Below are 288,358 nucleotides of genomic sequence, written 5' to 3' on the forward strand. Positions count from 1 at the left end.
CCAGGACTCAAAAGTGGATCCCATCCTCCTTTATTACCCACTATTCATCAGCTACTGATGACTCATGTAGCCTAAACTAAGCAGATTAAAACACTGGGAATCCTAAAAGTAAACCATGACTCAGAAGACAAGCACAGTGGTTGTATTTCAGATTGTAACCACAAGGTGTACTATGTGTGCTGCAGTTGTAGCACAGAGATGAGCTGAGTGTGGTGATTCTTCTTCGTGGCTGCAGTACCCTGGACAGCATCCTATAAATGCTCAGCCTGTACTGTGATTTCCCACAGGCTTTGTAATACCATAATGCAGCTGAACGTGCAAAAAGGACAGAGCTGAGACTGGAGAACAGAACATGCTGACTTTAAGAGTGAACTTGGCAGAAATGCAGGACATTTTAAGGTGTCATTTTTAATGGTGCTACAGGCAACCGTTTACTCTCCCATTTTTAAATATATATTCTTGTACACACGTTCAGTGCTGTGAAAAAAGGCTCAAGCATCTTTGCAGGTTGTTTAATACTATTTATCCTGGCAGTGAGCAAGTTTATTCCTGTAGAAACACACATTAGAATAGATGCAAGTAAGAATGAAAAACTTTGCTTATTCATATGCTTCTGATCATCATCCTGCCACAAGATGAAGCACCATCCATAGAATTTCAAGGCATTTGGTTGGTTGAAAGCTTATGTAACTTGAGAATTCATCGTTTTGCCATTGGCACTCATCAAAGATCAGTCAGCCAGTTTTACCGGCAGCCACATGCCATCATGTTTCACTGATGAGGTGGAAGACTTTGGATCGAGAGCCGTTCCTTTTCTTCTTCACGCTTTTCTTGTTCAATCACTCTGAACTGAGACCCACAAAAAGATCTTACATAGGGTGCTTTGATGAAATAAGCTGGAATTAGATGGATAATACTGAGAATCGATGGCTTTTGTATCCGAGTCAGTGGTGTTCACGTTCTAAGTTTGGACAAATATAGTAATGTATGTTAATTTATGGACATAAAACTATGGAGGTTTACTAAATGCAAAGTAGTATAAATATAGTTGAATACAATGAATACAAATATGCATAGAATTTGATGTAACAATTATTTTTCTATTATTAATATCTTGGTGAGAAGAATACATTTAAAAACACAAGTTCTGTTTCTGACTTCCAGCCATTGCATGTATGAATTTGTTAAATGAAAAAAATCAGCAGTTGTCTCAATTTAATGAAGGATTGATTAGATAAACTAGGTTGGAGGTTAACTGTGGATACTGGACTCCCTTAGGGAGAGACTTGGGAATGTTTAACACAAACACATCAAATCCTAAAATCTGTATGTATGTATGTATGTATGTATGTATGTATTTATATATGTATTTACTTTTAATTTATATTCTGATGCTAGTGTTTTTTTCTCAATAAATAAATACTCACTGACCAGATATGTGCCTTTAAGAAAGATACAAAATACAGTATTAAGGCATACACTATATGGACAAAAGTATTGGGACACACCTCTTAATCATTAAATTCAGATGTTTTCTTCAGTCTCATTGCCACAGGTGGCTCGTCTTGCAGTCTGCCTTTACAAACATTTGTGAAAGAATGGGTCGTTCTAAAGAGCTCACTGAATCTGAGCGTGGTACTGTAATAGGATGCCACCGTTGCAACAAGTGAATTTGTGAAGTTTCTTCCCTCCTAGATATTCCCCGATCAACTGTCAGTGGTATCGGTGAAAAGTGGAAGCATTAAGGAACCACAGCAACTCGGCCACAAAGTGTCAGACCACGTAAAGTTACAGAGCGGGTTGGTGAGTGCTGAGGAGCATAGTGCCTAAAAGTCGCCAATGCTCTGCTGACTCCAAACATCCTCTGACATTAACATCAGCACAAAAACTGTGTGCTGGGAGTTTCACGGCAGTTTCCAAGGCCGAGTATCTGCATGCAAGCCTTACATCACCAAGCACAATGCCAAATGTCGTGTGGAGTGCTGTAAAGCGCTGCCACTGGACTCTGGAGCATCGGAAATGTATTGCATGAAGTGACAAATCACACCTCTCTATCTGGCAGTCTGATGGATGAGTCTGGGTTTGGTGAATGCCAGGAAAACACTGACTGCATTGTGTCAACTGTAAAGTTTGGTGGAGGAGGGATAATGCTATTGGGTTGTTCTTCAGGGGTTGGCCTAGGCCTCTTAATTCCAGTGAAGGGAAATCTTAATGCTTCAGCAGACCAAGACATTTTGGACAATTACATGCTTCCAGTTTTGTGGGAACAGTTCGGAGAAGAACCTTTTCTGTTCCAGCATGACTGAGCCCCAGTGCACAAAGCAAGGTCCATAAAGGCCTGGCTGGGTGAGTTTGGTGTGGAAGAACTTGACTGGCCCTCACAGAGCCCTGACCTTAACCCCATCAAACACCTTTGGGATGAACTAGAATGGACATTACGAGCCAGGCCCTCTCGTCCAACATCAGTGTCTAACCTCACAAATGCTCTTCTGGATGAATGGGCAAAAATTCCCACAGACGGACTCCAAAATCTTGTAGAAAGCTTCCCAGAAGATTGGAAGCTGTTATAGCTGCAAAGGGGGACCAACTCCATATTAATGCCTATGGATTTAGAATGGGATATTATAAAAGCTCCTGTATGTGTAATGTGTAGGTCCCAATTCTTTTGTCCATATAGTGTAGTGCTAGAGTAGTGTTCACAAAGGTTTAAGGCTTATTTTCTCCTTGACTGAGATTGATGTTATTATTGGAACCTGTTGGAGACCCTCTTACAGCTTTGGGGTCATGGCTCTAATATGTATTCATTACAATATGTAACACAGATACATCATCTGTCAACCTCCCTTGCTTATCCTTGTCCATGCCTACGATGCACCCACTTTCACTTCCTTCCTTCACTTGCTTGCTTTGTGTTACTTTATCACTGTCTTTAATCTTTTCCTCAACAGGATTCAAGTCAGGTGACCTGACTGTTCAAGAACATTCCCGTTTTGGGCTCTGAAATACTTCATTATTGCTTATGAGTATGTTTCTGATCATTGACTTACTGTGAGATGAAGCACCATCCACTGTTTTTAGAGGTATTTGGTTGAGTATGAGCTGTGAGCTTCTGAAGCTCCAGAATTCATCCTGCTTCTGCCATTGGCAGTCATATCACCAGTGAAGACCAGTTAGTCAGTTCTACTGGTAGCCATATTAGCCCATGCCACCATGTTTTACAGATTAGGCAGGAGATTTTATCAAGAGCTGTTCCTCTTCTTCTTAACACTTTTCTCATTCGATCCCTCTGAAGTGAGACCCACTGCTTTATAAGATCCTCCTTGGCTAATGCTTAGAATAGATGGCTTTTGTGTCTGAGTGGTCCTCACATTTTCTTCTTGACCAGCTTTTGAGTCTGAAGTTCAGTCTTACTAAATCCTCTTAACACTGTACTTCTAGTTTTACCCCATTTAACCCAATTCATATTCATCTTAAACAAGACATACACCAATCAGGCATAACATTATCACCACCTCCTTGTTTCTACGCTTATTGTAGTTCTGCAATTACAGACTGGAGTCCATAGCACTGCTGTGTTAGTGTGTGTTGTGCTAGTACGAGTGGATCAGACACAGCAGTGCTGCTGGAGTTTTTAAACACCTCAGTGTCACTGCTGGACTGAGAATAGTCCACCAACCAAAAATATCCAGCCAACAACGTCCTGTGTGCAGCATCCTGTGACCACTGATGAAGGACTAGAGGATGACTAAGACAAACTGTGCAGCAGCAGATGAGCTATTGTCTCTGACTTTACATCTACAAGGTGGACTGACAAGGTAGGAGTGTCTAATAGAGTGGACAGTGAGTGGACACAGTGTTTAAAAACTCCAGCAGCACTGCTGTGTCTGATCCACTCATACCAGCGCAACACACCACCACCACATCAGTGCTACTGCAGTGCTGAGAATGATCCACCACCCAAATAGTACCTGCTCTGTGAGGGTCCATGGGGGTCCTGACCATTGAAGAACAGGGTAAAAGGGGGCTAACAGATGGACTACAGTCTGTAACTGTAGAACTACAAAGTGCACCTATATAGTAAGTGGAGCTGATAAAATGGACAATGAGCGTAGAAACAAGGAGGTGGTCATAATGTTATGCCTGATTGGTGTACATAGACTTGTATTTATAACTTTACCACACTACATATAACACCCACCACAATGAACTGCACTTTGGGCATATACTTCACACCAAACGCTGTTGGGAACATTGCCTCAAATGATTGAAGAATTGGATTTATTTCAATCGGACACAAACGAGAAAAGAGAAAACCGTCGCCACCGATTCTGCACAGTGTGGATATTTTAAAAACGCTGTTAGTTGTGATTTATCTGACGATCTCATCACCACCAGAGATTTTATCTTTTCTATATGGCTTTTTCTATTTCCAGCAATGCCATCCACACTTGACATACAGTCTGGCCTTCACGTCTGAAGGGGCTGATACACCTTCAGAGAGGTCAGAGGTCAGGCAATGGACTCAATTATTTCTCCTTTATAGGTTTTTCCATGACAGACGTCTGTTCACCCAAGTGCATCAACTGTAGCATGAGCTATAAATCTGCGTTTATTAAATCAGGGTTCAGGCCCCACATAAATCTTCAGTTCAGGATCATTTTAAGAGACTGAATTCGTATCTTTGAAACTGGGACTGTTTGTCACTGAACATGTAAAGAAAGACTCGGCAGGAGGGCTTGGCAGGCAGAAACCAGAGGCCTCTCTGAATGTAGTGGGTTTAGTTCCCATCAAACAGAAGGCTGAAAATCTTTTTGGGAGCACTTTACTTGGCAAATAGACAATAAGTAGGTAATGTTATGGTACCAGCTTGTTATAACCTATAAATTACATGCTAATTTTCTAGTTGTTACTAAATAATAAGTTAGTAATTGTAACAGTAACAAGTCAGTATTACCATGGTAAAATAAAGTCGTACTAACCTAATAATCACATGCTAATTATCTATTTGTCTAGTAAATAATTAGTTGAGTGAAAAATAAACATGTTCTATAAAGATTTTTCACCTTTTATCTGTGTTTTATAACAACGTAACACAAAAGGAGCATGTGGTGTTCATACCAGCCCTGATTCTGTATAATCTCTGTTTCTGAGGCAAAAGTACAGGACTACACCTGTAGGCAAAAGTAAATAATAATGCAGTGATTTAGCTGTAATTTCAGGGGTTACCCTCGTTATTCTGAAGAACTGATGTTATCACCTGATATGAGATGCAGTAATAACAAAACAATAGACATAAGTTTGCATTTCACAGTGCCTGTACATCACAATGTGGCTGAACATTTAAACACAACAGGTAAGAAACAAAGTAGAATGAAGTGAAAAAGTATTTTACAGCTCTAATATCACATCATCTCAGCAGGACTGCTTCACTGCTTTTGGTAATAACCCTAATATTATACAACCCTATAACGATTTAAAAGCATTGGCATGATGTGCTGATTAAGCAGGTGTTATGCTGTATAGTGTTACTCACTTCTACTGTAATAGTTACTAATTAATTATTTCCTTTCAACTGAAAAATGAACACTTTATTCATGAGTATTTAGATTATTTATTAGCAACTATATAATTAGCATGTCATTCTTAGGTTAGTACAACTTGTTACCATTTTATTACTGATTTGTTACCACTACATTTACTAACTTAATTATGTACCAACAAATGAAAACTTAGCATATAATTTTTAGGTTGGTACAACTTGTTACGATTACTTCACTCTTTTATTAACAACTTGTTAATGCTGCAATCACTAACTTATAATTTAGTAAGACTTAGATTATTAGCATGTATGTAAGTTAGTGCAACTTGTAACCATGATATTACCATATAATTACCCTCTTATTACCGATCTGTAATGTAAAGTGCTACCACATTTTCATAGACGAAAATAGTAATGCTCCTAAAAATGAATCAGAGTCGTGAGGGACTGATTAGTATGTTTCCATTTGCTAACTTTCATTTATTATTGCCAATGCTGCTCTTTTTTATAGTTTTCCATAACCCCCAAAATAGTTGATCAGCCAAGGCATGTTTGGTGTCTAAAGTTGGTTGTTTAGCTTTTCACTGAAGCTAAGAGGCTAAAGTAGCTAATAAGTATTGCAAGCTTATATCCATCTGTTAGCACTTTGCAAACTGTGCTGAAAGAGAGAGAGAGAGAGAGAGAGAGAGGGAAAGAGAGAGAGAGAAAGAGAAAGGGAGAGAGAAAGAGGGAGAGAGAGAGAGAGAGAAAGTGAGAGCGAGAGAGAGAAAGAGTGAGAGAGAAAAAGGGAGGGAGAGAGAGAAAGGGAGGGAGAGAGAGAAAGAGAGTGAGAGAGAGAAAGAGAGAGAGTGAGAGAGATAGAGAATGAGAGAGAAAGAGAGTGAGAGAGAAAGAGAGAAAAAGAGTGAGAGAGAGAGCAAGCATATTGCCTATTTTCTTTGCACTGGTTGTCTGGTTCTTATAGAATTGATTGTAGCCCCCTGCTGTCCATTTTTAAGTAAATATATTGTGAAACAAATATATTATGGGCTGCATTTTTATGTGAAAGGTGTTATATAAAGCCCAACAGAACATGATTTGAGTCAAGTGTTTGATGATTTATGCATTCAACGTTTGTTATGCTAACGGGCGGCTATCAGCTTTCAATAATAGCTACATTAGCCTTGTAGATCCAGTGTAAAACCAAGAACCAAACTTAAGGCCTCAAACATGTCTTGGCTAACCGACTACATTTGGAGTAGAGAAAATAAATAGTGTGATTTTTGGCTTATCCATTCCTGTAATGGCTTGTTTTATCCAATCATGCTCAAAAGAACATGGCAGTGTCCAAGCGAGAGCAAAACACCACCTGCTAGAGTCTGCAGTTCTGCCCTCATTGTCCAGGCTGGTAGATATTTCATCGCCACTAGCAGGCCCGAAGTCAAAGTGCATGTGCCGTTTATGATACGGGGCATGACTGGGCACTCAGGATCTATCCAGTTATTACCACTCCCAACTCCGACTGACAAGGGCATGCCTGATATTTATCCCCACCAGCGCAGGGCCAATCGCCGGCCAGAGCACCGCACTGCCTGGCCGTGGTGGGGAGGCCAAAATTACATGCTCCAGGATTGAATTGAAACGGTAGATCAAGTGTGACAGGCCAGTGTGTGGTGAGGGGAAGGAGAACAGGCTGCTTTATGGGGTCAAGGTTCTTCTGTTATAGATCAGCCCCTAGGACATGGAGGAGGGGAAGGTGGAGGGCAAACTCCTTCTCCTCCACAACAGCTTGGACTCTTAAAGGGATACTCCGGAGTTTTTTCAATCTAAACTCTTTCTGCTGCATCTATATCTTAGCGTTGATTACCATGGACAATGTTTTGATGCTTCCCTGTACTTAACTCTAAACTCAACTGTAATACAAGCCATTGGGAAGTTGCTGAATTCTGTGAATTAATGCTCAAAATACACCAATCAGGCATAACATTATGACCACCTCCTTGTTTCTACGCTCATTGTCCACTTTATCAGCTCCACTTACTATGTAGGGGCACTTTGTAGTTCTACAGTTACAGACTGTAGTCCATCTGTTTCTCTGCATACTTTGTTAGCCCCCTTTTACCCTGTTCTTCAGTGGTCAGGACCCTAATGGACCCTCATAGAGCAGGTACTATTTGGGTGGTGGATCATTCTCAGCACTGCAGTAACACTGACGTGGTGGTGGTGTGTTAGTGTGTGTTGTGCTGGTCTGAGTGGATCAGACACAGCAGTGCTGCTGGAGTTTTTAAACACCACAGTGTCACTGCTGGACTGAGAATAGTCCACCAACCAAAAATATCCAGCCAACAGCATCCTGTGGGCAGCGTCCTGTGACCACTAATGAAGGACTAGAGGATGACCAACACAAACTGTGCAGCAGCAGATGAGCTATCGTCTCTGACTTTACATCTACAAGGTGGACTGACAAGGTAGGAGTGTCTAATAGAGTGGACAGTGAGTGGACACAGTGTTTAAAAACTCCAGCAGCACTGCTGTGTCTGATCTACTCGTACCAGCGCAACACACAAACACACCACCACCACGTCACTGTCACTACAGTGCTAAGAATGATCCACCACCCAAATAGTACCTGCTCTGTGAGGGTCCATGGGGGTCCTGACCACTGAAGAACAGGGTAAAAGGGGGCTAACAAAGTATGCAGAGAAACAGATGGACTACAGTCTGTAACTGTAGAACTACAAAGTGCTCCTATATAGTAAGTGGAGCTGATAAAATGGACAATGAGCGTAGAAATGAGGAGGTGGTCAGAATGTTATCAGTGTATGTTACCATATAATGTTGAAAACTAATAAAATTAGAAGGCAACAAAGTGAAAGGTGACCATTTATTTCCTATGGAAGCAGGCGACTCAAGGCTGGGAATTAGCAAATAACAGAGACAAATCAAGTTGGCATCTTTATGTAAACATTATGCAAATTAAGCATTCCACAGTAAATCCATATCCATATTTACAAATTCCTCGGACCATTTGTAGACACTGAGGTCTCTAGTTTCTCCTCTATGAACTTTTAATTCTTACTGGTACTGTATTTTGGTACTATTAACAGTAGGCTGTGTTTACATTCTAAGCCTTATTGCTCAATTCTGAATTTTTGATTTTTGAGACCTGATATTTCTGCCTTTATGTTTCAGATTCATGTTGTATGTGCACTTTGAAACAACCCAGATGTGCACAAACAAACCAATGATGTCATGTGAATGAACCATATGCATCATAAACAACAACAAAGGCATAAAAGCCGGATGCTTTTACAGAGTTTACTGGTTCTTACCAGGAAGGCGCTTCTTCCACATTAACACTGAATAATGGCATGTACAAAATAAATGGAAATAAAATACATGAATTCCGAACGCTTGTAGTTCTGCGATATTCCTGGGCCGTCTGGCATGCGCAGCATGTTTAAGATCTAACCACAGATTTTCGATGATGTTCGAGTCAGAGGACTATGCAAGCCATTCTAGTTGATGATGGATTTTGAGGTGTGTTTTGGATCATTGTCCTGTCAGAGATGCCAGCCTCTTTTCAGCTTCAGTTTCTTGACTGTGTCACAAATGCTTACACTATTTGCTGACATTTAGTGGGATCTATTCATCCGTCCACCTGTGCAATGTTTCCTGTGCCACTGACTGCCACCAAACCCCAAAGCATAATAGATCTGCGCCCATGCTTAAAAGTTGGCAAGGTGTTCTTTTCATCAAATTCTGCTCCTTTTTTCTCCAAACACAACTTTGGTGATGGTGATGACTTTTCCATTCAAATTGATTGTAAGTGAGGGAACAAAGCATCAGTGATCATGAGAAATGTCTGCATCAATTAACATCCTTCAGTCTGAGGTACTTTAGAAATGAATAGCTAGCGATAACCATTTCCGTTAGCATGAGATTTCGCACTGAGAGGAAAATACAAGATATGATTCTTCGTCTTTATCCCATGACGACACTGTTATGATAAGGTTTTGTCTGCTAGTTAATGCTTAGGTAGCCACATTGAAACAGAAGCTCATTGTAATACCCTGCCTTCGGTTCAATACACACTCTAGAGATATATAACGCTTCTTGTTCACTCTGGAGCTACTTCATCTTCTCTATTCTGCACTATATTGTATTTGGCGTATGAGAAATCCTATTATATCCGCAGCAGAACAATAGCTATAAGCCGGAGCGGGTCTAGGTGTGGCTCTCGTCCAACAGCTATGGGCCTGGCCATTCATTTGGAGAGAAGTTAGAACTATCACCCCTTCCATTTAAGACAATAACGGCTGCTGATACCGCCTTTCACTTGGACAGGACAAAGGAAGTGCAGCCAGCGGTCCAGCAGCCAGGAGCCGTTTTGTAATTACCTCGGAGAGCGCGTTCATCTGAGTCAGCCCCTTCTGTGGCTTTGGGCTCGGCTCCAGGTTCTGCTAGCTGGTGCAGTGTGTGTGAGGTACTTTGTCTCTTCTCTCCTCGGAGAAACCCGCCTGCTGTGGCTCCTGGTTCCTGTAAGTGGGACAAACGACTGGCTGTGCTGTGTATGTTCTACAGGTGATGCTAACTCTGATCTGGGTGGTTCTGAATAAGGTCGCATTCACCTGGACATCCCGGTGGGGCAGGATAAAGCATGAGCACAACTGGTCAGTTGGTCAACTGGTCAGACGGAGCAGTTGATTAAACAAGCGGAATCAGGTGTGCTTCTGCTCGATGGGAACGAAAACCTGTGCTTTGTGGTTAATACTGCATTTGTAGCTGAAGCTCGTAACTTGGAATTTCCCACCTCCCACCTGCGAATTCCTAAAAAGTCCTAGAAAGTCGAGATGTTCCAGGCTTATTACATTCCAAGACTTAGTATTCAGTAAAGCTGGGGTTACACTACACGACTTTTACCCTGATTTTAGCCCCGATTCTCAGCCAGGCCAAGTCTGTGCTGGTCGGCTCTAGTCTGCAGATTTTTGGGTCAGTCGGAGACGACAGTTGGAGAGAGTCGAGTCGTGTGTGAGGGGCGCAGACTCAGATCTTTGGCCTCCTGATTGCATTTCAGACCAGTCGGAGTTTATCAAACATGTTTGATTTTTTCGACCCGACTCTGAGCGTGATTTAGTGAACAGATTCCTGCAACAACCAATGAAAACCGAGAGTGCAAAAGAAAAAAATGCAGCAAGTAAATAAACAAAAACGGTGAAAAGTCACTCACGAGTGGAGCGAAGCGTTTTAATGAGCACAATTGAGTTTATATGCATTTAAAGCTCTAAAATCACCAAACAGATCACATTTTTAATCCATGAGCCTCACTTAAACATGTTTACCTGCTGCTTCTTTACTGTGTCAGCGCAAACGGCAATGTTCATTTTTTCCCAATATGTTTTCCCAATAACTCAGCAACTAAATTGAAATTGCGCACTGAAGTTAGCAGAAAAATGGCATGTTTAAGGCAAGAGTGGAGAGAACGTGTTGACTCATTTTCACTTATAAAATCAACAAAACATGTCATTTGACCAGGGGCGCCTAAACTTTACAATACAACTGTATTTAAACGAAATGAAGCTGGTTAAACATCTTGAAAAACAAGATGGTAACATTTGTTTCCAATGTAAAACCATTTTAGATGCTTAAGTGAACTTATTTTTGTAGGTTAATACTTACTTTGTAGGCTTATTAATTTAGGATGTCTGTTCACTTTTCAATAAGAACCATTTTTAACAACCGAAGTAAACTTTTTTGTAAATCTACCCAGAAGAAAAAAAAACAGCTGCCCTAATTGGAGAATTCTCCATATCTATTCTCGTTGTGAATGAGTGTTGAAACTAGAATGCTAGTTTGGAAATTTGAACAAAACCCAATTATATAGAACATTGCTGCCTGTGCTGCCAAGACAAGATGAAATAATGAGACAAAACAGCAACGCAGCCCCCACAGCTCCATGCTTTTTGTTAGCTTTTCTGTTTATTCTTCTCTTTTTATGGGATCCTGCTGCCACCACAGCTCTCGCACAATTATTTGCTCATTATTCGGCTCCCTGCACTGCTTAGACTTTATGACAGATCTGTGAACACTGACGTAGTCTGTGTGGGCTTTATTCCTTTTCTACTCACTTTTCCACTCGATGTATTCTGCATTGCAAACTGATACACACCCTGCATGGGCACTTCAAACTGAATTTTTCCTTTTTTCCATTTTTGCAAAATGTCAGTAGATTTTATTCAGTGACATGTAAACAAAGTCACTGAGTGATTTGATGTGAGATGCTTCACTGTAGAGAAACTTACTGACTCCGATTTCTTTACAGTGGTGGTGATGGGAACCAGGGGTCATGATGTCTACAACACAAATATAGCCACAAATATATTTTATTTACTATTTACTATCAAAACAACCAGTAAACCTATGTTTTTATATGTAATGCTGATGGTAAAATGGTGGTAAATCAGAAAAACTTCTCTGAAAAGTTTCTTTGGGGTCCACAGCATGTAGCCGTCCACCATGAATGGGTTTAAAAAAAAAACCACATTTTAGGCCAAAACCTGGTTTCAAAACTAAAACAATGTCTCAGACGAGGTATAATCAAGAAACATATTCATTTTGTGTTACAGTTTTCCATAATGTAGCATTTAGACGCATTAATCTCTTCTGATGTCTGGTTCCTATCACCACCACTGTGTTTCACATCAAACCACTCTGAATGACTTTGTTTACATCTTATCGATTTCATTATGCAGACATTTTCAAAAATAAGTATAATTGACCTGTAATACCCCACAATATTTTCAAGTGTGCAGCCACCTCTAGAGGGCGCACTTTACCCAGTGCAGCTGTGCTGTATTTTGACTTCCATGATCTTCTTAAAGGGGAATAACAGATTTTCCAAAGTATTTACATAATTAAATTGTTAAGATGTAAAAACAAGTTACTCAGAGTGGCTGGATGTGAAATTACCAAAGAAACTTACCAAGGTGGTGATGGGAAGCAGACGTCTGAAGAGTTTATGACATTAAATGCTCCCTCAGAAAGTTATTACATGAAATTGTTATGAATATTGTAACTTATACGTATCTCCTAAATGCTAACTTTACAGGAGATGGCAAAGATAACTAATATAAAGAGACTTTAGAGCATTTCTATTGGTCCATTCATCATAAGATGTTTTTACACAACAGACATTTTTTTTTCTTTGCACAGTGACGATATGCTGACATGCGAGACATTGTGTTTAGTGGTAGTTCTGAGATTAACTTCTGGTTTAAAATGCATTTTTAAAAATCAGCTCATGGTGGAGAGGCACATGCAGGGTGTTGTAAGGTAAAATAGTCCCGAAGAAAACTTAAATTGTTCAGATTTACCACTATTGTACTATTATAAACATTAAATTTAAAACCCTGGAGGTTTTGTTTAGTAAATAAAATGGCTATATTTGTGTTGTAGACATTGTGATGCCTGGTTCTCATCACCACCACTGTAAAGAAATGAGTCTCTACAATGAACCACTTCACAACAAGCCACTTTGTTTACATCTCAACCACTGAATAACACAGAAATGTTGAAAAATTGGTGGAATCCCCCTTCAAATTTTGTAAAGAGTCGGTCCCAAATGAAACCGATGCGTCACATGAAAGCTGTAAGAAACAGTGACAAAATGCTTTATATATAAAAATGAAATCTTTTATTGGTGGCTTTGATGATCCAGTTTTGCAATGCTAAAGGATAAAAACGAAACAGGCAGAGTGGAGGAGCTGGAATGTGATGGGACACAACCTGGGAACAGAAAGTTCAGGGACTGTCTGGTGCCATTAAACTGTCTCAGGTTTGGAACTGATGAGCCACACAAGGGCTTTTGATGACTGGTTCAAAAATACTATTGCAACCATCCAGATGGGCAGACTTAAAAGCAACAGTTTAGCGAAAAATCCAACGGTCAGAGTTTCCACTTTACCTCAGTTGCAGTTTGCTTCTTCAGTTTTGCACGGGAGCTACGAAGCTAATGTAGCTAAAAAGTAGCACTGTGCAAACTGCATCATTAAACATGCACCTCAAACTGCCTCGAGTTGTTGAGTCGCCTCAAACAGACTTGCTTATATGGTTTATATTGTATGACACTGCTAAGTAGGGCTGACCCTTCTGTATGTGTTCGTTATGATTGTATTTGTTTCCTTACTTGATATTTGGTAGTTTGTTAATGCTAACAGAATTCTAGAACAATCTCGTGTCTCACGATTCCTGGCAATTTTCAGAGTTAGAGTCTTATCACTGTTTAAAACAAAACATTTTACCATACGACCAAGAGAAAAATGGGACTTACTTAATGATGAATATGATAATAAACTATAACGAACTGTCAAACCCAGCTAACGTTAAAGCCTCAACATAGATCCGCCTCCCCATGATTTCACAAGTCACCCCTTTTCTTTGAAAGACTGAAGCAAGATAAGCGTGAAATGCATTAAAATGGCAAGCAACGTTTAAACAAATAGGCCAAATTGCCAAATGCACATTGATTTGTCTGGCTTTAGTTTTGAACCTTGAACAAGGTTCAAGTCAAGCGTTTAGCCACCAGGGAGCTTAGGCTACGTTCACATTACAAGCCTCATTGCTTAAATGCGATTTATTGCTCAAATCTGATCTCTCTGACACGACGGTTCACACTCGTTTGGGAAGTGATTCAAATCTGTCATTAATGTGATGAACCGGTGTCCTGAAATGACCCACATGAGCACATCCTACTCAGTAACGTCACGTGAATGAATCTCGTGCATCATCAGCACAAACTAACGAGCAGAACGAGCTTCACTGAGAAGATCATTAACTCTGATCAGCCCTCAGCTTCATTATTAGAGCGAGACGAAGGAGAAAAAGGTGAGATGAGCTGCTTTTCCACCATTTACAGGGTTTAACTTCTGTTCGGCGCTGCTGCCATGGTAACCCTGAATGATGGCGCAGCGCAGTGGAAAAAAAGCACATGAATTCAGATCTGAGCGTCACATTTAGGTCACATGGCCCACGACTCGGATACGTTTCTGATTTAGGACCACATATGAAAGTGGCTCAGGTCGGATTTGAAAAGATCAGACGACTTGTGTTCAAACAGCTTTGAAAACATCAGATCTGAGTCACATTTGGGCAAAAAATCGGATTTGTGCCACTTCAGCCTGGTAATGTGAACGTAGCCTTAGACACGAAGACAAATACAGTTATGGAGCTAATCAGTTTAGCTGATTCCTAAGTTATGAATGGCTTGTAAATCTATATGAATTCAGAACAAAACACAAACGTGTGTTCAAATTATTTCACACGACAGAACTGAGCACCATGTTAGCGATGGAATATGAACTCGACTATCCATTCAGTAAAACTGCTAAACTGGCCGTGAAGATTTTAAAAGATTTCCGTCTTGAACTCGCTGAACTCTAACAAAGCAAAAATCCAGTCCGACTCATCTGACGTAACATTTCAGCACATTTGTCCCACATCTTTGGGACGTCCATCGTGAAAAGGGATTTATAAACGTATAAAAGCAAATATATCAAAGTAAGTATGATAAATTATGTAAATATGATTGTTTTTACTAAGGATGAGTGTTCAGGCACTCCTAGATGCTGTAAATTGCTGTTAAGGACAGACATACTGTTATTTATATATATATAAAATTGGACAAAAGTATGTTGCATAGCTAAAAACAGTATTAGCAGTACATTTTGTGTACATTAGCCTCGTAACTCCCTGTGCAAAACTTCACACACCAAACACGTCTTGGCTGACCACATCTGTGGCAAGAGGAACACTGTGCAAATGAGATTTTTCGCCAAACTGTCGCTTCAACGTAAGGCAGAGGATTTAACAGTACAGCACTCTCAAACCACTGAGCGGCGCCAACTTGACACCTACAACACTGTGAACACCAGTTTAGCTTGGCCCATCGTTGGCTCCCAGACACTGAACGTTTCTGTACTGTTTTCAGAAAAGGATACAGCATTACATCAACAGAGCGACTTCAAAAGTAAGGACAACCTCGATAACGTGACATTTTATGACAAGCTTCCTTTGCAAGATAACGTTATTTCAGGCTTGGTTAAATATGCAGTCACTAAAACAGTAGTTCAGAGTGTCGTCCTTGGTTACGTCCCAGAGCCGAGCGCGATATGAAGAGGAGCACAAACGTCTCTTCCAGCAGCTTCAGGACAGGCTGAATGGGGAAGGTCGATTTCCAGTGGGTTCACTCGCGATATTCGCGTTTTCGAACGTCACATTCACACATTCCTGGTTTTGGGGAGACGCTCAGCCGGTCGCTGAACGACAGCGATACGTTGCGGTTTGGGCGAATAGAGATGGTTGGTATCATTTATGGATGCACTAATACGGACTATCTAGGCCGATAACAATAACCAATAATCCGATAATAGACACCTTGTTGTGGCCGCTACCACTAATCGATAATTACATAATTACTTTCTTCACATTTTTAAACGAGTTCACACTATAATCTTTATATGAAGTGCAGTAAGCGTAAAGCCGACGTCACACTGGACTGTTGCTTTGCTATTTTCTTCTCCAGCGTGGAGCAAAAGGGTCCTGATGTGGTTTTTGCAGGGAACATTCAAACAGCTAACATTAGCTAGTTAACGAGTTTGCTTTATTGCAGCTGTGAGTGACAAGCGGCATTTCCTCCTTTTAGTCATTTTTTCAGAAGACACTGCCGTTTCTATTGGCTGAGGTTCCTAAATCTGCGATAAATCTGAGTTAAAGTTCACCCATGAATTCTGTGCAAAGCAAAATTAACCGCTAAGTGATTCTCTTTTTTGCGTTCCCTCGTTCTTTCCCATTCAAGTGAATCACCTTTTTAAAATTCATCTTAAACTGTAGCTTAAAACAGACTAAAACTCTACAGATTGTTGATTCAATTTACAAAGGCATAGCATAGCTAGATCAGACATGAGGATTAGGGTCCTTTCAGATGATAAGAGTTTTGCGCTTCGCTCATCGTGAGGCTGGACGCACATTGCTGCAGGGTTTGAGTGGCACTACGTCAACAGCACTGGTCTAAAAAGACTACAGTTCCCTATAGATCATCTACAGATGTTTAAACTGTTAACAAACTATCTGTTGAAACTCAGCTGATTCTAAACAGTGGTGGGGTTAAGGTTAGGATTTGGACCAGGGTGAGGGTTGGGTTTAGGTTTTGGGTTGAGGTTAAGGTTGGGTTTAGGATCTGAGCCAGGGTTAGAGTTAAAGAAAATTATGGTCAATTTAGTTGATATGTAGTTGAATGTAACTTAAGTATCTACACAGCATCTAAAGTGGACTATCCAAATAAAGTGTAACCAAAAAGGTTTTGGTGGTCATGGTGAGAAGATGGTCAGAGTTCAGAGCAAAGTGGCAAATCTGAGCGGTGCAACTGGAGATTATCGTTGCGCTCCATAAAATAAAGGTTACTGCAGGTGCGCAAAGGAAAAAATCTGAATAAAAGTGGATCATCATGACCACTGATAATAGCAAGAAGCCGAAGCGTTTGCTCGGTTTGTGTCTGGCTTTTTATAATCTATTTAATGGAATAAATATATTGTTGCTAGACTTGTCTGATTTTTCAGCAGTGTGTGGACAATACTCTTCTCACTCCAAGGCCCAATCCCATTTCACCCATTGCCCCTACCACTTAGACCTTAGCCCTCTGTTTTGCACGTTCACATCTAGGGGTAGGGTGTCTCATTTTTTGTTGAGATAGAGGGGTAGGGCGAAGTGTTAGGGCTACATGACCCTCCAAACGGAGGTTTTTCAGATGCACAATCCAAACAGAGTGTTATGAAAAAAAAAAGAAAAACCGGCAAGTTGGCTGCGCGAGTGACCAAAGAAACCCACACGTGAGAATCTTCTCTGTTAAAAATGACATTAACCATTGTATTATTTTAATTTAATGTTGTTTCAATGTATTATGGTCCTTTTCTTCATAACAAGCATAAAGAAATCGCTAATAGCATGCTAAAGTCTCGGTAACTATCTAGCTAACTTTCCCGTTCCACCTTAAATAGTCCAGCAGTTCTGACACCTGAAGCGCCAGAATGTAACTGCTGCACCATTTAAGGTGGAACGGGAAAATTCGAACAAGAACCTAATGAATAGCTGACTTCAGCTTCGTATCACCAAAGAATTAGGGGTGGGTGATAATAAATAATTGTCCTCTTTGAAGGTATATGATGTCCTAAATGTAACTAAAACCCAGCAGTGAGGAGCTGATCTTTAGCCTCCTCTGCTGTCACTGCAGATGGGCCGGGTCGCCTACAGAGCACCGCTAGTAGCCTGTTAATGAAGTAATGCTCTATTTATTTATTTATTTATTTATTTAATTTGAGGATCCCATTTCTTGGGCAAGATTTCAACCACTACCCCTTGTAACTCAGTTCCAAGGTGAAGCGACGCCGCTCTCTCCATAGGCAAACAATGGCATCATGGGCGCAGAGCAGTTTTGCCAGTTATCATCTGAAAGTGCCTTAAGGCTAGTGTAGATTTAGAGATTTAGCAGACAAGGTTTTCCATATCGACTTAGAACAGCAGGTGAATATAGCTTTAGGAGTAGACCTGACAGAATGTGGTGCGTTTTGCAGCCATTGGGTTGAGGTAAATGAACGTAAATAGAAGAAAACAGAAATGCATTTATTTAGACGCATCATTGGTCTTACGAAAAACAACAAAAGAGTTCTGACTTCTGACACATTTAGAGGGTGAGTGATGTTTCTATAGTTTGATTTTGAGCTGCTTCTCTCGTCATTTGGGAGCTACTAAGCACCGACAGCTACAAAGCTAAACAGCTAATCAGCCAATTTGGCGACTTTAGGCTTTTAATAGCTGCACACAATGAACCAAAGACAAAATGTTAATTGTGGTTATTTAATCATCAGCTAAAATTTCATGACAATGAGGTGGCTTGTTATCGGTTGTAGTTATTGGCTGTGATTCCAACGTCGGGCCAATTATAATAATGAAATTTCCCATTTATAGGCGAATAACGTATCGGCTATTGTGCACCCATTTCGTGGCTTTAGCTTCAGTCCCTGAAGACCACGGCAAGAGATCGTAAGAGACACATACACACAGACAGAGGAAACCCCTGAACAAAATCCCAACCATACAAGGTACATTCACACTCAATAGAATGTATAAACTATGTACACACATCCATACTTGTCTCACCACTTACCCTTTTGTGCACACACACACACACACACACACACACACACACACACACACAGCTGAGTAGTCAAGGGGAACTGGGAGCAGTGGTGACATTTAGAAAGGCTGTGTCTGCTTCTTCTCTCTGCTCTGGGCTTTATGAGCTCACAAATACACATACAGTACTACGTAAAAGTCCATGTAGAGACCACCCCTCGTTTAACCTCCGGTCAAAACGGCTATTAAGTAAAAGTTACTAATTTTTCAGCAGATAAGGAATATTTATACAAAAACCTCAACACCTGAATATGTTTTACCTTCATTACACCTCCAAAGTTCAGTCTCAGAAGTTGGTAGCATTTTCTGCTTCTCAAGTAATTCCATGCAGTGATGCTGAGGTCTGGACTCCGAGGTGGTCAGTCCATAGCTTCTTTGTTTAATATGCAAATGTTCTGGTTTTGCATTTTCTTTTCTTAGTAAGGGCTTTTTTGACTGTTACACATCCTTTCAGACCACAGCGCCGAGTTGTCTTCTGACAGTGGACAAAACATCTGTGGAGTGGTGCTTGATTCTCCTGTCACATAAGAGATAAAGTACTGTTTATCTCTGATGGTGAGTGTATTTGTGGTCCACCAGGTCTTGCACCGCTGTTTGGAGTCCCATTTTTTGTGCACTCTAGTTTTGTAAACTTGTATTTTTTCACTTATTTTCCTTTGACTTTTTCCTTCCTTATGCAAGAGACTTAATAGTTGTTTCGACTGGAAAGTAAATAAGTGAAGGGTGGCCTCTGACTTTTGGACAGTACTGTACATACACACCATTTGTAACTTTCCCTCAATAACCTAATACAAAGGAGCTGTCACAGAAGCAATACTATTCCCCACCATGCAGAACCAGCCCAGCAAACACAGAAGTGAAATAAGACATAGATTCCTCTTTGGATCACCACAGCTTCCCTACAGGCATAAAAGAGCAGCCTCAAGTTAACATCTGTGGCTCTAACAACTTGAGGTCACGCTAACCAGCCTTGGCCGAAAAAACCTCCTCTAACATTCAGCGAGAATAGATCAGTACACTCCCATACAGTATGCTGAAGGCTTAAATAATGGCTATGGTCCACGCACATCAGGTCATCTGATACAATAAGAAAATAAAAAGCGGAACAGGTCTTGTGAAGTCTTTTTTTCCCGTAACAATGAATAAGAGAAGCTGATAAAGTTGCATCCTGTGAACTTTAGGCAGCATCGTTGGTCTCAGTGCTATAAAAACGACCTCTTTGAGGAAGTGGGCAAACAAAAATCTCTTGAAACGAAAAAACCCTGAAAATGAAAACAGAAGAAAAACAACATCCGAACAAAGACATGGAGCATCGTCGTCTCATATTCATGGCTTAAATGGCAGCAGACATTTAGGCAAATAACCTTATTATACAATTTCACTTTTTGTTTGTTCCGTTAAGATTTGCAGTGAATATAATTCATTTAATCTTTCGTTTAAACCCGCAGAGGTCTTCCCCCTTAGTCTGAAGTGGGCTCAGTCATTCTTTCCTTTAGGCTCATGTGTTGTCTTGTCTCCCTGCTGGACTTCAGTTCGTCCCAGGAAGATAAGCACAGTCTGGCAGCTCGAGAGCCACAAGGGTGGGAACACCGGCCATCGAGGCAGCGAGCGAAGGGATACTTTTGAGTGATGAAGCAGCGTCTGTCTCTCTTGGCCTGGTCCAGTGCTGATCCAGTGTTAGGGCTGCAAGTAATGATTCTTTCTAAAGTCGATTAATCTATAGACTGTTACTCGATTAATCGGCTAATCGAATCATTATGCTTTCCTCGGTTCCTTTCTCCTGCCGCTGCCATTGTTCAAGGCTCCGTCTGTCTGTTCCCCAAATTGCAGCCCTATCCAGTGATCTGTAGCCCCTTTTTCTCCCCAATCTCCCCCCGCTACCAGCGGTTAATGATGTGGTTCATGTAGTCTTCCGTGGGCAGGCGGGAAGCTGCTTCCGACTCAGCTGTTCCCTCATCCCTGGACCAAGGCAGGTCGTTTGGGGCGAAGCCAGGGGAGCGCAGAAAGGGCAACAAGGCGGCCCGCTCCTTCAGCCTCTGCTCGCGCCTCTCCAGCTGCCTCTGGTACATGTACCTCTGCTGGAAGAGGTCCCAGGCGTAGTCGTAGAGCTGCACGTCCAGGTCGTTGAGCTCCTCGATGCGCTGGACCGTGTCATTGTCCAGGTCCACGCCGGCTGCTCGCGTGCTGTTGTACTGCACGAAGGGCTGGATGAAGCGCAGGCGGAAGGTGCGCTCGAACAGGTACTGCGTCTTGCGCTGGAACTCGGTCAGGCCGAAGAAGGCCATGTCGCGCAGGTTCTTCTTGGCTGACTCCAGCAGGATCTGAGCGCGCTTCTTCTCGGGCAGCGTGGACATGTTGTAGCAGCCCACTAGGCTCAGGTCGGCCAGCATGCGCACCTGCCGGTTGTTGGCCAGGTTATACGGGCAGTCCATGAACTGCTGTAGCGTGCAGCCCGACCAGTCTGCGCCCTCGTAGCATGACGGAAGTTCCTCGGGCGTTGGTGTGCGGCCATCACACATGTGCAGTGCGGTCTTCCACGTGGCGCCACGCTGGACGTGCCGCCACTCGCTGAGGTAGCGAGACACTGGGTCCCTCAGGAGGGTGATGTAATAGAACTTCCTGCAAGATGAGAGAGGAGAAATAAAGGGTCAGTTAGCATTCAGTGTAGGTCACCTATATGTTCTGGCCAATCCATGGCCCTCACACAAATGCATTCTCTTGGAGATACTGTTGTGAAGAGTTTTTCTCAAAATACCTGACTTTGACTTATTAATTTCAAGGATTAATTTTCTATTGTTAGGCCACTGTAACACCAGGCATTTGCAGTTTGCACTGCCTTCTGGTATAATATAGTCTCCTGACTGACCGTGGATCATGCAGTCTCTCTTTCATGTGTTTATATCTTAGTGGGGAAGAAATGTTTAAATAGTAGTACTTAGACTCTGGTACATCAGCATTTTCAGTGCGTCCAACACTGTAGCTGAACTCGACATGAAGTTTCACGTGCAAAATTTATCCGCTTCATAAGTTTTCTATCACAGAGAATTCCACTGAAATAACTGAATTGTTAGTGACTAGATAGTTTGGGCGCAATATTTTTTCCTACGTAATCAGAGGTTTTAGGAATAACAAGAACGTTAACTGTTTTGAATGTTATGCTTGCAAACTTTAAAAAATTATAAAGCCTTGAAGTGGCCAACGTCACTAACTAACTACGGCATACGCCTGTCCCCCGGGTCTCAATGACCTCCTGGGTGCCGCCTCTGGTCCTGCAGTGAGGCCACTTTAATTTGCCTCATGTCCAATCTGAGTGGAAGAGCTGCGGAGTGAGGGGCGATAACGAGGAGGCGGAGAAATGAGCTCTCCTTCCCTCTCTGCTCAGGCGCTTACGCTGACAGCCAGATCAGCATAGGGGCAGCGTGAGCGCCTGAGCAGAGAGGAACGAAAAAGAGCAGAGAGGGAACGAAAGCTCAAGAGCAGAGAGGGAACAGGGAGAGCGGGACGAGCAGCAGCAGAGGACTGAAGAGCTGAAAATGCTTAGTTTGAAAAGGACTAAAATGTCTAGCTTAGCTTTGGGTGTTTGGTTTTGTTTTTTTATGGTTGACCTTGAAATTAAAACCGGAGGCAGCGCTCTGGAGGCGGGGCTCGGGACTCCCCCACCCCCCACCCCCCGCCTTCCCACCCGGCTCTCTCGTCGATGGTCATCGGGGCCCGGGGGACAAGTGCATGCCATACTAACGTACCAAGGATTTACAGCCATTCCCTTTCATGTATGCCATGTATACCTGCGTTCCACAAGAATGATCAATATCAACTATACAACTGTCTAAATGTTGGCCCTCTCATCTAGAGACCGCAAGTTCAATCCCCAGTGATCCCACAGTCAACCGAGTTCAACAGAGCATTACTGGCCTCACTCTCTCTGGGTGGGTAGGGTGGCCTCTTTCTCTCCCCTCATACTCAGCACGATGCTATCTAGTGTTAGCTGAACAGAATTGGCACTTAGTGTTCTCCAAGCGCGTTAAACTACCCAATGGTGTTTTGTTAGTGGCAGTTTGAAAAAGATGCTATGGCTGGCCTCACAGGTCTCAGAGAAAGCGCAATTAACTAGCGGATGAAATTTGCTAAATTGGGGTGAAAACTGGATAAAAAGAAAAGGTATTTTGGTTCAACATGCTGAATGTGATTTTGTCATGGTTCTGTAAAGCTCGTCCAACTTAGCAACAGTAGCTACAAAACAATGCCTTGCTGCCAAATGTGGACAGCTATGCCTTTATTCCTCCAAAAAACTGTTTATGGATGATGAAAAATGAAAGTTAATGACTGAAGGTCAAGTTAACTATATTATCTGCAGCCGTACAATAACAGACAATTACCTGGATGTTTCCTGAGCTTTTACAACAGAACATTTTAAATAAAAAAGTCTGGAAAGTGTCAAAATACAGTTTTTAATGAACTATCAACCATACAGATACTTTTTATGGGATTTTGCAAGAGAGAAAGAGAGAGTGAGTGCGGGAAAGAGAGAGGGCGAGAGAGGGATAGAGAGAGAGGGTGAAAGAGAGAGAAAGAGCACAATCAAGTGTAAAGTGGATGTGACTGTAAGTCACTTCATTATTCTATTCCTCATAAGAGTCCATTATTATTCATTATTCACTACACAAGTGGGAGAGAAAAAGGAGGCGCGCTAATGAACGCCACAAAAACCTCCAAATTTCGCAGCTCCTGCTTCTGTCTAATCAAATCTCGCATTAGTAAATTAATCACCGGAACAGCTCCGGCGTGCTCATCTGACTGTGTAGAGCGTAATGAGGGCAGCTTGGTTCTGAAGGGATACCTCCACAAAATGTCATCATCATGGTTTACTGTCGTTTTGGATCTAAAACCTATACCATTAAAGTGATCTACTGTGATATCATATAATCTCATTTCACTATTGTAATATGTTGATATATACTGTTACTTAAATGATCATTTCATACATTTTGTGATGCTAATGATGTAACCAGGATTCATTTACACAGTTAATGCCCACCAGCTTCTGCAAAAATATATGTTATGCTATTTTTTAGACTTTAATAACATGTCCTTATTAGTGTCTACACTTTGATATGTACGATATTTATTTCATATCACATTGATATGAAAGATTTAAAGCTAGAAAAATCTAAAGCTATTTATGCTAAAATAGTTTGAAAGAGCACATACATACACACACACACACACACACACACACACACACACACACACATACATATGTGTGTGTGTATATATATATATATATATATATATATATATATATATGTCACAAAACCTCATATCTCCATGTTTGTAGTTTTATAATTTGAAAATGCCTGCTGTCCTTTACATTGAGTTAAATTAAAAGTAAAGTAGGTTTTTTCCTTCTCCTGTAAAGTTACTATGTTGGAGATAGAAGGTTTTCTTCCGACAACAGTGATATATATATATATATATATATATATATATATATATATATATTATATATATATATCGCAACAGAATGGAGCAACAGGTTTGTTGATGCCACTGTTTTCTTTCATTAAACTTGACCCACCACACTCTACTGAATCACCAATCAGCAGCAGCTGAAGCACGTTTATATTCATTTGCAGATAACCAACTCCACATAAACCGATGGTGACGTAAACAATGGACCACTGATTCGTCCTGTCCAACTAGTCGACTAGTTAACTGAAAGTGTTTTCCCACTGTGCAGCAGTGTGGTTCGGTTAGTACAGTTACAAATCTGTAATCAGTTATTTTGTCGTTGTTTCCACTGCCAAGTGACCTGTACCACACCTGAGTACCCGTGCTTAATTTGGTTAGCCATCTGGGGAATCATGCAAGCCAAGCTGGACTGTATGGGTGGACCTAGGAATTATGCAAACCACTGATTGGTCAAACACAATCGTCATGCAGTGTTACTGAATTCAGATAATAATAATAAATCACTGTATGTGACTATTTACATAAAGCCAAAAAAAATAAATAAATCGTAACTAGAAACTTTTCCACTGCTCCTGCATACCATTAATGCTAGATTCCTGTGGGAAATTGCTATTTTGATATTCACTACATTTAAGACAGAGAAAATATACAGACAACAATTCAGAAAAACGCTGATTTTATGTTTTAACAAAACAGTAAAACATTAAAGTTTCACTCATATTGGAGAGTAAGTATTTAATGTGACACTTTGCTAATCCAAAACGTTGGTTAAGGACGTAAGTGAGAGGGCAGAGGTATAGCTGCTTTTATCGTTAAACAAGCTAGACTCATGTTAGATCCAGAAACAGTTAAAATATCATCCAATTAAGAGGAAAAAACACCTGTAGAAGACGAGGACTCTCCTTCAGCATCTCGCGTTGCCAGTTAACAGTAGTTTTTAGCTCATTAGCTCCTCTAAATGAGCTCAGTTAAGTTACTAATCTGACATGAAACCCTAGTTAACTATATGTTTGCATAATAGAAATTATTTTGAAATGTGTTGCTCTGCATGATGCTATATTGTGTGAAGAAGGGAAGCCGCAGCTCTACAACAATGTCAACTTTTCATGTACTCGAATATCGTCACATCCCTATTAGGGGACTAATTTGCATATTGCAGCAATGTCTCTGTTGCAGAGGCCAATATCACCATGATCAACAAATGACACGCTGTGCAGCCGTAGTCCGTAAGAGATGAAATAAAATACTTAAAATACTACTACAACAAAAATACTTCTGATATGCATGACCGACTTAAAGTGAAGCGTTCACTGCTAGCTGCTGCTACCTAGCCGCATGCTACTGATAATCACAGATGTATGAAACACTGTTATTGTTTTTTTTCTTTAGCTCTTGTAAAAGAAGGCTAGTTGACTATTGTGCGACCATATCATGGTGCAAATGAATGCAGTAATAGCCTCTAGACTGTGTGTCCTATTAGCGGTTGGCTTCAGTGCATACATGATGGACAGACAAGCTGACAGCAGCCAGCTTATATCCAGCTCTGTTACTCTGTGACTGGATTGGCCTGAGGCAACACACACACACACACACACACACACACACAAGGACACAATACAGACACATTGTGCAAAGACTCAAGGACAGGGCAGCATCAGGGGGAGGCACGGACAGGCTTAGCAATCCCTGAGAAAACATGAGGCCCTCCTGCGAGGTGTGAGAAACTTCTTAACATGTTACCGATAGTTTTAACAAACAACGAGTGGAGGCTAATGAGTGGTACTGCTCACTCACACAAAGACAAATCAGCATAGCTGTGGGCAGTTTCATTATACACTGATATGACTGACCAAAGGTGCATATGACTGTACATGATTTTGGCAAATAACCTTGTCACTCCGCATAATGGTGATTGGGTAGTACATTCAGAGGCGGCTGGTCAATAGACCATCATCCCCAAAGTAAAAACAAATCAATAGATACATCAAATAAAATAATTTAGTACAGTAATTAATCTTGATTTACATATCATTTTGTGTAGTTATTCATGTTTCATGGCATTTATGTGATCTAAATTGGGTTTAATTTAAAACAGTACATTTTGTTATGGCTATATAGGTGGACAAAATAAGCTTCCTCTAAACGTTTTCATTACCATTTCCATAATTAAGAAAGATTATTTTCATTGTGTGACTGCAGGGTTCACCTGACGTCCAGTCAGAGCAACAATGACTGGACATGGGTGCCCAAACTTTTGCATATGACTCTAAGCTCCAGTTAATTTTTTAGTCCTCCAATCACTGCTTCACCCTATGTTATCGGTCACTCTCACACACCATTTGCATGGATATATTTTGAATCTGAAGCTGCAGATATAGTCAAAATATGTGCACGGGAGAGCCGTGAAGGTGAGACTCCATACACTGGCAGAGCAGAGGATGTTCATCTTTACACATTTGCCAAGTCAAACACAAGTAAAGGTTAACTTGTGTTAAAGAACGTCACAATGTCTGTGTCGGTGCCATCAGTGCTCTTTTAAGATAGCTTTAAACAGGCTATGTCAAAGCAAAAGTCCACATCAGCACACCAAGTCATCAAAGGGAAGATATAAATGGTCCATATACATTTTTCATGGCTAACGTAGACTTTGCTGTTTAACTTAAATCTCAGCTGAGTTTAACTTGGTTATCTTGTCTTCACTGGAGTAAAAAGGAGCCTGTTAAGCGCAGATGACTGCTTTATAGTGAAAGGTGTTGCAGTGTTGGTTGGGTTTATGTGAAGCCTGTGTTCTTGTTGGTTTGTACAGTCTTGCTATTGTACTATTGAATGATAACTGCATTGCTGTCAGTCATAGGTTATAACCTGATGTGAAGACAGTGGGACATATGTTTAAAATGTATCCTCACCCCTTTCTCACTGTTGTACGACAGATAAGCAGTCCAAACAAAGTTGTTATAGCACCAGGGCTGCTCAAGGACAGGCATGCAAAGAGCAAAATAACACAACAGACAAAACACATGCCCTAAATTCACACACACAGAAGCTGAATTTGTGGATGACAGCACTTTACAGCACTTTTTGAGTCATGATGTGAGACACACCCTTCCAGGCATCTCCCTGGAGTGTTTCACACAGTGACAGCCAGAAGTCCTAAAAAAAAACATGCGCTTCCATCACTTCTTGTTGTTAATAAAGACGTGTGTGAGCTGAGGCAGAGGAAAACAGAAGAGAGAACCGAGAGAAACACAGAAAATATAAGACAAGTACGCTGTAATTTCAGTAATGTTAGAAATAGACAATTCTAATTTAAATTAAATTCTAATCTAATAAAAGTTGCTAATTCAACTTTTTTTTTAAATGTTTGCCTGATGTAGAAATGTTTGGAGAACAGCTTTTCGAATATACTATAGACTGAGCAGATGTGGCACCTTATGTTATGGTCTCTATATAAACCGGTGCCCTGTCTGAGGATCACAACCAACATTAGAGATCTATACAAACTGTACATGTTAATTTTGAGGGAAACAGTATCGCACGTGCATCTTTGAAGACACTTTGATGACACTGATGCTGAAGGTTGAAGCCAAATACAGCCAACACAGTAGCACATTGTAACAAATAACTAACATTTTCAATTATTTTTGCAGGTATCTTAGTTAGGCCTTATCCCCATGTATCAGGATGCTTATATATATTATTTTTGTTATTTTTTCCCCTCCATTTATAAAAAAAAAGCATTTTCAAATGTTTTCAAAACTATCTGACTGGTTTCTGCAGATTTTTTTGGGCGACTAAAATGTTGGGGATCACACACTACTCCTTACTCTTAATACTCTCAACCTTTGCTGAACTGAACTCACCGAACTCAGGTTCTAGTAACAGGAGAACGTGTGAGGTAACGTGAACGTGGGGCAGCTTGCGGCTGTTTTCGCTGCTGCTTCACCTAACGCATATTTAAGAGAGGGTCCTGGATGTAAAGATGTGATTAGTCTACATAAACTCGATTGTGCCCGTACCTTAACTCAGCTCATTAAAAACCTTTGCTACACATGATTCTGATTCTTAGCCATTTTTCCTTTTTACTTGGTGTACTTTTTCTTTCACACTCTCAGTTTTCATTGGCTGTTGTAGGAGTCCATTCAGATTGATTGATTGAGTCAGGTTGAAAAAAAAAAATCAATAAAGTACGACTGGTCTGAAATGCGATTGGGAGGCAAAACTCACACACTACTCGATTTACTCTCCCAACTGTCGACTCTGACAGACCAAAAAACAGCAGGCTGGAGCCGACGAGCACAGACTCAGCCACACTGAGAATCAGGGCTAAAATCGGGGTAAAACTCATGTAGTGTAACCCCAGCTTTAGTCTGCAATCCACCAGGGTCAAATATACCCACTTCCAGCACCTCACACTCATTGCTGGTTTAAGCCACACCCACGTTCAGTTTGTTCAGTTCTTTAAAAGACGTTCTAAGAGAAGATATTGGTATTTGTAATGTGTGTATATCGCTGCTGTCGGAAGAAAAACTCGTCGTTTTTCAGTTTTTGACATAATTTGAAAATGCCTGTTGCCCTTTACATTGTGTGTACAAAAGAAACAGCCCAAAATGACTTGGAAAAAGTCTGGTTCCATTAACTTACATTAAAAGTAAAACAGGTTTTTTCCTTCTCCTGTAAAGTTACCATTTTGGAGAGGTTTTCTTTCCACAACAGCGAAATATATGCAGTTTTAAAGTAAAGTATAAACATTATCACCCCTAAATTTCCCTCAATTTGCCAAGCACACAGAAACAGCCCTTCATCAGCTGCATTTCAGACAAAGCTCTGCAACTGTAATGAAAACGGCAACAACTATGCTCAAGTTAGCAGCATGATGTCAACGTTTTCTAGAAGCTGTCCTTTGCCTGTCCACATGAAAACACTGAAAATGGAGTTCTCAACAATATCTATCTTGGAAAGCTTTTTCCAAGACCCCCAAAGTGCCATTTTCCTGTTGCCTGGAGAAAAAGGCACAACAAACAAAAAAAACATGTTCTCTAATATCTGGATATGTGTGGACAGGGCCTTGGTAAAAAGTAATAAAAAAAAAAAATACCTTAAATTTAGGTGACTGGTAGCGAGCAAACAAGCACAATACATTTTAAGGTTAACTTAAAGGTCACAGGTGGGACGGCACAGACATGAATATGCCATTACTGCTGTAATCCAGCGTTTACTGAACTCGATGTGTATAGATCGCGCATGGTGCACTTTAAAGTTCTCTAAATCACAGCCAACAGGGACACGAGATGCTGAGCTTTAATGTCTCACACACACATTTTAATACACATTAATGCACACACACACACACACACACACCACACACACATACACACACACACACAAACACATACACACACAAACACATACATATACACACACACACACACACACACACAGTGCTGAGCTTTGACTGATGACTCTCATCAAAACCCATAAGACGAACAGTTCTGATACACAGGGCTCACAGAGACACCCAGTAATGGCACATACTGTATATGTCATATAGCTTAATGGTGTAATTTGCCTTTCAGTTTTGACGTTATGATTGGATTTTCGATTATCTGTACGAATTGTCACAAACACAATAATATCCACTCTCGAGCAGGCGCTGTAGACAACACTGGACAACACATTTCCCGCAGAAGCTGTCCATTCTTTCTGTATTGGATTATAATTTTTTGGTGTAAACAAAGTCATTCAGAGTGGGAACTGTTCACAGTGGTGGTGATAGGAACCAGACGTCCACCTCGGAAGGCTCTCTTATAGAAAGTTACTACATTAAACGGTTATGAATATGGTGCCTGTTTCATGATCATTTTGAGAGAAGGTTTTGGCCTAAAAGATTTTTTTGAATCTATTCATGGTGGAGGGGTACATGATGCAGGGTGTTGTGAGGCAAAATAGTCCCAAAAGAATTTAGCTTTATCACTATTTTACCAGTCATCAACATTACATATAAACACTCAGAAGACATGTGGAGGTTCACTGGTGGTTTTGGATAGTAAATAAAATGGCTATATATATATGTATATAGGCATTGAGACTCCTGGTTCCCGTCACCCCCACTGACGTAAGTCATTAAGTTTCTCTACAATGAACCATTTCACATCAAACCACTTCGAATGACTGATTTGTATTTTGCTACTATGCTTGATAGGGGTGTAACAATGCATTGTGATATTGTGATATTGAGATGCAAAAATGTGACTATGTATTGTGGAGAGAATGGACGTTCTAATAAAGGGCTGAACTGAATTAAAACTGAATTTTTCCCACTAAGAGAGTTTGATACATAATGCTAAAGTTTCAAACATCCTGTTCATTCTGCAGTCCATACAATCACCTGGTCCCAACTGCAAATGACACGAACAAGCAACAGTAAAACCAGCACCCTCCCATTATAACCAGTTAAGCTGTCTTCACCATCTGCGAGCAGCAGAGCGGGACGCAGTGTGATGTGACATGGCATTTTGGATGGCTGCCCTGTTTTGGATGGCCGCCTATTTTTACAGTTTCTATTTTGGGCATGGCTCGTAGTTCCATCTTAAAATAGATGAGAAGAAAATCATCCAAAAATTGGAGAAAAGGAGTGATCTCTGTGGCCCTTACAATAAATATTATAAGGATGTTAACCGAAATTAAACAGTTTGGAGAGTGCTTGATATGGAACAAGAAGGATATTGATAATAGTACTGCTAATATTATGCAGCCTAACAGTCAGTAGGCTGTAGACTTCAGCATTGTGATCACAATGTTAGCTAACGTTAGATACCTAGATGACAATATTGTCTTAGCTTAGCCTACCTAGTGATTCGAGTCAGGTAGAAGTCAAAATAACTGACGGTTGGACTCTTTGGAGTCATTTTTCTACACTGATTTTGGGATAGAAAAGGGACACTGAGTGAGTCCAGTCAGATTTAGTTTATATATCTGGCCCTTTCTTTGGGCAGAAAGGTACTGAAATGGGCTGATGTTGACATTTCATGTTATACTAGTTTCAAGACACAGTGTCCTGCAATTTCCCATTCACTCCCTTTAAAACTTCGCAGAATGTTTTCCCCCATGAGGGGGTGTGGTTTTGCCCTCTGATGACGTGGTCCAGGGTTTATTTACATACATATGAAAATAGGCCCAGTATCAGAACAGCCATTTTACTTCTAAGAGACAAAGAGAGGTTGGAAAATGGTAATGAAAAAATTAAGAATGAGTTGGAGTAAATAAAATGACACTAACGTTCTGAGTAGTCCTCATGAGGAAAAACAAAACAAAATCCAAGGAAAACATATGATATATAATTATGGCATTGAAAGCTCCAAAGTTCACAAACAACCAGCACCAGTCAACAACTCACACTAGCATTTGGATGTTGTTTAAAATATTGTGACAATATCTAATCGTGAACCCATTATCAAGAATCATCGTCACACCCCACTGTGTCATTTTGGAAGATTTGTACTTGAGTATTGTTGAAACTGAATACTTGTATTCTTACTCAGTTACTCAATCTTCAAAAGAAAAAAAAACAAACTTTTACTCTTTACATTTTCATTTAGACTTTTAAAGTACCTGTTCCAAATCTCAAAGGCCACAAGAGTTCTCTTTTCCTCTTGCCTATCAGTCGTGTTTCTGCACATTTGAATTAGTTTTTATTAAAACATCTAATCACATTCATATCAGTGTAAAATGAAACTGCAAACAACTAATCGTCTTTGTGTGAAGACCAGTGCGGCTCATTAGCCACCGCACCTTTATCTGTTGAAACTATTTACATTTATACAGACGTATACAAAAGTTTTGGAAGTGAAAGTTCACACAGCCTCTACAGAGAACACACTGTTACTGTACACTTGCAGAATTTAAGGTATTGGAAAAAAATAAAGCATAAAATGGGGCCTGTGCAAAAGTAATGGCACAATTAAAATTTTATGTTCTGTTTTTCCAAGATGTTCAACTCAGCAAGTAAACAGTAATTGTGCATGAAAATGTGTTTAGAGGATGTTTAATTATGTTCACTTATTGTCATCAACAAAACATGGAATTGAATCAGGAGATGTTCAGACATTTTAAAGTATTTTTGGTGATTGTATTTAAATATCTTTAAATATTTTTACTTTCATACTTGCACTTTTAAATCGGCTGGATTTTGACACAGTACTCGCATGTTTACATAAGTGTAATAATCTTTCCACCCTCACGCTAACACAAAAGTGCTCTTTATGCATTGTATGCACTAAATTAGGGAAATTCCTGTAGTGGCCACTTGGTGGTGCTATACACACAGAAGTACCATCATCTATTCAAACACAATAAAGCTGCAGTTTTGTACATACAAGCTATATACACAGTTATATAAACACTATTACAGTATACAGGGTTCTGAAGGCAAGCACAGGTGGTCTACATTGCGTTTGTGTGATGTATGAATGAAAAGATTGGGGGCAACGGACTGAGGGTCACCGTCCTGACGGCAGTGCAAAAAGAACAAGAAGTGCTCATTACACACACACACACACACACACAGGTCTGTTCTTACGTGGTAACGATTAGGTCTAGACGATATCACTGCCACAACGTTTGTTTGTCCACTTTACACACACAGACCTTGTGCTGGGAACAGGACCACTCGCACGACAAAATAAAGTGTGTGTAGTCATTGCCAGTAACTGTGTGTGTGTGTGTGCGTTAAAGTGTGTTATGACAAGGTGGGTCTAGTGTGCCTTTTCTTATTAGACAGAGCACCACCAGCCCATAAAGAGGTAATTACATGTCCGCCCACTGACTGTCCACTCTAGATACTATTAATAATAAATGATAGTGTCCAGCCTCATTATTGTATAAATTATCGGTCTGCAATCTGCAATATTTTCACTAGTGATGCACTGAAAACTGAAAACAATATTTATTCAGCCTTTTTATTTGTCTTTTTATTTATGTTTTTGAATTAGTTATACATGTAAAAGAACCTTACAAGGTCATGAAGACATAAAATAAACTTTATAAAATTACAGCAGTGTGTGCTGTATGTGTATGAAATGCACAGAACAGTCGGCCATCCAAGGCACAGAATTCCAGATTTTAGTTTGGACTCTGACTCTGTCATTTGTGATTTTTTTCTGTTATTTCTAAAACTGCATCAGACAGCGTCGTTGTGCCAGCAGGCACTTTCTGCTTCCGTTGTTTTGCTGTATCTGTATATCGAGCGTGACGTCGTTGTGATATCAAACCTGCAATGGACAAATTCCTGGCTGCTGTAAACCCTCCGGATACTCAACAACAATAAACAGAAATTATGGTTTATCTAATGTCCTTCATAGAAACCATGAAGTAGGTCCACATGGCCAACACTTTCACTTTTGATCTGCTGCTGCTGAAACTATTTGAATGCAGTTGGGCTGACCAGTACAGGCGAGCGAAGGAAACAAATCGAAAGTGAAACTTTTGACCGTTTCCGGTTGAAAATCTCCGGAGGCTGAAATTCTGGTGCATATTTAAGTTTTGCTGATTATGGTCGGGGCCTAATACGGCCTAATATACATACACATTACCATTCAAAAGTAAAGGTTTACTGTTCTCATTCGTATAAAACCAATTTTGTGGCAGATATATGAGTAAAATGATTAAAGTATGATGTTAATATTCTGTTCACTTTAGATTATTTGTAGGAAATTAAGAAGTCTTGAGGGTAAATGGAGCTGTAGATGATTCCTTTATAACTGAGAAAGCTGAGTGGTACCAATGATGCTGTAGTAAAATTAGCATTCAGAAGCCTCATATTCAAAAAGCACTCAGCAACCAGCCATACAGTTATTTCAAGATAAGTGCTATAAATTGATAATTACAGACTGTTATTTAATAAAAATTGCTGTTTTTTTTCTCCATATGTTCTGAGAATAAGTTATAATTAATAACAATTACTAATATGATAAGTAATTCCGAACAGACTGTATCAGTGTCTTGTGCAACAGCATGTAAAACAACAGAGATGTTTTTATAGTGCTATTTTTATAGGCATACGGTATTGCATAATCATAACACTGACCTCACGTATACAATGGATTCTTTATATTTTAAGTAATTGATTCAATGCAGATGTAGTTGGTGCCACTATAGCAACCAATTCTTCAATCACTAGGAAAGAATAGGTAGTTGGTGTGTGTGTGTGTGTGTGTGTGTGTGTGTGTGTGTCCATAAATATCAGTTAGAGCCCTCGCTCTTAAATCTGGCTGAGGCTCAGGGGAAATCTGTGACTCTCCCTAAAGTGTCCATTCAAATTTATGAGCCATTTCACTGACCACTGGAAAAAAAGAAAAGAAAAAAAAAACAAAAAAAACCTACCTGTGCGCACACACACAAACACACACACACACACACACACACAAACACACACTCCAAAAGATATTGGTAATAAAGTCACCTTGTGATATTTATTTCATGATTTATGATTCTGTAATAATGAACATATTGCAATTACACTGCTACAGACTTCCATATATTATACTATATATACTATATTCCAATATATTAAACACATTAATGAACTCTTAATATGATTATTACTGTTATATCTCCACGTTTCTTATGCTACAGGCGTGTCCCAGTAACGGAGAGCTTTGTGCGTTTTCTTGCATGTTTGGTGTTTCCAGGTAACTTGAGCTGTTTTCACACATTTATTGAGTTGTAATGCTGACATTTAGCCAGTGCAACTGAAACAGGCTGGGTAACATTTTTCTTACTGTTAGAGAACAAAAACATGGCAAAAATGCGAAGAATGTCTGTTCTTTTCGCAAGAGAGCACGACAATAGCTGTTCGTCAAACAAAGCCACTTTTGAAAGTCTGTCTACTCAGTGGTCATCTTGGTAATGAACATGGACAACCTCTCTGAACAGGGAGAGACTTATAAACCCCAAACTGAAGCCATAATATTCTTTCAAAACATATTTGTTATTATTTTTTGACACAGACACATCTGACGTTTTGAAATAGCACAGATGCCATGTTGAGTGTTGAGCTTTCCTATCTATTTTGCAACCAGTGAACTGTCTTGTTCCGCTTTATAATGTCTGTTATTCAAATCATAATAAATTACACTATATGGCCAAAAGTATGTGGACATCTGACCATCACACCTATATGACATCCCATTCCAAAATCATAGGCTTTAGTTTGGAGCTGTCCTTCCTTTTGAGAGTGCAGTCTCCACTCTTTCCACAAGATTTTGGAGTGTGTCTTTGGGAATTTGTACCCATTCAGTCAAAAGAGCATTTGTGAGGTCAGGCACTGATGCTGGACCATTATTTTTTCGTACTTGGACTCGGTTTGAAAAGGCCTTAAGGCTTTGTTGCACCTCTGCAGCAAATGTAACTTGGCTTAGACATACTGCACTGTACAAATGATGCAACTTTTTAAACCATTTTAACTTGAGTTTGAGAGAAATTCAAAATTCATTGAACTTTTAATATTCAGTAAATAGAAGAATAATTTGGTTTTACATTCTGTTAACTTATAATTTAAAACTTAACTTTTCAAGTTACTTATTTTTTCAAGTTTGTTTTGCATGTTTTTTAAAAGGTACCTAAAATTTGTGATTTTAAATAATGAAAAAAATGCAATTTATCGATAATTTTGTCCCAATTTATGGGCTGTTCAACATTGCTCATCATCCCAGCCTTAGTCTTTTTTTAATAATACTCAATAGTAGTGTAAATCTTTCACTAACTCAATTCTTTTGAAAATAAACCAGTTAATAATGAACTCTGAACTTTCACCATTATTCAGTTTGATTCAGTATTCTTTTTAACAATACATTGAAGGAGGAGGTATTTGCAGAGTAGTGGAATATACACGAAAAGCAGCGCAATTTTTTTCTTTTACATTAGGAAGTAGACTGGCAAATTTATTCAGAGAATTTCATTTTTAGCTCCCGTGTGGCGCAACCATCTAAGCGTTGGCCCTATCATCAGGAGACCACGAGTTCGAACCCTGGTGATACTACAGGCCGGGAGTCCAAGAGAGCACAATTGGCCTTGCTCTCTCTGGTTGGATAGGATGCCCCCCCGTCTCCCCCATCACTCAGTGCGATGCTAGTCAGCGCATAGCTGACGTAACAGATCTGGAGGTTGGCGCTTTCCTCTGTGTGCGTTCGGCTGTCCAATGACGTTGTGTGATCGAAAAGAAGCGGTGGCGCTTCACAGGTCTCGGAGGAAACCTGTGTTAGCCTTCACCCTCCTAGGACTGTTAGTATCGTGTGACTGGGGGAGTCCTAACTAGTGGGTGGAATTGGAGACGACTACATTGGGGTGAAAAGTGGGGGCAAAAAAAAATAAAATTTTGCCAAACCATAAGCTAATTTCTGGGTTATAATTAAAAAAATACAAAAAGAAACTAGCACCCATCAACTTATAAAAAAAAACTGTGCTTTTCTCATTTCTCTATGCTTGAAGGACTTTCTAGAAGTTGATTACTTCTGAGTCAAACCTTGAATATTAGAATACAGTTATGTTTAATTTATATTATTACAACTGAATTTGAAACTACCCAAATGCTATTCCAGCGCACAGGAAGAAATACAGCTAACATCACATAACACAAAGTGAATGTGGACTGTTCCATACTAGATCTGTTAAAGGACTGAAACAGCATTTTCTGCTAATAGCCATCAGATACAGACACCTAGTATCATATCATCTAAGTGCACTGATGCATTTTCACATCCTTATTGTGTTGTATATCCAAGGCTTAAGTATTAAGTATGGCGTGAAGATGGCGTAGGCTTATCAAAGGTGGTCTAGCATTGCCTGCTCATCAAGTCCATTCATCTAAAAGGGATCCTGTCGGTCTAAATGGAAATCCTTCAGAGGCTCTTATTGGAATAAACAGCCTGAGTGTGCAAGCAAGTCTGTAATTAGATTAAGCGAGACCTGTCTGAGGAAGTGCACAGCTTGCAGTGTGTTTGGAGATAGAAGGGCGCATTAGCGTGGGGATAGCTCCGGTTAGTGGCTGGCGTCGGTCAAATGGAAGAACCCTTTTGGTGGGCGAGCGGTCTTCCTTTCAATGTCCTGTCCTTCCTCACACACATCCTCAGCTCCTTCTGGGCAGGTTGGGGGTCAAAGGTGGTTGGACAGAAGAAAAGTCCCTTTCCTTCAACAGGAAACGCAGCCTCGCTCTGATTTCATTATGTAGGAAGTGACCCAATAAAAATAAAGAACTGTTTGTCCACTCTCAGCACTCTCCACTTTAACCCTTAGAAGTCTAGAGTTAGTACTCTCGTCTAGCTGTACCGTTTAAGATACCGGATTATTGTTATTCAGATATTAATCTTAGTCTCCTGAATCTTATATTATTCAGAAACTACTACAAATCATTCCATACTGAATAATGAATACATATGTAGTTAAGAGAGTGAGGGACCCACATAAAGGGTTTAAAAGGTTAAATATTTTTGCATAGTTACATCAATTAATTACATTTACATTAGATTTACATTTTGCATCAACAGATTTGAGTCTACAAATCTGACTGTCGGACAACAAAAACATGGCAAAAATGTAAAGAATGTTTTTTCTTTTTGCAAAACAAGAGAGCACAACAATAACAAACAGAGCCACTTTCAAAAGTCTTTCCACTCAGTGGTCATCTTGGCAATGAACTTGGACAACCTCTCTGAACAGGGAGAGACTTATAAACCCCAAACTGAAGCCGTTTCAAAACATATTTGATATCATTTGACACTGACATATTTGACATTTTGAAATAGCACAGATGCCTCACTGAGTATTAAGAGCTTTCCTATCTATTTTGCAACCGGTGAACTGTCTTGTTCCCCTTTATAATGTCTGTTATTCAAATCATAATAAAACCTTATAAACCTTATATGACATTACATGCCAAAATCATGGGCATTAATGTGGAGCTGTCCTTCCTTTTGCTGCAAGAACAGCCTCCACTCTTCTGGAGAGGCTTTCCACAAGATTTTGGAGTGTGTCTGTGGGAATTTGTGTCCATTCGGTCAAAAGATCATTTGTGAGGTCAGGCACTGATGTTGGATGAAAAGGTCTGACACCAAACTTGCCAAATCATGTCTTTATGGGCCTCACTTTGTGCACAGGGGCCAGTCTTGCTGGATCAGTAAAAGGCCTTCTCAAAACTGTTTCTACAAGGTTTGAAACATAATTGTCTATAATGTGTTTGTATAGTGTAGCATTAACAGCACACTTACTGGAACTAAGGGGTCTGGAAAACAGCCTCAGCCCATTATCCCGTCTCCTGCGTATAGTGATCTAAGGCTTGTGTGCAGCTGCTTGGCCATTGAAACCCATTTCATGAAGACCTTGATGTACAGTTCGTGCTGATGTTGCTTCCAGAGGCAGTTTGGAACTCTGTAGTTGGTAATGATACAGAGGATACTCGTAGACGCTTCCATTTCACAATAATAACACTTACAGTTGACTGGGGCAGATCTAGCAGGGCAGAAATGTGATAAACTGACTTCTGCCAAGTCAATGAGTTCTCAACTCATTCTATTGCCAATTCCTGTCTATGACTATGTGCTTGATTTTATATACCTGTTTGCAATAAGTGTGGCTGAAATTAGGAGGGGTGTCCACATACTTTTGGCCACATCATCGCCATCCCCGCCAATAATTGCAACCTCTAAGGGTGAACAGGCTCAGCCAACAATGCCAGCATTGCTAATTATGCGTGAACACTAGTAAGTGTACACTACCATTATGCTAACTGGAGATCATACTAACTGGTGGCTCCCGGCTTCCATTTAGCCATGTTTGCACTTTTTCTGTTCCTACAAACAATAGCCTTTGTTTCTGTAATTCCACAAGGCCAGGTCCCAAATGCAGAAGAAAAACCTTGTTAGCATGGACATCAATAGCTGTGGTCAGCTTACTCTGCTAGTGGTTCAAAACTGTGTTTGATGAAACTGCAAGGTAGGGCAGCACTGAAGACAAAACCTGTTGGCTCTCGATCCTGAACATGGTGGTATCCGCTCTCCGGGGACAGAGCACCGGCTAATCAATTTCGACCCGATGGGAGCTCCATCTACATAACAAAAGCTAATTACCATGGCCTAATCAATCAGCACATCCTAATTAGCTCTGGGCTCCGGGCTGGGACGCACTGCCACAGCGAGACGCAAACACATGCATACGCACTTTTACACTGGGCTCAGTATAGACACATCTTTTTGCACCTGCTGTTCACATATCCAAATACGCTTGAGGTGCTAAACCCACATAGACGGTCTCACAACTTTAAAACATTTACCCGGGTGTCGTCAGTCATTCTGCACTGAACGTACAGTACTGTGCAAAAGTCAGAGACGCTCTTCCAGTCAGGGGTTTAATCCAGTCAAAATGGACAAAAAAAGGAGGATAAGTGATTTTTCATGAGTTGGTCTATCGCTTCGTGGCTGAGCTTTTGTTGCTCCTAGATGCTTCCACTGCACAATAATAGCACTTACAGTTGACCACACGACCCATTCTATGGAGACTATGCCTGGCTCTGTGTTTGATCTTATATACCTGTTAGCAATTGGGTGTAGCTAAAACATCTAAAATTAATAATTAGAAAGGGTGAACTTTGCAAGTGTGGAAAAGAATGGAAGCTGTAATAAAGGCAAAGTGTGGACACACTAAATACTTAAATACAATTTGATATATGTAGTTGCTGAGGTGCTAGAGACCCTCAGGTGATGCAGCCAGTGTGTGGTAGCCTTTAGCTTGCTGCAGTAGTCTTTATGCTTCCTTCATTGGACTACCCAGGTTAGGACCCCTAACTAAAACACAAGACACAGGCTTTCCACTGCCCTCTTGTAGAAAAGTACAGACATGTCATGGTTCTTAAATGTAAGAATATATAACATTAGAGCAAAGCTTATTTACATATCAAAAATCCTAATTTACTGTTAGATTTTTAAAACTTTCAAGACTTTTCATGCAAGTTCCAACTCATGCCTATATGATATACTCAGAAAGCACAATGTGATGTAATCTATCTAAATAGTGATAATGTAATATCGCCCTACAGTTTATGTAACGTACTGCAATCTGTTCAGAATGATCACAAGTATAGCCATATTCAAAAGTTTGGTGCCCAAGTCGAAGGATCTTTTTTTGATTTTAACTTATTTTTTGAAGTAAAAAATAAGTTAACACATCTACAGAAAACATACCTCTGCACATTTTAATGCACAGTTACTGTTCATTTGCTGAATTTGTAATATTATGGGGAAAATAAAATGCGTCCTGTGCAAAAGTTGTACATTTTATATTTTATGTCTTATTTTTTTTCAATGTTAAACTCAGCAAATAAGTAGGAATTTGCAGTAAAATGCTGCATATTACAGTTTGCTGCCTGTAGAGAAACTGTTAACTTACTTTTATTTGGAAAATCAAACTTTTGCGTACAACTATACACAACAGTACTAAGACAACATCTGCTTTATTCTCTCAATAAAATGACACGCCGCGTCTCAGGGCCCACTTTCCTGTGTTTGTTTGTGAATTTAGTTGGCCACTGGAATGTTGCTTTGGCCAGATTTATGTTTTGTTTGCCCAGGTCAGGAATATTAATCATCTGAAGTGCGTGCCTGTGTGTACGCAGGTGTTCAGTTGGAATAAAAAGAAGGAGTGGTCGCAATATGGAACAGTGCAAAACACAGAGCCCGCTGAAACTCAGAAAGGCTCAGAAAAAGAACATCAGAGGGAGGTATGTTAGGAAAGATCACATGCATATGCACACATTTCTGGGAAAAGCTTTGATGGCAAGTTGCTGGGACTAAAATACACATTAGCGTTGGATATTCTTGCATCAAACATGTTGTGGAAGAACCACTGGGGTTAAACTCAACATCCTATTTACTGACAAAACAGATAATACAGTGCTAGTTCAGAGACCTAACTGAACCTACGGTTCGATAGGCTTACGCTTAATGTTTGAAAATGCAAGTACACAAGATGGCACCAAGCTCGAGCGTTTCACTTTGCAGTTAGTTTAGTTGATTTATCCATAGGTTACCTGCAATCACTGTCCAGCGTAGTTTGCTGAAGGTGCTGAAAGTATCGCTTTAAAAGCCATTTTATAATTGAACTGTACAGCTATAATCACAGATTCTATCATAGCAACATACAGCGCATTGCAGCTGAGCTTCAGCCTGCACTACTACAGATTGTAGTAGAACAACAGAATAACAGAAGCCCATCAGTTCGAAACACCCCCTATACTTCATGTAGTGTACTGTAATTTGTCAGAATGATCACACATACAGTCGTGAGCAAAGGTTTGGCCACCCCTGGTCAAATGTTTGGTGATTTTCTAAATAAATAAGTGCATACTTTTGCACATTTTAATACAATATTACTGTTTATTTGCTGAAGTTTAACAAATAAACTGAAACTGCACAAAAGTTTGCAGAAGAATGTCATATTTAAGTTTGTTTTCTTGAACAGGACATGTTAATTTCACTTAGATTTCATATAATTTGAGCAGGGGCATTCAAACTTTTGCATGCTGACTTTATCATACGAACACCAGAAGGGCATCATAAAGTGCTTTTGTTTTTTAAGTAAACAACACATCAACTTTTTTCATAATCATCATCACTGACAACTAATCAACTAATCAACCCAAGTTATGTCATTATCAGTTTATCCACTATTTTTCTAAAAGGTTGACCATTTTTAAAAATAGTGGTAAACATTTGGTAAAACTGATAAAACTCCTCGTAAATCACTGTAAAAAAAAAAAAAAAAATTTGGATAAACTTGAAATGTTAAATAAAAAGTTTTTAAGTTAACACGCGGGCACTGCCTCACTCAGTTTTATTTTAGCAATATACATATCATCACTGTCCAAAGAAAAACATCTCAAAAACAGTAACTTTACAGAAAAAGGCAAAAACATTCTTAACTTTTAATGTAAGTTCATGTAAAAGGTTTTAATTTCAGGCGATTTTTGAGCATGTCTCTTGGTCCAATCGTTAAAAATTCCAGTTCACATGATATAAAGGGTAGCTGTCAGGTTCAAATCATGTAAAAAAAAAAAGAAAATGAATTCGACAAAAATGGAGATACATGTTTTTCTTTGAACAGCGATGATATGTTTAAACTTTCGGCATTTTGGAAATTATTAAAAAAATTCTTTCCACTCCATTTTCAATCTTCAACTTCAGCCCCATATCCTACAGTGCTTGACATCACTGTTAAATCCACAAGTGAATAGTGAATTGAAAACTCTTCACATGCCTGAAAATGATGTTAAACATCCAAGCACCTATGGGACACCCATTAAGAAAAGAATAACAAAATAAAACAATATCAAACGCATCTGTCGCACCTTTTGACAGCTTATAAGAAACCCAGCCGCCTCCGCATTTCCAAGAAAAGTCTACCGGTATTTTTCAAGCACGCAGCATCCCGCTACAGCGCTAACTATAGCCTCATCATTATCTCACACATTATAGACAGCACAATGACAGTATTATTTCACCAAACACCCCTGCGTTTCACAATAACAAGCTCGATTCAGTTTGTAAATAACTTTAACGACGGAGCTGGGTAAGGTGGTTTTTGACAGCTGCTCTATGAGGAGTCGGATGGCGGAAGCTGTGGGCCTTTTGGCCCTCTAGTGGGTGTCTTATTAAAGCCAAAGCTAAATGAGGCGGCGCAGCGCCCCGCCGATGCCTGCTGCCGTCTCTCTGGAGTAATTGGCTGGGCTGGCGGAGGACATGCCAGTGCCTCATCCGAGCGGGTAAATATCCCACTTTACTTCTGCCACACGCTCACACGCTCACACACACACACACACACACACACTTGCCCGCGTCACTCTAGCTGCGTAATGAGAGGAGATAATGAAGCGAGGAGGAGCCTCTTATGTAACCGTGAAGCCACACACACACACATGGGTGAGACCCGAGAGCCAAATAAGGGCAGCGTACAGTGACCAGGCAATGCTGATGTTTCTGAGTAAAGACAGACACGCACTGGAGTCCAAAGGTTAAGTAGGTTCCACTGAAGAGTGAGCAAATAAAACACTTAGGCCTCGTCCACATGTATGTGGATATTTATGGAAATGTAGGGTTTCTCTGTGTTTCGGCCTCCAGTCTAGAGATTTCTGAAAATGAGTGTCAATTTTCGAACACGCTGTTTTCTGTATTGCCGTGTGGATGCACAAAACACAGCTTTTTTAAAACGCTGACATCACATCATAACTTGCACATGTCTGTATCTGTGGCGTAGGCAGAAATACATTTTTGGGTAGGCCTGAGAAAAACTGGTTAAGCCAGTTTATAGACACAACTTACAAACCTGCTACTGTCCTGCAATGTCATTTCGGCAGGCTGTAGGCTTCCTACATATCCCAACACTTTCACTCTATAGCATCACCATATTCTGACAGTCTGACAAGCATGCATCTGCTGACCACAGGCATGTTTGCCTAATGAAGACGACGTATCTAGGTGAAAATCAGGCAGCTGAGATGTACAAACGTGGGGAAAAATAACAACTTCAAAACCTACACTTTATCATCCCAGGGTGAAGCACTCTGGGCAAACATGTAAAAATGTTTATGGTCCGTTCATATCTTTCCTCTGATGTACTGAATTAACGTTAAGTGTTTGCTTTGACGAAGCCAATTTCATCCTTTGTGGTAAAACTGATGACCATGTTTTTTATTCAGCTTTGGATGGGCAGAAATTGACATACTCTACAGGACAGAATCTCACTTTTACATTGGCATTTGGCAGATGCTCCTCTCCAGAGTGACTTACAATTTGATCATTTTTTTTTCATAGGTAGGCGTAGGTAGTGTTAGGAGTCTTGCCCAAGGACTTTTATTGGTGTAGTGTAGGGTGCTTGCCCAGATAGGGGATTGAACCCTAGTCTACAGCATAGAAGGCAAAAGTGTTACCTACGATACTAAACCAAACACTATACCAACTTCTAAACGTTCCCAGTTACAACTTTTAACTGCAGCCAATGCTGATAATGAACAGGCTTTAGGCAGTGGTGGACAGCAACGGTTTCTGATCGGAGGGTTCAGAAAATAAGGCAGAGCTTGGTGGGCAGCGTGATGACTTGGTTGGCCAGAATACAGTGACAGCACTCAAGTAAAACGAACAAAATTGCATTATCTCAACAAATTCAGCCTAGTAAGTATTCTTTCCCCATTTGGTTGGGTAGGCCTGCAATCACTCTACCCAAGCCTACCCATGGCTACGGCCCTGGACTGCAGCTGCTGTCATTTATTAAGTATGCAGCACTCTGTCTGAAATATGACTGATGACTGGGTTCTGTATGTGTGCTCAGCAATTCAGGGGTGATTTTGGAGTTGATACTGTTTATAATTGAATTTAGCTTTACTTTTTCATTAAACCACAGTGCAGAGGCATCAGTGAATAGCATTTGTTCATCCTCCTATAAAGTTATTATTTCAGATATTAAACTTTTGTATGCTTTTGCAGGCTGTAATGACAGGGCTTGATGCAGAATATTGCAAGTATTAGGTAATTTGATCAGTAGCGAGGCACTGAAATGAAAGCCGAAACTGAAATTCAGGACGTACCAGGCCAAAAAATGAAAACTGAAAAAGCTGACGAAATAAAAAATATTAATTTAATAAAAAGATCACAGTATGTAGGGCTACAGTATGTGGTATTAAATCTGCAGTGGAGAAGTTCTTGGGTGTTGTATCTCATCTTGATATTCGAACTAAACAGAGATTATAAGCTGCTTGTCTATTGTCCCTCGTAGAAACTTTTTTGTTAACTAAAATGACATTGAGCTTTTTCCATAATCAACACCATCAACGACTAAGCAACTCTGATGACTGGTCATTGCAGCCCTACAGCTTAAGGAGGCTCTGTCTTCTCCCTCTGACTGGTGGACTGGCTCCTCTCACTTTCCAAGATACTACGTTCCCTAAACAAACGAAGCCCAAAGCACATGCCAAACAGGCAGACCCCCTTGGCAGGGCGCTTACCACTTTTAATCGCTAACAAGAGCGGCCCCATCTAAATGCCTCTCTCAGCTGGGAAGAGAACCTATTGGCTGATCATTGTGGCCTCTGAAAAGAAATGGGGAAGTCGTCCTGTTTTGAGGCCGAAAAGGAAAAAAGGGCCACGTTGCCCTGAGGCAACGCCAAGTCCTGCTGCAAAAGGCCCCGATTTGGAATGGACCTGGAGTCAATGGGGCGGGCCGCCGTCGAGCCGGACCCACGTTAGGCGTCTCACAATGGCCGCTCCTGGGGCATGAATGAGAGCTGCCGCTCAAAGGCGTCTCTCTGTGGGAAAAAAGTCCAGACGCGTTCTGCTTGAGTGACAGGGCCCCTCACAGTGATCAGCAGCTATTCAGGCAGAGACACTGGGAAAAGGTGTTGTGTCACCAGAGCAGAGAGCCTGAAAAGTGCTGATGATGTTCTCACACACATACACACACAGTCTTCTTTGTCAAAATATCTTCGACCTTCATGGACCAACGCCAAAAGTGGCAAAGCCCAAGTCGCCACTGTTAAATCAGTCCTTTACACTGTGTTCAGTTCCTATATTTTACTATGCAAGGCACCCTATTCCTGCCTTAGACCTTTCTTACACCACACTAGCGTTGCCGTCAAGACCATTAGAGGCATGTCCGAGTCAAGACTAACACCACAAGTGGCCGAGACCAAGACAAGACCAAGAACAGATTAAGACATTTTCAGAATATAAAAATTATTATATTATAATCTTATAATTTTATGATTTTAAGAAGGCAAATTATCTCACTATATTGGCAGATATTTTGCTTGTTGTAAGAAATATGCTTGAAACAAGCCAAATTATCTGCCAATATAGTGAGATAATTTGACTCAAATCACCACCTGAAGGCTGCTGAATATAAACCAAACAATATACATCCATTTTTATTATTAAATGAAAACATTCCGATCTGCCCAGTTTCAAATATTCTCAACTGGCAGTGAACAGATTTTATTTAAACATGTACAGCAGGGTTATTAAATCCAAATAACCTGGGGGCCACTAGCCAGGTGGTCTTCTCGAAGGGGGGCCGGTAGAAAAATTTGGGGAGAAATTAGGGAGACAGTGTCCCATATTTCTTTCAATGTATGAATTTTAACTACACTCATTTGAGCTCATCTTTGTTGAAGCTTAGCAAGTCTTCTGCAATCACAAACCACTACTACCGAAGATGATGATAATCTATTGTTATTATTATAATTATTATCATTATTATTATTATGATTATTATTATTATTATTGTAGTAGCACATAGACATAGAGCATGTAATAAACATTTTAGCGTTCACTCAAATGATGTTGAGACCGAGACTGGACTTCAGTACTACTACACTACGTGCCATGCTCTTAGCAATAGCATCTACAACGTAGCTATGTTTTTATTTAGCAGGGATTGGCAATGCCTGTTGCCCAAATCAAAGTCACATTTTGGCCACTAAAAATTTACAGTGTCCACTTGCCTTGGAGTTTTTTGAAAAACCGTTCCCTTTTGAAAAGCACCATACCAATTGAATTTCCACACATTCACAAATATCCACCAGTAATAACAACTATTTTTTTACCCTTCCATGTGAAATTCTGAGCCTTGCTCCCATGGAAGTGGATAGAAACCTGATGGACCAACTGCTGCGAAAGAAACAAAAAGCCCTTCATCCAAAATCCTAAATCCAAAATCAATGTTGGGCTACAGCTAGAGGGTCTTTTAGGCAACAGCATTGTGGTTAAGAGGCTAAAATATCAGTATCGTAGAAATTTAGCATCCTAAAAGGCCATGAAATCACGTTTTTTACTCCATTTCATCGTGTTTATATCATCACAACCTAACAAATGTTGTTTTCCCAAAATTAAGATATTCGTGCCACTATCACGGCATTAACAGTGTTGTCTTGATAAAATAAATGTCCGTTGTGTTGTGACGATATAAGTAACTCCAGATCTTGAGAAAACGACATCTATTTTACCAGGATAATGGCATAAATATCATGAGATCTCGAGAAAACAAATAAAAAAAAAACTCGTTATCACAGAAAAACGGAGTACAAAAAACATGAATCCCTGGGCCTTTAAGGCTTTCGTGGAATACATTTGAAAAGATTTCACTATTTAAAAACAGCAGAGGAAAATCAATAGTTTTCATGTTGGACCTCCAACATGTTACATCTGCCTTTTTAGTCAAATCCTCAACAACACCTCCTTGGCAACATGCTTACGTCTCAGAGTGCAATATGCATACTTACTCACAACTGAGAGTGACCTGTTAAAACATAAGAGCAGCGTTTCATTGAAGTGTTAGTCTGGAGTTTTTACACACCTCAGTGTCACTGCTCGGTTTATAGTGCTCCACCACCCAGAACTATCCAACCAAGTGGCTCTATGGTCAGAAAGTGAAGAGCTAGAAGACGAGTTTTAGTGTCTAACTGAACACCAGTAAGATGGAGCTCCAGTATAACGGTTTCGGATAAAGTGGATGGGGTGTGTATCTCTGGACACACTGTGAGTAAGTCAGTCAGTATAATGCATTTACTTTGATTGATTGTTTTGTTGATTGATTTTTTTTTGATTGATTTACTCTAATCTAGTTGATCTAATTGGTAAATGGATCAGTATGTCTGTGAAAGCAATAGGGTAGATTGGTCTGTGGAAAGAAAGGTGATACGTGCAGCAGGACCAAACACAAACATTACATACACTCACAGGCAGTCTCTGCTGGGTGAAGTGCGTTGTCTGTAGGAGGCGGCGGCTTGTTGACTTACTTTGCCTCTGAAAGGCTAGATGTCATTTATTAAGCAGTGGAACACATGGCTTTTAACACCACCAACATTAGAAATGTGTTGTATCCGTTAAAGACTGGTGTCTCCTTCCTGCCACACACACACACACAATGGTGGACAATGTCTGGAAATAGAACCAGACATTTTTCCAAGTCATTTTGGGCTGTTTCTTTTGGCCCATTCATCTTGAAATTTGCACACAATGTAAAGGGCAATAGGCATTTTCAAATTACATCATAAAATGAAAAACGGCAAAAATGGAGATACAAGGTTTTGTTCCCACAGCACCAATATATAGGCATCCATCCATTTATATATCCATATCCATCTATATATCTATCTGTGTGTGTGTGTGTATATATATTTACACATTTTTGTCATTTTTCAGTTTTTGACAAAATGCCTATTGCCCTTTACATTGTGAGCAAATTTCAAGCTGAATGGTCCAAAGGAAACGGCCCAAAATACTTGGCAAAATGTGTGGTTCCACTGACTTACATTAAGAGCATTTTTTTTCCTTCTCCTGTAAAGTTACCATTTTGGAGTTATGAGGTTTTGGTCCGACAGCAGCGATATGTATATATATATATATATATATATATATATATAATATATATATATATAATGTATACCCCTGCAGGTTAGATGTGTTTTAATTTTTTTTCTGACAATGTACAAAAACAAACACACACACACACACACACACACACACACACACACACACACACACAAAGCAGACATATCAGAAAAATAATTTTGAGGTGTGAAACTGCTGATTGAAACGTTTCTGTCATTCGATTTTGAGAGGACACGCTCATAATTCACAAACATATAGACAGATAGCCCCTCTCTCTCTCTCTCCTCTCTCTCTCTCTATGTGTCTCTCACACACACAGTATGGTCCAGACGCTTAATAAATTTCTTATAAAGCCTAAAAGACGTTATAAGGGATAAGCTGATATTTCAGGCAACAAGCGTTTGTGCTATCCAGCATTGGCAGACACAGTGTGACCCAGTGACACACACACACACACACACACACACACCCACACACAGACTTTCTGCTGTTAGATCACTTACCTTTGAAGTGCCAACAGGAGCAGCAAACAGAACGCAGCAGTAGGCAGAAAATCCATGGAGGGCGGGAGCGAGAAAGGGAGCGAGAGAGGGAGAGAGAGGGGGAGAGAGAGAGAGAGAGACTTCAATGAGCTTTTGTAATACCAACAGAAAGGCTGGGCTGGCAGCCGGAATGATTTATCAAAGTTATTGCTTCTCTTAATGAGAAAACATGTCACACTCAAGGCTTTGTAAAAATGACAAGCAAAAACAAAACAGAGCAAGAAAAAAGGGCCTTTGTCTCGCAGGCTAAAAGAAAACAAACCGGAGGCTGAAACTTCACCGTCATAATAAACCTCCCTGCGTCTCTAGACGAAGCTAAACATCAGCCCTATTCGCTCAATATTCAGCTCAGCGCGCATTTTAATAATGCACTTGCCTTTTCATATGGAAGTATGGAAGTATTAAAAGTACTTCTGTTTGTGTAAACATTATTCTGCTGAATCCAAACGGATATGCAGCCTGCTGCCTGCTACATACTGTATAAACACTGATCTGAATGACTGCCACACTTCAGTGTTTCTCTAGCAACAGGTTCTGTCCACTTTATTAGCAACCACTACCTCGCATGTTCAGTCACTGACCACTTTGTGAGCTCCGCCTACCTTATACGTGCTCTATATAGATGTACAGTCATAGATCTGTCACGTATAGTTTGTCAGCTTCTCTTTATGAATACCATTCACCATTGTTCAGTTTCTGACCACAGGACCACAGTTGACCAGATAATGCTTGAGTGGTGGATAGTTCTCAGTGCAGCAGTGACATTGACATGGCAGCATGTATGGCTAGTACAAGTATATCCAGCTAAGAGTGGCTCTGAGGTCAGGAACTGACCACTGAAAAGGGGCATCAACAGATTCAATTACAGGTCCTCACCAAACAATACACTATTAACAATAAAAGTGCCAAAAAGAGTTCTTTAAAAGGATTCATTTCGTACATTTTTATTATACTTAATTTTTTTTTAATCTGAGGTCCACTTATAAAGTTTGTATTGTTTTACATGCCAAAAACATTTTCATTTTTAATGACCATTTTCAACCTCTCTTTATCCCTTAGAATTAAATAGGCTGTTTTTGTAAATGGGCCTTCAAGACTGATATATGTAAATGAGCTCTGTTTTGATTGGCCTAGTATTGTGCCTCATTCACCTGAAACATTTCTTATCAACTTCTGTGTGAATGGGTGGGGCTAAACTGCTATAGGCTGGATAGGTGGATATATAGATACATGTTATGGCTTTTGTGACATCACAAAAACAGTGAATTTTCAAATGGGCTCGTTTTGCAGATGAGGCACCTTTAAGGTGGAACGGGAAAATTTCGAACAAGAAGCTGGCGAATGAGAAGACCTAAGCTAAAAAAAAATTCAAACATCATTAAGCTAAAAAAAATCAAACATCGAGAGACATTTTACAAGTACTGCTCCACTTTTGTGGAAAAGTTTCCTGCCAGAGATGCGAGAAAAGCGGCTATAGCTGAGCTAAAGCTTAAAGCAGAGCAAAATAAGTCTGCGTTTTCATATATATTTTTTCACCTATACTAGTATGTCAGCACATACTGAGACATATTTACAGCCATGAAGATAAAATGGACAAAATTTTGTGGCTCCCAAGGTGGTTTGATTTTTTGTTGACATGGCAAAATGGCTCTTCTTAACATTTGGGTTGCTGACCCCTGGTATAGACTGAGGAATGAACAATATCAAAACTTGTAAATGTTTACCCACAACATCAAACTCAGTCATTTTCAAAAGAGTGAGAAAAATCAGTTTTCATGATACAGGCCCTTTAAAAGCTTCCATGCAGGTTTTTTCCTAGAACTGTGTGCCCAAGAACCAATTAGTAACCTATTAGAGGAGGTACCTCTAGCTGTGTTCCTGGAAAGCTCTTGTAGGGGCCTTCCAGTCACCCACGCTTACAAGAACAGAAATTCCTGCATGGTATCAAAATGTATTTGAAAATCGATTTGCTTCCCGAAATCTAAATATTTTAATGTTTTTGATCTGGTTGGTCCTCTGCAGTCTAAGCTCTGTCCACTTTACTTACCCATATCCTGCCACTCTCCTGAAGCTGGCTAATCAGCTTGCCTCTGACCAGGGTCGGCTCACTGGAAAAACTTCTGCTGCTTTAACTAAAGTCTTTAATCATGCTGACAACTGTATTCTGCTTTATTGTAAACTCTCTCCACTAAATCAGAGACTCTTTTGGCAGACGAGAACAGAGCAATTTTCAGCGCAAATCTACATTTTTCCAAAAATCAAAGCACATTCCAGAACATAATATACTAATTTGAGTTGCATAACAAAAAATATTCTTAGTGCCAATAGCTTTTTCCTGTTTACTCAACTTCTGTAATCAATTAATTACACTGAAAGACATTGTGTTGTCAGCACTATAATAAATATTTGGTTGAGCTAACAAAGGAATGTTTGTTGTCCTAAGAAGTACAGCTGGTAAAAACTCTGAGCCATAACAACTCTCCTTTTGTATTTACAGCACTTGGCAGATGCTTTTATCCAGAGTGATGCAAGGTTTTAATCACGTTACAGAAGCTGGCGAATGTAGTACAAGGCATCTCGTTCAAAGACTCGAACCCAAATCTGCCATGCGGTCAGCAGCAGTGTTACCCACTACCCCAAACCCTGCATGATCAGTCAGAACACCACCATTGGGTCATTTAATGTAGGATACCTAAGTTACACTCCACATGCTAAGTAGTTTAACCAGTTTAGCTCATTGTCCATTTTATCAGCTCCACTTACTATATAGGTGCACTTTGTAGTTCTACAGTTACAGACTGTAGTCCATCTGTTTCTCTGCATACTTTGTTAGCCCCCTTTTACCCTGTTCTTCAGTGGTCAGGACCCCCATGGGCCCGTCACAGAGCAGGTACTATTTGGGTGGTGGATCATTCTCAGCACTGCAGTAACACTGACATGGTGGTGGTGTGTTAGTGTGTGTTGCGCTGGTCTGAGTGGATCAGACACAGCAGTGCTGCTGGAGTTTTTAAACACAAAAAATGACAGTGGTCGTGTTCTGACTGATGATGCAGGAACTGGAGTAGTGTAGTGGGTAACACTGCTGCCAACCGCATGGCAGATTAGGGATTGACTCTTTGAACAAGATGCTTAGCGCTACATTCACCTACCTCTGTAACATGATGAAAAGTGTACGTCACTCTGAATAAAAGCATTTGCAAATATGTAAATGTTGATATGAAACTTCAGAAGCTATTATGACTCAGAGTTTTGAATAATTGTTGTTAAGACAACAAACATTCTTTTATTAGCTCAACTAAATTATATTAGTGCTGACAACAGAATGTCAGTGTAATTAATTATTTACAGAAGTTGAGTAAACAAGAAAAAGCACTTAGATTTATCTTGCGCAAGGGAGCTGTATTGTTTCCATGGGTGTCAACAATTAACGGCATTCAATTTATCTAGTATCTATTTAAGTTTATCTAGTTTAGTTTATCTAGTAAATTGATTTCACAAAGCTGAAAACGATTTACATTTGCATCAAACTGCAGTAACAAAGTTCACACCGACCAAATTTAACCCCTGCTTATTATAAGACAAGAATATAAGGATTATAAAAAATACTTAAGCAAGTACATCTGAAGTAAAAGGTCAATTCTATGGCACACACTCTTCGCAAAATATAGATCTAAGAGTATAAAAGTATACAATAGACTGTGTAAATGTAATATTATATGACAGTTAGTCAACGCAAGCTGATTGGTTGAGAAGCGTTCTAACAGTGCTGTTATTTTTGTTGCTAAGCAACGGCTTTGGCAGCTGTAGGAGACGCTCAAACCATTTGAACTTTTTTTTTTACTTCTTAGTTTGCCACAAACAGAAAATGGACAATTTTAAGATCACATTTGACCGACAGCCAATTTGGTCAGACTCTGAAGATGAGACGACACTAAATTCCCAAACTAAACTGTCATCACCACTGAGCAGCTTTTCAATCAGCAGCTGGGACAGAAGAACAGCTAAACAACCTGGAATCAGCCAGAAATGAACCCAATATCATTCGCCAGACTATATGGGCTGTAAGATGCTTTACAGACTGGCTGGAACAAAACAAGATTAATACTGATCTAACAAAAACTGACAAAACTGAGCTAAATATGATATTGTAGCAGTTTTATGGCTCAGTCTGTACTTCAAAAGGCGAGGCTTACAGCAGACTGAGCAGCGAGTGAGCGCAGTCTGTTACTCTGACGTAGCAACAAGCTGCTTGCTAAGGAACTATAATTTGATGAAGAACATTAAAACATATTAAACGCCGCGTTCACAACCCAGTTTATTTATTTCTAACTTTATTTATTTAACTGTTGTATAAAAGCAGTAGAACACTCGAAGTCGTGTGTCATCTCGCCTTCGGCTCGTGCCTGCGACCAAATCACAGCCGTGATGTTATTTCGCAATAACACACTCCCTCTCGTGTCTATTGCTTAAATGTACCAACGTGTTGCAATATGCAGACTCGCGAACGAATGAGCCAAAACTAATCTACAGGAATCCCGTGTGAATAGAGATTAGCAAAAAATGTTGTTCCATGTTTATTCTGAGCTATTTTTGACTGCAAATTCTGCAACACATCTGCAGATTTTCCTGGTGTTTGGCCTGCACTGTTCATATCACACTGGTTTCCAGAGCTTTCTTTAGTTCCACCCAGAAAAAAAAATCATTCCAAAGATCTTTCTTACATTCCGATAAATAAAACATCTGCCCCTGCTCTTTTGCTGGTCTGACAAGCTTACTAGTGGGAGATGAAACCAAGACCGAGAGTACATGTGCAGCGCCACGGAAAATGGCATCTTTATGCTCCATCAGACCGAAACAAACACTGCAAGAACTGGACGATATACTAGTATTTTGATTGTTGACATATTCTAATATTGTGAAACACCTTGTAAGTATTAAAAGATAACAGGGGATCAATTATGTAACATAGCTAAAACATTTTGACCAAAATAATGTATCTCTGTTTGATAACATGAATTACATGAATGATTCAACCAAACAAACACAGAAACTTTCACCTGGAAATTGCCAGTCAACATAAACAGTACACTGTGTAGCCCTAATGCACAAAGAAAGAGGACAGTTGACAACAAAACAACAGTGGGGGATGTAACGGTTCATCCAGTGAACTGGTTGAAAGTCTTCTAAAAGTATGTGTTTGGCCTTAACCTTTGTACAGTGTGGCATGCACCTGTCCCCTGGGCCCCGAGGATGGCCGCGAGAGCCAGCAGGACGGCAGGGCCCGAACCTTGAGTGCCGACAAAATCCTGCGAGGAAACCAGGGAGAGGATGAGATCCGCGAGAGAGTGGTGGATGGTGTGCGAGGCTCGGGCACTGCCTTCCCGCCCTCTCTCGTGGCTGTCTTCAGTGCCCATGGGTTGGGTGACCGCCACATACAGGTTTGCCACATATTTATTATCCTGTTTAGCTGAAAGGCTAAGGGACCATTTAGCTGAATGGAGTCAGGGATGTTTCAGTCACAATTTAGAAAAAAAAACAAAAAAAAAACAACATCCATCAGCCCATTCCCAAGATCCAACTACAAGCTTTTTAACTGCAGTAACTTTAATAGACACTGTTGGAGCTAGAATTACTGCAACTGTTGGCATCACACTTGCCCTTCAAAGGGTCTTCACTCATAGGTTAAGGATACGCTCATTCTGATTACAGCTTGCCATGGTTCTGTTTCTTTTTGCATCAGGTGCATCAGACGATGTTCTGGTCTCGAGGCCTGGTCCTTAGATCAAGCTGAGAATCCACAGCTTAACAGCTGCAATTGATAGTTAAAATGCAATATTTACCAAATTCCAGCGGTGTATGACAGTCCAAGTGCATGGATGAGACAACATTTAGTGCCATCTTAAAAGTGAAGAGACCTCTCAGAATAATAAGCCACTAACCTACAAAAAATGAGCTTGTTTAAGCATATAAAATGGCTTTATTTGAGGCAAATTCACATAAATACACTACACCATGATAATATACAGGAACTGTCAGAAATCTTGGTTACATCATGATATACATCTATGGCCATGCCACCCACTCCTACAACAACACATATCAGACAAAGCATCTCTGCTGTTTCTTACTTTTTCTCTTCCTCACTTGCTCTGCCCCTCCTCCTGTGTCCACATGTGAAAGTGTATAATATACTAGAGTGGACGAAGGCTTGCCTCAGCAGGGTTATTGATTGCCAGCCTCGCAGAGACTGGCCTGCTCTGCTAGCCGGAGGGCGCAGAGATGGCCTGTCTCTCCGTGTTATCATCTCAATGAACAATCCGATAAAGAAAGTACTGCATTACCCAGCACTCCTGATTACCGAGATGCTTCTAAGAGAAGGGCAGGGGGCTGTTGGGAAACGTAGTCACACAGAGAAAGCGCCCTGAACTGACTTTGTTGTTTCTTTTTGTAGTCCACTGTCTGATTGCTCAAACCATTCCAGAAAAGTAAACAAGCTTAATGTATATCTGCATATCTGAATATTTTAACACAGCCTTGGGGCTTTGCCAGACCCAGCTGTCCTAGACAGTGACTGCACATTTGCAATCCCAATCCTCAGTCCACATTTTGCTCTGGCCAAACTCTGTTTGTTCTATCTCAGGTTAGGAAACAAGCCCAGGCTGTGTTAATGTTTGTGGGAGCTTTAGTATTGCTTCAACAGAGTAAAAGTCAGCCAGCAGCCAGCACTCCAAAAGTTATACTTTGGGTCATTAACAACATGTGTTACTGAGCCTAGAGCAACCACTTGTGCACTGTGCCAGTGTTTATTTCCACAAACTAGCCATTGTAAAAGGAAGTGTGAGAATAAGTGAGCTGCAAAGTCCAGCTGTCGCAACTGTAAAGAGTTCAGAAGCTTAGCGATCGTCTACACTCAGCAACAAACCAGAAAAGCAAGTTAACATGTCAGAAACACTTCAAAGCAATGGTGCTGTTCAAACATATTAAAAGAGACTGCCACATGTCGTACTTGCATGTGAGTGGTAGCGCTACCTGACTCAGTGCCAACTTCTAAAGGAATCACACAGGCAAAGCAAAGTGATGCATTTTAGTCACAGTGGTGGGAATAGTGACAAGGTACAGAGAACAGTGGTGAGGTGTGGGGAAAAAATAATGAGCTAATTTCAATTGAGGCAACCAGTGGGGAGTTAGCAGGTAAGTCAGTGATTCAGTTACACGCGAGATTCTTGTTTACATTCACATCTTAAAAACGGCCCTTTCTAGTCATTCCAAAACATCTCAAAACTGTGCTGGAACCTTTCAAGTCCACAATCCTCCTCCCTCAACCACCAAGGTCCTGGTGTCCCCTCCTGGCTTCTGCCTCCGAGCTTATTGATGGATCTGTCAGACTCTGCTTAATCAACCGATGAAGCGCAGTGGAGGCCTGGCATCTTTCCAGGGCGCTGAGCTGCTCTCTGGAGTGCCCATAATCACACAGGCAGCAGGAAGGGTACGGGTCCACTGACAGCAATCAAAAATCGCCACCGTTCATTTTCAACTAAGGCAGCGATGAGGATTCATGGTGGATTAAGAGAAGGTAGGTGATGGAACTTGACCAGCTCCACTACTTACACCTTTTCATCTGTCGTATCTGTCCAGCTTCCTCTTGTTCTGGCTCTCTTGTTGTGCTAGTGAGCCACCAGCTGTATATCTGACATCTTGTACATGTCCAACACAGTCAGTAGTAGTCCACCAGACCTTCTGTCACAGACTTTTGATGTTACTCATTGGCTTCTCTTTCAGATCTTTCCTCTGTATGATCCCAGCACCTATATCTTCCTTGTAATCTTGCCCTACTTGATTCCTAACTGGACTATCCAGTGTGGCCCAGAGGAGAATGAGTTCTGCTTTTTAGTGTTGTGGCCTGCCTCAAAGTTTACATTTGCTGTTTTGTGTACTGGTGTGCTTATTTGTGTTTCATATTACTCAAATGTGCAAAAGCACAATATGCAAGACCACACTAAAGGCATTCTTTCCCAAATACCCCATCAAAGTGGTATTAGACTAAGTATATATGCCGCAGATCAAAATGTTGGTGATGTTCCAACCTGCTATAAATATCAAGGAGAAATGTTAACATCATGAGAATGTCAGCAACTGCCTGTCCCACAAAGATATGACACATATCAACATAACATCTTAATGAGTGCTTGCATTGCCAAGTTAGTGTGCACTTCATCAAAACCACTGGTTCCTCTTAGTGTTTCTTTGTCATGCTCTTAGGGAGTTTTTCCTGCCTCCCTCGATGACCATCATTAAGGTCTGGACCTGGAAAGCTACTGTGGGACAATGTTGTAAACAGCGCCATATGACTAATATTGAACTGAATTCTTTTTTTGAAGATCGCACTCGCTTGGAATTCATCAGACTCTTTTGCAGAGTTATTCTTCAATACGTTCTCTGTTTCTAACCATTTCTCCTTATCATTCCACAGCAGTGCTGCATGGTACACACAGCAAAGATTTCAAAGATGGCCTCTTCAAAGATGGCAAAGATGGCAGCCCTGACAAAGAAATAATGATGATGTCAACTTGTCTGGTAAAGCGATCAACAAAACCAACTTCCTCCAACTTCCAAGCCTGTGTGCCCCTTGAATCCCCGATCTTCCACAGATGGCATGATGCAGCCACCTCGCTGCCTTGAGACGTTCCCACAATCCAATATTTTCCCCCAGTCACACTGCATATCAAACGTACCTGCGAGCACCTGGCCATGGGGACAGCAGGGAGGCCAGAGCAATTTTAACAGAGGCCTTGCTGACAGATTGTGTATGTGTGTGTGTGTGTGTGTGTGTGTGTGTGTGCACTTTAATAAGAAGGCAGCTTGTTGCTGCGTGACTCATGCTAGGCAGCATGTCCGACTGATGAAGGAATGGAATGAAAATGGCTGCGAAATCCCTCTGGAGATTCACGTTATTTCTAGCCAAGGAAAAAAACAGAAGGGAGAAGGAGAGAGAGATAGAAAGAAAGAAAACCAATGCAGCTTCAGAGGACGGAATGGGAAATGACAGCGGGAACACAACGTCTTGGTTTTTTTAAATTAAAAAGAGAAACTTGTCTTAAGGAGGGCTTGTGGGAATTGCTGTTCAGAAAAAGCAGAGAAAAGCTTTGAGAGTATTCTAATAAAGTGACAAAATGAGTCTGTGAGCATAAATGTGTACAGTGGTAGGGTAGCGTGATTCAAAGCGAGTGCTGGTGGTGGCAGAGCAGCTGGTGGCTGGCAGAGAGAGTGCGCAAGAGAAGGGAAACCTGTCTCTACATCATAGGAATATCTAGGTCTGTTGCACTTTTCTTCCTCAAAATGAGGCCAACAATCCAAACTCTGGGAGGAATCGGAGCGATTACAAATTGCCTGTGCAAACTGTACCACAATTCTTATCAAGAGTAGGGGTCATTTATAGAGATCACTAAGAGCTTTCAAGTGACCCTGGGCAATTTGGTTTGTCTGATCCAGGTCAGGGTTACTTAGTAGCCAGAACAGAGCGTAATGGACACCAGATCAAACAGCTGGGAGAAAAAGAGAGAAGCAGAAGATAAAGGACAGACAGCATCCTTAAGTGAAAAGGTGATCCCCTACCAAAGAGACTCTGTACCTGCCAATAACTAAAAGGGAAAGCCTTGCCTCTTACAGTACCTGAGACTTTTTTCCTTCCAGAGCAGCCCATTTGGCAGGTGAATGAGTTTTGAAGAGGGTGGTGGGGGGCTGACTGACACGTCGCCTTCTGCTGCTGGAAGAGGCGACAGCTGCGACCTACATACCGCTTAATCCAGGCAGCACAATGCAAGCCCACTTAGCCAAAAGATCCCCTTTCACAGTGAGAAAAGGCCTTGCTTTCTGAAAGAAGGAGAGAGTGAGAGAAAGCCAAAGAGGATGCCCCTCCTCCAGGTAGAGTTACCCAGTGCTGAAAGAAACCATGGCTATGTCTCGAATCGAGTACATCCTTAGTGTACTAGCCACTTTAAGATCGAGTGGCGTGTTCACACTGGAAAATCAAATGGGATGTAGAGTGGTGCTGATGCCCAGATGTACTGGAACCAAGTGTGGAATGGAGCACACTGTTTGCACTCTAGTTCGAACTGCAGGTCGCTGTACACAGCGGATAGGGAGGAAAAGGGAGGGAGTCATCAGAAGCAGCTCCAGTTTAAAATTTTCAAGACGCATAATTCAATGACATAAGGTACCATGTGGTAATTTGTCATTTATGTTTAGTACAAAACATGTCTGATTTGAGACCCTATAAAAATCCAGGCACTGGGTGTACAGTGCAAGAACACAGCATCTGAACTGAAACACATGGAAAAAGACTTGGTGTCCCAGAGGAACCCAAAAGGCGAGTGTTCAGGAAAAGCGTGCTGAAAATGTACCACGTTTCCACAAAACTACAGCGACAAAAACACTGTCAAAAGAGAAGAAGGAGAAGCTGGTAACCTGCTCCAAAAAACTTTGTATTTTTGATGGCCAATGAAAGCGACCTGTACGACTGTTTTGTGAAGTTCAGGACACGTATTAGGAGAAGAGACAAGAGGGAAAAGAATGAAGCAGCTGTAAGAAGCTGCAGGGTCAGACTCGCATCGGAACAGCTGGGATTCTCAGTCTGTTTAAGTCTGTCATCCCTGTTCCTACATTCTTTCTGTGAATCCTCTTTGTTCCCGTTGGCATTCGTCTAAAGCAGGCTGAGGCTCTGAGGGAGGCCGTGCAGCATCACAGCAGCGGCTACTGAGCCGCTCTGATTTACTCGCACCCCACACAGTAACTTCACTGCCACATTCTTTTTAAACTTTACATGACCCGTCACTCTCTCTCTTCCCCTTTGTGTCTGGCTTTCTCTCACCCTCTCTCTTCCTTTTTTCTTTCTCTCCTTTTCTCGTTATTTTCCCGAGGTCTCTGTCCCTCCTTGCTCTCCTTGTCTCAGTCTCACTGTCTCTCCAACTATCTATCTTTCCTCTAGGTCTCTCTCTTTATTTCTGTCTCTGGGCCTCAATCTCTCTCTGCTCTCTTTCTCTGGGTCTCTCTGTCCCTCCTTGTTCTCTTTCTTCTCTCTCTCTCTCTTCTTTCTCTAGTTCTCTCTATCCCTCCTTGCTTTCTTTCTTCTCTCTCTGTCTTTCTATTCTTTTCTGTCTCCCTTCTTCCCTAGATCTCTCTAGCCCTTCTTGCTCTCTTTCTCTGAGTCTCTCCCTCTTAGCTTTCTTTTTCTGGGTCTCTATCTCACTTTTTCCCTTTAATCCTCCCCTTTCTCTGTCTCTCTCTCCCTCTCTCTCTCTGGGTCTCTCTATCCCTCCTTGCTCTCTTTCTCTAAGTCTTTCCCTCTTAGCTTTCTTTTTCTGGGCCCCTCTATCTCCCTTTTTCTCTTGAACCCTTCCTTTTCTCTCTGTCTCTGTCTCTCTCTTTACTTTCTCTGGGACTCTCTATCCCTCCTTGCTGTCTTTCTTCTCGCACTCTGCTTTTCCTCTCTTTCTCTTCTTCCCTACTCCTCTCTATCCCTCCTTGCTCTTTCTGAGTCTCACCCTCTCTGCTTTCTTTCTCTGGGTCTCTCTATCTCCCTTTTTCCCTTAGCCCTCCCCTTTCTCTCTCTTTCTCTCTCTCTCCTCTTTCTCTGGGTCTCTCTGTCCATCCTTGCTCTCTTTTTCTGAGTGTCTCCCTCTCTTCTTTCTTGGGTCTTTCTATCTCCCTTTTTCCCTTAGCCCCTCCCCTGTCTCTCTCTCTCTCTCTCTCCATCCTTTCTCTTTTTCTCTTACTTCAGGTCTCTCCATCTCCCTTTTTCCCTTTGCCCTTCCCTTTCTCTGTCTCTATCTCTCTCTCGCTCTGGTCCTGTCTTTCTCTTTATGCTTTTGTGTTCTCTCTCTCTGGCTTTTCTCTTTTCTCTCTCGGATCTCTTTCCCTCCTTGCTCTAGTTTCCTCTACTTCTTTCTATCACTCCTTGCGCCTCTCTCTCTCTCTCTCTCTCTCTCTCTCTTTCTCTCTCTCTCTCTCTCTCTCAAAGCTCCCGCTCCTGTTCCCTCTCATGTGGAGCACACATTCCTACACTGGTTTCAATCTGGGTGTGTTAGCGAGTGTGTGTGAGTGTGTGTGTGTGTGTGTGTGTGTGTGTGTGTGTGAGTTTGTGTGTGTTATGGCTGCCACTTTTGTTTAACGTTTTATCACTTGATTGTCAGACGGAAAGACGTTCTTCTCTCTCTGGTGGATTAAAAAAGAAAAGCTTTCCTGCTCCGAGACGGGTGACGCTTCCCCCTCTTCCTCTTTTCATCCCTCTATTTCGCGGTAGCTTATCTTTAAAACATCTCTCCCGATGCTGCCGCGTCATACAGTGCGCCACATTCAACAGCCGCACAAAGATGCACGGTGTTAATAATGGAGGAAAACATCACACGCACACAAAAGCGTAGGCTCTTGAGTAACTGGTGTAATTAGTGGAGATCCCCTCAGAGGCAGGTGGCCTGCCCCCCTCCAGCCGGGCGATTAGATAATTGGTCTTGAGAAACTCGTTATCGAAGCCTCTTTTCAAACGGCCACAGACTTAATAACCCAACTTCTCTGTGCTCACACCTCCTGGCTTAATTACCTTAAAACTCTCGATGAAATAAACGAAAATGCAAGTTTACAGGAACCTTCTGTTTGCTGGCCATTCAGCGTGTATAGTTTTGATGCGAGTCTGAATATTTCACATTTTTATGTAAATTTTTCGTACCGTTAGTCTGAACGGCCTTTAGTCTTAAGTCTCACCCGATGTGCCTTCACTACCCATCCAAACTGTTACCCCAGGGCCGTAGGTTAATTGTAAAGCAGGGAAAATGGAAAACAGTCGGTTTTTTCCTGTCAGGGTGCCTGAGATGGAGCTTCTTCAAACAAAATAAGTTAAGCTTATGGGTGAGGGGCAAGGAGAAAGAACACACACACACACACACACACACAGAACGGGGAGGTATTGAGTTATGTTTTCATCTTGGTGTTTGAGATTTGCAAGTAAAATGACTTCCCTGCCAAAACAGAGCCGGTCTGAATGCATTACAGAGGGACAGGAGGAGACGGTGGCGTTTCTCACACACACACAGACGAACACAGGTAGATACACACTCTCATATCGCAAACACACTCCTTTTCAGACGCTGTCAGTCTCACCAGTTCGAATCTGTGTGTGTGACAGGTGGATGATTGATCTGGAACAGGCTTGCACTGATAAAAGGATACTGCAGGATCAAGGCCCTATGGCTCCTCATCCATATGAATGCTTGTGTTGACACAGAAAAAAAGACCCTCATTTACATCCAGCTACATTCTTATAGAGACCATCCTTATGTTATGATCTATTTAAACCTGAGGCATTAATTCAGATAGTAATAAGCTGATTATATACAAAATCATCTTTTATAGGGTACTTTATATTGGGAGGTGGCTGTCTCAAACCCTAAGCTCTAAATTTCAAATTCTGTAAAAATATTTACATTTTTTGTATTTTTTCAATGTTTTTTAAAGATCTTTTTTTATTTTTATTTTAAAGTGAAGCTGAGAGATTTGGTTTTAAATAAAATGTTTATATGCTGATGTACTAGTATAGGCTAAAGAACATAATATAAACAAAAACACGCTTACTTAGCTCTGATTTTTTTTTTCAAAAGCGAAATAATTTATTGTAAAATGTCTCTCAATTGTCGATTTTTTACGAGGCTGAAGTTGCTTCTCATACGCCAGCTTCTTGTTCTAATTTTCCCCGTTCCAGCTTAAATGGCGCCTGAGGCACCAGAATGTAACTGCTGCACCATTTAAGGTGGAATGGGAAGATTCGAACAAGAAGCTGGCGAGCGAGAAGACTTTAGCTTCACGACTTTTTAGTGTTTGGCAGTTTCTTGTTGCAGATTAAACGTATCAGGAAACCAGCTCTCATTCTGTTTAAGTTATCAAGTTTAAGTTATCAAGTCATCCAAATTATCAATGTTTGTCTTAAATCGTTCTCTTTGCCTTTTCATTAGCCACTAGCTAAGCAAGACTGTTGTCTGTGTTGCTGTGACCAGCAGTCTGTGCGCTAACCCTTAGGGTTAAAGGGGGAATTAGTAGCGTTTAAGACCATTTAGTGTTAAAACTGTGTTGAACGATCAGCAGAGCTTTATTTTACCGTAAAGGAGGATTATTTTATTTTTACCTACAAATCTAATTCTGCTGTGGAGTCGCAACAGGGCAGTAAAAGAGCCGCATGCGGCTCCGGAGCAGCATGTTGCCGACCCCTGAGTTAGTCCATTGTTTTGAAGTAAATGTGTCCCAAAGTCTGAAAATTAGAGTGTAACATTAAAAATAGTCACTACTGAAACACTTATCTTCTGTAATTAAGTAAATTTTATGTTTTAATAAAAATATTGAGTTTTTGTGTGTATGACTGTTCAAAGCTGAGTTTGCTAGTCATGTACTTGTGTAACACAAGTACATGACTAGCAAACTAGATAAAATTAGATAAAATTGTCACTACCAAAACTTTACCAAATGTGAAGATTGTTTTAGTAGTAACAAACAGGAATGTTCAATCATTCATTTAAATACAAAAAAATAAAATAAAATAAAATAAATAAGGTATAGGGTCACTCAATGCAAAAGGATTTTAGTGTCCACATCAGTTAAAAATGTGTTTTCAATTCAAGACTTTGAACTAATTTAACAGAATGATCCAAATATGTATGAAAACAAAGTAAGAGATTTATTTGACCCAAATAAAACACAGCAAGCTTCTTGAAGTTGTACACAAAAGTTTGGCACCCCTAGTTTTAGGAAAGTATTTCCTCTGCAGTAAACAAACATTTTTCTGCAAATTCTAGTACATTTGCTGAATTTAACATATTGAAGAAAAAAAAACATCTAAAATTTGCAGTAACTTTGGTATGTGCTACATTTTCTGCTTTATTAAAATTTTCCAATATGTTAAATTCAGTACATAAACAGGAAGCTTAAAATGTGCAAAAGTGTGTTCTCTGTAGAGGATATGTTAACTTATTTTCACTTAGAAAAAAGTGAACATATTTATTAAATATTATCAAAACCGATTGTACCGTAATTGTAATGGATGTCTTTGAGTTGCCACCTTCCACGCATAACAATGCATGAAGGCATGTTTTCACCTCTAAAAAGAAACAGAGGAGAAATAGAGAGATTTATGTTATCTAAATAAAGCACAGCCACTAGAGGGACCTGCAAGTACCTGCAGCATATACCTCACAAAAAAAGCTGTCTTTTCCCAGTCATTTCAGCAAAGTTGGGCTCCTGATTTAGTGGTAGATGCAGATATATCTGTAAGACTATTCTTTTTACTCAGAATCGTGGGCCATAATGTGATGTTATTGTTCATAGTGAAAGGGAAGCCTTGTGAAAGAGCTTATCTGTCTTTCCTGAGAAGAGGTGGATGGAAAAGTGAGAGTGAATGATGGGTGGAATGTGGCTGAACACGTCAGATTTCATAGCCAGAACATGCTGAATTAAAGCGAGCACCCTCATCCTCATATTTTCAGCATGGTTGGGGTGGAAATGTCACCAAGATATCTCTCTCTCTCTCTCTCTCTTTCTGTCTGTCTGTCTGTCTTAATGACTCTTTCTTCCTCTGTCTGAAAGGTCGGACACAGAAATCGCACAAAGACCTTTATAAATTGAACATGATGTGAATAAATAACTCATAGATGTCATGAGAAACATGGAAAAAATGTTATATTACTAGTGCTCTACAGTTTTCTCAGTAATATGAGTCAAATTTGATGCACACTTCAGCAGTTCTGAGGTATCAGCAGTGCTAGAACACTGAACAACTGCATGTATCACACAAAAGGCAGATTTAGAGTAGGGATCTTTAATCGTCAGAGGCTGATTCCAATTCCCATTTCTGTACAGTTACATGTGGCGATGGCCAATTGTTATTAGGCCTTTTTTCTAACCCGAAGCTCACACTGTGTGGGTTAAATGAACACATAAATCATGCTAGCACATTTCCACTACTATCTATTGGCCAAAATCACAACATAAATAACCTTAAATAATAATAAAAAATAAAAAAAATCAGTTGTCTAATTATCAAAAAGAATTACAAAGTAAATTGCTACACTGAAAGTAAGAGGTAACTGACCATTTAGCACACAATTAGTCATACATAATTATTCCTTGACATTCTGGTACAGTTGTAGCAGCAGCATTCGATTACAGTGTGAGTGCATTTACCTGACTTCTGACCTCATCATGTCATAAAATTGCAACACATCAGCCAGAATAAAAATAATAAAATGGCTGATTGCTTTGTTTGGAGAAAAAATCTGCCTATTCTGATCCTTCTTTTGTATCAATTATTGAGAGCCAATAAACAGAAACGAGTTCAGTCAAGCTGATCGGGTGTCAGTCCATTACACCATTATATTACTTTATTTTTCAACATTTCCTAAAATTTTCAGGGATATGCAGCATATTGCGACACATACTGTGTAAATGTCTTCAAGCATTGTGACTAGAAGTGGGCGATATGTCGGTTCATCCAACATACCGGTTAAAGGTATGACTTTCGTCATAACTCTTATACTGGTGAGCCACAAATAAGCACAGATAACACAACATACAAACAGTGTGGACCAAGCTAACATTATCCCGTTTAGCTGAGTGCCTGAGTCAGGGACGTTTCAGGAACATTTCAAATGAAAATGAAAACTCAGCAGACCCTTGATCTCCTCCTGCTGTCTAGTCTGTTACATCTGAAATAGTCCATTTTGTTTACGAGGCAGTGGACATAGGGGGCTAGCCTTAACCTACAATGGACACCAGAACGACTGCTGTGCTTTTGTTTCCTTTTGTACCGTTAGAGAAGCCACTTCACTCTGTTGGCCACTCTGAGGCCTCAGTTGGGACCTTGTGTGTGGATCACCTGGTACGGTAGCAGATAACTGTAATATTTTCCAAATTCCAGCAGTGACTGAATCAGAGTATATGGGATGCACGTAGAAGACAAATGACTTTGACAAAGTCAATGTTGTCCTCTTATACAAAGTTCCAGTTCCTCCTTAAACTGTGCAGCAATTACATTAAGGCACCTGTACAGGTACCAGACAGCAATTCCTGCTCCATTTAAGGTGGAAGGAAAAAAAAATCAAACAAAAAGCTGGCGAATAAGAAGCCAAATTAACCCTTGTGGAATAAGCTTTTAGCATACTGACATAGTTCCATCTATATATTGTTCAGTTTTGCACAATAAAAATATTTTTGATTTACGTAGGTCGTAAAAATGGTTCTTATTAAAATGTGAAGGGAGAATAATACGCTACTGTTTATCTACAAAAACAGGTTTACTAAAGCATCAAAATTTAAGCTAATTTGTGATCAGATTGTCTTCCACTGACGTACGTGTTTGGACGATTCTCAGATGGATTTGATCTACTCATCAGAGGCTTTTTGAACTTTAGACATTGTCAGTAAAGCAAAAGAGGTGGCATATCAATTCCTAAGAAATTCTGAAATTCATGTTAAAATTTCAAAGATTTTTCACTCAAATTATGTTGATATAATTAGTCATGAAAAAATTGCTTTAAATTAGAAAAGAAAGCAAAATAGATGCATTTACACTGAAGAATAAAATTCTGGCCCACTACTAGTTGTGATGAGTTGACGTCATATTTTTGTCCACCCTTTGTGTGCAGACAGGCAGACAGAGGTACTGACTTTGCCCCCTCTCCCCCAGCATGGACACACCCAGCTGTCAGCACCCTACAGGAAGGTGCATGGCAGATACCAACACGCCAGATTCTAATTAATATCAAAATATTTACCCCTGCCTCCCAGACTGATATGCCAAGCCGCACCCCGCTCTGATGACAGTGACAGTGCCAGAAATACACAGATATCAACACTTATGCACACACAACACGCTAATTTTCACCTTATCGCTGCTGTATTTCTCTCCTGAGTCTCCTGTCCCTGCCTCGCCTCTCCCTCGCTCACTCTCTCTCCATCTCTCTTGCACTCCAGCATTGGCTCGTTTAAGCTGCTTATTCTTAGTTAATCCAAAACCCATATTTACACATGTGGGAGAGAGAACGCTAGGAAAAAAAAAACCTACGCATACAGACTTCTAGAAACCTCCACACTGACACACATCTGCGCCGCTGCCCAATTACAGTTATCTTTATTTACAAAACCTCATAAAATATCCCTACATCAGCCGTTCCGTGATGTCGTCCATGCCTTCGTGTCCTGCTTGTACTTAGGAAAGGTACACAAGAGCAATGATGAAAGATAGGATAACAAAAAGGCCGCAATGACGGTAAAGCACAATGCTGACAGGACTAGAATCACAGCTCCTCTTTCAGGGGGTCATGAGCAGGTGCAGTGTGGGAAAGTCCTCAGCTTTCGGAGAGCAGCAGAGAGATGAGAGAGATCAAAGTCAAAAGTGAGCAGAAAGCCGTAAAGACTTGAGGCACTGGAGCTGCTTTTGATACTATTAAGACTGGCATGACACACTGCTGGCACTGACAGATATCAGGTTACGCTAAGCAGCAGGAATAGTTTCCATGTTTTAAGCATTCCAGACGATGCCACAACCATTTGTGGCTGTAAGTCCACAAGAGCATAACTGGCGTCACCCTCTCTGGGTGGGCTGGACTGCACCCAACATGTGGGCGTCTGTTGGCTAGAGTAACAGAACTGACTGTTAGTGTTCTCCTCCAAGCGCGTTGAAGCTGTCCAATGACTGGCATAGCGGCAATTTCAGAAGATATGGTTGTGGGTTAAAATGTCTTAGACAGCAAACAAGCTGCCCTAAGCCCTAACAACAAGCTGGAACACCATAGCAGACTTGTAGCAACACCACAGCAAGTACATGGAATTACTACATATAAACATTTATCAAAAACATTTAAGTGTCCTACAACTTTTGAAGCATTATTAGTTGGCTTCATAAAGTCAACTCACAAACTTTCTACTTAATGAATGTTTTGTCTGCATTCTAGAGTAGTCGTGTCTTAATTGCTCATTTTGGCTTGCATTTACATTGTGAAAACTACCAATAAAAAGACAGAAAAATGGAAAGAATTCTTTTCCAGAACACCTGGGGAGCCATAACAATTGAATAAAGTATTGGAGCCACTTAGTGGTATCACTCTGAGCCAAAACCCTATCCATCATCATTATGGGTAAAGTTAGGAGTTGGCCACGTACAACGCATACATACGCAGCACGGCAAGCTGCCAGTAAGTGCCATTACATCTCAGGGCAGAGGAAACCAAGCGCTTTTCCAAGGAACTATTCCTTCCCTCCCCCTATGAAAACCTCTGTCTGCCACTGGAACATAATAAATCCTGTATCCTGCATTTATCAGATATCCTGTTCACTCCTAACTGAAAACATTACTGACATGCTGCACTGCTTGAGGTCACATACACGATTCAAGAGCAGTTTCACTGCTGTGCACGCTGCATGTCACTCGCTGAGGGATATAAACGAGCGCCGAGCGTGTGTGTGTGTGACGACATGTCCAGGCTCATGTCCCAAATCTTATTCCTCCGAAAGGAACTGTCCTTCCGTGAAGCTGGCCGCCACGGACCAGTAACCCCAAATATGAGCGATAAAGCACAGGCTAGCTGTGTTTACTGTAGTGATCAGCCCTCAACTGCCGGACCATTGCACATCAACACTAGTCTGACTTTCATCACCCAGAGGAGAGGGGAAAAAACATGGCTGGCATCACCGGGAATGTGCCGGAAACACAGAAGAGACAGGAAGAGGAGATAGGAATGTCGATCTGTCAACGTTGTCAATAGTTTCTGCATGTAATCCCGTGCCTTACCCTTCGGTCCAATGTTGTGTCAATGGATGTGTATCAATAGAGATGCACCGATATGGGAATTGTGGGCTGATGCCAATATCAAAGTCAGCTTCCATTCTTTTTGGAAGACTTGCTTTCAGCTTTTCAAAGGAATTTGCATAGACATTTTTCCACAACTCCAAAGCTCAGTCTTAAAAGTTGGTTGAACATTCAAGAAATGTTGAGGTCTGTGCCCTGGGGTGACCAGTCCATCGTTTTGCTTGTCCTCTTTTTTGTCTATTTCCTTTTGTCAGTAACAGATTCTTGCATCCTTTCAGACCCTTTAGCATTGAGTAGTCTTCTCACAGAGGAAAGATAGAGAGTGGATTGTTTCAGATGTGAAGAAAGCATGAGGCTTTTTACAAAATATTTTCTGAGCACATTTTCTGAGGACATTCGACAGCTTCTTGTTTTAATTTTCCTGTTCCACCTTAAATGGTGCAGCAGTTACGTTCTGGTGCCTGAGGCGTTATAATAACTGCTACGCCATTTAAGGTGGGACGGGAAAATTAGTGAGTTGACTTTAGCTTCATGAAGAATTGAAATGCATGACATGAGCAGGCTGCTCTGTTTCTGCTTGACAGCTGAGTAACATTAACTTATTTTTGCTACTTCACGGAACCAAAAGGTCAGTACTGTTTTGTCCAGTTTGCTAATGTTTGTGATAGCTAATCACAACTGCTGCACCATTTAATGCGGCAGAGGAAATTCTAAAAAGAAGCTAGCAAATAGGAAGTTGACTTCAGCCTCGTAGTTTTAATGCTGGTAGTATTTTTGACAAGGAACTTTAACCTATTAAAATATCCTACAAGAGGTTTTCTTTACGAACATACTTATTAATGTGCACTACGGAAGGACATTTCGATGAGGTAACACAACTCATCAGAACACCACCATTGCCCGCCTCACTCCCGGGTAGCTTGGTGACATCAAAGTGATGCGCAGTAGCATTAGCTTGCATGTAGTAATATTATTATTAAGACTCTTTAACAACCTCATAATTCAGAGGATCCAGTGATATTCGGGAGAAAAATGTACACAAAACATATCAGGTTCTGAATTTTACTTACCAAAGGGTGCGACGGCAGTGATTTTTCGAAAACTCTATTCATTCTGGCCATAGAGAGTTCAAGCTTAGACACAGAGTTCCTAATATACATTAAGAATGGTGCACAACTACAGTGATCTATTTTAAAGCTTTTCAATGATGTCAGTCACTAAAAGAATAGAAACATTAACCAGGAGGGATAAGGAAGTAAAACACAAGTTTAGTGGTTCCTGGAATGCTTGCCTTGGGACGTACACCTTTTAGTTGTAGCCCCCTTAAAATAAGCATGGTCTGAGCTGACAGGTTTATTGTTGACAATATCTTACGTGTCTTGATACAGGCCGCAGGGAAACACCTCAGCAACATGCACACAAAGTTCTCAGTGTACTGTACACATACTTATCACAGGAGATGTGATCAGAGAGCCAAGTACATTCCACTCCTCTGAGTCCCGATTTATCCCAAACCCATCTGACCTTCTTCTCTTTCTGAGCGCGTACAGTACACAGAACACTTGTGTAAAAAAGGAAGGCAGTCTGCAAGCTGTTCCCTCTTTGAGACGATTCTGAGCTCCTTCGTTCAGGGAGCATCACAGATGGAAAGCATTGCTAGCAAACTCGAGCGCTTCCTCGCCAGAAACTTCCACTGACCCTCAACTCTGTCACCAAAGACTAAAGAGGGAATAAATCAATGCGGAGTGAGCTGGGGTATAACCTGAGGGAGGGTTAGAGCAGAATAAGGCTCGAATGAGATGTTTTAAGTTAAGGACAGAACATGGACAACATTAGGTCGTCTGGTTTCTGGCCCTGGAGGCAATGCAGAGCAAAAACAGTGATGAATCTACGGTACAGATGCGGTAAACTAGGTACTTCCTATGTGTCCTCCAAGCCTGTGAATGGCACAACCGAAAGCAGTGCGTTCTCCTCCAGCCGAACATGTTCAGAGCAACTGTCACATCAATACTGAGACCTGTCAATCAAACAAGCCAGACCACGTCTGTGCACCCTAAGGCGTCGCTCCCTGCTTCGACTCAGCGGGTCTAACAAGAATGAAGCGATTTGTGTATTCAAATTATATATGTGCTTTGCATTGTAATCTGATTTTGCTGAGCAGTGCCAGTCTCAGCACTGTTACCGGCTTAAAGGGGGATTCCCCTGATTTTGCAAAATGCCTGCATTGAGATGTAAACAGTCATTCAAAGTGGTTTGATGTAAAGAGTTCATTGTAGAGAAACTTACCAGCTATTTCTTATATGCATTGTTGAGAACAGGGATGTGCATTGTGACGAATGTTGATATTCGACTATCAGCAAGAGTTAATTAATGGATATCCGGTTACCCAAAGGTACAAGCTGAAATTAACGTATGACTGGAGGCGTAATCTTTAAGGTGATGCTACCTGCGGTTTTATAGAGGCTAAAAAAATCAGTAGCACAAAAAATTGACAAACATAGGAATACGTTTCGAAAAAAAAAAAGGTTTTTAATTCAACAAAGCCAAGGGAAACCTGTATTTTCTGTGGAGGATGAGTAACAGAGGCTGCCTCCTCAGATAAGCCAAAACTACAGCTAACTGGTACAACACTAGATGCTGATGAGGATTTGTCATCTTAAAGTATTTTCCTCTCAGTGGATGATGTGCCAACATGTTAAGTTTGTCAGAGAAATATATTTTCTCTCTTTCTGGACCTAGTTAACATCAGCTAGCTAGCCTAGTTAGCAATAAAACTGTGCAACATCTGTCCTCTCAGTCATGTTCTTAACAAAGCGACCTTGGCAACACAACAGAATATAAGCACACAGTTTTGTTTGAACATAAAAGTGGTGTTTCATTGAGTTGTTAGTGTCTATTTGTCTTCCTATGATGGAGTGGAACCCGAAAGTGATTTCACTATTCGAAAACACTCACACTGAATGGTTAACCGAGTACCTGAGTACACATGTCTAGTTAATAATGGTAAAATAGGGGTAAAGTTTTTCTTAGGAACGTTGCCCTAGTATGCCCTGCATGTACCTCTATGTTATAACTGTATTTTGAAAAATAAGTTTTCAGCCAAAACTTTATCACAAAACTATCATAAAACAATGCCTCGGGCATCAAGCAAGTGAGGCAATATTTAGCAGGATTAAATACTTTGGACGTCTGGTTTCTATCACCACCACTGTGAACAAATCTGACTTGGTAACTTTATCTAGAAGGGAACATTTTGCATTAATTGACCCTTAATGACTTTAATATGCAGCCACTGGTACTGAAGCATTCACCAAGGCAGAGTTTACAGTGCTGGTTTCAGCCCAGCTAACATTTTTTGTATTTTCGCTTTCTTCAGCCCTGTATGCTGCTGCTGTCTTTTGAGAGAATTCCGTTTTGTGTTTTTTTCCAGGATGCTTGTCCCTGCTCTTGCTTACTGAGCAAACCACACATCACAACCATACAGTGCAATGGGTATAATTGGGTTTCATGCGCACCTTTTCTCCTTCTCTCCCTCACACTCGCTCTCTCCTCCTGTCTCCTCCTCTTTCAGCGGCTAATGAGACAGGCAGACCAGAATAGCTTGGGAAAGTGGAGTGAGAGGAAGAGAGAGAGAGACTTAAGGAAAGGGAGAGAGAGAGAGAGAGAACCATGCAGGCCTGCGCTGAGGAGACAGGTCCTCTCTTGCTCACTCTTTAAGGAAAGAAGTATCGACACAGGCTCCCACCTCCAGCGCCTGTTCCACTCGACCGCCACGGCGTCTGCAGCGGCCGATCGATAGCCCGCCTTAGGCAGCAGACGGGCCAGGTTAACAGACACAGTCGAACAGCCGAAGGAAGGGAGAGGTGATGGAGGGCGAAAAACAAGTGGGATGTGGTATAAAAATAATGCGAGGGAAAAGGGGACGGAGGTGGGGCGGGAGAGAATACAGATGAGGAGAGGGTTGGAGAGAAAAGTAAACAAAAGTTTTTAAGAGAAACAGGAGGTCAAGGGGAAGGCTGAAGGGAGGAAGTTGAGTAAAAAGAGAAGAGTGAAGTAGCCGAGAGAGGAGGAGAAAAAGAGAAAGAAGGTGGCCAGAAAGAAAAGGACTAAATCAAAAGAGAAAATGGAGTCCCTCAGGGGACTACACTAAGCCCAGTCTTAAGCTTCAGGCTACAGGAGCTGGGGAATGTAAGGGTTTCAGATTCACAGAAAGCATAGCTGTGCCAGGCTGAAGGAGGAGGAGTAGAAGGAAAAGGAGGAAGGCTACCAGTCTTCACACCTCTTACTCGAGTGCGAGACCACCAACGAGCACCAAGTCTGTCGCACCTCAGTAACCTTTAGCGCTTACAGCTGCAGTTCTGCTGCAGACCTGGATGACAGATGAGGCGTTGATGGGAAAGTGTGATGCTTCTTTAGTGGGCAGAGAGAGAGAGAGAGAGAGAGAGAGAGAGAGAGATGTGTCTGAAACACAATCTTCACCTTGCTGCCCCTCAAGGCCGATGATCATTTTGGCTTATATCCATAAGTTTCATATGACATCATATTGACAACCCACACTAACCAGATTAGTTTTTGTCACCAGCAAAGTCACTGGGGGTAAAAGCAGCATGTTATTATTATTTGCATATATTTACATATCCGTTTATGTGCTATTAAGGATGCACTGACATGGGAACTGTGGGCCAATATTGATACCAGATATTGTTTATGGACATACATGTCAACGCCAATTTTAAACACTTATAGGTACCATTGTGAAATAAGACTTCCCTTATAAAGGGATTACGAACGGACTCCTTAAAAATCATTAATAAGCAGTGATAATTCATACTTAAAAAGGGCAGTGAACTGTTGCTTGCCAAATAGTGAGGCCACATTCAACTATACTGTTAAAACTCAGATCTTGCTGGCTAGTTGTCTTACTTTGTCTTCTCATCAGATATTCATATGCATCACATAACAGGTCGATGTCGTCTTTTTATATAAACAGTTAAACTGTTTATTAATGATTTCTCAAGTGTTTATGACCTAATTAATAACCATTAATCAACTCTTTGTAAACAACTCAGAAACCCTTGATGAAGGTAGTCTTATTGTAGGGTGGTACCCGTTTATAAGTTATAGAATTTGGGAGTACATCTACCTGCATTAGCATTACAGAGAAATCATCTGAAACACTTGTTCGAGGCTGATTTCTTAAAAAAGGCTAACTGCTGATATTGCACACCTGTAAAGAACAGCACCCAGTTTTCCTATCATGTCATCTGTATAGCATTTCATGAATAAATACTATCCCTTTGTAGTTATAACTGGACTAATCAGGCAAATCTTACATGCATCACTAGCTACTGTATTAGGCTGGTAAGAAAGTGCAAGGAGAACTACCTAGTAATATTCATCTAATCAACTTTTAGTCTAACTATAGCATTCAAATATCAAAGGAAAAAAATATTTAATACATTTTGAATAAACAAGGACAAACAAGAGCTATGCATTTGCTTAGGGCCAGAAACACAAAAACTATGGAGGGCAAAATAAATAAATGTATAGCAGAAAAGTATGTATTTATAAATAAATAAATAAATAAATAAATGTAATTCCATATTTATGTATTTATTTATTTCCTGATTAATTTCTAGATTTCTTCCTCCAGTGTGCTAATAAGACAGACTGTTTGATTACTCTTGCCTTGGATCTGAGCAGAGTTTCTATGCAGTTACGCTTGATAGCAGACGAATTAAGGCCTTTATACAATCCAAGTGTGACTAATTAATTTGAGTGTAAGTGATGGTACCTTTTTTTGGGATGGCGAATAAACGACATTATTTATTTCACTGGCACCTTACTGACCAATCACGGTTGTCTTGTTTGTTGACATGGCGCCACCCAAGCTGATGGATCAGCTGTGTACCAGCAACTGGAGCTTTTCACAAGCAGGAGCTCCAAAAGCAGCTCAAACTGGGCTACAAACATCCAGTTAAATGTGGAAGAATTCAGCTTCTGAATGAAGTGATGCTACTTTCACTTTTCCATAATGGACAGTAGCCCAGTGTCACGTTTTATCCATTTTGTGGAGAGCAAAGAATCACATCTAATTCTCACTTAAAGACATTCAGCCTGTTTGTTTTGTGCTTCGTCTCATTTCAAGCTGCATCTCCAAAATCAGCTCAAACTCAGCTCAGATCCCAGCTGCGAGTGAAAGCACTTGTTAAGTTTTAGCTCCTGAAATGAGGTGGAGAAACGATCTGCTCTCCTTTCATTTTTCCAAAGTGGAAAGCAAAGTCACAGTGTGTCTGTTTCGTGAGAAAAGGACACCTCGTTGATAGATATTCTGCCTTTTTTTGTGGCACAAGCAACACAGCGAAATTAATAAACACTGTATCGTGCTCTGTGTGTAACAACCTTAACGACCTCTGGACAGTGGACAGCTGGACAGTGACTGTGCTCTGTTTAGGGTAGAGGGATTAACTGCAGACTTAACAGAGCTGAGTGCTGAAATGAACGTGGACGCGTCAGTGCTGGAGTTGCTCACCGACTTCAACATGTGTCTGTGTCAGAGGTTTAAGACAACAGTTTATGAAACTGTGCCTTAAATACTTTATCATTATTAATCATTAATAACTGACCACTGACTGTGTGTCAGACATGGCTCAGCCAGCCCGACTCTGAGCTGGGTTCTGAGCTCCACTGAGCAGCTGCAGATGTTAAAGCTGTGCGAAGACTGATAGCACGGTCAGGACTTCTGTTGGTCATTCTTTAAATATATGTAAAATATATGGTTACGCTGAATAACTGCGATATCTGTCATTTTACAGAATGAACACAGGTGGTCTGTGATATCTCACGGAACCTGACAGTTTTTCAGCTCGCCATATTGGGATTTTCTTGGAGTTCACATTCATTCTACCAACCTTCTGTTTAGTAGAGTTTGCTCCACCTTGCAAGTCAGCCTCAACCAGTAAATTGTTAGAATTACGTTAGTGTTGCGCACCTCATTAGCACAGACTGGAGAAAGAAATACAGAAATAAATAATTCAAGACATAAATAAAATCAGTAGTAAATAAAATATGAAAATATTTCAGTATTTATGCTAATATATGTGCACTTACATATTTAATTATTTATTTTTTATTTTCTGCTACTCTATTAATATTACTCTAATTTATTTATTTATTTATTTATTAATTATTTATTTTTGGGCATGTCGCATCCTCCATATAAAACAGCTATGCCAGTATATAATAAAGCATTAAATATTCCAGTTTTCTAGGTTTTATTACGCAACCATAAATAAGCAGCAGAAGCACACTGCATCACAGTTTTTACTGCACAAACCCTAATTTTATATAATAACATACAATGTTTAAAAAGCCTTCACTTTATTAGTAGCCTAAGTTAGTGATTAGCTCCACTATGCTAACGCTAATTTCTGCTATTGGTTTAATGAGAGTTTTAATGGTTTTCTTATTTTTACCCCTGCCCCTTGTTTTCGTGTGTCACCACGCCTCTTTAACAGGCTGCCAGCACTGCTCTGTAGGCGTCTCTTCCAGTCTGCAGTGACAGCATACTACGGTTCTTTTTTTCTTATAAAGAAAAGAACCATAATACACTGAAGCGACATTAAACTAAGATAATACAATGGTTATTGTAATGTTTTAATGGAGAAAATACTCACTTTTGTGGGTTACTTTGGTCGCTCATTTTTCCTCATAACACTCTGTTTCAAGTGTGCCTCTGAAAAACCTTCGCCCAACCCCTCTATCTCAACAAAAAACCAAGACGCCCTACCCCTAGGTGTGAGTGCACAAACAAAGAGGTAGGGCTAAGTGGCAGATATAAGGTCAGTCCTGGAATTTGAACTCACTATCTTCCAGTTCACCTCTCCTACTACTAGACTACTGGCCACCACACAACAACAGAATTAAATTATACAACACAACTGTTAAAAGCATTCAGATGCTAAAATGTTCTCTCATCTTGTCTTTAAAGAACCCTCTATTAGTGTCACTCAGACACAAACCTGTCCTATTAAAAAGAGTTGGGAAAAGAAAACTTCCCTCGGTAAAAACTTTTCCCCTTCAAATTGCACTGATATTTCAGCATATTTTTCAAGTTAAGGTTTTGTTTCAAAAGAAGTTTCCTCTTATAAACGTCATTGCCAAGGGTAAAAGGGTAACATCTAATACAAAAGCTGAGTGACGAGAGCATCAGAGATTAGAGAAGCGCTCTGTGGACAAATCCATTTCCTTTAAAAGCCTCTTACTTTGCATGTGTCTGCCTTTTCTCTGCCACAACTGACTAGAAGCCAAAATAATGGTGATGAGTGGTCCTCCGTTGTGGCTGCAGAGCTTAATAATGCTGGTAATCAATACACAGCGGCGTTCAAGCTGCTGGAAAAAAGGGGGGCTTTTCTCCTAGCTGCTGACTGGCCAACTGGGGAGGTCAGTCTCCGTGTAAATCAAAGCTCATCCTGAAGCAGGGCAGCATGGCAAAATGAGCTGCCATTAAAATGTCCCGAGTTACTGCCCACAGGTCATTCAAGCACTGCAATGGTAATTAAGGTGCTTCTTTTTTCCCTCCTGAAAAGATGGCAGTTGAGTGAGTCGGCCAAGTGAGAGAGAGGGAGGCAGAAGAAACACGTCAGGAGGAGATCGACGGGGACAAAATGCAATGGACTCATCTAGCAGCAGACTAGGCGAGTCTATTCTGGCTCAGCTGCTTGGTCAAACTGGCTAATGTTAGCATGCTTTGCAGTGCATGTATTTGTGGCATAATGGTAAAAGGCTTTTGACCATTTTTGACAAAATAAATGTTTGTCTCTCGATCACCTGCCGCTGTCTGATCTGCTGCATCTGCTACTTTGTTTTCAAGGTGAACATAATGGAACGGCCGGTCTTTTGGGCTTAGCCTTAGCCCTAGCATGGACACCAGCTTCTGAGCACTTCTGTTTACTCTTGTACCATCTAAAAGAAGCCAGTTGTATCAGACCAGCTAGTATTAATGTGTGAGTCACTGTAATATTTTCCAAATTCCAGCAGTGTCTGGGATGGGAAGCACATGAGACAAATGACTTACTTAATGAATTTAAGTTGGAACAGAAAATTTGAACAAAACGCTGGTGAATAAGAAGCCAACTTCAGCCTTGTCGAAATTATGGCATGAAACAACATTTAGTTTACTATATTTGCCAGGCCTGCAGGGCTAGTGTTAGAAAGCACTACTGACATAGATGTAGTTATAGATTGTTCAGGTTTGTTTTTATTATTTTGCACAATAAAAATATTTCAGATTTATTTTGGTTGTTAAAAATGGTTTTTATGTAATAGTGAACAGACATCCTAAAATAATAAGCCACTATCTGCTGTCAGAACAAAACCTTGTATCTCCAAAATGGTAACTTTACAGGAGAAGGAAAAAACATACTTTACTTTCATATTGTATTTATATATACACACACATATATATTACATATATATATATATATATATATATACACACACACACATATATATATATATATATATATATATATATATATAGAGAGAGAGAGAGAGAGAGAGAGAGATAGATAGATAGATAGATAGATAGATAGATAGATAGAGATAATAAAATCACCAGAAATTTTCACTGTCATTCAAACTTTTGTCCACACTGCCCACTACTAGTCTCATTATTGTTTACCTAATCCCATCACGCCCATCAAGTGATACACAAAGATACCTGGCTATACAAACTTTTAAAGCATTGAAAGCTTTTATGAGTGCTTGACTTAACGACATTAGCACAAAAAAAAATGTAATTAAAAAATGCATTTCCTGATCGTTTGTTTCCAGCCCCTAAAACAATCTTATGATCTGATTCCAGAGGGATTTATCTCCAGAAGCTGTCTCTTGTAGCAATCCCGCAATGTCAGCAAGTCTCGGTGAGGGCCGATTGCTGCGCTTATTACGTCTACTCCCCTGCATTAACCTTTCATCTAAGCCAATAACGCTTGGCTATTTCACATAATTGTGCTGGTCGGTGCAAAAGCGTACCTGCCATTATGCTGAAAAACAACCCCTCCCTGTTCCGAAAGAACCCTGTGACATAAAGACACTGAATGACAGGCTGCTTATTGCACCATTAAAAAAACGGACATGACATATGAGCAGACACAGGCAGGGATGACGAGACGACTTAAAAAAAAAGGAGGGGAGGAAGTGGTTAAGCCCTCCAAAGACATTAGACCAATTGATTGCAAGTAGGGACAAGTTTTCTCCTTAAATGCTCTATAATGCCTTTTATAATTTGAGTGCATTATTCAGAAGCTGTGAAGGATCGCATCCCAGGTGTGACATCTACAGTAGGATGTCTAAGTAAGAACGACACTAGTTGGCCTCGGTGAAAGACGATAGGAAAGATGAACCCTTCCTCTCAAGTTTAGTGTGAGTGTGAGTGTCTGTGAATGGCCTCGGTGCTCCCTCAAGTGTCCTATAAATCTTCCATAGCGAACTCCACCTCTGCCTTCGACACAAAATGCTGTAATTGGTTCTTTAGAGACCGGGACAAAAAACGGACTTAATCCCCCATATGGAAGAGGGAGCAGGAGTTCCAGGACTTCTAGTTTAAGACAGTATAGAGAAGCTCCTTACCAAAGGCTTCCCCTCGAGAACCCTTCAATCAAACACTCACCTCTGAAAACAAGGTTAAGCAGTCCTTAAACCCAAATACACCCGTAAGCAAGGATTACAATACGTAAGACATAAGGCTGCAAGCAATGGCCCTTTCACATCTAAGCGATTTAAGACATCATGTTGTACATGGACCAACTTTACACTATTAGTCCAAAAGTTTGGAGGCATATGCTCATGCAGTGTATCTTCTGAAATCAAAGATATTAAGAGATATTATTCTGCCCCCTGTTGCCACAATAACAGCCTCTATGGATTGACTGCATTCAGCCAAAAGAGCATTAGTGAGGTCAGGCACTAATGTTTGATAATTATTCTGGATCACTCAGACTTATTCCAAAGGTACTGGTTGGAGCTACACTAGAGAACGCAGTTCCAATGCTCCAAAACCCAATGCTGGGAGGGGCTTTAAACCCCTCTAGCTGATGCTTGGCATTGGCAATGGTGCAGCAGCTCAAGAGTGTCCCATTCTATGGGCAATGCTTTTCTATTGAGATCATAAAGCTGCCTGTGTCAGAAGTGGGTGCACCTTAAAATGGCTAAATTAACTAATCAGAAGGGGTGTTTACCATCTTTTGTACATATAGTGTATTTCCAAGTGTTCCAAATGTTTCTTGTCGCTGAGGAACGTTGCAAAGAACCAGCACTGAGACATACCGGCTGCTGCCAGAGCAGCCTGAGATGTTAAACTTTGCCTGGAGCAAGTTCATTTGAGCATGCGAGTATTTGTTTAAACATTTAGTCATTAGTCATCACAGAGATTGGTTTCCAGACTCTTACCTGTCAGTGAGCAGGCGAGGATGTGATGAGAGGAATAGGGCACGCAGGCAGCAATATGAAAAAGAGAGAGAGAGAGAGAGAGAGAGAGAGAGAGAGAGAGAGAGAGAGAGAGAGAGAGAGAGAGAGAGAGGAAAGGGGTTAGATTAGTTAAATTCACACCGGAGAAGAACAGACCAGTGCATTGTGCATGATAAACCTGATATGGTGATTAGCCTCTAGGCTCTAGGTCTCAGGGGCCCTTTTGGACCCAGCAGGAATTTTATCCATTCATTATAAGCTTTGGCAGCTGAGTGCGGGAGCACAAAACAACCCAATGTACTGCATGGAGATGACCGTTTAATGTGTACATTATAGAAGGAAGTATGTACAGCAGAAATCCAGATTAGGCTCTAAACAGGACGGTATATATAAACCACACAAACAGGCTAACGGAAACCTACCAAAGGCTATAAACTCTGACGCTGACCTAGACTTACTTGAACCTTCGCAATTTACTTGAAGATTAGTAGGCTTTTCTAGGATGAGACGAGTTCATGCATTTAAAGAACAAACTTAAGCACAGATTTATGACCTAGGCATTGTGGGTATAGCTTGGAAACGAGCCCCTAGGCCTCAGCAGAGTCTGAATGTGAGGCCTGCCAGCCACGGAGCTGTGCCAAGTGCGGTGCTCCCAGGAATGTTCTGGGACCTGTTCTCTCATGTAATGCACTCTGGCAGAAAACCAGAACTGTCCTATGAAAGAAAAAAAAAGGAGGAAGGAAAGCGCAGGGATGGACCGTGGAGCAAGGGATGAAGAAGGAAGGGGTGAGGGGGCTGGGATTCCCTTCAGTGTTTTTGTGAACTCGAGCATGAGAGAGACTTGGCCTATGCTGTGTATTGTGTGGCCGCTGTCGTGCTAGATTCATTATGCTTCTACATACTGACACTATGCTGACATTTTAGACCCACATTATGGAAAAAAAACAGGATCTCCCACACAGTAGGACAATAACAGAACCAGTACAGTGGAAGCTATTGATCATGTGGAAACACTGGCCTTGTTGTACCATAGATTACAATATTGCCAGGTCCGATCTCGTGTACCTTCTAGACCAGGGATCAACAACCATTTCCATGAAGGGTTGGTGTGGCAGCAGGTTTTCAATGAAGCAAAAGCACACTTGATTTCACTTCTTTAATCAACTGGTCTCAGTCTTCAAACAGCTCCTTAGTTATATGAGGGGTGCTCCTGCTTGGCCACTCTGGTATCTTGTGGCTAAGATTGGTGACCCCTGTTTTAGAATCAAACATGTGAAATACTATAAAAAGAAGCACAAATGACTTGAGTTGAAATGAAATCTGGTTTTATCAGCTCTTGCTAATGAGCAGGATGAACATATCAACTCTTACAAGTGGTATTTTCTCCTAAGTGGATGTTGTGCTAACATATTATCTGTCAGAGAAATATATTTTCATAGTTTTCTGTACCTGGCTAGTAGTTAGTCTAGTTAGTGATACAGCCGTACTCTCTAAAACCATCACATTTCACTGAATTGTTAGCCTTAATATTTTATTGTGTCTTCCTGCAATGAAACATCACCAATACGGAAATAATGATTTCAGTATTCGAGTACTTGCACCGAATACTCAAATACCTATGCACATCTTCACTAGTGTAACAATTCTATCCAGTTCAGTGAGCAGTATTCTGGGAAACAATATGCTTAAAGCTCCATTCTAGTAGTGAGCAATATGACAATATTTCATCATAATGTGATAAATTACGTCAAAATACACTTGGAAATGCTTTAATAGCATTTTGTAAATGTGGCACTGCTGGTTCTTTGAGTTTTTTGTCTGTTCTAACTTATCAAACTTCATAAAAACAAAATATTCTGATGTGTATTATGTATTGTTATTTGTCATTTCACCTAACCCGACTTTTTTTGTGGATGAAAACTTTGCTTATTATGAGATTATTAAAGATTATGGTGAAATTTTCAACTGTTCTCGAAGTTGATCACTTTGAGATGCCTCTAGGGGTTTTGCAGGTTTTATAATAACAATAGTTATTAGAACTGTAAAAGCCACTTTTTCAGGTTATTACCATCTTGTTCATGCATGTAAGCTATAATAAATTAAGAAGCAAAGACAGTTAACACTGCTGCTCTAGAAACTGCAGAATATACATGAAATGTGATGCATAACATAAGGGGAGTTACAGAAGTAGCCATTAAGAAAAGAATTTGGATGTTGGCCTACTTCCGTCATAAACATGGACCCTTGGGATCTGGAGTTTAAGCATGCTGTATATACAGCAGAAGCAAGAAAGCAAGTCCAACATTCTATACTGAATGGATTTTATTACATCTATTAAATGTTTCATCTTCTCACACAGCTGAACACGTTGGTCTTGTTTCTGCTTAACAAATGTACTAAGCTGAAAAGTGTTTGAGGTGGATTTCCAGTCGTAAGCTATGCTTCAGCACAACAAAGTAGAGCTATGCAACAAAGCTACCACAAATGCCGTACAAGGCAGGACATGCCAGTATTTTCATCACTTTACTATTAGTGTGCAGCCTTTTCCAGAATACGTTATCTCAGAAGTGAGGAGCAACATGAATAATGGAGCTTGATGTGCATCACACGCCATAGTTAAACCATCGTCACCCCCAACAAAGCAGAGGTCAAGCAATGAACGGAGCATGAAGGAGAGGAATGGGGGGTAAGAGAAGGATGGATAACTGGAGGATAGATGAGAGTGCATGTGCCCAGTCTTGGTGGCCTGCGTGTGCCTTGATGTTAACGGGCGCTTAATGAGGCTAATGATGAGACAGATGGTGCTGTTAAGAGAGTGGGACCGGTGCCTCGGAACCTTCCGGCAAGGATTATGGCTGGGCTTTGATACTAAGAGCCAGGGGCATTTGATACACAAATCCACACCGACTCACTAACAGGATCCTGACCCCCAAATAAGAACTACTTCGTGTAGTTCTGTTTTATCTACTTCAACAATATATCTGCCATCATACTTCAAAATTGTTGTAATGCATTAAGATAAAATATATTTTGCAACACAGGCCAAGGCAAGCATTGTTATTCCCTAAGAGGTCATGTTTTTTTGCTGCTTTCCATGCGGGCTTTGTGTGAATCATGGCCGTGAAAGGTGTAGAGGACTGCTTTTCTGAGTCACATTGCAGCCGTAGGGTCGCTACCGCACCAAGACACGCCACCTGAAATTACCTCGCCGGTCGACTCTGAAGATTACACTTTCGACAAATCAAAAAGCTCTCAGGGAAAAGAATCAATTTGCTCTGTGAAAGCCTTCTGTGAAATGGCTCAGTTCTTTGAAAAAGCAGCTGAAATGGAAGCCCCCCCCCTTCCAGACAGACACTCAAGCAGTCACAAAGACTCATTTCTACTGTTTGCATACAAGAGCAGAGCCAAATGGAGTGGAGTCCTTCTGTAAAGTATAACGCTCGGCAGCCATAAGTGTAACTGTGTTGCCAGCAGAATTACAAGCCAGCCAAGAATGTTATGCACTTCCCTGGTACACATAAGCCCCCACATCTGACACCTGTTCCTAGCCTAACTTGTCCAAATGAGAGCCATGTTGGCAATACCACAAACCACATTATGTTAACAGATATCCCTGTTTTGCCTGTTTTCATCTACAGAAGGGGAGATGAAAAGATCCCTGAAATCATGAAGCAGCCTATTTCAGCAATGCCTCCCCCCGTGTGATTACAAACTCAAACTGCTGAAAAGTAAATAGACATCATAGGGTGACCTTACCCAGCTACATCACACAGAGGCTGTTTACACCTTGCATCAACATGAGTTTTAGCTGATCAGATCATGATCAGGTTTCACTTGACCGCAAGAAAAAACAGGTGTAAACGCACCCAGGACGCATTGTGATTAGATTACGATAGATCAACCCATATTCGGAGGTGGTCTTGACCATATTCATCAGAAGTGTAAACAGAATGTGTTTTCTATATCCGAAAACAGTGGAAATACATCTGCCGAGTGCTACCAGGTGCTGAGGATAAACAAGGAAATTCAAGATGGATACGCAAAGCTGTAGTTATCCCGAAACCTTGTGCCTTCTTGCAGTCTGGGCCAATGAAAGTGTCGCACCCTAAGAGGAGGAAAAAGGAAAGGGAAATGGAAATGATGAGTATGTGCTGATGTCCATTTTATGCAGGACAGATGCAAGGGATGCATTCTAGTGAAAAGTGTAAACTGAATCCAGCCAAGACACAATCTGGATATGAGGCCCACGTTAATATAAGGTAAAAACACCCTACCTACCAGTCTAGAAAATCTTTCCTGTGTTAATAACCACAGTCAGTTCCCTGCGATCTACATGTTCCAGTAAGACAGCGTGAACAAAAACTTTCCTCAGACACGCTGTTTGATGAACTGGAGGATGATCCTCTCCAGCAATCCGCTAAAGCCACCTTGACAGGACTTGCGCTGGGGTGTTTGTACCCGACCACAATCCCTCTCAAGCAGATGGCTAGGGAGCTGTTGGCCTGGCCAAAGCAAGTCACCTATGCGCAGTAATTACAGTCGTATAATAGGATATGGATCAGGCCCAAGATGGCGTTCTCATGTTGTTGCTGCCAGACCCAGGGGATGAAGTTATGGGGCCACATCAAAGATGGCAGAAGCTGCGACAATAAGCCAGCCAATATGAGAGAGTTTTACTACCACTCTCCAGAGGAAGAATCAGTCAGGCAGCACAGTTGGGAAGCTATGCACATCAGCACACAGCCCCTGGATACTGTCACCCATAACCCACGCTCAAATACAGCAGAGCACAAGAGACGCCGGCACCACTGAGCACGGGCTGCATTATTAAAGACGCTCTGATGAACATGTCAAGTTCAGCTGATTAGCCTCGGGATGGGTGAGAGAAGACATGGGAGGCGCACCGAAGAAAAGAACTTGAGCTAAACCCACACTAACAGCATGTCCCACAGACTTAGGGAACACTATAAATTTAATGGACTGTGGTTTCTTAAGATACTGGGGCTCGGTTCAGCAAGGCCCGGTGGATTGCAAGCAGACCAAAGGCTAAATCCAGTCTTATTATGCTCATTTTCTCTCTGCTCTCATTAACCTTTAAGGAATAATTTGACCACAGCGGCTACAGTCACACAGCTAATCAGGAGCAAAAGCTAGTGGCTACAAATTAGCCTGCTGTAAGCTGCATAATAACATTTGGAGCTATTACATTTTAGTCATTCTTATTCATGTTTGCATATCAATTGGATTTTAGTTACTTTATAGTTCAAACCAAGCAGTAACTGTGAGATGAAAAACATAAAAAAAATTAGCACAACAGTTAGTGGCTTCACTACAGGTTCTAGCTAAGAGCCCATTGCTGTGTTTTCAAACTAGGCAGTGGCCCAAATGTTTCCCCCAGGGCCAGTAAAGCGGGTGGATGTGAGGGGAGGGTGTTTCACGATACATGCCGAAGTCGTTCCTCCATGCCCAATTAATCCTGAATCGTCAAGGAGGGGCTCCTGCCAAATATGTCCCTGTTGCATGGAAGGGGGCCATTGGGCTAATGAAGGGGGCGAGAAGAGTTCTGGAAGGGGAAAAACCTGCCTCTCGAACCATGGGAAAAGCCTCTGAGAGAGGGGACTGTGGGTCAACCAGAGGCCGTCCCGCTCCTTCCCTTTCACCGGCCTCAGCTGTGCAGTAAAACCAACTTTTAGCATCAGTTAACAGGGCATTCAGCCAGCACGGCGGTGTGGTCATCGCTACGGCCAATGATCATTACATCATGATTACTGCACCAGGGATTACATCATATGGCTACAGGAGGAACACCGAACTAACATAGGCATGCTAGTGCATGACATTAGCCGAAACAAGAAATCAACATTCTACAAACATCTGGAAGGTATTCGTACTTGTGCATGGCTGAAAGATTAAGCCATTAGCTCATTCACGATCAACTATTTGGTCTTTAGATACACTCAATCTGAATAATTCTGCTTGTCTGTAGGATCTGGATGGCGTGAGGGGGGAAGGCTCCTAAATCCACACTCCCAACTGATTACACACATCACTGAGCACTAGGCTGTCTGGGCTCATTCAGTGTCTTTTTCTTACTGATTTCTTGGGGTGTTTTTTGGTGGGGTGATGGGCGTGTGAGGGCTCCCCTGGTGCAGATTAGCATATGTAATTTTGGGTTTGAGCGATCACAGCGTTGCCACCCTGTGGTGATGAGACAGAGTGGAGAAAGCTCCAGTATGACATCATGAGGAGACTACTTTGGAACTCCAAGCACACACAAATCACAGATGCTCACACACAAAGAGGACCCCTCCTGAGGTTGGCTGTGCTACAGTTATCATCAGCCAAACAGGCACAGCAGAGGAGGGAATCAAATTAGAGCAAGGGCGCACACACACACACACACACGCACACACACACACACACACACACACATCCTGCATCTCGAACCATTCCGTTCCAATCCCACAATGGGGGCATGCAGTGATAGAGGGCCAAATATTGTGCAACTGAGCAACAACATTGTGAAATATTCCTAACGCACAGAAGGCTCATTGGGAGTGTGTGAATGCGCTCCCACAGGGCCGAGGGTGAAAGGGGTCCATTGTGGTGAGCTTCAGTGACCCGTGCCCTGCACAGCCGGAGACTCCGAGAACAGAGCCGGCCTGCAGGACCTCCGCCTGGGCCCGTGACAGCCCAGTTCCGCTAGTCTCTCCATAGCTTCCTCTGTCTGGCTACAGGAGAGGCGCTACCTGCTTTGTTCAAATCCTCCAGCCTTCTGTCTGCTACAACCCACTTTCCCCACTTTGGTCTGGCTTACCACAGAATAGGCTGGACACAGAATCGCTGTTGATGGTAAAGAAGACATAATGATATAGCGCACTCAACCCTCATATATCAGGCTGAAACAAATGTCCAGGACATTGGTCTGCGGGTAAGTCAACAAACAGTTGGTTTACAGTGCCTTTTTCAACAGCTTGTCTATCGTCTACGTCATCTCTCCATTTGTTCAAGACATTTTCGTTACCCTCCACAAGCCCGTTGCCATCTCGCTGCACTTTTAATTCCCTTCTTCTGCTAAGGTCCACGGCAACCGATAGCACAATTTGATCCTGCAGGTTCAAGTAGGTTCTCCAGCAGCCTGCAGTGTGGTGCAACAGCCGGATGTGAGGGCACCTCAGGTGAAGGGACTGACCAAGAGATTGAAGAGAACAGCTTTCCACACAGTCACTCAATTAAAGCTTTTAAGAGCTTCACTTCCTGATTAAATCCTGGAGTCTTGCTGAGAGCTTCCATATACTGCAGCCTTTTCTTTTTCTACTTCTCTCTCCTGCTGTAGTTCAGAGTTACTCTGCTGTAGATCAGAGTCAGTTCAAAGAGACACTTGTGTGGGATTCGCCGTTCACAGCGTTTTCAACCGATTTCTGAGCAGAGTATGATGACAGCATTTTATCAAATGAGGAGTGAAGGGTGAAGAAGAATAGCAAATTGAGAACGGGGATAATATACGTATGATTCTATGTTGTGAAATTGTGTGCAGTGATGCTTTCAGGTGCCGGTTAAGTCAGTAGACAATGTCACTACTTCATCAAGTTGAACATGGTCAAATCAGATCATCACTTGAGCGCATGCAACTTTCATTGACAGTTTTGTTATTTATCAACTTGATCTTTGACAATATCTGTGTAAATCTGAGCATAGAAAATTCATTCCACATTTTATTCTATCCAGTTGTCATAATTTTAGCCATTTTACCATTTTTTGGCTAAATCTATATGCCTTGTATGGCATGCTTCATGTAAATAATTCAACAATTAAGTCCCTGTTAACTGCTGGATGATTTCACCGAAGCTGATTCATCACTTGCACTCAAATGCCCTACTTGTTTCCACATCATACAAATGTTTCATGAATCAGATGCTGAGTAGTCATTAAAAGTGCTGAAATCTGCATTCTTTTTATGCAACTTTAATGAATAAGGGCCAACATTTTTCAGTCTAACCATGCCTACAGTAGATTTAGCAAGAAAATGGAGCAAAAGGCCGTACTATGACCTATGCCTAGGGATCTGTCCTGATGACCACCAGAGAGAACCTCTGAAACAAAGTAAATTTACACTTATACACAATTTTAAGACAAGTTCCAGCTACTTATTTTACAACGGCTAAAGAGACATCTCAACCATATCATGCTAACATGGCTAACAATGAATGAAAACTAGTGCTGCCAGTTCACTCGATCATGAAGCCACATGGCCAAGCCTCATTCATTGTAAAAACGTTAGTGCCTTGAGTATTAGAATCCGAGTAATCAAGAACTGGCTTGACATGAGCTTAAAAGGGCAATGTCTATCTGGAGTGTGCCAGCACATATGGGCCTGCAGGCAGCGCAGTGGAGTGCAGAGTGGAGCAGTGGGGCCAGCTAATCAAGAGATTAAGGGCAGACTGATGAAAGGGCTGCAGCGCTGAGGGCTGTGGCTCAGATCACGGGGGAAACATCTAGGCAAAAAAGGCTTGGCACTAAGACAAGGACAAACAGCAAGTCATACTGAGGGTGGCTGAACTAGTTCACAACAGCAACATGCCCAATCTGTGCCCGCTGCATTACAACAACAGTAATAGTGTAAATTAAGCGGTCTGTATAGTAGTGACAGGCAACGTGTCATTTGGAGCCTTAACAATGGCAAATAGTGCTCATAACAGTAAAAGAAAATGGACGTTTTAGACCCATTCTTTTCAGAATCAAGTTTGAGATTACAATCTTGCGACAAACTTGATGCCTCCCTCCTCAGTGGGAGAGAGAGAGTAGTAGAAAAAAGCCTCCACCCCTTCACAAGACAATCACCATGATCTGAGAGAATGTGACAGACAGATTCCCTCCACTGAAACGTAAAACAGCTTAGGGGACCATTTTCTACTTTCTCTAAGCCTTGTGACCCCTACCCTCAAGCATGACAGCAAACCCCCCACCCCTGACATATGCTCAGGAACAGACGCTTCCCTGAGCTGCCCTTCCAATCCCTGATCAGATGCTGAAGAATTCCAGCATGAATGCAGCTGTCAGCTTGGCCTTCCTTCCCAGCAGATTTGGCCATCCCAGGGATCAAGAAACAGAGAGGGGGGAGGCAGATCTTCAGCAGACCTGGTAACTTGGCGAAACCCTGAGTGAAGTTCCTACTAAAACAGCTTGTGGCCTAGCGTGGCCCTCTTTAGCCTGCTTAAGGCATCTCGTAACCCCACCTTCTCAAGGGCACACAGCTGAAAGTTTTGACATTTAGGCCTAACATTGTCCCTTAACATTTGCAATGTAGGGATCTATCAAATTCAATGTGCATGTTTGGCTGTGCTTCGATTGCTCCTAATAGCAAATTCTTCTGATCTAATTATCTACCATGGATAATGCCAAAATCTGTGTATCCTCAAGTTCACTTGTCTGTCCCAGAACTCCAACTCTGAAGGGTAGATATCCCAGTTAAACCCTCCAAGATTTATTCTACAACCAGTTCTTTAGCCTGATTAGCAGCACTTCATCTCTGTGCTTTAGATAATTAGACAAACACACATGCAGTTTGATTTGATTTGTTCCACTGAGGTGTAAAATGGGTTGTTTCTGCTTCGATCAATATCCATTGTACCCAGTACTTGACGCTTGCACATGCAGTTGTCAAACAACTACATGTGAAGGTGCAAGAAGCAATTATCTCTCTACAGTAAGCTAGACTCCACTCAGGCCATGCTCTAAGACTACTCCACAAACATGACGATGAATAATAGTTGATAGCTCTCGCATTAATACTGCATAAGGACATAGTCTTCTGAACCCCCTTCCTCCTACTAACACCCTCGCTGCTGAGATGGCTCTTAACAACTCTCCTCCCTACATGAATAAGATAATGCGTGCCAAGTGCCAAGAAGGAGTTGGAGAACTTCTCAAATCCTCAAAAAAATAATCTGACATGAAACTGCGCATCTCAGAGTGTCAAGAGCATTTGTATAAACTATTATGAGTGTATTTTACATAATATGTAGGCTCGCTTGTCTGATGTTTTTAAGAGAGTTGGAATTAGGGATGCACCAAAATGGGAACTGTAGATCAATGCAGATGTCTAATATTTTTCAAGTATACTTTGGCTGATGCTGATGCCAGTACATAAACATTTATTGATATATAGAAATTGGAACACCTGGAGAGAAATATATCATTTATTTTGATATGATTACAAGTGCAATAAAATAAATGACATGCAGAGTTTAGCATAGTATCCCAGTGTTGCATAAACAATCTGCTCTAGAGAATAAATCTGTCATCAAATATTGGTGTAAAATGTCCAATGTTGGTCAATTTTTTTAGCATTCACCTACCGATACCAATATGATTCTGATATCTTGCGTGACCCTAGTTGCAGTCAACGAAAAAGTGCTTCAACCTAAAGTAACAAATAGGCTCCCAATTCTCAAATGCCTCAAAAGACACCAGTCTGTGGCACTTGGGGACCAAAAAAAACCAAAAACAAACACAAATTTATGTCTGTCATAAAACAGGGGTGGTGAAAAGGGTGCTGTGCTGGTGCTTCCTTGTGGATCCACAAGATTTACAGTTAAGTTACAGAGATTTAAAGGAATACAAGGTATAACCTTGGAAATAATAAAGCTAGTAGTAGTCACACAAGTTAAACCACACTAGTCCCCACTAGTTTTCATGCAGAAGCGTTAACACACACACACACACACACACACACACACACACACACATATATATATATATATATACACACACACTCCTCTATAGACTTTCTTTTGGAATGGTTGTAATGATAGGTCGTTTGTATCTGTACTATATGTATTGTATATTGTATTTATACAACTTTGTACTTTAATGTGCACTTTCAGGGTAGGACTTCTTGTAAATTGATGGAAATCCTCGAGAAATCACTTTAGCTCTTCCAGCCTTCCCGAGAGCTTGGTCAATCAGTGCTCAAATATCTGAGATGGAGAAATGCAGAGTGTAAGAACATATTGGCCTAAGTCCTTGACACTCACCAAGAACTTGGTGTTTTTTCTCAACGCAGCTCCTTGTAGGACTGTATTATATTCACCGTTGCACTGGGGCCACAAACAGGGCCGATATTAACATGTAAATCAACCTCCATATTCTAAAGTGGAAGGCAGCCAAGCATTTAGTGTTAAAAATCCTTCCGTATTCTCCATTCTCATGCTAAATTTGCAAAGCCGTGTAAACATCTATTTTAGTCGAGCTCGAGAGGAGCTGAGAATGGAGAAAAAGTAAGTCGCAATATTTTCGGCTTATTTATATTCATAGTGGGACAGCATGGGAGAGAGAAGTACTGGACAAAAAAAGAAGAAAGCAAAATGTGTAATTGAGAGAGAGAGAGGACAAAAAACAACAACTACATTTCAGACTTTGAATACTTTCAGGTCTTTCCCAACATTTCCTTACCCCAATGCTCGTTTTGAAAATCCTTAAAAAATATCCTTAAAATTAATATTTGCATGTTATGGTTCTTATTAAATTACTTTTAAGTATGTTTGTTACTTCCATTCAAAATATATTCAGCACATGGCAACAACGTATTAATAGTGTACAGTGCAAATGAACTGAAAACAGACATGACCAGTGTGTCTTAATGCAGGGGCTGCGTCCTTCAGAGGCTGCATTTGAAGGCCGATTGCGTCACAGCGGCGCGACTAGGCTGTCCCATTTCCAAGGCTCCTTCACATGCATCTTACAAATGAGTCCTTCTTTTCCATGGCAACAAAGCAACCAACGGGTGCATCCTTTGCCAGCCAACATATCCCGAGGTTCATTGCGTGCCGGTGAGAATTCGAGAAAGTGGTGGCATCAACAGAGGATAGAATGGCAGCTGAAGTGCACACTTTTAATATTAGTATTGCGTTTAAACTGAGGCGAATGGCTAATGGTACAAATGTAAAAAAAAATAATAATAAAAAATCTCATCTATAGCCGGCGGTGAAGCACCTCCAGCTCTAATAAATGAAAAAATAAACAACAAAAATCTAAACTAAAAAGTTTCTGGCTCCATCTTTAAAGCACTTTAAAAGAACTTGACAAGAGCGGTGTTTTGTGGCGCGACGGTAAGGGCGGGAACAGCGCAGAAAATCCGAAGTAGGGCAGACCATCTCATTTCAGTTCAGCCTTTGCGGGTCTAAGCAACCTTCGAAGGACACACCTTCGTAGGCCGTGTCCTTTGAAGTATCCAGCCCCTGAATTGGGACACAATGATGTAGCCCACCAAGCTGTACTTGAATAGCTACATCACTATGCGAGACCCCTCCTAATTATTGAGTTGTACTGAAGAGCTCAATGACTTTAAATGTAGCATGCCTCCGTTGACACAAGTCAGTTTGTGAAATGTCTGAGGCAGATCTAGCAGGGCTAACAACTGTAAATGCTGGTAGCTATAACAGTAGAGCAAACAACATGCCTTGGTACCGGTATCCTTAGCTGCTTGTGTGCCGAGATCAGCGGAAGGTAAGGAAAAGGTCAGCGGGCTTCTCAAGCGCAAACCCAAAGTTCGAGATGTTTCATACCATATGCCTCCCTTGCCTCCTCCCTAAGCCACACTGCCTGCTTGTTTTTTTACCACGAACATCTCTTTTATGACATAATTACAGCGGACAAGAAGAAACAGGGACACCTCACAGCACTTCTTTCTCTCTCTGGGGTCTCGGAGTCTTTCCTCTGAAAAATGCAGCTTAATCAAACTTTCATGGCAGATGGAGGATGTGCTGCAGTGTATGCACTCGCCTAGGAATGCTGTCAAGACATGCCATCAAGGGGGACGGGGGGAGGAGACAAGGCGGCCAGATCCAAAGCCGTAGTGTCATTTTTCATTCTACAGCAATCTGTTTGGAGCCAGAGGAGCTATCTTCATTTCCCAAGAATCCCCCAAATCCAAGCACGCAAATGGCACTCTAGAGTTGACAGAGAATGGATGTGGCAACCACTACAGTGAGACCTTTCATGCAGGCGTGCACTGGTAGAAGACATTACCACTGAGTCTCCATGCGAGTCAGAAAGCTCTCCGTGTAAGCCTTGGGCTGCCTTACTCGCTGCTAAAGCCTGACCTACATCTCCACTTAGCCACTACGTGGGATCTCGGAGACAAACAAGTCCCGACTAATGCACTCCAAGACATGGCACTGCATGGTCGCTAGGGAGTCATTTAGGATGTGTCCTAAATTGGAGGTTATTTAGGCAGATGGTGTACTGGAAGCACTGGGTTGTGGGCTGATGATGGGAAGAAGATATATGAGTATGAGATGCTTTAGAGCAGATCAGGGCAGAAAAGGCCACTACAGCAGGGAAGGGCTGAGTGAACAACAGAGTGATTGAAGCCCCAGTGACAGGCCGAGATTAGCCCCAAGGCACGCATCAGTTCTTTCCCCTTAACAGCCTTCTGAGCTCCTTACTCTCGCTGGCTTTTCCCTTCCAGGGAAGTGCTCTCCTTTAAAATGTCCTTTTCCTTGAACTTCTCAGACAAAGGCCCTCCAGAGTTTCTCTCGCTCACCTGCTTCAAAAAACAACCACCTATCTGTTCCAAAATTGCCTCCCTTTGGGTTTTAACCACCAAAAAATGAAGAATGTGGGTGTTTGAGAGTTTGTTGGGTTCCATGTCAGTCATTATGTTTCATTTATGTGTTCATGTATTTGATGTTTTCCGTGTCTTGCCTATGAATACTGTATCCAAACTGGCTAAAGTCTAGGGAAGCATCGATACAGGAATTCTGGGCTGATGCCAGTATCTGTTATTTTTCATGTACACATCCGCCAAAGCAGATGTAGAAAAAAAATACCAAAAAAATCAACTACATCTACCTGGGTTAGCGTTATAGAGAAAAATTCTATATAGAAATATATAGAACATTTATTTACATGGTGTTACAAACATGGTAAATTGAATAAAATGCAGACATTTTAGCAGACAGGCCTAAACATTCTGCTCATACAGAGAATAAATACAGTACTGTGCAAAAGTCAAAGACTGCCTTTTATTTATTTAATTTCCAGCCAAAAAGGCTATTAAGCACAAGTTCATTTTTCAGAAGATATTTCTGAGGAGATTAGAAATAAGACAATCCACATGGGGGGTGTTTGCTGGTGGACCACCAAAACTGTCACCAGCAGATTAACAACAGTACCTAAAACTATCATCTTTCAGAGAGAGGAGAAAATCAAGCTGCTTCACATCCTGCTTTTTTTCTTGATTCTGTAAAATAAATAGTACTTAATGGTCATTTTGACCAGAAACTGTGTACAGTACTGTTTCTCAACAAATACTGGTCAAATGTAAGCAATGCCAACAGTTGGTTTTTATGCAACTATCTTCCGATATCAATATCATTGTGCATCCACACTAAATATTATTTCAGAGTACAACTCAAATGTATATGCATTACCAAATCACACTTTGCTCCTAGGACATGATTTAGTGTTGAAATGAGCATAGAAATGGTGGAATCCAGGTACTGCCTACGAAACAGCGCTAAAGTGGCTAAAAATGAATGAAACAACTGTAGACAAGCTGACAGAATCTCCTTTGTGAAATGCTAAATGCTAAATCTCTCATTCATTACTGTCATTCATTATGAACATTAGCAGTACTAGGTGAATATCAGCCAGGGGTTGACAGATATAAAAATTTGTACTGACCACTTGGGACACTAAGCCAATAAATCTAGTGGACAAAATTAAGATTCTTCTATTAGAAGAAAAAAAAAAAAAAGAAAAGTGTTTATCATTTATAGGTCCTTTCACTAAACTGGTTCAAAGTCTGACCTGAAAACACATTTCAGACATTTAACCAACTAAAATTATTTTGTTTTGAGAGACCCTATACCCTAATTATGTTTATTTTATTAAAATAAGTGATTAACATTCCATTTTGTCACTACAAAGACATCATAACACCACTGAAACTTTACCAAATGTTTTGGTAGCCAAACAATATTACCAGAACTCAAAAACACATGACTAGCAAACACAGTTTTGAGCAGTTGTACACACATAAAATCATAATATTTTTCATTAAAACACACAGAAAAAACAACTTAATTGAAGAAATTTGTTTGTGTGCTGACAATTCTTATCGTTCCACGCTGATTTTCAGACTTTGGGACACATTTACTTCAAAACAATGGAATCTAACTGCTCATCATGTGGCCATGAGGGACAGAGATGCAGAAAAAATACTTCATATTATTAAGTCTTAGTTGAAATTTAGTGGCTACAGTTTGGAACAGCCACCTCCCAATAGAAAAAAAAATTATCATTTTGTATAAACTTGTTTATGATCAATTAACTCCTTAGGTTTAATATCATAACATAATCCGTGCAAATATCTAAGGTCTGAATACTTCATAATTTTTTTATGTTTTTTTCTTGTATTGTGCCTTTAGTTGCAAACTAATTCAGTAGAATGTTTTACATTGTATTTACAGACAACTGTATTCATACCAAACATGTTTCAATACCTGTATTGTCGAAGCAGCAGCTAATTGGAATCCTAATAAAGAATAATAAAAAGGAATAAAAAGAAAAATGCGATAAAAACGTAACAATAATAAGAACATTTCAGTCTTGTAACCGATTGTGGTGATTACAGTGGTCGGAATGTGACGACATCTGATTTGATGTAGTTACTTCCATCTTAGGACAAACAGGCTCTTTTGTTATTAATGCTGTATATCTGTGAGTGTCTGACGTCCTAATGTCCTAAAATCACCTGATTGATATGTCGACAGAGAACTAAGAAGCATCTGGAAAGTGAGAGAAAGAATGCAGAGGAAGAAGAACTGAAAGTTTTACAGTTTATGTAGTACCTCCTCAAAATCATAGACAGGTGCAATCTTGAGAAAAAAGGGCCTTATGTTTTCCAAAACAGTCCACACTCAACCGTCTGCAAGTTATTTCTGAAAACTTCTGTGACTAATTTATCCACATGCACTTGTGTAATCTGCATGTCACCATGCATCAGCTCAGAATCAGGCTAAAAAAAAAGGGGGTGGAGGTGAGAGAAATAAATAAATGAAACAACAGCAGCAACACTCTTTAAAGAAAAGAAAGGGAAAGAAAAAAAAGCACACAAATGATCAAAATGTGTCACGGAGCTGTGCTGTAGCCTAATGTTCCATTCAGTGAGCAATCAAAAATGTTTTCCAGGAAAAGCACCAAGACTCAAATTGAACAATAATGAAAGCTTTCTGCTTCGCCAAGACAAAAACAGCAACAGCTGCTCCAGACAGGGCGTAATTTATTCATTTTCGCTCATCAGAGACCGAGAAAGAGCGTTTTTGATGAATAAAACAATTTCTCCTTTAAAAAAAAATGCAATTTCAAAAGAATGATAGAATAGGAGAATGGAGGCCCATATGTTTGCGGAACTGTTCCAGAAGCAGGTGGTCTTAATTCCTCCCTCGATCCCAGGGCAGAAGGTGCGGAAACGCAAACTTTACCCACACCAAACATTAGAGGGTGTGCCAGCCGAGGAAATGCGCTCCTAACAAAAAAGGAGGGATTGTCTGTGGTGGTTCACAAAAGATGGGTGTAATGGATGTTCTTTTGTTTGTCTGATTCAGGGAGCATTAAATGAGATGATTGGCAATAACGGAAGGAAATGGGCGATAAAAGAAAACTCCAATTTGTGTATACCCTCGCGCAAACGCACACAATAATTTGGAGAAGATACACTTTAATTATGTGGCCGGGGTTGCCAGAGCTCTCGACAGAGGAGAAGTATTCTTATCACGAGGCGGGTTTGTGTCTGTTGCTGGTCCTATTCACTCGCTGCACCCGGCAGTTTATTTATCAAAAGAATGCGTGACACGTTAACGACTCCACTCTTACTGCAACCCAGGGACAAGAACAGGGGCCAAGGAAAGAATGGGCTGAGAGAAAAGCGTATAGCAGAGAGAAAGAGAGAGCATGACTTATTTTGTGAAAAGCCAGTAAAAACTGTACTCATAAAAGTAATTCCCAAAAGGAGCTAACTGTCACTTGAGTAGCAGAGAGTGTGTTTAGAGTGGGAAGGCAGAAGTTCCACATTGAGGATATAACAGTTAACTGGATAGAACAATTGTATTCCATATATACTTGCTAGGATTGTACAATATGTACAATATACAGTAGGGAACCTTCAGGGCCTTCCCTGAACACCTTATGGCTTCTGAGAGCTAAGAATACTAGTCCATTTGTTAGTCTATTTAATAGAATCATCTTGCGTTTATTATTTAAATTCTGCAATTATTGTTGCAATACTCTAATTTTACAAGTTTTGGTCAGAAACAAAAGGGTTATAATCTTAAAATCTCAAAAGTTTTTTGTTTTTTTTCTCTGTGGTCTCTAGGCAAATACAGCAAAGCAAGCTATCCCACTGGTGAGGCCTTCAGGAGCTGAACAGAAGGCCTTACATGTTAGACTAACTACCAACATACTTAGGAAGTAATGGAGGAACCAACCAGTCAACAACCATGTTTTGATTTCTAATGGATGGGAACAACAGTAGGGTAAAAAAAAATGTCACTCTAGGCCTTCTGGAAGTCTTAGATACGTCACTGATTATGAATACGAGTCATGGTCTAATCAGGTTTGGGGCAGTTGTTAGAAATAGAAAAAGTAGTGACAGGTGTACGGAGGAGCTATTTACTGAAAATGCAACTGTAAAGCTGGCAACATAAGTTTACTTATATGTTAATGTCTGCTAAAAGTGTTAAAATCTTAAAATGTCTGTTTAATCTAGAACATCAGCTTAGCACTAGCATACTCTAGGAAATCACATAGGGGCACCAGTAGATATTACCATAGAAATTATCGCAATTAATGTAGAGGTGTTTTAACATTTATGGCCCCAACTACAGGCTTAGCTCTAATAGTCACAGTTCATCACTGACATTGTAACATTTTATGATTATATTACTACATACAGTAATTTGCAATATGTCTTGTAGTGTATTAAACTGTGTGTTATATATTATGTATTATTATTCAGTGTTAGTGAGCTCATCCGTATATAGCTTTATATAGCTGTATCTAGTCTTATGTGAAATCAATATTGGAAAAGTCAAAATTACAATACTGATTAACAAACATATATATTCTTCAGCTTTGGTAAACAGTGTCTCTCAGGCACACCTATCCAAGCTGCCTCCTCAGGAATGTGTGAGCGCTTGGGTTTTCATACAGGAAGTGAGGATCAGAGCAGCCAGGGACAGAGAAAAGCTCAAATGTCAATTTGCCTGAAGCTGACCTCTGACCCTCTGTCTGTCAAACTAGTGGACATTACCCAGCTTTGGTTACACATGGCAAAATGACATGACCTTCACGTACTAGTTAGAAACAGTAGGTTAACACTGGCATATTATTCTCCAGAGGCCCGGCAAAAATGTTGGCTTCGAATTTTCCGTTCCACCTTAAATGAATCAGGCCTCTGAATGTAACTGCTGCATCATTTAAGGTGGAATGGGAAATTTGAATTAGAAGCCAACTTCAGCTTTGTCCAAGTCATTGTCTCAAACATGTGTCCCATGTACTTTTCATATCCACTGAAACCATGTGTCCATGTTAGGTTACCCCAAAAAGACTGGCTATTTTGCCTCAAAAACAAAGAAGAATTAGATGAAACTGACTAGACCGCGGGAGGTGATCAAGGTTCTGCTGCATTCTGTTTTCATTTCAAACATAACTAACCCCCAAGACAGGCCAAACAGGCTAACACTAGCATGGTTTGCTTATTTGTGACACACACATATAACAGTTAAGAGAAAACTCCTATATGAGGAGGAATTTTAACCAGCCACAACTAGCTAGGAACTACCTGTGCCCTCAATGTTGAGTTGATTTTAATGGAGTAACAAAGCTCTCTGAAGTCTCACCAAGAAAAAGCAAGAGGTGAATATCCAAGAGACCAAAATGCAGAGCACAGTCACCGTGTACCAGCCCGTCGTTGGGAAAAGAGGCCCGATGCACTAGTCTTTCTTGTCTGCGAGTGTTCTGCTCCAGGCGAACTTTACCTCTATAGCTGGCAACACAAGGCAAGGCTCAAACGGCTCCTCGCTTCAATTTGCACATCAGAGAACAGGACATATGGTTCTCAAAGGAGAAAACACACTCTGTTGTCAGGCATACAGTCGGTGTTTGTTTTTTTGGGCCTGTAAATCAACGATGGAACGCGGACTGCATTCCAGTCCATTTGAAGTGACCAGCATCTCCTCCCACATGCAGTTCAACGTGCAAACCTGCAGGCATCAGAGTCGACCCAGCAGAGTCGGAGCTTCAAAAGTCTGTCTGTTCTTCTCTTGTTGGCTGGGCCATAGAGACCTAACATAGGCTGAGTCTCAGGCCAGTTGGTTTGGTTGATCTCCAATTAGAGCTCATTAGACCGCCTTCCACTTAACATGGCCAGCAAAGGTGAAAACCGGCTAATAGGTGCTGTTGGCAGTTAATTACCCTTTCTCTTTCTACGCCTAGATATGCTCGTTCCATTTTTGTCCACATAGTTTTAAGATTCATCAGTGTCATTTGGCTTAGCATAATGAATAGATGAGTAAAGAAGCAGCAAAAGCAGACAAATATAATCCTCTCAAAACTCCTGGTGCTTTGTACTGTTACACAAACAGTTAAGCTGCTGTTGTTTGGCAAGTATTTGTGAATGAGTTTGCTGTCTGATTAATGAGGGATATTATGGAATCCTTTCGAGAGCACTGTACTGCAGGTGGTAATTAACAGTCTCCTTGACTTCTGCTGAAACTCAAATGCTACTTTTCAAGCTACTGCTGAGATCAACGTTTCCTACCAATGTTGAAGGAACAGTTTGGCAAAAAAATCTAATGTACATCATGTTTCACTTTCTCCAATTGTAGTCGATCAGCCAGGACATGCTTGCGGTCCTAATATTTAGCTTAGAACTAGACTAACAGTGCTAACAAACACTGACAGTCAATAGTCAACCAAACATTTTCCACAAATTCATGCTAAAATCTTCATATATTTGCTTCAAATTATGTTAATAAGCTATAATCTCATTAGAAAACCAGTCCAGTAAAATGACAAGGTTGCATATTTAAGCTAAAAATACTACATCATCACCTGCATACCGTCCTGTTTCCTGGCACTATTCTGCCTTCAACCTGGAGCACAGGGGCATGTTGTAAAACCTCACTATGCAGGTCTGTAGAATTAGCACAATAATACTTTCCTACAGACACAAACACATAAGAACTGTAGTTTTGGCAATAAACCACAAACTAGCAGCACAACTGTTCAGTGAAGTTACCGTGCAAAAGTGTATGTGGTGATCATTTTTCACCTGATGATTACAAGGAAGAGAATCTGAGGTAATCTGTTGTTTGAGTGGGTTTTGGGCGAGAAATGATTTCCTGTGGTAGCAACATCAGCATAGCAGCTCCAATTCTAAAATAAAGAAGCTAAAATTGGAGAACTAACATGTCTTGACTGATTGACTGCATTTGAAGGAAAGTGGAAATCATGTAAAATTTTGCCACAGTCATGTACACTTTTCATGTTTGGGAGCAAGCTGAATTCATTTTAGTTAAGCCAGGTCTTGAAATAGGCTGCAGTTCACTAACGATAGCTATCTTGTTCTTCTACTCTAGCTGAGCTAAACCGCCACAGTTGGGACTTGGACACCCTTTGGGTCCCACTGTGAAATGAAGTCATCAAACAAGGCAGGTCGTTTAGTAAAATTCCTTGTTGGCCACCGTTATTATCTTACTTACTGGACTGTACTTGGTGTTTTTTGGCTGCTTGAGGGAAATGAGTTCAGAAAGCTATAAACTCTGGGATGAGAGGGTTAAAGAGGTTAAGCGTTAACGTGGTAGTAGTGGGAGGGTTCAAGGATAAAAGATATAAAGCCACAGAAATTTTTCTGTGTTTCTGGTTTACTCTTGTCAGCAGTAATGAGCTATAAAACGAGCTATAACTCTGCAGTAACTCTATGAAAGGATGAGATCTAGATTAGACAGTCTGCAGTGAGGGTGGACAATATGAGGATATCTTATCTTTACGATGCTAAATTACATCATGGTAAGCTTTTCTACACATATTGTGGATATAATCTTTGCTTAAAGAACCATGACCTACTGCATGTTTCATTAAAAAGAGATTTAGGCTGAACTCAAACCTCGAGATATGATATAAAATCATGATATTATGTTTTTGGCACACTGGCCACTCCTCCTCTGTACCATACCTGCATTTTAGTCAAACAAGATTTTTTAGACAAGGAGAATAGCTCTGGTTTCACAAGCTGTCACATTGTGATCCCATGCTTTATTTGATGTTTGTACAGCTGTTTAATGTGTTATTGCTCTGGGCACCTTTATAGCTTTCAGTAAAGAAAGCTGTGCTATCCTTTCATGCTCAGTGTGCTATCTAGAGTACCAAGGGTCTACAACCCGACCCTATATGGGAATCTAGAGGAACCCAAAGACATGACACCCATTAAGACCACCCCCCCCCCAAAAAAAAACTGTAGTGTCAAAAATGTATGACATTCAGAACACTGCATATCGCTGCTGTTGAAACAAAACTTTATTTCTCTATTGTTGTTTTTCAGTTTTTGACATAATTTAAAAGTACACATTGTCCTTTACATCGTGTGTAAATTTCATGATGAATGGATCAACAGAAATGACCCAGAATTACTTAGAAATAAGTCTGGTTCCTTTGACTTACATTAAAAGTAGAGTATGTTTTTTCCTTGTCCTGTAAAGTTCTCATTTTGGACATACGAGGTTTTGTTCCGACAGCAGTGATACATATACACATGTATTACAGTACTGTTCAACAGTGACCACTTTTCATCGAATTTACAATCAAAACAGCCGTTAAATACAAGTCATGCATTTTTCAGCATCAGGAGAAAAGCAGACACTATATTTAACAGAAAACAACACAACAAAATGTAATATTTTTCAATATTTAGTATGTCCACCCTTTTTCCTTTATTACAGCTTCCATTCTTTCCGGGACACTTGCTTTCAGTCTTTTAAAGATAAACTACAGGGATATTTTTCCAAACCTCCAAAGTTGAGTCTTAGAAACTGGTTGCTTTTTCTGCTTCTCATGATCCAGACAGTCACACAAACACATTCAACAATGAATCTGTGGATTTTTTCAGATCTGAAGTGAAAGTGGAGCTTGATTTTTTTATCTGCTGAGAACAGTTTTGGTTGTCTACCAGGGTTTTATATCCAGTTTTGTAAACTCAGACTTTCCCCTTCCTTATACAAGCTGATCATCGTATATCTACTATTCTTAATCCCTGTTCAAACGGGGTTCGTTTTTTTCTAGGGAGGTGGGTAATGACAGAATGTTGAATGACATCTTGGTTTAAATGACAGAGATGTGAATAGCTACTGAATTTACACATAGCCTTTACTCCAGAAATGAGCAGAAAACATGTAAAAACATTTCACTTAAGCGTTATTTCATTTACCCCAGCCATCTATCTTGCTTTCTTATGTGAATGCACTGTGTCATTAGCGTTGTTTTGGCACAAAAATTAAACACTTTTCCTATACTCTTTTAAAAGTTTTTAGTTTCAGGTAAGACAGTATATATCAGCTTGACTAAAGTAGAAGCTTCTTCAGATACCTCCATACTTTTATCAGTGTTTTATATTGATTCATACTGGATTAATATAACCTGGGATTATTTCTATGGCTTGTTTTATGGAAGGTAAAAATCTTTCCTGATGTGGCAGCGTGCATGCTGTACAAATGACCGACATTTCCATTACCGCACCTTCTTATGCAAAACTCCTGTCCGAATAGGGCTTGAAAAATATCTCCTGAAAAAAGGAATAACTTTTTGCTGTTCTGGCCGGAAAGTGAAATAAATGCAAGTTGGTCTCTGACTTCTGCACATATTATACATATATTTTCTTTGCACAGTATTGTCCAAATATCGTAAACCATGATAAAGGGTTAGGTACTTAAATCATGTACTGCACACACCTACTGTAAAGACCCCACTCCCTCCTTCTCTGACGTTAACATTCTTCCACCCCTACCCTACGCGACATTTGGTTCATCCCGCTGGGAGAGAGCATGCCCAGAGGCAGGGGTCGGCTCAGACAATAAGCAAAGAGAACATTAGAGAGAGGGGGTTATGAAAACACAGCTCGGAATCTGGCAGCTGCAAAGACAGAGTGTGTTTTCTGAGCTTAGTTTCGCTTCTCCTGTCTGAGGATGGCTTTTTACATTTTAAATGTTCTTATCCGGCCATCCCTTCAAAGGAAAAAATGCCACGGGGCAAACAAGCCATTTGGTGCCTATCCGGAGCCACAAACACACTCACACATACAGGCCTTTCCAAACAGAACAGTAATTTATCACTGTCCACTCCATGTATACACCTCAAACAGCAATGAAAGGAAAACCACCAACACTTACATGAAGAGCCTCGGGGTAGGGAGGAGACCTGTCCTTACATTTCAATAACTAGAGAGATCAGAGAACTCCCTGTGTACACGTTCACAAAGGGGCCTGAGAGACATCATCTCAGTAAATGGAATGAGGTACAAGCTGCACGATAAATGCCTCCATGCTGCAACTGCATGGCTACTAGTGGTGCAAAGTTAACACATGGTTAACGCTAGTAGTGGACGGTATACTGGTTCATCCACTATACTGGTTGAAATTCTTCCTCAAGTCTGAGTTTTGCCATAACTGTTATACAGGTCAACACAAACAAGTGCAGAGAACGCAACATATGCGCAGTGCAAACATGGTAACATTAGCATCTTTAACTGAATGTGTAAGTCGGGGATGTTTTAGTCACATTTCAAATGAAAATGAAAACACAGCAGACCCTCCATCACCTCACGCTGTCTAGGCTGTTACATCTTAAGTAGTCCACTTTGTTTTAAGCAGATAGCAGATATAAAGGAATAGCCAGTCTTTTGGGGTTACTATTAGCCTGACATGGACACCAGTACTTCTGCTTACACTCGTAATAATCTAAAAGGAGCCACCTGCGTCAGACAACGTTCTCGTGTTCGGTGATTGCAACAAGCCGTGGACTAGCTGGTATTGAAAAGTGAAAGACTAACATTTTCCAAATTCCAGCAGTGTCTGACGGTCGGAAGGTGAGCATCTGGGATGCACATAAAAGAAAAATGACTTGCAAAACTCAACAAAGCTAAATTTCTTTTTCGAATTTCCTGTTCCTACCTTAAATAGTGCAGCAGTAATATTCAGGTGCCAGTACATGTGCCAGAATATTGCTACTGCTCCATTTACGGTGGAATGGAACTTCAGGCTTGTAGAAATCAAGACTAGATACAACATTTAGCATTGATTTTGCTTGGCCTGTGAAGCTGGTATTAGAAAGCAATACTGACATAAGTTTTGTTTTTATTAGTTTGAAAATGTCTTTTCTGAAGTGCAGATCTCAGGACATCATAAGCTTCATTATTTAGTGCCTTGCTTTGCCTTTGCACAATAAAAATATTTCAGATTTGAAATATTATGGTTGTTAAAAATTTTTCTTATTCAAAAGAGAGTGACAACCCAGAATAATAGGCCACTGATACTGTAAAAAAAATGCATCTAAAATATATTTTCAAACAAAACTATATATATATATATATATATATATATATATATATATATATATATATATATATATATATATATATATATATAAAATGTTTAGCACAGTATATACACACATATATATATACACACACACACACATATATATATATATATATATATATACACATACACTGTGCTAAACATTTTTAGCCATACCACCTGCTACTACCTGATGTGACTAATTTTTATGCCCTTAATGCATTTTCCTAGTATGACAGCTCAAATTATCCACAGTTCCAACCGGAATCCCTTGCTTTAGTTCCATTGATGGTGTATTTCCAATAACTGCAGGGGTTGAATGTGTTTATCATCAAAATCCATCTGGTCTGAAGTATCATTTACAAGCAAAATACTGCGCTAATGCCATTAATATCAGTAATATCAGACAGTGTTTGCAGGAGAACTATGGATAAATCAACAATCTGCAAATGAACAAAAGCAAAAGCTAAGTGTCAGTCCGCAGTTCCCTCAAAACAACACAACGTAGCCGTATGAGAGTAATGATGCTACTATCATGGAGGAGTCAGACATCAGTAATGAAAACTGTTTATCCTATTTTCATGTTTATCTTGCATTCATGTGACTTTATGTTCAGGTTCATTTTGAATTGCTGAATGTAATAAATAAACACATAATAGTGATAAATATATAATGAAATGAATATAAAAAATGTAAAAAGCAATAAATGCATTCTGAGGAATCTTATATAGCTATATCAAAAGGCATTGCTTTTTTAATGGAACTCTTTTCAGGGTCAAATCTGAACAAATAAGATTAATGCAATTGATTACGATTAACTATGCAAACTAATACCATTAATTGTGATTATTTGTGTTGAAAAAAGTTGAAAAAGTTACTGTTCTTCATTTCCTTCTTATAATTATTATACAGACAAAAATTTGCAAAAAGCTGCAAAACCATAAACCCCCTTTAACAGGGTTCTGCAACCGCCAACTTTTAAAGTGTTATTAGCTGGCTTTGTCAAGTAAACCTAGATTTTCCATTCCAGTTATTTTAAAGCTACTTTCTATATGTTTAAACAATAGAACACGAGAGGGAGTGTGTTATCACAAAATAACAACTATGATTTGGTCGCTATAGTGTTCTATTGCTTTTATACAACAGTTAAATAAATAAAGTAAGAAGTTAATAAACTGGGCCGTGAACGCGGCGTTTAATGTTTTAATGTTCGCAATTCCTTCCTCCAAATTATAGTTCCTTAACCAGCTGCGTCAGTAACGAGCTCCGCCCACTCGCTGCACAGCCGGCAGTTCGTTCTCCAGCTCCACACAGACCAACTGACAGTTTGGGAATTTAGTGTAGTCTCATCTTCAGAGTCTGACCAAATTGGCTGTCAGTCAAATGTGATCTTAAAAGTGTCCATTTTCTGTTTGTGGCAAACTAAGAAGTAAAAAAACGTTCAAATGGCTTGAGCGTCTCCTACAGCTGTCAAAGTCGGTTAGAACGCTTCTCAACCAATCAGCTTGCGTGGCTGGACCTAACTGTCAATATTCCAATACGTTACTCATTTGAATATCACCACCTTCTGCAATATAACAAACAATACATTCTGCTGTCCTAGATTCTGGCTATAAAGATGCTTTTGAGGTCACAGTAAAAGGAGACAGTGATAAAAGGAATCATCAGAAATCTCTCTGCTGTGCTTACGCTGCTAATTATGAAGGGAATGAGGCATCAACGATCATCACTCTAAATGAAATAATGCTAATTGGTCCCTACAGCGTTCCTTCACTGTCAGCCACAGCAGAATTTTCAGGTGAAGTTCTCCATTCAGAGAGCACTGGGACATTAAAGGAGTAATGCTACATCTAGACACCCAAACACAAAGTCCATTTTGCCTCTAATCAAACTGAACTGCCTTTGAATTAGGCCTTACATCATCAGAAGCAGCCACAAGAGAGAGAGCAATCATTTTTGAGTTTCTTAATTAGCAGAAGGTTCGGCAAAACACAGTAATCTGCAGTTGATAAGGAGGACAGGATTAGGGTTATCACAACACCAGAACTGTGACTTATGTCAAATTTAGCACCACAGGGCTCGACACCAAAACAATACAGGCAGAAAAAAATTAAAAACACTTGCTGCTGTCTGAGACTGAACTGATTCTTACAGCTTAAAGAGGAAATTTCTGCATAACTCACTCTTTAAAAGTCACTCAGAGCAGTTTGATGTGAAACGCCCCGTTCTAGAGAAACTTTGTTGTTGTTCACAGTTTACAGGTGGTGATAGAAACCAGATGTCTGAGGAGTTTGTCTCTAACAGCTACATCACAGAAGGCTGTTATAGTAAATGTTTACAAATACATTTCCTGATGCCTGAGACACTGTTTTACAACATCTTGAAGATCAGCTTTGAAAGGGGAACCATTTTTTTTATTTCTACATAATTAAATGGTTAACACATCAACAAAATCATTCAGAGTGAGTTGGTGTAAAACACTTTGCTCTAGAGAAATTGTTCACAGTGGCGATGATGGGAACCAGACGTCTAAAGTGTTTAATGTCCCTTACGGAGGGAGCTATTCCATGAATTTTTAAGCCAGCTAGGCATTTATGGCATTTGGCAGATGCTCCTATCTAGAGTAACTTACAATTTGATCATTTTTACACAGGTAGGCGATGATAGTGTTAGGAGTCTTGCCAAAGGACTCTTATTGGTATAGTGTCACTGGGTTCGCCCAGGCAGGAAATTGAACCCCAGTCTACAGCGAAGAAGGCACCCACTACACTATACCGACCACATGCATCATGCACATGAAATGCTTATGAATACTCCGGCTGATGTCTCCATTCATGATGGAGAGATACACAAAGGGTGTTCTAAGGCAAAATAGTCCTTAAAGAAAACTTGTTTTTACAGATTGACCACTATTTTACCATCATCAACATTACATCTCAAAACTCAGAAGATGTGCAGATTCACTGGATGTTTTGGATACTAAAACGAAATGGCTATATTTCTGCTGTAGACATAACAATCCCTGGTTCCTATCACCACCACTGTAAAGAAATCAACACATTTTCCCAATGCACCTTTTCAAAAGCACTCTTTACATCTTTAATTCTGCTTTAATTAACATCTGACTTTTTCAATCCAGTCTCTTTATCAATACGAAACCTCTGCAAATGTTAAATAAATCCAATAAGCAACCAGATAATTAAGATTGAGGGCAAAGCACATAAGCCTAACATTTAGCAGTTTAAAATCCATCACGTGTGAGTTTTAGACATTCTAGCAGATGCATCGCTACCCATCCGATTCAAATTAGCATGCACAATTTCAGTCGCCTTTAGGCAGATTATCTCAACTTAGTTCTATATGTTCAAAGGTTTGTAGAACCTTCTCAGTGTTTCTTCTGAAATCAAGGGTATTAATAGAGATTTCGTCCCCTCTTTACTGCAGTGATAGCCTCCACTCTTCTGGGAAGGCTTTACACTATGTTGGAACATTGCTGTGAGCATCTGATACTGTTCAGCCACAACAGCATTAGTGGGGTCAGGTACTGATGTTAGATAATTAGTTCTGGATCACAAACGCCACTCCAACTCATCTCAAAGGTACTAGGTGGTCCTCAATCACTCTAGAGAATGCAGTGCCACTGCTTCACAGCACAATGCTGGGGGGCTTTAAGTCTCTCTAGCTGACGCTTTGTCAACCCGCTTTGAAAAAAAGGTTATTCTATTGTTACAAGCTTGACATTGCAGCAATAGAAGAACCGTTTTTGCTATATAGAACCCTTTTTAAAAAGGTTGTATATACATTCCTAAGAAAGATGGTTCTTTGAGGGTTCTTTAGTAAAGAAAATGGTCCTATATAGAACCATGAACATTCAAAGAACCGTTTACATGACTAAAGGGTTCTTTGCATCATAAAAGGTGTTCTTTAGATTAATGGATAATGTGCTGCAGATGGTTCTATATAGCACCATAAAGAGTTATTCTATTGTTACAAGCTTGACATTGTAGCAATAGAAGAACCCTTTTTGGTGCTATATAGAATCCTTTCAAAAAAGGATACATATACACTCTTAAAAAAAGATGGGTTTCAAGGGTTCTTTAGTAAAGAAAATGGTTCTAAATAGAACTTTTTTGAAAAGCGTTCTATATGGCATCAAAAAGGGTTTTTCTATTGTTACGATGCCGAGCTTGTTACAACAGAAGAACGCTTTTTGGTGCTATATAGAACCCTTTTTTATTGAACGTATCTACATCACATTCTCCATCAATCTGAAGAACCCTTTCATGATGGGTTCTTTTAGCGTTCATGGTTCTATATAGAACCGTTTTCTTTACGGAAGAACCCCTAAAGAACCATCTTTTTTATGAGTGTGTATGTACTCAACCTTGAATAACAAAGAAAACTGTCAATTTTACACAAGTATGGAATGAAAAGTGGTGGTATGACATGATGGCTCATGGTGGTCCATAGAGACTCCAGTGGGCAAGAAGCCAGTAACATTGTGTCCAAAAGCTTGTAGACGTCTACTGCACATTTCTTCTGAAATCAACGGTATTAATAAGAAATTTGCTGCAGTAACATCCTCTAAATTAGAAGCCTTTACACAGCATGCTGGCACATTGCTGTGAGGATTTGATTGCATTCAGCCATAAGAGCATTAGTGAGGTCAGATATAGATGATCCTAAAGGTAGTGGATGGAGCTCCAGGCTTTAGAGAACACAGTTTCACTGCTCCAATGCTGGGGGGCTTTTTACCCCTCTACCTAAAGTTTGGCAATGGCATTACCTTTGGATTCTGTGAGGCTGCTCCAGAGCGTCTCATTCTATTGGCCACGCTTTTCTATGGATATTATGCAAGCTGTGTGTCAGCAAAAGATGCACCTTTAAGTATCTGAATTCACCACCTAGAAGGGCTGTCTGGATACTTTTGGACACACAAAGTATTTACATAAAGAATTTAAAGTAGTGAAATGCAGAGTGTTATTGTACTGTGTAAGATTTGAAGGTGCCCATGATGGTCAGACTGAAGTATCCACACCAGAGTGTCTTTCAAGCCCTGTTATAACGATGCCCCATGTTTGACCGTGATCCGACTGGATTGGGGGCGGAGTGTGAAGACTGAATGATTCAAAGAAGCCCTCATATGGGCTTGGAAGACGTCACAGGCAGATTTGAATGCAGTTTCATGCAAACAGTCACTGAATTCCTTTCACAATTCAAGATGCCCAGATGCTCAAAGGCCTCCTACCATTTCATGCATGCACTGCACACAGAAAACACATTATACATCAAAATCCAACTTCACACTCCATGAATATGGCACCTGGATAGCCATTGTCCCGTCGACCCTTCATCTTTCTCATTTCCCGTGTGCCCGGCGGAGCGGGGAACGTTCCGGGCTGGCTACGTGGTTGCGGAACGTATACATTATGGAATCATAATCCTGTAGCTTCCTCTGGGCTACGTTTGCCTTGCACCCCCACCCCCGAAGGCGAGGAAGCTATTCCATAGCCCATGTGCTTAGCTGAAAGTCATTTTTCCTCTTTTTTTTTTGCGGCACCTGCCAGGAGGAGATAAACCTGAGGAGCTTTAACCAAACGTGGAAAAGAGTGCACTCCTGCTTTATTTGTTTATTTATTTATTTATTCATTCATTCATTCCTTTGTTTATTTATTTATTTAAACACTTTTGGAAATGGCTTTTCCCTTGTCTCCCCACTTGATACATGTAGAGCTTAGAGTTGTGCAATATGGACAAAATAACCTTGTCATGATTGTACTGGTCCATATCGCCACTTCAATATGCTTTACAAAATACTCACAGATTGGCCTGCTTTATTAAGATCAAAGTGATTTACGTTGGTGGATCGTGTGAGTGCCTTGATTCATCCGAACAGCCGCAGAATCTGCCTCATCTGAGGCTGATTAACATGCTTGCAGCGCACAAGAACATTTTGTACCTCACTTATTTCACCTAGTGCACAAATTATATATCGACTGGCTGATAACATTAGCTAAAATAGAGGCCATCTGGATTTATTGGTACCTGCAACAATCCAACTGATAAAGCAACAATACAGCTTGTTTTATACTGTAAGGAACATAACACTTGGGTGACGAAAACCATTCACTGTATATGGTCTGCTTAAATATAATCACCATCTGTTCACTTTCATTACACAGGCTGGTAAAGTCGAACACAAATCAAAACGCATCCAAACATAACCTTTAGCATAAGGATAACACAAACAAGTATATTTCTCTCAAGATGATAGAAAAATAAGAAAGAAAGAGCTGAAATGAACAGAAACTAACAAAACAGTTAAAGATTCTTGGAAGCCGTGTACTTGCACTGCAATTCTTATACTATGTAACTTTTTTCGGCGGGAATAGACATTGACTCTGATAGCTTTAACTGATGTAATCAAATAAAAAAATTCTGATAACTGAGCTGCTAGCGAGCAATGAGGGTCAAAAGGGGAAGGGGTGAGAAATAAGTCCCCCGCTGTGAAAATAAGTCTGCCTCCCCACAAAGAGCCATGTGGAGACGAAATGGACAGCGGCAGTTTTCTTGATATCTAAAGACTGTATACCAGGACCATACAACAACTGTAACAGCGACAACATAAACAGCCCTTAAATATATAATAAACTTTGACAAATGTTGACTTGCTTGCTCTGCTACGAAGGTAAAAGTCCACATTCTGTAAATCATACACATTTCCACTGAGAATGTTTTCCATCATTGTGCATAGTTAAATTTATGGATCTCCTTCAAAACAGGCAGAAATTGCAGTGGTGAAGACTCTGCTGTTCATTTAAATTTAAAGCTACACTCAGATTTGGGGTTTTGGAGACCTCTCTGGTGGAAATGTGTAATTGCACGCAATGTGCAGAAGAACACTTTGTAATGCAAGTTGTGCTTCAGACCCTAACAAGGGGTTCAAACTGACGTTTGTGAGCATGTTTAAAGAGAATTCCAAGGGAACTCAAAACGGCGAAGGACGTGTTTTCCAAGGATGTGAGTGAATCATCTACTATTGTCATCACATTTCATCAGTATAATGTTGTTTTGCATTCGAGACCTAAACAGCAAGCCAAACTTTCTTTTTGAGCCTGTGCGAATGACATTATTAATAAACACATCTGACTTTTTAAAATATAATGTCTGGTTTTACGGCACAACTCACAGTTCACAGAAAAAAATCACTGTAAATCAAATTAATAACAGGAGCAAACATAATAATTAAATTCTTTAACAATTATCTTAAAATCAGTCAGGGAGATAAATTGGTCCGGTTTCAAATGTTTCTGCAGATCATTACATGCAAATGGAGTGCTGTCACTAACAGCTGCCTTACCATATTCAGACCTTACTATCAGAACAGTTAAATATAACTATTATAACGTAAACTGTGCCAAGATTTGTTTGTTGGTAGAAATGAGCAATGATTGCTTTGTAGACAAAAAAAAAAACAATGTATTTATCTTCATACCGAAGGTGGAAGCCAATCTGTCATTTCATAAAGTTCACAGTAATGAGCTGAATAAATCTTAATGCAGAATGATGAATAGAATCTAGTGAGCGCAGGCCTATATAAAATACTACCGTAGTCTAAAATACGTAAAAGGGTAGCTTCAACTATTTTCTTCCTTGCTTGTTGAGTAAAGCAAGAGCTGTTCTTAAAATAAAATCCCAACTTTAGCTTATTTATCATTTGTTCAAGATGCAATTTAAAAGATAAGTTATTGTCTTACATACAGCTCAAATATTTATAAGATGAATCTAATTCTACTGGATTGCCCAGCAGAGTGTAAATTTGCAGCAAAGATGATGTATGCGTCACGTTTTCAGAGAATATATTTTGTTTTTAGATCATTAAGAACTAGCCATAAAGAGGTAAGATTGTGCTGAACAGTGACAAATCCTTCTGCTAGGCCTCTGCTGGTGAGACCAGAACAACAGATAAAGGTTTCATCTGCATATGAGCATTAAAAACATGACTGCAGAAGTCATTTATATATATACATATATATATATATATATATATATATATACACATATATAGTTAACAGTATATAGTAAATAGTATATAGTTAACAAAAGAGAAGTAGTAAACAAAAGAGGCCCTAAAATGGAACCCTGTGGTACCCCAGGCCTCTGACAATAAACTTTATTAACTCTCCACCATGAATGGATTTTAAAAAGCATGTTTTAGTCTAAAATCTTCTCAAAACTAAGGTAAAACCATATCTCAGGCATCAGGTAGCATATTCATAACCATTTCATATAATAACTTTCTGTGAAGTAGCTTTCAGGGGCATTAAACTCTTGAGACATCTAGTTCCTTCCATCACTGATAATTCTGTAAATTTGTCTAGATTGGCACATTTCACATCAAAAAAATTTTTATTGCAGAATTTTTTTAAATATCGTCTGAATTCCCCTTGCTAGTGGAGCAGAGGCGAGGTGTGTGTTGGTGGGTTGGAAGAGGGAGGGGGTTTGAATGATGGATGATAAGAGAGATCCCTATCCCAGCCTGTACAGATCAGTCTGGCTCCTTTTTTCCCGAAGCTGGGAAATCCATCTCCTGCATTCCGTCTCGCAATGCACGTGTATGTGTGTGCGTCCTGTCAAAGTCTTCCCTGTGTCATTACCCGTGCTATAGCCACTGCCTCCTAACAGACCCATAACGGCCCGCCGCGTGCTGGAATAGCACTTCATATTCCCTAATATAGCTGCGCTCTGCCTTCCCTGCTTTACTGCTACCTGAAACAGCTCCCGTGCTGCAAGGCACAATGAAGGCTGAATAATGCATGAGGCAGTAAACAAAGGCATGTATGATCGCAGACTCACTGCAATATACCTACCTACCCACACATATGAGCGCGCACACACAAAGCATGAATTCTGGCTTTCTGTCGGCCTGGTCCCTGCTCTTTCCCACTCGCTTCACATGCCCGGCTAAAAATGCATGCGCATTCACACACGGTTGCATGCATACGCGTCAGCAAACATGCGCACCCTCAGACGCATGCACACACACGCACAGGCTGTTTTGCTACGCAGTGTGTGTCTGTCTAAGGGCAGCAGGGTCTAAAGTGGCCAGGAGCCTCCCGAGGGCTAAATCCACTTCATATCCGGCTCCTTTCAGCATGACCTGCTGGGTCAGTCCACAACGCCGAGGCTTCTCCACTCTCTCACTTTCTCCCTCCATCAATTTATTTCTCATTCTTTCGCTCTCTGCTGTCCTGTCTAGAGCAAACAATCCAGCCCCGGTCAACACATACCAGAGGTTTTTTTATGGGAATCTTATCTGGGATTTACATGATATGATGACATATCGTTATCGTGATTAATCACACTGCACATTTCTGAGCATTTCATGGAGACAGTCAGTACTTACACTAAGCTATTATTATTTATAACCCTGTGGAACTGAGCGTCTCACCTGCAGTCCATTCTGAGAATTTGGACCCTTCAGAACAAAGGGAAATTCCTCCAAACTTTTTCAAAATTTCTGCATAATGCAGTTGTTGAAACATAAACAAAAGCATTCAGAGAGTTTCGATGCAAATATTTTCTTGCAATGAAAAAAAAAGTGACATTTTATGTAAAAATACTATAAGCATGGTATGACACTGTTTGATGACCTGTATTTAAAATTTAAGACAAAAGGGTCACTAAAATGTAAAGCATAGTTTGGCTTTTTCATTTAAAAGGTTGTACAAAATAAACTAGAAAACAAAAATGACTGAAAAAAGATGGAATCATTAACTGTCGTTGAAGGGGCTAAATTGCAGAGAAACTAACCAACTCAGATTTCTTTATAGTGGCTTTACAGTGGTGGTGACTATTTGTATCTTTTCATTCTGTTGCTTTTAGTTCACACTGTAAAGCACTTGAGCTGCATTTTAAATGTATGAACAGTGCTGTGTATGTAAAGTGTATTAGTATTATGCTTAAATCTGTAATCAGAGGAATTATAGCATGTGCATGCTCAACCATTACATAGAATTGAACCTTTTGTGTGCTACCATGTTTTCTATCACTGTTGAAAAGATGCACAAGGACTCCTTTATTGTCGAATGCAGTGTAAAGCACTTTCTTCTTTAAAAAGGCGGTTTGTGAGACAAGCTGAATTGATCTCTGAATTTTCAGCTGACATCACATTATTTACTTATCAATAAATTCAACAATTGCACTGAGAAACTGAGTTGTTAATGGAGAAGAGTGGAGTAAAGGGCAGAGAATGTCATGTTTTTGCACTGGACTTTCAGCGCCAATAGCGTTTTTAAATGTGGCACTGAAATAAATGAAATACTGTGGATTGTGAAGATATTTCAAAAAAACAAGAATTGTTATATATTTTTGCCCTTAGGGGAGCGCACTTGAGGCTATGTTAGCAATCACTGATACACAGCTTGAGATGCACAGTTAGGACATTCCACTTCACACTGTTTTAGTAATATACTTGAGGGGCTACCTATATATCTGAGAAAAAAATAAAAAAACAGTACGCCAACTCTGCCTTCTCTCAGGGCAATCAGAGGATACCATCAGGATACCAAGATGTGTTTAAAAGTCATTTATGAAGTGCATATCACAATATTTTCCACTATCTAGATGACAATAATGTATTATTATATGGCAAATAAAAATATTTAAGTTTTACCTGCCCTTCAAAGTTAATAAATGGTACAAGGTTCCTTCTTAACCAACGATAGACAACTAAAAGGTTCACTTTGATATTTTGCTATTCAGTCTGGAATTCACTTTACCAGTTTACCACCCACCATACAAGTGTGAAGTGTGAGTTATTCCCAAGCCAATCAGGAGGATACATTCCTCTGACAACCTCCAATCTTAGCCAAATGTCTCAGGACATTCCAACTGAAGACTCCTGTTTCAAACCAAGGAAAAGACCACTTTTTGGAAAGCAAGCAGAGGGATATTGTTCCCTGTGGAACTCACTCAGAGAAATGGCAGACTGAAAGGCTTCCAAGTCCAGCAAAACAATCCCAACATGTTGCATGTGCTCCCTTGTGAGGTGACCTCAAGGAACAACAGTAACAATGAAATATATATACCAAAGATGATCTTAAAGGCTTTATTCGAGCAGTCCTCCATCGTGGCAGAGCAGAGGACTCTCACAGGTGTCCGCATCATGCCTAGCAAAGTGCGTTTATTAGCTTAGCTGTCTCAGAGGCTTCATCCGGGGATACACCTTGATTAATCTTTAATGAGGGAGCTGACACGGCTGCCAATTTAGCACCGTCTTCAAGACAGAAGCCCTGAGCTCCAGATAATTGAAGTCACACTGGGCCTCCTCGAAAAGGAGAGGGGGTGAAAAGTTCGCAGCTAAATGACTGCGGCAGAATGCGACCGAGATTAGTGTTTGATCTAGCAATTGAGAGCTGCTTCAGTTGAGATGCAATCCCTCTAGAACGTCATCACTTTACCAACTTAACAGCCCTCCCAATGCCCTTTCTTTTTCTGTTTAGCTTTGTTCTCTTGTTGTTATGTCTTTCGTTTTCTTTCTAAAGGTTAAGCGTGGTTCTACTTCCTCCAAACTCTGCCTTTTTTGTTTCAAATTTGCGCTGAACTCGCTCAATCTTTTGATTAATGCAGTCAAACTATTTGTAAATATAAACAGTTTATTTTGAAGACTAGCTCATAAAAAAAGAAAAAAACAGAAGCAATGACATGAAATACAATGACACATTGGCAAATGACTCTTTTACTGTTGAAAACTGGTCTGTTAAGGTCTTGTTATAGACATTTAATTACCTTTCAAATTACACAAAAGACGCTTGCTTGGAACAGCTCCAAAAATGTGATCTGATCTTCATCTAGGTCATAAATAAAGATTTAACAACACGTTACACAACGTGGGGTGCTATGACTGCAGGCATCTACTGCTCTTGATAATGTAGTGTTCATGGGCACTTGCTGCGGAGGAATGTCAGTGCGTTTGTATGTGTTCAAAAATAAAAAAGAGAAGCTGGTAAACCGAGAACATGGTGGCTGAAACACAAGGAATTCCATATTTTAGAATGGTCAAGTCTGAGTTTCTGACCTTAATCCCATTGCAATTCTGTGGTATGACCTTCAAGCCATTGAAGTAGATTTACCAAAATTATACTAGAACTGACATTTTTATATAGCACTGTATCAAGGATATACTTTGGCCAGTTTTTCCAGAACAGGACCGATCAGCAGGAACAGAAGGTGCTTAGCTGAGGAGGCCAATAAAGGAGGTTTGACTAGTTACTAAATACAAGAATTCACATACTTTTTCCCCATCACTGCCCTTAAATTTGTAAAACATTTGCTCAGAGAAGATATAACAATGTAGAACGTTTGTTAAATAAGACTACGCCTCACATTTGCTGAATCTGGAGTTCCAACAGAAGCTACAAAACCAGTAGTTGACTGCTTTGTTCCATAAGCAGCTACAGCAGAGTAGACCTTCAGCTGAGGTCACGTTCAGGGTCAGTAGACTTTAGTCTCATTTAGGCCTGTGTTGATCTTGTTATGCACAACAGCCCTCAATGGCAAGACAAACAAACCATGACAGACCAAAAGAAGCCGACACTATAAAGCAAAGTGTATGAGCACATTTTGGCTAACAACCCCTGGGAGTACCGCAATGACTGATAACCTTTAACTCAACTCTTGAGAAAGTCATGTGGTCAATGTTACATCTAATGATGGAGAGTTTTATTTGAGTTACACACTGACTTTGAGAGATGAACTTTCTCTTTTTCACTGTTGGCTACCAAGTGTACTTTGGGGAGACTATGAATATGAATGAGCTAAAGCCTTTGTTAAACAAATGAGCAAACGCAGACATACAAGCATGACAGCAGCAGGAATATGCCAATTATGCAGCAAAACGTGCCTGACACTTCTCATTATATGCTATTCCAATCAAAAGTGTGATTGCACAATAACAGAGCAAACACACTCTGAAACAAAGCTCCTCGGCCGAGTGATGCCCATGGATCTATTTCCTCAGTTTGGTGGAACATCAAATTATTATTCTTTAAAAACTACCGGTTTAGTATGACCTAGTAAACTGGGGCCTTCCTCTCCAAGAACGCCCAAGCTAGCATCCAAAGGAAATACTTCAGGAATTTCTGGAATGGCACTGACTGTTGTTGATCACCAAGACCTCATAATCTGTTTCTGTCATCCCTTTAGTTATGTCTTTTCTTTCTTTCACTAAAGGAAACAAAGCAGGGCCTTTTCTTCAGAATGCCTACTGGATGAAGACTAGACAGTAGAAGGCGGAGTTTTAGAGTCAATGAATTTATACGGCTAATTCAAAGAGAGTCAGCTAATGTGCCAGCTAATGAGGCATACATATTATTAAGGCATTATTATTAATAAGGTGTCATTTTATAAGTAATATTTCTTGACTTGGAAACAAATAGGACTGCAGATATTGATAAAATTCTACATTGAGATTTTACTGGCACCAGGGATGTATGATGATATCAGAATCGCGTCACAATTGGCAAATAATCATTTTAATAATCATTTTAATATCGCAGCTCCAATAGTGCGATAAAATAAGCAAACAATATAATGTGCAAACATTCATTTATGCTTTGTTTCTGTAGCATATTTTAATATTGGTAATGTGTGTCCATCGTCCATACGGGACCCAATCAATAAACAAATTTATCCATTCTCATTTTGCTGCTTCAGAGTGTTTTGCATCTTGTAACATCACAACAGGGCACAAGTCAAAAACTTCAATGTATGCTCTCTACTGTACCCCTCAAGCTGTAACAATGCCCAATCCCACCCCTCCCCCATACAACCCCCACCCTATTCAACCCCCACCCCATCAACACAGCAACCACTCCAAACACACCTCCTGAAAGGGAGCAGCGAACACAGCCCATCTGCGAAGACGGGAGGCAGTAGTCAAATTAGCAGGTTTCATTCCATCAGCGTTCATCACTATTTCATATTGTGTTGAATTTTTCATGGGGAGGCCAGAGGCCGCCGGAGCATTAAGTATTAACGCTGCTGTTGGGGCTCAGGGGAGAGGGCGGCTGTTATATGCTGCATTCTTCGATGCCCAGCCTAGCCCCCTTTCCAAGACAGGTGTCTGGGGAACCATCACACAAGTTCAGACAGTGCCAGTAAGCGTGACGGAAGGAGGCGAGAACAACAATAGCAAAGCCTAGGAGCAGTGTTATAGTCAAGACCGCCAGTGACCGACTCAAGATTAAGACCGGGACACAGAGTCTGAGTCAAGACCGAGACTAAAACCAGATTAAGATTTTTTTCAGAATACTCGTTTGTAGTTAATTATTATTAATTATACATTACATATTAATACTTAATATTATATTTTATAACTTATTCTTTCACTATTATATTAAATAATATATAGACATTAATATAACAATATATAACCCATTATTAATCATTATTATAATATAGTCTTAGTCAGACTTTGTAACTAGAAGCAGTGGTAAGGCCTTTTTTCTCAAAAAATGTATTCAGAATCACCATCATGCTAGCTAATTATGTTTATAGTTTTTAGTGCAAGCATAACCAAAATGAAGTTTCTGTGGGTCGCGAGCTGCAAAGGTTTGGGAACCCCTGATGCAGAGAATCCTTTTATTCTGTTTTTATTCTGTTTATTGTGGGTTTCTTGATATTCAATGATAATTCACTTTCCAGTTACTTCAGACAGAGGAATTGCACTCAGCTGGTCAATTTCCAAGTCTACTTCACCTGAGACTGAGACAAGGCCGAGTCAAGATGATGCTGAAACCGAGATGAGACTGAGACTGCTGGTTTTAACTCATCCGTCAGCAGATTTAAAGCAAGGTCATCCACTTGTCCTCTTTGTTTAACTTAGCATGTACAATATACACAAAATGCTATTACTGTCATAATACTGCTAGGTAACACTTTACTCAAACCCTGCTACATAACATTGACATAACCATGCCATACACCTGTTATGGCTGACGTTATATGCTATCATGAGTTATCATAACTTAATTCATCAATACACAGAAACACTCATGAAATTGGCTTGATTAAGCCAACATTCTGTACTTGGTTTTATTATTCTATTCAATGTATTATTTATTTATGTATATATATATATATATATATATATATAATATATATATATATATATATATATATATATATATAAATAGCACATATTAACCTCTTAGCAACAGCTTAGCCACATCTTAACAGTCCTCTTGTTAAGATACCTGAGATACCATGCCAACTGCCCACGAATACCTTAGCAACCACCTGGGATACCACAGCAACAGGCTAACAAGACTTAGGGTTTCAATGCAACTTGTGGTCTTTCAGAAACTTTCCCCTTCTAGTCTGGAACTGTGATTAGTCAGGGTGCTAAAATATTCTAATTAATTAGTCAGCTTATTTGCACATTGCAGCCTTGTGATATCAATACTGCAAACACCTTTATTGCAGTTGTGCAGCCATAGTGTGTGGATCCTGACAAACAGAGAACCGTCTGCAGCCTATCACTTAGCTTTCTGCAGTCAACCCTTGAAGGGAATTGGTCAAGGAGGTCAAAGGTGACTGTGCATATAGTGAGAAGGGACTGTTGTTTGTTCACCCTCCCTCCTAAGCTCTTCTTCAATCATCCCCTCATCCAAACCCCATCTGACCTTCTTCAATGCTAAGAACAGCCTCTCACTAATTCTTTCTTTCTGTACCTTTAGACCAGTGGTCACCAACCCTGGTCCTGGAGATCTACCGTCCTGCAGAGTCCACATCCAACCACAAACAGCCACACCTGCTCCAGCTAATTAAATTTCAGATGCATTAGTCCTAAGTGGGTGTGTAAAATGCAGGTTGGAACTAAACTCTGCAGGACAGTAGATCTCCAGGAAGGCTGGTGACCACTGCTTTAGACAATGGCTACTCCAATATAAAAACCCTATCTATTTTTTTGTAGGTCTGTCATGATTAATCTTCATCACTTGACTAAAAAAGCATTTTAATAACTTGATTCAAATGTACCAATGACTAGGTAGCGTGATTAATTGAATTTGTCTTATTTACTCAAAAATGACCCTAAAATTAGATTTTTTCTTTTAAAAAGCAGTGCATCTCATCATAGCAACTATGAGTGGACAAAATAAGCTTCACTAGAGAGTATTTTACTTTCAGGAATTCAGTAACAGTATTTGCATCATGTGAACACAATCTTCACGTAAACCTGTACATAAAAATTGCATGATTTCCACAGAATTAACACAGTTTCCCAGAGTCCAGTGATACCAACAGTGGCTGCATGTTCCAACCTATGACATGTCACATGTCACATATTTCATACAGTCAATGGTTCACTACTTCTCTGAGAATGAAGCCACTTGTTTGTACAGCTTGTGGATTCTTGTTGCAGTGCAGGCTATCAAGGGGAACTGTTGCTTTTGTTAGTTTGCTGCTCATTGATTTATCCATAGTTTTCCAGCAAGCACTGTCCAGAGTAGTCTGCTGAAGGTGCTGAAGGTATCGCTTTAAAAGCTGTATTTGAACAAGATACAATCATGGATTCTATCATAGCAACACACAGCGCACTGCAGCCGGGCTTTAGCCTGGACTATTACAGATGGTTCGAAGGGAAAAATGCATTAACGTTAAAAGAATATATATATATATATATATATATATATATATATTATTTTTATGTTATTATATTTAATTTTTTTTTTAAATGTCTTTGTTTATCTTTCAGTTTGGTTTATTTTTTTCATTATTTAGTCTGTTTAAAAACTTTTACTTACTTGATTAATCATTGAAATAACCAGTGATTACTTGATTAGCAATGTAATCAATAGTGATTGCCCTAATCTTCTCATTTCTTTTTTTTTCTCTCACTGTCTCTGTTCTTGGCTACAGTCTCTCGTGTGAAGCTGGATGTGTGTATATAAAATAAATATGAGACATGGCTAAGCACAGAATGTTGTTCACACGTGTGTATGTGTGTGTGTGTGTGTGTGTGTGTTTTCTCCGCTCTGCTGCCTTTCTCTTGGATGCCCATTAACTTCCCAACAGCTTGTCGGGGGCTTCCTAACCCCTTTGGCGGCCCCTCCCAGTTTGTGTGTGAGTGGTGTGTGGTGTGGGGGTGGGTGTGAGAGTTAAACAAATTGCACAAGTGAGAGCTTCCAAACCGGCTCAGCGGTGATGACTGTATGTAGTCACACGCTGAAAGTGTGTGTGCAGATGTGTTGTGTGTGTCTCTTCATGCTGGGTTACAGTGTGAAGGTCTATGTGCACTCTCTTAGTCGTGCTCTGGTGCACTGGTCAAGTCACACAAGTGAGTGAGGGTGTGTGTTGAACATGCTAGCGAGGCTTGATTATCACTGCCTAATGAACCAAAATCCTCAGATACCAGTTAAGATATTGCTCCACACCTGTTCGTGCACAGCTAGCCAGCTGTAAATAGCAAATGAGTACACTAGACGTACACACTAATACACACACAGAGACATACTTGTCTCATATGTTGTCAGCAAATGGAGTCATACACACACTTTCTGTGTGGCTGTTTGTGTGTATATATAATAATAATAATAATAATAATAATAATACATGACATTTGTATAGCGCTTAAGTATAAGTAACTGTATATTCTAATAACAACATGCCCTATACTGTATGTATTATATGGCACATGCTAATTTTAAATATGCTAATTTTAGTACACAGTTTCTATTTATTTGCTGAATTTAAAAATTTGAGAAAAATTAAAATGTGCCAACTTCTGCACAGGCCACAGTTTATGTGCAAATAATTGTGCATTAAAATGTGCAGAAGTGTTTTTGAGTGTTCCAAGGATGTGTTAACTTATTTTCACTTCAACAAAACATGTCATTTGACCAGGGTCGCCCATACTTTTGCACACAATGGTATATAAACACACAGTACGATGTGAAAGTCTTAAGCTCATTATTTACTTACCCTGGCAATGCATGTGCTATTGCTAGCGAAAACACCACATAACATTATAATAAACGTTTGGTTCCAGGTTTCTGAACAGATGTATAAAATCCAACAGCCATGCAAACTCCACAGACAAACACTGGCAGCAGAATGTGTTGTACTAAAGAGCTCAGTGATTTTAATCATGGCACTGACATAGGATGCCACCTTGGCCACAAGTCAATTCATGAAACTTATGCCCTGCTAGATCTGCCCCAGTCAACTGTAAGTGCTATCAATGTGAAATGGAAGCACCCAGGAGCAACAACTGCTCAGGGACAAAGCAGCAGACCACACAAACTCACACTGGGGGCCACCAACAGCTGAAGTGTAAAAACTACCAATCCTCTGTTGCATCACTCACTACAGAGTTTTAAATTGCCTCTGGAAGCAAGTTTCATGAAATGGGCGTCTATGGCTGAGCAGCTGCACACAAGCCTAAGAACACTACGTGCAAGCATCGGCTGGAGTGGTGTAAAGTACGCTAACACTGGACTCACTGGAGCAGTGGAAGTGTGTTCTCTGAAGTGGTGAATGACACTTCACTATCTAGCAGTCTGATGGTCAAATCTGGGGTTGGTGGACGCCAGGAGAGCGCCATCTACCTGAATGCATAGTGCCAACGGTAAAGTTTGGTGGAGGAGGGATAATGGGCAAGGGCTGTTTTGCAGTATTACATGCTTCCAACTTTGGGGCAAGAGTTTGGGGAAGGCCCTTTCCTGTTTCAGCATGACTGTGCCCCTGTGCACAAAGTGAGGTCCATAAAGACAGGTTTGACAGGTTTGCTGTGGAGGAACTCCAGTAGTCTGCACAGAACTCTGACCTTAACCCCACTGGGATGAGTTGAAACATCAGTTGCGAGCCACGCCTTCTCGTCCCTGATCACACAAATGCTCTTTTGACTGAAAGGGCACAAATTCTCACAGACACACTCCAAAATCTTGCGGAAAGCCTTCCCAGAAGAGTGGAGTCTGTTGTAGCCGCAAAAGAGGGTGGGCAATTCCGTGTTAATGCCTATGGTTTTGGAATGGTGATGTTCAACATGCTTGTATATGTGTGATGGCCTGATGTCCACATAAGCTGCGATTTAGTGAATACAACAATTTAAACGTAATATAAATATATGCCTAACCTTAACCTTCATAACCAAAAAGAAAAGCTAGAATTCTCAATTTTACAAAATGAAACATTGATTTCATAAGCTTGTTTGTTCTGATGTTGTAGGTTAGCTATGTTTTTCTCTGGTTTTCCTGAAGTCAGGACCTTTTTGTCTAGAACACGCAGGAAAACAAACACACTCACATATGTACACACACACACACAAACACACACACACACACACACACACACTAAGCCCACCTGTTTAATTACTGGAGGGAGGCTGTCTGGTGCTCTTGGCTGCGTTCTCCTGCTGTGGGCTGGTGGAGACATGGGATATCTGTTCCTTTCTCTCCACTGCAGCTCAATAAAACATCATCTGTTTGTTTAACAGCTGCTGCTCTGAGCACAGCAAACCTTTTTTCCCCCATTCACACACAGCCCTCAATCACATACACTATCTATAATGAGGCATATGTAAATTGTGCACATCAAAAGCTGAATACGGAACCGTCTAAACCTGCAAACCCAAGACGCTCTCCATTTCTCACCTGCGCAGACTCTAAGCTTGAGCATGGCTCCATCAACATAATCCACTCGCGTGTTTTCATCAAAGTACACGGCCCATACAAATTCGGCGCACATTCCCCAATGATCTGGGCGTGGAGGAGAGATCAAACAAGATGTGTACATACCTGAGAGAATTAGAGCAAAAGCGCACACAGACACAGTCATTTGCACGGTTTCGCATAACACGTATCATCAAATGAAGGCCTGATGCAAGCTGAACTATTTATATACGGTCTTAACAAGAAGCGAACTGTATATACATACTGAACACAAACCGCCAGGCCCTTAACATACAACCTCATCTGAGTCCAATGAGAGTTACTGCTTCTAAATCTCAACACGCAAGTTTGACTGAAGATTAATTCATGTTTTAACACACAGAACTCTCAAGAATCAAGAAGTACAACATGTATCAGCTATGCAAAGCACAAAGAGCATGCATTTTTTATCTTTCTGTACGCCAGACTGGACATCTGTCTATTTTTGGCACTGTAAGGTTTGAAAGAATACTTCATGTAATCTCTGCTGCATCTGTATCACGCAGTCAATTACCACAGACAATAACTGCCTTGTACCGAGAAACAGGCCGGCCAAATGATTAAAATAACTGATCTCAATTAATCGCATTAGTTTGTGTAGTTAATCATGATGTGCTCTAATCTGATCCTAGACTTTTTCTATTAAAAAAGCAGCGGTGCATTTTGTTAAAGTTATATGAGAGCACAAAATAAGCTTCATTAGAATGTATTTATCATCAAAAATATACTTGAATGTGAACATAAAATCACGTCAACATGAAAATAAAGTGAAAGCATTTTTCAATTTCCTTTTCCAACAGCCACTGAGAGCAACAGTGGCTGCAAGTTTCAACTCCCCCCTTAATAGCAGCCTCCCCCTCGCTATGTCTTGTTTCGAGGGGAACTGGAATTTTCCATTTTGCTGTTGCTTTTGTTACTTTGTTGTTGATTAATCCATAGTTCTACTGCAATCACTGTTCAGTGTAGTCTGCTAAACTCATCCTCCAGTGCAAATGTTACTAATATTGTCAGCAACAGTGTTGTATTTTGGCTTGTAAATCAAATTTCAGACTCAATTTCCTTCAGTGATGAACGAATTCACTGTGGCAATAGCTGCAAATAACTTTAGTCTTATCAAGAGAGTCATCAATGGAACTTGCTATTTAAAAGCTGCCATTTAAAAATAAGAGGGCTATAGTGGTGCAGCCATAGCAACAGCATACAAGCAGCTGGTCAGGCTAGAACTACAGATGGTTTGAAGGGTCAAATTAGGAAAATGTGTTAACGGCATAAACGAAAAATGTGTGGAGTTTATAATTTATCGCCTTTCATGATGTCAGATTTTAACACCACCAGTTAGAAAAGAACAAACTCAAAAGACACTTGTAATAAGAAGCCAATGGGCAGGTGCTAGACTTGTACATAGTGCAGGGAATCTAGATTGAACTGATACTGGGTGTTGGTATTGGACTGATATTAGCAGAAAATGCTGGATGGGATATTTGAGGAACATGGAAGGAATCAGCTTCAATTCTATAACAAATCTCGCCCGAAATAGCACAGAATTGCTTGTAGTGCCACAGAATGTGAAGGAACCGACATGAAAACCACAAACACGATATCAATAAGGTTGGAAGAGTAGAGTGCTTGAGTAGTTTTTTTTTATAAATACTTAAATATTATACAAGACAGTTCATTACAAAGTTTAGCAGCACTGGTATCATATCTAAAGGAAAAGTATTGAAATTATTGCCCGTCATCACTGACCTCAGGCTACAGATGAGGCAGACAGAGATTAGGCTAAAACATGTGTCAGGCTCCAGTCTTCACAGGCCAAAGCACTGCAGACTTCAGCATGCTGCCTCATTAAACACACCTGACTCAGCTCATCAGCTAATTAGCAAGGCCTTCATGAACTAAATTCAGAGCATTAGATGAGGGTAAACGCTAATCTCTATAGCACTTTGGCCCAGAATGTCCCCATTGTGGCATGCCTGGGCTATGCCGTGCCGGATTATATCGTTAAGACCTAAGACTACATTGAACATGCCTTCCTGTTCCCTACAAAGTGCTTTACATAGGTTTAATAAGTTCATGTCCTTCACACCTATAGTGAACTATACATTCACTGTCAACTATTAGAAATTTTGACACTGTACGTCCCACTCACTGGCCACTTTGTGAGCTCCACCTCCCTTTTAGGTCCACTATGTAAGTATTCAATAACAGACTGGAACTCATCTGCTGTCAGGCACCCTCTATGCCCTTCATCACAGAAGTGTAAATCCAGTAATGATCCTCGTCAGGTTCAGATCCAGTATTTCTAACCTCCCAAATCAAAAAACACCCTTCAGCAAAGCGTAGAAAGCCACAAAAAGAAATGAAACGATCAATGGGGAAACAACTGAGCTGGACCAATGAGCAAAAGAGAAATCAAAAAACCATTTCCGGGAGTCAGTTCACACCCAAGTGATAGTTCCTGATGTTGTTTTTTCCAGCCCTGGCTCCTCTGCACAGGCGAGATAACCGATAAAAGACAAATTAAAAACAAAGGGAAAGTACAAGAAAAAGTGGACAGGAAGCAAGGAAAGGAAAAAAATAGCAAACCTTTAAAGCAGCTAGTGAGGAAACAGCAGGCAGAGACAGGGCCTTTAGATGTACATAATAGGGCTGCACAATATATTGTTTGTTAAATCTTATTGTGATATTGGCCTTCATAATACTGATATCACAGAAGGCCGTCTTATGCAAATGAGCTGTGTCCTGAGCATTCTGAACAATCTTCGTTCCAGGTGAGGATTTCTGTGGGTGTTTTAATAAATCAAGGTATTCAGGTAATCCAACATAATTAAATGGTTTTGATCAGGACAATGTAATAACCATTACAACCATCTAAGCATTAGTCTTGTTGGGAGATGTTCAAACTCTGGTGATGCCATAGGCACCTGTGGCCAGGACAGTCCAAAAGCGCATAATTGGCCTAACTTTTCTGTGGGTGGGTAGGATGGCACGCTGTCCCCCGAGCCCAACCCAGCACAGTACTAACCAATGTGGGCATCTGTTAGCTGACCTAACAGCATCGGCAGTTAGTGTTCTCCTCCAAGCGTGTTAAGGTGTCCAATGATGTGTTAGCAGCAGTTTCGAAAAGATGCAGTGGTCTCAGAGGAAGCACGTTTCTAGCCCTCATTCATCCTGCTGGGTAGCATCATGTGATGGAGAGACCTAGCTAGCGGAAGACAATGGACATGAATGAACTGTGGAGAAGACTGGATATAAATACATGTGTTGCTCTCACCGGAGATGTTAATGATTAACTGATTAACCCCTTTACATCCCAGGATTACATACAAAGGCTTATTATTCAGTAACTACACTGTTAGAAATAAACTGTACAGGTACATTTTTCGTTCATCGAGGTACAAACAATGTAAATGTTCCCTCAAAAAGTAAAACAGTGGTTTTAAGGTCTGATTGTGAACCTTAAATACGTTTGTCCAGGTGAAAAGTACATATTTGTACCTTTTCATAACTTAATGATTTAAAACAGAACAATAAAATAAAAAGCCTGGAGACGAGACAGGGGTGTTTGGAGTCAATACAACTTGGATAATATAATTTCAATGTATTATGGTACAATTCTGTTCACTGACTAAAAGTACTGAGATGTACCCTTGAGGGTTCCACCCCTGTGACAAGAGGGGTACTGCCCCACTGACAGTTACATACCCTTTTTCTGATAGTGTACAGGGACATTGAAGCAAATTGGTTGAGCTATTCTTAGGTTATAGAAATGTGTAATAACCTGTTAAGGAGTTAACCGTCAACTGACGAATACATATACAGAGATACTAGGTTTAGTTCTGACAGCGACCATATGATGGTGATTCTCAAAAAAAAGCAGCCATAATGACAATATGATTTCACTACTAGTACTTGGTCCATATTATATCAACAGCAAACTGCGTGTATTAAAATAGGAGCAGGCAGGCTTTACTAAAGAGTGGTGACTGTAATCCTGGACAGTGTATGGCAGATGTTATTAGGGTGAAATACTCATCAAAACAAGGTTATCTATCGTGAAGGGCTGTAGAATTGGCACTGTCCTATCTGCTACTCCATATAGTCATACTCTTCCACACTCTCTTATCTCAGATTTATCAAAAAACAAGATAGCGGCAGTGAGGGACAGCAATATCCTGTCTTTTAGAGACAATCTCCACTCACATACAAACACAAAACACTTACTTTAACAAGCGTCTCCTATACTGACTCCAGCAAGCAGAGGCCTGGAGTGCTCATCCCGCTGTATGGGGCAAGCCAGGCAGACAGTTGTGCATGACTCAGTCTCCTCCTTCTCTCTTTCAGAGCGAATGCCACATCAAAGCCAGCGCTAATGAAACCCGCTAACACTAACTGCACACAGACTGCACATAGTGCACTCGCAATTAAACCTCCCTCGTAACCCGCAAACACACCGCCGACAGAGTCGCATTAGCACTGAGCTCGGTGTCAACGAACCGCGAAATCGACAGACAGGCAAGAGTCTGAAGATAAAGACTCCAGACCTGATCAGCACAATGAGCGAGTCATGAGTCATATGTCAAATAGCTTATCAGCTTCAGGCGATCAGGATCACTTGAAACGGAGAATGCAGGGAAATTGACAAATATGACAATAGAAAGTCCCAATGAAGTCAAGTTACCTCGAATGGTTGTTTATTTATACGGCAAGACATCAGGAGTCAATGGACCTCTCTCACAGTTATGTCATAACAAAGCCTTGTATTTCTGAAAAGAATAATACGGATGCACCGATATGGGAATTATGGTCCGATACAAACAACCGATATTTTACATTTAAATACAGGCAGATGCCGATGGTAATATCCAATATTTTACATGTGCACATTTTTACATCTTGGTCATGCAAAACTGTCTTCTGTACAGGCCACTGCACACCCGACGCACCACATCATGCAGTGCCCAAATATTCAAAACCACTGTTTTTAAATGGAGGGATGCACAACTTTAAACTGTGTTTATACTGTTTCTAAAGCCTTCTCGTAATACTTATTGTAATATTTCATTTTGACAAAGGCATTCGATCTCCTCAATGGCTGCGACAACAACCGTCTTTAGCTTTAGGACCTGTTCTGGTGCTAACTGTGAAGATAAATTCAAGATTAGCCGTTATTTGCACATAGAAATAACCAAAAATCACGAAAGTAAGTTAAGACGGTAAGTTACCTCAGCTAACGGTACTATCCCAGCCTTTTCAGCTCATATTTTTCAGTTTCTAAACAGCCAGTTTGTGAAGAGGTAGTAAACAGATACCAAGTTTGATAAGTGATGCTGAACGCTTTATTTAAGTTAATTTACATGAGTGTAAAAATTCATCTGAACCAAGCTTTTAACGGCTCTCCCTGCCAGTGCCTCAGGCACCAGAATGTAACTGCTGCACAACTTAAGGTGGAGTGGGAAAAAAAACAACAAGAAACTACACCCAACTTCAGCTTCGTAGTTTTAATACTGGTAGTTTTATTTATTTATTTTTTGATGAGGAGATTTAAGCTATCAAAACATCCTATTTAAAGTTTTATGTACGGAGCTACCTACCTGAGTAGCCGCAGGTTTTGCTGGGGAGTGGTTCTGTGCATTTGACAATAACGGCAAATAATAAAGGCGTAATCAAAACTGGTTTGAAATATTGGCCAAATGTGAGCATCGGCCCGGTGCTTATGAGGTTTAAAAAAGCAAATATCAGCCGATACCAATATAATTCCGATAGCATCATGCATTCCTACTTTCTAATGTTAATATAACATTTTTGTGCCATTTCTGTTGGTTCATTCATCACAATATTCACACGATGCAAAGAACAATCTACTATGAATTTTTCTACAAACACTAATCACAAAACTAATCCTTCAGCTATAGCCTAACCTACTCCAACCTATTATGAATTATTCAGATAATACTACAACCATTAGCTGTAAATCTAATCCTACAGCTACAGCCTAATCTACTCCAATCCACAATGAATTGTTCAGTATGTACTACAAACACTAACTGTAAAGCAAATTCTAAAGCTATAGCCTAACCTACTCCAATATAATAAGAATTATTATTAATTATTATTAGGATTATTCATACTACAATACTACAAACACAAACCGTAAAGCTAATCCTACAGCTATAGCTTAATCCAAGACTGCTTAGAAGAATGAGTCTTTTAGGGCTTCTGGGAAACGTAAATAAACTAATAAATAAAAAAAGTCTATTCTTTAAAATAAAAGCGGTGCAGTCCTAAAACCTTTTTTAACGAGAGTGTTGCAGTTCCTCACACTCCCACTCACACACATTCGCTTTCAAGGCTGAAAGTGTGCAACTAGTACAGCTGACAGGCTGAGCAAAACACACACACACACACACACACACACACACACACACACACACAAAAAAAAACACTATGACACTTGAAACGTCTCCTGATGAAAGGGTATAGGCTAAATTTCCCAAACTTCAAAGAGAACTCTTTAAGACTTTTTCTCTCACTGCTCCTCTTTCTCAGATAGAATTTCAGAGATGCTTAGTGCTCGAATGGGGAGCCATGATGAAAAGACTAATTATGTAAAAGAGGGCCTTGACTTGACTTGCACATTTTGTTATGTCTGGCTAATCCTGAACATTAATAACTAAAGTCAACACATATGCAATACTTAAACTCTGAATACCACGTTCTGCACTACACAAGGCAAAAACTCTGTTACTGTGCTTTTCTTTATTTCCTTACTTTCTGCATATTCATTAGTTAAATATTATATCGTAACACTGATCACGCTGCCAGCTGTCATCCATGCAACCTTACTCTCAAAAAGTAAACAACCACCCAATACATGAACATCCTCTCCATCTGTAATGTTTATCCTTTCACTCTTTGAACACTTGAACCGCGGGGAGTTCAGCTGAGAGTCATGTGTATAGCTGCAGAAAGCTGTCAGAGTCTGTTTCACTATAGAGAGTACAACATGTAAAGGGAAGCTTACCTGAGAGACGACAAGAATCAGAACCAGGGGTCGGCCGGAAGAGCACATGGGGAAAGAAAGAGAGAGAAGCATTAGACTGTGCTACCACTGTATGTGTACCATTCTACTGCATTAGTTCAAACTGCAGTCCCACGGTAAAAAAAATAGCTTGGATATTTGCTAGGATTATGTTATGATCTATAACTCAAAGCATTAATAGAGACAATAATAAGCAAAATATAATGTATAGGCTACTTTCTATTGGGAGGTGTCTGTCCCAAACCCTAACCTCTAAATTTACCCTTGTGCCAATTCTACTTACTTAATACTGTTTTTTTTAAAGATTTTTTTTTCCCAATATTTTAAGATCCTTTTGATTTCTTTTAACATTGAGTTCAAAGATTTAGATTTATCCTAAGTTTCATTCTAGAATTTTACTTCAAGTTCAAGAGGCTTTATTGTCATTTCAGCTACATACAAGTACACAGTGAACGAAACAACATTCCTCCAGGACCATGGTGCAAAAAAAAACACAAGTGCAAAACAATACAAGTGCAATAAATACGAAAGACTTACAATAAATACAAAACAGAACACAGACAGTACACGATACTGAGAATGTGTAGATTGTGCAAAGCAGGGTGTAACATATTATGACATATTAGCAGCTAGCCTAGCATATATCAGCATAACTGACACTGATATAGCAATAAGAACAACAGCAACGGAATACAGTATTTGGTGATACAGTGTTCTAGCAGCTTGTATTGTTAAAGAAATAAAATGTGCAAAAATGCATATTTTAAAGAACTTTATTCAAAAAATGCTGCCCCACAGGTCACTACCGAAACACAGAGTTTTAGTCTGTAGGCAAAGCCTTATTGTAGCCACACCCCTGCATTTTAGAGCAGAAAGTGAGACTGCATGCCTGTCCCTCATGGCCACATGGTGAGCAGTTAAATCTTATTGTTTTGAAGTAAATGTGTCCCAAAGTCTGAAAACCAGAGTGTAACGTTGAGAACTGTCACTACTGAAACACACATTTTCTGCAATCAAGTAAACTGTTTTTGTGTCTTAATGAAAAATATTATGATATTGATTATGATAATATCATACAATATGATATCAGCTCTTTATATGCGTACACTTCAAAGCTTGGTTGGCTAGTCATGTACTGGCTAGTGTTTTTGAGTTCTGCTCAAAATGCACCAAAATTGTCAACAATGAAACAGTCACTACAGTTATGATTGTTATGTTAGTGACAAAATGGAATGTTCAGTCATTTATTTTAATAAATTAAAATAAATTAATACATTTTCAACTCTGACTAGAATGATCCATATTCACCACTTCTTTATATGTGTGAGCTGTAGAGATACAACCATTAGTCAATGAAAATGATTAGTCCCCGGTCCATTTTTTTCCATTTCCAATTTATGATTTGAACATAAAACCAAAAGTACGAAACACAAAACGTTGTTTGTTTTTTGGTATGAGATTTATAAACAAATAATGAAATAACAAATTGTTTTTTTCATTTTCTGATTTTGGATTCTCAGGTGTTTAATGCATTTACTAAATATCTGTGAAACAACCAAAGCTGGTGGAAGATTAGAGCCCCCTGCTAGCCTAGTAGTAAAAGGATGAGAGAAGAGTAGACTGAAAGAGTCTAGACTGAGATTCATGCTCCTTTCAGTTTCGTTTCATCTGTCAACTGTGCCCGTTTGCCGCTTCAAACACACTGTGTTGAGCTGAGCTGTCTGCCCACTGATGTCGAGTATCAGCACAGACACACACCCTGTCACTACCTCAACAATACACCATAAAGGCCTGTGTTCACTCCATACTTACTGTTCTAACCTGCAATTCACTCTGTGCATCCACCCAGCGCCAGCAAACAAGCGCTCACTGCACTGCGGCTGGCACGAGTCCAATCACTCAAGTGTCAGAATTCAGACCACATGCTCAGCTGACAGTTCTTGCAAGAAAATCAAAACATCTTTAACCAGTTCTGCAGAAACGTCTGTTTTCTGTCTGACCGTTTGGAAGAAGGACAGTGGACTGAGCTTCCTCCTCTGGACATGTCAATACGGCAGCCTCTGCATCGCACAAGCTCCTAAATGATGTGACTCAACACTGAAGGCTAGTTTTCTCAACAGTTCAGGGTTGCCCAGTGGTGGTCCTAGTCTCATAGGACAGACGTGATCTCATAATGAGAACATCAGGGGACAGTGGCTGGGAGTGTGGACTTATATTGGTGGGTAGGACTGGAAGTGGATCCCAAAGAGAACTGATTCCTCAATTCCAAGCATTCAGGAATCCAGACGTGACTCCAAAACATTGGACTCTGTCTGAAAAATACATCTTTCCACAACACATACACTCCTTAGACTCAAACAACTTTGCCACAGCTAAAATACCTACCTATCCAAAGGAGCTGACATAGGAGAATCAGGTACAACTTAGCCAGGCCCCTTAAGTTAATTTAGCTAGCATTAGCCTGCCAAATATCCTTGCTATGGTCAAATATAATTAATATTGTACTCTCTATTGTACCAACTCTATGTCTTGGTTTTTGAAATCGAGATTACACTGCAAAAAATGGTATCTTGTCAGGTAAAATTATCTTATAGTTGATAAATCTAATATTTCTCCTGTTGAGCTTGTTGTAAGCATAATTTAAAATGTATTTATTTCTAGACATTTTTTACTTGTTTTAGGTAACTTTATTAAGCAAAATTCTCTCACTATATTGGCAGATATTTGTCTTCTTACAAGCACAATTGTCTGCCAGTATAGTGAGATAATTTTACTTAACATAAAATAAAATAAAAAAAGTAACATAAAAAGTAAAATTTACATAAAACAAGCAAAAAATGTCTAGAAATAAGCTATAATCTTATAATAAGTGCACAACCATCTCAAATGGAAAATATTAGATATATAGACTCGATTTAAGATCATTTCACTTGACAAGATCACATTTTTTTTTACAGTGTATTGCATGGAATCAACTCAACTGATTCCCATCACTTTGATTCGGAGCCTAATAGTGGAAACACAATGGGTGTGAACTTTTGAAACTGATCCAATGCATGTGAATCTCAAAGTAAGGGGCGATGGTGCGCTAATCAACATTGTATGCTGAACAACAAGTCAGTCAGTCCCAACAAAAACTCCAAATAAGCATGTACATGTGCTGCATATTTAATATTATGAAAACACAAAACACACGGTAAAATTAACCATTACTTCTTGCAAGGAACAAACTGGTTCATTAGTATTACTGATTATACTCCAGACATTAAAAGAGGAATTTACGCTGTGGGTTTAAGAGGGGGCATACCCTTATTAGCAGCAGATTCCACGACAATCCAGCACCACGCATTTAATAAATTGCCCCCAGACGGTGTTACAAGCTCATGTCTGGCCACTGCGAGACTAGCAGTAGCCCTGCAATAAAGCCTTAGATGCTCAACAACTTTTAAAATCCTACCACATTAAAACTTCTTTTAAACTGCTTTTTGTATTTATTTTGTGACAAAAAACTGGCGATCACACACTGGAGGACTAAGAATAACACCTCAGTTGCAGCATCTTACTGAACCAAACATTACCAGAAGCCAAAGTTAGTAAAAGAAACATGTTAGTACAATAGCTTTTCTTTCCTCTCTCGATCATCACTGGCTTTTGACTGAAACCATCCAGATTTGGGTTGTCATCCAGTATACACTACTAGGCTGAATCCAAATTCCAGTCAAAAGTAATTTACTCCAACCGCTCTGAAAGTACATCAGCAGGAAAGAAATTTGTCTTAGAGAATTTTCTGCACCAGCTGTCAACTCCAACCGTCCTAAAATCTGCAGACTAGAGCCGGCCAACTGTGAGTCATGGCTATTATCAGAGTAGAACTTGTCAAATGTAACCCTGGCTTAACATTTCCATTTTAACCCTCTGAGGTCTAAGCCTATTTTTATTTTTTCCCAGCACAGGCAGGAGCACATGAGAATGTAGACTGTGTCAGATAAGTGTATAAAAAGATAAGGCACTGAAATCAGAGTTGGGTGGCATGATGGTAATACAGTATACCACGGTATGTGAAAATGATGACTGTGTTCAAAAACTATGATGGTATTTAAAAAATTATGACGTGTCAAATTTCTATTCCATGTCTGAACGGATAAAAAAAATATAATTCCACACATTTACATTTAGAGGCCCCACTAGGAGTTTACAGACAGGTGGCGGTGATAGAAAAAAAAGGAGAAATCAGAGCCAGGAAAAAAACGAAGCACAAGAGCTGCACGCATCAGTACCGCTCACACCACAGAACATGTTTGTTTGGTCACTCTACTTTTGCTCTCTCAAACATTTTTATTTAAATTTGTGCCAAAGGAGCACCAATTTTCAGAATCAAGCCTGTACTGTGAAAGGCGGCACTGTTTGGGTCTAATATTATATAACTATATGCATGATTTATTGTGCTAAACAGCTAGTTACCTCTGACTTTCAATGTAGCACTTTCATATTATTAAAATAGGCAACTCGTTTTTTTCTTAAAGAATTTAAAACAGCAGTTTAGTCAGTTAGACAATAAATGTTATATTGCATGGTAGAGTAAACGAAATTGGAACTGGAAATGTGTTAGTGCCAACTGTTCATTTAAACCATACAGCTCATTTACTATGTGCCTTAGGTTTTTTTTAAAAAAAAAAAGCTAATAAACGACAGCCAAATAGAATCGCCCATCAGCCAATTTGGCTGCGAAGACTTCAGAATTCGCCATAAAAACTCGACGGTTAAATGCAATTTGTCTCCAGGGGTGTCAAACTGGGTTCATTCTGGGCCAGGGAGAGCAGCGGAGATTGGCAGTATCCCTCTTCTAAAGCTGTGAATTCAAGTAATGAAGGGCTTGCTAATTAGCTGATGAGTTGAATCAGGTGTGTTCAATGAGGAATAATGCTAAACTCTGCAGAGCTGTGGCCTGGAAGGAACCCAGTTTGACACCTCTACCCTACGCCACATGATTCCAAACTTATTAAACAATCTGTAAGCCAGGTGTTAGAGCAGAGACGGAAATGGGCAAGAATGGGAAACTCTGCACTAGTCTAGCACCAGACTAAAAAGCATTTGTAATGGAAAGTCCCCGCTGGTGATGCAATTTTGTCTGAGGCTTGTGAGAAACCATTTCAGAATTCAAAACTCCATTACCGTCAGAGCTGATGGACCCATCCATTATGAGAAAAAAAAAAACACATGAATATGCTTCTTTATATATGAGGAGAATTATATGCATACGCCACATCATAAATGTAGCAGTAGAGAAAAGAAAAATATCTTTCCCCCCTTCTGTTTGGAGTAGCGCCATACATACGCATACTTCAGTAGGAGTGTGACACAGGCCATTTTAAAGATTAACAGTTTGACAGCGGGTGTAAGCGGCGTTCCATGACGGAACGCTGGGTTTTGTGGCCAGCGTCGTGTAACCAATAAAGTATTCCATTTACACAACCCTCGGAGACCTGCCAGCCTGAGAGACTGCCTGTAATGTGTATAGAGTTCCACTGCAGGGGTAAACATAAAAACTGCTTACTCTAAAAACCTGACTAGGCCTCATTTCCAGGACAGTTAGGAGAGGCTAGATCGACTGTAGGCAGTCATTCTCTCTCTTCTGCTCTCATTAATGTTTGAATTCCCCACATTAAAAATAACAAATTGTAATATGAAGCGGTTTAATGTTGGTAAATAGCGTAGAGGGGTATTCAACTCCAATCCCAGCGGGCTGATGTCCAGCACAGTTTGGTGATTTTTCTGCTGAAAAGCCTGGCAATTAACAGATCATTTGAATCAGGGGTGTCTGAGTAGGAACATCACCAAACTGTATTGGACAGGAGCCCTCCAAGACCAGAACTGAATCCCCGATGGAGAATCCCAACTAACATCCATTTAAGTTGCCATGCTCTAAAGGGGATTTTCTCAAACAAGTTTTCAAAATTCAGCATAATTCAATCTTTAAGATCATTAGGCCTCATTCACCAACCACTGTTTAGAGGAATTGTCTTCTTAAACACACTTTTGCAGTTTTCTGACATTTAACAATGTTTTATTATTTCGGATTTGCTCTTAGGTAACAACAGAATCTACGCACAAACAATTCTGTAGCTTAAGAACACGTCATGAATCTGACGTAGACTTTTTCTTAGGACCTTTCTGAAGAACACATTTATGAAAAAACTTTGGAAGATATTGGTAAATAAGGCCCATTCAGAGTGGTTTGATGTAAATGCACCATTCTAAACACACTTAGAGTCAGAAGTGTTCGCAATGATGGTGATAGGAACCAGACGTCTGAAGAGTCTAATGCCTCCATGGGAAGTTGCTACAGTTTTGACGTTAGCTTATGGCCTAAAACATACTTTTAAAAATATATTAAAAGGTGGAGTGGCACATGCAGAGCGTGTAAAGCAAAATGGTCCACAAAGAATTGTTTGTGTTATTAGATTTACCGTAGCGTAGATTGTTTGGTAATTTAAGTAGCAATTTAATCAGCTATAATAAGATTCTCTAATGTGCCATTTCACATCATAACAATCTGGAACCCTGTTCTAGCTACATTAGTTTTATCAAACCAAACTACAGATTACAAGGGCAGAGAAGGTGCCTGATTCGACTGGCCAGTTTGTACATGAGTACTTTTACCAAAAGAGCTCAAAGTTTGGCAAATTATAGAAGGCAACTCCCTCTGGAATTACTACTTAGGAGACTTCTAAAAATTATGGTCATGGCAGATTCGTACTAGATTAAAATCACAGATCTCCTGGGTAATTAATCAAATTACAGTACGTCTCTAGGAAAAACCAAGCCAAAACACAAAAACAAATCAGCATGAACATAGGTGTAACTCACATTGGGCCCCATTCACCACCAAAATTTTCTTAAAACCCACTTATGCAGTTTTTTACAAAGATTCTGAGATTCACCAGTGTTTTCTCATTTGGCATTTGTTCTTAGGCAAGAACTGAATCTACACACACTTAGGGATAAAGGTGCAAGCAATTCTGCAGTTTAAGAACACATCATGACAGACTTTCTCTTAGGACCTTTCTCAGGAACAAATTTAAGAAATGTTAGCAAGATATTGGTGAACAAGGCCCAATGTACTTATTTGTGACCAATCAGATTAGGCCAGAGACAGATCTAGGATTTGAGAGCAGGAGGTACGTACATTAATGTACAGTAATGTTTTGTGTGTGACAGATTCTTCTAGCCACAACCTCATGCTTCCTCTACCTCACTTACATCATTTCAAAACACTCCAAACCCCTTCCTTCCTTCCTCTTCTTCACTTTCTTTTTTCACAACATTCCCCCTGCACCATCCATCCACACACACTCTCAGGCAGCTATGGACCGGCATTTATATCCGAAATCAAACTTGACAAGAGGACAATTTCCTTATGATTAGCCTATATGTTCATTCATCTTGCCTGCTAGTGATATGCGAGGAAGTTTTCTAATTATGTTGATTTCATTTATTCAGATGCAGGCTAGCGGCTCTGCTCTTGCACTGTAATTTGTGGACATTTGCAAGAGAATTTGTTTTCGTCCAGCAGATGTGGGATCAGCTATTTAAGTAAATATTGTGTGTTCATAAATAAATATTGGTTAACAACATCAGTGCTATACAGTACAACAAAAAAATCATGTTGAATCGTTCATGGCAAATATTAGCATGACTTTCAACACAAAATTGTTTCGTTTTAAATCTCTGAATCACAAAGCTGAAGAGTGTTGCCAAATTAAAGGAAAAATCAAAGTAAATGAGTGGAGAAACATAAGTGCAGATGTTTCTACACAGGTGTATTGCATGATGCTATTAAAGCATGAGAGCATAACAGCCTGACAATACACCACACCAGAACCAGCCAGCTAGTAAAGGTTACAATGACTGAGGTATTTGCCTGGAAAAGTCTATTATACCAGCCAGTATGATAGCCTCAGTGTGTTTGGATACCAGACCACGCACTGTGGAGGGACAATGCTCAAAGAAGGGGGGGAAAATCAATGGAGGACAGGAACACTTCCATTTCTCTGACTTGAAATGATTCATGTGTTTGAGACCAAACTGAACATTGCAGTCGTTACCAGCGTTATTATTGTACTCCTTCGTGTCATTTAGGTAATGAACAATCCAACATTATTGCTTCCTCTTTGTGGTTGCCTTGGAAGAGCCACAGCGATAAAGACTGTAATCGTAAATTTCAAATGCTGTAAATTATTTTGACACCGCAGAGCAAAAGCAACTGACTTCTAGTACAATTAATATCCTGATAGCTTTATTACTACAGACAGCCGCTAGAAGCCATGACAGCTACCGCACTTTCATGTTTTCCCTGCTTGGTGAGAGATATCGAGGTCGTCGGAAATTTCCCCAAAATCGCTCTTGGAATTACTACTCGGAGGATGACATGGACGGTTTTTGCAAGTCAGAATCTCATGGGGCTCGGGAGAGCATTAGAAGGTGCTAGAAGCTTTGAGATGTGGCTAGGCTTCAGTGGAGAGGAACGGAGGGGTGGATGCTGCAGTGAGACCATTTACTCCAACTGTGCCAATCATTATCCGGCTGGTCAGGATATTGAACGCTATACTGATTATCCTCCCACAGCTGATAGAACTGTTAGCGTGACACATACCATGTACCCACACTAACCTTGACTTAACGATGGGATATATTTAAAACAGCAAGTGCGAGAAAAAAGGCATTAAAGGGTTCTTTTTTGGTGGATGAGACAATAATGTTTCTCACACAAGGACACCACTAACCGAGGCTGAAATGGTCCACAAAGGAACACTTAGCTGCTGAGGTAGGGGCTTCATATTGAAGTTAAAATACAGGGGGACATAAATAACACCATGCAAGTTAAAACATGCTCAGGAGTGTGAACTCCAAACAACACGGCACAGGGAGGTGAAAACGACCAGAGAGGCTCCCTCAAGGAGCTCGTCTCATCATGCCTCCCTCAACATCCTGTCGTACCTCCAAATTTCAAATCCTGTTTTCTCCAAAACAAAAGGGAACATCTGAAAAATACAATTATGACCCGAACACATTGGGCCAGTTTCTTAAAGACAGATTAAGCCTAGCTGTGGATTAAATTACACTGTCAGTTGGCTTTTTTCAGACCAAAAAGTCTTTTTAGCGTATACTGACAAAAACAGGCTCTAGAGCTTTACCGTTTAAGAGCTGGGCAAACAAAGCCAATTTCCCTCAAGCAAGGCATATTGGCTTTGGTTTTGACAAGCCTTGCAGACTTCATGCTTCTTTTTGTTGTACAGTATTGAATCTGCAAGATTCAATCATGTCTGTCCAAAGCTCTTTCTTGAACTGCAACACGGTTTACTGCCTCTCTGAGTGATTTCAGTCTAATGGATTGCTTTCCAGGAAGGACTCTTTCTAGAGCCAGAGATCAGCGTATTGGTGAAATCAACGAGCTACCAGACCCGCTGATTCCTCTGTTCATTTGGGATAAGATTGATGCAGCTGCCCATTCCGAACAAATCTCCAACCCCTTGGCTTTAACGGCCTGCTCCGATACACCTGGCTGGGTCTGATAAGTCTCGGTTTGATTCGCAAATGTATTGCTGATCATGCTTGCGGTACGCTTACCTGGCCTAAAATGAGTTAGGGAGATGTAGCTTTCAGCTAGATATACACAGCTTGAGGCAGGGCTCCTTTTGATTGACACAAACCTGAGGCTTCCAGCACAGAAAAAGCCGCTGGGCTTCACATTTCGGGACCAGGAACCTGCGCCAATGCACTCAGAAGTTAAAGGCATATCTATACAGCTTCAGGACATTTGACTCAACGACTTGCCTTTGGTTTGCTACTAGCACACATTACTAATGCCAACATGGCACTGTCTAACAAATCAAAGAAAAGCATTCATATACCTGCTCAGGGTCAAACATAAGAGAATAAAATAATTACATTTAGGAACGAGCCAAATAAAGCACAGCATGCACATGGACAACACATGGCCTGTATTCCGAGTGAGTCTCACAGGAGCTGACAGGGTTCATGCCATTTTAACAGGATTGGAGGCAGATTGTGTGGGTCGTGCGACGGCTAACTGTGATTCCAGCCCGCTGGCTCAGAGCTGCACGCCATCACAGCTAACCGTAGATCAGCACGTCAGTCCACTTTATCCCCACACATCTGCTTGATTACAGAGTCGTTCTTACAGAGAAGTCAACACTTGCTTAGCTGTTTCCTCTTAGTTACATCTCAGGTTAGCTCATGAAGGAGCATTTGGAGGACCTGGCCTGCCATCTAACCGAGGGGATGGAGCCCTGGAGGTGGTGAGGGGCAAGGCTGGTAAACACGTTTGCCCTCATTATGTATTATGTCCTCATTAATAGTATTACCAAGGCTGAACAACAGACTTAGGGCAAAATTAGGAAAACTGGTGACTGCCTCTTTGGACGGGGCAATAAGCAAATAGCTAACATTAGCGCTAACCAGTACAACACTGGGTGCTGATTAGGACTCATCTTCTACACGAGGACTTTTCTTCTCAGTGGACTATGTGCCAACATGTTAGTCTATCAAAGAAATATGTTTCCACTGTTTCTAGACCTCGCTAACATCATCTAGAGTAGTTAGCCTAGTTAGTGATCAAGCTGGGCTACCTTTAACTTCTCAGTCGCATCCTTGGCAATGCGCTCATGTTAAGGCACTTGTGCTTCGTAGCTGCGAAGTGTAACTTAATAAACATACTTATTCACAGATATGAGCAAAACTGTCACATTTTACAGTCAAGAAAGGAGCGAAGCGAGACCTCGACTGCTCACTAGCAAACATGGAGCGGCCTAGGAGTTCAAATTCACACAAATTGAAACATCAAAACCAGTTAAAATGAAAGCGAATAATTGAATAATTGCTAGAAGGATCTTCAGTTCTGCACCATAGAGGCAACTGTCTCAGAAACCATTAAAGAAAACATCCACCGTTCAGTTCAGCACCACAGAGGCAACAGACTAAGAGACCATTAAAGAAAATGTCCAATCCTAAACCCTTAAGGACAGCTTTTCCCTAGAAACAACAATTCCATCCAACAAAGGTGGAACGTAATTAAATTTGCAACTATTTTTTCCTGTTCGTTTCCACTCAGAGGAGAGGGTTTTGATGTCTTCTGAACTTCAATACACACCACAATGCAAAAGCCTGCTCTCTGAGGGAGCAAAATGTGTTTGTATATTTAAGAAAGCTTTTCAAGTGTCTACATACACACGCAGCCCTCGTATGAACTGGCACGTGGATTTGTCCGTCCGGCTGGGAGGGATGCGGGGGGCTCATTAAAATAAGGAACAGACCATACTTATTTTTAAATCCTTTTGTTGCTTTCCAGAAAGTGCACCCCCCCATCCCCTCCACCCCAGTGGACAGCAGCCTTCTGAAGACTCGCCAGCTCCCAGACAGGCAGCAAAGATGGCAGATGGAAAGAAAGAGAGGGTGAGCTGGTGGGGGGATTGCAGGAAAAAATGGATGAAAGAGCAATGAGGAGAGAGTGCAAGAGAAATACGCCAGGCAAACGAAAGCGAGAATGAAAAGAAAAGAATAGAAAGTGAGAGAAAAACTATGGAAAAGCGATGAAAGAGGGCAGACGATAAGATAAAGCAGAACAGTGGAACGAGAGAAAAGTGGACGACAACAGTATTCCATCCCCTCTATAGCTACAAGTATGGAGATAAAGCAGTCTGCAGTCCTGACGTCCATAAACTACTGTCAATGTGTATGTACGGCAGCAATACCAGCTCAATTTGCCGCTATAGGTTTGTAAACGTGTTCACTACTGCAATGTATCAGTAGTTTTAGTAGAAATGAAACAGAGTGAATAAAGAGATGCCTTTATTTGTGAGACAGCAAGGGTACATGCGCCCAAAAGGACCCTACCAAATATGGGGTTTTGGGCCAGGTTTGGGCTGACACTTCCTTTTACGGTGCCTTAAATTCTTGGTATTAACCAGGCATGTGTAAGGTACAAACCCCAAAATACTAGGTAATTACTTTGAGTAACATGAGGGTGAGTTGCAAAGCAGTTCATCTAAATTACACTGAAATGCCCAAAAGGTTCTGGGTACTAACCAAATGAAGGCCTTCACACACAAAGTGCTATTTATTTGTGTGATTCATTCGGATGACAATAAATAAATTGGAGCATGTGTTTAACTAGTGATATCTGGTGCTCTGTTCAATTTTTGTGAGCTTTCATGAATGAACTCTGTGCACCAGCAACTAGAACTTCTCATGCGTCAAAAGAATCTCCAAATGCAGATCAAACTGGGCTCAAACTGGGACACAAAAATCTGAGCACTCAAAGTTCCAGTTTCTGAATGAAGTGATGAAGCTCTTCATACTATTTCACTTTTTCAGAATGGAAAGTAGCCCACTGCCACTATTTGCCCATTCTGTGAGGAGCAAAGAATATCTTATTTGCACTTAGCTGAGTTATGCAGATCTGAGCTGTTTGCAGAACAGTTCATAAAGTTTAAGATCCTGAATGAGGCAGAGAAACTCTCCCTTGTCCTTCCACTGTTCCAAAGTGGAAAGCATCCTGCAGAAATGTCACAGTTTCGCTGTGTCATAAGAAACAAAGAATCTTTTGATAGATATTGTTAGTTTTTTTTTCACTGCACTGTTTATTATCTATAAATTTAACTGTATCAGGATTGTAAAACTGATGACCTTTACTATGATTTTACTGGGCTCTTACCATTTACTTTAAAATTATCTTCGTAGTTTGTGTAATAAATTTTCCTAACTAATCTGGTACTTGGAGATGGTTTCAATCTACTGTCCTGCTAAAACATGCGACATAACTGTGAAATTCAGTATGTTTGTACTGACCACTTGCTTACTTACAAATACAATTACAAATTATTAGGAGATATTTATTACAAAAAATTAGGAGATATTTTACTATGTTCTTTATCAGTTTAACAGCTAGAACTTGTTAGTCATTTCAGTATAATTTAGTTAGACTGCCTTGGTAATTATGTTACCCAAAACAAATATCTAGTACCTCACACTTACCTGGAGGACACCTACAACTTAAGGGACTGTAAAAGAAAGTTTTACTGAATTATAGACGTTACATGTTCTGTAGTTTCTCAGAATCAATTCCATTACCAGCACACCTGAATTAGCATAACAAAGTACTAATAAGCCAAACCAGACGCTGGATGATACCTTGAGGAGAAGTTTGGAAATAGTTAGCACATTGACATGCATGAAATAACTGTATTAATATTAATTCTACTTATTAAAATATTAGTAGTTTTTTTGAGCGAATAAATAGCTTTTTAAATGGTGCCTAGAGCTTTTAGACAGTACTTCATATAGTTATTAAATAAAAACCCTATATAAACTACTTGTACACAGTACTTTAGATATGGTTATTGAATTATAACTATATCTAAAGTACTGTGTAAAAGTTTTAGGCACCAGAGAAAAAAAAATCTCTTATTTCGGTTTTTGTTTTGTCTTTTATTTTTAGGTAAAATAGACCAGCTCCCCTTTATATTGTGTGAACATCTACACATGGCGAACATGACGAATGGCCCAACTGTTTGTTTTGTGTTGTTTTGTATACTGTGATATTTTCTGGATACTGGTGATATAATCTAAACCGATGATGGTGGTGATATAAAAGTGCTGAGTTTATATCACTCACCCACCCCCCCATTGCACAGTTCTCATTTATCCACTTTGATCTTTATTATTACTGAAGTTCAAAGTGATGGAGAATCTGTCCAATACTGGTTTAGAGATGCTACCAAAAAAGGACACAAAGCATAGAATGAGGAGCAAAGAGTAGGGTCTCAGACAAACGTTGGGGGAGCAGCTGGCGTCTTCCCACTGATGCGATTCCATCTCTGAGAGAAGGAGAGATACCATCTCCCCTATCACAAGCATGGAGGAGAGAGAGAGGAAGAGAAAGAGAAACAGAGAGAGAGAGAGAGAGAGAGAGAGCGAGAGAGAGAGCGAGAGAGCGAGCGAGAGCGAGAGAGAGAGAGAGAGAGAGAGAGAGAGAGAGAGAGAGAGCACAGCTGTTAAGAGGATATCGTAATTACAATCTGGGCTTGACGCATCAGCGGGGATGCAGGCAAGGAGTGGCTGCGGTTCTGTTAGTGATCTCCTCATCCTCAGCTTTGTGTGTGTGTGTGTGTGTGTGAGTGTGAGAGAGAGAGAGAGAGAGAGAGAGAGAGAGAGAGAGAGAGAGAGAGAGAGAGAGAGGGCACAGAGAGAGACATAATAGAGGAGCATCTTCACTGGGCTGAAACCAGACTGTGCCAAAATGTAGCACACAGTATAGTGTCCAACAACTCCAGTATAAGACCATAATGGAAAAGGTGTTAGTGGGAGTATCATAGCCACACATACACTCGAAAGCATTCCTTCTTACTTTCTTTAGTCCATGTCCTATTTGCAAACACTAAGACTATCCAACTGAGACTGCGCAACTGTTAACATCAGGGGTGCGCAATACATCAGTAGGGATGGGCATCGAGAATTAACTAAATTGGCAATTTAAGTTCCTGACTGGTCAGTACCAAAATACAGATGCTCCTGGGCAAACGGTGCTGCTATCAGCATTTAACATTAATTTATGCTACATAGCGGCCATTTTCGAATGGTTGGTGGTAGATTGGATCAGCGTGAGGGGCCCTATGCTCTATGTGATTAAAGTGTTCACAATACAATTGTAACAAACAATTGATAGTCTAAATGTCCTTATCAGAAAATGTTTCCAGCATAAAATAAAAATTAGGATATTCTGATAGCCTAAACCATATTAGCTTATCTCCAGAGGGAAACAGTAATATTAAGCTAAGTCTGTACTGAATTAAAATTCAATAGCTAGCATAGTATAAATCGCTAACTGCTAGGTAGCCTTAGTTTTAGTCAACTAGTTTTAGTTTAGTCTTTTTCATGTCATTTTGTTTTTTGCGCCGAATTGTGGAGAGTAGTATCAACAAGAGTATCGTTGTTCAATCCACTGTTCAAAAAGCGTATCAATCCTAACAATATCCATTCCTACATATCAGAGGCCGATATTACTGGCCATTAAATGTGAACAGAAAGCAATGTTTACAACCGATGAATCCCATTCAAAAACTTAACATTCCAGCGTTCCATAACGTCTAGCATTCGTATACAAGCCAGACTAAAACCTAATTATCAGGGTACTGTTGTTGGTATTGGCCAAGAAAGTCCATAGAAGTTAGCATTTAGTGAACCCAAAAAAAGTACCTACTCATACCACTTATTATTAACCATCTAATGCATGAATTAGGAAAAAAAATTATGGGAATCTTCAACACTGACCTTCCAACATAAACACCCTTCCCATCCACCACGCTGAATCAACAGCAAGTTGTTCATAATGACATTATCAGCCTGTGACAGCATCAATCCCTTTTTGCGGGGTGCCAAGAAAAGCAAGAATCGATGACATCCTGCCAGCATGATTCAGTCCAAGAACACAGCAGGCCTATTAAAGGAAGATTACTGTTCACTCTAATAAGAACCACCCCTTTGGAACACTGTTCGTTACCCCATGGATCTGGTTCTCAGACCTTTAAGTGCCCAAATTGATCTACCCTCACTGTCCTTACATGCACATGAGGTCTTGAGGAACGAGGACACCTCCTAGACGGGACTGACTAGCTACAAAAGTTCTGTTTCAGCCACCACACTGTAAAGAAGGTTGGAGGAGTAGGTTTTGATGAAATGCTACATTGGAGGAGTAGGTTTGATGAAATGCTACATTGGAGGAGTAGGTTTGATGAAATGCTACATGCTTAAAAATAATAGACAACATAATGCAGTGCTTCCCGGCTTTGGGTCCGGACCTCTTGTAGTGGGGCGCAAGGCTCTGGTTTGCGATAAGATTTAAAACATGCTGTACAAACTCACTTTACAGACCAATTTCTGCCTAAATCAACTTACAACAATGGCCTTATTTCATTTTCTTCAACGTTCTATCTTCATATCTTGTCCTCTGTTGAAAATATTACCGCTCATGACCTAGACCAGAGATCCTGTTTTCATCTACTGTCTTTGCCTGTGCGTTCTCATTGTGATTTCAATGTCAAACTAAATCAAATGTCTTACAGTACCTTTCATCCAATAACTATAATCCTAGCCCTCCTACAAATATGATCACCATGACCTCCAGTAATAAAGTGGTTCGATCTAAACATGTCGGAGAAAAGTGAACGGTATTGAGCATCAGAGTCGGACAAAAAAGCTTAGGCTGTATACGAAGAGCTAGCTTTACAGGTGTTTAATGAAAGGACAGGAAAGGTCCTGGCCAGAATGTGTCATTTATTGGAGGTTCCACACGTTTCCTTTTTTACTTTTGCTGTTATGATTTTTTGGAGTAAGAATATTTTAAAGACATAGCTTTGTCCCTTGAATTTCATTATGTTGACATAATACCAGTGCATTAAACCAAACTGTGGTTCCTATATTTTGGCCTTTTTCACTTCCCCAAAGGGTGTGTGTATGATGGGTGGGTCCAGCTTTTCTCAAACACAAGAAGGAAAAGAGCTGGGAACAAGTGATTTACTGATTTTAGATCCTTATAATATAATATAATATAATAAAAGAGTTGCAATGCTAGTATAATATGTACCTAGTTGCTCACTGTTCTTATGTTAACTTAGTCTAGTGTTGCATGAGCTCCACTATATGGCCCAATGTATGTGGACACTTGACCGTCAAACCTGTATGAGCTTGCTGGACATCCCACTCCAAAACCAAGGGCACTGACCTCGTAAATGGCCAGGGTCCATTAGCGGGTCCAAAGTTTTATTACACACTTCTATAAACACTTCTATAAACTAGTCTATAAACTAAGGATAACTCCGACAGTTTGCACTGAAGTCCCTGTAGTTCCTGAATAATAAGCCTACGTATGTAATAAGCCTCAGATTTTAAGGGGTTAATATGGATTTGGTCTCCTGCTGTGGCTACAACAGCCTCCGATCTATTTATTTTTATTTACTTTACTGAACTAACCTTCACAGCTCTTTAAATGTGATGTGACAATAAAAGTGATTTGATTCTTGAGTTTTTACGTTAATTTAGCTAGCATTAGCTCTCTAAACTTCTATGTTAAGGTCAAATATAATTAATACTGCACTCTTTATTTTTGCGAGATGTCCTTTATGTTTTAGCGTTCAGAATTGAGACTGTGTGAATTGTGTGATTGTGAATCAACTCTTGGAATCAATTCTCTTTACTTAGACTTCTTCGACGAGGTGTGTCAAGTGTGTCAAAGTGTTTTTCATTGTTGTCTGTGCAGCAACACTACACCGTGACTAAAAAGTGCTCCTCTAGCTCGTGCAACGTGCTTTTTTAAAATAATACGTTTAAGTTGAAAAACTGAAAAACACAAAAGAGCTCCGTCATCACATCGTATATCATCACAGCTGTCCAATCAATATTGCTATTTTTCACTGCTAGTTTTCGCTATGTTAAACTCTTGGACATATACACAACACTTCACACAAGAAAATGCTCATCCTCTGCGTTCTCTTCTGTCAATCACAAGCACTAAACCCGCCCCCTTAAAAAATCTACTACTTCCTTTTGAGCATAAGACGTGGCGCACCTCACGTTTCAAAACGGTGTCTTCTGAATGCCCCTTTATGCAGACTAATGAAAGCAATGTGAGCAGAGGGGACCTGATCATAGATTAGTAAACGTTATTTTGAGAGCCACTGTGTCTGACGACAGGTTTCTGAGCCATGTTCTGTCAACCATTTCTCATTTAAACTGTCATTTCTCCTGCTATTACTTCCATTTTATCTCTTTGTTTCGCTTTGTTTACACGAAACTACAATATGTAACCCTCTTCAAGTGCTTCCATCTTTTAAACCACCTCCTGAAAGCTCTTATCTTAACCTCTGCTTTTTTTTAAAGCATATATCTCTGAATGTTTTGGGAAAGTACAAACAATCAAGAACCCCCTTTCCATTCTTAGCAAGGAGAAGAAAGAATTTCTGATGCATCTACAAAAATATGCATTATGTTATTAAATTTATCATTTAGTGAGAGACTGAGGAGACACATCAAAGCTGGTGAAATGAAATTGTGCCGACGTCCGCTTTTCGCGGCCGTGATAAAGGTGTGACACATACAAACCAATTATTTTTTTTATTTGGTTGAGTTGACGAAGGCGGTCTGGTAATTGTGCCATTTCGAGGGCACTGTATTTGTCCTGCTGTTATGGCAACAGCCTCATTCCAACGCAAAGAGAAATTATTCTAAAGATAAGAGCAAGGCGAAAACTTTCAGAGTGTGTAGAACAAAAGCCAAATTCTTTGAATGTAAGAAACTCGTTAATAGGGAACGATTCCAAAAGAAAACTGTAATGAGAGGATTTGTGGCATTACTGAAAGCGAACACGCATATAGAGAAGCAGGAGAGAAGACAGATGGTGAGCAATCCACATTAAACCATAAATACTCATAGATGTATTCACAAATGCTAATGCAATGCAAAGGACTTAGCCTGTAAGACATCAAAAAGCATAAACGCACACATGTATGTGCAGGCTTTATGTTGAACACATGGAAAATCAACTGAAGAGCAGACAATGATGGCAACAGATGCAGTCCACAGTCCAGTCCTTCCTTTCAAATGTACGGTTGAATAAAATGCACTCTTTCATCCCAGTCCTCCATCAAATTCTTGTAAAAGTGTCTTTCAGCTATAGTTATAGATATAGTGTTACAGTGTTTCTTAGGGTCCCAAAACATGAAAATTTTGCCAATGATACAGACTGTAAGAAGCTAAATAGTGAAACAACTGAAGACATTAGATGATAATTTTATAAGGTCAAAAACTAAAGATTCCAGTGCTTTACTGACTGAGATCATTGTCAATGGTCAGTTGTCAAATATAACTGGCATATAACTAAATATAACTCAAACAACAGAAACTCACTAAGTATTGTTTTTGTTATTTTTACTAGTGATGAACAGAAATTGAAAATTTAAGGAAACGGTGGTCCAAAAAATGAATAAAAGCCAATACAAAATAAAAAACACTCTACACCAAATCCAACATATTCGACTACAGAAAACATTTGGTCATCCAAGACGGGGGGGGGACGCACTAACATGGGAAATCTGGGCTGATGCCAATATCCAATATTTATAAAATACAGAAACTGGGAACACATCCATTACAGAGAAATATAATGTTTATTTGTAGATGGTTATGAATGCAGTAAAATGAATGAACTGCTCATATTTTACGCCTTTTGCTCTTCTAAACAGCAAAAAACAAGACAACAAAACACTGGGCCAATGGCATTTTTTAAAATAAAATATTTGCCAATATTTAAATGATTCTGATATCATCATGTGTCTCTAATTATTTTTTAGTTTGTGGTGCATTTTGAAAACTGTGGCTACTACAGACATTGTCAGCGTGCTAGACGGGACCGTCTGCACTGACCAGCGCAGAAGAGCAAAGGGAATAAATAGCATTTTTCCATATTTGACTGTTTTGAAACATCAGTGGAATTCCCTTTTAAAAATGGCTGATTTTATCAGTCGAGCCATATATTGGTCAGACTCTAGCGTATGTGCCTCTGCTGTTCCTTTCCATCATCTCCCAAGGCTCTTTTTCATCAATGGGGCTGATGATGAAGAACAGGCTGAACAAAAACTGACGAATAGGCCTTTCTCTCAGAGAAGGACTGGAGCCACTTTAGAAGACAGTGACCCTGACCCGAAGACCACTTCTTCTCCATTCTCATACGTACACACACTCCTCCTCTCCACTGGCTCTGTGAGAATGAAAAGGCGTTTCTTCAGTACTGACTAGCCGCTCTCTAATCAATTAGACAGAGCTCAGGACAGTGAGGGGCTTCAAAAGGCCAGAGTGTCAGTGAACCTTTCACCTCTGCGACAAGCACCCACACAAAGAGCTTTCAGGCCAATTAAAATTCCATTCTGTGGAGCTTCCATAGGGCGGCCTAAATGGTAAACGGCCAGTCTCGGCCCCCCCAAAGATCATTTGCATGATGCTAGTTTTCATTCACTACCAACACTCGCATTCTTTGGTGAAGTATTTCAGTATCTTGGCCTTAAAGAGAATTGAGGAAATACAATGATGGCCAATTGCATATAAAAACAGCCACAGTTCTATTTAACATTATCTCAAATATTTGAATATTCTGTAAAAATAAGGAAATCTAAGATATGTATTTCACTTTAATAAGAAAATATTATTATTATTATTCATATTTTTATTGTTGTTGTTGTTTATAAAATTTGTAATAGTACAAGGTAAAAAAAATACATCACAGAGAAACAACTGTTGTCATATCAAATAGCATAAAATGCTATTCCAAAGTATTCCTGCCCAACCTGACAACCCTGACCAAGTTGCTGGCTGACTGAAAAAGGTGTCAGTGCTTTTTAACCCCGTTGTCCTAAGAACTGAAAATAACTTTTTTTTTGTCAGCCCTTATCAGTGAGTGAGGCAGGGTGACGCTATATAATTAGCATTGTAGATGCTGTATAATCATTTTCAAGCTGCTCAAAAACTTCTTTATACCTAAGTGCTAAACTGCTATATTAGTCTTAAAGCCTGTGGCAGTTTTCCTACATTTCTTTCCTCTCTGGATGGGCAGCTCACTAGCCAGAACGCTGTCATTTATTCTCATAAATGAGCATCCTTGCTAGCAATCCACAGCAGTAGGAAAAGTACGTGGACTGACTGAAACTGGCATTATTGCAGGAAGCTAAAGATGGCTTCTTATTCACCAGATTTCTTATCCCAATTTTCCATTTCCCCTTAAATGTTGCAGATGCAAGAAAGCAACTGCTGCACCATTTAAAGTGGAACAAAAAATTTGAATGAGAAGGTGGCGAATAGGAACGCTAACTTCAGCCTAGTCATTATCGCCTCAAATAAGAGCTCTAATACAGACTGTTGGAAAGGGAGTCTTGACAGTCCGACCTCTGAATACTGCCGAAATATCGCAGACGGCTTTGACTTTTCACATGACATACAGGTGGCTTATCTCGCTCTCCTTAGATGTGCTGTGCGCTACTGATGACTCACCGTTTCCCGTCAGACTGATAAAAAGGGATGCACTGAAGTCCCACTTATTCAAACTGTGTTTTCATTTTAGAATAGTTTTATAGTTTAATAGTTATTAGTTTTATGAAATTTTATTTAACACTTGTTGCAGCACTACTTCATACAGTCTTTTCTCTTCATTGGATGATATGGCAACATATCAGTTCATCGGAGAAATATATTTTGAATGTTTCTAGAGAATCAGCTGGAGTAAGGGTGCATAATCTTATCTGAAAAGAGCTGATGTGGCTGCAGGTTTTCATTCCAAACAAGCTGGAGCACCACTGATTCCAGTAGTTAAATCAGTTGGTCTCAGCCTACAAACAACTGATCAGGTGAGCTCCTGCTTTGCTGGAATGAAAACCTGCAGCCACACCGGCTCTGATTGGACACCCCTGAGCTAGAGTAACGTATTCATTCATGTTAGTGATAAATCTGCGCTAGTTTTGTTTCTCAGTCACACACTTAACAACGTGGCCATGGCGACAGGCTCACGTTATGGCGACAGGCTCGCTTTAAGGCCTTCCTGTTTCAGAGAAGCAAAGTCATAATACACATACTTTCTTGCAAATTCAAGCAAAACCCACCACAATCCACAACTTGTAATCTTCGAATACTGGCACCTGAGTGCTCCAGCATCCAGACACATCCCTAGCTTTTAAGCCCATACATGAAGATTCCTCAGTGGAAGCTAACCCTTGCATGAAGCTTGTAGCAGGATTCAGCGATTCTTCATCTCCTCCTCATCCCTGTGTTGGAAGCTTCAAGGCCATGGAGTGACAGGCAGGCGAGTGGCACTTTTCACATCAGAAACACTTCAGGCAGAGACCTCCACCCTCACACACACACACTCCTCAGCCCGACCAAGGCCTAAATCCCTTCTGACACTGTCAAGACCCGGCACTCAACATGCTGTCACTGCCTGTCACCTCCTGGCATTACACAAGCCCCTCATCACACACACACACACACACACACCACCACACACCACACACATACACAGAGCTCTCCACATTAAAATTGAGATGGTTATTTGTTTAAACAGCTACTCTAGGTATTCAACAATACAACAAAAATGGTATCAATTTTTCCATGTCAGAGAGACCTGTTTACAGGGGAATTCCACTGATTTTTCAAAAATTTTGTGTAAATCCATCATTCAGATGTAAACAAAGTAATTCAGAGTGGTTTGATGTCAAATGTTTCACTGTAGATAGGGCTGGGCGATATGGCCAAAAACGTTATCACGATAAACAAAATTCATATCGTTCAATATCGATACATATCGCGATAAATGTCAAATCATTATTTCTTTCAAGTTTGAAGGCCGATTTTTGGTCCTGGAGGGGGTTAATTGCTGTTTTATACTGTCCTTTATGGTCAGAGCATGACAAACACTCACGAAACAGTGGGACATTTCACAAATCTGTCATGGGAGAGTGGGAGAATATGTCTGGTGAGCTGTTTTTACTAGCTGGAAAAATTTTTGTAATAGTCATAATTTAAGAAAGAAAACAAACACCAGTTAGCAACGACTGGATTTCTCTATACTATCGTAGTAGTTTAAGGGGTGAACCGCAATATATCAATACCAGACAAACGGAGTCCTCCTTTTAGGTATGTTTAAACTGAAAGCGGTGCTTTTGTGTCGTTTGATCTATAGTATCATTAATTCTCCGTGCTGTGTGAGTGACAGCGCGCTGCTTCAATTTAGCCAGCTGCTAAAAACAACTAGCCTGGAAAGCTAGCGCTCTCCCGCTCTTTAATGCCTCACAGTTTCCTTAGTTTACTTTTGTTTAAATCAGGGCTGTAATTTACATGAACCCACTTCTTTCTTTCACTTTCATTGCTCAGGGAATGCACTAATACTAAAATATGACTGAGCAGTGTAACAGCGCGGTAGTTGTGTGGAGCAGACGTGATTTTAAGTTTTAAGAATTAAATTTGTTAGGATGTGAGGAAAGAGGTGAGTTCACTCTAAGCCAGTACAGTTATGCCACTGATCTCGTCACTCACACTTGGTCACAGGAGGACAGATCGCCGGTCGCTCCACTCAAACAGGGAATATATAACTCAGACGTTGCTAAAGACTCATCTTACTCGTGGCCCCCTCCCTCTCTAATCATGTAGAAAAACTCAGAAGTGCGCCCTCTCCTGGCAACAGCAGAGTAGTGTTGCCTTCCTTGAAAATGCCACCAAGTTATGTGTAATATTGATAATGGTCAAAAAGTGATAAATCTTTAAAAAAATAAAAAATGTTTTTATGGTTACTAGTTTGCCTTATGGCACTCTTTGTGTACGATGTGGACACAGTCCTAATTATGTGTGTTAGCCACACCCATTGCTAACAGGCACATAAAATCAAGCACACAGCCATGCAATCTCCTTAGACAAACACTGTAGAATGGGTTGTGCTGAAGACAGACCCCTGACCTCACCAATCCCCACTGAACACCTTTGGAATGAACTGGAATGTCGATGCGAGCCAGGCCATCTCGGCCAACATCAGTGCTTGACCTCACCAATGTTCTTCTGACTGAATGGGCAGAAATTCCCACAGACAGACACCAAACATTCCAAAATCTTGTGGAAAGTTTCTCCAGAACAGTTCATCTCTATTACTAAGCCGCATCAAAGCCAAATTAACATCAAAATAGCCCAGAAAACAGCGCAAAAACCTCAACAATACGTCCATTCCAAGACAGGCTATTCATAATGACAATACACATTGCTCTATATCCAGTCAATAGGAACACTGGTTAACTGAAGGCAGCAAACAAGGAACTAAAACCACTGAGAAAAAGTTCACTGAGAAGTCTAATCAATTGAGAGCTTGCCTCCTCATTAAGAAACCCCATCTGTAAGAAGAAGAGCTCCATTTTGGAGCTTCAAAGTGCTTTTTAATTGAAGCGACCGCCTCTTGCATCTTTTTTTTACATTGTTTTTTTTAGCCAGCCATATTCCTTTGGCCATCGATGATCCATAATGGCTCCCTGAGTAAGGTTAATGAGGCTACTGCGGAGTTGAAATGGCTACCATGTGGCCTGTTCACGTTGCTAATGAAGGTCCTGCTCAAATGCATTCTGTGACTGCCTGTAGAGAGGCGTTATAGTGTAGACTAATGATCAGGTGAACACCGAAAAGGTTAGTCTGAGAGGACCAAAATGAAGGAACAGAGTCATAAATCGCTTGAAGTGCCATGTACAGTTCACATTCGACAGATCTACGAAGTGCACCGTGTTCAAACAGTACAGCTAATCATTCAAAGCTTGGTGAGAATTTACAGACTTTTCAGTGGTGACCAGGGAAATACACTCTGTTATAAAAACTCGCTTTAATTTTCCTTTGCTTAATTAGGTATTCAAATAAAGCTACAATCGGGAGTAGAAAAATGTAATAAAAGAATATTAAACTGCCCATGTATTATAATAATAATAATATCAAACATCTTGTTGGGATTCAATACTGCGAATAGAAAAAATGGTTAAAATGGGAATCCTTAGTGGTGTCCCAGCTTAGACACCTTATTCTACACCATGAGCGGCTTAAAAGTGAGGACGCAAGCCATCAACATCAATCCACCAACTCTTAACTGACTGTTTCTGGTGAATCAATACACATGTGGAGCAACCGGACTGGATGTTAGATAAGAGGCTCATATGCAAGGCTGAGTGTCTCCTTTGAAAGCTTGGCGGTGGAGAACAGACGTATCTTGTGTAAGGCTGCAGAGCGCCATGTCAAAACAGTGATCTGCACCCAGTTGTGGAGAGGCAAAGAGACGCGTGGGAGGGGCAGTTTCGTTTATCGTACACAACAAATGCCGGTCAGCGCAAAAGATGTGTCATTCAAACGCAAAGCCATTATCTGTTGCAAGGACACCTGCTGCCTGCCGCAAGAGACAGACATAAAGAGAGGCCCACATGTACACAGTGCTATACAATAGGGCCATAGAATATAAGACGAGGAGACGTAGCCACAATGAAGTGCCACTGATGCTGGTGTTGATACAGGCGGTTGGAAAACACAAAAAATATAAGAAAGTTCATTTTTGTTCATTAACCTGTCATTAGGTCCTTTGTGAAGAGAAAAAGCAAACATCTGCGTGGACAATGGAGAGGTAAAGAGGAGAGTAGGGAAGCAGATGGTGGAGGAGGAGGGCAAGAAGTAGTAGTAGAATTAGTAGAAGAAGAAGTAGAAGAAGAAGAAGAAAAAAAAAGAAAAAGTAGAGAAAGAAGAAGTAGAAAATAAAAAAAAGAAAGGAGGAAAAGAAAAAAAAAGAAAGGAGGAAAAGAAAAAAGTAGAATACAAAAAAGATAAGAAGAAAAAAATAGAGGAAAAAAGAACAATAAGAGGGTGAAACAAAGAGAAGAGGGAAAAGAAGGAGAAAAAAAGAGGCAGAAGAAGGAAGAGGAGCAGAAGGAGGAGGAAGGGAAAGAAAAAAGTAGCAGTAGTAAAAGAAGAAGAAGAAGGAGATGAATATAAAAAAAGAAAACAAGAAGAAAATGGAACAAGAAAAAGGAGGAGGAAAAGGTGTACCAAAAAAGGGAAAAGAGCGGAAGAAGGTGGGAAAAGGTGGGAAAAGGTGGAAGAAGAAAAGTAGAGGAAGAAAAAGATGTAAAAATACAAAGAGGGTTGAACAAGGAGGAAAGAGACAAAAAGCAGAAGAAGAAGAAGAAGAAGGAGAAGAAGGAAGAGGAGAAGGAAGAGATGGAAAAGGAGGAGGAGTAGAAGGTGAACAAAGAAAATAGAAGAATAAGATCATGAAAGAAGAAAGAAGAAAAAAGAAAAGAAGGAGAAAGTGTAACAAGAATAAGGAAGAGGAGAAGGGATAACAGTGGAAGAAGGAGACAAAAGATAAGAAGAAGAAGAAGAAGAAGAAGAAGGAGGAGGAGGAAGAGGAAGAGGAGGAAGAGGAGAAGGAGAAGGAGGAGGGGGAGGAGATGAAGAAGACATATATACATAAGGTGACCCTGGAGAACATTGATGCAATTAATTAATCAATGAGCAAACATTGGACACCAAACAGACAAACAGGGCTTTCGTCCTTCACAGAGTAGAACACTGAAGCACAGGGTCACCCATTCCCACAGGACTCAGCATGGAGGCAGGAGATGCTCCAAGAGGGCATCATTTGAACACACAGGCCATCTATTCACTAGGCCAGCTCCTGACCTTAGAACAGAGCATTATGGGGGAAAAAAAGAGGAAGGGAAAAGAGAGAGCAACGAGGAAGCGGAGGAGGGATCAAAAAGAGGAACAAGACAAAAGCAAAGAAAATACTGGAGAAAGATGGAAAAAGAGAATGCAGGGAACTGTGAGAACGATAGACGATGCATAAAAACACACACACTGTGGAAACACTGTATTTCCACTGCCTTGACCCTCATCAACCCTGCTGGACATGAGAACTGCAGTTATCTGCAGAGCCTGTTATATTTAAAGAGCTCAGACAAAAGTCTAATCGACACAGTTTTCCTCAAATGTAGTTCATCAGCCAAGTCATGATGGATCCCAGAAACTTGCTTCTATAGTTTTGCACCGGAGCTACAAGACTAATGTAGCGACAACTAGTGGAAGCTAATATTCCATCAATAAGCATCATTCCCCATCGTTTACTGGCTTTATGTTACTGTTTGTGTCACATGCACGGCTTACATGCCCACTAGGGACAAGCAATTCACATTTTTTCAGGTTAAACTGTTTTCAACTCTGTTATATGTTTGATAGTTTGTATGTTAAAAATGATTCTACTCTCTGACAAAATAAACCCCAAACTATCAACCCCATGAATGCACAAGCTCTTCAGAAAAGTCATTTGAGTGTGGGTGCATGTACAGCATAAGCCTCGCCCCCTCCCCACCCACTTTACTGTATCAGCAACACAGTTTTACACTGAGTGTGTTTAATAATCCAAAAATCCAATCATAACTGGATTTCTGCAGTTATCTGATTATTCAAACGGTCATGTAAACAGCACGCTCTGATTTCTTAGATCGGAGTAAGGTCTAAAAATTTAATTAAGAAATCTGATAAAGAGGCTGGATTTTAGCTCAATAATCAGATTTCTCAGTGCATGTAAACTCTATGATTTCTTTCAGATTTCTCAGTCTGCGCATGTACGAAAACAGACGGCAGTGCCGGATATAAGCAAGCAGCGTTACCTCGAGACGCAGCAAAACACTTGGAGCGATGCTGAAATCGACTACTTTCTTGATGAAATGAAGGATTTAAATATTCTTCATCTTCTAGATGATGTAAGTTCATATTATTAGGTAAAGAGGCGCAGTGTTTTTAAAAAAGCAGCGGAATCAAGTTTGAGTTTTGTTTTATATTTACGTCACGTCTTCTTCTGTGAGTTTAATGGCTGTTTGCAAAGCAGAAATCTGATTACTGCCTGACTCATCTAGACCTGGAGTTTTCCTCATTATCTGATTACTCAAGTGCATATTAACTCGTTGAACGGTTTACTGACAAAATCAGATTTTCTGCAGTTATCGGTTTATTAAGTGCATGTAAACACACTCACTGTTTCAAATACGATTTTTCAATCGTTACACCGTTAACTCCAGCAACACATTCCTGGTACTTAACTTTCCTGGTAATGTATCAGCTTGTGTTCACACACGAGCCCTTCCAATAATTTCACAGGAAGTGTAGTAGGTCTCATGTCGAGCGACTGCTGCGTCATCATGTTTTATTACCATTAAATTCCCATGCAAAAGTATGAAAAAAGTATGTGTGAAAGAGGTGATACAAACTGTATGCTTAAATCACACATTTGCCTCAAATTGCTTTTAAGTAATAAAAACAATACTTACATGGCTTCAGACACTGTATGAGACTGTTTTCTATAAAATTAGACAAACATCACATGGCTAATAAATAGTACCAGTAGCTATTGCGAAGCCTAAATTGGCCTTATCATTGCCCAATTTCATAGATAGTAATAGTAGTTGGTGATATACAAGCATTACGTCTTATCTACATTAACTTTGTAGCTTTAGTCCAAAACTAAATAAGCAAACTGAATAGCTAAACATGTACTTACTGATCAACTACACGTGGAAATAAGGAGAAAACTGTAAATCTGAGCACCTGACTGTCATTCAGACAGCCAGAGCTGAGAGCACTGTCTCATAGACTGGACCACTTCTTTGGTGGCCTTGCAGAAAACTAGGCCACAGTGAGACTGTGGTACCCTCTCCAGCCTTTTATAGCAATGTGAAACATGCACTGCGACATGTCCAGATTTTTTTAAACAAGCTTCTCGGTCTCTCTTTCTTTACCCACCCCTCCCTGCCATGAGCGAGCGCTTTAATTGAAACCAAAAGTGTGTGACAACAGCCCGGCTCATGAGCACGACGGTGATGACAGCTCGTGTGAAAGAAGAATGCTTTTATTAATATTTCACAGCGTGGGGGCGTGCTGTAGTCACTGGGGCAGATGCGCACGTACAGACACTGGTTTGATTTACCAAAAGCGTCCCACACACTCTATACCCCACACACTGAGTCAAACAGAATTCAGAAGTTGTATGAACCCGGTTTGATCCTTACAGATCTGAGCATCTATTGGCTCCACACATTCTCCAATTCATATGCAGGACTGACTACATGATCCGCAGAAACCAAGGCAGGCCTAATCCGAGCCCTTAAGCAAAGCCGAATTCCACTGTTTTTTTAGCCTTGCCTCCAGCAAACCAACCAATCTCGCTAACGCCTAGACAGGGGTCCATGTACAAAAATCTCTGACTGGTTCGTATTAATGGTAAGCGCAAACAGGACAAGCCCCACTGAAAAGATATCCTTCACTGTGCTTTAATTTAAACAACATCCAGAATAAGGAAGGGAAAGTAGGAGAGAAGTATAATAAGAGCTGAGGGTGCTGTGGTAACAGTTCAGCCTGAAGGCCTTTACACACCGAACGTGATGTTTTCATGCGATTCAGTAAACTAGTTTGAACACTTGTATAGCTGACGGTATCTTGCACACCAAACACGACAACAAAAATGTGCTGACTGCTCGATATTTGCACTTTCACTGGCGACAAAAACTCACTGACCAATCACAGCTCCCTTTGGTGCTGGCATGAGAAACAAGATGATGAAAACAACTTTTTCACAAATGCAAAAAGGATCAGAATCTCCAAAAGTTCAAACTGGACTACAAAAAGAGTTGTAGCCTGTGTGGAAGCACTCAGAGTTTCAACTTCTGCATGAAGTGATGAAGCTCTTCAAGCTACTTTCATTTTCCAAAGTGGACAGTAGCCCATCATCACCTTCTGCTTATTCTACTGGGATCAAAGAATCAGATCTTATTTGCACTTAAAGTTTAGTGTGGAGCTGCATCTCCAAAATCAGCTCTAACTCAGCTAAGATCCCAGCTGCGAGTAAAAGCATTTGTAAAGTTTTAGCTCCTGAAACAAGGTAGATAAACTCTGTTGTCTTCTCATGTTTCCAAAATGAAAAGCATCCTGCACCTTATCACAAGTTTGCCTGTTTCGTCAAGATTAAAGTAACTTTTTTGAAATGGTTGATATATATTCTGCCACTATATATATTTTCAATATATATTCTGTCCATTTCTTTTTTAAAAAAAAAATGTTTAAAAAAATCTTGTTTCTTCCAGTGTGCATAGTTTTGATGCGGAAAAATCTCATCTGAATATTCTATACTTTTGTCTCATTTTTTCCCATCTGGTTTGATGCGTAACAGCCTTGAGTCCATCTAAAATGTGAAACTAGAACTTTCCCTTTAACAGACACCAACTTGATATTCCATATACAGCAGGGTTGGCAAAAGTTGGTCCTTGAGGACGCTTGATTTGGCCCACCACATACTCTAACCCTACCTCACCTAATGTGAAAATATACATATGTTTACACTACATAACATTTAGTTTTCCTTTTATATTTGTAATTATGAAGTTTGTTAGTAAGGAAAAAGCATTCTAATGTTATAAAAACACATTTTTAAAAAACCTTTTGCACTTGTCTCCATAAGACAAAACATTCAGGTATCCCTGATTTAGACCTACAGAACAGCCAACTCTTAGTCCCTAAATTAAGGTATCACAGCAGGAGATGGAATCTTCATCATGTCCCCATTTTAAAGCTACTCCATGCAAGCAGGAATATCCTCACTATCACACTGGAACCATTTGAAAACACCCTTAACATTCTGTGTACATGTTGTGACAAATGGACCAATAGAAATAGCCTAATTAATAAATAAATAAATAAATAAATAAATAAATGTCATTAAGACGGTAACTTTTACGTCCCCTATAAGGCCATCGTTTCAGAGATGCAATGTTTCTTACACCAATGGTATTGTATGTACTTCCGTATATTCTATTCTTATATGGGCCCAGTCAATGAGGAGAAGCACCTTGCACACTTTGTACTGGGATGAGGCCAAGCATGTAGACAGCCTGCCAGCGGGTTGGGAGGTGGGGGGATTTGGGATAGGGGATGCCGGCAGCCAGCCTCAGGCTGCAGGCTCTGGAGCTTCTCTCTGAGGTCAGCAGAGCTAGTCTATTTAGACTGCATTAAAGCAGAGCTTACGGCCCAGTCGGCCCAGAGGATTAACCCAAACTCGGCGTGAGAGGCCTCTGCTCCTCCACCCACATGACCACATGGCCACGCTCATGATGCACGCTTTCAAAGACATACAAATAAAACAACAAGAAAAAAAAATAAAATAAATCAAGGGTAATCATGTGTACACACACTCCTGCAGAGCAGGCCTTAGGCGTGGGAGTGGCTTTGACTGGGGGAGGACTAGTGGTTGATAGAGTGTTTGTTAGAGATGTTTGTGTGTGTGTGTGTGTGTGTGTGTGTGTGTGTGTGTGTGTGTGTATGTGTGTGCGCGTGTGTCATGGGGGGGGTAAGAGAAGGCAAAATGACTGAACACACCAGGGACAAAGGCTGCAGGTGGAGCGAGGGATTAGATGAAGCAACAGAGCCCTCATGACTCCTTTTGTCCTCAATAGGGGGAAGGAAAAAAAAAAAAGAGTGAGAAGAAGAGGATAAGCAGACAGACTGGGGGAGGGAATCAGGGAGTTTTGCTCGTTAGTGGACTTGTTGGGGTCTGTGCATGTGCGCTTGTTTGCTCAGCTCTCCTGCACAAACACTTACACAGTTTTACTGAACTGATCAGAGAGAGAGAGAGAGAGAGAGAGAGAGAGAGAGAGAGAGAGAGAGAGAGAGAGAGATGTACTGTTTTATATTGTGATTAAGGATGAATGTGAATTTTCAAATTTTCAAATAATCATGAGAGCTCAAAAAATTAGAACAGTAAATAAGAATCTAATAAAAAAAAATTAGTTCTCACTAAAGTTAAATGTTGTAATGCTTAAGATTCATAAGATGTCTGAACTTTATGGTCCAACAGATGGCAGTGTAAAGCCTGTGTTATGTTTTGGTCAGATTTCTTATCTGTTTAGCCCAAAGACGGAAAAAACAAAGACTACTGCAGCCGTCTAAAGGCCACCACATACTGGACAAAAAGTGCAGCAGTGTACAGCAGATAGTATGAAACAGAGATGCACCGATAACACTTCCCTTCCAATTTCGATACCGATACCTGATCCTTTAGTATCGGCCAACACTAACTATCTAACCTAGCTCACCTATAACTCCTGATATTTATACTATCGCATTTTTTTAATGTTTTATATTTTATTATCATAAAAACACACTCAGCTTGGTTAGATGGCATTTACTTGTGGGATTTTATTTTTAGATGCTTATTGTATATAATTAGTATTTACTATTACATAATTAGTAATAGGAACCATGTTTAACAACTTAAGCAAATGTAAAATTACTTTATTTTGCAAAACAGTTAAAAACAGAGCTGAACAGTTTAAAAACTCAGCTTCAAAAACGGAGCTGAATGTTGTTTCATATCCAAATTTCTCAAGTAATTTGTCTCATAAGTGCGTCTTGTTCACTCACGCTGCATCTCTGAGTGTCAGTTCAGTAAATACCACCCACCATCGGTCATGCTTTAAGTTTTAGCGACTTGCAGTGTTTTTCTGGCTTGGTTGAAGCGGCGGGCCATGAGACCCTGCTGCTGAGTGATACAGCTAACTGATGGAGGCGCACCACAGGCAGGGGTAGTGGACGTACAGGCCTGTTTAGCAGCCTGCTGTGCTAAAGGCTAAATCCAGGCTAAGGCTATCATTACGCTGAGAGTCCGAGAGACCAAAAGTATTTTTATCGCTACTTGTCGTCCCACACCGCTGACGTGTTAATTTCTGTCTACTAACAGAAGTTGCTTCGTGGTATCAGTCACAGGTATTAGTAACCTAATCACCAATGCTGATACTGAGATTAAGTGCCAGTATCGATGCCGATACTGATACAGTAGCGGTATTGGTGCAACACTAGTACAAAACACAGCTATAGCACATAGGCGTTGCAGAAAAGTAACAACAAATATGCTCATGAAGCTCATTCCACATGTTTAATGGAGCAAAACGTTCAACATTACAAACCATGTTTGGTACCAGCCAACCACCCTCTTTACTGACTTGCTGTTTTCAAGCTAAAAGGTATGAGGTAAAGTTAAAATGTGGCTAAACTAGTAAAGTTACCGTTAGCTGAGGTGAAAACTTTTCTTTGACTCTTTTTTTGACTGACCACCTTTCTCCAGGTAAATTTCAAGCCACATCACCTACTGTGGATTTGATCTCTTGGTCAGATACGGTACAGTAATATTAAGATGCTGAGCGTCATCTGCCTGACACATCTGGTGTGCGATAAAGTCCTATGTGGGAGTTTTTTTTTGGGGTTTCAGAATTACTAACTTCAGCAAAAGAACAAAAAGAGACAGAAAAAAAGATTAATCCTGCAATCCAGCCATTTATGAAAAGTAAGCAATATAGGCCAACTACAAGCACCACTGAGAATCAATAAGCATGAATATATCACTTCAGCATAGCACCAGACTGCCATTCTGACAGTGATTCCCACGAGTACGAGTGCAGAATGGCTGAAAACAGGACAGCGCCAGGGAAGACTGTGTTTGCTTGGTCACTCTGGGTGCGTATCAACTGTGTTAATTCAGCAGTCGGTCCCTGTGAAGACTAATCAGCAGGGCCTGGCCGTAGCCTGAATGGGAGGGCCATATGGAGCTATCTGCTAGAGTTATGTTACACAATCTGCTGTAGAGATGCCAGACAAATTCTACGGATGGAGCCGCTTCACACAACAGCATGCCCTGCATGGGTGAGAGCGGAGAGAACATGTTAGAAAAAGAGAGAGAGAGAGAAAGAGACAGACAGACAGAGAGAGAGAGAGAGAGAGAGAGAGAGAGAGAGAGAGAGAGAGAGAGAAGAAAAAATGAGAGGGGGCAGAAGTATGAGTGCATGGGAAAGGAAATAAAATGACTGGATGGGAGTGAAAAATAAAAAAGAAACAAAGGTTCCATTCATACCTGGCATTTATATACATCTTGGGTGATCCCATCGTAAGAGGACGATGCTCAGTACAACATGTCCAGTGAACTTGTGAGGGGTCAGGGGCGTATATGAGCACATAACATTTAAATGCTAAAGCATCTCTATGCATCCCAATAACTTTAAATGACCACCTAATGAACTGTGTCATTCATGAGTTATGTTAGCAGCCCATGTAATCTAAACATTTGTTATAGCCCTTACATGTCCTTGAACCAGGATCCCTATTCACGAAGCTTCTCAGAGGAGTAGCACTGATCTGGGATCATAGTCCTCTCTTATTTACTATTAACTTACTGACCAGAACAGGTACTCTTAAGCCAAGCATATACTGCAAGAATTTAGCCCATTTTAGGCCCGATTTGGTTGGAGCCGAATGGATTTCATGAACCGATTTCTGAAAATCTGAGTTGAATTGCGAGGTATATATAAATATGGTGAATTTTTTGTCTTCGTAGAGCTGTCTGTAGACCGCCTTTCTTCAGCTTCAGTGCACAGTGTGACACAAGTTAGCAACGCTGTCGTAGCTTGGTGTGTCAATGGCTGAATCTCAAATGGCCCCCTACTTCCTATGTAGTGCACTAATGTGATGCACTGTATGGGTGCAGGACCAACCATATGTGGTGCACTATGTAGGGAGCAGGGAGCCATTTGAGATTCAGCCAATCATTTTGTTTGGGACTCTGAGGTGCAGCAAACAGCTTTATTGGAAATTGCAGACAGAGCTGTCTGTAGTGGCTGCGTTTTACGTGCAGCGTGAGCACCCATGTCACGTCATATCAGTCGGACCGAGTGTTTTCGTACAGAGTGAACATATAAAACACAGGCTTTGTTTGTACACGATGGCCGATTCAAACGTGCAACGCAAGTTGTCACCAAAGAGCAAGATTTCTAAAATCGCAGTGTATGCCTGGCTTTACTCTTAGAAGCCTTATGAACATGGGCCAAGAACTTGTGGGACATTTTTGTCTGACAACAAATGCAGCGAGATACTGATGTAGTAATTCATCCTCCAGTCACAACATCCGATCACGTGGTCACTAGAGACACATTCAATACTAATGCAAGGCATAAACGTCTGCATGTCGTGCTATCCACTTAAGATCAGATTACTCGAGACAGATGTCAATACCAAGAATGTACAGGGCCAGAAGGAGAGGGGAGAAAAGTCTTATTTGTGTTCCCAGTATACTGGTCTACAGTGCTTCTCTTCAGCACTCTCAGTCCTACTTTTGCCCCAGCAAGAGTTGCAAATCATCTGGCTGGTTCCTCATGGCCTCCAAATCGTATCCGCCCTTTCATCGGGCCACTGAGAAGAATTTCCCTCATGAGGGCCTGATGAGTTGCGCGTTCTTTTGAAGCCGAGAATTTGGATCACGCCTGGTCAAGCACAAAGAACAAACTACACGAGAGGCAAGGCACAGAGAGAGAGAGAAAGAGAGGGACAGAGGGTGTTTAACACCCCCTTATGCACCACACACATGGTACCCCTACAAAATGAATGACAGGCGAGTAAAATGCTATTCATGCTGCAAAATACAGGAGTGACGAGGACGAACAAAAATCTTAAGAACACGACTATGACTAAAATCCCATCAGCTAGAGCACGAGACCGAGAAAGAGATAGAGTGCATGTGTGCAGGAACGAGAGGAGGGGAGAGATAAGAGCGCTTCTCAATGATATCAGCACTTTTTTCCCTTCTTATTAGGTTATTTCAGGTAAAGCTGTCATCAGGTTTCTTAAGTAGAAAGAAAAATTCAAGGAGAGCAAGAGAGAAGGAGAGAGACGGGAAAAAGAGAGAGCGACCAAAGGCTCAGCTCTGCATGAATGAACCGTCAGGAGAGATATTTTGCATTTGTATTCCATCACTCTAACAAAGCCACCAGAAAAAAGGGCAAGAGAGAAGGCGAAAGAGAGAGGGTGAGGCGAGAAAGAAACTCATGTAACAGTCACACTTGTCATCGTGTCCGGATGACCTCAACTGAAAGTCATCTGACCAAATCTGGAACAAAGATCTCTGTCGATGTGGCACGATCGCATGGCACAATTTGAGCTTCATAATCGCGAAGAGAGATCTGATCTCTTCCTGATAACCACCAAGCGCTTCCTGCCGCATCACTTCCGGAGTAAGGCATGGAAGGAAAAGGACAGATGAATGCAAAACATCGACAGCATAGTGACCTTTCCAGAACACACACACACAGTGAGAGCCTGTGGATGGCTGAGGAACTAGTGTGTTTAAAAATTAGAAGCCTTCTTTAGCCTATTTTGCATTTGAATTTCAGATGTAGACAAGAAAGCATAAAGTCATTAAATGTTCAACTCTTATGGAGTATTACAAGAGCCAGAGTTCATGGAACAAAAGCTGATTTCATTTTAACACTCTTTATTTTGATGTACATTTATGTAACAACAGCACAGGCAACTGCAACTTCTGGGAACAATAATCCCTTGTGTGATACTGCAATATTGTTAAAACATTTATAATCATACAGCACAAACATCCTGGTTTTTCAGCTGTTGAAATGCTGTGCCAAACTTCCATAAAAAAAAAAAACATGGTCAGTCAGATGTACCTGTCAATCAGAGGTTTAGTGCTGGATGAAGATAATGATTTAGCCTTGTTAGCCCCATGCCAGGCCTGAGATCTTGCAGAAACACCTTGTTCTACTGTGGGATAAGAGCTCTTCAGAGTCCAAGGGATCAGCGGACACGTGCAGCCTTTGAGAGGGTAGAGCTCCTTCCTCTCAGCAAAGCACTCTGCTGCAGTCGCGAGTTTCTACTTCACACCCTTGTTCTCGAAGACACAGTTTCCAGCCCACCTCACGTGGCCGTTCCTGCATACTGCAGACACTGTCAAGGGAATCTCCAAAATACAACGGGATGTCTCTGCATAAGAGTCAACAGATCCTCTGTCTTTTGCAGTTGAAAGGTAACCGTATCGAGCACAGTGTGCATGCAGCATTAGTGCTTTCCCTTGCTTTATGCCCAGTAAGAATAGAGGAAAACAAGGGATGTCACTATTTAAGCTGGATTAGTTTTACCAGATGTGGTTATGTAATGTAATCTGTGTATGATCTGACAGGCCCATTCACACCAAATAAACACTAGGTGTAATTTCACCAAATTACTACAGGTTGCCCGAACCGAGACGTCATAGCGTGTATGCATACAGCTTTGCATGACAATCCATACCAACAACATAGTGCATAGCAAGCTTGGCAGCAAACATGAAACAAAACACACTGAGTGTGTTTACACACACTTAATAATCCAATAACTGCAGAAAATCAGATTTTGTCATTAATCCGATCAACGTGTTTATATGCATTTGAGTAATCAGATAAATGTGAAAACTCCAGGTCTACATGAGTCAGACAGTAATCAGATTTCTGTTTTGCAAGCAGCCAATATACTCATAGAAGACGACGAACGTAAACATAATGTGAAACTCAAACTTCTTGCCATGGCTTGTTTTTTCGCGCCTCATTGCACCACTTTACCTGAAAATATGAATATTTATCATCTAGAAGAAGATGAAGAATATTTAAATCCTTCATTTCGTCAAGAATGTAGTTGGTTTCAGCGTCGCTCCAAAAGTGTTTTGCTGCGTCTCATAGCAACGCTGCTTGCATATTTCCGGCACTGCCATCTGTTTTCGCACATGTGCAGACTGAGAAATCCGAAAGAAATCAGAGTAAGAGTTTACCTGCACTGAGAAATCTTATGCTAAAATCCAGCACTCTTGATCGGATTTCTTACTCAGATTTCTAAACCTTACTCCGATCTAAGAAATCAGAGTGTGCTGTTTACATGACCATTTGAATAATCAGATAACTGCAGAAATCTGATTATGATCGGATTATTGAGAGCTTGTAAACACACTCATTGTTGCAAACCTGTGCTGAATGTAAGAGAGTCGTTTTAAGTTGGGCTCATTTAGGAAAAACTGTCTTCTGGCCACCAAAAAGATGCATTTTTGTCTATTAACAGGTTGTCTTACGTTAACATGAGGTCAACTCAAACAAGACTTCTGTTACTGAAAACCACCAGGTTCACTGAATTTCAACGAAGAACACAATTCACTCAGGTACTGCTGCGTGTGCAAAACTATGGACGTTGAAGATTTGTCCTGGGATAAAATCATAGATCACATTGTTAATTTAAAGTGCCCCTCCAGGAAAAACTCATCCAGCTTGAACAGAGCATGTTTCTACGCTCCCATGTTCGTGAGAGTAGTGAGGAGGGCAAAGATTCCTCCATGTGGGGGGGAAAGAGGGAGGCCTTGTGCCATAGTGGCTGGTAAGTCCCCTGCCAGTATCATCTTCTAATCGTTCAAAGACAACAATGATGAAACAGCACCAGGCGCTCCTCTTGCATTAGCATTTTCCCACAATTCAATTAGCACGCCTGTCAAGCACGACAGTGGGTTCACATGCCTCCTCTCCGCCTTGGGTCCGGCTACACCAAGCTAGAGTGCCCTTTCCCAACACAACCCACATAGCTTGGGATCCGTCTCATTTTGTTCTCATTCTCATTCTGGGTCTCGAAAAGAAGCACACACAGAGGCACAGAGGCCAAACTCAATATCGGCCATGTTTGGAAGAGCAGCTCAGCTAGCAGAAGTGTGTGTGAGTGCGAGAGTGAAGTGTAGAGTGATATAGACAGAGGTAAACCACAGGGGTCAGTCCTGCATAGCAGGCTGACAAATCCGTTCAATATTTCGTGATATAAACGGAGCGCGAAAAATGATGTCTGCTCGTGTTTTTGGCAAGGGAAGCGCCGAAGCTCTCGCTCATTCGCTCTCTGATGCTTCATTTCTCTCTCTCTCTCGCTCTCTCTTTCTCACTCACTGTTTATCACGTTTGGTAGCTTACTCACACTCTTCCACTCTCAAAACATTCCTCCACTGACCCCCTCCTCACTTTTTTCCCCCCTCTCTTCTTTCTTCCTTCCACTATCTTCCCATCTCTCACTCTCTCTCTCTCTCTCTCTGTCATGACAGGAGATCATATTCAGTAATGGAGGCTCTACATGCTGACAGCCGTAACTCTTCCGATCCGCGTCCCTGCCACTGCTGGGTCATCCTTGAATCCTGCTGAGTTCTGCTGATGGAATATTTACCGCCAGCCTCCAGCTCAACCCCTCCTCCTTCCAATCCTCCCTCCGTCTCACCATCTCTTCCACTCTCTCTCCCTCCTCCTTTATTCTCCCCTGGAGCAGCACGGAGGTGGCGGCACAGGCACTTTTCTCCCGAAACCACACATGTTTAGGGACAAATCACGTCAAGTGGCGGAAGCTGGGCTCACTCAGCGAGTAACGAGCGCCAGACTGGGAGTGGTGCAATCTGGAGAGGAGACAGGCCGCGCACAAACACATTTCTCAGCCTCCTCGAAGCAATTCTTCAGCTGTTCAGTCGGGCCAGAGACAATGCATGCACAATGAAACATTTAGGCCATTTAGGTTTGACCAATCACACAACTACTGAAGCTTTTCAGGTACTGAAGTAATAGGAAAGGCAGCAGCGAAACACATAACAGGCACAGCAATGCTGTATGCCAACTACTCTAATGACATTTGCCCTGTTTTTGTAATAAAGCACACTATAAAGTACTGTGTAGCTGGAGGAAGACCAGAGCTGCCCTATACAAGTGCTCACTGAAATGCAGGCCGAGCATGAAGGAGTACGACCACGACAGGGTTTTAAATGTCCTGTTAAGGGCCAAGGGTCTAAGACAGATTAATCAAGTTTACCATGACTGCAATGACTTACATGTATTTCCTCTTCTCCTTTATAAAATATCCTTTCAAGTCAGTATTTTTCTTTATCCTTGTCTTTTGTGCATTACTAAAAAGGCATCAGAACGCCAACACAGGATTCAGCACGTCTGGAGCCTATCGCAGAACGGATCGAGTTCTGTTAAAATGTCAACTCCAAGGACGGCAGACAAGCAGCCGTTTTGTCATTCTAGTCAGTTTAGACTCAAAAGAATGAATCACAAAGGCTTTGAGCAAAAACAAGCCCGCCACAAAACACTGAGGCCCGAAATGTCATAAACATCCAGTTCCTTTCATGTCGTAGTCATATGGGGACAGACGTGAGCTCGCAGCGTGAATACACGTATGGGGACCACTTATTAAATTTTGGAGCTGGAAATCTGCTGCAAATAAATCCCAGTGCCCACAGGCTTTCCTTCTTAAACCCTCCTGAAAATACCTCCAATCCGTGCCCTGAGTACAATCAATAACACAAGGAAAAAAGGGAGTATTTGGGGGCTTTCCAGCCATACTAGCTTACATGAAATAACGACAGGCTTGTTGTCCATTGGACAATGTTGACAAGCGCACCATCTCCCATACTTTGAGCTCTGCCTCCACAAGACATTTAGAAATTTCAAACTTGTTTAAAAAACCTAGACAAGATCACGCCGGAGCATATGTGACCAGTCATATCGTAGTCTCATTTTGTTAAGAGAACAGTGAAACCAAAAATGTTAACGAGGCCCGCCATAAATGAGAGCTAGCAGTACCAGTCAGCACTATTTCCAGCACAATTATAGAATAACTTAACCATCAGTGGCAAACAGACAAACTCATAACATTATCATATGATATGAACTTCATTTTAAGTCCTTGGCTGCAAAAGTATGAGCAACGGTATTGCATTTCCAAGCCAAGAAAAATAACCATCCCTCTCAAAGGGACACAGGAGCATCTAGCCCACATTTGGGAAGCCTCTTAGCATAACATCTCCTTGAGGTGCAGCCAGAAAAAGAGCCAGCCAGGAGCTCCCAGCAGGCTTCCACACACCAGTGGAGCAACATGACTGGTGATTAGACTGGGCACTGTGGAGAAAAGTGCAGCCCTTCCACCATCAAGACAGGAGGGAAAGATTTTAAGGGCATGCTTGGTCAGACAAACACTTGAAAACATAAAAGTGCCTTAATGCTGAGACTTTGTCAAGCCACTCAAGCAAGAGATGGAATTCCCATGTTGACAGACCACTTCAAGTGCGATAACACCATTTAAATCACCATTTGAAATTCGATTAGAAGTCATTGAATAATGATTCATCAATGAGTCATCCACCAAGTGGAAGTAGCATTTCTGATTCACGTATAGCTAATGCACAATTCATGAGCAAAACCTGGTTTTATGGGTCACGGCCCTGCTCCGTGCGCTCAAACCCAAGCTTGCAAAGCAAACCTGAAAAGCAACGACTGCATACATTTAGGACATTTTCCACGGACAAGCCTGCCTTTTCAGAAAAATAGCTCAGCGGGGGCTCTAGCAGTGAGGGACAGCCATGAGCTCTGAGCATCTCTCTCCTAGTCCTTTTCTCCCTCTCTCCCTCCCTCCCTCCTTTTCTCTCTCTCTCTCTCTCTCTCTCTCTCTCTTTCTGAGGTGAACCATCAGTAAAGCCTCATGGGGAGAGGAAGTGACAGAGGGGCATTCTGGGTAATTCCCAGGGGCCTCATACAGGCAGTGGAGGAAAAAAAAAGGGAAGTTCCAAAGCAACACAAAAAGAAGGAGAGATAGAAGGTAGAATGAAAGAGGGGATAGCAGGAAGGAATGACGGAGGTGGTGGGGGTGGAGGGAAGCGAGTGAAAATCCTGAGCAGGGTAGATAAAAGTCAGTCCCCTCTTTCTCGTTCAGCAGGTCCAATCGATCCTTCCTACCCTCAAAAACCTCAATCGCAAATCTGCTCGCCCCTTTTCTTCAAGCTCCAAAAACCTTCCCTCTCTTTTCTCACTGCCCCCCCCCTCTCTGCAGAGGCAATAAATCAAGAAGTGGTGCTTTCTCTTCCCTCCCTTTCTCCTTCCCTCCAGGAGATAACACAGCACAGTGCTGCCAGCGCGGTGGATGCAGATGACAGCATGGCTGCATCAGCAGGGAAAAAATGGATAAGAAAATGGATAGAAGGATGTCATGTACCATAATTTGGACCCACAAATAAAGTTTATTTTCCATGTCATCGTTTTCCTGAGGGGCAATATGGGGCAGAAGGGGGAGGCTGGGAGCCGGAATGGAGTCTAAAGTTCCTCCTGCTCCATCTCTCTTTCTCGATGACCTCAATATACGTAATCTCTTGAACTCCAAAGAAAATACAGCCCTATGCCCAATATTACATCCCTCTTTAAAGCCAAGGTTATAGGACCTCTTTATGACCTAAATAAAAAGAAGGATGAATCATGTGAACTTCAAGAGTATGGGACCATACTTTTTTTAACATACTCTACATATATTAGGTGAAAAAGCCACTCAAAATACACTTAGTGACTCTTAAGCCAGTCACCCACAGCCATCTACAGTGTTTTATTACAAATGCACAAGACATACATCTCAGACAATCCCGACAATTCTGTAATGATCTTCAAAGTGATACCAGGAGGTCAAGAACACCAAGTTCTTGTTGGCTGAAAGAGAAATTTCCTCATGAAAGCCATTTGGAAAGCCCGGCTCTTGCCCTCTGCATATATTATACACCAGTGCTTGCAAAGCTGGTAATGGTCCTCTACCAAATGATATAATGGACCATGGAGAGGCTCTAAAACTGAGTGCATTCACAAGCCAGGACTTGCCCTTTGTGTCCACATTTACTCAGTCCGAAGTGGGCCTCTCAGTCTTTGTAATTAGATTTGCCACTGGCATTGTTAGAGGTTCTCCTTAAAGAAGTAACTCACCCAAAAAATACTAATGTTGCAAAGAATGACTAAGGCAATAGAGGCTCTTTTTCATGCGAATAACACTGTTAAATGACACCCATTTGTATTTATTCAACATTTTTGGGATTTCCTCCATGTTCTGTTTTAGTGTACCTTAAGTTTCACCTGGTTTCACAGTTCCCTTGTTTCACAGTTCAGGGATCTCTAAGCATGACTGCCTGACTTCCATGACTGGGCTCACAGAAAGGATTTTAAGTCAGTTTACCAGCCTATAACTAGAGTAGGCTGGGTCAATTTTGAAGTGGAAGCACCTGCTGAAGGATAGGAGAAAGATAAGGAAAGAGCAGAGGAGCAAAGAGGCTGGAACTCAGATGCAAGGCTTTGCTAATTAAAGCTCGGCTAAGATCCAACTCACACGGTGAGCATGGAGGCCCTAATTAGGAATAATAAAAATGTTTGCTAATCATTCACTGCACGGCAATTTGTCCTCAGCCCGGGAAATCAATCTGAAGCAATCATCAAGGGGTTTTACCTGGCACAGCTATGTCTGAAAGGAACACTGCACAAAATCTCTGTTTAACGAATGCTTGCATGCGATAGTGTTACATGAAGGGCCACTTATTAGGCAGGAAAAAAACAATGCCATAAAGATTCCTAATTAGAAGACTGGTGAAGACAGGATGGAAAAAGAGAGAGACAGAGAGAGAGCAAAATAAGAAAGACCAGCACACTGCACGCTTAGTAGTAGACCCATGTCCATGTTCTTGTATTCATTTATGCAAAACACCAAAGGGCAAGGCAAAAAAGTAGTCAGGCCTTTGTTTATTAAAAAGCTGTTAGACGGGGAGCATCAGAGCGGTTTTTTTTTCTTTTTTTTGTACTGGGCCCGCGTCAGGGTCGACTCTAGGGCACACTTCTCTTCACGGCCTACAGGCTCCATTATCAAGTTCCAAGCAGCAGCATGGCCCTTGCATTTTCTTCTCCCGTTTAATAAATAAGTCAACCGAGAGACTCGGCTCACGCTCGGATCTGGCAGGGGCCGCCTCGTAAGGAGGGGTAAATACAGCATAAATATGAAAACGATGAGCAGAAAGACATGGTGAGCTTTTAAGAAGATTAAAAAACAACAGCACCACAAAGAATTAATATACAGGAATGTGCCAAGTGAATATCAGGGCATGTGAACGATGAGGTAAGATAAGAAAGAAATGGTTTGGTTCTTTTATCATCCTTACGAATGCTTCTGCAATGCCTTCATGTATGCATGGCATAGGCTTCTGGGGCCTGTTTCATGAAGCAGGATGTCTTGCTTAGCCAGCTAACTTTAATCTTAGGTTAATCTAAGCATGGATTTTCTGCCCCACAACATCAGAACACTGGGCTAGAGCATAAACAGCTCTTCGACCTTAGTTCGGGGCAGAGCTTCTGACCAATTGAGGAGGGTCCTGCTGCAGACCTCCAGAGCTCCGCTCCGCTAAGTAGCCAGTCAAATTGCAGAACTCTAGTTCCGTTTAGAAATGAAAAGCTTCTCAGAACAGCTAGTTATGTAAATGTGCCTTTTAGCACTGCAAAAACATATAAGTTTTAAGAATAGAATAAAAACAAAAGATTCTTAATATAATACAAGATTAAAACCAATATTTTTTAGGAAGCCAGTGAAGCGCATATGGAGGAATGTGTTCAAGGTGATGGTATTTTATATTGATTTTGCATTTAGATACATCAAAAAATAATAAACATTCAATCAATGTTGAATCAGCAAAATCGATGTACACAAATCAATTCTGACATCGGAAATCAACACTGATTTGATGCACTAGGTGATGGAAAAATGAACACTGATTCAGCGTAATTATCTGGGATTACAAAATAAGTTGGTTTTAGTAAAATAACAATAATATTTGATAGACAGAAAGTGTGCTGTGTTTTTGAACGGTTAAAGATAAGAGTTGGGCCTCATAGCGTTACAGACCTTTTATTTTGACAGCTAGTTGCCAGGTGTGACGTCATTGGCTCCGGAGCGGAACTAGACTTCTGCTATTTGATTGGCTCCTCAGTGGAGCGAAGCTTCGGAGGTCTGCAGCTTGAGTCTTTTGGACCAATCAGGGACAGGTGGACCCCCTCTGGTTGCAGCTGGTAGGCTTTGTGAAGCAGAAACTTAGATAGCAACCCTGTCTACGATGAACTTGCTTTGTGAGGTTTCTCTGATGGTAAGCACATTGCATTTTTTTGCTTGAAGAAATTGTAATGCTATGGAGTTACAACCAGAAACCATACAGTCAGAACACTCCTTAATCAGCTTATAGTAGAAGTCCTAAGGATTCCTGTGGCGGGTTAACATGTGCATCCAGAAATGCACACTGTCTCAAGCAAGACCTGCAGGTGAACTGCCGTGTGATGTCTCTCACACACTCCTCATCTCAGTTAGCTGAATCTAGCTAAGCTGTCATGTCAACAATCTCTCACTTTCACTCTCTCCTCATTCAAATGAGAATGATAAAAGCTCTTTTAAGAGCAATAAACATCAAAAACAATGAATGGAAGCTAAGATATCAGTTAATAGCACAATCTTTTAGCTAACAGTGTCAACATTTTGAAGTAAGTACTCTTCTACAGACATGAAAACAGCTCAGCCTGTGATAAATCTATCGAACATGATCAAGCAAGTACCGAGCTACCAGTAACAGTGAGACAAAGAGCCAAGAAAATGACCAATCAAAGAGGTGATTGAGAAGAAAAGCACCTTTCATTCAACTGTTTAAAAATGTAAAGACACGTCCTCCGCCACCATGCCCTCACAGCGTTCTCATTGTTCTAAACTCTGACAGTTGCCCATTTGCAAACGTCTCTCAAAGATGAAACACTTGTACCCATTGTTTCCCAGCGCAGGAAGATCTGAATGGATACAATGCAGACGGCACAAAACGAGAAAGAAAGAGAGAGAAAGAAATTCTCAGACAAGTAACTTGACTGCAAAGCGGTGGTTTCTCGACAGCAGCGGACGGGTGTGGGATCTGCATTTGCGCGTAACGGGCTTTGGAAGGGGCTGTGTTTAATCCGCGCTGATCTGATGGGATTAACACATGAACGCCAGGCTGCTTCCCAGAGGCCAAGCTCCAAACCTTGAGCCCTGCTCTTGCCCAAAGTCACTATGTCATGAGTGCCTGGTCGAGGGAAACAGCCACAAGTCTGGCTACAGGAAACTGGCAAAGAGAGCGACAGTCTGGACCACTCCTTGACTAAGAGACTGCACTGACCCTTTAAACTGAATGCTTATTAATTAGTAATTAATCTGAAGACCTAGTATACAGTAACTACATTCAGTACATTAAATGAAACAAATTTGCGAGTTATGTAGTTATGGGAGAAAGGAATTAAAAAGTGCGGCCACATATGGTTTAAGAGGTAAGAAAAACACCAAAATGCTGGTGTTTCCAGACGCCATAAATGCTTGCCTGGCTAATACTGTTTGAAAACCAGTAGAGACCGGTTACCTAGACTATGATTAAGTAAAGGAAACTGGCAACCAATCAGTGCTAACCCAGCTAGTGCTAACTGAAAACTAGTTGAAAAAAACAACAGTAAATGTTGACCACTGGATCTCATTCAATATTAGCACTGTTAGCATTTTTGATAAAATATGCATCTGAAGAACAAAACCACAGCATTTCTGGTAACTTCCATTTGTTCTCAAATAGACTTAGCAAAAGAAGAAAATCTGACAAAGATATCTTCGGTATTGATTCCGTGCATTGCCCATCCCATAAAAGGGGTCTGTAGGTCACTTTTAAATGCATTACACACACTTTTGGCTTTTATTCAGCACCATCAAATGCAGACATTAACAGTGAATTACACTACTGCACAGATACAGCCTGAGGACAAGTTGCCTTTAGACCACTCACATCACACAGCCACTAATCACACACACAAACAATCAGGGGGAATCAGAGATGGGTCCGAGTGAGGATGACCCTAGGAGCCAGTGAGCAGTCATAGTGAAATCATTTCCCATAATTCAGAGCCCATCCTCTCTGAGGCCTCCCTTTCTGGCACATCAAGCACTTTTTGAGAGCTGGCGAACAAATTCAGGCAGCATTCATGGTGCTTTGTAATCACTTCTCCTCACTCCATCACCTGCTCCTCTCGTTTGAAACAGCGCTCCTTCCATCTCAGCCTGTCAGATTTATAATGTGAATGCAGTGTCTCAAATTACCCTACTACTGACCTCCTGAACCCCACCCTTTTCATAACACCTAGACCCCTGTGGAAGTATAACACAACAATATACACTGTATATGGAAATACATTAGGTAGAGAGAGAGTGATTATACATAAGGCGGATGCCCATTAGGAGCTAGCCATTTCAGAAATTGCAGCAAATCTTCCATGAAAATACATTTCCTCTAATGTTCTAGTCACGCGTGGGATACACTGTGCAGCCCATACCCATAAAGCTACAGTGTGGAAAATTACCTTGCCTGTTTGATTAGAGAATGACACTACCAGGAGCAGAGAGAGAGGGGGAGGGAGGTAGGAGAGGGAGAGAGAATGGGATAGGGTCTTCGTAAAATTAAAAGAACGACAGCAGTGCTGCAGTCTTTTTCTGTGCCAGCTTATTGGCCTGGGACTCGAAATCTGCTGCAATATCTTTAAATAGATAGGATGAGATCAGTGTGGAGAAGTAAAATCCTAGCAGCACGCACCAGAAGACTCTCAGCACTTTGTACACAGCACATGGCTCTAGACTAGGGCTGCACACTCTGTCTATAGCCCGCTGTACACTACGGCAGCACTGTAAATACACGGATTTGCATATTCACGGTTAAGTCAGATTCTTTTTTTTCCCATGCAAAACCAGCACATACAAAAATAAAGGACCACAAGAGGCTGGTCATCACCCTAACCCCTAAACCAGTGGTCCTGAAGATCTATCTTCTGTGGAGTCTACTTTCAACCACAATTTGCCAGACCTGCTCCAACTAATTTCTTCAGAAGTACTTTATTGGCTGAATCACAAGCAGTAGTGTTAGGTCATTTAAGTGACTCTGCCAGGAGGAGGGCTGGTGACCACTGCCCCAAACCCTACTCTACATGCTGAGGAACCTCCAATCAACATCTGTGGCAGTTTCAACAACTTGTTTCAGCACACAGATAAGCCTGCCTAAACCCGAGCAAATAAACATGACCAGAAACTTGCAAGCTAACACTGTTCTTGCCAATGCAGGTTTATTTAAGCACACTTTAACAGTCTATAAACTGCTTCTTGTTAATAACAGTTAAAGTTTACCATGATAAATTAGCCTATAGCAGAGGTCTTCAAAGCTGGACTTTGAATCCAGTTCCAAGTCCAGGATTTTGCAATCACTGGCAGGTGAGACACTAGGCGGCCCATCGGTACCATCAACAGTTCAGTCAACTACCAGTAATTACATAATGCAAGACTGGAAACTGGATTCAAGGTCTAGATTTGAAGACCTCTGGCATTATTATAGCCTATGATTGTTATTAGGCTAATACGCTGAACTATATTAAAGGGTCTTCTTGTATTTATCAATCTGTAAAATGTACTTACAATTTCAAAAGCCCACATTTATGTTTTGTGACAGCATGCATTAAAGGCTACAACACGGCTTTATCTGTATAGCAAATAGTCTTACTGAAGATCTCATTTGTTTTTATTAAATTGCGAGAATTGTAACTAAAGACTTTACAAGAAAAATATAAAGTTTTAATGCACTTTACACAATGATAATGGTAATTAACTACTTAGTTTAATCAATCCATCATTAAAATAATCTATATATTAATCCATTAATGAATCCTTGTTGTAAGTAGCCCTACTCTAAACCAAACCAGACTAGTACGAAGTGAGAATTGTTTTACAAATTAAGAGCATGTACATGCCTTGCTAATTAAAAGATTCATATTTATCAATGTCATCTACTGCCCAGCTGTTAGCCACCATTATTTTCATTATAAATATTATCAGCTCTTAGCGAATCCACAAATACACTCTTTCTGAAATGGCAAGAGGAAATACTATTTTTAAAAATCTAGTGCAACATCAGAACCTGCTGCCAAGTACACCAAACAGACTCCCAGAGCAGCGCAAAAACAATTTCACAGACAATATCCCTTCTATCAGCAGCTGCATGATGAGACCCATTCTCCCCTCTTTACCCTGATGAAACAGAGAAGGCAGCTTGGAGTGCAAGCGTGATGCAGTCGGAAGAGGCAGATCAGCGGACGAGTGGCTTGGCTCTTAAGCCCCATCACGCAGAGACCAGAGCTGCGGGGGTGGAGCAGAGCCGCCGATGCCTGATTAAACAAGGCGTAATGAGAAGAGTCGACGCCGTTAAAAGCTGATGCGAGATTCTCAAAGGACCGACCTTTCACATGTAAAACTGTTCAGATTGAAAGTTGACAAAACTGATTCGTTATTGCTCATTGAACGATCATTTCAGCCATTCCAGATGGCAGCACTTGAGCTGCTTTACTGTTGCCATCAACTCTCACTTTGGAGCTTTAGTTCCTATTAAGAAATTCCACTGCATTTCTACACCTTTCTGACCTGATCCTTCTTTACTCACATTTGAGTTTGGGAATCACTTTTCTACTGCATGAGTCACTATTTCACTGAAGCACAAGCACATTTACTTGAATATAGTTCCTGTTAAACAGTTAAGAACCTGAAAAACTTGCATGCCAGACACCGACAAAAGGAAAACAACCAACCGACTTATTTTCAATGGTTTGAATCCTTTCAGGCTAAAGGAGAAGACAATAGGGCGAAGGGATGCACGTGAGAGCTGAATGTAAACAGCTCATTTAGCTGTCTATACAGTTGTCACCATGGAGGAGGAGCATTGTGGTACTCAACACAGCAAAATCCCCAGTGTTGCATTAACGCCCACAGCGTTTACCCCTTAAACTCTAGGCTTATTATTTAGTCATTAATTGATATTTAAGTAATTTTATGGGTTACTATGAATGATTCCAAAACTACTATGAAAATAATGCATAGTTAGAAAAGCAAGGAATTAAAGTGTGGACCCACATTGAAAGTTCATTCAATGCTGTAGGTGTTGAACAAATGGGGAATTTGCTGTGCAGGTGTACCACACATGCCGTGGAATGTTCTTCAGTTGTAGGACAAGAGGTCAAGTCCAGGGCAGGAGTTTTTTGCATAAGGGTGAAGATTATTTAACTTAATTTAGTGCCTTCTCAGTAACAGGGAGATTCATTCACATGCAGACCTCAACTCAACTGAAATTAGCTTTCATACCGTTTTGTGCCTATAGAGAAAAAATACCACTGGGTATGATAAACAAGTAGAGCTAGACTCACTAGGGATGCACAGCATAATTGAGACCACTTTGCAATGGGCAGATAACTCTTTAAATACCTCTATTTGTATCTATTTGACCAGTGTCTTAATCACACAATAATTAGTCCAGATCCGAAAGCATGGCTGCTTCTATGAAATGAATATATTCTCCTATCACTGGCACATGGGACTATGTATTATATTTTTAGAGCCATGCTGCTAATCCTGTTCCTGTTCAATGCAATCAATATCCATATTAATACACATCCTTGAAATCTATTTCAGTATTAGCATCAGCAGATACAGACATGGAAATATTGCTTACTGGCACTGATCCAGAATTCCAGCTTATTCCTGTAGAGGCCTTTTAAAGGTTAAATTACATTAAGCTCTTCTGATTGAAACTGTGAGACCTCTAATCTGTCCTTCATGAATTTATAATTCAGCGTCACAGGACTGAATCAATACTTGACCACTGGCTATTAAACTTCAGCATATCCACTGGCAAACTCCTCATTAAACCGTTCCATTTCTCGAGTGAAAGTGTCCATGAGTGAAAATAAATTATAGATTTGGCATCAAGAATGACACCGGTATGTCCTTTATCTGTGACGTAAACTAGTCTTCAGGCACACATACCTACTCAACCATTCCCCAAATCCAGAGTTTGGTAGAGCTTAGAGCAGTAAAGACCTGCAGGACTCAGCCTTGCTGAGATAAAATCTGGTACATCAAAGTGATATGTGCACACTACACTCCATTTAGGCTTCCAAGATTCATATCAATGAAAGAGTCAAACAGCTAACTGTTGACAAGTTGCAAGAATCAAGAATTCAGCATCAAGAACTCCAGACATCTTACAGACTGCATGCTTGATAAAATAGGGGAGGCATGCCCATGTTATTGAAGCCCAGTGTTTCCCAACCATGCTCCTAGAGTGTCCCTGTCCTGCACATTTCAGCCTTTTTCCCCTGCTCTAACACACCTGACCAAACTCATCAGCTCCCTCCAAAGCTATTCGCTAGCTGTAATGTCCTTATGACACAAAGGATAACACGCAAAGCTGCAGGGTTGGGACATTTTAAGCATTCAATCATTGGCAAACTTCAATTAAGTTATTTAGGTTCTTTCATAACATGGCTAAATGATATTTGTTTGAGAGAAAAACACCTTATGCACAACATTAAATTGATGGTAGATGCTTTTTGTGGAAAAATCCTCAAGAAGAAATCCAACCAGACTGCACTATTGGTACTGTAAAGCACTGTATGTTCCATTTAAGCTTCCAAGATTCATATCAATGAAAGAGTCAAACAGCTAACTGTTGACAATTCAGTAGTTCTAACAGTTCGGCTTTTCCACTCCTGCTGCTAGATAGCATCAAGAATTCCACAGAGACCTTACAGACTGCATGCTTGATAAATTAGGGGAGGCATGCCCATTTTACTGAAGCCCAGTGTTGCTCCCAGAGTGTCCCTGTCCTGCACATTTCAGCCTTTTCCCTGCCCTACGACACCTGACCAAACTCATCAGCTCTTTCCAAAGCTATTAGTTAGCTGTAATGTCCGTGTTACAGCAGGAATAACACAAATTTGCAGGGATGGGACATTTTAAACATTTAATCTTTGACAAACTTCAATTACGTTTTTTAGATTCTTTTATGAAAATGGCTAAATGATATTTGTTTGAGAGAAAAACACCTTATGCACAACATTAAATTGATGGTAGATGCTTTTTGTGGAAAAACCCTCAAGACGAAATCCAACCAGACTGCACTATTGGTACTGTAAAGCACTGTATATTCCATTTAGGCTTCCAAGATTCATATCAATGAAAGAGTCAAACAGCTAACTGTTGACAATTCAGTAGTTCTAACAGTTTGGCTTTTCCACTCCTGCTGCTGGATAGCATCAAAAACTCCACAGAGATCTTACAGACTGCATGCTTGATAAATTTGGGGAGACATGCTCATGTTATTGAAGCCCAGTGTTTCCCAAACATGCCCCTACAGTGTCCCTGTCCTGCACATTACAGCCTTTTCCCTGCTCTAACACACCTGACCAAACTCTTCAGCTCCCTCCAAAGCTATTAGCTAGCTGTAATGCCCATATTACAGCAGGCATAACACAAATTTGCGGGGTTGGGAAACAGCGTTGTAGCCTGTCTTTCTTTGAAATAAGACAGATTCCTTAAGGAGCGGAATGTGTGTCCATGTCTACATCACATTCCTCAGAACGGCCAACAGCAACGAGCTGTCGGGATGCGATTCCGATGGCACGAAGCCAGGCGTCCTCAAAAACAGAGTGAGAAAAGATTCGCCTCTGAAAAGGAGAGACGAGCGCCACTTTTTTGATGAGAAATCAGCGCTGTTTTGACATTAGATCTGTTCTTTTGAAGCCAATTAATGACTCTGGCTGAGATCTAGACATCAAATACATGCAATACATTTCTTTCTCTCTCTTCTCGCTCCTTCTCCTGCCTTCCTCCCTCTCTCATTCTCTCTTATTCTCTCTCTCGGTGGAAAAACTTAACAGACTGAGCTGCCCTACAAATACAGTTAAATAAGCCTCATCAAAATGCAGGAATCCTCAGGATGTGCTGGCGTGTTTGGGGACACAGAAAAGAGAGCAAGATGACAGGAAATAATATCAAACGAACAGTTCTCGTCTTCACGGAAAAGGCACCAACCACTGCTGAGCTCCAAGGGGCACACACACACACACCTCTGTCACGAAATAGACTGTGGACAGTGTCCTGGATGCCAAAGTTGATTTTGTAACCCACTGCCCAGCTGGAATTACTCCTGTGTTGACAAGGGGCTGCTAGGTTAAATAGTAATTTTCCATTTCCAGTACACCCTGGAGAGCAAAGAGTACCTCAAAAAATTGGCGAAGCAAAGTAATTTGAGGGTTTTTTTCAGGTAAATGTAGCTGTAATCTTCCAAATTGACACATACAAACCTGAAGCAAAGTCACATTATGATTTCTATTCAGGCAAATAGAGCCTAATACTTAAAACAGCCACTTACAGTAACCCCAAAAGGCATTTGGACATTTAAAACCATTTAACCACTGGTAAACTTTAATGGCCTTTCATTAAACGGGAAAATTATACTTCTTATAGAGGAAAAGCACCTTTAGCACAACACCAAACAAAGGTCAGACTGTGGAAAAATCCTGGAGAAGAAATCTAACCAGACTGCACTACTGGTACTGTAAAGCACAGAGGTGGAAATGTCAAAATCTGGGGCCGTTTTTCTTTCAGTGATGTCGCTGAGCTTGTGTCCATCGATGGAATCATGAAGTCAGACGTATACAAAGGTTTCCTGGATGCAAAGCTGCAAAGAAATGGCTGAAATGCCTTTTGAAAGACTACCAAAAATGATAATGACAAATAATGGAAATGCCACTTGAGTTTGACAGTTCGCTTACTAACACAGTGAACTTTGGCTATATATTTCAAGTATGGCACAAATGTCCAAATACCTTTTTGGGGCCAGTGTACATCAGCAGCTTAGTAAAAAGTTGAAATTCGTACCTCAGATGTAGCTCATCCGAACCGGAGGCTTAGTTTTGACAGACGTTATGACAGGCTAACGGTGTTAAAACACCTCAGATAACGATGCTAACAAATTAGCTCAGATATTAATACTCGTTACTGTCAAAGTTCAGCCTGTTTTGGCTGTAAATTTCGATAACGGCTGAATATTTTTCAATGGGCAGAGCACAAATACTATTCGGGGCTGGTGTACAGGAGCAGCTCCCTGAAAAACTGAAATTTTAACCTCAGATATGTCGGGTTTAACGCTAATTTTGCCAGGCTAGCGCTACATATCGGATAATAACGCTAAAAAACACTCACCGTCGAAGTTCAGTCCGTTCTGGTTGTAACGGTTTTAACGGTTGAATAGATTTTCAAATGCGAGCGCGCGCACGAGTTGAAAAGCAACAATTACGGCAGAAAGTCTCACCTTTGGCTTTTCATTTTGCTCTCCTTCTTATTGAGGACTCCCGGCACGCAGTTGGTCAGCTCGGTCCAGTCGGCGTGCAGACCGCAGCTCCAGCCGGTGGAGAAGCGAGAGAAGAGCCACGTCTCTTTGCGGTTCGGCCGGTAGCAAGTACACTTCTTCTGGCCGGGTCTGCAGTCGCAGGGAACCTCCAGCCGGACGTTTTGCACCAGGTGCCGGCCGAAGGTGGTGCCGCCGGTCTTCTGGATGTGCAGGAAGACGATCACGTCGTCGCCCTTGATTTGGAAATCCACCGAGCGCTCCAGATCTCTGACGGGGAAGTAGTACTTCTTCACGTAGTGCGGGTCCGGGGTCGGATAGATATCCGCCTCGTCCTCGGCGTGAGGGGAGCCCAAGTTCATCACCCCCGGCGCCACGTACTGGTACAGAATCAACATGAAGAGGACCGACCCGACCACGACGAACCAAAATTTGCTGGTCCGCCCAACCATGTTCCTTCCAGCGTGCTTCATACGTTACCATTTCTCGGTTCACACAGACTTGAGGGGCTGACGAGACGTTACCGGGGACGCTAACACGGCTCGCCCGCCGGCCCCATCAAACGAACGAACCGCGGCTCTCATACAAAGTGCGGACACACATGTGGAGAACGAAAAGGAGCCCAAAATGCCTCCGGGGGGGGACAGCCGAACGTGTCCGTGGACCAACCCGCGCCTGTAGCCAGGTCTCCCTTCTCCGGACGTCGCCACTCTCACTCGTCGGCGTGCTAGCTTGTTTTAAAGTCCTCCACTCACCACGACGTTGTTTTTTTTTCACCCCACCCGTTTTCCGTCAACCGCCAACCCCCCCTTGCGCTACGATTGGCTAGCCGCGTCCCGCCGCCTGCGCTAGGATTGGTGGAGTAGCGCAGGTAGGCGAGGTTTATCGCAATACGGGTGGGGGAAAAATAACATTGACTAGCGTCGCACAGCGAACAGAAACTGTTAAATATTTTGGTTTGTTTACGACGCGCACGCTTTCTAATGACTTTTTTTTAGAAGGATGTGATACTGAGAGCTAGCCCTGGCTCTCCCCTACAAAAATTAATTTAATTTTATTGGTCTGTCCCACAAGTCCAAGGCGGTATTTCACAAAACAGGATTTCTCAGTTTAGCCAGATAACTTAAGCCCAAAGTCAAGCTTGTCCAATAGGAAAAGAGCTAAAGGACATTCTCACTGGACCATCCTCACCTTTGGGCTTAGATTATCTGGCTAACTGAGAAATCCTGCTTTGTGGGGGAAAAAACAAGTTACCACTTACTTACTTACTTACTTACTTATGTATGTATGTATTTGTTTATTTATTTATTTATTTATTTATTTATTGCACTTTAACTCAGCTCATGAAAACACAATATATATGCAGAGATCGGACTGGAATTGGGAACCACTCAGCTCAAGATCTCTTATGCATTAATATATATGTATATATAATATATATATATATATATATATATATATATATATATATATATATATAGTTGGAGATGTGTTAAAAAAATAGTAAAAGAGAACCACAGAATCAACCCCATGAAAAGACATCGGCTACTCAGTGCTTCCCAGTGAATTCAGTTCACAGCTAGTGGGCAGCATTTAGGGCTCTTCATGGTGCAACTTGTCAGTGCCCACTTGCTGGCGTTCATAAGACAAGTCCAGAGTAACGCTGCTCGAGGAAACCTTTCATGCCTTTGCACATTCGGCTCTGTGTGAATGAGAGATAGGTGGACCTACTGGAAACAGGCTCTCATGTGTGCTAGTGCACAGCTCAGATTCCCCACTTCCTTATGACCTTCATTCCTCAGCTGCGAATGGCACCTCCACTTTTGAGTCATGATCATAAACACAAATTTAATAGTGCATATGGAAATCGCTTCATTCAGGCCATGTGTGGGCTAATATAATCCAAGAGAACTCGTTTACTGCCACAGCATGTGTGATGGCAGGGTGGGGTGGCACAGATTTAACTCTTTGTCATTGATCCCCATACTATGTGTTAGGATAATGGCAGGAGTAAAAACAGACAGTGAAAACAGATGTTTTTAATGTCAGCAAATGTTGCTTAGAATTAGTGCATTCATAACTAAATTTATGTTAAATTCACTCGTGCCAATCAGCAACATGGGGTTGGTGTGCACGTGTTATGATGATCGCTGGTAAACATTAAAAGGCCATACACTCAAAGAATGAAGAAACAAAAATTGGCTTTTACTTTAAAGCAAATGTAAACATTGAACTGAAATTGAACTGTTGGAACAACACTATGGTGGAGTTTCATGGCGGACAGGGATGTAGATGCTTACCAGAATAGAGTTAACTAAGGTCTTTGTGAGATATACCAAATGACCTTTTCTTTCGGTGTGATTTTTCCGTTTTCAGTCGTCTTTCTACAGTTATTTTATGTTTTGTTTTCTCTCAGTTTCTTTTTGTTTTTTTACCCATGTTGTGTATTTGGTGATTACTATTGCACTATGTTGTAATGTATGGTATGTCTACTGGACCCCAGGAAGTATAGCAGCTATCATGATAGCGGCTAATGGGGATCCTAAAAATAAACAACAAAAAAAACAGCATTTCATGGCCACCAAATAACATTTTTGAATTAATTAAATTTAATGTTCCATTGATTTTATCATTGATTGTACTGTATTGTACGAACAGTAATATAGTACAGTTATTATTTAGTATGCTATTTAGTGTGTGCAGCATATAATACAAAATGGCATGTATGTATATATATATATATATATATATAGCCCCAATTCCAAAAAAGTTGGGACACTGTGTGAAATGTAAATATCTTATAGACCCATAATTTATTGAAAATATATAAACATATCACTGCTGTCAGAACAAAACCTTGTGACAGCAGTGATATGTTTATATATTTAACTAAGGATAACTAAGGAGAAGGAAAAAACCTACTTCACTCTTAATGTAAGTCAATGGAACCAGAGTAATTTTGGTCCATTTCTCTTGGTCCATTCATCATGAAATGTACACACAATGTAAACGGCATTAGGCATTTTCAAACTATGAAAATTTCAAATTTTCAAATATGAAATTACTCTTGACTTTTGCCTTATGTTATCTGGTTAACCAAGTAATCCCGATTTGTGAAATACTCCCCATACATTCTCAATAAATAACAAATTTAATGCAAGATTAATGCTGGTTTGCCTAAAACTTTCATTGAACTCATGAATGGACAAGGAAAGCACTTGAGAATGAAGGACTCTTTGCTTCTGCATAGAGCAAATAACACTAATACTAAGATTGCGCATGGAGCAATAAACACTGAATCAGAAGCTCAGTTAGGTAGTCTCTAGTAATGAATGCTTTCCCTCTCATGTTCTGTAGCCTCATAGCTATTTTGCTTCAGTCAACTCAAAATAATAATGTTTACTCGTTACTCACTCAAAACCCAGCAAGCGCTATTAGCATGTTTTTATTTACAACCCGGCAGCAGCCTCAGGCTCCGCCCCCCCACTGTTATTTAATATGTGAGTAAGTAAGTGATTACTGCAACCGAGACACTGGAGATACCACTGGCTGATCATTCCGTGCTGACAAGGTGCACTACTCTGATTGGACGAGTCAGCCAGGCCTCAATGCTGCTGTGCAGAAGCAAAGAGCCCTTCATTTTCAAGTGCTTCTCTGTCCATTCACACGAGTTCAGTGCAAGGGTTAGACAATCTGGCCTGAAACATGCATTTAATATGTTATTTGGTATATTATGTAATACTCTGTGGCACAGCATTGCACCCCTCAGCCTCACCCGTTGAACAGAATTACAAAAATACATCATACAACCACTGGGAACCATCAACTGCGATAAAGACTGCTAGAGTAGTCACTGTTGTACAGACTACTAAATACAGGCTTGATATTTTGGCTTCTTAGCAGTAATGTTAGCTTTCTGCTTTAAGTATCCTCTGGAAGCAGTTGTAGCTTTTCTACAGTTCATCCCACCTTCAGGATATGTCATCAAAAGGGGCTTTTCCTTTTCTTTAAACTGGAGGGTCTCACTCTAGAAAGTATTGTGGCACCACTGTTTGAGGCAAGTAGGCAAGTTTACAGCAAATGAAACAATGATTACATTTTTCATGGTAGCAAGAGTTCCCTTTTAACTCAGTGGGCCTTAAGGGCTGCCGCCTAGGACCCCTGTTAGGGGATGATTGCGAATGGAATGGCAGAAGCTAAATGGTAATAGCAGATAATCCTTCAACAGATTATGTCAACAAATTATAGTTATTATAGTTTTGTGAGCAGTTTTGTTTTACACTGCATCACAGAGGTTAACCTGGGCTGGACCTTCTAATGGAATCTGATGTAAATGTATATCATTTCCAATAAATTCTAAGGAATGTAAATAGTTTGCTGTGATAAACCCAGAAATATGTATCTAAATTGCAGACAGAGGGTGTACCACTGAAGCCTTCACTTCAGCAGAGCATACTGCCAGAAGAAAACTAGTTTTAAGCTCATTTCAAACAATGCTGAGAACCCAATGTATTAACACATAGACTAATCTTAACAATAAAGGGCCTCATTCACCATATCTTCCTAAGTTTTTTCTTAAATGTGTTCTTGAGAAAGGTCCTAAGAAAAAAGTTTACGTCAGGTTCATGACGTGTTCTTAAACCACAGAATTGTTCTCACCTTGGTGCTAAATAAGAAAACATTGGTGAATGTCAGAATCTTCGTGGAATCTGGTTAAGTTGGTTTTAAGAAGAAATTTCTTCTTAAGAATGGTTGGATGAGGACCATTGTTCCCACTTTATTGGCACCTATAAGAAGGTGAGGCTGCTTCACCTCCTAAATCTCAGACTAACCCCTCACAGCATCTAATATCACTTTTATGACTCATATGATTACACACATAGCTACTCATAGTCAACTTTAGCCAATGCTAAATTTTAGATTTGAACTGATGTTCTTAAAAAAAGCATTGTGACTATTTATTTGACTTGTTCTCTTCTGATGTAGAGTGCTGTGAAAATATCAGAGACCACCTTTCATTGGTCAAAATGGCCATTTAGTATAAGTTGTTCATTTTCAAGAGATATTTCTGATGATATCTCTTAGAGATTAGATAATCCACTTGCAAAAGAAATTGGAAAGTCAAAGGAACATAAGTGAAAAAACAGGAGTTTCCAAAACTGATTAAAAGATGCAGAGAAAATGTGACTCCTAACAACCCTGAAAGACCACCAAAACCACCCCATCAGATAAACAGCACTTAAAGCTTTGATCTTTGAGAGAGAGGAGAAAAGCACACTGCTTCAGATCTGAAAACATCCACAGGTGTTTCTGTCCATCCTTCCACTGTGAGAAGACGACTCAGCGCTATGGGTCTGAAAGGATGTGTAGCTGTCATGAAGCCTTTAATGAGAAATGGAAGCAGATAAAAAAGGAACAATTGCCTGGCCACCCCAGAGTACAGACTTCAGTATCATTAAAGTGTTTGGGATTACGTGAATTGGAGAAACAGAAAGTGCAACCAACTTCTAAGACTGAACTTTGCAATAAACATGCTCTAAATATTGAACGGTGATATTATATTTATGATAATTATTGAGGTTTCTGTGTCATTTCTATAACATGTAACACACTCTTTAAAAAGATGGTTCTTTAGTAAAGAAAATGGTTCTATATAGAACCATGAACACTCAAATAACCCTTTGCCTGCTTAATGGCTTTTTATTATCATTATCATTAAAAGGTTCTACACACCTCAAAAATGTTATCTTCTCAAGTAAAATGATCTCAAATCTAGTCAATATATGTAATATTTCCCATTGTGAGACGGTTGTGTGCTTATTACAAGATCAACTAGCTTATTTCTAGATAATATTTACTGGTTTTAGGTAATTAAAGTAAAATCATCTCACTATATTGGCAGAGAATTTTGCTGGTTTCAAGCACATTTCTTAAAACAAGCAAAATTATCTGCCAATATAGTGAGATAATTTTACTTAATAAAATTACTTAAAACAAGCAAATCATCTAGAAATATGGTAAATAATTAAAATTTTACAATATACAATAATTAAAGTTTACAATAATCTCAACAGGAGCAACATTAGATTTGTTGACTACTTTTAGGACAATTTTACTTGACAAGACACCATTTTTTGCAGTGCAGACTGATGGAGAATGTGCTGTAGATGCTTCTATATATACATTGAATCTTTTTGAAAAGGGTTTTATATAGTACCCAAATGGGTTCTTCTACTGTTGCAGTGTCAAGCCTGAATCAACAGAAGAACCCTTTTGGGTGCTATATGGTACATTTTTTTTAAATCAAAAAGGTTCTGTTTAGAGCCATCTACAGCATATTCTCCATCAATCTGAAGAACCCTTTCATGATGCAAAGAACACTTTAATCATGCAAACCAAAGATTTCTTTACCAAAGAATCCTTGAGGAACCATCTTTTTAGAGAGTGTATATTTTCCGCTTTTCTACCTGATGCTTTTCCTGGACTTAATGGTTGTTTTGACAGGAAATTAAATGAAAAATGGTCTCTGATTTTTACACAGTGCAGAATAATCAGTGTCAATTGTCTTATGTATGTCTCTTGAAAAATTCATTAATTTTATTAATAAATAAAATACTATTAATTATAGTAAAAAAGATGGTTCTCCAAGGGGTCTTTAGTAAATACAATGGTTCTACATAGAACCATGAACACTCAAACAACTATTTGTATGCTTAAATGGTTCTTTGCATGGTGAAATGGAGTGTTTTTGAAAAGGGTTCTATATAGCACCAAAAGGGGTTCTGCTATTGTTACAAACTTGACATTATATCAATAGCAGAACCCTTTTTGGTGCTATATAGAACAACCAGACAAACCATTTCGCCATGTAAAGAACTCTTAAAGCATGCAGATTGTTTGAGTGTTCAAATATCTATATAGAACCATTGTCTTTACTAAAGAACCCTTAAAGAACCATCTGTTTTTAAGATGTCTAGAGTTAGCATTGGGCCCTAGGGTCCCTTAATACGGTCCTTGGAACTAAATGTAGGCAAGGTAGATGTATTTTCGATGGACCAGTGAAGAATCACCCTGACCACCCTGAGAGTGAGAGTAGCACTGGGTTTACTTAGACAGGTCAGTGAAGATTTGAAGATGAACACCGCTGACAGGCATGGTATTACTGGTGGCAACAAAGCAAACATTCTCAGCTGAAACACCATTATCAGAGAGAAAAACCCGACATTCAGTATATTGGATAAAGCTTGCAGTGCTGTGAGGAAACAGGTGGCATTTAGAAATGTCTGTGCATGAGAAGGACTAAAGAATGGTTAGTATATGCAGTTGTTAAAAATATGGTAATCATATGCAATAATTACATGCTATTCCCAAACCACAGTGTTCAAAAACATCTGTTGTCATACTGTCAAAAAATGCCTGTTACAGCGATTCTGTAGAGAGAATCAGTGACATCAGGCCCGGCACAGACATTAATTAAATGGTTAAGATGTAAACAAAGTCATTCAGAGTGGTTTGGGGTGAAATTCTCCATTCTAAGGAATCTCACCAAGTCAGAATTGTTCACAGTGGTGGCGAAGGGAACCAGGGGCCGGATTCACGAAAGTGTCTTCAGAAAGAAAATCTTTCCAAACATGTGTTTTTCCTTTACTTCATTCTGAAGAAAACAGTTACGAAAAATGTAATTATGTTGTAACTGAAGTTTGGGGGAGGAGCATGGCTGAAACCCCTTCTTCTTTCAATCTAGTGCCCTATAAATTTATATCCTCACTTTCTGTTCCGGTGACAAAGCGTTTACACTTTTCACCCCATCTCCTCCCTGTTCCTCAGTCCTGCTACAGCTATGAGGGGGTTCTGGCCTTCTAGCTACAGGCAGAAGCTGCCCAGAACTCCAGCCCAAGTTTTTCAGAGCTCTCCCCCTCCCTCAATCAGTCTTCCCTCATACTACCTCGACCATGCTGAAGGCATGGTCTGAACTCACAAATACTCTTATTATTCAAAGAACATTAAGAGAAATAAGAAATGATTATGTTCTTAAATGGTTTCTTACACTTACAACCTCACACTCAACTCAGGCCGTAAAAGTTGACAAGATTTGATGTAAATCATTTATCAAACTCGGACGCAGAAATCTGATTACTGAGCTAAAATCCAGCTCTCTTTATTGAATTTCCTAATCGGATTTCTAGACCTTTCTCGGAAATCGGAATGTGTTGTTTACATGACTGTTTGAATAATCAGATAACTGCAGAGTCACGATTATGATCAGATTATTAAGTGCATGTAAACACACTCAATGTTTGTCTTAAGAACCTTTGCAAGTTTTTTCTTAAGAAAGCGTTTGTGAATCCGGCCCCTGACGTCTAATGCCTCTAAAAGCGCAGTCACAGAAAGTTGTTGGGTTGGATTTGAAGTTTTTTGGACCACGTCATAAGTATTTATTTCACATGTAAAGCCTCAAGAAGGTCCGACTCAATGTCTAAGGCTTCAATTGCATAATCAACATTATACTGCTGAAGATACAATGATGATAGTAGATCATTCATGTACATCTTCAGAAGACATGACGTTCACCAAGTTTTGACCGAGTTTCCTTTGAATCCTCTTTCAATCATCAGATTCATCCGCTCAGGGAAGGGGTCTGTAGCACAACCTACACACAATAAGTTCTTCCACATGTTTGTGTGCAATTACACCTTTCTACCAAAGAGGTCTCCAAATCCTCAAATCTTATGTAGCATAGCTTCAAAAAATATAAGTGCGTTGGATTGTCGTACAGTTGTGTTCCCTAACTGAGGGTACCCTTGAGGCTACCACCCCAGTGACATGAGGGGTACCACCTCAGCAGTAGTTAAGTACCTTTCCCTGAATGTGCAGAGCATGAAAGACATTTTTAAAAGACTATATGAAGATGCCGATGCGGTGGTGAAAGTGACCTCTCGCCATACAATCCCAGCTTTCCTGTTGCAAACATCTTGAGATAAACCTCCTTTCCTTCGGATGGTTACTGCTTTTATTTGCTTCAAATCTGTACAGTGTTTCTCTTCTTCCATCCCTTTTGCTCTCGCTCAGCCTGCACTGTTTCTCTTAAACTGAAGCCTCGCTTCACCCTGGAGATGGCCTTGCAGACTAGACTGGCGCTGACCTTTACATCACCCCAGTCCTCGAATTAAGCAGATGCTGATATTGTTATTTTCTCCTGCTGCGGAGCTCAGGACTGGAACATTATCAAGTAACGCAGGTCAACAGAAATCTTTACAAAGATTGCGAGGATTGCAAACAATGATTAAACAGTTATTGATTTTTCTTTCTGAAAAGAAACTGAGCAAAACTGCTGTTTTCCAGATACACAGCCTTGAACTTTGATGAAGATACAGACACAACAATTCAACATTTAAGGTTACTGAGTTGAACCAGACTGGAAATTTGTCTTAAAACGTTTTGATGGGGCACACAGTCGTAAAAGTTTGGATGCCCTGGTCACATTACATTGATTTTTCTTGTTGATTTTGTGGAATTAAGTTAAAACGTCTTCTACAGAACACATTTCTGCACATTCAAATGCACCAATACTGTTTATTTGCTGAATTTTACAGACATTACAGCACTAATAGTCTTTTAAGATTTATGCCGGTGCTTACGGTGATCATTCTGACGAAACAATTCAAAGTCAGTTCGAAACACATTTCTGACTTTCAACTACCTTGGACTTTAGAGTAAAATCCATTTGCTTTGAGTGATTTTATACCTTTTTTTGTTTATTTATTTTCTATTGTCTGAAAACAATCATAACACTACCCGAACTTTACCAAATGTTTCAGTAGTGACGGTTTCGGCGGTGACCATGTTTTTAGCTAATTTTGAGCATACGTGACTAGCAAACACAGCTTTGAACAACTGTACACACATAAAATGCTAAAATTTTTCATTGAAACACAAAAAATGTACTTAATTGTAGAAAATGTGTGTTTCAGTAGTGACATTTCTTAATGTTCCACATTGATTTTTAGACTTTGGGACAAATTTACTTCAAAACAATGGAATCTAACTGCTCACCATGTGGCTGCGAGGGTCAGGGATGCGGTCTCACTTCTGGCTATAAAGTGCAGGGGTGTGGCTAAAATAAGGCTCCGCCTACAGACTAAAATTCTTTGTGTTTCGTTGGTGACAAAAACATGGGACAGCATTTTTGTTTTGTTTTTTTGTTTAAGAAACTTAACTCATGAAAAATCTACATCTTTCAACTCCTCTTTTAAAAAGAAATCAAAAAGTTTTTTTCATAAAATCCAAAAGCTATGTAAGTATTTTATTCACAAGTGGAAATTTAGGGGTTAGGGTTTGGGATGACCACCTCCTAAGAAGGTACCCTACAAATGATGATTTTGTGTATATATTTAGCTTATTAATATCTTAGGTAATGCCTTGGATTTACATAGATTATAACATTAAGGTGTTTTTTTTTTTACTCTGGGGCTGCAGTTTAAGCTAATTTGATAGAATAGTCCATATAGACTTGCATTTCTTAGTTCATATATCAGAGATGCAAAAGAACCTGAAAGTACAAGAAGACACACATACATATCATTTTAATTGGAATTATTTTTTCCATAGAAACATCATGAGGGCAAACGGTCACTGCTAATTTCTTCACACCTCATATCTTCATGACTGCTCCAGCTTCCACACATAAGCCTCAGTCTAGACTGTATTTCAAACTTTATTTTTGCTGCGTATGAGATTTGAGCCCCAGGGGCACGGCTTCAGGCTCGGGCTTGTCGTGCCAACATTTGTCAGCCAACTCATTTTCGCACCCCCAGCTCCAGCCCCCCCACCCCCCCCCACCCTCCGCTTCTGACTTGAAAAGAAACACTTCAAACAAAAGCGCTAACTTTAAATGAACACAAGTGGGGACTAGTTAGCATCATTCCTTTGGCATAATGCCAACTAGCCCTCATGAGCTTGAATTCACTATTACCAATTTCAGTGTTTTCAAGGTGGTCATGTACCAGCCCCCCGATTTGTTCCTCGGAGAAATGCAAGTTGAAGCATGTGAAGAACCAGCAATGACATCACAAGTACCCCAAAATGAGCTGCACAGCTATAGAGAAGTGTAAGATTTGATGAGTACACAGAGCTGGTGCCTTCGACCTCATTTACACCTGCTCCTTTCTTTTGTCTTGAGTATGAGAATTACATCCAGGCAATAATCCATATAGAAAAGTGGTGTAAATGCACTCAAATGTAGACAGTTTTGAAGAGAAATCTCATTGATTTTTGAATATTTCTGTACAACTGAACCATTAAGATGAATAGTTGCATGATAAATGCTCTGTGTTAGAAACTTACCGATGGGAACCTGACGTCTGGAGCCTCACTAGACACTATTATACAGAATGGTTAAGAAGACTGATGCCACATATTTTGAAAATCCATTCATGGCAGAGGGGCACATGAAGGGTGTTTTAAGGCAAAACAGTCCCCAAAGAAATCTTTTTTTTATTATCAGATTTATCATATTTTACCATCATCAACATTACATATAAACACTCAGAAGACGTGTGTAGGTTCACTGAGTGTTTTAGATAGTAAATATGATGGCAATGTTTGTGTTGTAGACATGGAGACTCCTGGTTCCCATCACCACCACTGTAAAGGAATCTGAGTTTGTAAATTTCTCTACAATGAACCATTTCACATCAAACCACTTGAAACAATCTCAACAATTGAATTATGCTGAAATCTTGAGAAATGTTGGCTGCTATTCATATATATGAGAAAAATGAATGGCATTTTAAAAAAAATATGCATAGCAATAATGAATGGTGTTTTTGAAAATATATCTATATATAGAAAAAATTAATGGTATTTTTGAAAATCTGCATGGCAAAAATGAATGGCATTTTTCAGAAATACATATGGGAAAAATTAATGGCATTTTTTGAAAAATATGTACGTATCTTGTATCTCCAAAATGATAACTTTACAAGACAAGGAAAAAATGTCTTTACTTTTAACGCAAGTCAAAAGTCATTTTAGGCTATTTCTGTTGGTCCATTCAGCATTTTTTGAATATCTGTATGGGAAAAATGAACGGTGTTATTAAAAATATATATAGGAAAAATGAATGGCCTTTTTTGAAAATCTGAATGGGAAAAATGAACAGTGTTTTTTAAAAATTTGTTTTGGAAAATGAATGGTGTGTTTTGACAATACGTATGGGAAAAAATAGTGGCATTCTTTAAATTAAGTATGAGAAAAATGAATAGCATTTCTTAAAAAAACATGTATGGGAAAAATAAATAGCATTTTCAAAAATATGAGAAAAATAAATGGCATTTTTTGAAACAATGTATGGAAAATTTTAATGCTGTTTTTTGAGAATATATATGGGAAAAATAAATGGCTTGTTTTGAAAATCACTGCTATAGCACCAAATATGTCTCAAAGTTGATATGTTTGTCCTATATACACTTGTCACTGGATCCTCTGTATTATGAGATCATTAAGTAGTCAAAATATTCCTAATTTATACTGTACTTCACCTCCATCCTATAACAAAACCAGCCACTTAAATTGAACTGTTTGGTGAGTTTGTCAGTTTTCTGATGCTAATTCAATGTACAGCAGTGTTCTTGAATGTAGCAATGTTTGTGTTTTGACTACCTAACAACCTCATAATCATTCAGAGGAACTAATGCTTCTTAGATGAGAATGTATGTCGATCCAAATGTGCTGACTTTGGAACATTTTTGTTTACTGAAGGGTGTGATAGCAGTGCTTTTCGAGGACACCGTTCCTTTTTCCCACAGAGAAACAAGGCTTAGACCCAGAGGGCTTTGGGCACGGTGCCGACTACAAAATAACAGCCTGACTTCGGAGATCTTTATCAATCAGATTTCTATCCAGCTTAGTGAAGTGTCATTCGGCTCTTTTTGGCAAATGCTGGGAGTCATGTTATTTTTAAAAGACAGGTCAATTGGTATGATAGCTTGAAGTGCTTCAAGTGAAACTTCAGGACAGGGTTACACCAGGTTTGAATAAGTTTATACTTACGTTTGTGCATAAAGTCTTCACTTTGTTCCTAGTTACACGAGGTAGTTTCAAACTATCCTTTTACTAAATTTGGTTGCACCACAAATACGTAAGTCATGTCTTAACTAGTAACAGCTAACTAATGTGTATGTCGCTTTAACATGGCGATAATTTGTTCAGAACCAATCAGTAAACCTGCTGCCGTGGAAACGCAGTGGCAGTTGCCCAGCTGAATTTACAGTTGACTTCTCCATGGAAAAAATACCCAGCATAGAGAACAGTATGTGCAGGTTAAACTGAATAAAACTAATTGTCTGTTTATGCTTTAATATTTCCCATAGACAAGACAATATGCAGCTTTTTTCCAATTTTCTGCTGGATGCCTCAAGAATGAAAACTTTTGTTTTCAATCTATTCTTTATGATGGAACAAGAGTATTACTGTCATGCTTATAGAGTTTAAACACAAGCATGACTCTATTGAATGAACCAAAAATTAGACACGCATTTTTTAGTTTCCAGAAATTATTAAAGCCTTCTTTGAGGCAACGAGGCAAAAAAACAAACCTAGAAAAAACTAGTGTTCCAGTAAAAACTGGCCATTTCCACCCCTTCTAACTGCAGATGATTTCAATTAACAAGTGTGAAAGCATGTGGCTGAAATCAGGTTGCAATCCAGATCTTAATTCATGAAATGACCACGTGTAAACAGGGTCTTAGATGCCATGATATGGGTGAATGAGTAATGGTCATGAACCTGAATACATAGTTTTATGGAGGACTGTGTCTGAATATTGCTCACCTTCAATGTACAGTGTAGCATGACCAGGGAGTTCCTGCAAACAGAGTGAAAGTGTACAGAGAAAGAGAGACAGGAGTTCGTATGTGTTTCAGTGTGTGGGGGGGACCAACCTAGCTCACAGTGTTGGGCTTGGATGGAGATGAATTCTGATGTAAGCCCTGAATCATCAGGCCATGGGGATAATTGCCCTCGTCTGGTACAAAGTACTGTGGTGGGGGGAATCTGGCAGCACGCCAGTACAAACCGGGGAAGCTCAATCAGTCAGTCAGTCAGTCTGTCCAGGTGCTCCAGCCCACTCTCTCTCTCACCTGGGCAAGGGATAAAAAAAAAAAAAAATCGCAGCTTCTTGGCTTCCTGCAGACCATCCATCCAGGCACCTTCATTAGAGCTCTGGAACAGAATGAGTGAAAACAAGGCTACTCATTATCAGAGCTCTTTAAAACCTGTCATCGGCAAATGAAAAGTAGTGGTTTTACGCGCAAGATCCGCTTCAGGAAACGGGACAGCTGTTCAGCTCCAAAACAGGAAATCAGAGTTTTCCTCTTTCACTTCTTTCTCCACTCCACTTTCTGAAGACGGCTACCTGATCCTCGTGGATCTAATGATTAGTATTGGAATTGAATGGTTTCTGTGGAACACTGTGGAAATGTCCACAAGGTTGATGATGAAAACTTGTCGATTTATTGTGCAAAAGGGAAACTGTGTTGTGTTTACACAGTGAGGTACATGCAGGGTGTTTCAAGGCACAGTATTGCCCTCAAAAAATGAGTTTTTCAGATTTTACCACAGTTTTACCACAGTTTTACCACAGTTTTACCATTATTAACATTACACACAAGAATTTAGAAAACATGTAGGTTCACTGGTGGTTTTTGACAGTAAATAAAATGGCTATATTTGTGTTGACCTCTAGTTACTATTACCACCACTGTTAAAAATCTCAGCAAGTTTCTCTACAGTGAACCATTTCACACCAAACCACTCTGTGAACAACTTTGTTTACATCTCAATGATGGAATTAAGGCAGAAATTGATGGAATTCAACTTTAAACCTCCCAGCCATAACCAGCGTAGCCTACTCCTGATTTATTTGGAGTATTCTGGCCTAAGATCAGGAATAAATATGTGATTTGTCATGTAATGTAGTTTAGGGCAGCATTGCATCCCATAGCCTCATCCGTTTGAAGAAAATCAGAAAATACAATTGGTTTCCGTTCGTTAGTGTTTTCATCAATTCTTGTACTACATTACCCAGCATTCATTTCATGAATACATCATGCAACCATTAGGAATCTACCCACTGTGTTAAAGAAATCCTGACTTCTATCAGAGCAAGATCTTTCCTCTTAACAAGCACTGTTAAGGTACACAGTTAGAACTTAAAACTATCAATGCAGGAAAAAATGTATCAGCCCCAAACGCTCGTCTTTTTTTTTAACAACCTCTCCCCTTTAGGTATACCAGCAGGCACCGAACATCAATTTCACATCAGAACAACATTGGATTCTCACATCAGACAGACACCGAATTTTACTTGAAAATGAAAATTGAGTTGATGTCAAAACCCAATATTAGCTTGAAATCAACCTCGAACATTAGATAGACATTGAATTTCTGTTGGAAATCAAAATTGGATATCCATCAAAAACCAGTGTTGGCTTGACAACAAGCTCCAACATTAGATAGATGTTGAATTTTGCTGGTAAATGAAAATCAGGTTGATGTCAAAACCCAACATTGGCTTGATATCAACCTCCAATGTTGGAAAGATGTTGAAGTTCCGTTGGAAATTAAAGTTGGATACCTGTCAAAAACAAATGTTGGATTGACATCAACCTCCAATGTTGGACACACTTTGAGGTTTGGTTAGAAATCAAATCAGATATCCAGCAAAAAACAATGTTGGATTGATATCAAGCTCCAACATTAGATAGGAGGAGTGGGCAGCCGAAGATGCGGCACCAAGCGAACATTCGGGTGCCTTGCACAAGGGCAATTCATCCGTCGATAGGATTGAACCATCAACCTTGTAATTAGTTGACAACCTGCTCTGAAACAGTCACAGTATTAAGAGGCCAATATTCAGAGAAAAAACTGTTTTCAAAAATAAAAATGTGCTCTTACTAGCTTCAGTTGTCGGCAGTTTATTTTTGCTAGCTTCTTCAAATTGGGCATGTTCAGCAGGATGATGGTGTTTTAAGTGTCTGATTAAGTTTGTTTTAATGTTTGTTCCTCCATGGCATATACATGCCTGACTCCACAACCGGGCTAGGGCCATTGGGATGGCCATGGCTTGGTCAGGGCAACTGAGGCTCAGGTGGTAGAGCGGGTACTGCACTTATCTCCTCTTGTCCACAGCTGAAGTGCTGACTCCTCCTGTCCACGGCTGAAGTGCCCTTGAGCAAGGCACCCAAATGCTGCCTGGGTGCTGCAGCTGTGACTGCCCATTCCTCCTGTCCTCTTATCTATGTTGGAGATTAATGTCCATCATTGTTTTTTGATGGATATCTGATTTTAATTTCCCACCAACATTCAATATCTGTCTAATGTTGGAGGTTGATGTGAAGCCAGTGCTGGGTTTTGACATCAATCTGATTTTCATTTAGAACTAAAATTTAACATGTCCAACGTTACAGTCCAATGTCTTTCTAATGTCAAATTGACATCCAGGGCCTGCTGGGAACAGTTGTTTAACCGTCTACTTGTACCAGTGTTAATTTTTCGTTGTTAGCCTGCTGTTATTGTAATCTTGCTAGGTTATTCATTTGCTGATGCCCCCAATTTTAGACGTAAAGGGAATCAATGGATGAAAATTATTACAAAGGCAGAGAAAAGGAAATACAGATGAGTAAAACATTAAATACAAACTTTAAAACCATTGATTTCAAGCTGGAAAACACATATGACAATACAAATGCTGGCAATTCAACTCATGGGTGACTTTGTAGAGAGAATGGTATGGTATATCCAAAAATATGACCTGTTAATTTAGATCATTTGTGGAGTGTAACTTTGTTTTTGAATTGCTTTGTGTAACTGACAAGTTGTACAGAAATTATGTTGCAGCAAGTTTCACCCTGTAAAGCCAGCCTCACTCTATTCTTTGTAACTTGGTATTTGTCATCCTCAATGCTTCCAGCTATAGTGCTGCTTGAAAGTTTGTGAACCCTTTATCGTTTTGTGAATTTCTACATAAATGTGATTTCTACATAAATATGATCCGATCTTCAGTTAAGCCATAACAATAGATAAAAATAACCCAAATAAAACAAATAACACAAACAATTTTATAGTTTTTCATCCATTTATTGAACGAAGTGATCCAACATTAAATGTCTTTGTTGGTAATAGTATGTGAACCTCTACAATTATCAGTTTGGTATCGGTGATAATTCAGCTTAGGAGGTTCAATGAGTTGGAGGGCAATCATGTGTGAGCATGTCTGACCCCACCCTATTTAAAAAACATCATCCTGCGTCTTCACCATCAAAGTCTGGTCTTCGCCACACACATTTGTTAGTGCATGCCATGTCTCTGACCTCAGAAAAACACATTTTGTTCATGCTCATTAGACTGGAAGAGGTTCCAAAACTAGTTCTGATGAATTTGGACTGTCAGATCCGCTGTCAGAAAGAGAGTGTACAAATGGAGAAAATTGAACACCACTGTAACCCTTCCCTGGAGTGGTCATCCAACAAAAATGACTCAGAGACTAAAGCACAGAATATTCCGGGAGAGCTCAAAGAACCCCATAGTAACATCTAAGGATCTTTAAGCCTCTCTGATACTGGCTAATATCAGTGTTAAACACTGAACAGGAATAGTATATATGTAATGATAGCATGGAGAAATCCACTACTCTCTAGGAAGAACATTTCTGGCTATTTAAAGTTTTCTAAAAACCCACCTGGATGAGCCAGAGGACTACTGAATTAATATTATGCGGACAATAAGGCAAAAATAGACCTTTATGGCTTGAATGAAAGATGTTATATTTGGCAAAACCGAACATTGCATTCCCGCATAAGAACCTCATTCCAAATTTGAAACATGGTGGTGGCAGTATCACCGTTTGGGTCTGTTTTGCTGCTATTGAACCAGGACAGCTTGCCATCATTTGATGGAGCTGTGAATTCTGGATTGTATCAAGAAATTCCACAGGAGAATGTTAGATCATCCATATGTGAACTGCACCTCAATGATAGGTGGGCCCCACAAAAAGACAACGACCCAAAAAAACACCAGTTAGTCTATGAAGAATGGTTCAAGCAAAGGAAATGTTGCATTTTAGAAGAGACAAAAGTCAAAATCCAGATCTTAATCCAATAGAAATGCTTAGGCAGAACCTTACCTTGTGGCGTTCATGCAAGAAAGCCCACCAACATAACACAGCTAAAGCAGTTCTGTAAGAAGGAAAGGGCGTAGATACCTTCAAGTCAATTTGCAGGGCTGATCAACAGATATAGGAACTGCTTGGTTGAAGTCAGTGCTGCTCAAAGGGATCACACCAGTTACTGAAAACAGACGTTCACATACTTTTGCCAACAAAGGCATTCAGTGTTGGATTACTTAGTTTAATAAATGCATGAAGAAAAATATAATATATAGGTTTTTGTGTTATTTGTTCAATTGGATTCTCGTAATGAGTTAAATTAGGGGTGGGAATCTCTAGGCACCTCACGATTCGGTTCGATGGCGATTCAAAGGGCTGCGATGCGATTATAAAACGATTATCGATGCATCTCGATGCATCTTTTTTTTCTATACATGATTTCTATTTTCTTACTGTCTGAGGACTTGGTAGTTTTAAAGCAAAGTATTTGTAATGACCCATAATGCATTTATGTCCAATATCTTTTATTAATAAAACAAATGGAAGTGATGTGGTAAGTGAACTAGAAGACTCTCATTCACTGCTCTGGTTTGGAGCACATGAGACGCTGCTGCTACTGATCTACGATAAAATGCGCTGTTACGGTGGAATAAGATCCAGCGGTGATGGATGACCACGCAGCACATCATATATTCTTTAGGGATTTTATAACTTCGGTTTTGGTCCCGTGATGGGGGGGCGGTGGAGCGCGAAAGACAGAGCAGGTCACGTAGCAACGAGGTTTCGCCGAGCTGGTGGCGAATGAAAAGGAAAAGAGAAAGACGGATGAACATTGGGAGATGAATGGACTTATTCACATTTATAACCAGCGCAGTTGGTTTCCTGGTACGTTAAATCTGCAACGAGAGACTGTCAAACACTAAAAAGTGGCGAAGCTGAAGTCGCTTCTCTTTCGAATTTTCCTGTTCCACCTTAAATGGTGCCGCAATTACATTCGGCGTCAGAATTTAAGGTGGAACCAGAAAATTCGAACAAGAAGCTGGAGAATGAGAAGCGACTTCAGCCTCGTAAAACAGCCGAAAGCTGAGAGACATTTTACAAGAAACTATTCAACTTCTGAGGAAAAGTTTTCTGGCGGAAACGGGAGGAAAGCAGCTGTAGGTGAAGCTTAAAGCAGAGTGAAGTAAATCTGCGCTCTCATTTATATTGTTTAGTCTATACTAGGGCATTATCACACACTGAGACATACTGGACATTAAATGTTGCGGCTCCCAAGGTGGTTTGATTTTTGTTGAAAGGACAAAATGTCTCTTCTTATCATTTGTGTTGTGACTCCTGACCTAACCTGGCTTTAATGCAGAGGGAGCCGGTCGGACTTCTCGCTCATCCAGTGGTGTTTTTGTTATGTGCCGCCGCAGACTGTCCGGGCGCTGCACTTACCCACTTCTAAGTTCCACCTTTTGCGTTCCGTCAACATTACGTTATAAATTAAATATTTAGAAAATCGATTTTTGACATTTGTGAATCGATTCAGAATCGTTCATGTCCGCATCGCGATGCATCTGAGAATCGTTTTTTTCCCGCACCCCTAAGTTAAATTAATGATCATATTTTAGGTCATATTTTAGGTCATTTATGTAGAAATTCACAAAATAATAAAGGGTTCACAAACTTTCAAGCAGCACTGTACCTCCTGCGGTCAGTAGGAATGAGACAGAGTGCTAGTTAAGAATAAATCTGTGGTTCTTTGTGACCAGTCAAGTGCAACTAGTGAGAAGATTCCTGAATGACACCCTCTGTGAGATCAGGGTATATGTACTCCTAGCTTCACATCATATCACCATGTGACTTCGCTGGTTTCAGATCTCAACCCGTATTCAGTGCTTCGGGCGGTCATCCAAGTTGAACTCACATCCACTGCTGTCTGAAGATTCTGTCATGTGACAGATTTATTTTCCAGACAGCATCTCATTAGATCAATACGTCTGAGAGAAGATGTACTCCACCATAATGATGCCCAAGACCTTATTTCAGATCATTCGCTATGGACGAGCTGTTTTGGCTTGTGAGCTAACAAAATGCTGGGGGCCTGTTTTCATAGCTTAACAACTTAATCATCCTCCTGAATGTCAGGCATTTACTTTTTTTTTTTTAATAAAAGAATTTCTTTTCATGCTGCCACATAAAGGAGGCCTATAGCGTTCCCGGTGCTTTCTCATTCACTTTCAACCATTATCAAGCTCATTAAACCGAATCAATTATTCATGTTCTCCATCTGCAGCGAGAGGAGGAAAGAGAATGCGAAAGAATCCAGAAACCGTGGTAACGCGGCGTCCCGCTCCACAGCTGGCTGGATGGAAAGTAATGAAAGAAAAACAAGCCAGGCATGCTCACCGGTTCTTATTTATTGGGTCATTATATAAAAAAGATGGCATATTATGAGCTTCAGATAGTTTTTTTATTGGGTAGTGAGAGAGTCTGTGCTCCAAGGTCGACTGGTACTGATCATTATAGGCGGATGACTCATGACTTCTCAATTGCCCAAGTGGAGAACTTTTATGAGGACACTTTTTTGTTTCAGAGTGTCTGTTTTGAAATGAGTTGGAATTGGGGTGAAATGTACTGTGTTATTGTTAGTTATGAAATACAGCTATATTTATAATGTCACTTCGGTTGAATGCATTAAAACAGGGCTGTCAAAGTTAATGAGTTAATACGATGATACATTGTAACGCCATTTTCCTAGTTTGCCTCTATATGGAGTAGTCTAGGCTTAAGCCCAGCTGCAGCGGAGCTGTATGTTGCTTTTTAATGGCTTTGAAAGCAGTATAGTCAGCACATTATGCTGGACAGTGGTTGTGGGAGACCTAGGTTTGTATGTAAAAGTCTGAACACCCTGTTCAAACTATGCTTTCTTAACTTCCAAAGTGGAAATAAGTTTCCTCTACAGGAAACACAACTTGATATGGTATTTTTGTGCACATTTTTATTCATTATTTGGGTTTTGTAATGCTGGGCTGGCGAATCAGACACTTAAAACAAACCAGGAGATTTATTGAAAAAAAGGATTGACATGAAAAGCAGGGTTAACACCAGACCAGATCAAAACCAGTAAAGTAAAACAAAATGCATGGGAACAGGCAAAACCATGGTCATTAAACAAGCAAGGGCCAAAACCAAAAGATCTAACAAACAGGTTAACAAAGCCAATAGGGGAGAAATTGGAGAATGGCTCGGTATACACTGACGGAACAGGGGCAAAACTTAATGATGATGAAACAGACAGGCTTACATACACAGTTATTCAGGTGATGACAATCAGTATTCAGGTGACTTGGATCTGCTGGTTGACTGATGATTGGTTGACAGAGTTGCATGACCATGTGAGGGATCTTGGGAATTGGGGGTTCGTAATGAAGTGAGAGGCTGAGAACCGGGAAGCATGACAAGTTTAACATATTGGAAAAAATAAAACCTAAAATTCAAATGACCCATATCTTTTGCACAGGCCACATTTTATGTCCCTGAATATGCAAAATTCAGCAAATAAACAGTAATTTTGCATTAAAATGTATATAAGTGTGTTCTCTTTAGAGGATCTGCTTACTTATTTTCACTTAGAAAATCTTGTAATTTGGACATGGGCGCCCAAACTTAAATCAACAAGCAGCAGACTAACAAAAACAACTAACAAAGCTCCAGTACCTCTCGAGAGTGTCCACTACAATCACAGAGGACTTAGAACCACTTACTGTAAATATGATATATATATATATATATATATATACATATATATATATATATATATATATATATGTATATATGATTTATAGATTCTTTGGTTGGAACATGCACATGATGAAAATAATGTCATTGAATGGTTGAAAGTGATAAATACATTTTGATGAACCCTATACTCTTCACTCTTGTAACTGTAACAAAATGCTTTTTTTTAATTGAAAAGTTTTTTCTTTAGAGTCAAATTTGAGCAAATAAGACAAAATAATTGTGATTAATCATGATTAGCTGCACAAAATGATGAGAATAATTGCATCTCCCACTTGTAAATTAACACATACAGCATTCACTCGTGTCTAGCTGCATTTAATGAACACTTTGGGTGTTAATTAAATCAACATCAAGATGCGACGCACCTCTCCAGAGAGAGTCCCATTCTCACTCATACATATCAACAAATACACTGGAGGGGTTGCACCAACAGGGCTTGTACCTGGTCATAAACTAAGTTGGTCGTAACTTTAAGGCCATTGTGTTAACTGGTCATAAGCTGAACCAGGCCATGTTGACCTTTTTTTTTAGTTTAAGCTGTTAAGATGTTTATCCATCAGTGTGACTTTAAGCACTTTTGCTTAGTAACATGGGTCGCTTTGCAGCCATCGTTTTTACATATAGTCACGTCCAAAGAAAATTAAGTATCTCCAAAATAGTAACTTTATAGGAGAGGGCAAAAACACTCTTACCTTTCAGTGTAAGTTAATGTAAGTGATTCCAAGTGATTTTAGAGCATTTCTATTGGTCCATTCATCATGAAATTTTTGGTAACACTTTCTATGAATGTCACATTTGTAAGCATCTATAAACACATTTATAACATGTTATAATGTATTCATAAGGCATTATAAACATGGTTATAAATATTTATAAAAAAGAATTACACTGAATTACACTTTATAGCCATGTTTATTATACATTATGAATTGTTAATATAATGCATTATAAATAGTGTTAATAACATGTTATAATGTCAGTGCCAAAGAAGTCAGTCCCAGCTTGGAGAGCGTAAAGTAAAGACAAATACCAAGCTAACGGTGGTGTACATTACCTTTCCCACATTGGGTAAAACACTGATGGCAGCTCTAGTTTAAACTCTGACGTTTGAAGCCTGTAATGAGCTTTACTGTGTATGTTTTAGTGTTTCAGTAAATCCTTCAGTAAATACTTCAACTTGAAGCCTCACTCTTAACACAGGAGGAGGCTTTAGTACAGTATGCTTCACTTTACTTAGAGCAGACAAATACAACTTATGAGCTCTTATAATTTGTTATGATCAGTACATATAATGTATTATGTTGACAATTCATAATTCATAATAAACATGGCTATAATGTATAATGCATTTTTATAAATATTTATAGCTATGTTTATAATGTCTTATGAATGCATTATAACATGTTATGAATGTGTTTATAGATGCTTACAAAGGTGACATTCGTAGAAAGTGTTACCAAATTTTCACACAACCTAAAGGACAGCTGGTGTGTTGAAATGATGTCAAAAAATACACATTGAAAAAAATGGAGATATATGGTTTTCTTTGGACAGCGACGATATGTTTTCACATAAATGCACACTGCTAAAACCAGTATTAGTTGTGCCTAGGCATAGCTTAAGTTGGTGCAAAATCTCTCAGGAAAATAGTCTTAATAGCAGTTAAGACTGTCTTAGTCAAGACCTGTTGGTGCAACTGGCACCAGGAGCATACAGGCATAGCTCAGGTTATATATATATTTTTTCAAAATTGCTGCATAATTCAATGAGTGACATGTAAACAAAGTCATTCAGAGTGGTTTGAAGGGAAAACAAGAAATGAGAAATGGGAAATTCTAGACAAATATAGATATGGGTATATAATGGAACCAGAGGTCACAATATCTACAATATAAATATAGCCACTGTATTTGCTATCCAATGTGACTAGTCAACCTAAGCATGTTTTATACATTTTTATATATAATGTTGATGATGGTAAAATTTTGGCAAAGCCCAGTAACAAAAATGGCCTGTTTTATTCAAATGGATAAATAGAGGTTGGGACAATGGTCATGTAAAAAGAAAAACGTGATTGTTTTTGTACATAAACCCACTTAAACATTATAAGGGACTCTCAGGGAAAAACAAGAAAATATTGACATGAATGAATGTTAAAAATACAAGTTGGGACATTTTGTAAAATGCAATTAAAACTATTTGTGTACAAAAGTACAAATAAATGACATTTAATGTTTTGGCAGACCGACTTGATTGGATTTTAAAAATAAAATCAAATTCTGAATTTGATGTCTGGAATGCATTCAAAAAAAGTTGGGATGGGGGAAAAAATAAGAGAGAAAAGTTTATAGAGTATTCAGGTTACATCATTTTGAAACATTCCACAATAAGCAGAATGTTTACAGACAGTTAAGGGTATCATGATTGCAAGCAAAGGTGGGCAAAGATGGGTCATGGCTCACCACTTTGTGCCAAACTACATGAGAGGTTCAAAAAGAACATTTCTCAAGATTGCAAAGAATCTAGGATTTTCACCATCTACCATAAATAATATTGTGAAAAGATTCAGGAAAATCTGGGAAATATCAGTCTGTGTAGGGCAAGGATGGAAAACCGTTGTCATTTAACGCGGTCAGCTGCTGCCTGCATCAAGAAATGCAATTGGAAACATTGTTACGCAAGGAGAAAGCCATACATCAATTCTATGCAGAAACGCCTCTGAGTTCTCTGGGCCTGAGCTCATCTCAGATTGTAAAAGACAATGGAACAGTGGAAATGTGTGCTGTGGTCAAATGAATCCATGTTTCAGCTTGTTTTAGGGTAAACGAATGTTGAGGTCTTTGTGCCAGGGACGAAAGTGACCATCCAGACTTTTGTCATCGAAAGGTGCAAAACCTAACATCTGTCATGGTATGGGGGTGCATCAGTGCCCAAGACATGGGTAACTTGCATATGTGTGAAGGTACATAGACACAGAGGTGTATATTGGGATTTTGGAGACACATATGTTACCATCGAGATAACGTGTTTTCCTGGGAAGTACATGGTTATTCTGCATGTGCTACAACAGTGTGGCTTCATAGACACAAAGCGTGTGCTTCACTGGCATGCCTGCAGTCCAGATCTGTCTCCTATTAAAAATGAATGGCATATCATGAAAAGGAGAATCAAACAACATTGAGCACAGACTATTGAGCAGCTGAAGTCTTGTATCAAGCAAGAACAGGAAAGAATTCAACCTGCAAAACTGCCACAATTAGTATCCTCAGTTCCCAAATGATACAAAAGAGTAAATAAAAGGAAATGTGATGTAACACAGTGATAAACATGCCTTTGTCCCAACTTGTTTTGAGTGAGTTGCAGGCACCAAATTCTAAATTTATTTATATTTACAAAATACAACTAAGTTACCCAGTGGAAACATTGGAAATCTTTTCTTTTTGTCAGTTAAAGGTTCGAGAGAATGAACAAATCACAGATTCTTGGTTTTATTGCCTTTTTCAAAATGTCCCAGCACTTCCAGAAATGGGGTTTGTATGTTTTTGCCCAAAACCTTTTCAACACTTTTGTTAACAGCGTCTCAGGCATCAGGCAGCTTATTCATAACGACTTTGTGTAATAACTTTCTGTGAAGGAGCTTTTAGAGGCATTAAACACTTCAGACATCTGGTTTCAATCACCACCACTGTGAACAGTACGTCAGTACGTTTCTCTGGAATTTCACATTAAACCACCTAGACTGACTTTGTTTACATCTTGACCATTTAATTATGCAAGAATTTTGAATTTTCTTTTAATTAGCTCAGCCTGATGATGTCTGTCCTATTGGCTTCGGGATTGCCAGTTTCCCTCTGTTACTAAAGCTGCTAATTCTTGCCCAGAACCTGCTATCCGGTCATGTTCAGCTTGGGATATTGGACTGCAAACAAAATCAGATTGCTTTCTGTATATTAAGCAATCTGTGGGAGCAGGAAGAGGACTGTTGTACCATTGCAGTGGCAAATGGTGTCCCACTTTTAAGCATTGAAACTGAGCTCATAATAAGAATAAACCACAGAAAGCTGATGTTTGTTCTATTCCTAAATGAACCAACAAGGAACTACACTATGCTGTAGCATCGGCTGTAGAAGAAACACAGGGAAGGCCATCTGCTGTGAGAAGTGCTCTTTATTAAACACACCAACAGAAAGGCACATACGGACTACTGGAACCGTGGGGGGGGGGGTCACCAATAGCCACAAACTTCACCCTGATGGTGAACACCCCTCATACACAAAACCCACATCACATAAAACATGTACACACAACCTAAACTAACAAACAACAACATAAACAACACAAATAGCCCCTTTGTTGGAGGGCGCACACCTACCATGAGCCTTTGTGTTGTTTGCATAGCCATGCCTCCAGAGTCTCTCAGAGCTAGTGCCAGCCAGTAGCAGGACGCTATATAGACCCCCCTTTCAAAGATCAGCCAACCACCACCACAACCGAGATCTGAGATTTTAATCCAGCATGAATCTGCCATGTCTAAAGTTTTTACAAGTCTGCTAAGTAATAATTCCAGAGTGAATTACCTTCTATAATTTGCCAAACTCAGCGCTCCCTCAGTAATAGTAGTCCTGCTTGAACAGCACATCCGTTTTTTTGTTTTTTCACTTTTTTCTGCAAGCTGAAGACAAGGCTAACAGCTAAAATTGAGCTTGACGTCACCCAATTGCTTAATTCTCAATTTCATGACACGATTGCAGAAAATCCACAGCATTTTTGGTGATGGCCAAATTACAAGGAGACGGAAATGAAATATCTCGAAAGTGCCTCACAAGACAAGATAATATGTTTTGTGTCTTGTTGGTAAGTTGAATGAACCCACTGTACTAGCCTAATGCTTGTCTATTTGGCATTTATCCGCACAACGTGTTGTTATTGTCTGGACGTGTGGCACATATTGCATAACACTGATGTAAAAGTCAGCACGATGATGTTTTGATCCGGGCTATTTGTGGTAATTTGGGGACACTACACAGATCCTAAATCCTGTACGAATTGGCCAGCCAAATCATGCACAAATTACGTTACTGGACCTCCTCTGCTAAAACTAATCCAGTCCCAATAGGGCTTTAGACAACATAATGGCACAGTAATAACCCAGATGTATATGCAATATTTGTGAGTTCCTACAACAGTGGTCTCCAACCCTTCCTGCAGAAATTAGTTCCATCCTGTTTCCAATAAGCTGCCCCACCCCTTAATTAATATTGATACTCATTAATACATCTGATCCAGCCAATCAAGGTCTAGGGAAGAAGGTGATTAGCTGTTTATTCCAGGTTTCTTTGTTTACCCAGTTTCCTCAAGGTTCCTCTGTTTATTCCAGGTTCCTCTGTTTGCCCAGGTTCCTCAATGTTCCTCTGTTTATTCCAGGTTTCTCTGTTCATCTAGTTTCCCCAAGGTTCCCCTGTTTATTCCAGGTTCCTCTGTTTACCCAGGTTCCTAAAAGTTCCTCTGTTTATTCCAGGTTCCTCTGTTTATCTAGTGTCCTCAAGGTTCCTCTGTTTATTCCAGGTTCCTCTGTTTATCCAATTTCCTCAAGGTTCCCCTGTTTATTCCAGGTTCCTCTGTTTATCCAGTTCCTCAAGGTTCCTCTCTTTATTCCAGGTTCATTTGTTTATCCAGTTTCCTCAAGGTTCCTCTGTTTATACAGTTTCCTCAAGGTTCCTCTGTTTATTCCAGGTTCCTCTGTTTATCCAGGTTCCTCAAGGTTCCCCTGTTTATTCCAGTTTCCTCAAGGTCCCTTTGTTTATTCCAGGTTCCTCTGTTTATGCAGATTCCTCAGGTTCCCCTGTTTATTCCAGGTTCCTCAGTTTATCCAGTTTACTCAAGGTTCCACTGTTTATTCCAGGTTCCTCTTTTTTATCCAGGTTCCCCAACTTAATTGACTAAATGACATCCATTAAAGCACAGGGGTCCTAACGAGGAAGAACATAACAAACGAGTGGCCTTTCTGCCAAGTTGTACATGTTACTGAAATTATTCTCAGCTCTGTGAAGCTATATATGGCTTTAGGTGTGCGGCCTGAGGAGGAGACATGAAGGCGCGGTTGTCTGTGACACTGTTCAAAGTAATTATCTCTCAGTTTCAATCAGAGCCGATGTGTGGATATAATCAGCAGCAAACGCGATGAGGGAGAAATCAAAATGATGCCTCGACAAGCGGACACATTAAAGAGACTGCCACGCAGGCCATGCATTAATGATGAGACGGAGAGAGTGAGTGAGCGAGCGAGTGAGAGAGAGAGAGAGACGATTAGATGATTTACTGATGTCTAATCACTTACAAACAGGCGAGAGGAAAACAAAGAGAGGCAGGCTCACTGTAACCGAATTAAATTTTCGCAATAAGGAGTTGACCCTTTCAGGAACTCAGCTCGCACCCCAGGCTAACGCAGAAAACAGATTTACACACATGTAGAGAGACAGAATAGTGATTCAAAACATCTGAAAATATGTACGTCTGGTGAAACTTTCATAATGATTACATAAGGTTACTTTTCTAAGACTTAAAGCAGCATTATGCAAATGCTAAGGCCCAATCCCGTTCATTATTTTTACCCCTACCCCTTGTTTTTGAGTGTCACCTTGACCTCTGGCATTGATTTCCAAAGGGTAGTGGTTGAAATCTTCTCCTATGAAATGGGACCCTCAAATAAAAACAACATTACTTCATTAACAGGCTACTAGAATGTTTTTCATAACATTCTGTTTGGAGTGTGCCTCTGAAAAACCTCCGTTTGGAGGACCATGTAGCCCTAACACTTCGCCCTACCCCTCTAACTCAACAACAATTGGGACACCCTACCCCTAGATGTGAACGCGCAAAATGGAGGGCTAAGGGCTAAGTGGTAGGGGCGAGGGGTGGAAAGGGATTGGGCCTAATATGTCATTACTTACTAGTCCAACAGGAAAAAGGCCAGCTCAATATCTGCAGCCTCTGTTGTGATGTCTATGCCGGGAAGCCAAGCTAGCTCCTTACAGCTGAAGACCCATAGTTGTTGATGTATGACTTGACATTACACAGTTCTTGTGAGAGGCTTCGTGTCAGCTTCTCCAAAGTAGCGCTACAGCATTTAGCGCCATAGAGCTACAGCAGGCATTCTGGACCTGGAGTGGCAATGACAGAGATGCCATTCTCAGTATTATAAGTTAGAGTACGATCAAAATCATTTTGAAGCTGTTATTTTAAGGTAAAATTATTACATAATGGTGATTTGACATGCATGGAATGGGTAAAAACTCAATATATACATCTGGGAATTTAGAAAAAATATTGAGTAAATATATGGTACATATTAACCTTAGATGGAAGAATGGATGGACGGACATCCAAAAGTCCAAGACCACATTAAAAAACTGGGATTTCTTTTTGTTTGAACATGGAAATAAACAAGAGATTTTTAGATGTTTCATTTTGAAAAAAAAAATCATGCAGGGAAAAGTTATTACAGATAAAATACAGAGGAAATAATGAAGATTCTGCACTATTTCTAGGTCACTACTCAAATTCACGCAAATCTTTGACACTGACCATATTAAAGTCTTTGTACAAAAAGGCTCATTTTTTTTACTCTTTTTCTTTCCATTGAAGCTCATGTTCTGATGGCTCTCAGGTGGATTTGATCTACTAATCAGAGGCTTTTTGAACTGTCCATGCGAGCTCGAGCAGACACTGTCATTAAATCTAAAAGGGGGACATACTGTACCAAATACAAATTCAGAAATTCATGTTAAAATTTCCAAGATCCTGGTTTCATTCAAATCGTTATGCTAAAAAAAAAAATTGTAATGAGAATCTTTGTTAAATTAGAAAGGAATCCAAAAGACTCTCAGACTTTTGAACCCTATTGTAGATAGATAGATAGATAGATAGATAGATAAATAGATAGATAGATAGATAGATAGATAGATAGTTAGACACATAGATAGATAGATAGATAGATAGATAGATAGATAGATAGACAGGTGGTAAGAATAGATAAAAACAACAAAATAAAAATGCTACAAATATGCAAATGTGCATAACACATAGCAGATTATTTTGTATAACACTTTTCTGTTTTGATTAAAGGTGAAGACATCAAAAGTGATCAAAAGTGTTAATATTAGACTTAGAAATGAGTTAAAAGCAGTTATACATATGTTATATATGGTAATACATATGTTATACACATAACATATGTATGCTGAGACCTTGATACTGGTGGAAAACAGTTGATGTGTGTGTACATATATATATATATATATATATATATATATATATATATATATATATATATATATATATATATCCGTGGTGGTGGGTTAGTGTGTGTTGCGGTGGTATGGGTGGATCAGACAGAGCAGTTACTCTGACTAACTAGTAGAGTAATCGAATGTGTTGCATCCATGATTGTATTTGAATTGTTTCATGTCAAGTTGCATGGAAATTAAGTTAATAATAATAAGTTATTATTTAGTTAGTAATGAATTAAGTTAAGATATGCAATTAGCCAGGCTAATATGCCAAATGACTTGAGGAGCCACGTGATCCCTTGTGAAAAAGAAACATACTTAAGTACATCAATAGTATATTCGAAGTATATAGAGAATAATAAAAGGAAATTTTTATTTCATGTATTTTATGGAAATATACCTAACATATACTTTTCTTTGTTTTTCAACATTACATAAGTAGAATTTAAGTATCTATGAGTTGTGTTTATTTATTCCTAATAATTTATGTAAATGCACACTTACATTTCAATACATGTGCTGTGTTAAATGTATTGAAGGGTATTCAGTAACATTGAAATCTAATTTAAAGTGCATTTAGTTGTAGTATAACTCAATACGTAGCACTGAAGTGTATCAGTACGTCCCCTAATATATTTAAAATATATTCCCACAGCAGTTTTGTGTACCAATTACATCTAAATCTACTTAAGTTGTTCAAAAAAGCACTCAAAAGAACTCAAAAGCACACATGCCATAATTACAATTTAAATACATTTGTCATAAGTTCTTACAACATAACATATTTAGCATGGATTAAAGAATGTTTAAAGAGTAAACAGTAAGTATGTACTTTTCATATTAAACCCTTATTTGAAAGGTACACTTAAATGCATTTAAGCTTTTCTAGTGTGGTGCTGACTGACTGCATTCTGGTAGGAAACTGGTGGTGGGTGACAACAGTAACTTACAAATGATCCAGCAAATTAGCAAAGCGAGAGGCTGCTAATAATTATGCTTTCACCTCCAGACCTCCTTCTTGGTTATGAAAAAGAGATGAAGATCCAGGAGACAGCGACGCCCTGCCCTGCTCACTCTTCAGAAATGAGTGAAAGAGAGGGCCTGAATCATGCCCGCTTTGGAGCAGCCCTTCATTTCACATGGCTTTGGGTTTCCTCTCAGCCTGTCAGCTGGGGCTGTGGAGGACAGCAAACGGGGTTTGATAGATGGATTTCAGGCGTGGGGGGGACTGGCTGCTGCACGATTTCCGTGGCACATCTGCACACCCAGGCCTCGGTCCAGCACCGCATGGCGGGGGTGAAGTGTGTGTTTATCCTGGCCTATATTTGGAGGTGAGCAGACAGCAGCTAAACTCATAAATATGTGACAGCATGGCAGAGAGGTGGCAAGAGAGAGCGAGTCTTCATACGGTTAGGACCACAGAGGTGTTATCGCCTCATCTGTCATGCCAGGTGACGGCGTCTTAATAAACTGCCGAGCTCGCTGTGATTACAGGAGCCGAGGTAAGCAGCCTCTGCGAGAGACGGAGCGAGGCTGTCACGCAAAGAAAACAGAGGTGCCGGCTTATTACAAAGCTCCCTCATCAATACTCAACCAAAGAACCTGACCAAGGACGTCACGCGCCACGTACTTAGTCATGTGCGGATCCAACCGACGGGAATGTTCTCAGCACACTCAGCACGAAACGTGAGAACCTTGACAATGGTTGGCAGTCTGTGGAATGTAGAAAGAGCACCTTGATCGCCCTGGAAGTTATGATTAATGTATGCTATGCATTAAAGCATTAAAGCAGTGGCTTTCAAACTGTGGGTCCAGTGTGGGGACGTGTGGGTGGCGAGGGAGCTGGATCAGAGTGTGTGTTTGTCCAAGGTAGAACAACTGTCTTAGGCTGCGGTCAAAGTGTATTCCACAAGAAGTCCTAGTCTGAGATGCGAGGAATCCACCTGTGACAAGGTTTGATCTGTATGGGTGGGAGGTTCAACACCTCATCACATTAGACGGACAGACTAGAGAAACTAGCACTTTTTGTGCTTCTATTTGGAGAAGCACAATGCTTCCTCCTCGGCCCATGTGAGCATTAGCAATGTTAGCCAGTGCCTTGAACATCACCAACTAGCAAGCAAAGCATCACATCATAATTCTGTATTAACCCCTTAAATGGCCAGGGCCCACCGGCAGGCTCAAAGTTTATTACACACTTCTATAACCTAAGAATAGCTTGCATTGAAGTCCCTGTAGTTACTGAATAATAAGCCTTAGTATGTAATAAGCCTGGGATTTTAAGGAGTTAAAGTAAACTACTTAAGCTAAGATGGTGAGATGTGCCCGTCATCTGTTTCTGAAGGATTTTAGCAAACCTAGATGATAACAATGAACAGGAAGGTACATATGCCAGTGGATTAATATTTGTCTTTGTGCTGAATATAATTTAACCCTGAGAACCAGCCTTCATAAGTTCAGAACAGTTTAAGCTACAGACATGATACACATATCAGACCATTCAGCAGACCCAGTCCAAACTAGCTGACAGGATGTCATCGAGCTCAGAAAATCACCCAAAGTCCTGATATTATTGCTCTGTTTTTTGGCCTTCATATTCCAACAAAGGGTTAAAACAGCAACATGATTCACACATCAGATCAGTTTCAGACTCTGCTTCACCATCCAGAGTGATTTCATCCACCTGTGACCATCCATCAGTGAGCAACCCAGCTCCAAAATCACCCACAACCCACTCGCTACTGTTATATCACATCTCTGCTATTAGCCTTTATATTACAAACAAAGGGTTGAAAGTAGTGACATGATTTACACACCAGAACACTCAGAAGAACCTGCCATCACTAGCCAGAGTGAGAGGAACGAGCTCTAATATCACACAGCCCAGAAATACAGCAACAAACACACAGCCAGATCACTGTAAAACCTGCTATTAGCTCTCTGCTTTAGCCTTCAAATGGCAACAAAAGGGTTAAATTTCTAATGTGAGCGAAACTGTCCTACTGTACAGGCCACGTTCACTCTCTGGTTAAATTTTACATGCCCTCTTTTTTATTGATTACCTCATGAAAAGTGGCGCATGATGAGCGGAGCTTTTCCGCTTAAGTTGAGCATTTTTTGGCTTGAGTTAACTACTCTGCAATGCTGGCCCTCCCAAAGTACTCCTGTTATCAGTGTTTATATTTTTTATACCAGCTGTGTGTCCTGAGCACGGTCAAGAAGTTTAGTCATTGAGTATCACGTGAACAATGATGGATGGGATGTAGGGTCACCGTGCTAAAAGCTTCAATTCTGTTTTTTGCAGCTTGCTGTGAACTATGTGCAACTACAAATGTACTCCTGTTATCATGTGTGACTGCCCTTTTCCCAGTGAAGCAGCAGTCATTGTTACTCTGGAAGCAACAGCGAGCAGAACTTAGTACTAACCTACTAATCTATGTGACAACATGCATCAGAACTGATTTAAATAAGATATATAAGGTCCAACTACATATTACTGAATGAAGTAATATGTTAGAATTATTTGTTGATTGACTTGTTGATTGAAAGAACAGCGAAAGTTTAAAGAATTTTCTGACCAATTTTTGTCTTATTTACATTAATGAACTATTTGATGGGTCTTAGGACAAACAACACCTATACATGCCATGTTTAGTCCCTGGCATTAAAAAGTCTAGGAAGCCCTTCTTTAGAGGTCATATCATTGTACTTTGTTGTTATTGTTGTTTTAAAGCCTCTCGTGATGCAGTACTGAAGTCTCACACATCACTGGCAGCAGTGCCTGATTGGACCTCTAAGTCAGCTGAAAGCGAGTTCAACTTCAAACAGCAGTGTAAGCACACGTTGTGAAAGCTAGGTGAGTCCTCGTGGACGTAAATAACCTCTACATTCTGATTTAGATAAATGACTGCCCCCCTGCACACTTTCTCTAATACACCCTTGTTATGTACTAATAGCGTACTGCTTATGTAAGTGATATTTTGACTCAGTGAGAGAGCTGGCAGAATAAAATAATTACAATAAAAATGCATATATAAATAATTTTCTTGCATTAATGTGCACTCCGCATCCACTTGATTCAAAACACCCACCTTGTACTTCCACACACTGTTCACTTTATTAGGAACTGCTACCTTGTACTTTCAAACACTGGCCACTTTATTAGAAACACTCACCTTGTACTCCCATCACTGGCCGCTTTATTAGAAACTCCTACATTGTACTTTTACTCACTGGCCACTTTATTAGAAACACTCACCTCATACTTCCACTCACTGGCCACTTTATTAGAAATATCTACCTTGTACTTCTACTCACTGGCCACTTTATTAGAAACACTCACTCCATACTTTCTCTCACTGGTCACTTTATTAGAAACTCCTACCTTGTACTTACACTTGCTGGCCACTTTATTAGAAACACTACCTTGTACTTCCACTCACTGGCCACATTAATAAAAAGACCTACATTGTACCTTCACACACTGGGCATTTTATTAGAAACACCTACCACGTAATTCCACTCACTGGCCACTTTATTAGAAACACTACGGTGTAATTTCACTCACTGGCCACATTATTGGACACACCTATCTTTGTACATTCACCTACTTGCCACTTTATTAGAAACACCAACCTTGTAGTTTAACTCACTGGCCACTTTATTAAAAACACCCAGTTTGTACTTCCACTCACTGGCCATTTTATTAGCTAGTGAATGTATAAGCCATTGTCATTAAACATTTCCATAATTTACTTACGTATGAATCAATAAAATTCATGCGAAATGAAGAAAATGGTATTAATTCTAGTCAACACATCTAAATTTTTTCATTTTGAGATTGTTGTAAGAATAGTGTAATATTATTAATAATATTATCAGGAATAAATCAATAACTTAAAACTACTGTAAAACAATGTCTCAGGCACCAGGCTGTGTGTTCATAACAATTTTGTCTAATAACTTCTTGTGATGTAGCTTTTAGAGACATTAAAATCATTTTCATTATCATTACCTATAGCTGTGAACAATTCTGAATAGAATGGCATATTTTCTCTACATCGTTAATTACATTATGCAGAAAGTTAGAACGATCAGCGGAATCACTTTAGCTTTGCCAATTCAAAATAGCGAGGCTCAAAAGAAAATGACATCATTCCATCCTTTTCTACTCCTCTTCATGTGTTTGATATACAGACTCCTTAAAGGCCAGGCTGCTCTTCTGCTGGACTTATTTGATCTCTCTCTCTCTCCTTGATTAGGCCGGAAAGTCGGACTAACCGCGTTCCGCCCCACGGCAAACATTCAGGATCCCTTCATCTCAAAGCTGCCTCAAAGACAAACAAAAACATGTCCTCCCCTCCAACCCCACCACTGAGGTGTGAGCTTCTATAATTATCCTTCCTTAACTAACACTTTCCCAGTGGCAGGCATGCACTGAACAGCTACAGCAGTTTACTTAATGTTAGGGTGTTTAAAACGTTAATTGAGGGTATTTCTTTGCTTTCCGAAAAAAAGGAAACCAGCGAGTAAGCAGTGCTTAGGTAAACTGCAGCCCACAATGTCAACGAAAGCATGATGCACTTCAATTACAGACAGAGCGCCATGTCCTGACGTGTACCACAAATCTTGTCTCTCCCACAAACGCGCTGTTTATGCTGAGTCCAAATACAATTCAACAAGCCAAATTAGCCAGTACAAACGCCCACAGTCTAGTCCTAGAAACACGCACAACAAACAGGATATGAGTAGTTACAGAAGAGCAGTGACAAAAACAAAGTGACGTAGTACCAATGGGGAACCCTCAGTGCATTCTAGGCCTGCAGAAATGGCATAATCATTTTAGGGAGTTGCCTGCAATTTTTGAAAATTTTTATTTAGAGCTACACCATGAAGATTTTGAAGATTTGCAAGTGTGTAATTGCACACAATTGTGCTTTGGACCAGAATAAGTTTTTGGCTTGGCCTGTGAAAAAAGTGGGTAGATACACACAACCATGTACAGCAGTGCTTTCGTCATTGTATCTTTTCCAACACTTCTGCACTGATATAAAAACAATAGCAAGATTGTGTTAAATGACATCAACCAGAATGCTGGACTCACATAAACCCAACCAACCCTTCACATCGCTAACAAACAGCACCCTTCAGTATAAAGCATGCACTCACTTTTGCTTACTGAAGATGGCATAATTACTAAGTTAAAATCAGACAGCTGGGAAAAACAACACAACACAGCAAATGTAAAAACTCAAACCCAACCATTGTACATTTAAACAAATTGCCAAATTGCTTGGTGGCAATTTTCAGTAGCAAGATACAAACTGCTAAAATGACTTACTTGTTCAGGAAGAATAGGTAAGGGACCTCTAAACTGAAAGAGCAAATCAGCAAAATGAGCAGTTTTGCTTGGAAAAGGTGCTGCACTTTTGCAAACCATGTTAAAACTAGCTGCTAAAGTCAGCCAACTAGCCAATAATCTTAGTGAATTAGCTTCTAATGTTAGCTAGAAAGCTAAAACAACTTTGCAATTACAAGGGCACACTGCATTAAATCAAACTGCAACATTCAATTAATTCCTGCATTATCTTGGTGACTAAGTTCAGTAGTCTCTTGGCTTTTTGTTGAGGCGGGACTTATAGCCGTTACACAGCCACCATGTTGAGCATCAGGAGTTAAATTTCATCATGTGAACCGTCTCCTCCTTTTATAACATCTCTGTTTGCACATTAGAATAACTACCAACATCATTAGGAAGTGTCAAATGAATCAATCAATCACATTTTGATTTCCACTGGGTCCAATGTCAAAAGAAAAAATGTCACTCTAGACCTTCTGCAAGGGATAACTTGAGGTAGTAATAAGCTATATAGAGAGAAAATCATCATTTATATACTTGCTGTGACTCTATTGGGAGGTGTCTGTCTCAAACCCTGACCTCTAAACTTATACTTCTCATTTTTTTGAGTTTTGACATTTACAGTTGTATGCAAAGGTTTGGGTGCTAAGTACATGTTTTATTGATTTTCTACTGTTTATTTGCTGAATTCATAGCCTGTGCAAAAGTTATGGTGCAGTAAAGCATAAAAGTAAATACCTCCGTGACTCTATGACCTGAACCGAAGGCCTGGCCATAGTAATACTTTTAAAATTAGAACTAGCATTTCTAGTTGAATTTGAGGTCATTGGTAATCTTCAAGACTATTTTTTAAAGTGAAGCATCAGATTTAGCCAATACAGTAAGACTTTTACCTGTTCTTCCCTCTCAGCTTTGAAGACCTGTTTATACAAGCTAAAAATAAACTAGAAATGAAGTTAATTTTGAAATAAAATCAGTGACCGCAAATTCTCATCATCACAATTCACTTCACACTGTCACACATAAGGTAGGTTTCTGTAGCTCTTAGTTCAGGCTAATGTTTATCCACCTGTTAAGCAGAGGTGGGAAATTCATTTAATTGCATGACTATTGAGCAAAGGTTCTCATTCAGATTTGCGCTTTCATCAAAATATGCGACACATTGGCTTAGAAAATAGAGGAACGTTAATAACACTGTCTGTCAAGGGGGGCTGTCTTTTCACAAGAAAAGGATTATGGGGTCAAAGGTGTAATAAGAGAGGCTGGGCAGAAGCTCTTGTTTGTGGATATTGGAGTGGCCCCTGTGGTCATGGCTGTCGAAAGCAGAGAGCAGGCCTCTCTTAATCAGGATGTGATGAGTGAGGCCATCTCAGGTTGACCTTCTTGCTGTCAGATCAAAGGGGCTAAGGGGCCATAAGGAGGACAGACTGAGTCTCAGACTTAGACTAAAGCACTATACGCCCAGGAAGATGACATCCTCTCAAAAGGACATCACATCATTTCAAAACTTGGTAGCTTTGTTGTGGTTTTCTTTATGTTATTTTAAATCACTGAAAGTCAAAAGAGCATTTGTGAGGTCAGGCACTGATGTTGAATGAGAGGTCCTGTCTCACAATCAACATTCCAATTCGTCCCAAATGAGTTCTGTGGGGTTGACGTTAGGGCTCTGCACTTGTCCCTCCACAACACACTTGTCAAACCATGTCTTCATGGACCTTGCTTTGTGCACAGGGGCACAGTTGTGCTAGAACAGGAAAGGGTCTTCCCCCAACTGTTCCCACAAAGTTGGAATCATAGAATTGTGTAAAATGTCTTTGTATTCTGAAGAATTGAATTACCATTCACTGGAACTAAGGTGCCCAAACCCTGAAAAACAGCCCTGACCTATTATCCCTCCTCCACCAAACTTTACTGTGGACACTATGCACTCTGGTAGGAAGTTTCTAGCATTCAGCAAACACAGACATGTCCATCAGAATGCCATCTATAAGATCTAGCAGGTGAAAAATTTCATGAACTGACTTGTGGCAAGGGTGGCATCTATGACACTGGCGCATTCAGTACAAACCATTCTACTGCCAATGCTTGTCTATGGGGATTGCATGGGTAGGTACTTGATTTCATACACTGGGTGTGGTGAAACACTTGAAAGCAAAAATTAGGAGGGTTGTCCACACACTTTTGGCCATATATATGTATTTTATGTAAAAAATCTGGGGTTTCTAGTGGTTTGAGAAGCAGGTTACACTTGGCAGGGAGGTGAAAATTCACAAGTTTTCCAGATAAACTGTTTACTCTATATTCTCTTTATCACCAAAAAAGTAGCTAACATGAAAAAATAGGGCTGTCCAACCTCTGAAATCCCAGTCTAACACCTGATTATAGTCCACCTCAAATTATTAATTTACCAGAGGTGGCAGAAGTTCACAAGTCCCTTACTTAAGTAAAAGTAGTAATCTAATAAAAAAATACTCAAGTAAAAGTTGAAGTATGACTGAACGTAACTGCTACATCATTTAAGGTGGAACGGGAAAGGAAGCTAACTTGAGCTTCATCTACTTTTTCTATCCACTTTGCACTTCAATAGGTCGCCCAATACAATTGCCTGATAAAAATATATAAATAAGTAATAAGAGACATAAAATTGATAAATATGCTGTTAAAGAACGAGCCTGTTTTGAAAATGTAGTGAGTAAAAATTACTATTTTTTCTTTTGAAATGTCATGAGTGAAAGTAAAAAGTGTTAAGTGACAGAAATACTTAAGTAAAGTATAGATACCTAAAAAAAAGTACAGTAACAAAGTTGGGCAAACTTACCAGCTCTGCAATCCACACAGCGAAAAGTATTAGCAAACACTTGCGAAGGTGTTGTCTTGAAGAATTGTTGATTATATCACCATCAAGCCCAACTTTTTTGCTGAAAGCAACTTTCCCAAAATGACTCCCTTCTCAGACTAATTGAATGACTCATTCGCACCTCACCACGTCTGTCGGTTTCCTCGTTCTTCCTCCCTTTTAATAAATCAGGAAGAACAGCTGGAGTTGTGAGGGTACAGCATCGCTCTTTCTTCTGCAAAAAGAAACGGGTTGACTTTCAGACTCACTGTGCGGCATGTCAAAGAGTTCTCAAGCTGTATCAAACGCCGCTTCTATATTTGACTGGCTTCAAAAAGAATGTGTGAGAAGTTCAGACTTTGCTTTCTGCTAGAGTCTCTGTCTCTTCAGGTGATTAGGACTTCAGCTGTGTTTCATTGTTCGCTCCCTTGATACTGAATGCTAAGGTGAGTGCCTGTACAAACAGTGAAGTAGCTCTGGAAAGAAGAACCGATGAGGTTTTATAACAATGTCAGTCTCCAGGCAGTTCACATCACTTACTTGGATATATGCCTAGATCAAGATGATTCTGATGGGAAGTTTTTGGGTGGTTTCAGACTGAAGTTTTGGAAGAGTGATCTGCCAATCATATTATGAACTTGATCACAAGGCTTACGTCATGCCTTGTCAGGCCATTTCTGCGCATCCTGCTTCCTTTCCTTGGTTGTCTTTTCCTTCCTGTTTTGCATTTTGCAACGTTTAGAATAGAAAAGGTTTCACCAGACTGACTGAATCTATCTATCAACTGTCATGTCCTGGAATGTAGAGGTAAAAAAAAAAGAGGTGGGCAAACCCTAAACTTCAGTGGGCAATCACATAACTGTGGCTAAAGGACAGCTACATACATAAACTCAGCAATGGTTGATCATAACAAAAATACATAAAAAAAATAGCATGTGCAAAAATTTTGCCGTCCTTCCACTTAACTTCTTAGGCCTTACCTGTTTGACTAGGCAGGTCAAGAATTGTCATATTGAGAATTGTCAGCTGATGAGATGACAAAATAGGCAAAGAAAATAAGATATTAAAGCACTTCCAGGTTGCAATTTCAGCAAATGCCATTAAGAAATGGCAGTTAAGGGGAACTGTGGGTGTCAATGCAAGGTCTTGAAGACCAAGAAAACTCTCATATAAAACTACTCGTGTGCTGGCCTCATCACAAAGGTCACAAAGGACTGAAGCATTCAAAACAACATCTAGATAAGTTTTTGAAACAACTGCTGTGGAGTGATGAAGTAAAAATTGAACTTTTTGGCTGCAATCAAGGTATATTTGGAGAAAAAAAATTAACAGCATTTGATGAAAGGAACACCTTGCCCACTGTTAAGCATGAAGGTGGATCCATTACTCTTTGGGTTGTGTGGCAGCCAGTGGCACATGAAACATTGCATGGATGGATAAATGAATGGATTCAACTATATATCAGCAAATTCTGGAATCAAACTGGACTGAAAAGAGGCTGGATCCAGGAAAATGAATCAAAACACACTCAAAATCCACCATGAACGACTTCAAGAAATGCAAGCTTCACAGTTCCCTGACATTCACATCACTAAAAATCTGTGGGTAGATCTTAAACATGCTGTGCATGCAATACAGCCCAAGAATATTGCAGAACTAGATGTGTTCTGCAAAGCAGAGTGGGTGAAAATCCCTAAAACAAGAAAAGAAAGACTCCAAGCTGGCTCCAAGTTTTATGATATCTGCAAAGGTAGGTGTTACTAAGTACTGACTTCTTAGGTGTCCAAATATTTGCACATACCACAGCTCATATTTTATTTTTGTTTAATATTTAAGAACACCAAATGTAAAAAGCTGTGCATTAAAATTTGCAGAAAAATTTTATTTTGAAAAAAAAGTTATGGTAACAGTTTTATGCACTTTATATAGATTTATTTCATCTGCTGAAAGTAATATTTTCCCATGATTAATGCCACAAACATCACCCAGAAAAAAAGGGACTCAAAAAGGAATGGAGGGGTCCACCTCCAACAGAAAGCTGACCCTGATTCATTAGAAACTCACCCTTATTCGTCCAAGAGCTGTTTATGATCTTGAAATTAACCAACCCCAGAGCAGATTAGGCAGGTGGCATACGTTGACATGGTGATATGAGCTGGTAAACAGTGGCCCACCATCGTGAGACTGAAAATCCAGGGATAGATTGACCTGAGCCCTACTTTACAGATCAGTAATACGTGAGCAATAACACAGTAATATTATGGTGTCAAATTGTACTAACCTAAAAATCACATACTAATCTTCTAGTTGTTAAAAAAGTTATAAGTTAGTAATTTCAATGGTATTGAGATGTAATAAAATGGTAATAAAATGGTAATGATGATAATAATGTAATAATAATGATAACAAGTTACATGCTTATTTTCTAGTTGTTAATAAATAATAACACAAAAAAGAGAAACAGATTGGGTAAAAATATATGTGGTGTGGTTTGAGTTTTAAATCATTTCTGAATCTTTTGTCAGATTCAGAAAAACACAGTATTTTGCTAACAGGTAACAAAAAAGAATGCATGATGTTTCATTTTTCAGCCCCAACTGTGTAATCTCAGTCTATTTACCTCATCTGTTCCCAGGTAACTACACTCGTCTGTAGGTGGACCTACATTGAAATGTAATAGAACAAGAAATGATGCTGCCTGCTGTGAGATGCGGCAACTCAGAAACAAGATGGAAAGAAATAGCTTTGCATTTTACAGCTTCAAATTTATTTAGTTTCACTGTAATTACAGCCTGTAACTGTGTCTGTACATCGCACTGTGGCTGAACATTTAAACAAAACAGGTAAGAAACAAAGCAGAATCAACTGAATAAGTATTTTACAGCACAAATACATCATTTCAGCAGGGCTGCTCACTGTTTTGGGTGTTAGTAGCCCTAATATTATACAACCCTATAGGAACTTGAAAGAATTGGTATGATGTGATAATGAAGCAGGTATGCTGTAAGAGCTAGACACTCTCTAATATAATATAAAATGTAAAAATCATAAAAAGGGAACTAAAATCCCTGCTAGAAAAACCAGCATCAACAAGCATGGCTAGTCACCAGCAAAACCAGCATATGTTGTATTCTGGAGGCTGGTATGCTGGTCAGCAGCAATGGAAGTAGATATGCTGTTCACCATCAAAACCAGCATATGTTGTGTTTTGATGCCGGTTATGCTGTTCAGCCAACATGATCATGCTGGAGTGACCAGCCAAACCAGCACCAGAGCAGCAGAAACCAGCACCAGCTTAGACCAGCATGAAATGCTTGCTGGTCTTTGCTGTTTTTTCAGCAGCAAAGATTGACTAATTGTTTAGTATTACTTACATTTTCTATCTTCTATTACCAACATGTTACTGCTGTAATTACTAACATATCGCCACTGTCAGAACAAAACCTTGTATCTCCAAAACTTTACAGGAGAAGGTAAAAACCTACTTTACTTTCAATGTAAGTCAATGGAACCAGACTTTTTTCCAAGTCATTTTGAACCATTTCTTTTGGTCCATACATCATGAAATTTACACACAATGTAAATGGCAACAGGTATTTTCAAATTGTGCCAAAAACTGAAATATGACAAAAATTGAGATATGAGGTTTTGTTTCCACAGCAGCGATATGCTTTAGTAATAACAATACAATTAGCATGTAATTTTTTTGAATAGTACAACTTATTACCATAATATTACCCTGTCATTACTCACTTATTACTGATCTGTAAAATGCTACCCTTCGCTAACTAAGCTAGGCCTCCTGGCCTCTGGTCATATCTCCCAACATCAACATGTCCTCTACTAGAGCACGAACATCAGAAACTTGTAAAAAATGTGGATCATGCAAACACACAGTGAATATGATTGAAATGTATGCATTCAACATGTACGGCTGTGCATGACCTGAATCAGCATATATGGAAGCCCTTCACAGTGACGTGCTAAGACTTTCAAATGAAAAGGTGGCTCTCTCAAATCAGATGTTTCTGTTCTAGACTTTTCATCCGTCCGTGCGCTATACATCCTTGTCATGTGGCACGTAATCGCATCCCGCTAAATCAAAGAGATGAAGCCGGGGATCTATCAAGTGGATAGAGAAATGACAGAAAGGGAAAGAGAGATCTTCTAAAAGTAAGCTTTAGTCATTCGTCAGGCCTCGTCCTCAGTCGGCTACCTTCTCCGCACGTCCCCAGCGAATCTGCTTTGCATGTCAATGTGCTGCGGGGGAGGCAGCGGCGCGATGCCGAGCGGAGTGGGAAGGGAAAAAAAAAACATGCTGATTATAGATGGCTCCAGGCCCCTCTGATTGCCTGTCTGTAACCACATCAATCACACGTTTACTCATGAAAACGCTGATGCACTTCACCCTCCAGTAACTAATTCAGGCTTGGGAGATTTCAAGCGATGCCAAGAAGCACCGCTCCGGAGCGCAAGGCGAGAGTTGGGGCGAGAGACAGCTAATTTGATTTTAAAGCTGTGCAACACACTCTGAAGAGTGTGTGTGTGTCGGGGGGCTGAGTGTAAAGGTGGTTGTACTGGAATATGCTGGCATCTCACCCTCACTTTTCCTGAAAGAACTCAGTTTTTAGATGTTTGACACTGACTCCTAACAGCAGGGCCAAATGGGGACTTGTTTTCAGACTTGAACTTACATGATGTAGTCCCCACCGTGTGAATGTATGTACAGGTATTGGACCCCACTGTGTGACGTAAACCTGCTGCATTTTTATCTTCTTCATTTCTTAAAAAAATGAAAACTGACAAATGCTTTTATCTTACATGTGACATAATCATGACAATCAGTATGTAACAAACTAATGCTAGCTAAGTTAAGGTCAATAGTCCTCTCTGCTCACCTGCTCGGATATGTCCTCATCCTCTTTAAGTAGCTTTTTCATTCTTGTCTTCTCACTGCCACCTTGTTTTTTGCAGCCGCAGTTGCCCATCTTCACATGATTCATGTATGAACATTGCTAAATTAGTAATGCAAAACAAACAAAAAAAAATAATAATAATAATAATAATGGAGTAAATTGTGTGGAGCACGGCCTGTTGTGTCAGGCAGGCCTCAAATTTAATACGACAATCTCTCGAAAGCAGATTTTAGCTTTTTGTTCAAATTTACATTCTACCTTAAATAGTGTACCAGTCACACGCTAGCACCCATACAGGCTTCTGAATATAACTGCTACATCACCATCTCCATTCACTTTGGCCTGTTTTACTGGTGATTATTTGCACATGTTTACTATTCACTTTACCAACACCATACGTTATATTTGTACAGTTTATCTGATTGCTTTCCATCGTTTCATTGTTCCCTTCTATCCTTCACAGTGAGAAAGGTAGTGTTGACGTCACACTACAGTTTATGCTGCATTAACCCAACTTCATCATCCAACTTCGAAGGGTGTTCATGTGGCGCCTCCTGGTGGGAAACTAATTTTTCCGCTAATTCTGAGACTCTTAGAAGCAGCTATAAGTGGCCCAAAATGCTAGCCAAACAACATGTCTTTAAATGCTCCTGATCTCCTACTCTAGCATTGCCTCAGGGCATACTAAAGGTCTAAATGGTCCTGTACTGTGTCTGTAACTTTGAGACCCAACCCCAGCTAGACCAGGCCCTCTGCATTTGCCTTCCAAAGCAAGTCAACACATGAGGCATGAGAGAGCCCATTCGAGAGAAGCTCTCCATTACTTTCATTCATTTCAGGGGTGTATTTGAACTAAAAATAAAGGCACCTCTGAGCTGTTTTAGATTATCATATGGCTCCTGTCCTCTTCTAGAGAAACCAGACTTTCTGTCATTTGAACCACAACCTTGACAATCACAATTGTGCATGTAGTTGTATGGAAAATTACAATATACCCCCAGTAAAATTAGATGTTACAGAATGCTAAAAATCCTTCTAACAATGTTTATTTATACTGGCTACATACACATGCTGAGTTTCCATTTTAATGCTGCATTACAACAATATAGCTGGCCTATATTGTTTATACAGTAGTGTGCAGAAGTTCTTTTTATAGGATGTGTTTATTTTCACTTAGAAAAACAACAAAATATGTAATTTGACTGGGGGCATCCAAACTTTTGCATCAGACTGTAGCTTCAAAATAAATATTTTTCTACAACAGTCCACAAAATGACATGATAAAGCTGCCACTTGAAAGGAGGTGCTGCAATAATAATAAAAAAAAATAATTAAAAAAAAGTGATCACTACAACACATTCCAAAAATGTTGGGACAGGAGTATCTTTACCAGCTTTCCTTTCAACTGTACTTAGTCATTTAGGGAATGAAGACACAAACCAGGTTTGAAAGCAGATTTTTTTGCCATTCTTCTCTAATACTAGTTTTCAGCTGTGCAACCATGCATGTCCTTTATTATAGTATTTTGCACACATTTTCGAATGGAGGTCTGTATAGCAGGCAGACCAGTCTAACACTCACCCTCTCTGAATACTCAGCCATGCTGTTGTTACATGTGGAGAATATTTCTTGTCATTTTCATAGATGTCCAAGAAAAAGATGCTGTCCAGAAGGCAGCATATGTTGCTCCAAAATGTCTTCAGCATAATGGTGCTGTCACAGATGTGAATACCTCCCATACCATGACATACATTGGCTTTTAAACTTTAGTCTGGTAAAAATCTGGATGGTCCTTTTCTTCTTTGACCCAGAGAACAAGACATCCATTACTTCCATTAACAATCTTAAATATTGATTCTTCAGACCACACTACAGGTTTCCACTGTGCATCAGTCCATTTTAAATGAGCTTGAGCCCAGAGAAGTTGGCGGTGTTTCTGGATGTTGTTGATAAATGGCATCCACTGTGCATAATACAGTCTTGGCCTTGCACTTCATACACTTCATTCTCTGGTTTACCTGTTGATATTGTGCACTGTTTGGACTGTTAGATGCTCATTTAATTCCAAGCGTGATTGCAACAGCCTTTTAAGATGTTTTATTTCACATTGTTCCTTGGCTTAAAGTGCCTTACTCCAAACTTTTTTGAAACGTGTTGCAGGCATCACTTTCAGAATGAGTGTGTGTTCACACAACTTGAAAAGGTCAAACATTAAATATCTTTTCATTTACTGTTCCAACATTTTTGGAATTGAGTTTTCAGCATGAAAAATTCACTCCTTAGAAAACAAACTAGAGTCTGACCCAAGCCTGAAGTTGTATGTGTGTAAAAACAGCTCCAACTCAATATTCGGTTGGGCCTAGTTGAGCTCAGGTTGGGTTGCGGATCTCTAGTGCATCCTTCTGATTAGCCTAGCATGGGTGTCAATTCAATATTTTCTTATATCAGAAATGGAAGCGTGTGACAGGGGTACAGTGGCACCATTGTGAGCCCATTTTCTGGCGATGCAGACCCTTCAATTATGCTGTCAGGGCCTCCTTAGTCAGTGGCAGCTTAAATAAGCAGGTGTAACCCTCATCTGAATGAGGCCAGTCCTCTGTGTTTAGCTGGCTGTTTCTCTCTCAGATGAGAATGTTAAGCCTCACAGAGCCGGCAGGCAAGGGGAAACTCATTTTCTCCACAAACTGTTTGCTGGAGGCTGGGGGCGCTTGTGTTTCGCAGGCTTGGAGGCTTAAATTTCACTCATCTTTATCATGGCATTTCTCTCAGATAGCACCTAGCGGGATGCCTGCTCATTGTAAAATCCCCCAAGGCAAAGGCAGATAGCAACCAATTATTCTCCCCCAGAGAGACCGAGCTAGATGCCAACAGAAACATGAATTAGACTATGAAAGGAGTAGATTGTGTGTGTTACACAGCGTGTATTTGGTGTATGAACGCGACCACATTCAGGAAGGTTAAGTCACAAAACAGGCCAACATGAAAACTAGAGATACCCAGAAACTAAGGGACATGGAAATAGATGTGATGCACAAGCACAGACACAAAGGGACATACAGGAACTACGAAAACAGAGATGTTCCCAAGCCAATCCATGCATGCTCAAGCCTCTGGGGTGTGAGTCCAACTCGAGTCTTGAATATTTGAAGTGCAAGTCTGGCTTAAGTCTCTGGGGAACAAGTCTGAGTCGAGTCTTGAGTCTCTAAGGTGTGAGTCCGAATCGAGTCATAAGGCCCTGGGGTGCGAGATGGTCCCTGGGGTGCGAGATGGTCAACTTCAGGAGATGGTCTGAGACACATTAAGCCATGTAACCCTGCCAGTACTAGTCGAGTTTTGAACATCAGTGGTACAGGTACGAGTCTGAGTCAAGTCTTGAGTATCTAGAGGAGTAACCTTTTGAGTCTCCAAGGAACGAGTCTGGGTTGTGTCTTGAATCTTCAGGGAGCCAGTCCAAGTTGAGTCATAAATATCTGGGGTGCAAGTCCAAGTGAGTCTTGAGTCTCTCAGGTGCAAGCCGAGTCAAGTCTTCAATATCTTGGGTACAAGTTTGGGTCGAGTCTTGAATCTTGGGGCACGAGTCCAGTTTGAGTCTGGAGTCTCTGGTGTGTCAGTTCCAGCTGAGTCTCAAATCTCTGGGTTGGGAGTCAGAAATGAGCCTAGAGCATCTGGGTCGTGAGTCAAAATCGAGTCTCTGGTTGCAAGTGCAAGTTGACAGGCCAACATGGGAACTAGAAGAACTAAAAATGAGTTTAAAATGTGTTGCTTTTAAAATATACTTTTCAAACAATACAGAAATGGATGTTTTAGGTTTAATCCCTTAAACCCATGAGATGAAAATGTACTTTTAATGTTCTCTATATACTCCAAGTATACTTTGATGTACTTAAGAGTAGTTCTTTTTCACAAAGGGTGGCCAGATGCCATTTCGTTGACCTACAGCAGACGAAACAAAAGCCTTCACAAATCTCTAGCTGATTCCTTACACAGTCGTACAAGCACTGCTTAAGCAAAAAAATCATTAACATAATTTTCATCGCTTACCTACAGCACAACACATTATCATTTACCGCGTTGATTTATGGGAATATTACAACCTGCAATTTATTTATGACATGGGGTTGCAGGACTCAGCAAATATTGGATTTCTCCCACTCTCCCCTTGTTATCAATGTTTCGCTTTTGATTGATGACTCATATTTTAATTATTTATTGAAATACTGTAAGCGGATAATTAGAAAATGTCCGAAAGGGAGAGAAACTGCTGATCTGAGGTGATCAGAGAGGAGAAGGCCAGCGGGGAAGGTGATAAAGTTCAGCCTGGTCTGTTTTCTGATTCAGTGCCTTGAAAGTGTGGATCAGATCCACGGTGAGTCTCTGTAGAGAATACTAATTACAAGCTCTAACTCATTCTCACATACTCATCACTCATGACATGGTTATTACTGTTTCATCATACATTTATACTCACACATGCACTAAATAAATCATTTCCATATGTGCGCTACTGGAAAATGTCGCTGTATGCGAGCAAGTCTGCTTGTGTTTGAGCTTGAGAAATATCTCACGGCAATGAGGGAAGATATTTGTTTTCAAGTCTATCATATACACACTATATGGCCAAAAGTATAAGGACACCCTTACACCCCTTAAATACTGAGTTCAGGTGTTTCAGCCACACATATTGCTAACAGGTGTATAAAATCGAGACCATAGCCATGCAGTCTCCATAGACAAACACTGGCAGAAGAATGGGTCACTGCTGCCCTCTAAAGGTGTTATTAACAAACATCAAATAAACAAACGTTACTCTCTGCCGCCCTCTGAAGGTATAAACAAACATCAAATAAACAAATGTTTCTCATCATTGTCCTCTAAAGAGGTTGTTGACAAACATTAAACAAACAAACCTTTCTCACTGCTGCCCTCTGAAGAGGTTATTGACAAACATCAAATAAACAAACAATACTCACTGCCGCCCTCTAAAGGCACTATTAACAAACATCAAATAAACCAATGTTACTCACTGCCGCCCTCTAAAGGTGTTATTAACAAACATCAAATAAACCAATGTTTCTCACCACCACTCTCTAAAGGTGTTATTAACAAACATCAAATAAACCAATGTTTCTCACCACCACCCTCTAAAGGTGTTATTAACAAACATCAAATAAACAAACGTTACTCACCGCCACTCTCTAAAGGTGTTATTAACAAACAACAAATAAACATAAATTACTCACTGCTGCCATCTAAAGGTGTTATTAACAAACAACAAACAAACAAACATTACTCACAGGCGCTCTGTAAAGGTGTAAAACAACAAACAAACAAGGTGTTATTAACAACAAATAAACAAGGTGTTATTAACAACAAATAAACAAGGTGCTATTAACAAACAACAAGCAAACATACTTTACTCACCGGCGCTCTCTAAGGTGTTATTAGCAAACAACAAATAAACAAACATTACTCACCGCTGCCTGTTTGTTGTGATGTAAACATAGGGTTGTAAAAGCTAACAACTGGAACATAATTGCCATCAGTTCAGTTGCAAATAGGCAATTTTGTAAGGACTCATCCTTCAGTAAAGCAGGTACAGCATGTCAATTTGGGATTTGAGGCATGTTAAGATGTCACTTGATCTTTCCAGCCTTTTCCTCTACTCCACACTGCAGGTTATGTTTGTGAGTTTGGGGAAACACATTGTCATGGCTGCACCTGTTCCACGAGCATTCGCTCGGTGTGTTTTATGCTGAGATGGGCAAAAACCCAGCAAAGATTTGCATCATCCCCGCTGCAGTCTCTTGGCATATTAGTGCAGTGAAAGTCAGCAGTGTGGGTGGCTGCGGGGCGTGTTTTTCAGGTTTCTCGCAATGTCCTTGACAGGAGCAAACCACGCAGAATCACGCTGCAAGGGCTGCATGAGTTGCGCTAATGAGGCTGTGGTCTGGCTGGTCAGGGAGTAACAACTGCACTAGCAGAGCTAAATGTAGAAGCCATTTGCAGCAGGACAAGAACAATCCAGAGTTAAAGAACAGGAATAGGAAATAATGAGAGTTAATAATAGGACAAATACAGACTTGGACATACATTACACTTCTCCTTTGCCAAAATGACAGGACTGGTTCCAGTTCTGCATGGCAACATGTCTGAGTGGTGCCAACATTTGGAAATCGTTGCTAATTGGCTAATCATGTTAGCTATCACTTCAGTCAAGAAATGCTCAGGTGGTCCTGATATGTATCAGAGTACTTCCTTGTAGAACCCAATCTAAGCACATGAGGAAGTGGAGAAGGGGAGGAGAAACGGCCCATAGATCAATGAAGCCAACCCCAGTAGCATCACCTCACCATGTTTGGGTCAACAGCAATGAATGCTGTCATTTGAAGATGTGCATGTCCACTTGCTGGCCACTTTATAACATCCACCTACACTACCAGTCAAATGTTTAGACCGGGGCCACCTGAAGTGTGGCCTGCAGGTAAAGTTGGCCCAGGAGGACATTTAATTTGGCCCACCAGAAATTTACACTACTCCCTGACTTAATATATAACAAATATATTTATTTATGGCAGAAAGTTGACTTTTAAATTTGTTTATTAGAATCCAGATTTAGTGTAATGTTCTAAAATATATGGTCTAAAAGTGCCCAAGTGAATATTCATTGTTGATAATGTTCAAGAAAGTGTTCAGTATTAGGTGATATGAGCACAAAGTGCTGGATCGGAAAAAGAGAATGTATGCGTTCCAGTCTTGTAACAAATCTAACCTGAAAAATCACAAAACAGTGCTGTAAAACTCTATTTTGCATGCAAACATATGTGCAATCTAAAGGTAAACTCCAGGATTTAACTAATTTGATTGGGCGCAAGCCCATTCAAGCCCATTTGCTATTTTGGTGGTCAGAAATGATGCGTATAGTGGTGCACCTGTGCAAGGGTATTTTTTCAACTTTCCACCTTATTTTTCCCAACTTTAAGCACAGATATAAAGTGTCAAATTTCTCATGCAATGCCATTGTGTTGATGTCGAGGCTTATACTTATATGCAACTAACATTTGTTTCTAACACAAATACAAATAGTGAAGCTGATGTGTATTTACAATATTATTCCCAAAACAAACAATTAATTAATCTGAGTAAATTAAAACAAAAATATACAATATTGTGCAACAATGAGGAAACTAAATGTAAAGCCATTTAACTGTGCAGTAAGCATTATTTGTTAAAAAATACCATTAGAATAAATGCAACCAAACAATACTTTATGATTTCAGTGTACAAACCTATTCTAAAAACGTTGGGACAATATGTGAGATATAAATAAAAAGGGAAAGCAGTGATTTGTAAATCCACTTGCAAGTTAAGACTGTACCATGCACAGTTGAAGCCATATGTCAAGAATGTCCAGAAACACTGCTGACTTCTCTGGGCTCAAACTCATCTGAAATGCACAGTGGACACAGTTTGTGGTCTGATGACTCATCCTTCTAGATTGTTTATGGTAATACTGGGCCCCATGCTTTCTGGGTCAAAGAGATAAAGCACCATCCAGATACCAACAAGTTCAAAATCCAGGGTCTGTCACAGTATGGGGGTGTTAGTGGGTAACTTGTACATGTGTGAAGGCACCATTAATGCTAAAATATACATCTTTTGAGGCAACACATGCTGCCTTTTAGTCGGCATCTTTTTCAGGGACATCCATGTTTATGTGAGCATGATAATGCCCAGAAACCTGCATATGTTACAACAGTATGGCATAATCAGAGACTGTGGATGCTAGACTGGCCTGCTTGTCTCCTAATGTTCTTCTAACTGTATTCTTCTAACCAATATGTTAATAACTTTACTGAAAACAGCACATTCCTGTTATGTTTTCCTGTGTTTATATCTATTTGTATTCTAATGTAATACATAACTCACGTACTGCCAAGATAAATAGTTTGGCTGCCCAAGACTTTTGAAAAATGCTGTATATACTGTATTTTTTGAAATGCTCCCAACAATTGGCAACAAAGTCTCAGCATGTGTGTATCTTCATTTGGAAAAGCATCTCAGTTGGCTCCTCCTGAAGCTGCTTGATAGAATGATCAAGAGTGTGAGAAGCTGCATCAAGGCAAAGGGACGGGAGTTAATTTGTGAAAGAACCTAAAATAGAGGGTAGTTTAACACAACCTTCAGTTTTTTACTTTGTAAGTTCATGTTTTTTGGTCACATTCAGCACAATCCACTGTCATATCATTGAAAAGACAAAATTCTTGGTTCTGATGCAATAGTATTGACGTTTGCCTGCATCTAAATAGGCAGATACAAATGTTTGTGTAGGCCTGTGAAAAAATGGGTAGGCCAACTTGGTGGATACAATTTCCACACATGCTATGTCCTGCAATGTCATAATATCAGGCTATAACCTAACAGCGGTGCAGTAATCAGCCTACCTATTGCAAAACGTCCACTGTATAGTGATACAAAACAATATCAAGGCTGGGTACACATTAACCAGAATACTAGATTCACATGAACACAATTGAGATTGCAACACTTTTCACCACAGGCACAACTTGTGTAAAATGAGGACGACATAACCGAGTTAAAGTCAGAAAGCTGATGTACATAGATGAGGAAAAACATCCACTAGGCTAAAGCGTACAGCCACATGTTTATAAACACATACATATACACTGTACTGTTGATGACTTTGGCCCCACTTTATTTGTGGCTCTGCATAACAGTGTTTGGTGTGCGATAGCTTTACTGTACACCAACAAGGAAAAAATGATACAGTAGGGGTTTCTAACAAAGTGGCCAAGTTGAAATGGGCTGTATACATGTATGGGGCAATGTCTCACAGCTTTGATACATGCTTCTTTTATCCCAGCCCTTCTGTTGTTTCTGTACTGGTGGGTGGTAAGAATGCTTTTCTCAGATGTTTGCAAAAAGCAGCAGATGAGAGGCAGACACTGCGTTTTTTTTACAGATCCACTGCAGATTTGTAATGGACGTCATATTTCAGCCAGCCAGGCCCATATGTTTTCTAGCCCATGCAAACAAACACAGTCCCTGCCTTCTATTAGCTTTCATTCAGCTCTTACCCCTTTGCAAGATTGCTATGGCTGTGCTTCTCTAGAAGAGTCCTGAAGGTGAGGTTTCACTGTACAAATAAGAGTAATTCTGAAGAATGCACAATACAACAATACCACATTCCCCTGAGTAATATTACAGGCTTGACAAAATTCATGTGAAAACTCTTGACAAAGTAGAAAAAACTTTGAGAAGTAGAAACATTCTGCCTTAGGAAAAGTTGAGGAAAGCTTTTCGAGGCCTTGTCTCCAACTGAATGTCACCATAAATGGCTACAGCATGTGTAAATCTGAACTTTGGCAAGAGACGAAGCCCAAACAGAGCGAGTATAAATCTTTCTGGACAAACATGGATCTCATTGTGTAACGTTGTTGTCTGCGGAGAAAGACAAACTAAAGAAAATCGTCTCTATGCGAGGTCCACAGCCAGGCTAGAAATGGCTTATCTCTGTGTTTATTCTCCGTAAAACTACTCCCATATATCAATAGTCAAAACAGACCCCTATAACTCCCTTTAATTTTCCAGGAGCTGGCGGCATCCTCTGAGAGGAAGAATTTGGCTGCCCAGAGCTGCGGTCATGTTTGGGTTTGCTTTAGTTCTGCCGTACTCTTAAAGGAGCAGCTCGTGCAGAACGCTAACATGGCCAACAGTGAAGAAAACTAGTGAGACACTGTGTGATATTAACTGGACACCATTGCTTTCATCTGTTGCTAGTACACTGCTAGAAATAAAGGTGCTGTGCTGGTACATTTTTTCATTCTTCAAGGTACAAATAATGTAAATGTTCCCACAAATTGTGCACCTTAAATACGTTTTTTCCAGGTGAAAAGTATGTATTCGTACCAATTCATAACCTAATGTTTTAAAACAGAACAATAAAATAAAAAGCCTGAAGACGAGACGGGGTGTGTGGAGTCAATACAACTTATAATAAAATATAAAAATAATGAAAATATAATTTCAGTGGACTATGGGATCTCACTTTCACAGGTCCTACAGGTACATCTTTTGACCACAGCTGGAACAAAGACTGGCACACTGATGAGTGCTTGAGGCAATGGCAGGTAGCAACACTGTTTATTCAATATACGTCAGGAAACAAACTCATTCACATGAAAAATAAATGACTGTGTATAGTCCCGTCTGCAGTCATACTCTCTGCGTTTCTTTTGAGTATTGGATCTTTCCGAGTCATGACGCTCAAGTCCAAATCAGAGTCCGAGTCACATTTGTTGAAGTCAAAGTCGAGTCCCAAGTCTTTCTTGATTTTCTCAAGTCAAGTCTAAAGTCTTCAAATTTGTGGCAGAATCTGTCTGTTTTGCAGAAAAGCCAAAGGAAAATATAATGAATAAAAATAACTAGATTTTGTCGAAAAATAAAGCACTACAACATTTTGATGTGCATTTCCAAAATACATTTCATTATTTGTTGAAAGATTGATTTTGATGTGTAATTTTTAAAGATGTAGACTCCTGCTTTTGTTTTTTTTTTTCTTGGTAAAAGCAAGAGAAAAACGTTTATTGTTAAAATAAAGCCGTGTACAAGTATAATCACCTATCACGTGTGAGTAAGAGATGGATTGTGAGCGTGTGTGTCTGTGTATGTTACTTCATCATCAGCTGCCGCCCTTCACAGCATCGCAGCCTCACAGCGGGACAGAAAGCAGGGCTCACGCATGCTAACATGAACACGAGTTGCCAGTGTGAACGAGCTGAAATAACTCATAAGTGATTATTTCACAACCAGTCTAAAAACTGAAAGTGAGAGAGTAAAGTGACAAAAGGAAGGAGGTTGCCTGCTGACATGCGAGGAGATACGTGCGGTCGGGAGCGGAGGTGATAATGGAAGTTTTTGCTCAATGATTGGTCAGGGTGGTGGGAGTGGGTGGGCAAACATGCTCCAGTTAGGTTGGATAGTCTCATTTGTCTCAGCTGCTGGAACAGGGTGATGCAAAAGAATGTCAGGTGGTGTTGAGAAGTGGGCAAAACTCACTACACTGCGGTCAAAGATTATGGTGCAACATGAATTGTGTCTTTTGAATGATATAACAGAAGGTATTGTGCCTAATGTGACCAAGGACATCAACTTAGAAGGTAAAAATTGTCCTTTGTGATTTTAGGTTGACTTTAATAGATAGGTTTCCCCCATTTGATTGACTACGGCCAACACCTTCTGACATTTGGTTATACCAAAATTATATAAACTACAATTATATCAACTTTCATAGCATTTTTTCCCTGCAGAACCCCTAATCCACACCCCCCCAATCATTGAGTGAAATCACCAATTAGCACCTTCATTACCGGCTGTTAAAAAAAAATGGCCTAACTGGTGCACACTTAAAAAAGATGGTTCTTCATGAGTTCTTTAGTAAAGGAAATTATTCTATATGGAACCATCGACACTAAAATAACCTTTTGCATGAGTAATGGGTTCTTTGCATCGTGAAAGTGTTCTTCAGTTTGATGGAGAATGTGCTGTAGATGGTTCAATATAGCACCAAAAAGCATTCTTCTATTGTTACCAGCGTGATATTGTAATCATAGTAGATCCTTTTTTGGTGCTATACGGAACTACTTTCTTTACTAAAGAACCCTTGAAGAACCTTCTTTTGGTACAAAACATTAATAATGCCCACCCCTCCTCTTTCTAAGCCTCTGTACTACTAAAATGTTGCCCGAATATCCTGTTTCATGCTGAAATATGTTACTATAAAGAAGAAAAAGATGATCTGTTTCACAATTCACGTTGACTTCAAAATGCCTTTGGTCATATTATGTAATTTTCTGTAGTGTAGCATTGCTGCTCCAGCTGGTTTGACAGAACTCAAGATTTTGATCTTTTTGTCAGTGATTTCTCACTACAATACCCAGCATGCATTGCACAAATATGTCAAACAACCACTGTAATTTCCACCTGTGATGATAACAATGCACTGCTGTAGACGCTAATAAAAATGGACATAATATTCCGCTTCCTAGCAGTAACATGAGCTATCTGGCTTCCTTCTGAATTAGCCAGTTAATGCTGAAACAAAGATTTCAAACAGCCCATCCTCATGTTTCAGCCCAAAGTGCTTGTAGCTCCTCCCACCTTCAAGATACATCATCTGAAGAGTGTTTTCCTAATCTTTAAATGAGAAAACCTCACGCTTACAACACTGTAAGAGGCGAGTAGACATGGTTACAGCAGATTTAGCAATGTTTAATTCTTCATTTTTGCTGTAGTGCCTCTTTAAAGAAATCCCAAATGAGAAACATCACACAGATTCCTATTGTTTCACCAATGGGCTTGTCAAATCATCCAAATGTGATCCATCCAAAACCATGTTTCTTGAGAACGACTCACAGGACAGCAGCCAAACCATGAACAGACTTAGTCGAGAGACGAGAGAGGAGATCCTGTGACAAAAATGCAAGGGAGGCAACCACTGTGGTTAACCCTGCTTCCTAAACTGCCAACCCAAACAAACAACTCCAATAATTTGTTAATGAAAGTCATTATTCAGCCAAAGTCATGTGCCGGCCTTTATGGCATTGGTAGCTTAATATGTTCCATGTAATATGTATCAAGTCTTGCTAATGTTTTAGCATCATTTCCACTAGTTGCTAACGCAAAAGCATGAAAGGAATCCATTTTTATTGGTTGTGTCAAATTTGCAGCATGGCAAACTTTGGGCTGCTGATTGTAATTAAAGGATATTGACTCAGTTAATCTCTGTGGAGTCTGGCGATTGGATGTAGATCAATATTAATTCAAAGTCTGAAACAACACAAACAAGCAAATGGAAGGGGAGGGAAAGAATGTGGCTCTCGGTTAGATCTTAATGAGTAAGAATAAAGATCAAGGCCTGTTTCTGAACACATGAAGGCCTTACGTAACTTTCCACTTGGGGGCCTTCCACCCACCTCAGTCGCATCATTTTGCATGCAACCATTTGCGCCATTTTTCCTCCAACGTCCATTTTTCAAACTTTCTTCCAAAGGAAATGGTTAAGATGTAAACCAAATCATTCAAAGTAGTTGTTTACAGCCAGAATTGTTTACAGTGGTGGTGATGGGAACCAGACATCTGAAAAGTGTAATGCCTCTAAAAGCTCCCTCACTGAAAGTTATTACAGAAAATGTTATGAATGTAACCATTGGTCAACCATGGTTTTAAATGCATTGTTTAATATATATGCATATGTTTTTTTGGGATAAGCTTTTGGGCCACAATGTATTTTTTCAAATCCATTCTCAGTGGAGAGATACATTCTGGGTGTTCTGAGGCAAAATAGTCCCCAATGAAAAACTGTTTTTTCAGATTTATGACTATTTTTCCATCATCAGCATTAGATATAAAACTCATATTTGCGCAGCAGACATGGCGACTCCTGGTTCCTATCACCACCACTGTAAACAATTTCTGCTGTAGACAACTAAAGAAGCTTACAAACAATCATTTCGCATCAAGCCACTCCAAAGGACTTTGTTTACATCTTGACGATTGAATTATGCAGAAATTTTGAAAAATTAGTGGAATTCCCCTACACTGTAAGCCCGGATAAGTTGAATTTACTTAAAAAATTGGAGGAAACCGGTTGCCTTAAAAAAATTAAGTATAGTTTAATGAAAACTTGAGTTAGAATAACTATAATTTTTGAGGTAGGCTAACATAAAAATACGTTTGCGCAACTTGTAAATTCTAATTATTTTAAATTTAACGTCTTGAAATTGCAATTTAACTATATGTTTCATTAGGCAATTGAGAATTTTTTCCATTTAAGTGATATTGACCATTTTGTCAAACACCAAAGGGTTAACCTTTACTGTGAAACATGGTCACTGACCAACACAAATGCCCACTCATCAGCAAAGAGAATGATAACCTTAACTCTTAGCCAACAACACAATGTAAAGCAAATGAGTAAAGCATATATACAAAACATTCGCCTGAGGAGAGGCAACCTGGGTGGAACGAAAGCACACTGACTAAAACAAAGGGAAAGAAACACTCAGTATGCAAATAGATGGAGCCAGGAGCCAATGGGAAAGAAATATACGTTTTATCTAATAAGATCATGCTAACAAAACAAACATGTAATTATATTTCACAGCTTACTTAGCTTCACTCAGTTTCACACATTTGTTCAGCAACTTTAATGAGAAAGAAACAATTAAAACCAACAGAAATGTCATCATTTTTTGAATATGGGGTTTCAAAGTTGCCATAGCAACAGACTAAACTAAATAGCAAAAAGTTAATTCAACTCAAAAATGTCATTTGGGTGTACAAAATCATCAAAAACGTTCCCTTAACTTAAAATTGTTGAGCGATGTGTGGGATATACTGAATTTTATGTACAACTGACTTAATTTATTTGAGTTAAAACAAAATGAGGGTTTACAGTGTATAAAAAGGGCACTTTGGCCAAAACAAAAAGTTTCACCTTTGCTCCTATCTGTTGAAAACATGCCCACAGAAGTGCCACAACTGTCTCTAGAGTGAGACTTTCTGGTTTAATGACCAGGTAATCCCTCTACTGATGATGTATCTTGAAGGTAGGTGGAGCTTTTGAAAAACTACAAGTGGTCTGGGCTGAATACCTGAGGGAGTGTGTTTTTTCACTAGCTGGCTAATGTAGAATGAAGCCAGATGGTTAATATAACTGCTAGGAAGGGGAATATGAAGGTTTGTATTTATAAGTCTCCACATTTCTTCCAGTTCATGCAGGGATTACCCAACGGTTGTATAACATAATTGGTGTAATGCATGCTGGGTATTGTAATAAGAGAACACTAATGGATGAAAATGCAAAAAGGATACAAAATTGTGAATTTTGTCAAACTGATAAGGCTGAGGGATGCAATGATGCTCTACATAACATCACATTACATGATAAATAGGCCAGAATGTACCTTTAATGTTTCATTAATTTCTAATTATGTCTATATAGACAAACATGTACTTTTGTAGTGTCCTTAAGAATAAAATATATAAAAATACGGACAAATAAATGATGAAAACTGAGTTGTTATAAGTGGTGAATGCATTCATTTCTGCTTTGTTGATTTTTTGGAAGCAATAAATGAGATAAATGAAAGCTTTAACGCAAGTTCTGCCAGGGAGACTCCAGTGCTACATCACTCAACGCTCTGACCAATCACAAGCTTACACCTGTCTTTAAAATGACTCGGCTTACATGTCTGTTTTGCTGCTTTTAGATACTGACGTTTTGTCGTTCCCCTCCTTTCTCCCCACCGGCACCAGTTTGGGCCCCGCCCGGTTGCCAAGGGGGTAGGCTCCACCCCGCCGTCCCTATATGGCAGGATCTGCGAGGGTCTAAACGTTCCAAGACCTGGGCTGACGACTGGGCCTGCGCCTTTAACTTTAACTAACAAAAAATTGTGAAATCCTACTGCGATTAAAATTTTCTTCCTTCACACTCGTCTCTGGAGACTTTCTGGTAGAAATACTATTAATCTTTGAGAGAGAGGAGAAAATCAAGCTGCTTCAGATCTGAAAAAATCATCAGGTATTTCTCTCCAGCCTTCCTCTGTGAGAAGAAAACTCAGCACTATGGGTTTGAAAGGAGAAAAGAAGAATATTTGTGGCTTAAACAAAGAAGCTGCTGGTGTCCTCAGAACAATGGACAGAGTCCAGACCTCAACATCACTGAATGTGTTTGGGATTACTCTGATCGCGAGAAGCAGAAAGTGCAACCAATTTCTAAGACTGAATTTGTCGTGTCAAGGCAGATTTCTTTGAAAAACTGACAGCAAGTCTGTTGAAAAGAATGAAAGCTGTAATAAAGGAACAGTGTGGACACACCAAATACTAAAAATGTAGATATTATACCTGTTTTTTTTTGTAATTATCCACTTTTATACTTTTAGGTAAGGATATTTCAACTGGAAATGAAATAAATGAGGGTTGATCTCTGACTTTTGCACAGTAAATGATAAAAAGAGATGACAGATACGTGTGCATCATAAACACCATTCAATAGCCACTTGTTTATCAGTTACTTTCTGCAGGCATATTCATAGTAGACCTCCATTGGCAGGCATTCTGAGATTTCATAATGACTCGAAGCAAATTAAATGTTTAATCACCTAAGCATCTTAGCATGGGCCTAGCTCCTCTGCTGTTTCACCACGTTTAGCCTTGACGGGCCTCCAACTGCCAGCTCTCTCTTTCTTCCTCTCTCCCTTATTTCCCTTCTCCGCAAAAGTCTCAACCTCTGGTTGAACCCGTCCAGCTCTCATTCATTCCTCCTCTCTGCGTCTCTCACTTTCTTTGGTTTAATTAGACGGTGCTGGCTTCGTCCCTGTCAGTGAGGCGCTGCAGAAGCCCTGGAGACCAGCTGCTATGTGATTCATCTCCTCCTCTGCTTGACCCTTCTCATTTTCTCTGGAGGGAGGGGACACAGCCCGGTCACAAACCCCAGGATACATCTCAAATGGCACCTTTTTAACTTCCTAGTGCAGCAGCGCCCTGGTGACCCTACATGAAAAGATCCTTTAGCTGGAGAAAAGTGTGATGTTTCTCCACAAGCGTAACCCCATATGAGATGGTACTGACCAGAGGTCTGCACAGCGTTGATTATTAATTGCCGCAGCCACTACCAACCATATCCGCTTGTGCTCGAAAAGTCTTGCCCACATCCACCTGCACCCTCCTACTCTGGGCTATGCCTATGGCCCTTCTCTGCCTGCGCTTGCCATAATCTGCTCCACTGGTGTAGGACATGTCCATGCAACCCCCTGCAGCAAGTCGGAACAGGCTGCAGACCCGCACCCAGCCGCAAAAATAAACATTTCATTTTCGCAAAATAGAAGTAAACATGTTGCGTATTTTTAGGCTAAACAAACATGAAGATATCTAATTTCTTTAAAGGAAACTCTTGAATAACTTGCTGTGAAATTCATTAAAGAATTGTATCATGCTCTGAAATGCTCTTCTTGAGCAAAGAGTGCACAACTACTTTCCTGTTTAGATTGACTTGCCCGTTTGTTAGGGACACTTACCTGTCTTGTAGACTACTTGAATTTGTGGGCTTTCCATCTGCCACTTTTATGCAAATTTTGAAACCTGAGTGGAGAGCCAGAAATCCAAAAAAAATGCCTAAAGATTGCAGATGTGTGGAGGAGGTGGACAGGTTGGATTGCAATAAAAGAGAAATGTGAAATGTGGTGATGCAATTGAAATGGGATTTTTGAATAAGTGATGATGTAGCAGAAAGGAAAGTCACAGAACTGTTTGCTGTGGCGATCTTTCCAGGGGTGCAGATGACAAAGCAGGGCAGCGTACAGTGAACAGAGGGTGATGGAAACATGCTGATCCATTTGCATTTTCTATCACTGACTTTTCAGAAATTAAGATCTGTGAAACATTTGAAACCCAACCACTGGCCAATTTATCAGAAACACCTCCCATATGAGTGCACTTTTGTACACCACCCGTGGCTATACAGTTTATCAGCTCCCCCTACCCTACCTGTCCTTGGAAAAGACCACCATAGTATATTATTTGGGTGGTGGGTCATTCTCAGTTAGGCAGTGAGACTGACATGGTTGTGATATGCTGATTCGAGTGTATCTGGCAAAGTATCTTCGACATTTGCAAAGAACTGGAATGTTTCATCTGAGAGCTCCATGACAATTTCACAATGTCCACATACACTGGACAAAATTCAGCTCAGATATTAAAAGATTTTGCATTGGTGATTTCCTTTTCTATGAAGTGGAACTAATGGGCCCAAACCCTGAAAAACAGGCCCAGCCCATTATCCCTCCTCCACCAAACTTTACTGTTGGCACTGTGCATTCTATTTAGTAGCTCCATAGCATCCATAGCCCAGTGGTCATGTGCTTTAAACCACTCCAGCTCATGCTTGGCATTGCACTTAGTGATCTTAGGCATTTCAAAATAATGGTACTTACAGTTGAACTGGCAAAATAAATTACAAGATTTGTTTGCATCTGCTCAGCATATACAAGGGAATTCCATATTTGTGTAATAATTTCTGCTGGTTTTGAAGGAGAGTTAACTTTTCCCGGATTGAAGAGGTTCAAAAAGATGAATGGAGTTGAAGCAATGCTTTTTCTCTATAAACTGGATCTGATGCTATAGAGACCCACATTTACCTTCAGAGTGGGAAATGTGCAGAATGAAGCTGAATGCATTGCGTGTTGTTGTGGGCTCCCTCAGTCAAATATCACGTGTTGATTTTCTAAGTGAAAATAACTTTCGATGAGTCACTTCAACGTTTTTAATGAAATAATGCTCTATTTTGCTATGATTTCTGGGCTATTTATGATCCCTCAGTAAATGATTTATTGATGTGAATGGACTACATGCTTAATGCACTTTGTTTATAGTGCTTCAATCAATAAATCAAAACAAGCAGTGATTCTGTTTTCAATGTAGCTGTAATTTACTACAATTTACCTTCTGTCCTCCCTAAATGTTTGAGGCAGCAGCCGCCACTGGGTTAAGTTATTGGGAGTGGGCGGTTATTTTACAATTATATTCTTTACAAGCTGAGTTGGTCAGCGGCCTACAGTTTGCTGTGGTCACTGCATAAAGAGGAATTGTTAAAGTTGAGGTGAATCTGAAATCCTAACATCTTTCCCTTCAATCATGTGACATATTTCTGAGTGAAATATGTCTCAGGGTGATAGTGACTGGTGGTGGGAGGGGGAGGTCAAACCAATATTATTGGTAAATACTAGGAAAGAGCATTTCCTGAAGAAAATGCAGATTGCAGCTTAAGCAGCTTCCCAGGTGGTTTCTAGGGTGCTGACAAATGGTTACTTTGGAAAGCGGTAACTGGCATCCTAGGCGGTTGCTAAGGTATCGCTAGGTGGTTGCTACGGTATACCAAGTGATTGCTAAGTGGTTGCTTTGGTATCCTAGGTGATGTCCAGGGTGTTGCTTGGTGGTTGTTATGGTCTATCAGATGGTTACTAGGGGTGTTGCTATGTGGCGGCTATGGTGTCCCAGGTGATTGCTAGGGTTTTCCTAGGAATTTGATAAAAACTATGAAGCAACCCACTGCCCAACACTGGCCTTGAGCTCTTCATTTAGGTCCTATATATCATTACAATTTTAATTTTTGTCAGTATTTATTTATTCAGTTGGCTAATATTTTCACATATTAATCATTGAACTTCATAAATATCTCAAACGATCAGAAATCTGCACATGCACAGTAACTTGTCTCAGATGCTGCGCTTTGTTGGATGAGCGAGCAGCTTGCACTAAAGCATTTTGAAACATGTTTTACAAAAAAACCTTAATCTCAAAACTATTGTAAAACAATGTCTCAGGCATCAAGCAGCTTATTCATAATTATTTCATGTAATAACTTCCTGTAGGGTAGCTGTTAGAGTCATTAAACACTTCAGATGTCACCATCACTGTGAATAGCTGACTCAGCTTTAATGGGATATTGCACAATGGTACATAATGGGATGATATTATGAATACAACCATTGGTTGATATGACCAGGAATATGAACTAACAAGGTAAAAAAGGTCCGTGTTGATTTCAGGTTGACTTTAACCTGGACAAAACTCTCTACATACTAGCTCAGTGTCCTTGTGCAAGCCCAGTAACCCCTGCCTGTGCAGGAATACGACAGTCTCCGACCCTCCCTGCCTAGCTGTGCTTGGGATTGTGTGGTACAGTAAGAAAGAGACAAATACCAGGGCACCATACCAGCACACAGAAGGAATGTGCAAATAAAAGCTTCCCTTTTTTATTACTGAGCACAGCGTATCCAGACCCTGATAACAGCAGCATTCTCAGAGCTTGTCATCCCACCCCCGATCGATACCGTGGGCGCGTTTCCAGCCATCCTTTTATTTCTCTCCTAGGCGGCATCTGCAGTATGACAGTAGGCTCTGGAGCACACAGGGCTAGACAAGGCTCTGATGTCCCTGCCATCTCCTAGAGACACGTTAAAGGAAAAGTTTGGGGGGAAAATCCAGTTCACGGTTTCCCCCTGTTGTACCAAATGTAGTAGAGCCGCCAAGACAGGGTCAGCGTCCGAAGCTTGCTTTTTTAGCTTCGCGCTGGAGCTACAAAGCTTTGTTGTTTGCGTATACTTGACCATTACTACAACTTTGTTGGACATTCCATTCCAAACCCATGGGCATTAATATGGTGTTGGGCCCCTTTGCGACTATAACAGACTCCTCTCTTCTGGGAAGGCTTTCTACAAGATTTTGTGTGTCTGTGGGAATTCAGTCAAAAGAGCATTTGTGAGGTCAGGCACTGATGTTGGATGAGAAGGCCTGGCTCAGAATTTATGTTCCAATTCATCCCAAAGATGTTCAGTAGGGTTACAGTCAGGGCTCTGTGTAGGCCACTGGAGTTCCTCCACAACAACCTCAAATCATGACTTTATGGACTTTGCTTTGTGCACAATCATGCTGGAACAGTAAAGTCTTCCCCAAACTGTTACAAGTTGGAAGCACATGACTGTCTAAAATATCTTTGTTTGCTGTAGCATTAACATCACACTTCAGTGTAACTAATGGGCCCAAACCCGGAAAAACAGGCCCAGCCCATTATCCCCCCTCAACCAAACTTTATTGTTGGCGCTGTGCATTCTGGCAATTAGCTTTCTTCTGTTATCCATAGTCCAGTAGCTTTGTGCTTTACACCACTCCAGCTGATGCTTGGCATTGCGTATAGCGATCTTAGGTGTTTCAAAATCATAGCACTTACAGAATTTTCACAAAATGACTTGTGGCAAAGGTGCCGTTTTAAGTCAGAGAGCACCTCAGTGTGACACATTCTACTGCCAGTCTATGTAGATTGCATACATCTCTCAGCAGGGAGTGTTTCTGAAACCTTTGTAGCTAAATAATGGAAGCTTAAAACTCATGAATTAGCATTATTAAAATACTTGCAAAAATTATGGTTAAGTGGTTAAGTAATCTAAAACAGACTATTCCTTTAAACTACTCAACTACTGCTTTGGGGAATGCAAAATATAGATTATATAGAGATTTTTTAAAGAGAGCATTTTCCATTAATTTTTAAACATTTCTGTGTAATTCAATCTTTGATAAGTAAATAAAGCCATTCAAAGTGGCTGATGTGAAATGGTGCATTATGAATTCAGATTTCTTTACGAGGGATCATAATATCTAAAAAGCACATCTGTCAGCCGTTTTATCTGCAATCCAAAACTACCAGTAACTTATATATTGAGTTTTTTATATAGTCACTGTCTAAACAAAACCTAGTACCTTTTTACCTATACCTAATTTTGAAATGTCAGCTGCCTGGCAATTTTAGCAGAGCACATGCAATTTCACAATGACTGAACCAATAGAAATGCTCCAAAATCTTGTCACATTGACTTGCATTCAAAGCTTCCCTTTTTTTGGAAAGTCCCCATTTTGGAGATACATGATGTTGCCACAACATTGATAAGTAATGCTGATGATGGTAAAATAGAACACACTACGTGTACCTCTCCACTCTGCATATATTGAAAAAATGCATTTTAAGCCAAAATCTTATCTTAAAAGTATTGCAAAACAATGCTGTAGGCATCAGGCAGTGCACTCATAACCATTTTCTGTGAGGGACATTTTAGAGGCTATCAACTCTTCAGATGTCTGGTTCCAATCACCACGACTGTTAACAATTCTGACTCTCTACAAGGACAGATGACAGAAATCTGATTTCCCTTTGAGAAACACCCTGGTTGGGTCTAAATCATCTTTCAATGTTTTAAACACTACATGCATATGAGTGCCTTTTGAACTACAGAGCACCATAAATTACACATCAAAGCAACATTTAAATATATATTCTTTATACAATGATGAGCCACAACATTATGACCACTCAGAGATGAAACAAATAACATTCATTATCTCGTAACAACAGTGCATGTCAAGGTCTGGGATACATTAGACAATAAGCGATCAGCCAGGTCTTGTAGTCAATGTGTTGGGTGCATGAGAAATGGGCAGATGTGAAGACCTGAGCGACTTTGACAAGAACCAAGTCGTTATGGCCAGAACACTGGTTCAGAGCATCTCCAAAATGTCAAGGTTTTTGGGGTTCTGTCGGTCAGTAGTGGTGAATACCTACCGACAGTGGTCCAAGGATGGACAAACCACAAACTGGCAAAAGGATGCTGGGTGCCCAAAGCCCACTGAAGTGTGAGGGCAAAGAAGGCTATACTGTCTGGGCTACATTGGCACAAGTCATACAATGCTAACCCCTGCTGACCATCCAAAGCACCTACGACAGGAAAGCGATGGAACTGGATCTTGGAGCAATGGGCAATGAGTCTTGTTTTCACATCACATAGGCAGCCAGGTACATGTGCAGCATTTACCTGGGGAAGTGATGGCATCAAGATGCACTGTGGGAAGAAGACAAGCCGGTGGAGGGAGTGTGATGCTGTGGGCAATGTTCTGCTGGGAAACCCTGGGTCCGGGCATTCACATGGACATCAGTTTGACATGTAACGCTGTTCTTTGCTCATCTGGGCCGGTTTTTAATCTGTTTTGGTGCAGATCCATAAAACGGATCAGTTCCAGTATTGGGCCGTTGTGCAAAAAGACACCAGGCCAGCTCTGCTTTGCGGATCCGGACCGGATACAGCGCTACATTTGGCCCTATTCAGGCGCAATGTACATTTGTTGTCTGGGACCTATCTAAACATCATTGTGGACCTTGTACACTTCTTCGTGGCAATGGTTTCATCTAATGGCAGTGACCTCTTTCACCAGGATAATACACTGCCACACTGCACACATTGTTAGGGAAGCATTTAAGGCAAATGAGGAAGAGTTCCAGGTGTTGCCCTGGCCTCAGATCTTGATTGAGTATCTCTGGGATGTCTGATCAAATTGAGTCTAATGCGCAGCAGCTCCACCTTTCAACTCAGTAGAGTCCATGCCTTGGCTGGTTGGAGCTGTATTGGTGGCACATGGAGGACCAACAGTATATTAGGCAGGTGGTCAAAATATTTTGTCTCATTGATGTATGTCTAGTTTTTGGACACCTACCTTTATGCTTATTTTTGCAATTATGTATACTATTTAAGACTGTTCTTATTTAAATATATTCCTTAAATCAACCTTTGACTATTACAGCCAGGCCTCAAGTTTGGAACTAAAATGTTAAAACTCCTCTTTGATAATGTCATTTCTGCTAGCACCTCTTAGGGATTTCTAATATAATGTTAGCACTAACTAAATGGTGGTTCACATGACCAGTTTAGTTTAAATAAGGCAGAGATTTACAGTTTTTCAGTAATTAGCTCTGACATGCAGCTGCTTCTGTTTTCCATTTCTAACAACTGATTGAAACCTTGTTAGACTCCTGCTCATATTCACAGTTGGTGATGTATCTAGAGCTTGCAGAAGGCCTAGAGTGATGTTTTTGGCCTCAAGAAGTTGATCCCACTCATTGCAAATTACAGTATGTTGGTAATTAAGCCCTCAGTTCAACTCCTGAAGTCCTAACCCATGAACCAAGCAATGGACCTAGATATCACAAGGAGAATCACAATTGGATCACAGGATAATTATATTGGAATAATATTCTGGTGGACATTTCAAGATTCAAATGCTTTGGTTAACCAGAAATGAACAATGAAATAAGAGTATTACTACAATACTTACAGTTTAAATACAAGAAGTATGAAATGATTAGGCCTTCCCTGAAGACCTAGAAGGCTTTGCAGATTCCCTACTATATGTTATTAATGCTAGGTGAACTAGGTGTCCTCAAACTTTCGACAGGCAATGTATTTGCAGAAAAAATGTATACATAAAAATGACAAGACCACCCAGTTATCCCTCCCATGATGGCTTTAAATCTCACTTCACACTTGAGTTGTGCTGGAGAGCTCTGCAAACATCCACATCTGGATTTGGGAAAGGTCTTGATGTCTGTGTGGTGAGCCCACATCCTCCTGCAGAAAGCAACACAGGCCCGTGTGTTTCTCACTGAGTCGCATCAATGTAAACTTCCTAAACCAGAGAGACTGTTCCTCATCTATTAGACCAGACACAACGTTCTTCTGCACTCTTGGAAACCTGCCTCGAACTACACCAGAGAAAGGCAGACAGGAAAGAAAGACAGAAAGGCGTTCTCCAAAACAACACTGGAGAGATTTTGGGGCTTTTCTCGGCCTTACTGTGGTTCAGTTTCGGCTTTGGTATCGAATTCTCATTTGCATCTCATCTCGGAAGGCACAAGGGAAGGTGCAAGACATCAAATGAGACCCCCCACTGGAACCCCCATCTGTCTTTCCTTTATGAAAGAAGTCACAACATCCATATATACAACTCAGGCCATCTTCTGTTAACTATGATCAACAGAAATACAGGCAAAGTTTATAAACAAGGCAATTTATGGATGAAATCAATATAAGTGCTTTGATTGCAAGTTTTATTTTCGTTTTTGTGATTTGTAGATGACAAATTGTCTTGACTGCTTGTGCAGCATTTTAAGCTACACCTGAAATGCATGAAAAGTGGCACAAGGCTTCATCTTCTCCTTCTCCTTCTTCTTCTTCTTCTTCTTCTTCTTCATCTACGTCTTCTTCTTCTTATCCTTTTGTAATATTTTGGAGTAGAAAATAATTATTTTGTTACTTCTTTGTTCATGTACTTATTATTATAATATTATTTTGGAATATTTGTACTTTACTCAAGTATTATTGAAAGGAAATACTCATACTTTTAGTCAGTTCCTTTTCTTCTTCTTTTTCTTGTCATTTTTTATATCTAGGGGTAGAAAATGTTTGTTTTGTTTGTTTGTACTTTGTCGATAAACTTGGTATTATTTTGGATTATTTATACTTTACCAAAGTATTATTGAAATTAATTGAGTGATTTACGTTTCTTCTTCTTCTTTTTCTTTTTCACATTATTCTTTGAGCTATGACTGAAATGTATGAATTCTTTACAATTACTACTACTATTGTTATTCCTATAAATACAACAACACTTTATTAATACAACATCAGAGAAACAGGAAACCGAAACAACAGGAAACAGGAAACCAAAACAACAACAACAACAGCAATAAAAAAAAAAAATAAATAAAATAATAATAATAATAATAATGTTATTTTTCTTCATATGATAATAATTCATGCTTATGATTCTAGTAGCATTGTTATTTTTATTTATATTATGTCACTTATTCATGCTCAATTCAATTCAGTAATTATATTATTATTTAATATGACTACATTTTTAGAATAAGGAAATTACTGTAGAACTTAGCGACTGGTCTGATTTGTGTATAACAATGTTTCTGATATTATGGGTCATGGATGTGTTTGTGCCAGAGCTTTAATCTGGCCTGAAATTGATGCTGTTGTAACACGTGAACAATATGGCCTCGCACTGTCATTTTGAAATACGCAAATTCCCTGTAAAAGACGTTGTCTGCATGGTCTTTTTCCTTCTTTGGCTCAGAGAGCACATCCATTATTTTCATAAACAATCTGAAAGTTTGACTTGTCAGTCCACAATGCATGTTTCCACTGTGCATTAGTTCATTTCAGATTATCTTAAACCCAAAGAAGTCGGCGGTGTTTCTAGATGCTGCTGTCACATGACTTCCGGTGTGCATACTACAGTCTTAACTTGCATTTGTGGAAGTAGCAGTGAATGATGTTCATTCACAAAGGTTTGTCAAAGTATTTCCATGTATGTCAAAGTCAAAGTATGCCCATGTAATGATATCCTTCACAGAAGCATTCTGTTTTTTAATGCAGTGCTGTGTGAGGGGTTGAAGGTAAGGGGCATTCAGTCGTGGTTTTTAGCCTTGCTTTTACAGAGTCTCGGAATCTATCTTTCAATAATATCATGTACTGTAGAGGGTGAAATACCTAAAATTCTTGAAAAGAATTTTAGCTCATTGAGAAATATTCTTAAACAATTTAACTGTTTGCTTATGCATTTTTTGGTTAGCCTCGACCCATCTTTGCTCATAAAGGACTAGACCTTTCCTGGATGCTTCGTTTACCCCCAAGAATGATTGCATCATCTCTTTTAAATTGTTTTCTGAACATTTACCAACATCTCAAGTCTTAAATTTCCCCTATTCTAGAAAGGTGTTGCAAGCATCAATTTCAGAATGAGTGTATATTTACAAAAGCAATGAAGCTGACAAGATAAAAGGTTAAATATCTTGTCTTTGTACTGCTTTCATTTAAATGCAGGCCATAGTGGGTTTACAAATCACTGCTTTCTGTTTTTATCTGCACTTCACATCCTACTGCAACTGGGTTCGTACATCTGGATGTAACGTTTATAGTTCGTCTAAGTGTTCTTGTGCTTTTGCGCCTGAGTTTATACATTAGCTCACTAATATACTAAAATGCTACCAGCCCAGCAGGAGTTCTCCCAACTCATTACCATCATTGATGACTGCTGTTATGCAATGAGTGCTTTGAAGCCCCTTTGTGGTAAGACATGTACGATTGAAAGGGAAGTTAAGTTGAACTACAGTAAATCAGTTTCCCATGTGAATGTTATGTTTAAAAACGACGCTGCTGTGTAATACATTAGATGTGATCTGTTTACTACGCTGGAGGTTAACTGCTCCACAGCCTGACCTTATCAGGGCTAGCGATCTGTTACGAGAGCATGAGGGTAAACCATACGTATGTGTGTGCGTGTACGGGGTTGAACCGTGTGCCCTGGGGGCTTTCAAGTGAATCATTCCCCTTCGGGTCAGGGGATATGTATGCACTGCAAATTCCCCCCGCAAACTAGCTGTGTGGGAAAAGGCCCTTCAGCAGGCACAAACATTCCTGCTGATTACGGGACAATTTCACTGAGAGCTCTGCTGAAAGTCAACAGGGTGCTGTGTCTGTGCTTTCCGCACGAGGTTGTGTATACAGATCTGCGTGTGTTTGTGTGTGTGTACTGCATACTAAATGACTGTGGAGTGCATTATTTGTTTACAGAGACAAAGACAAAATATCATAGATTTAAGGCTGGAGAATACAATACTGTCATAAATCTTAATTCATTAATAATAAATAATCACACAGATTTTTTAAAAAATTCTGCATAATTTAATCTTTTAGATGTAAACAAACTCATTCAGAGTGGTTAGATGTGGTTTATTGTAGAGAAATTTACAGGCTCTGACTTCTTTACAGTGGTGGTGATAGGAACCAGACATTGCCATGTCTCTAATACAAGTATAGCCATTTTGTTTACTGTCCAAAATGACCAGTGAAGCTTCTGAGCTTTTGTACATAATGTGGATGATGGTCGAGGTAAAACACTTTTTCTTTAAAGACTATTTTGCCATATAACATCCTGCAGGTACCTCAGCACCATGAGTGCATTTAGATTTTTTTATTTTAGGCCAAAATATTAACTCAAAACTCAAACTATCATAAACAGTGTCTCATCAGGCAGCTTATTAATGATGATTTTATGTAATAACTTTCTGTGATGCAGCGTTTAGAGGCATTAAACTCTTAAGATGTCTGGTTCCTATCACCACCACTGTGAACTGTTCTGACTTCTCTAGAATGGAGCATTACACATCACTTTGAATGACTTTGTTTATATTTTTATGCAGATGCAAACAAACTCATTTAGATGTGTGAATCCATACAGTCCATATACACTGTATATATATTGCGACCAAAACAGCCTTTTTTGTGATGTCATCACATTTACATTTATCCACCTATTCAACTTACAACAGTTTAGCTCCACCCATTCACACTGATGTTATAACGAGTGTTTCAGCCTTGACTGCTTTTTGAATAAGGCACAATTCAGGGCAGCCAATCAGAACAGAGCTCACCAGCATATATCAGGTTTAACCTTCTGGGGTCCACAAACTCTCCTGCACATCAAATCCAATGTTTCTATATATGTTTCTCTATCTTTGTGATAATACAGTGCAGAAATACAGTTCAAATGTATCCTGAATCTGTAGAGTCCGCCTCTCCATTCCATCTTATCACAAGATCATATGTTTTTACATCTGGAGTTATGAGCCCATAAAGAGGGGCTGAGATACACATCATCTGCAATCTGGATTCGTGTGTTCATTTTGTGTGAAATGGACCAGCGGACACTCAGGAAATCAATAAGGACTGACCATCACATTGGAATGTGAAATGGCATGCAAAGAGCTTATAGCCGCTGAAGTTCCAGCAGCAGTTTTGGAAGGTGGTGATGAGGATAACAGAGCATTTTGGTATGAAACATATGGGTGTCATAGTTAAATACTAAAGGCAAATTTAAGAAGATATGCCAAATGGAGAAAATGCCCTTAGACCCCAGAGGGTTAAAGTCACATTAACAAAAAATGGCCTCTTTGATTCTAATGGATAAAAAAACATTGGAAAATGGTCATATAAAAATGACCATGATAATAAATTATGGCCATTTTTGGTGCATAAAACTTTACAAACGTTATAAGTATGAATCCTGTCAAAAGAATGTGCTGCACAGTCATAACAAATGAGCCCATGCATACTAATGCTAGCGGTAATGATTTTTTCCGCTGAGAGCCTTGTCAGACGCCTGACCTTAAACATAAATATGACTAAACTCAAAGGAATAAAATTCAAGTCAGTTGTTTTCCACAAACCATTTGAATAATTTAGCAATTACAAAGAAAAAAAAACGCCCTCCTGTTCACGAGTGATATATCAAGAATCATGATTTTAAAATAGCAGCCAACAGGATCTCATTACCATGCAGAATCACACCTCTAGCCTACTCTTTGCATGAGTAAGCACAATCTGCATGTGAAAGACTTAAGCAAGGTTTCATGTCAAGTATTGCGATTATACGGCCGAGCAAAGAAAATATATGGTTTGCTTTGCTGAGGTACTTCATTAGCAGCAAGTTGGAACAAATGAGTGAAATGGTCACATGATACTGACCCTGATTAGATATTCAAACGTAGCCTAATATCTAGAATCTCTCGTGTATCAAATGTGGTCAAATCTCAAGGCAGAAAACTTCAGAAAACTAACTAATAATTAAATGAATTAAAACTAACTAATTCTAAGTAGGTCGTTACACTAAGTTGTTTATCATTTTGTAATTTTTTTAGCATTCCTGAAAGTGCTTGAAATACTGAGTAAAATATTTAGTAATACCATTTAGTGTCTAAAACCTGCATTAAGTTATTGTGGAATATAAAATAATATTGACTTAATATGGCTTCCAAACTTTTGAACAGTAGTTTATTGGTATTTTGTGAGTTCAGACCATGCCTTCAACATGTGGTGGCAGTATGTGGGAAGACTGATTGAGGGATGGAGGACTTAGAGAACTTGGGCTGGAGTTCTGGGGACCTTCTGCCTGTAGCTAGAAGGCCGGTACCCCCTCATAGCTGTAGCAGGACTGATGTAGGACTGAGGAACAGGGAGAAGATGGGGGCTACAAACACTTTGTCACAGGAAATTAAGGTGAGGATGTGAATTTATAGGGTATTAGACTGGAAGAAGGAGAGGTTTCAGCCATGTTCCTCCCCCCAAACTCCAGTTATAACATAACTACTTTCAATTTTTTACACCACAGATATTATGTGTCAAGCTATTTTTAGGTGTGTAGATGCAACATTCTTGAAAATATACCCGAAGGCAGGTTCTTCAAAGACAGACAGCAGTGATATATGAGATTCTGTTTGAAATGTCAGGCTTTAAGTATTTCATCTTGTTAACATCCACAGCTGATCCGTGCATTCTTGTAATAGGCACAAAGGCAGAAATTTACAGCTGTTGTTTTACAAAATCCTGAAATACAGACTTTCTACTAGTTTGATGTCCAACATAAACCTTGCATGTCTTTTCAGGTGTGAGACGCCAATGGGATTTCCTTCAAAATGCCAAATAGTGGGAGCTAAATCGGCTTAGTGTCTCCAAGCCTTTAGGGCGTTTTAAAGCTGACTGGTGCACTTTGACTTTCAGGGCTAATTCTGTCAGAATGAAAGGATGCCAATGCGCTCTATTTGCTAAAAAATGGCTGCGATTTAAGGATATTCAGTCGCACGGACCTTCATCGCTATCTTCATCCTCCGAATTCCTGTACCTTGAGAATCCCTAAGCGTCAAGTTTGAGTTCATTTCTCCAAATCTCTTTCACCACAAATGAAAGGCGGCAGCTCAGCAAGAAGCCAATACCTCAGCAGATCTCTCCAAACAGCAGGTGACAGGCCTTGCAGGCACTTTGCCTCCTCCAGCCCCGGGCAAGGAAAATGCTGACTGTGGAGGCAGCCGGTGAGAGAACCGCTGATGCTAAGGTCATCAAAGCACGGTCAGCCACTTAGGATGGTGTACCGGTGCCTGGCCGGTCCTGGAGGCGAGACGTTCCCCAGCTCGAAATTGTGCCGCGGAAGGTCAACTCGGCAATCAAGAGGCGAAATAGTAACATAAATCTTGCCAAGTGTGGGGCACGGAGAACGACACGCTGACATAGCAGAGGTCACTGGGAAACCCTGCAGTGCACCTTCACCTTGATCTACAGTAGAGGATGTCCTCTGGTAACACTAAAATCCCCATTACACATTATTAGAGACACCTACCTTGTAGCTCCACTTTGCTGGGGTAGAGTCTGAGACTGTAGCCCACTTGTTGAGCGCTACAGGCCTGAATGCTTGAGTGAGGGGGTCCGGCAGCTCTGTCATGCTGGCATAGTTTGGGTCCACTTGTCCCCTTAGATGGTCACCACAAATCGAGTTATTCTGACTAATCATCTTTTATGTGATGTAACATTTCTATCCTGATGAGAGTGGCCGCTTGCAGGATGACAAGGCCCCCATTCCCAGGGCACAAGAGGTCATTGAAAGATTTGATAAGTGGCCTTCACAGTCACCACATCTAAACCCAACTGAACATCAGTGGAAGATTTTGGACTGCAGTGATCTTCACCACCATCACCATCAGCAAAACACCAATTGAAGGAATATCTTTTGGAAGAACCGTGTTCCACAGTTCCAGGGACTTCTATACCTTCTACAGAATCTATGCCAAGGAACATTGAAGCTGTTTTTGTGGCTTATGGTGGCCCAACACCTCACTAAGACATTGTATGTTCTTTTTTGTCAACTGTCTGTATATAGTGGACCTCATAAAGTGGCTGATGAGTGTAATGTCAATGAGGTCAGTCTATTGCTGTTGTCTAAACACAGGCTCTTGTTCCAGAGAAAGTGTGCTAAACTCCAGGCCATCAGTGGATGGATTGTAGACCTTCAATCCATCCTTTTGTGTCCTGAACTTCAACGTTCAGCTCCAGAGAATTTTCTTCAACTACGTCTTATGAATGCCAGCCCACGCGTTCGCTCTAATCATGCCTCTTAAAATGACATTTGGCACATTTACAACAAGCACGACACTTTCATCCCTCGCCATCTGCTCCAGGGTAATGAATCCTGGTGCTTTTAGTAGACTTTAATCAAGACATGCATACTTATTCGACTGCCACAGAGCAGGGGTCATAGGAGCGGCATGTTAAGAGATGTACGTAGGAAACCTTTAAACCTGCCACATCTTGATGCATGGCCTTTGATAATATGAACTGGAAATAAAAGTAAATCCTTCTTACCATGTGGGACTTACATTGAAAGCCCATGTACATCCTCACTGGCACCTTCATGAAAAGTCACAGGTGATACTAATTCCATGTCATGCACTCCATTGGAATATTTATTAGATATATTTCTTGGTGAAAGAAGGAAAAACATGTTAAAATGTGATATCATTTATAAACTAATCACACTGTTTTTATGGATTTAGGATTTAGCTTGTGCTGCTTGAGGTTTTTGGAGATATTCAGTGGAAATTTTGATTCCTTTTCAAGTCCTGTGGCAGGTTAATCCCATGTATTTACAAATCTTCTGAGGAGAGTAATAAATAAACTGTAGTAAACTGCTTTCTAATTTTTGCAGTGAAGCATATATACAATCCCATTTCTAAAAAAAATTAAGTTTGGATGCTGTGCAAAATGTCAATAAAACAGAACGCAATGATGTGCAAATCATCTACATTCCATATTTAAATTCGATATTTCAAGTACAAAGACAACAAATGTTGAAACTGAGAAACTGTACTGTATTTGAAATATACCAATCAGGCATAACATTATGACCACCTCCTTGTTTCTACGCTCATTGTCCATTTTATCAGCTCCACTTACTATATAGGTGCACTTTGTAGTTCTACAGTTACAGACTGTAGTGCATCTGTTTCTCTGCATACTTTGTTAGCCCCCTTTTACCCTGTTCTTCAGTGGTCAGGACCCCCACGGACCCTCACAGAGCAGGTACTATTTGGGTGGTGGATCATTCTCAGCACTGCAGTAACACTGATGTGGTGTTGGTGTGGTAGTGTGTGTTGTGCTGGTATGAGTGGATCAGACAGCAGTGCTGCTGGAGTTTTTAAACACCTCAGTGTCACTGCTGGACTGAGAATCGTCCACCAACCAAAAATATCCAGCCAACAAAGTATGCAGAGAAACAGATGGACTACAGTCTGTAACTGTAGAACTACAAAGTGCACCTATATAGTAAGTGGAGCTGATAAAATGGACAATGAGCGTAGAAACAAGGAGGTGGTCATAATGTTATGCCTGATTGGTGTATGTGTAAAAAAAGGATGCATAGCAAATTTGCTGGGAATCTAATTAATTTAGAAACAATTCATTTTGTCCCTTTGGCTATTTCATTTCCGGCCTTTACTTACATAGTCCTTGTCTTTTCCCTCCTGCACGTCCCCCAAAAACACCCTTGGCTACACATTCCATGCAGTCAGACATATTTTTTTAACTGATTGCTTGTTTATATTTATAAGCCACATCATTTCCAATTCCTTTACTCATTAAATATGTGTTTTGCTTCCTGCTCATTCATTTGGACTTCATTGGGACTTACGGATTGCGAAGCTTCGTTAATGCAATGCTCACAGAAGCACTATTAGTTCTTAATCTGATTTGTATTATGAAGTGTATGGGATGGCTGTATGTGATTAAAAGTGGTGTTTTAGAGAGGTCCGTCTTTCCGCCTCCCAGATAAACGCACTCCCGTTAAATGCGAAAGCGTCCCTGCATTCGGCCTTATCGGTGCTGGCGTGGAGCGTTGAGCAGTTGGTTCACACACGAGGCTCGGAGTGCTAACACCACATTTATTTCACACGTCATGAGTCGGCTGCAGACAGCCATTCAAATCGGGAGCAGCACTGCCTGCCTAAGATAACAAGTGGATTTTGCGTGCGAGGCTGTGTGTGTGTGTGTGTTCCCAAGCAGGGCATAATGCGCTGTGACTCGCTCCGAGACAGAGATTAGGCTGCATGGGTCCACCCGCAGTGGGTGAGGGAGGGAGAGATGCTGCGAGGTCGCGACACCAAGCCGGCACAGTGAGTTCGAGCGCAAAGTTCAGCGCTTTTTTGTGGCTACATTAGAACAGACTGACTGGCCTTAAAGGGGAATTATTTCAACATTTATGCATATTTCAATGGTTAAGATATGAATCAAGTCATTCAGAGTGGTTTGATGTGAAATGGTTCATTGCAGGGGTGTCCAAACTTTTTTCAGTGAGGGCCAGATCGGATATCAAAATAAGTGAAGGCTGAAATATTATTCACAAATGATTAAAAATATTCAGTTTTAAAAATCTGAAAATCACAACCATGTAAAGTAGTGAATCGAACAAAAGGTCTTGCTGGAGATCTATCCCGGGAATTTGGCGATGACCTCTTAATCTGCCACTGTATAAAAGATGCACAAGGCTTCATTTTTTTGTGGGATTGCTATTTCAGAGCTATTTGCATCAGCAAGTGCTTTTAACAAATGACTGATTTAAGCAGCATAAATAGCCACGCTTTTGTTTGACCTTAAAGGGTTAATATTTACTGAACTACTGAATTTGCTCTGATAAGAAGTTGGTGCTGTGAGACTCTGGTAGCTGCAGTTGCTTTAGTTTCTCTCCTGAACATTTATTGTCATGTTCATGCTTTGTTTCATGCCTGTTGAAATTAAATTCATTACAGTCGTTTTACATATGAGACTCATGCATTTGCTGTGGCTCTGGATAAAAAAGTATTCAAATTTCCATCTCGCCGAAATAACTCAATGTTAAGTTTGTGCTTGACTGAATGTCATCCGGTAACTTAAGCTGCAAGTCTAGTCAGAGAAGAAAGGCTCTTAATCTTTAGCTAACATCGTTAACACAATGTGGCACATTGCACTGTTATTGTATGGTACTACTGCCACCATCAGGTGAATGGAAAAACTGCATAGTATTGCCTGGTGGGCCACTTATAACAATATAAGCCTGGGGCCAGAATTTGGACACCCCTGTTCTAGAGAAACATACCAACTCTGGTTTCTTTACAGTGGTGGTGACAGAAATTAGGTGTCACAATCTGTACAACAAATGTAACCATTTTACTTACTATACAAAACCACTATTGAACCTACGTGATGTTGATAATGGTGGAACAATGGTAAATCAGAAAAAAACAAGTTTTCTCTGCCTTACGTGTACTTCTCCACCATGAATTTATTTCAAAATTAGGTTTTAGGCTAAAATCTTATCACAAACCTATCTTAAAACAATGTCTCAGGCCTCAGGCAGCATATCCATAACCATTCATTGTATGTGAACTAGCTTTTATACATGCTTTAAAACATTAAACACTTCAGACATCTGGTTCCTATCACTTCCCACTGGCAGCTCTATGGGGTTTGCAATGTTAATGGTGGCACACACTGGATTTCATGTCACTTAAGGCAGTTGTGGTTTGAATACAGACATCTGATGCTTGTAAGACATTCAAGTAGAATATTCAGTAGTTTGTATTTTGCAGCTTTACTAATGAATCCTTCCATAAGTATTGCAGCTTAAACCTTGTTTATATGGAGCCAGTTTCCTCCCTTTCAATGATGTACAAAATACTTGAGTACTAAAAGCGCCCCCTTGTGGAAAGTTTTGTGGAACTACTGGCATTTCAGGCAAATGTGATTGAACATACTACCAGCTGGCCTACAGAATGACAACTCAAACAACTTAGATTGTACACATTTGTCATATTAATATTTAAAATATTTCCATATATTGTTCCACTAGGTTTAGACATCAAGGTTTTGATCAACTATGTGCTTTAAATGTGATTTAAAAAAGAGAAAGTTACAAACATTAATATATGACTCTCATGGATTAGGTTACAAATGAGATTTTTTTAACAGTTAGTAATCCTTACTGGAATACATTTACATGTAAGTCTGAGGGACTGCTAATTCTAAATGAGTTCCCTCTAGAGCGACAGGAGAACGTAGTTCATCCATCTATCAGCATAGAGAATGAAGTTTGCTAGTCTCTGTTCTTCTCTTTTTAGATTGTTTTGGGCTAAAATAAAGCTCCAGAGTGAGAGGAGAGAGCAAGAGCAAAGCAGAACAGATACTGAACCAACAGAACAAAATGAAATTAAACCCCAAAGGAATTAGGAGCTAAATGAGAAGACCAAAGTTAAACTGAGTAAAAAGTACATTACATTCCTTATTAATACACTTCAGTAGGTGAAGTATTATCATTTGAAACCACTCAGAAAAGCATGGGTGCTTCAAAATTATACTCGAGTACATGGAACTGAGGAACAGTTCTCCCTGAAAAATAACAGACATTGTGGTTTGTTCAGTGACAATTACAAACGTTGCCAACATGATTTCCTCACTGTGTGCAGAATGTCATTCACATCAATCGGACAGTTGACTGATATAAATTTGCTGGAATAAATTCATCCAGCGGGAACTGATAGCTGTGTCGATTTGTTTGGCTGGTCGATTTTTAACATTTTTTCCTACTACTTGTCTGTTTGAACTCATAATAGACTTCAGCAGGTCAGAAAGTTACCAGTCACTTTGAGCCATCTTCTCTCTGAGCGTGCGAGTGCTGCGGATGCCTGTCTGTTCGTCTCCAAGGAGACGAAGCAAAAACAATTAAAGCAAATGTCAAAACATGAGACACTTGTCTGCCCCCCTGCCTTGTCAAACCTGATGAAAAATGATGTGCTTGTTTTGGAAATCTCACAAGCTGAATGACTGAATGACTGTCTTCTCTCGCTGTAATGCTGAGGAGGATGCCCCCCCCCCCTTTTTCAATGGTCAAGAGTCAAGAAAAACATTGTTGTTATCCCATCCATATTCAGTATACTGTCACACTCTAGTATAGCCTCACATTCCTGCAAGAGAAAACAGTAGAAGTGACCAAGACAGTGGAGGATGAAAGCATAATTTACTTGATCTACACATGATGCAATTGAACACTCCAGTGCAGAACACTAAATTTCAAAACTGTACAATACTGTACAAGCTGAGAGTCAGTCAAAGGTAAGTGTGAATTGAGTTGCAAATCAGTTTAAGACTAATCCAAATGGAGTCAGTCAAGGGCAAGTCCGAGTAGATTTATGAGTCAGTCAAGGGCATGTCTGAGTCAAGTTGCGAAGCAGTCAAGGGCGAGTCCACATCGAATCATGACTTGATCAAGAGCAAGATTCAAGTTGAGTTGTGAGTCAATCAAGGGTAGGTCCGAGTTAAGTTCTGAGTCAGTCAAGAGTAAGTCAAAGTCAAATTGTGAGTCAGTAAAAGGCAAATTCGAGATTCAAGTTTCAAGTCAGTCAAAGAGTAGTTCGAGCTGAGTTTCAAGTCAATCGAATAATAGTCTGAGATTAGTTGTAAATCAATTAAAGATTTAAATGAGTCAATTTGTGAGTCAGTCAAGGGCAAGTTCGAGTTGAAATGTTAGTCAGTAGAGAACAAGTCTAAGTTGAGTTGTGAGTTAGTTAAGGGCAAGTTCAAATCAAGTTGCAAGTCAGCCAGTCAGTCCAAATCAATTTACAAGTCAGTCAAAGACTCGTCTGTGTTGCAAGTCAGTAAAGGGCAAGTCAGAGTCAAGTTGAAAATCAATCAAGGGCAAATCTGAGACTTATTTTGAATGAATCAAGGACTAGTTGGTGTTAAGTTGTAAGTCAGTCCAAAAGAAGACTAGAGACTAGTTGTGAATCAGTTAAAGATTAAAATGAGTCCATTTGTGAGTCAGTCAAGTCTGAACTGAGTGGTCAGTCGGTAAAGATCAACTCCTGAGTCAAGTTGCAAGTTAGTCAAGGGCAAGTTTGAGATAAGTTGTCAGTCAGTCCGAGTCAGTCAGTCCGAGTCAAGTTGCAAGTTTGTCAACAAGTGTCTCTGACTTGAGTCTCCATCTCTTCTATGCACTATAGGAGACAAGCAGTATAATGTAAAACAATGTAAGTAGTGTACAATGGTACAGATTTAAGTAAAGTAACTATGCAAATGATGTTTAAGCAATGAGTCATGCAAACTGTCACAGTACCATAGCAGAGTGTGCTGGCTGCAGTGAGAAGGTCACAGAGGCCATTCCACACAGTGGAGTGAAAAGAGAAGCACATTCCTTCACTCACTGTTTCCAAGCCAGTGCGTATGGGGCATGATATGGCCTGGGAATGGGTCAGCTGGAATCCTGGAGGGTCCTGATGCCCCACAGTGGACCTTTGGACTTGTTCACAATGAAAGGTCGTTCTGTAGCCTTTCCTTCTACAGGGGCCCTCAAAGCCACTTATTAATCAAAGCCTCACAGTGTAGATACTCTCCCATTGAACAGCTGACATTCTCAAGTATGCACATATGAGACAAATGAGACTCTGAAATGCCTCAGACTGGAGAAAGCTCATAAAGTGAATCTATAACAGAACAGCTCTTTTGTGTAAGTGCTGCTGAAGTCATCAAACTGACTGAGGCAGTCACATCTTGGGACACTGACAAGCAGCTTGACTAGCAATGGAAATCCAGCTGTGTTAAGTGGTTTCTCTCAAACATCAGGTCAAAGTGTATGTGACACTGCATAACAAGAACTGTGGTTCATAAAAACTTAAAATAGACTTAAAAACCACTTTATTAGAACCATGTAGTTCCAACTTATTGGTGTGGGGTTAGAGACTTGTACCCAGGTTTCCATTCAGCTGATGAAATTAAGTCAAGCCAATAACAAAGAGATGCAATAGACTGAGTTTCCATCAGCTCTGTGCAAGAGAATAAAACACTCTGTCGCATTTGCACAAACACTTCTGAGAAATCTGGAGCCAGTCCACAGAAGAATCTTTAATGAAGACCAACTTCATGATGCTGTTTTGTTTCATTTATGTCTGTATTTTTGCATTTTGTGTCAGAAGAGTGTAAAGATGAAACACTAGTATAATGTATAATAAATTGTGTTTCTAATAAAGTGGCCAGTGAGTGGAAGTATAAGGAAGGTGTTTCTAATAAAGTGGCCAGTAAGTGTAAGTACAAGGCAGATATTTTTAATAAAGTGGCCAGTAAGTGGAAGTACAAGGTAGGTGTTTCTAATAAAGTGGCCAGTGAGTGGAAGTACAAGCTAGGCATTTCTAATAAAGTGTCCAGTGAGTGGAAGTACAATGTAGGTTTTTTTTTTAAATAAAGTGGACAATGAGTGGAAGCTCAAGGTAGTTGTTACTAATAAAGTGGCCAGTGAGTGGACATACAAGGTAGATATTTCTAATAAAGTGGCCAGTGTGTGGACATACAAGGTAGGTGTTTCTAAAAAAGTGGCAAGTGAGCAGAAGTACAAGGCAGTTGTTTCCAATAAAGTGGCCATCTATCACAAGTACAAGGTAGGTGTTTCTAATAAAGTGGCCAGTGAGTGGGAGTACAAGGTAGGTGTTTCTAATAAAGTGGCCAGTGAGTGGGAGTATAAGGTAGGTGTTTCTAATAAAGTGGCCAGTTAGTGGAAGCACAAGGTAGGTGTTCTAATAAAGTGGCCAGTTAGTGGAAGCACAAGGTAGGTGTTTCTAATAAAGTGGCCAGTTAGTGGAAGCACAAGGTAGGTGTTTTTAATAAAGTGGATACTACACATTTGATCATTTCTGAGGATTTTGTTGTAACAGCAAGAAATCCATTAATCAAAGGCTAACTGGGCACCTAGAAATACAGCGGTGACACGTAATGTGGAAACACAAAAGAACGTCTCAGATAATGTGACCTAATTGAGCCAAACCTGCTTACCAGGCTCGTGTTGGCGCCTGTTCAGAAACAAACCAAATTAGATTTTTGATTGGAACTTAAAAAGAAAGACTGCAAGTCGTGCATGGTTTGTGTGTAAAAGGTAAGATAGCTTTGAAGAGAACAGATAAAAAAGCCTCAACAACATTAAAGGTAAAATTTGCTTTGCACAACAAAGGGCGCTTTTCCCTGATCGGTGGTTAAGCAAACAGGCTGCCATTCACTTTACTGTGGGTAGGGATGCTGATGGGTCACAGTAGACAGCACTTTTCGACTACAAATAAATCAGCAACTCTGAAAAACCTCCTCGGAAATAAGTGCCGTCAATCACAGACAAGCTCTCGGTAGTGGCATGCAGCAGCATGTTGAGAGTGATTGAATGCAGAGGAGGAGAAAAAGGCTGAGTTTTGGTCTGGAGATAGATTCAAGTAAACAAGTGGTCACCAAACTTCCTCTGGAAATCTACTTTCCTGCAAAGTGTAGTTCCAACCTGCAACATTTTGGCCCACACCTTGCCCAACACTAATGCATTTGATTCAGCCAATCAGTGACCTCTGAAAAAGTTAATTAACTGGAGCAGGTGTAGCAGATTGTGGTTGGAATCATCTCCAGGATTAGGGTTGATGACCCTGAACTAAAGCCTTCCAGTCAATATAGGGCTAATAGTGGTTATTAGAGCCAAACCTAGAGATACATTATACTCACTGGCAGCATTGTTAGAAACTCCTACCTTGTACTTCCAAACACTGGTCACTTTATTAGAAATGCTTGCCTTGTACTTCCACACACTGGCCACTTTATTAGAAACACCTACTTTGTACATCCACTCACTGGCCACTTTATCAGAAACATCTACCTTGTACTTCCACTCATTGTCCACTTTATTAGAAACACCTACCTTGAGCTTCCACACACTGGCCACTTTATTAGAAACACCTACCTTGAGCTTCCCCACACTGGCCACTTTATTAGAAACACCTACCTTGAGCTTCCACACACTGGCCACTTTATTAGAAACACCTACCTTGAGCTTCCACACACTGGCCACTTTATTAGAAACACCTACCTTGAGCTTTCACACACTGTCCACTTTATTAGAAACACCTACCTTGAGCTTCCACTCACTGGCCACTTTATTAGAAATACCTACCTTGAGCTTTCACACACTGTCCACTTTATTAGAAACACCTACCTTGAGCTTCCACACACTGGCCACTTTATTAGAAACACTTACTTTGTACCTCCACTTACTGGCCACTTTATTAGAAATGCCTACCTTGTACTTCCACTCACTGTCCACTTTATCAGAAACACATACCTTACCGCTCACTGGCTAATTTACGAGCTCTAGGCACTTTATTTATCTATATGTAAATGTACAATTCCACGCTTTTTTTTCAGTCACTTGTTATTCCATCATTTTCAACCACAGGACTGCTATTGGCCAGATATTATATTGGTGGCAAATCATTATCAACACAGCATTCTTTTCCCTTTTCCTTTGAGTCATTCAGCAAACGTAAAACAGAAACCGCTCAGAATTCCAGCCCATTTTTTCTCTGAGTTGCCTCCCTTTTCATTCCTTATATCCCTACCACAGATTGAAGTTGTGGTCAGCACTGACCAAGTTTTATTATTCATGGATAACAAACATCCTCAATCATTTCTATGGCATTTTCTTTTGTTAATAAATAATACACAATGTCCTTTGAAGAGTCATTTCACAATCTATAAATTACAGGAGAGGGTTGTTGACAATGCATTTCAGTCTTACAGTGGTTTTGTTTGGTATGTAGTAGTACTGTTAACACTAACATGTTAATAATGGGCTAATAAAGTGGTAATAATGTGTTCATAGCTTAACACAATGAATTAATGCCATTAATCCTTCTAACACCATTAAGCATTTTGCTAGAGTGACCTTTCAAATCAATTATAGCAGTGCAGACTGAAGCCCAGCTGCAGCACATATGGGATTCAGTCTCTATGGGATCTGTAGTGTTGATAATGCTAATTTTACCTAGCCATTGGATTCGGTCTCTACTGTATTTGCAGTCATGTTAAGACCAAGCAAAAGGTGGTGGACATTCACTTTCCCATTGAATTTAATACTATATTTAATATTATGCAGCTCTAGCTTAAACACTGACTTTTGGACTTTTCAACTGACTTGGACTTTATACTAAAATCTTTTTGCTTTGAGTGACCCTACACCTTAGTCATGTTTATTTTATTAAACCAAATTCCATTTTGACACTAACAAAACAATCATAACACTACTGAAACTTTACCAAATGCTTCAGTAGTGACTGTTTCGGTAGTGACAATTTTAGCTCATTTTGAGCAGGACTCAAAAATACTAGCCAGTACATGACTAGCAAACACTTTAAACAGCTGTAAATAAAATTCTAATATTTTTCATTACAACAGAAAAAAGGTTTATTTCATCTGCTTCGCTGGTGACAATTCTTAATGTTACACCCTGAATTTAGACTTTGTGACACATTTACTTCAAATCAGTGGGCTCTAACTGCTCCAAAATGCAGGGGTGTGGCTAAAATAAGGCTCCGCCTACAGACTAAAAGTCTTTGTCTTTCAGTAGTGACTGTAAAATGTGGGACAGCATTTTTGAATGAATTTTATTTATTTTAAAAATTAACTCTTGATCAATCTAAATCTTTCAACTTCACTTAAAAAATCAAGAAGGTCATTTAAAAAGAATTGAAAATGCCAAAAATAAAATAAAATATTGTTTTCACAAGTTGATATTTAGGAGTTAGGGACAGCCACCTCCCATTTTTGTATATGTATAGCTTATGTCTATCTCTATTGATGGCTTGAGTTTAAATAGATCATAACACAATCTACAGTTTGAAACAAGTTGGTAGAATCATCCATATAGCAGTTTTTGAGTGAATCCTATCGTAAAATACTACAATTTAAAGCCTAACTGTGAGTATTATTAGAGGAGCCTGGTACCTTTTGAAACAATAGCATCTTCTTCAAATTTTCCCGTTCCACCTTAAATGGTGCCGCAGTAGCATTTTGTAACATTAAGGTGGAACGGGAAAATTTGAAGCTGGCGAATGAGAAGCTGATTTTGGCCTCATAAAATTCTAACATTGAGAGACATTTTACAAGAAACTGTTCTACTTTTGGAAAGGTTTCCTGCCAGAGATGTGAGAAAAGCGACTATAGCTGAGCTAAAGCTTAAAGCAGAGCAAAGTAAGTCTGTGTTTTTGTTTATATTATATTTTTTAGCTTGTAATAGTTCATCAGCACATACTGAGACATATTTACAGCCAAGATGGTAAAATGTTGTGGCTCCCAAGGTGGTTTGATTTTTGTCTAAAGAACAAAATGGCTCTTCTTAACATTTGGATTGCCGACCCCTAATCTAGAAGATATGATGTTTTCTGAGGGCTCAGACAGAACAACTCTGTTCAGACGCCACAAGAGCTAACTAAGCATTATCAAATGCATCTTCTTGTGCAAAGGTGCAGGTTAAGAGAAGCAGGAAACGCTGATTACTTCTCATTTATTATGTTTGTTCTGGAGAACAGCAAGCGCAAAACTGAGGAGGCAGGTGTTTGAGGTTGCTGACTACGCTCCCTTCATTTGTTCATTAAAAAAAAAAAAGCAAAACAACCACAAGCCATAATTTTGAGCACTGTAATTGAATCTGATGTTCACGAGAGCTGTGGCCACGCAATCAATTCCCAGTGGACCTCGCTCACCCTGATAAGAATGAGCACCTCAGGCAACCTGCCCCCACCAGAAGACTCACAGCGGAAACGGCCTCCGATTGCTTTCTCTCTCCAATTACGGACACAAACCCAATCAGCATCCTGTGGCAATGTAACATCTGCCGTAATATCAAGCTGAATACATTCACGTCTGTGGTTTTAATTGAGTTGAAAGTGGAGCTCCGTCGCTCTCGCTTTGGTCATCGAAATAACCACCTCTTCAGCTCTTTCACAGGGTGCATAGAATGCAAACGTAGTCTATAACATAGTACAGCTTATGCATTATTATACACACCAATCAGCCAAAACATTAAAACCACCTCCTTGTTTCTACACTCATTATCAGCTCCACTTACTATATAGGTGCACTTTGTAGTTCTACAATTACAGACTGTAGTCCATCTGTTTCTCTGCATACTTTGTCACCCTGTTCTTCAGTGGTCACGACCCCCACAGGACCATCACATATGAAGGTGGAGGGTCATTCTCAGCACTGACGTGGTGTTGCATTAGAGTGTGTTGTGCTGGTCTGAGTGGATCAAACATAGCAGTGCTGCTGGAGTTTTTAAACACCTCAGAGTCTCTGCTGGACTGAGAACCAGAAATACCCAGCTAACAGTGTCCTGTGAGCAGTGTCCTGTGACCACTGATGAAGGACTAGAGTATGACCAACACAAACTGTGCAGCAGCAGATGAGCTATCGTCTCTGACTTTACATCTACAAGGTGGACTCACAAGGTAGGAGTGTCTAACAGTGTGGACAGTGACTGGACACAGTGTTTAAAAACTCCAGCAGCACTGCTGAGTCTGATCCACTCGTGCCAGCACAACACACACTAACACACCACCACCACATCAGTGTTACTGCAGTGCTGAGAATGATCCACCACCCAAATAGTACCTGCTCTGTGGGGGTCCTGTGGGGGTCCTGACCATTGAAGAACAGGGTAACAAAGTATGCAGAGAAACAGATGGACTACAGTCTGTAACTGTAGAACTACAAAGTGCTCCTATGTGGACAGTGGAGCTGATAAAATGGACAATGCGTGTAGAAACAAGGAGGTGGTTTCAATGTTATGGCTGATCAGTGTATAACTAAATTAGAAAGTTCCAGACTGCTGGTGTACAGTTTGTGCTAGCCATCCCTAGCCATTCATTAAACAGCAGTTCAGCCATATTTTGTTTAAAGCTTACATAATTAAACGTTTAAGATGTAAACAAAGTCATTCAGAATGGTCTGATGTGCTCCATGCCAAAGAAATTTACCCAGTTACAACTGTTTACAGTGGTGGTGATACAAACCAGATGTCTGAAATGCCCCCAAATGCTACCTTGTTGAAATGAAAGGGTTTTAAATATGCTGCCTGATGCCTGAGACATCGATTTATGATAGTTTTGAGAAACAAATTTTGGCCTTAAACCGATTGTCTAAAATCCATTTATGGTGGAGAGGTACAAGATGTTCTGAGGCAAAATAGTGCCCAAAGAAAACTCACATTTTCAGGCTCATCACCATTTTACCATTATCAACACTACATATAAAACTCTGAAGACACGTGTAGGTTCACTGGTGGTTTTGGACAGTATATAAAACGGCTGTATTTGTGCTGTAGACATTGACCCCTGGTTCCTATCACCACCACTGTAAAGAAATCTGACTGGGTGAGGTTCAACCATGGTTGCAGATATTTTTTAAAGGTCAGTTTCTGACCACAGAGCCACTCTTGGCTGGACATTTTTAGTTGCTAAACCACTCTCAGTCTGGCAGTACTATGTGTAAAAATTCCAGCAACACCACTGTACCAGCACCACACACTACCATGATAGCTTCAAGGCTGCGCTGAGAATAGTCCACTGCCTAAATAATATCTGGTCAGCAGGGGTCCTGTGGTCAGAAACTGTCCAATGGTCAGTGAGCAGCTAACAAACTGTGCATGAGACCAGATGCTACAATCTGTGAAATAAAGGACCTTTACAGCATGATAAAAGTCAGAGACCACCCTTCACCCTTGCTAGTCAACAGTCATTGAGTACAATTTATGAATTTTTCAACATCAGGATAAAAATATATGTATAAATGTTATGATGTCAACACAGATCAGCAAATAAGAAGACACAGCTGAAATTTACTTGATACCTTGGTAGCGTTGCAAAGGGTGTAGTCAGAACAGGTTAGGGTCAGAACCAGAGAGAAAGGGAACCAAAACAAAAGGGACATCCAGAGAGTAATCAAAGACAGGTCCAAGTTCAAAAAGCACAGATAATTAAACAGCAAACTAACCAGAAGGGCAACCACAAAATGGCAGGTCAAAGCACAGAAAACAGGTTATACACAGAAGGACTTCACAAATGAACACCACTCAGTACACTGCAGGAGGTGTTGGCAATACTTTGCAAATTACTAGACTAAAGCCAGGCTTTATTTACTAACTGACTAATGGAAAGTAATGAAAAACAGGTGTGACAACTTAGAATTCCGGTGAGGAGGAACGCTGGAATGAATGTTCATTGGTAGATGGCGATGTGTGGAGAATCATATGATCTCCCATTGACTCATGGGAGTTGGAGTCCTCTAGACTGTAATGGACTGCAAGTGATCTTGCAGTGGAATGGGAACAGGCAGATGAGGCGTTATCTGCCTTCAGACTTCATTACAGCTTTCATCATCAAAATCTGCTGGGATATTTTCCACTCCTCCAAAATTCAGTCTTAGAAGTTGGTTGCACTTTCTGCTTTTCTCGATCCAAACACATTCAGTGATGTTGGCGTCTGGACTCTGGGGTGGCCAGTCTATTGTTCTGAGACAACCAACAGCTTCATTTCTTGATTTGCAGTTTTTCTTCTTTTTTTTCGGTGAGGGCTTCTTGAGAGCTACACATCCTTTCAGACCCAGATGTTTTCTCACAGTGGAAGCATGGACAGAAACACCTGTGGATGTTTTTAGATCTGAAGTGAGTTGAGCTTTATCGTCTCCTCTCTCTCAAAGATGAACATACTGTTCAAAAGTGATGGTGACACATTTGGTGGTCTAACAGGTCTTTCGTGGCTATTAGGAATCCCATTTTCTCTGGATCTTCAATCATTTTTGAGCTCCAGTTTTGAAAACTTATTTGACTGTTTTTTCTCACTTATTTGACTTTCCTTTCATTAAGCAAGTACCGTATCTTTACCCAACCAGCAGTAGCAGGTCATCTACACAATTTTGGGCAGACATTTCAAAAGCTATGCCAATAGTAAGCCAGTCTTTCTTGCCTGAGCTTAATGAAACATTTGTTGGCTTTGTTCTCATCAGGTGCTGCAAGTTCTTCTAGGTATAATTGCATCGCATGTTGATATACATGGCAATCAAAACCTAATGAAAGCTGTTCTCAATCTCAGCTTCCTAATGCAAACTCTTTATGTGGAGTTTGGTGTAAAGCAAGAGTCCACCGTGCACTTGCTCCTTGCTGTTGGTTGTCAGCAGCTTGCCATCAATCAGAGCTGGCATGGTTGAAATAAACGAGAGGACTTTTCAACATATTCAGAGCTCGGCATCAAATATGCCCTGACAGCGGTAAGGCGTCTCTGCCATCTTTGTCAAACTGACAGACGATATTTGAGAGAAAAGCTGCTGTTAGCTAAAGACCCAGAAGCCTTCAGCAGGCGTGTTCCCACAGGACTCCTAAATGAAGATCCTTTTCTTTTGCTAGATTTCAAGACAGAGGGCTCTAAAATAAACTTGCTTTATTTGGCCGTAAATCCCATGGGTGGATGATTATGATCCGAAACATCTTGGCCTCGTGTTGTCAGGATTACAATTAGATTGCCTCCACTGTCTCTACCGAAAAGGCACGAGCCGCGCCGGACCGGTCTTTAAATAACAGATCCCAGAGGCTAATTACACCCTACACACCTCAGCGCTCTTAAATCGTACGCAGCTTCCTCTTTATTTGGGTTTATTTGGCTTGCTGTAGGTGCGTAAATGACCGTTTAGGCAACAAGAGCCTCAGTGTCTCGGCAGCAAGGAAAGCTGGCGGCACGCTAAGTCCTCTACCACATGTGTAGTGCATAAAAACCGCAGCAGTGGACATTTCCTGTTCGGAGACTGGCAGTCTGCATATTTATAAAACACGAGCAGCGGCTAATTATGGTCCATAAAAACTAAATTAGGCAGCATTAGCAAGGGCACAGGTAGCGCATGTTTACAGCCAGAGTCAGGACAGCAAAACCGGAGGCCGTGACTTTGAAACTGAAGAGGCCTCACAGCTCAAATTTGGATAACAAATATTGTATTTGTAACATAAGTCACTTTATTTTGAGTGGTCCTTTCTAGATGATCAATAAACTCTTAACAGATTATCAGTAACACATCAACAACATATCAGTTGCAGTAATGAAGCATCTGAATACAATAAATATCAGATGGACTACAGTCTGTAGAACTACAAAGTGCACCTATACAGTAAGTGGAGCTGATAAAATGGACAATGAGCGTAGAAACAAGGAGGTGGTCATAATGTTATGCCTGATCAATGCATAGAGCGCTGGCTTGTCAAAGTCAAGTGAACTTTGGTGGTTTGTAAATTTCTCATGTTGCATTTCCTACACCATTCATGTCCATAGTTAGCTTGTGACTTCTATAGGTAACACATTGCAATTCATTTTATTTGTAGTGTTTAGAAATGAATTTTTGGCCACTGCATAAGATTCAGTTTTCCATATTTTCCTCTCCAACCTGATGCAGTTACATCAGGAGGAATTGTAAATGATGCAACGAGAAAAAGAATGAATCATCACACCCCTAGAAGAAATGCTTGTGAGCCCCAGCTAACAAATTGATCTTTTCTAAAATATCCATATGAACCAAAAGAAAACGGTTCTAGGTGATCTTGGAAAGCACAAACATAAACATGTCATGGACATGCCATTGCTGATAAGGTACCATTGGTACGCTGAAATATGTACGCTAGAAGGCAGAATCACAGCGGGTAAGACAGATAAAGTATGTTTCATTTGTGCGGTCAATAGTTTTGCCCAGAGCTACAGGGAGCTGGTATTGACAAGCGTAATGGACCAGTTTCCCCAGGATTCAAATATAACTGCAGTGGGAGGATTGGCAACATGTTCATGAAGTCAGCAGACCAAGACAGAAAGCCAAATAACATTCTCAGGGTTTGTGTCTGCGTGTGTTGGAGTAGTGGAGTTGCTGGCCCAAACCTAATCGTCTTTACTCCCTTGCATTTAAAGACAGCAAGGACAACTAATTCCTCTTTCATTTCGTGCTCTCGTTGCGAGCTCCTGAGACATCGGCTGCCTAAATGGCGCGCTGAGGAAACACCAAGAATATTCTAAACGGCTCTTCAACCCTCTCTATGAATAATGCACCAGAATTGTGCTTGAGTGGGCTGCCGAAGAGCTGAGATTGAAAGGAGCTTCGCTGTTGAGTTGGTAATACCGTCGCATTCGAGTGGAGCTCGCGCTAGGAATATGTTAGCACAGGGTCAGCCAATTACCACAATCACGGACGTCTCAGTGACAGGGGCGTTTCGATAAATACGCTTCAGTTAAATAAAGAACAGTTAGTAGTAGGGTGATAGAGTTACTTGTGAGCTTACCTTTTCATGGTACTGTACATTCACTGGCTACTTTATTCAAAACATCTACTGTAAATGTCCACTTTGATGGTGTGCAGTTAAAGATTGTAGCCCATCTGTTACTTTAGCCATCTTCTAGCCCTTCGTCAACTTTATTCTCAGTGATGACTGGAGTAGAGGGCCACTGTACAGGTAGGTTTTTCTAGTAAAGTGGCCGGTGAGTAAAAGTACAAGGTAGGTGTTTCTAATAAAGTGGCCAGTGAGTGAAAGTACAAGGTAGATGTTTCTAATAAAGTGGCCAGTGAGTGAAAGTACAAGGTAGGTGTTTCTGATAAAGTGGCCAGTGAGTAAAAGTACAGGGCAGGTGTTTCTTATAAAGTCGCCAGGAAATGAAAGTATAACTGCTGTGTTTTTAATGAAGTGGCCAGTGAGCGGAAGTACAAAGTAGGTGTTTCTGATAAAGTGGCCAGTGTGTGGAAGCTCAAGGTAGGTGTTTCTAATAAAGTGGCCAGTGACTGTAAGCACAAGTAAGGCGTTTCTAATAAAGTGGCCGGTGAGTAAAGGTACAGGGCAGGTGTTTCTAATAAAGTGGCCAGAGGGTGAAAATACAAGGTAGGTGTTTCTAATAAAGTGGCCAGTGAGTGAAAGTACAAGGTAGGTGTTTCTAAGAAAGTGGCCAGTGAGTGTAAGCACAAGTAAGGCGTTTCTAATAAAGTGGCCAGTGAGTAAAGGTACAGGGCAGGTGTTTCTAATAAAATGGTCAGTGAGTGGACATACAAAGTAGGTGTTTCTAATAAAGTGGCCAGTGAGTGGAAGTACAAGTTGATTGTAATAATGCTGCCTATGAGTATTCTGTATCTCTGGGTTTGGCATAGATGAGCTGTTGGATGCTCTAATAGCTCTATATTGATTGGAAAGTTTTAGTTCAGTGGTCATCAACTGTGTGTGTGGGGAGGGGGTGATGTAGAAACAGTGGCTTTCATTTACATACTAATGAACACAAAAATACAGACAGTCATGGAGCTCAACATTCTCACTATGGCATTTAATAGAGATCGCCAATTGTAATCAACTGTAATATGAATGAAAGTGGTCCTCAATTGTAAACATTAAAAGTGGAATTGACTACCTTAGTTTTAATGTCAGTGGGGAATGCTTTCTAGTGTGTGCACCAAAGATTTTTGCATGCAGGAAGGCCATCAGGTTGATAGATAAATAGTTAACACATCCTCTAGGAACAAACTCAAATATGGGATATTTCTGCAAATTTTAAACCACAGTCATTTTTTGTGTGTATTTAACATATTAGAGAAAAATAAGCATGAATTTGAGGAGTGCCTGAACATGTGCATAGATAGATAGATGGATGGATGCCTAGACTGATAGTTCTATGGATGAATGCCAGTGATTTTCTGATAATTCACAAAGAAAATACATTGTAAAGCACATCACAAGGTCTTCAGAAATAAATATATAAAATACAGTTTCGTAAAGCAAAAGAATAGAGCTCTGACAAGTTTATGCCAAGAAAATGGACTAGACAACAAATTGCTCTTACTTTTTTTAAGAAATTGGACAGTGCAGGTAATGCTTGAATAACAAGTATTCCTTCAACCTCAGCTTCTAACTGAATGCTTAGCATGTACTGATATACCTCACTGCATTTTACTCTGCTGCAGTAAGATTTTCTCATAATGACTACAAAAACCTCCTTCTGATGATGTATGTTAAAGGTGGGGAAAACCAAATGTAAGTGAAGATTCTATGGAAAGCAGAATCTGTAAATCAACAACAACCAGAAACACCGCCAACTTCTCTGGGCTGAAGCTCATCTTAGATGAAATGACAGAATGAATGGTCTGAAGTGGTCTGATGAATACTAATTATAAAGCAGATGAAAACTAACAATGAAGCAGATAGATAGCAGATAGCTAACATAACTGCTAGGAATATTTTATTGCAATTGTGATGACTTCAGAACTTTATTACAGCAAGTAATGATTGTCCCTGTTTTGCTAAATAAAGATAGAATCATTGTTTATTTTACGTTATTCACAACAGGTAAGACACTAATTATACACTAAGTTTTATGTATTAGCCTATAGATCAGTGGTCAAGCTAGCAGTCAGGATTGGTTGACACCATAAGGATTCCCAATGGTTGTATTATCTACTTGTGTAATGCATGCTGGGAATTATAGTGAGAGAACTAGCTGATGGTACAGAATATTACATAACATGACAAGTTCTAAACTGGAATACTCCATAAATGTATATGAATTATTGATCACTCATGGCTAAAGTGTAGATTCTAAACTTTTAAGTAAGTAGAAGACATTGTATTATGATTGACTGTCATGAAAAGCTACTGTTCTGTGTACAAAATAGTTTTGAAGAAAGAAAACGTGTCCAAAAAGCTTCCAAAACTGAAAACCTGTCCTTCTAAAGATGTGATTTTAATCGGAACTAACTCTCCCAGGTTTCCTGACTGCCATCTGCATCTTGAAAAACTGCATGAGTGAAATTAGTAGTGTGCCAAAAATGCTCATTCACAGGCCTCAGCTTTGGGTATTAGACTTGAGTATCTTCCCTCTTCTGGCACCTCATCTGCGCCCACTTGTCCTTATAATCTCCCAGCCTGCTAAAGTGCCATAAATTGAAAACATAAACACACACCTTTACAGGGAGAGAGAAAGAGAGAGAGAGAGAGAGGAAAAGAGCCTCAAGCGAGCTTTGGCTGATTACATCTGCTGCTCCAGCAATCACCAAGCCCAAACTGCGCGAGTCAGCAGCCGATAAGCTCCCACAAATAGCTCACAACGGCCGACTACGCAGGGGCATAAAAAAACATATGTATACTCCCCTCCCTCCATGACCGGCAAGGGGTACGAGGGGGTCTAAATAATTCAGGCCCAGTGCTTTTGGTGTAAGCGGAGCCCGGGTATCATTCTCGCACTCCAGACATGGTGACGCCACTCCTGTGGATGTCAGAAATGTCAAACATGTACAAGGAGAAAGGTCTCAGCTCTGGGACAATGATGTGATATGACTGTGATGGAATGACGGGCACACTGATGGCTAGTGGCTACTGCTGGAGGCCCAAAACAACTGATTACCCAAGCTAGATAATCTCTATGTACAAGCTCAATTCCAAAAAAAGCCTGGGACAGTAGGTAAAAGGCAAATGAAAACAGAAAGCATTTGTTTGTAAATCTGACCTTTACTTAAAACTAAAACAGACAAGTACAATATCTTTAATGTTTTAGCTTTTGAACTTTTCTTTGTAAATGAATACATCATTCTGAAACTGATGCCTGCAACACGTCCAAAAAAAAAGTTGAGACAGGTTCAATTTAAGACTAGGAACATCTTAAACAGGTGATGCAATCATGCTTACGTGTAAAAAAAATACATCAACAGCTTAAGAATAACAATCCCCAATGAGCATAGGCAAAGATTTTAGGTATTGCACCCTCTACAGTGCAGAATTTCTTGAAAAGATTTAAGGAATCCAGAAAAGTCTCTTGGAACAATTGTGACCTTTGATCCCTTAGACGGCACTACATTGAAGACTGTCATGGGCTTGGGAATGCTTTGGAAAACCCTACTCAGTAAACACAGATTTTTTTGCTGTATCTACAAATGCAAGTGAAGACTCTGCAATAGAAAGCGGAATCTATATATCAACAACATCCAGAAACACTGCTGACTTCTCTGGGCTGACGCAAAAGTGACAAAAGTGAAAATATGTGCTGTGATCTGATGAATATACCTTTAAAATTGTTTCTAGAAACAATGGACGTTGCGTTCTCCAGGCCAAAGACGAAAAAGACCATCCTGATTGTAACCAACATAAAGTTCAAAGCCAGTGTCTGTCATGGTATACGGGAGTGTTAGTGTGCAACTTTCACATACACATCTTGGAGCAACATATGCTGCAATCTAGATGATGTCTTTTTCAAGGATGTCCCTGTTTGTTTCAGCAAGTCAAAGCCAAGACACAGTTTGCATTTATTACAACAACATGGCTTTGTAGTAACAGAATGCAGGTGCTAGACTGGCCTGTCTCACATTACAACATGTGGAATATCATAAGGTGCGATATTTAATAATAAATACCTGACTGTTGAGCAGCTTCAGTGTTGTGTTAAGCAAGAATGGGAAAAAAAATCCACTTTCACAACTACAACAATTGGTGTGCCCAGTTGTCAAACAATTACTGAAGTGTTAAAAGGAAACGTGATGTAACAGAGTAGTCCCAACTTTTTTTAACATGTCGCAGGCATCAAAAATACAATAAGCATATATATAATATATATACAAATAACAATAAAGTTAATTAGTTGAAACATTAAATATCTTTACTTTGTACTACACTCTCAGAAAAAAGGGTACAATACCATCACTGGGGCGGTGTCCCTCTTGTCACTGGGGTGATACCCTCAAGTCAGGAACATAATTGTATCATAATCCATTGAAATAACACTTTCTAAGTTGTAGTTTTATTTTATTGTTCTGTTTTCAAACATTAGGTTACAAATATGTACTTTTCACTGGAAAAAAAACGTATTTAAGGTGCACAATTGGACCTTAACACCACTGTTGTACCCCTGAGGGTGCATTTACATTGCTTGTACCTTGATGTACAAAGGTGTACCTGCAGAGTACCTTTATTTAACAGTATATTTTGACTGAATACAGGTCAAAAATTATTTGCAAATCACTGATTTCTGTTTTTGTTTGTATTTTTCATAATCTTCCCACCCTATCTTTGGAACTGAGTTTGTAACACTGTTCAAAGATGAATTATTAAATAATTGGGCAATATGGAGTGTTCTTTTGGGATCTGTATGAAAAAATGTATACAGTATTTCAGCAAAAGTTTAAGGACTGAAAGGATCATCATGTCAACTAAAATTCCTAATTTGACCTAAGTGACCTAATTACAGTATATGTTAAGCTTTTCAACACAGGAACTAGCCAGACCAAAAAAAAATCAAGGCTGCCTTCTCCTAATTCTAAGCAGTAATTCAACAAAATAGACTTTTTATGGCATATGTATCATTATTTATGTCATATTTATTGCACTCCAAAAAGCAGAATGTTTAGGAAATTGAGCTACTGTGGTAAAACATATTCATTCGTGCCCTACAGAGGTATATGTTCCATTTCTCTGTAATGCTAATCCAGGTAGATCTAGGCCTAAGTCCTATAGGAATTATATATCATTGTTGGCATGAGCAGATATGTACATATATGTACAAACATCAAATATCAGCATTGGCCCAGAATTTGGCCTACAACCTTTTGACATCTGTATGTTGCTGAGACACAGCCATCTGGTCAGTATGGTTGTTGTTATGCCAACTAAAGAGGCAGCAGTAAATGGTGGAGAGAATTCATGCTCATGACCATTGATGAATGGCTAGAGCAGGGGTGTCAAATCCTGGTCCTAGAGATCTACCACCCTGCAGAGTTTAGCATCAAATCTTATCAAAAACACATGATTCAGGTAATGAGGGTCTTCAGACGCCTCTGAATATGAGAGTCAGTTATGTTGGATCTGAATTCTCCAGAGGGGGTAGATCTCCAGGACCAGGATAGGGCATCCCCGGGCGAGAGGAAGGATTTCACAAACTTTGCATTAACAGATTGTCTATGGTCTAATTGTACACCCTGCAAGGTGGAGCTATACAAGACAGGGGATTCTAATTAAGAGGTCAATTAGTGGCTGTCTGGTATTTTTTCATCACTGTATTTTATACAATACCAGCACTGAGGAACTTCACTTGAACTATTTTGAGTGTGAGATGTTATAGTTTAAAGACTTGGAAAACCCCCCATATGATGACGTATCTTGAAGGTGGGAGGAACATTGGAAAAACCGAAGTGCTTTAGGGGGAAACATGAGGGCAAGCTTTTTGAAATGTTTTGGGGTTTTGGGGGCTGGCTAATGCAGAAAGAAGCCAGACAGCTAATGTTACTGCCAGGAAGCAAGCTGAGTATCACAGTTGTATTTATTAGCATTTACATCAGTAGCTATGCTAGCGGTCAGCTGTGGAGGATATTTGTGCAATGCTTGCTGGTTGTTGTGAGCAAACTTTGATGGACAAAAACGCAAAAAGCATACAAAATTGTAAATTCTGTCTAACTGATGAGGCCGACTATAGAAGGCCATTCCTACCAAAACAAAATCAGCAGCTAATTTTTACTTTTTTCATAATTAAGTGAATCGCTCTGCCATTATTTTTCAATACTAATAATAAGTTATTATTTTTAGGATATTTTATTATTTTGTGATACTATCTCATTAATTTGAGATGCTAAGTCTATATTTTGAGATGCTAAGTCATTACTTTGAAAAATGTATTATTTTGATGTACAATGTAATACAATGTATTATATACGTAAATATATATTTTTATATTTATTTATATTTTCATCTCAAACGCATAATGAACAATAAGAACAAGAACATGTCTCAAAAAAGTTTGACAGCATCTGAAAATATGATAGTATCTGAAAATAAGGGTTAGTATTTCAAGACATTGCTTGAGTATTGGAAAATAATTACTTATTATCGCAAAATGAAGCACAGAAATTCACTTAATACCGAAAAATGTATTATTAAATGCTGCATTTGTTTTTATTATAAGTGGTGGGAATTGGCTTCCATAGCTGAGGGACGCAAAACTGTGCAAAAGAATATTATATAATGTCAAATATCATATTAAATGCTAGTTTTAGGCCAGAATGACTACATAACTTAGATTTAGTATTTTAGTATTTACCAAATTATTTATAGTTAGTGATTAATAAGACTTAAGATTAGTAACTATATAATAAGCCTGCAGGGGTTAATTTCTGTTACCCTTCCAATGTCTCACTATTTGCTTCGACAGCAGTGTCATATAATAAGCCCCTCGCTAGAAGAGGGTAATGCAGAACATTGGGAACAGTCCCAGATTCCCCCTCAGTACACTCACACAATCAGGAGAGCAGCGCGTACTGGGAGCCAAGAGTCTAAATAGTTTCATCTGTGCTCGCACAGCTTCGGGGATTCCGGCGCACGGCTCCACACCTGTTGCCCCCTGTTGACGCTGAAGCCACAGGACCAATCTGGCGTCAGTTCAGGAGCTCCACAAAGCGGTACAAATTAAGCAAATTTGCAAATTGTCTTATGGAGAATGTGTTTACATTAGAAAGTTTGCTTTAATACAAAGACAAATCTGGCAGCAGAAGATGAAGGTTTTGTTTATTTGTTTGTGGGGTTTATCCTAGTAATTATAGACATACTTTGACTCCAACCAGGTTCATCTGATCACTGCTTCATCAAGCAGGTACACAGTCGACAAGCAGGGGTCAGCATTTTAACCATGTTACCCCATTGTTATTAATAAGAAAAAAACGGCCATACTTTATTGGAACGGTCCCCTATAGATGCCCTACAGATACTTAAATCATTAACAAACTTTCTAGTGATGTTCAGTTGATTATCAACACTATTTTGGTTAGAATTAGGATTAGGGGTAGGTGTAGATTTTGTCTTGAGGTTAGGATTAGGGTTAGGTTTAGTGTTAGGGAGAGATTTAATAAAATCTTTCACGCTGAACTTGCTTTAAGTTGAATGTTACTTAAAGACAGACTGAGCATTTACAAAGCATCTGCAGTGGACCGTCCAAATAAAGTGTTACCGAAAAAACAAACACAGAAGGTTTAACACTTGGTAGATTCTAGCTGGGGCACCGTAAGGGGTTGGAAGATAAGCACGATGCCAAGGACTCTGAAGAGACAGAGACCCACAAAGATTGTATCTTTGGTTTTTCATGTGACTTTTAGGCTTACAGAAAGATTCTGAATGGAATTGTTTCATTAAATGTTGAAACAATTAACCAGTACAATGCCAGCATCAATGCATTGTCCATTCTGTACCTCTCCGGTGACTTTTAACTGACTTATTATTTATTTATTTTTATTCAAAAGTACAGATCTATAGATCTGAAAGTCAATCTGCAAAAGTAAGTGAACCATCACAGCTATCTAAGCTTGTTGGACAACCCATTCCAAAATCATGGGCAGTTATAGCAGCCCCCACTCTTGTGGACAGGCTTTCCACAAGTGTCTGGAGTGTGTCTGTAGGAATCTGTGCCCAATCAGTCAAAAGAGACTTGTGAGGTCAGGCACTAGAAGGCGTGGTTCACAATTGATGTTCCAGTTCGTCCCAAAAGTGTTCCGTGAGGTTGAGGTCAGGGTTCTGTGCAGACCACTGGAGTTCCTCCACACCAAACTCATCAAACCATGTCTTTATGGAGTTCGCTTTTTGCACAGGGGCAAAGTCATACTGGAAAAAGGGCCTTCCCCAAATTGTCACCACAAAGTTATTATATAATTGTTTAAAATGTCTTTGTATGCTGTTGCATTAACATCATCCTGCACCGGAACTAAGGGCCCTGGTAAACAGCCCCTGCCCATTATCCCTCCTCAACCAAACTTTACCATTGGCACTGTGCATTGCGGTAGGTAGTGTTCTCCTGGCATCCGCCAAACCCAGACTCGGCCATAGACTGCCAAATAGTGACACATGATTCATCACTCCAGAAAACATGTTTCCACTAGTTCTAAGTCCACTGGCAGTGTGCTCTATACTACTCCAGCTGACACTTGGCATTGCACATAGTGATCTTAGGCTTGTGTGCAACTGCTCTGCCATGGAAACCCATTTCATGAAGCTCCTGATGCACAGCTCTTGTGTTGATGTTGCTTATAAAATCAGTTTGGAACTTAGTGGCTTCACACTGGGAGTTTGTGCAGTCTACCACTTCATGGTTGAACTGTTGTGTTGCTGTTGATGTTGGTCCATGGAGATTGCATGGCTAAGTGTTTGATTTTATTTGCCTGGTAGCAACAGGTGTAACTGAAACACCTGAACTCAATCATTAGGAATGGTGTCCACATACTTTTGGCCATGTAGTCTATGTATGTAGTGGGAAGCTTTCAGGGCCTTCTAGTCCTTTCTGAACACAAATAACTGATAATCATCATTTGGTTACATGACAGTTTTCCAATTTGACAAGTTGACAAAGACCATCAGAAATCTCCATAAGATTAGTTCAGGTGTCCATTATTCCGATAACCACAGCCATTCCGAGTTTCAATTTTTAAAGCTCAGGAGTGACGGCGCACCATCAGGCAGAAGTTGCCTTGCTCAGCCCTTCTGTCTCTGCCGCTGAAGTGCCCTCATCACCCACTCGTTCACTCTCACGCTGCTCTCCCTCGTTTCCCTCTCTTCTTCTTCCCTCTCCTCTGGGCCCGGGCAATGACTCCCAGACTTATTAGCCATCTGGTAGCAGAGTGGAGAGGAGCGAATGGGGTCCCTCGGGCAGGAGCCACACTCGAAACAAACTTGTTCTTCCCCCCCTGCACTCAACTCATTTTCCTTTTTTCTTTTCTCTGTCTCAGGAAAATCAGAATCTGCCGCGCTCAGAACTCCTGAAATTACCACTTTCATACCAGCTTGCATACACACAGATACACACACAGAGATACGGTGAGCCAAGCTTCTCCAGCGCACAGCCTGGTGTAATCTGTCATGATCATGATGAATTATGCCTTTTGCCAGAGATGAGCCTTGAGCAGGAGAGAGAGAGAGAGAGAGAGAGAGAGAGAGAGAGCATGACTCATTTCACCGGGATTGCTTCTCAAATGTTTGCAAGATGAAATCAGTAGATCCAAAAAAGTCAAGAAGCTGTCGGGTCACTGACCTTCTCCATCCAATGCAGAATGGGAGGGTAGAGCTGTAGGCAAGACCACCTGTGTCAAGTCAAAGACAAGTCAAAAACTGTGGCTATATGAAATTTAAGACCGAAACAATCAAGCACTCATCAGCTTAACTTGACACCAGTTTGATTTTCTTGTTCGGTTGTTCGGTGAGTTGTTTAAGTATTAGCAATACTAGTCAGAAAGACTCAATTCAGACAGCAGGATCAACACTTAGAAGGCTAGAGTTATATTCCTTTTGCTTTCCTGGTGAAATGAAATCATGCAATTACATAATACATAATAATTACAA

The 288,358-nt window shown here is 40.1% G+C and overlaps 1 protein-coding gene across 1 annotated transcript; it reads right to left on the minus strand.

The window, feature by feature from the left end:
* Positions 1 to 17,824: 17,824 nt before the first annotated feature.
* hs6st1a (heparan sulfate 6-O-sulfotransferase 1a) lies at positions 17,825 to 186,225 on the minus strand. Its single transcript, XM_036596697.1, has 2 exons — positions 185,449 to 186,225; positions 17,825 to 21,382 (listed from the first exon to the last, which is right to left on the minus strand). Exons 1-2 carry the CDS (start codon positions 185,955 to 185,957, stop codon positions 20,641 to 20,643), a joined length of 1,251 nt encoding a protein of 416 aa, XP_036452590.1. The 5' UTR covers positions 185,958 to 186,225; the 3' UTR covers positions 17,825 to 20,640.
* Between the last annotated feature and the right edge of the window lie 102,133 nt (positions 186,226 to 288,358).

Source organism: Colossoma macropomum, unplaced genomic scaffold (assembly GCF_904425465.1).
Source record: "Colossoma macropomum unplaced genomic scaffold, Colossoma_macropomum, whole genome shotgun sequence".
In the NCBI taxonomy this organism is placed as follows: Eukaryota; Metazoa; Chordata; class Actinopteri; order Characiformes; family Serrasalmidae; genus Colossoma; species Colossoma macropomum.

Bases quoted from the DNA above. Each gene is read 5' to 3' on its own strand.
- hs6st1a (XM_036596697.1), bottom strand. From the start codon at position 185,957: ATGAAGCACGCTGGAAGGAACATGGTTGGGCGGACCAGCAAATTTTGG. The intron at 21,383-185,448 runs GTGAGACTTTCT...CTCATCTTGCAG, and splicing joins AGCAAAATGAAAAGCCAAAG to GAAGTTCTATTACATCACCC.